A 288,358-nucleotide genomic window follows, 5' to 3' on the forward strand; every position below is an offset into this window, starting at 1 on the left:
GAAATTGAGGTCACCTTGCTGTCCTAGAAATGATGGTCTCCATTCTGACTACAGTCTGCTTGGATTTGTTTCCAATAAATGTTTGATTATTTTAAGTAACTAAATCACAAACTCTCCTGTGCTCTACAGTCTGTTACCTCTACCCTGTCTGTAACCACCATTATTGCTCCACATCACTGCATTTTCCTTGGGTTTTCAGGGTTTCCAGTCTTCTGAAGAAGGATGGGAGAGCACTGGGAAAAGGCTAATGAGTTTTTCCATCACAGTTAACAGACTGAAGAGAATCCATCTCAGCTGAGGACAGTACTCAAGCATGCATTCTTCATTTGAGTTACTGTATCGAAGACTAACACTCACAAAAGGTAACATAAACAGGAATAATCTTTTTGAAAAACAAGGCGAACATGACTTTGTAGCTACAAGTAGATTCCTGTAGCTGTCAACAACAGCAGGCACAAGGGGAAAGCTGTCACTGAGACGTGCTGGAAGGTTGGTCATTTCCCATCACAGAGTGCAGGGATTCATTTGTGGCCATCAGGTGGAGGTGAGGGAGGGACTCAGTGCTGGCTGCCCCACTTGGAAACCTCTCCAAACACTGCCATGGAGGGGGGGTAAGTGACTGTCTGCCTGGAAGGCAGAAATCAGCAGAATGGTTCTTCATTTGCTCACAATTAGCATCAATGGAATATTCATGAGGTCTGTTATCCAAAGACATCAGTACTTTATTAGAGATTCTAAATATTTTGTATTGAGATGGATACAACTTACAGGACATTCACTAGTTTAAAGTGCATGCATTTTCAAAAAATACTGAATTTTCTTTTTGCTCTTATTAAGGTTTTTACCCCATCAAAAAAATGTAATGTTTATTTGGCTTGGTTAATGGCATTTTAGTTCAGAGTAGAGTTGGTAATTACATCCCAAGATTTAGTGTGCAGCCATAGTAGACTCATTGTCACGCCAGTAGAAATTGATAGTGCTGTGTAAAACAAAGCAGGGGTCCCTCGGGGAGACTGCAGCAGTAGCATTTCTGCAGCCGTCCAAAGAGCTGGATCAGCTTGTCAGGGTCAGCTGGGTCACTGACCAGAGCTAGTCCTAGAGCAGGCCAATGAGATCAGGCGCCCTATCTCCTTACTGCTTCAGGGCACCCCAGATACTAGGAAATGCTGTCATACATACCGTTCTATTGCATGAAACATCGCCTCCTGGTCTGTCCCACGTTATATGAATCGTGTGTAAAAGAATAAGACAAGTAGCAGGCTATGGAATGTGCTAATTTTCAGCTAGCTCTCAAAGTCAGAAAGATTGTGGAATGAACTATCTGCCTATTCATTGGCAAAAAGCAATCGCACTCTGAGAAGAAACTGATCTCCATTAAGATGAAATTCTAAAGGCCTCTGTCTGTGTGTTGCAACCTAATTCTTTAGAATTCACTCACTTATTCCACTGCCCAGTAATACTTTTTAAACATGGGCACATAAGTGGATGAAACATGTGATGACGAAGGAATATCTTTTTAGTCCCTCTGTGGGGAAAAGGAAAAAAAAATCTATGATTAAAATTAGCCAGTAAGGTTCCTCTGCTTAATGATGTTGCCCTTTACCTTCCAGCCTGGAGACTTCTTTTTCTCCTGTGGCCTGAGAAACAATCAGCATCCAGATCAGAACCAAGACCTGAACTTGTCAGGTTCCCTACAAGAAACAGGCACGCTTTACAGATGTGAAGCCAGACATATCCTCCAGATTTTATCAAATATATACTACATGCACTAGTGAAAAATTATATGAATACAAACCCCACTGAAAACATGTCTGCCTTTACTTCTCCTTGCTTTAGACACTTAACACAAATGATCTCTCTAATATTATTAACTTTGTGCTGAACAGAACATAAAACCATGGGTGGGAGAAATTAAAGCATGACAAACAAAAAACAAAGCAAAACAAAAAAGCACTATGTACCTGCCTCAGAATATTTGTTGTCTCCATTGGGCTCCTGGAGCATCTAAAACCAGCTATATTGACTCATCTGAAAAAGGTATTGCCTACTTGTCACTGACTTTAAGAAAGCAGCAGTAGTATTTCACCATTCAGTTGCCAGATATAAAACCAGTATCAGTTTGTGTCAGTAGCCACAATTTAGTAATTCTGACATTTGAAAACAAGCAATACTGGGAACAAGACAGAGAAGGGAAAATGCTGCAGAGTCACGAGCAGTAGATCTTAACAACAGAGAGATGCAGTTTAAAATATGACACATGAGGAAGGTATTCCATATGTCTGTATGCTAACTGCTTGTTTTTGATGTGGGCTATGTCTGGTTGGCATCCCGAGACACTGGTGTATAATTATGCTAATAGCTGTTAGTTGGATTAGAACAGACAGTCTGCTTGGGAGCATAGTGATTTTTGCTCCTGCCAAGTGACTTTTCAAACTTTGCAATCGGCTAATAACCTGCCTCTAGAATATAGATTATAAAGGAGAAATTTCCAGGAATTTGAGAGATGCTGAGAGCACCACTCAGGAAAATTTAAATGACTATTGTCTCTTTATCACAGTTAAAATTCTGTGTCTGTCCCCAGGCTTTCCCACATCTGCCTCTGTTATGAAAAAAAACACATTCTGAAAATATATAGAACCATTACAATATAAACTCATTTTTAATTCAGTCATTCACAAATTACCATCATTAAAATAAACCTATCCCCAGCATCAGATGAACATCTCTGAAGTTTGGTATTTACGTGATTGGGAAATGGGACTGAGGATGGCAGGAAAAGCAAGAGATTTCAACTGCACTATCCCACAGCCACAGAAGGATTAATCTCTTGCTAATTCTTCTCACCCAGCCAAACCAGTCTAACAATTTCCAACAGGTAAAAAGTCTAAATGAAAACAGAAAAAAAGTCTAAATAAATGAAATCATTACATAAAGTTGGGTTTACAAATCTAAGCTGGCACAGTGGCATTGTTGAGGTAGTGCCAAGGGCTGCCTGTCAAGAATAAGGTGCACTAAAAAGTACTATATAAATATGGTTTCACTTCACAACAGCCTCTGATTTAAAGATATACCAAGTGACAAAGGAAATTAAGTAAAGAGGGTGGAAGAAAAAGAAAAAAAGAAATGGCATATTATATTTAATATGGTAAGAAGTCAACATGAACTTAAAATTTCTTATTTAAACCAAGTTCGCATGCTTGTCCCAAGAATTCCTAGAACAGATGTACAATGGCACTAAACCTTATCATTATTAATGCTTTAGGCAGCGCACCAAAGCTGTGCTACATGACTGCCTTATGTGGTAAGTAATGAAATTTCACCTCTCCAATCTGTACACTAACAAACAGCTCAGGTAAACAAACTGAAAAAATCAGTATTTCTCTGCTGAGGCAGAGAAACATGAATATCAAAACCCCTTACTCCTGGCCAAGTACTTCAGAGTAGGGTTCTTTTGTTCTCTCTCCTGCAGATCATTTTATGTAAAAGAATTTATTTTCCCAATCAAAATTGCCATCATCCACTTCAGGCTAAATGCTTATGGGCAGAGATTTGCAGCACTATCAACTTTAACATTTGCAAAGTAAGTTGCTTTTCTAGGGAGGAAATTGCTGCATTTCAAAACTATTTCCTGCCTCATACATACAGAATTAAATATCAGAGAGATCTAGTTTAGACTGGATGTCCTTTCATTTTTTCTGCTTTAAAGATCCAAGCCAACAGTAGTCACTCGTAAGGTGGTTGTTGTGCTATAAATACCTACTGGTTTCTTAATCTATTTTCTCTTCCTTTTTTTTTTTTACTTCATTTCCCCCTTCTTCTGATTCGACTTAATCACATCCTATTTTTACATTCCCTCTGGCCTTTTTCTTAATCATTGACATCCAATAATAAGACAATTCCAAATAAATCACGAGACTTAACAATTTTTTTTCTTCTTTCGAGTTTTGCTTTCAGATTCCCTAAAAGAGCAAGTTTTTGTGATGAAATGCTTTAGCACAGCAAAGCAGAACGTGTTTACAGCAGTCTAGGGAAATCTTTTTGACAGTACGCACGATGGTTCCAGCAGCTGCCTGCAGCCCAGCCCAGCCCGCGGCAGCAGAGGCAGGGCCGCCCTCTCTCGGCGGGCACCGTGAGCAGCGCGCCCGCAGCCGCAGCCGCCGCAGCAGGAGCCGGAGCCGGCGGGGCTCGGGCGCTGCCCCAGTCTCCCTCCCCGGGCACCCACATCCCTTCGGAACGCTGTGAGAGCCCGTGGGATGCATCTGCTGCCTCACACCTGCCCGGCACCGCCTCATCCTTCTGGAGACCCGGCGGTACCGCTACAGTGGTACAGTAATACAAAATCTCACCGCCACTGACAGCTTCAAGAAACTGACAACTTTTGTGATGAAGATTGCTTCATCCGCAGTATAATTTACAGCATAGATGGTAAACATTAAAAGATAATTCCTTCTTTTTTTTTTTTTTTGGTCATTTTAAATACCGAAAATGAAAACATTGAGGAGTTAATACAGTAAATAATTCCAGATTGGCTGTATCTATTTTCTGGTTTTGTGTTTCTAATATGTTGTGTAAAACGTCAATGTTTGTTAAGGTAATAGATTTTTTAAAAGACGGCATATGAATGACAATGTTTTGCTTGTCTCAAGCAGATACTACTGATTGAAGAGGGTAAGATTTACCTCACTAAATCAAGTTCTTTGACTCTCTAGCAATATTTTTAAAAGTCCCGCCCGTGACAGCGCTCCCCGCCTCTCTCACCTGCCCTCACGCCGTTCCTCACCTCTCACGCCACCCCTCACACCGCACCCTGCCCTCAGGCCGCTCCCCGCCTCTCTCACCACCCCTCACGCCGCTCCCTACCCCTCACGCCGCTCCTCACGCCGTCCCCTACCCCTCTCACCTGCCCTCACGCCGCTCCTCACACCGCTCCGCCTCTCACACCTCCCTTCGGAGCGCTTGCCGCCCCTCACTATCGGCTTCGTACCGCCCCTCACAGCGCTCCCCGCTCACAGGACCCCGCCCCGCCCCACCCCAAGCGCTCCGAACCGCCGAAGGCGCTGCCGCTCGGGTCGGTGCGCGGTTTCCTGCGCAGTTCCGTGGTCCTGCCCTGGCCTGCCCCGCTTGGTTCCCGGCGCTCCCGGTTCCGCCATGGTGCTGAGGAAGAGTGTCCCGCCGGGCCGCCGCCCTCCCGCAGGTAGGGGCCGGGGCCGCTCCGGGCGCGGTGTGGGGGGCTCTGCCGCGGCACCGTCCCACACAGATGCAGCTGCTCCGCGGAGAGGACCGGGAATTGGGGAGGCGGGTCTGTTGTGCGCGGCCCGCTCTTCCCAGCAGGTCCCGCACCGCCCCGTCACGGGTGCCCTCGGTCGGCGGGTGTGCGGCTGGCGCCGCTCGGTGATCGGGCGTTATTGAGATATAGCGAGAGAAATGGGTGTCCATGTTTAATGTTGCAGCCGTATCCCCCGCGCCTCCTGTAGTAAGGTGAAGAATTTACTTCCCCTGCACCAAGTGCCCCCCCCCCGCCTCACAGAGATAGATCTCTCTGTGAGAAAGCCTTCGAGCCTGCTGTTCCAGCCGCCGCTCTCCCTGTGTGGCGGCTCTGAGGATGTAGTACCGCGATTTTAAGGACGTAGTGGCGAGTGTAGTAGCGCATGTGTTTGTTAGGGGAGCGTGTAGATGCATACAATGTGAGCAGCTCCTGGGCCATCCCGGGAGCTGTGCGGAGCTGTCTCTCAAACACACCAGTGAGTGAGCTCTGTGTGTGTGTGGGTGCCTGGTCTGGGGCACACGCAGAGATGCTGCAGGCTCAGCCTTTGGAGCTGGGAGATAGTCGCTGCTAGGACAGTCACTGCAGGCTCAGCCTTTGATACCTGAGGAACCGTCACTACAAGTCTTTAAACTGGTTGGGACTTCCCCTCGGTTTATTAGGAGCAGTTAGTGTCTGAGGAGCGCATACTTGTCTGTCTCCCTGCACCCCATAGAACGGTTTTGTTTTCTTGGAAATATTTTTGTTTGGAGGTTTTTTTAGCATACTTCTACATGAATTTGGGATGTAAATAAATTTTTCATCTTGTCTCTAGTCCATTCCTGGACTTTTGTGTGTGTGGCAGGGACAGTTGAGCTGTACCTGAAAGGGGCTTTAAACCGCTGCAGTCAGTGACCTGGAGCAGGTACTGGTCTTTCTGAACTTGCATGATAGTATTCTGCAACTTGGAGATTTGCAAGTCTCCAAGAAAGTCCTGGTGAAGCTTATGTGTGACTGCAGTGGGGACCAGCTTGGCCGAGGGGTGGAGGTAGCAGAGTAAGTGGTTTATTCTGACCAGTATTCAGCCAAGCTTTGTTTTCACTTGGGTTTGTTTTTATGTTGTTTTGTTGCTGTTGTTGTTGGTTAGTTTTGTTTTGTTTTGGGTTGTTTGTTTTTTTTTTTTTTTGAGAGGGGAGCATAAAAAGGAGTGTACCTCCTTACTCTCTTGTTTTATTTTAAAAATGCATGGTCTTTTAAAAATGGAAATTAGTAAAGATTTTGTCACTTAACTGTTGGATTACATGGCTAACAGGTCACTTATAAAAACCACAAAATAGAACTCTGTATTAAAAGTTTGCCATACCTCTCTATTGCTTTGGAAACCAAATTACAAAGCAGCTTTGTGGAGCATCCCAGATGCATCTGTGTTTAACTCTTCCCCCACCATGGAAGTGTGTGAACAGGTGGGACAGCTGTTCCTAGTGGCTAGTTTCAAGTCAGCGCAGAGATGGAAAGGAACATGGGTTATGTTTAATCACTATAGATAACATTGTTTTGTGGGCCTAGTGGTAATAGACACAATTCCAGACTGTCTATGTTTCAGTATCTCTTCCCACGTTCGGTATTTCTCTCCTCCTTGTCTAGCTCCCCTTGTGCTTTGTGTGAAGCCTCATAGTGTTAAAATGTCTGCTTCTGTCTGGATCTCCTTGCCCTGCTAAATTAAAACTAAAAACAATGCTTGTATCTAGAAATTGCCAATCCTGCATGTGAGGGAAGGTCCCAAACCAAAAGCTGCAGGTCTAGGTTCAGTTCCCTTTTTCCTTTTTTTTTTTTTTTTTACCTAATTCCAAAATTTTAGTGGTTTTCCTGTTTGTGGTTTGACTGGTTCCTAAAAAGATGAGAGCCTATCAATGTGTGGGAGAACACTTGGGATAACCTGTGTTGTGTTCTGGATGAATTTATATGAAGAGAAATTATGTTGAGAATATCTCTGAGATCCTGAAAGATGCCAGGGCTTTTTTTGGTGTGTTTGGTCTGGTTTGTTGTTGATATTTGGTTTGTGGTTGTTTGGTTAGGTTTTTTTTTAACATGCTTTGTCATTTTAGTTTGAAGATGCCTCAAAGACAAGGAAGAGTTTCACACCTTGTGAGCTGAGGGTATTTAGAGTCTCCGTTCTCTTTGCTGGTAGATACTTGGAAACAAATGGTTGAAACTTCCATTTCAGATACTTTTAATTTTACAGTTAGGCTGCCAGAAGGACTAGGTTCAGTGTGGGTCTCCAGTGTATTTGCAGCTGTAAGATGGCTGGGCAAAGAATTTGCTGCTTCTACAGCAGTATAATTAACTGTATGTATGTCATTTTAGGAAGAGAAGAAAAGCCAAGTCTAGCTATAGCATAAGTCTGATCTTATAAAGCTCCCTTGGACATGACTGAGGGAGAATTTTTGTTTCTAAAATTAAACCTGCAACCAGGAAATACATGGTCAGGAGATTTGGTAGAAAATGGGCATTAGTTACAGATGGATACAAATGCATTTCTCCTGCTTGCTAGTTAAGTAATTCTAGAAACCTTTCCCTATTCTCTCCTTTCCTCAAATTAAAACTCTAGCCTTGATTGTTCATGATCAGAATAGGAGTCTTGCTGAGAGGTGAAGCAACCTGCTAAATAGGATGAGAAAAAAACACTAAGGTTGTTCTTTCTTACTTACAGTTTTAAAACTTAAAATGCTCTCCTGAAGAGGGAGAAAGTATTTCTTTCAAGAGAATGTTTTAGATAACTTTATGTGTTCTTTGTTCAGAATTCAATTTTCAGATATGCCTCAGAACTTAAATTGTTGTTGTTAGGTCGCCTGTAGCTTAATTAGTACTAATTGGTTTTGTGATTGGCAGATATGTTAATAAAATATAATTAAACATGTTGGAGCACAAGTACAAGATGAGTATACGTCTGGTTCTTATCTGCATTATAAAATAGGTTCTGGGATGTCCTGAACTGATCATGAAGCCCTTACTGCTGTTAGTCACATTGTTCAAAAACCTGAAAGTGTTCAGATGGTGTTCGGCTTTCTTTTTTGTTTTTAAAATACAAATCAGAGATGTACTAGTTTCTAGGGAAGAATGCATATTAACATAGTAAGGTGTTATGGTTTAATATAGTTAGTGGTGCCTGAAACCACTCTTGATTTCCTGATTTATGGTGTCTGGAAGTTGATTTGAGTCTGCTGTGACACAGAATTTTGAAGCCTTTGCTGCATCTCTTTGGCTACTCCTGTGTATGTGTGTGTACAAGTAAAGCATGGAGCTAAATACTGAAAGATGATTTCTGGTTAATGGTAATCCTGGGTAAAATTATTCTCTTCTTGTGTATGTAATGTGGTATATAGTTCTGTAGGTATTTTTACTCACATTTCACTTTCTTCTTGCAGTTAAAGCTGGAGGTATGAGAGTGTCTAAAAAGCAAGAAAATGGACCTGTTGAGAAAAATGCGAAACTTCCAGGAAAAGAAAAGTCAAGGTATTACAATGCAGGGCCTGTTTCCCCCTGCCCTGTAGTTCAAGTTCATAGGCAATGATCCTTGAAAACAAAGAGAACTCTTATTCTACAAGAGTTTAATTCTTAATTATCTTGTGCAAATTGTAGATAAAATAAGACTGATATTGAAATAAGTATTGACTTAAAAAACCCCAAAACCCAACAACTTCAAAACTCAAGGATAGTGCCTTGCAATGAAAGGCAAAGGCTGGATCTCATCTCTACTGTCATGTTTTATGGAACAGAAACTAAAACAATGTATTACATACCTGTGCCTAATAAAGGAATGGTCAAACAGTTTCCAGTGAAATAGGAATGAACTTTAGGCTGTCCACATTCTCAAGGAAATTAAACCCACATCAACTCCCCCAAGGAAGAGTCTTATCTCCTGTATAGGCTATACCCCCTATTTCAATCTAAAATCTAATTTGGCTTTTGCTGTTTGCTACTTTATAAGGTTAACCAAACTGTTTTGCCCTGAAAATGAAGGCATACTTCTATTTTGAATAAAATAACAGTCACCAGTTGATGTGGTCATTAAAACAAGTATTTTCTTGCAGCTTTTTCAAAGACTGAACATTTTTCCTAAATACCTGCACTTTTCTTAAATGTCACTTAACAAAAAGTTAAGTTAACCAATATAAGGATATGACAGTAAAATTTGAATGACTTGTGATGTTCCTGAATTTTTTTGTTGTTGTTGTTTTTTTTTTTCTGGGATTAGAAGCTTTTTATTTTCACTTGTTGCCAATTGTCTGGGTGTAATTTTTTTACCTGTCTTCTCCATAGTCATAGTTACCTAATGGTATAAACAGATCTTAAATAACATATTTGTCAGTGTAGCAAACTGTCAATTGCTAAATTGAAATGTCAGTAGGAAATGTCTTGCCTAATCCACGGAATCATTAACTTAAGCAATATCTACTTTTTTAAGAGTTACATTTATGATATTTGGGCTTTATAATGATTTTTCACTACTCCATTTTAAGCTACAGATGTGTCAGTGGATATAATGGTTTCATCAGGAGAATGTGCCATCTGAAGTTCTTCCTCTTGCTGAAGTAAATTGTTTCATATCCACAGATTTGTTTATTTGTGAAATATTGGTAACATGGTGTTATTCATTGGAATATGGAGAAGTTAATAGGGTAATCTTGTGAAAAAAAAGTTCTTGTGTGACAAATAGTTGCTGTGAAAGGAAACACTCTCCAAAAGCAGAGGGTAAATTTTTTTCATGGGTCTAAATTGGAATCAAGAAAATGTTTTGTAGATTGGGATATAACTGCTCAGCTTCTGAGAAGTTATTTCACAGTGTACAAAAAAAATTCTTTTCGAGATATTCAAGGATATTTCATATACAGTTTCTTGTATATCTGAATAAAAATATGAGCCTGTCATAGATTTTCTGCTGTTCCATTCTGAAACAGCGTGCCTTTTTTGATATGACATAGTTTTTAACGTGATGAAAAGATTTAGCTCCAAATCCTAAATTTATATTGCAAAATGTTTTGTATTAAGTCCGGAAAATGAAAGTGACAAATGCTTTGCGTTTTTGTGAGATGGAAATGCTAAATATTTTTTTCTTCTGCTTTACAGTGCTATTGTCAGTTTTGCAAAACCTCAGAACGTGGGTGTCTTGGTAGCAGAAGCACTGAACAAAGTAAGTCTGAAAGAAAAGTCAGGGTTTCTTTATAAAGCTAAACAGGAAAAAATGTTAAAAAGTGAAATTTCCTTAAACTGGTGTCTGGCAGTTGCAGGTGTTTCATCTGGCACTAAATGTTCTTGGGATAACCTATTTCTGTAGTGCTTGCGTGGCTGAGCTGCTAGATGGCTAAAAAGTACCTGGGCTTCTCTCCTTGCTGTGATTCCTCTCCTAGTTACTGCAGCGTGCCCTGGGTAGTTGTGCTCACCTGTGCAGAGAAGCACAGCCAAGCAGCGAGGTGTGTCCTGCTTGTAAAGTGGCATCGTGCACTAGCCTTAGTGAAATATGGGGAACAATTACCAGTGGCATCTAAGTGTCTGGCCAAGCTGGCATTACAGTGCAGAGCAAAACCTTGTCTTCAGTGCTTTATCCCACCACGGAAATCACTTTGACTCCTAGAAGGGTCCAGCAGAAATACGGAGCTGCTTGAGAGAGGTGGGTGGCAGGTGCTGGGGACACCAGGATGGTGACCCAGTGTCCTGCTCTGGGAATGATCCCCGAGACAACAGCCACAGCATGTCCTCTTGCTGTGCCATCTGAGGCCTGAAATCACTCACTCAGGCACCTTTTGACTTCTCCCTTAGGAATACTACGGGATCTTGTAAAATCTTGTATCCCACAGCTGTAATGGACCCTTCTGTTTATCACATGCTTACAGCTCCTGTCCTGTGTCTTATTAGGCTGTTGGTGCAGACTTACCCCTGTCCTTTGGAAGAGCTGATTTCACAAGCAGCTCTTCGGTTTGCATAGTAATCTGAAGATCTGACAGCTATCATCCCTTTGTTACACTTGCAATGTTCAGACTCTGAAGCATACAAGAGTTCTTCATCCCTAGAGCCCAGTAAAACATCAGTTGCATAATTTCAACACAAGCCTTTTATCAACAGTTGTATTCATAGATTTAGCCTGTAAATCTTGAATTTTTGTTTAGACTTTTTAATGAAGAACAGATACGACTCATCCTCCTTCTCTTCCACCTGTCCTCATGCCCTCTGTTCTGACCCACCATTTCCTTCTCCTCCTGGTTTCCACAATCTTGTATATGAAACTTCCTTGCTACTTTAGAATGTGATAGTTAGTTACTGTAATAATTATGATTTTGAACCTGGGAAAATAAGAATTTGATTCAACTTACTGTTAACTCTGACATACTGATTATTTGCTGTGTTTTCTTTATCTTGGAAGATCATTCTATGAGCTACTAAACGAGGGAAGAAAAAAATCAAAAATTCCCTAAAGGTAGTCAGACTAATATCACTTTGAAAACAGAAATTATAACTAAATATACCAAGTTACCATGAGTTCTGTGTATTGATCACTTGAACTTTTTGTGGGTTTAGGTTTTACTGCTCCTTTTAAACTACTTTAATAGGATAAAATTTAGAATGAGAATAGCTTAAAATCTGTATTCTATCACAACTTTTTTCTCCCCCCTTTAATGTTACAGATGAGCCACAAAATCCATGCAGCAACATTACAAGTGGCTCACCAAAAGCCACAACCTACCTTGGAGAAGTTCATACTGCCTAAAAGAATTTACATTATTCAACAGCCACGGAAATGTTAAGATAATCATTAAAACACTTATGTTTACTCAAAAGTGAGTTTCTATTCTATATAGCACTTAGCACACTGTGGTGAAGTGCTCAAAAGCTGTGTGCCTTGTATCTTGCTGTGTTTCTGTTACTGACAATAAAATATGAGAAGAGTTACTAAACGTACTCAGGATTTATTACTATATCATGGCTTCTCTCTAACCCGGTGTTACTGGTATGTAGTAATTACTCAGTGCCAAAAAGTCTAATTTTCACTTACTCTGTGAGTTTTGAGTGAAGGAATGGGAACTGTCAGCCCTATTGTTTTGGGGTTTTTTTTAGTTTAACAGTAGCAAAGCTGATGTGAACTTGATTCTAAGAAAGCATGACTGAGAGACATGGGGCTTCTTTCAATTGAGCCTGAGGTTTTCCATGCAGGCCTGAGGCTTACTGCATGATAAGTAATTCACAAAGTCCTGTGAAGGATTTCTGTGCAATGAAAGAAGTATTTTTTGTTTGCATTTCTTTCTGTAAGAAACCGAGCTCCTCTGCAGAGATCCAGCAAGCAGGGAGAACTGAGTGGAAACAGTCTGTTTGAACCTGTTTGGGGCTAGGGTGGATAAATGGAAGAATTACCTGACTTGGAGCTGAACCCTTGGCATAGGAGGGCAGGTAGCAGGGAGGAGCCAAGGTGCAGAGAATGCTATGGCTGGAGTTTGGACTCGGTAGCATGGTGTATGAGACTTAGCACTGCCTGGCAGTAGTACGATCATGAAGGGTCAAGCTTCGAAATGGGGAGGAACAAGTGTAAATCCCAGTCCAGGCAACGTCCTTGAGCCATGACCTGCTTGCAGTGACAGCAGGGACAATAGAGCCAGGGGATAATACTGTCCTGCTGTTGGGAGTTGGTTGTGGAGCTGCACTGACTCAGAATTTGACTTTTTTTTTTTAAGGTAGTGATTGCAGAAGAATATGATTCTGATTCTTTCAAAACTGATTATTTGACCCTTTTGGTGTGCAAGAAATTGATCCCCAGAGAGAGTGGAGGTTTTTGATCTGTTTACAGTTGTGTGCAGAAAGGGGTGCTGGGTGGTGAATTGTCAGAGCTAGCATGGAGACTGACCAAGGCAGGCACACCTATAGGTTACAGTCTCAGGCCAAGCAGATCTTACTTCACTCCGTGGTTATGTTGCTGTTAGCTTCTCTCTGTTTCAGTCTCAAGGCGTAGTGCCCAAGAAGTTGTGGTATGTGCTCAGTGAGCAGTGGGCTCTTGGTGGGCAGAGGGGGCTGAGCTAGAGATTTGGCTTTTACTATTATAATCTAATGAGGAAAGTTCATGGCAAGGGCAAGTTCTCACCTTAGAAGCAGTCAGACCTGGGGGTTTGTTGGCCAATCATATAAGGTCCTGAATAAAAAGGGTGTGATCTTTTGTTCCCTCCCCTTCAAGGACGTAGGACATCAATTTTTTGTTTTCTACATTCCTGCGGCCGTTGCTCCTATTGCTTAACTGCTTTGTTCTCTGTCTTATTATTTGGAACTTTGTTCCTGTTATTCATCAGTTCCCCACTTCCGTACTTATGATGCTTCTTATACATATCATAAGTCTCACTTTGGAACTGTCACATATTTTCCTGAAAGGAATCATGGGGCTGACAGGTAAATCAATTGCTTCATGATTTCCCAAATGCAAATACATAGTGCTGCAATTCAAAGCATAATAGGGTTAGTATTAGGAGAACAACAAGATAAAACTTCTCATTTAAACTCCCTGTAGTGATGGTTAGTGACCGTCTGAAAAGTGTCCTACCACCCCTGTGGTAGGACACTTTTCACTTGTTCCAACCCTTGTGTGCTTTCCACATCACGATGGACAGTAATCAAAAAGTATTTTATCCATTCTTCTGAACTTGTTTTAGCAGTTGTTGCAGATCATCCTGCTATAATAATTTTCTTACTCAAGTGAGATTCATCCCAACAGGGGTGGGCAGCAGATCTTGAATCAGCATATAAATATACTGCAATAGCTGATAATAATGTGACAGGAATGGAATAATTGAAATCCCACCCATTGATTTTGGTGAAATTTGGAACACAAACATTAGAGTAATTATCTGTATCTACAATAAGGTTGTCTACAAATATGAAGCCACAAATTGTTCTCATATAAGCACATAGTTTTCCAGTATATTAAAGTACATGTTCATGAGCTTCATCAGGATGGATTTCAAAATGACAAACACTATTCTGAATCCAGACAAATGTCAGGGCTTTGGTGTTAGTGCACTGGTGAGTCCCTATTCCCATGCAGTGCATGTACTGACACTGATGGTTTGCCATTCCCCATGGGCACGGGGGAATTCTCTGGGGTAGGGTTCAGTTATGATTCAGGCCTAGTGCAGTGACTGAGTGATGGACACTGAGGCTCCTATATGGATTAGTACCAGGACTGTGCTATTGATGGTATTATAACGGACTAAATGCCACCAAGGCTGGAATTCCTTTGCAAATTCAGTCATTATTCCAAATTACTCTTTGAAGTTCAGTGGGTGGAGGTGCCTTCTTCACCTTCTCTTAAAATTGCTGCTGCTGCTGTTGATTGTATCCGCAACTGAGCTCAGACGTAGCTAAGAGAAAAACAACCCTCACCTTGGTTTGCACCAAGTGCCTCTGGGATCAACTATGAGCTCGCTCATTGATTCTTTCCCACTGAGGCAATGTGTCAGATAAGAGCCATTGATTAGTTTCTAATGCTGGTAGAGAACACCACAGAGGGTGTTGCAATTTGCTTAAATCACTTATGGTTGTGCTCAGGTTATTTATAAGTACTTCAGCATCTGTACAATTTGAAACTCCCTGTGGTTCCAGTCACAATTCTTATTCCTTGTGGCGTTTTGCCCACGTAGCCAATCTGTCTTGCATGGGGAGCACTTCAGGATGGTTACCACATTGGTTTACGTGTAGAAATATTAATCTGCATTACTAGTTCTATTTGTTTAAGAAACCAAGGTGGATTAAACAACATTTGTTGCTGATCTGCATTTTTGATCACATGGTCTAATTTCAAAAATTTTGGGGAATTAAATTTTCTCATCCTCTTTGACTGGGGCCGATGTAATTGTTTTGGTTTCAGTAATATCTACCTTGAGTTTAAATGTTAGTCCCACATTATGGTGGTACCAAAGTCATATAACAAAAACAGGTTTAACCAGGGTAATATTATACCAACAATCCCACCTTTTGGTGGCACAAAATTTTGAGCCTTTTGCGCTTGATTCTGTTGTACCATTAAACATTGAAATCTGAGTGGCTTTCCCATGTGTAGATCCATCCATCATTTTGCAACATATCTGAATTTTTTCTTGGGGTGTTTCTTTCAAGAGAGGAACCCAACTATACCTATCCTAATCCTACCCATGTTCTAAATATGCTTCAGCTCCATTCATAACTATAGTAGTGAAATTGTACACTAAAATTGTATACTTAACTTCATGCTTAATGTTAAAGGTGATACTCAAAAAATGGTTATACTGTCAATGAGGATTTTTTTAAGGTGAGCTTTCCACATGACTGCAGTGGAAAGCTATTGCAAATATATGAGCTAATCCCTCTAAAATCAAGGGATCCTGGGAAGGTTATACAGAATTAGTGTTGCTATTTAACACTAATGTCTGCATCTTTTCATCCATCCATCAAATGCAGATACCCTTGTGTTGATTAAAGATTAAATTATGATCACAGGAGGTGGTGATTAGTAGCATGTGAAATAAATATTTTGGTTACACCTTGAATAAATAGAAAAAATTAAAATACTGCTTCTCCTTTGAAGACAACTGTTTTTTATCTCTGGTTCCATAACTGACTGATAGCCACTTGTGAAATACTATCAGTGTTATCCTGGACAACAGCAGCAATATACTTTATGGGTGTTGAAGTTGTAGGTATGGGATTTGGAAACCAGTCTGCTTTTCTATTGTTTACAGCACACTTCTATTCCCCAGGCTGGCTCTATGGCAGTGAATACTGATATGAATGTCAGTGACCAAACAGGACTTGAGTCCAAGCTCTCCATGTGTCAAATGACTATCCATGCTCTCAAAGCCAAAATTAGCACAGTGCACTCTAATGTATTGATGGCAAATACACCCTCCCTATACGAAGAATATTTGTAAAATCTTTAGAATTCTAATCTTTATGTTTTTTGTTTCTGAAGAAAATCAATAACTAGGGAAAAGTTGTAGGGGTCTGATTCTTCAGGCCTTTATAAACATCACTTTGTATGAAGCTTTGTATGAATGTTACTTAACTGTTTAAGGCAGTACATTCAGGGAGGAGGGATGTGCTTGGTGTAGAAGAGAACTGTAGTAAATCCCTTTGTGGCACAAATCAGGCAGTCATACAGGGATTGCTAAGGATGGAACAGTTCTGTGGAAAAGCCCTTAGGCACTGCTCTGTGCAGTGCACACTTGGCAAGTGCAGTCCCAGAGATGAACTAAGTACATTCAGTAACTCGCGTTTCTGGCAAGACCGTGTCTGTGGGCAAACAGGAGTTCTGCAGCATGGGCTCAGCCCATGCGTCTGAGCTGCATCAGCCCACCCAACCCAACAAATCCAGGTGTGCCCTGCAGCAGCGCCAGGGCTCCCCTGTATGTGGGACACTGCTGCAGGGTGCTGAGGGAGTGCCCAATGGCCTGCCAGAGAGCAGGCTGGAATGGAAAGGATCTTCCAGGTGCTGCCTGGGTAAAACTTTCACATGTTAAAACAGGTCCAGACAAGAACCTAGGAGGTCTAGTTTTGATAAACTTTGTTTTGTGGGTTTGCCCATTGTAGAGCAGGTGCAATCTCCTCTTCTGCTAGAGGATGAATCTTGCATATCAGGAAATCCTGGCAAGTGTTCTGTTCCATGTCCTGCTCAGTCAGGTGGTGTCCAGTTTGTGTTTGCACCATCATTGATGATACTGTGCTGAGGCTGTTGTGCCTTCTGTTGCAGGGAGTTTGTTTTATTTAGTTCAAGCTGTAATACTTAGCTTTCATTATTTAAATATGAATTGCCACCAAATTCAGCACATAAAGAACAAATGCAGTAGGTTTGCTAGAAAAATCAAACCTCTGCAGGAAGACTGTTTTCAGGCTTTTCATGGACTATTTCAAACAATGTAGGCATTCAGTGAGAATGACATGATTTCAGGAAAGTATTTCTGCTTCTGATCTTTGTTTCACCATATTGGAGGACACAATGTTGGTTAATATGCAGTCATTATTAGCTGTAGCCCTCAAAACACCTTACAGAGATGGGAAGCCAAGGGACAATGAAAGCTGTGAAAAGAGATTTCAGTACATGTTGGTTGGTTCAATGTCTTTGTCAGCTTGTTAATGTCACGTGTGCTGTTTGATGGCCTGAGACACACACGATCTGTTGGACTTCTCTGCAGGGAGGAGTTTCCTCTGGGGCAAGGAAGAGACTCTACCCTTAAGCACTTGGTGCTCCTGGGTTGGGTGGTGCTGGACAGAGCTGCTTGGGAATTCAGGACTGTGCAGCTTGTCACTGGTCCAGCAGGAGCTACAGGATATGCTGTTCAGTGCACAGACCAAGGCCTGAATTGAGATGAAGGGATTCCTGAATTTTGTGTGAACTGCAGCAGATGAAATGGCAAAGAAATTACACATGGCGAGACTGGGAAGTTGCAATAAAACAGAGCTACAGCACAAGACTTAATCAAGACTTAATTTTAATAAACAAATAGTAGCTGTTGTTTAGAGCCTTTGTGCGTTGCAGGATGTACTTGTTCAGCCTGTTCCTCTCTAAGTGGTATGCATAAATCTGCAAATAATTTCAAGCACAGTAACCTCTGCCTGCCATATCAGCCCCAAAACTCCTGGTAAGTGGTGCATACATAAGTCAAATAATTTCCCGAGTTCACCTTTAATTCCAGGATAGAAGACTTTATTTCTACAATGTAAAAAAAAAAAAACCAACCCAAATTCAGTGGTCTAATCAGTCTCATCTGCCATACTCATATTGTTCCTGTTGGGTGCATTTCCCACAGCGTGTTCCCAGGAAGGCACCTCTTGGTTTGGAAAATCTTGCTCCTGTTGAATACCCTTGTTTTCACATGTTGTCATTCCTCCTCTTCCCTCCTTGCACCTTCTTGCTGCCCTTTCCTCCTCAGCCTGCACAGGAGAGCCAGCTGGTCAGATGGCTGGAGGAATGTGTACTTTTATAGTATGTTTATGGTTCTTGTCATACACAGCCACAGATTCTACTTGTGGCCATTATGCCACTCTTGCTCAATTTTAAAGAAAAACTTCTAGATTCTATTATTAGCAGAAATTTCGGTCTGATACTGCATTTATAATGGGCTACCAATGTTTAATTCATTCTAGAATTGAAGAGGCGGACTACCACAGCTCTGAAGTCTGAGTATTGTGGGGGGATAGAATGTAAGAAAATAAAGATAGTGCAGAAGGTAATCTCACCCCTGAGGAGTTGCAGCTGTACTAATTACCAAAGATCAGGAACAAGCCTGCCCTTTATAGGCCACAGCTGTGTCCAATAAGGATGAGTGCTATAAAAGAGTGGGTTTACTGGTTGAGAAGAGAGCTGGAGTTTGTTGGCTGTGCTGTGAAGAAGGCATCAGTGCTGTGAGGAGATGCCCATGAGAAATCACCAAAAAGGTATGGAACTTTTGCAATAAGATGACAACAGAGTATTGTTGAGTGTCCGGCTAACAGGGACTCTCCAGTTGTTCATTAAAGCAATTTTATAGAGGTTTATAACTCATATCAAGAGACGCTTATGTTGTTTCAAAGGTTATTAATTATTACAGGTGTAGTGGATTTGCCACAAGAGGTTGCTGTATGCCTACAGCTTGTTCCAGCTCTGCCAGCTGAGCTGCCCTCAGAAATACTGCTGTTTTCTGCCAAGGAGGTGTATTTTAACCTGCTGAAAAAGTTTCAAAGAAAAGGATAGATAAATTTTAAAAACCTCATTTAGTATTTCATGGGGGACATGACTGCCTAGAAGCTGTGAAGATACAAAGGGTATCCATGGTACCATAATTCCATGGTAACAGAAAGTATCAGACTCCCCACCCTTCCTCCAGTCTCTGGGTTCCCAGCTGGAGTCAGGTACAGGTGAGGCAGCACAAGGAACAGGAAAGGGTGCAGACTGTATTGGTATTGAGTACATTCAGTATGATTTTCTCAGTTTGTAGATGCTTACATAGTATGTTTCTGAATGTAAACATTCATAACAAATTAATTGCTCCATGAAATAAGCAACATTAGAAAGCTGGCTATAGCATCCCACAGTCAACAGTTATGTATTGAGAGATGAAGTTTCTGAACTCCTCTCTAGACACAGTGTATTTCTTTTATATTTGGGCCTGACTTCTGGAGAGCAATTCAGAAGTTGTTGTTATTTAAAGGAATTATTAAGGCTTTTCTTGAGTTATGATAAAAATATTTTATATAATAGTTATCATTTTAGTTGCAAAAAATGTAATTACCATATACTGAAATAGAATAGTCACTACAATGAAGATTGGTATTAAAATTTAATTTCAATTCTACTTTCATTGATCACAACTTTATTAAATTCTTTCTAGTTTAAATTTTTCACATTCAGTATGTTTTTTCAAAGTTAAAGAGAGAGTTGGAGCAAACTGAGCTACCTTTAAGCTGCATAAGCCTGAAATATTTGTTTTTTATATGTTACAATCAAGAAATATTAAATAATGAAAAGTATGGTTATCTATTAAAAAAATAGCTGAAATTGAAAACTTTTAATTTGGTTTGTTTTGTGGATCTCAGCCTTAAAAAGTAAAACAAATCAAAACCACAAATTTAGACTGATTATGCTGAAGCTGTTCACAGATACCAGTCAAAGGTGACGGGTGTGTTGCTCATCTCTGGTGTGTGTGCATTTGAACTCTTCTCCAGTAAAGTCTGTTGAGGTTTCTGTAGACACTACTTGTAAATATGTCACAAGAAGCTCTCCAATTATGTCAAAAGTTCTAGCTGCTGGTTCTAAAATTAGTTTTGATGCCTTGAATTGTAATGAATAAAAAAGACAATAAAGGAGGTAACAGGGAGATGGCAGAATGTCCAAACACTTTGCAGAGCTGGGCTGTAAGGAATTTAGGAATTTGGCTGGCAGAAGTGGCTACACTGCATGCTTCTGCTGGTTGAAGTGCATATGCTATTCTAAAAACTTACAGCTCACAAATGGACTTTTTTCTCCCCTTGTCTCATGCTCTGCCAGTGAGGAAGTTCACAAAGGAAACTGGGAGCAGAGCTGGGACAGGTAACCAAAGCTGACCAAAGGGATATTCCATACCATAGAATTTCATTCCCAGTCTATGAACTGGGGGGGGTACCCAGAAGGGCCTATCTAAATTTGGGAAGCAGGGGGGGGGTCTGGCATTATTCAGCCAATGGTGAGCAATTCCATTGTGCATCACTTGTTTTTTTCCCTTTTTATTATTTACCATTATTACTGTATTTTACTTTATTTTCAATTATTAAACTGTTATTATCTCAATATGCAAGTTTTACTTTGATTCTCCTCCACATTCCACTGGGGTGGGGGTGAAGAAAGTGGGTTGAGGGAGCAGCTGCGTGATGTTTCATCTCCAGATGGGTTTAAAATCATGACAATCTACTACCTTAAAATCAGTAAATTAAGGATTTAATACCAAATTATTATGTTGCATGAGAATGAATCTGCTGGGATAAAAGCATCTACATTGAATGGAAACCTCTGAAATTTACAAACTACCTTCCCTGAAAACACCTTCCAAAACCAAGAATTGGGAATAGTAGGTTAAGATGAGAAGCACGAACTAACATAAACAACACTGAAGCGGAGCTGAAAAAGAGGAAAAGTCTGATTTTGAATTTCTCTAGCTCCCAGCATATATGTTAATACAATGAACACTGCTGCCATTCTATTTCAGTGTGATCTGATTCCTGTTTTCCTAAAATAAAAAAACTACTAGAAGCTTGCGTGATAAGTGCGAGACTGAGGAGAGCCATAACCTTTGTGAGAAGAAGAAAGAAGAAATTACCATGGAATTATGTGCTGAAGAATTTCAGTGGCTAAGAATGGATAAATCGTCTGAACAAATGAGTGGAAGGAGCACAAGGCAGAACAGTTAAAGTAGAACAGCTGTGAGCTAAATACTTCCCAGAAGGAAGCTACTGATGGGAGCAAAAATCTTTACATTCCTGATATCAAAAGCATTTGCTCTCCTGAGACAAGTTGGGAAGCACTAGAATCCATTGTGAGCTTTCCTGTGAAGAAGGACCTAAATCCAATTGACTGTAAGTACTATTTCAAAACTTTTGGGTTCATATCTAGAGGAAGAGAGTGCTAGTGCTGGACCTGCTGAGGAATAGATCCAACAACAGTGGAGTCATACCTCAGTTTCTTGTCTCAGATTTCAGACACAAAGACAAAATCATAAAATGCTGCCCAAACTTTTGACATTTCCTCTTAGAAGGAAAATTCCTTTATTTCCAGATATAGGCCTCATCACACTGGCAAAATGTAGGGAAGAGTATGTGATTAAGCGGATTCTCCACTGGGGAAAAGACACCGTACACTTGCTGCTGGCTGAGGTGCATGCAGCATCCTCCCCTTGTTCTGGAACCAATCTTCAGCTACCAAGTTGCTGAAGTGACAGTGAAAGAAGAGTAATGTCACTTATTGCTGTTGCTCTTGTCACCCTGAGGGCTTTGTCTCCAGTTCTTCTGCTCTTCTGACACCAAACAAGGCAGTTATGGCCAATGTTCTGCAGAGAATGTGCTGCTTGTGTATCGGCCTGTCACTTCTTTCTGAACACATACATGGATTGTCTTTGTGCCCCTTACAGACACATTGGAAGACATCTTGTGAAATGCTTGCATAGTGTAGAAAATGTTCTAGAATATTCTGGCACTGTAATTTTGCGGTTAAATTCAGACTTGCTTTGTCATGATGAATTAAATATGAAAATCAATTAGAGTTTGCACAGAAAACAGCAAATCCTTATTAATTTGTAAATGTATTTTGGATTGCCCCTACATTTTCCTTTCTGGTGTGAGGAGGATTTATTTTTGTATTTAATTATATGAAATTGTAGAGGTTGTGTGTAGCAAAGCTATGCACTTTGGCCTCTATGCAGGGAATAGCTACAACATTGGACGCTTGGGGTGGAAGAAGCAAGCAGCTTCAGGCTGGGAGAGAAAAACATGTGAGCTGAATGTTTCTGTTGGCATTTTTGATTGATGTGCTCAGAACAACGGCATGCAGATCACCACTGCGAAACCTGTGTTATACTTAACATAGTTAATACCACCAGGCACTTCAGTGCTAACGCCACTGATGTAAGACAGTTATCTCTCTACGTGTGACATTCTCAGCCAGAGATAATGCTCTTTGGTGGCTACTTTGCTACAGCTTATTGGGGTTACCGTGGGTGCCCCACAGTAAAATTACCACTACCTCAGGTTTTTTCTCATCAGCTACCATCTGAAATGTCTTTTTGAGGAGCTAAATATTTTAACACTCTTGCTGCCCGGCATCATCTTCAGCCTTCAGATCAGTTTTGTGGATTTCTTCTGCAGTCTCTCATTCTTCAGTATCTTGGAAAATATGGATGGATAGATTGGGAATGCTGTTCAGAGGTAATGCCATCTCTACACGTGCTTGGGATCGCTCATTTGTACAGGTAAAGAACACACTGGCTGCTTTTGGAACAGCAGCACTGATGTCATGTGGTTTTGCCATGGCAGCCCCATACCCTTTTGAAGGTGTTGCTTTCCAGGACGCAGTTTGTCTTTTTCTGTGTTGTGGGCAGGGTCACACTCCTTGTTCCTCCTACACCTGCCATTTCAAATCTGGCTGTCAGAAACGCCTTGTGTGGTCCCGTTCAGAAAGTAACTTGGAACAGTCAGAGATCTTAACAGAATCACGGAATGGGTCAGTTTGAAAGCGACCACAGTGGCTTATCTGGTCCAGCCTCCCTGATCAGTCAGCGTCATCCCAGAGCACATGGCACAGGATTGTGTCCAGACGGTTCTTGAATACAAGCACCTGTGGAGGGAGACTCCACAACCTCTCTGTGCAATCTGTTCCAGAGCTGCCGTTATTATTTAAATTATTTATATTCCACTCGTCTTTTGCCGTGTGCAGCCTTTATAAGCTCCGATGCGATTACCTTCGTGTTTCTGATGGAAGGCTGCTTTGGGTGGGAGTGGATGGCCTCCGGTGCGGGGCTCGGGGCAGGAGCCATAGCCCCGAGCTGTGCCAGTGGGTTCCCAGGAGCAGAGCTCAGCCGGGCGGAGCGCACGGGTGGTGGGGCGCTCCGAGCAGCGCACGGTCCGCGGGCCCGGGCACGGCTCTGCGGGGCTGCGCGGTCGGCGTTTGTGGAGCAGCGCCGCAGCCCGCGGCAGGGCGGCCCGGCCGAGCGGGCACTGCCTCGCTGCGCCTCACCCAGCGCTCCAGCCCGGCCCCGCTCCGCCCCGGCCCGTCCCGCGGGGGGCGGGCGCTGCCGCCGCCCCTCCCGTGAGCTCATCCCGCCGCCGCGCCTGCCCAGCCCGGAGGAGCCCGGAGCAGCCCGGGCTGGGCCGCGCGCGGAGCCCGAGGCGAGGGGCCGGGCCCGCCGCTGGGTGAGACCTCCCTGCCTCTTCCTCTCCTTCCCTTCTTCGCCCCGCGCCCGGCCGGGCCGGGGGCCGCGCGGGGTCGGCGGGCGCGGAGCCGCCGGTGAAACTTTCTGGCGGAGGAGCGTGTGCGGGCATGTCGGGCAGGCACGGGCCGGGGGCAGGGCGCGCAGGGGCGCGGCCCGGGGCCGGCGGGGGTGGCCCACCGCTCGTGAGTGGCCCGGGGTGGCCGGGGCCGGCACGGGCCGGGGGAGGCGCTGCCCGGGCGGGGCCCGGCCGGGATTTCCGCCTCTCCGGCCCGCACTGTCACGTTTCGGTGACTGGGGCGGTTTTCGTTCCTTTACCAGTAAAGATCTGGGCGGGGGGGAAAAAAGCTGCTTTCTTCTAAACTTGCTTTCTTGGTGGTGTTTCTGTTTGGTTTCGGTATTGGAAGGCGAGGAAGAGCCCCTGAGAAGAGGCACAACGGCCCGGGCAGAGCCGGGCTGCGGGTTCGGCCGTGCGCGGGGATGGGATGGGATGGGATGGGATGGGACACGTGCGTGTCTGTGGGCAGCGACCTTCTTTTGACGGCTGGGGCAGAAGGGCCTGCCCTAGAAGTCATCAGTGTTCCAACAATAAGTTGATTAGTTTTTAATACGTGAGTTACTGATAGTGCATAGTAACAGTGTATTTTAAAGCAGACTTTCTTAAAGCTTTCTGATTTCTCAGTATTTGTTTGCCATAGCCTCATAACGCATATTTGTTAGATAGGGGACTGGGTCCTGAATTACTGTTTTCAAAAATAGAATGTGTCTGGAGATATCTTCGTGTGGGGTTGGACCCCGGGGGATGGAAGGAGGTTCGGATGCGCCTGGGTGTGATGCGGATGTGTCCCCGGCCCGTGGTCCCTGCTCTGTAGCCCCGCGGGTGGCAGTGGCGCTCGCCTGCTCTGCCTTACATGGCGGGTTCTGACGAAGCCGCTGCTTTTGCACCATTTGGAAAGCTAACAGCTGAGGATGTGGGAGGTTTACTTTGGGCTTCTGTGACTGCTGGGTGTAAAAACAGTTGGCAAGAGGTTTGTTCGCTGGTCTGGAGTATTTTAAATGTTTTACTCATCCAGCCTACTTCAGAGTTTTGCAGGATTATTCAGTATATGCAGAAGTCCTATGTTACCTCGTATTTTTGATAGCTGTTGCTTAAAAATAGCCTGATACTTAAAAATTGAAAATACCAGGGAATTTGGGAAATAAGTGTGATGCCTTAGATCCTAGAAAATTTCCTTCCGCTGTTATTATACAGTGGCCAAAAATGAACCTTTCCCACTTGTTCTGATCTGCTGTATAAGTGCTGTTTAAGTGAAAAATGGGAATATATTATTAAATAGTGCCAGTGAGCAAGGTAAACATAAGTACTGCTTCTTTTTGCCACTGTTCGGGTAGTGCGTTCAGTGCTTCGTTTATGTGGATGCTCTGAAGTTCTGGTCGCCTTGCTTTCTCAGTGTAGCTCACCATTGGAATGTCCAAATGGTGATGAATTATATCTGCTTTAGAGCCAGAACATATTTGCTTCATGGCCAGAGTTGCTCAGCTTCCCATAAGAGTATGTAGGAAAAAAGACATTTTGTGTGTATGACCACAGTCCTGAAGTTGATGCCATGGCAACTTTGTGATCTGAATTATATGTTGGATGGCAGCTGAGCAGTCTTAGCAGAGGTGTTTGTTTTTCTTTAGCTGAACTTCTTCCTCTTATCAAGATTAAACCTTTCTTTGAAGGTGAAAGATTGTTTAGCAAGTTTTCAAACTCCTGTGCATGTAAGAATATCAGCCTGATCTGTTAGTTATTTGTAATGACATCCATAAGTATCTGTAAATTGTAATTTATAGCCATTGTTTTAAAATTAAGGTTTATATGTAGGGATGCTGTTTTGACTAAAAAGTGGTATTTCAGGCTCTTTCAGGAGTTAGATCTTCATGTTTTCTGGAAAAATAGATAAAGGTCAGCTTTAGGTTTTATGTGTGGGAAAGTCTGAGAAAACTGGGTTAGTTCAAGTCTTTTTGTTGCTTTCAGCTCCCAAGACTTGATGTGGAGGTTGGAGAGTTTTTTTATCACAAAGCTGCGGCAATGGAAAAAAAAATCTCAGATCTCAGCATATGACCTAACAAATGTGTAAGGTCTTACTTCTTAACAATATGTTTGTGTATAGGAAGCACCACTGTTAGAAAACTGACCTCTGAGTATTGAAGGCATAGCGTAACACCAAACTGAAGAAACCCCAGAAGCAACCTCTGGAACATTACGTGATCCTCACTGCATTTAGTTTTATGTTTAAGTTTAGTTTGATAAGTGCATCTTTTTTTTTTTTTTTAATAAGTTTGTTTTTGTGAAGCCTTAACCTCTCTGATCTTATCCTGAAGGGAAGTAAATAAAGGGATCAGTTGCTCATTAATGCAGAATATCTATTGTGTGGTCTAATGTTAATATGTCTGTTTGCTCTGCTGTCTCCTACTATCCTTTCCTTTTAAAATTCATTGTTTAGCATGACTGAATTAATCCTTCTGTATTCATTGTACTTGAGAAGTTCTGTAGAGGTATTTCAGCATGCTTAATTGACTAGATTATTTATCTAAGTATAAAACTGTAGAGCTCAGGGGATGATCTCTATGCTGTGTTTGGGCCCTCCACAGATATTTTGGAGTCTCCTGTGGTGTCCATCTCCTGCTCACTGGAGTGTAGGAGAGTCTGAACTGGAGCACAGTTTCTATTTCACTTGGTTTGTGCTTCAGTCAAACAGGGTGCTTTTGGTCTCCTTTCATAGCTAAAATGTCCTCTTGCTCCCCCTCCCTGTCTTCCAGCTTCATAAACCTTGAGAGGTTTATCTAGTGTAGTGATTTCAGATTTTTGTGCTGTGTAGGTGATACATCACTGTGTAGGCTTTTTTCATCCATCATCGTCACTCCTGCTTCTTGAAGTATATGCATTCTAGTTCGTGTTCATGGAATTACTTTAACTTCTGAAAGTCCTGTTTCTCTTGCTGTGTTTCTGGAATTTTGTTTTTGCTCTCCCTCTCACCAAGAGGAGACTTGCTAAGCCATAAGCCTAATCTGTAAAGGTACTTTGTTACTAGAATATTCGATTTTGCAATATCTTAGCTTCAGTGCTTGGCCTCCTTGTAAAGTATGGAGGTACTCCTGTGCCTGAGGGATGTTCATTAGAGTGTGGGAACAAAGGGCCAGGCAGCTGTGCCTGTGAGAGGTATTTCTGCACTGATTGGAAGTGTTGCTGGCACATGGGCTTTGCTTCCTGAGGTGGTGTCATCAATTTAATATTTCACATATTTTCTCCTCTCGATCTGGAATACTAATTTCTAATGAGGGTGCCAGTTTGAAAGCAGAAGCTCCTCTGGCTTTTGGAGTGACCGGCTATGCAGATCGGCCAGCTGGACAGATGTGAGGTGTCCCGGTGGTGTCTTGGGTCCTTGGGTGCTGGCGCAGAACACTTTGCTGTCAGCCTCGTGGCTGGTGTAACACCTCAGCCTGGGATTCTTGCTGGGCTGCAGAAGGTATGTGCAGTGATGGCAGCGGCGAGTTCTGCCACGGCCCTTACTGAAATTTAAGTGTCTGGTCAAGTCAAAAGCTGCCTTTACAGTCTGGATGCCGTGGAAGTTGGTGTCAATGCTCACTGAATTACGCCTGTCTGACCTTTTCCTGTAAACACTCTATGTCAACAGGTGCAGGGTTATGGTTTGCAGTGTTTGTGAGGTGACTGACTCGGTGAGGCACTCTTTGTGAAGCACTTCTCAGGCACTTTTGCAGTCTAAATGGCCGAAATAATTTTGTCAGTGCAGCTGGTCTTGAAGTCATCTAGTTCTTCCTCATGTGCATTAGAGAATTCAGCTGTATCTGGGTGTGTATGAAATTGGAAAACTATATGCAGCTTAAAGTTCTAGTGATCTTAAATATTGTAACTACATAATGAATATGTGCAATATATAAAATATATACAAAGTTACAGATATATATTTTGAATATCAGACTGGTTTATATCAGCTGCCCTTAATTCATGGTGATGCAAGTTGGAACTTGTAGATTATCATTAAATGCAGATTTCCTCTATGTTTTAGAGTTCTGTAATAGAGGGTGGTCTTAAAAGAGAAAAAACCACCACAGCCTACAGTAGCATTGTTCGCAATCTCATCTCACTCTACAGCAGAATTCCCGCCGATTAGTGATGCAAGTGTTAATGGAATTTATCACCTTTTATTTTTAAGAAAAGATGCCTGGTGGCTTAGCTCTGTCAGAATGTAGGGGGGGTGCCAGGTGACAGTGGCGCATGGCCCGCCTGACACAGAGGTGTCACAGCTGTCAGGGCCCTGGGGGGATCCTGAGGATGGCTCAGGACAAGCCATAGGCACACGGGGCACGGGGCAGTGTGGGATCCTGAGGGTGGCTCAGGACAAGCCATAGGCACACGGGGCAGTGGAGTGTGGGATCCTGAGGGTGGCTCAGGACAAGCCATAGGCACACGGGGCACGGGGCAGTGTGGGATCCTGAGGGTGGCTCAGGACAGGCCATAGGCACACGGGGCACGGGGCAGTGTGGGATCCTGAGGGTTGGTGAGGACAAGCCATAGGCACACAGAGCACGGGGCAGTGTGGGATCCTGAGGATTGGTGAGGACAAGCCATAGGCACACGGGGCACGGGGCAGTGTGGGATCCTGAGGGTGGCTCAGGACAAGCCATAGGCACACAGAGCACGGGGCAGTGTGGGATCCTGAGGGTGGCTCAGGACAAGCCATAGGCACACGGGGCACGGGGCAGTGTGGGATCCTGAGGGTTGGTCATTGCAAGCCATAGGCACACGGGGCACGGGGCAGTGTGGGATCCTGAGGGTTGGTGAGGACAAGCCATAGGCACACAGAGCACGGGGCAGTGTGGGATCCTGAGGGTGGCTCAGGACAAGCCATAGGCACACGGGGCACGGGGCAGTGTGGGATCCTGAGGGTGGCTCAGGACAAGCCATAGGCACACAGGGCACGGGGCAGTGTGGGATCCTGAGGGTGGCTCAGGACAAGCCATAGGCACACGGGGCACGGGGCAGTGTGGGATCCTGAGGGTTGGTGAGGACAAGCCATAGGCACACGGGGCAGTGTGGGATCCTGAGGGTTGGTCAGTGCAAGCCATAGGCACACAGGGCACGGGGCAGTGTGGGATCCTGAGGGTGGCTCAGGACAAGCCATAGGCACACGGGGCACGGGGCAGTGTGGGATCCTGAGGATTGGTGAGGACAAGCCATAGGCACACGGGGCACGGGGCAGTGTGGGATCCTGAGGATGGCTCAGGACAAGCCATAGGCACACGGGGCACGGGGCAGTGTGGGATCCTGAGGGTGGCTCAGGACAAGCCATAGGCACACGGGGCACGGGGCAGTGTGGGATCCTGAGGGTTGGTGAGGACAAGCCATAGGCGCACGGGGCAGTGTGGGATCCTGAGGGTGGCTCAGTGCAAGCCATAGGCACACAGGGCAGTGGCGTGTGGGATCCTGAGGGTGGCTCAGTGCAAGCCATAGGCACACAGGGCAGTGGCGTGTGGGATCCTGAGGGTGGCTCAGGACAAGCCATAGGCACACGGGGCACGGGGCAGTGTGGGATCCTGAGGGTTGGTGAGGACAAGCCATAGGCACACGGGGCACGGGGCAGTGTGGGATCCTGAGGGTGGCTCAGGACAAGCCATAGGCACACGGGGCAGTGGAGTGTGGGATCCTGAGGGTGGCTCAGTGCAAGCCATAGGCACACGGGGCAGTGGAGTGTGGGATCCTGAGGGTGGCTCAGGACAAGCCATAGGCACACGGGGCACGGGGCAGTGTGGGATCCTGAGGGTTGGTCATTGCAAGCCATAGGCACAGGGGGCAGTGGAGTGTGGCCATGGGCGAGCGTGGCTGCAGGCAGGAGCCTGAGTGCTGAAGCTCCTTGTCCCTGAGTTATTTCTTACCTTTCTGCCAGCCTGTGCCCCATCTAGCTCCAATAAGTCTGTAATTACAATACTCAAGAATTACAATGTTTGCAGCAAAGCCTGAAGACTTTGTAGGAAACCTTTTTGGCCTGATGCAGGCTGCGGTGAGTGCTCTCATTCTGATGGCCCGGCACCCTTGGCCGTGGTGGAGCCTCTGCCTGCCCTGTGGATGTCACTAGCTGTCACATACACCTGCTGAGCAGTGGCAGCTGCTGTCACCTGTGCTTTGGAGCCCTTGAAGTGCATTTTCAGATGTGTGTAGGGTGAAGGGCTGCTGCTTGTTTGCTGCGTATTTCATATATTTGATAATTAACTGCTTTAAGACCAAAGGGTTCTGTAAAATGTTTGCTGCACTACACTGCAGTTGTGTATATGGTGTAGGTTGTTGTTTTGTGTTGTTTGTGTTTGCTAGTGGGGTTTTTTTGGTTTATTGTTTGGAGGTTTTTGCTTTCTTTTTTATTTTTTTAAGACTCAATCTTAGTCATGGCTAAATTTAGCTCCAGCAGGAGAGAAGCTGGAGCTTGTTAGTGCACAGGAAACGCCCTGACAGGAGGTTTTTGATGTGTGTGTTTGTGTGTAAATGTGAACTCTGCAGCTCCACGATGGAGTCAGGCCTGTGGACCTTTGGGTAGGTCACAGTGGTTTTACATCTTTAAATGTTGTCTCAGATTCTGGTGGAACTTCGCTACCTTAAGTAGTAAATATGTCTTTTAACTTGTCAAAAACTGGTAGTTTTAAGTTAAATACAAAGCTATCCCTCTTAAAACAGCAGAGGTGTTTAATTGCTGAAAAGACAGTTCGGATTTTATCTCCTTCAGCTTTGTGTTATCTAGAAAAATGCTAGAATTTGTGTAGTCTAAAGACTGTGCTTTTCTCTTTTCAGTCATTTACAATTAAACTAATCCATTTCTGTCTCAGCAGGTGTCCCTTCCTTAGGATCTATATTTCTGACCATGCTTTAACAATTAAGTATTTGAACAATATCCAAGTAAGAGTAAATAGAAGCACAATATGACCTTTGCTTTTTGGAATTTAAATAAGGTGGAAGTTGGTAGAGGCTTAGGTTTGATTCTTTTTCTGTGCTGTGTGTGGGTTTTTATCTTTTCCTGTGTTGTGTGGGGCTTTTCGTTACTTGGGATTTTTTTGTTGTTGCTTTTGAGCAAGAATGACAAAACACAAAATATTCTCAGTGTGGGTTTTAGGGAGACTGGTTTTGTCCAGAAATGCCTTTGAGTTCAGTTGATTATTTAGTTAATATGGTTCAAGGTCTGTTTTACACTGGGCTAAATGCCACTGAGGTTGCAAAGGGATTTTTTTTTTGTGTTAGTAAGGACTGAGTTCCTGGATTTTTCTACAAAATTTTCCAGCAATTGAAAGTTTGAAGAGGAATATTTCTGCCACAAAGCATAGGCATGATAGGATAAAATTTTCAGCGCTCCCTAACTACTGATATAGAATGTTTATGTTCATGCAAGAATTCCTTTGAAAAGATAGGGGACAAGACATAAAGGGAAGACTTTGCTTTACTCTCAGATAAACTATACTTGGCAAAGGTAGAATGGAGTATAGGAACATTGTTGAAACTGTTGTGCCGTTTCAGAGTTCAGTGATGCTGGTATATTCAAAACTAGCAATACAGAGCTGGTGTGTATGTTTTTGTTTATTTATTCTCTGTCTAAGCCATTCTTTGTGCCACTGTGGTATGTCACCAGCAGCTTATAAAGTGTTTTATACTCATTTTGAGGTATTGGGCATAGTTTGAAAGTCTGAGGGGAAAAAAAGACCTAATTAATGTTGGGTCTTTTCCCTGACCAAAAGTGTTACACTTTGTCCTTTTAAGACAATAAGGAAAGAAGAACAAAAGTGACATTAATTTTTTTTTTTTCTGCTGGAGTTCAAAGCTTGGTAAAAGTCTGCACCGGAAGAAAATGCTGAATGGTTTGTCAGGGAGGACTTGTTTCTCTTTTTGCTCCTCCATGCCCGTGCAGAAGGATCCCCCAAGGCTCTTGCACTCTGTGTGTCACCAGAACTGCCTTGGGTCTCACTGGGGATCTGGGCTTCTCCAGAAGGCTCCTTTTGCATGTCCCAGGCATCTGCCTCACTAGCATTTGGGGAATCTCACACTGTCCCACAATCTGGTAGAAAAAGTTTATTGTCTACCTGTTTTCATCATCTCTGCTAATAGGAAAAACAGGTGCTTTTCTTCTCAGTGAGCCTTGCTTGAGCCTCCTTTCTTCAATTCTCAGCCTTCCCCAGGAGAAAACCTGAATTTTGTTTCTTTGCAGTATTTCTTCTGTTGGTAGGATTTTGACCTGAGTGAGTTCTTGTCGGCATTGCCTTGCATTGCTTCTCTTGGTATATCAGTGAACTCTACTCATGTGATGTACAGTGGGCTTGTAGGTGTCTCGGGAGCAGGTTAAGGTGAGGCAGTATGCACTGTCTTGGCAAACTTGTAAATATTTACACAGACTTAAGATTTTAATGAATAATTACTTTTTTTTTAAGTGTAAAAGTCTGTGTTTCACTAGTAGTCAAATTCTGGTTGTGAGGATTTAAATTTATTTGGTTTGGACACTTTCCTGTGGAAGGAATGCTTTCTGGCATCTGAGTTAGAAACTATAGTGGTGCTTGGCTGTTTAATTACTGAAAACAACAGGACAACTGCAAAATTTTAATAAATACAGGCTTGCCGAGTATTTAATATTTTTGGTAAAAGCATGTAGGATCTTGTCTACACCAGGGAGTTATTGCAGGATGGGGGAGGGTGTAAATGTGAAGCACTTTCCCCCTTGTGTAGACAAGCTTTTAATTTTCTTGAGTGAACTCTGGGATGTTCTGGGTATTCCATGTTCTTGTCCCTAATTTGAGCTCTGCAGGGGTTAGCATTCAAGGAAATACAGCTCTCATTAGTGTAATGTTTCTTAAAAAAAAATAAAATTCTCAGGCATACTAGATTATTTGAAAACCTGCAAAGTAGCTGTGATGATGAAAAAAAGTCACCTCTTTTGTATTCTGGACATAATACTGACCTTGTTTGGGATTTTGTTTGGATTAGTTAGTTTTAATTTTGTTTTGTAAGTCATAACTGAAGAAAGGGAAGACTGTAGAAAAAGCTAGATAGCTGTGGTCTTGGCATTTTCTCTGGAGGGTCTCAGCAGAATGGGAACAAAAAGTCTAAACACCTCTGCTGTGGTCAGAAAAGCTGTGAACAGGTAAGATTTTCAGGTTGTGTTGATTGCTGAATCCTTCGGGTTGGTTCAGACAGGGGCTTGTGACCTTCGGAGTGAACGGTTCTGGCTTGTGAGTGCTCTCCATCTGCTTCAGTGAAGATCAGTTTCTTCAGTGCTTCAGGGTATTCACAAGTAGTGAGGAGCAGTAATCTCTGAAAAGATGATAAAAAGTAGTTTTTGCAGCGTCTGGCACCTGCCCAAGATTTTTGGACAGCAGTCAAGTGAAGCAACCAGCTTTTCCCCTGTGTGTTGGCAGCCCTTGGCGATACCGGCCAGAATAATCAGCAATTTGGTAAAAGAGTAACATAGCAGAAAACTAGGTGATTGCAGGGCATAATAGTTACATCTCTGGCATCTGAGAAATTAAATCTGGATCTAGACTGGTGGGAAAAAAGCTACTGCAGAAGCACATTCTAACAGCTAACATGATAATGAGGTTTTTCTCACGCTTCCTCATCTTTCACCTCTTACTGTATTTTAATAGTGCTTCAGGGCGTAATTCCACTTCAGAAGTGAATGACAAACTGGAAACCTTGCTGTTGTTTTGCAGTTTCCTTTTAAACTGCTGCATAGCTTTCCCTGGGTCAGATGAGAGGGAGGAAATGTGGAGTATCTCACTGGTAAGTTTAATAATGATTAGAAGATTGAGTGAAGAGCCAATGATGCAAATGTACTATGGCTTGTCAGTTTTGTATCTGTATCTGGTTTGTACTTAGATTGATCTTTCTGCATGAGAAATGCCTACAAAGGGTAAATTGTTTAGGGTATTGTATAAAAATATTTCAATAATAACTATTTAACTTTAGTGGTCTGGCTAAATACAGTGCATTGGAAACATTATATATGCCACTTTTTACTTGGCTGTAGGGACAAAGGGTCAGGGACAGACCTCTCCAGTGTATGCTTTATCATTTTCGTTCATGCATTTGAATCATCTTAACACAAATATATCTCACTGGAAATTGTGTCTTAAAAGTAAAAACACTATTCTCTTCAAATGTCTGTTCATTCATGAATTAGTAGTCGCATATCTGGGGATATGCCCTCTGTTTATTACAAAATGTAGTAATTTTGAAGGATTTTTTTACTTACTTGATTTGTTGGATCAGTAATACCTTGCTCCTTTAAGTATTGTTTTTTTGCTGTATATTCCTCTTGTTTGAAATCTGCAGTTCAGCTAAAGGACTTTGAATTTGCCAGAAAAGGGAAGTGTTGGAACTTTTCTGTGTGACACATAGAATGACACTCTGAATGTATTTGTAGGCAGTGAAAGCAGTTCTGACTAAATGAAGTTTTCTTTTGAAGCTTAGGATTTTGGGATTCAAAAATGCAAAATACACTTTAAAAATGCCGATTATTTGAAGTATGTGTTTCATAAATCCCACACTGAAAGGTGGCAAATACTTAAGTACTTCCGTGCAGACAGTAGACTAAGATGTTCTACCCTGGATTTCCTGGCAAATAAATGCTCACTGGTTTTCAGGATCTAAATCTGGAAGCTTGAACACAGCTGTGGGTAGTAATGTAAGGAGTGTAAATGTAAGAAGTGTAAATGTCAGGAGTCCATGGGCATTAGCTCAGGTGCGTACCTGCCATGTGGGCTTGGTTTATTTGACCTCTGCAGTAGTGATGAACTCCTGTGGGTAGATCTTTGAAAATAACCCTCTCCAAAAGGTGAGGGAGGTGCAACAAGAGCTGTGAATCATCTTGTTCCTGATGTTGGTGTCTTCAGCAGGAGTTTTACATGGAAAACACTCCCTTGCAAGGAAGTTGCTGAGTTTTAAGGAGAGACTTGCAGGCTGAGTGAAAATGTGGGGAGATTTTTCCATCTCTGCTTTTCAGAGGGAATTCCTCAGGTAATGAAGTATTTAATTTACAAAGATGAGACATGAACTGTTGCGTGTGCCTGTGCTCCTGACTCTTTCCATGACCTAAGATTTCTGTTTTATAAAGCTGACGATGCTTTGGAGTTGTTCAGAAGAAGCTGATCATTATAAATTCTTGAATCAAGGGACTTTCTGCCCTTTCCCTCCATGCTCTGAGCAGGAAGCATGTATGGAATGCAATGTCCTCTGCATCTGAAGTTGAACTGGTGGGAGGACAGCATCCATTTGAAAATGCTCTTGGTGTGAGCTGGAGTCCACCTTTGTCAGCAGCTGACAGGGTCTTCGATTCAACAAGCAGAAGAGTTCTGTTGAGACATTGTTATTATTAATGCTCTGGGATAACAAGTCCACATCTAATACCCATTTTAAAATGGGAATGATGGTTTCTAAATCTTTAAAAAAACCGCAGCAAACACCAAACAAGTGGTTTCATGGCAGAATTAAAAATTGGAATTAAGAAATCATGAACTGGAGTTGTTTACCAAAGTGAAGCAATTGCAGTAGCTGAAAGGGTTCCTGATGTCTGAGTCAGGGAGTTTTTCTACTTAAGCTTAGTTGTGAGAAGGAGAGAAAGTGCACTGTGCTTAGAAGGACAACGTGCCAGCATTACTGTAAAATATCCCATTAATACAGTTATCTTTAAAACAGAACAAGATCTAGTATCTTGTGCCTGATTCAAGGGATGAGAAATTATAAATGCACACTCTTGCTGTTCACTTTAATTGGTGTTACTGAGGTGTGAACTATGGGTATGAACAAATATGTTACCTGAAGCTGAAATGCTCTTGCATGTATGTCAGTAAGCATCACAGTAGGTGCAAATAACTTCGGTATATCTTTTGGCTTTGGTTTTTTTTATTTTTTGATAACACTGTCTGAAGTCTTTCTAAGCTGTAGTAGTTGGTTCATTCCCTCAGCGTTCACCTGCACGCTCTGGAATGCGAATGATGTTGTACTGGACCCAAGGTGGTGGTTTTAGCATTGCTTCAGAAGACAGTTTATTTTTATACCCTTCAGCTTGCAAGCAAAGAGCATTGCTATTGCTTTGCTGTTGCAGCCCCTAGGGTTAGCTCTCTCTGTGTGCATAACTCACATAGCAAAAGGTGAGTTGCTGTGGAAGTACTTATCTTTATTTTTGCATTTCATTTTGTAGGGGAAAAGGAAGGAAGTGGACTTTATTTCCAGGTAGTAGGCACTTTTCATATCTGCACTGATTGTGGTCTGAATAAGCAACCGTCTTGCATGCCAGTCGTGTTCTGTGTTAGAACAGATCAGTGAAGAACTCTTCGCACAGTAGGGAAATTGGCCTCAATTCCAAAAAGAGAAAATCTAGGATGGAATTGTCCTTGATTCCTTTTATTTGGTCTCTCATTAGCCCTTATCTATATTCTAGGAATAGGAATGACATATACTGTAGAGTTGCAGTTCTATATGAAGCCTGTCTGTCCTGGTTAATAGAAAATTCACACTTGTATTTGCAAAATAAGAAAGTTAAATATAATATGTGACTTTTCAGGTCTTCCTTTTTTTCTTCTCCCCCTTACCACTCTATTCTAGCTATGTATGTAAAGTACCTTTCTTAGATTCTGAAATTCATTAGCACCTTCAGGTCCTACCATTGCATAATGCAAGCTTTCTAACATGGTGGATGGTTTTTGTATGCTTAATTTGATAAATTTATTTTGCTTTGTATCCAATAAGGAATCATAAATTACTTCCTTTCAGTGTATTTCGTTTTTCGGGTAGATGATCCAGTTTTGGGGCTGTGTTTGCGAGCTTTTTCAGTTTTCTTGATGCTGAACTGGAGAGGGCTGGGTAGTTTGCCTGCTTTGGGAAGCAGCCGGAGGCGTTGCAGAGCCCGGTGGCCCCGGCAGCACGCAGGACAGCGGTGTCGGCGCGCGGGCGCCCATGGGCGGCCCCAGGCAGTGCCACCCCAGCACAGCCCCTGCCTGCCTGGGGACCAGCCCGGGGCGTGCCTGGCTGGCGCCCGTGCGACGCTGTCGGGAGCTGCCTGTGGAGTATGAGCCAGGCCTGGAAACCTTCCAGTCCTCTGGGTACTGTTAGCTGCATGTGCTTCAGGTTATTCATGGGAGCTGAACAATTCTGTTGTACTGATTTCTCTTTCTCTGCTTTATTTCATCAAATAAAGAGAACTTTCTGAGGAATCCATAGTTTTTGGATGGAAGAGTTTTACTTTTCCTGTTGATTTCCTGTGGTATTCATAGCAGTCTGTTACATAAGACAGCATAGTCAGATTACTTTTTTCCCCCCTTCTTGTTGCATGTTCCGTACTGACAGTTTTCTTAAATGAGGTACTTTTTGAATTTTTCAGTAGAGAAAACAAATGAAATTACAATTGTCAGATGCTCCCAGAAAGCTTTTAGGGAAAGAAGTGATCTTCATAATTCCTTCCATTCTGTTTTCCTTGCTTTGTAACTGGTTGCTTCTGTGAAAGAACTGTCTTTCAGGTTTATCAGCCCAAATACATTTTTCTTTTACTTCATACTTCTCTGAAATCTGCAGTCGCCTGCAGCCAACCTGTGCTCACTTGAGGCTGACTGTTAGTGTGCCGTGTGGCAGGCAGAAAGCCTTGTGGGGATGCAGGAGTTTGTTCCTCAGTTCCCCGGGTGCTGTGTGGGCACAGGTGGAGGGTGTCCCATGTCCTGCTGGTATCCCTGCTGTACAGTTGGCATTCCCAGGTGACACCAGGCTGCTCCCGTTGCTGCCAGTCAGGCGGCTGAACTCTGGTCAGGAGTTAGAGCTTGATTTTAGTTTATTTTGCTGGAGTATCTTAGAGCAACTTACTCAGGTTTAGCCCTGTAACTGCAATGGGATGTGGAACGTGGAGAATGCCGCAGTACTTTTCTGTACCAGAAGACAGCAAACTCTTAGTTGCTTAGTTAAAGTATTGAAACATTTCTTGTGCATCACTACTTTGCTTAACCAAGTGATGCTGTAAGAAATAACTGTGACTACCAAAAGGTTTCGCGTAATTACTTCACTGTTTTATTTGTATTGATCCTGTTTTTTGTTTTGACTTGTGTGAATGGACATTGCATTTATTTTTGTTTCTCTCTGTTATTCTCTAGGAGCAACATTTAAAATGCTAAAGGCCGTTCTAAAAAAGAGCCGAGAGGGTGGCAAAGGGACCAAGAAAGACCCAGGTATGACTATTATTGTGATGTTTTATAGCCCGGGTGAGTTGAGCACTGCAAACCCAGGACTGTCCATCCTGTGGTGCAGCAGTGCCCGTCCCGGGGGCAGCTCCCTGTCCCCCTGCCCAGCTGCTGCCTGTGGAGCAGGAGCTGCAGCTCTGGACCTGCCTGCAAGGCGGCTCCAGTGCAATTATTGCTGCATCTCCAGCGGGCAGCACGGGGGACAGCAGTTGGTTGTGGTTGTTGCCCTAGAAGTACTGAGAGCAGGCTGTGTGTGCTGTGCTGCCAGCTCCTACACGGCCTGGGGCCAGGCCTGCTGACCACAGAAATGCACTCTAAAATGCTTATGCCTTACGTTACAAAAAACCTCAACACTGCTTATGTATTATGGGCAATAGAATTTTTATTATATATGTCTTTTGGAAAAAAATAATTATTGAATTAGTGAGAAGTTATTAAGCTGGTTATCAGGTTTCTATTATGTTCTAGTTTTTGCTTTAACTACAGATATTTTTTTGAAGGTAAAAGTAATCATTATCAACAAATCTTACTTAAAATAAAACCTGTTTTAATACTAACCATAAATTTAGTAGGCCACTACTTACCTGCACTACCTTCCAGGAAGAAGGGTAACTAAGAGCTCTCATTGCCATGTTCAAGGGCAGGGGAGGCCCAGGGATGCTTGTTGAGGAGGAGCAGTAGCTGTAGCTGTGCAGGTGTTGGTGACTGATACGAACATGCCTGCTCTGTGCCAGGCATGCTGAGGTCTTTGCTGCAGTGGCTGGAGAGCTCATGGACCTGAGTGAGAGTGACCTGTTTTTCAGAGTTACATTTTTAACTTCAGACTATTAATGTAGACTAACATTTCTGATTTTCTGATGAGTTTGATCCTAAATTATCCATTAGAGTAAATTTATGGTCTTTGGCAACATTAGCTTCTTACCCCCAGAGTAAAATACAAATAAATCTGAATACTTCTTATATGTATAAAGAAAAGAGCATAATAAAGGTGCCACGTCCTTGTTTATTGGAACCTTTAAAACAACACAATCCTGTTTTCTCAGAAAGCAAGTTACATACATGTCTTGCATTGCAGCTTCTAAAACTATGCAGTTACACTGAGTCCTACAAGGGGAGAGTATTTTCACTGTTCTTTTGCAAAATCTGGTTCTGAGTTCATCTGGCAGGTAATGTGTTGTTCTTCAGGAAATTTCTGTGATCTTGTGAAGTTTTCACTCTGCCCCAGTTCCTTTCTAAATGACTGAATGATGGGAGCTATGCTGATTAGAAAAAACACTGACACTAGATCAGAGATGCACAGAAATTATCACAGAGCAACACGAAAGGCATTCTGTTAATTCTGTGTGTGCTGCTGACTTGAAGTTACCAGCTGGGGTTGTTTAAACAGAGTGGGCTAAAGATTCCTGTGGTGAGGCTTTCACTGGTACATTTTTTGTTAAAGTACTAGATGGAAGTTGGTTTTGGCTCAAAAGGAAAATCGGGCTGTTCAGAATAGAGCTCTGACCAGGCTTTGATTAAAATCTGAAGCTTGGAAAAACCCTTTTCCTGTGGGTCAGAAAGCATGGCTTTTTATTTTAGTATCTCTCTGCAGACATCTGTCTGTAGTAATGTGTGCAAAAGAAGATTTTTCTCTGCTTTTGCAAATACAATGCTGCTGTATTTCTGAGCAGCAAGGGAAGAGTTAAAGTGTGGGAAGGTTTTTGGTTTAATTTTTGGTTTGGTGGGTTTGTTTATTTGTTTGGGGTTTTTTGTTGTTTTTTAAGCAGAGCTCTAGAGCTTCACATATTAATTAGATGTTATGGAAACCAAGTATTGGGAAAAATTGGTGAATAGTGCCTAACTGGTGAGAGCTAGAGCAAGGAGGAGTTCAGGAGCAGCTTTTTAAAAGGAAGTAAATGATTGATACATTGGATTTCAGAGATTTCTGGGTTTTTTGTATTTAGATGATATGAAAAGTCTGAAGAGACATGTGTGCGTTTAATTCTGTTCTGTTGTGTGCATTTAATTCTTAGACCAGGACTTTCTGTAAAGTTATGTCCAGTTTATTAGCTTTCTCTGTTGTTCCAAAGGACATTCCAATTCTTCAGCTGCAAGACATTTCTCCACTTTTAGAAAAGATGTGAAGCAAGGAAAAGAACATTGATCTTAGTAGAGCTTATTTTTGCTCACTCATCTCCCTGGTCTTTAAACTGAAAACAGGGAGAAACTGGAGGGTTTTTTTGATTGTAGATTTTTCCCACTTCATGGCCCTTTGGATATGGAATAGCAGCAACAGCTTAAAATTTCCTGCTCTCTGTAGAGAGTAGAAATGCACCCCAGCAATGGGAGCTGACTAGAGAGATAAGACTGTTAACGTGGCCATGGCCATTCTTCAGACTGCTGTTGGAGAGAGGAATGCAGTAGTAAATTTAGATGCTTCTCTCAGCTCTGTGGGCACATGGGCTTGAGTTTTTGCTTATGAAGTTTTGAGAAATTTTTCAGGTTTTTCAGAGCTTCCAAATGTGGGAGGAAGGAGACAGCGCATCTCAGTAGGGCCACCCTGAACACAGCTGGGAAGACTGCATGGTCTTTTTTCAGCGTATTCCTGGTTTCAGAGTGATACTGAGGAGCTAGAAGGCAGTAGAATCTCCATGGGTCATGGTGGGCAGCCCAGCCGGCGTAGGAGGGACACCAGAGTGATGAGCTGCAGCTGCGCCTTGACCACGTGTGACCATTTGGAGTCAAATTGAAAGGGATTTAGGCTAAACTGCAGCAGCTTATTCTTAAACTGAAGTAACCCCAGTTGTCCCATGGGTTGCATGAAAGGAACGCCTGGAAGTCTGCATGATTTAGATCTTAGTGGGATGATTCCTGTTTTACTGAATAGAACTTCCTGTTTGTGTGTTAACTCTATTTTATGGGTTTTACAGCTGGTAGGCTTGTGGAACTTGTGTGAGTAGGAATGGTGGTGCTTTTTCCTGGATTGAAGGCAGGCACAGCTGTAATATTAAAAAGTGTAAAAGGGTTAAAGGACAAAAAGAAACAACCCTAACTCTTTTAACAGTAGCTTGTATGGATTTTAATACTGGAATTTCTCATTTGCCCTGACATAAGGGCTTAAGAGCTGAAGCTGTGCGTAACATTTTGGAAATCTAGCTGCTGGGAATGTTGATTGCAGGTTTTAATAGATTCTTAAATTCAGTGTTATCTTGAAAAGCAGGGTTTCAAGAACTAGTATTGAAACTTTGAGAGAGACAGGTGCTCTGCTGAAGAGTGGTGGAATGTCTTTGTAGAAATAACTTCTGCCTTGATCAGATGGAAGGCTGTCACGTGGGAATGTCACTTTTGGAAAAATGATACCTCAAGCAGCACCAAAAGCAGTAGTTATGGATACATAGTTGGGCTCAGACCCTGAAGTTGCTTCAGTAGAAATTCTTCTACAACAGTTTTGTAATAAACACATTTTAAAATGTGTTTGTTTGGATGTGGCTGGGAGGTGTTGATAGGTAGGTAGGTGGCTGTTGTAGAATTAGATGCAATCTGAATGAAGCAAAATGAGTGTGTTTAAACTTGCACGTATGTAATTATCAATTTGTGCAAACATACACGAACACAGGTGAAAAGAGCTGTGTTGGCAGCAAGTTACTTGTAGAGCAGCTTTTGCAAGCAAAACTTAGGGATGTTATTTCTAAATGTGGATTTGAAGACAAGGTGATTGGTGTCCAACTTAGGTAAACAAATGTGCCAAATGAACAAAATTTCAAACAAACTAAATTTTTTACACAGACATAAAACTTTTTCTGCATCCAGATTTTTTCTGGTTTTCTGCAGCATGGAGAAACCTGTCTTTACAGCCCTTCAGACATAGTTATTTCCATACAACAGAAATAACTATCTGTAGGTTGATTTTTCTTTTCTATTGTCCTTCTTTGCATTAGTAATGTACATACTTGATAAAGGACAGAACCTGGGGGGCGAAAAACCCACAGTCTGCACCTGTAACCTTAAAGTAACAGAAAACGGTTTGGGCAATGTTTGAAACCAAGCAGGAAGGGAGTAAACAGAAACAAGTAAAAAGTGGTACTATCTCCTCTTTGTTAGCTTATTGTCATCAAATCCATGTTGTCTCTTTAAACTCTTCCAAAGTTTCCAGGTCCTCTAGAGATTGCTGGGGAGGTGTCTCTCCAGTGGGACATGGCAGAGCTGTCCCACCTTGTGCCCTCTGCTGAGGGTGTGTGTTCTCCTTCCTTGCTCTTTGGCTTTTGCTTTGCTTTGTTAATGGACCTTATTTTCTACATTTAAGGTAATCCCAGCTCTTTGTCTGTTTCTGCCCTGCGTTTCTTTCTACCTACCATAGAATTGTGTGTTTCTGCTCTCTCCTGTGTTCTCATAGTTAACTTGTTGACCAGTTTATTTCCTTGAGGTTTTTAACTTGACCTCTGTAACCTCAAGGAGATCTTCTGCCTCTGGCCTCAGCTGAAAGCAGCTGGCTGTTTTATTTTAATATAGCACAGAAATTCTGTGTGTTAGTGACACAGTTCAAGCAATCAGGGCCAGAAGACTGTTGTTCAAGTTCTGCTAGGTTACCTGTAAGTCCTGTCTGTGCCTAGAAGAGTAGTATAAAGAATATACATAAGCTTCAGAATATAAACAAAAAGTACTTCTTAATTATGATTGGTTTAGAAATTCTACACAGCTACTCATTCTTAAATGCTTAAAAATGCTTCAGAGGTAAATTTTTATTAGTATTTCCTGTTGGGTTCCTGTACTGCCAGCTGCTTTCCAGTATATAATTATATTTGTTTTCTTTAACTGTCCCAAAGTCAGCAACTCGCTTGCATTTGAGAATCTGCTTTTTTTTTTTTTTACTAACCAAGCAAAAGCTCATTCAGTATAAAATACATGTAATGTACGTTAATTTAAAAAGAAAATAAAATCCTGTATGTTAAGTTTCTACAGAACATACTCAGTTATTTCAGATGGTTTTGTAGTAGCGTGACCATTGTCGTTCTGTTGACCCAATATCAGGCCTGAAGGAACACGAATAATGGCAGTATTGTGCTTAGTTTGCAGTGTTCTTCTGCACTAAATCCCATCAGAAGTTGAACATCAAATGTAGTACATGGTATGCCTGGAAACTTCATTGATGTCAGTAGAAATAGAGTGTGGTAAGTAGTTGGGACTTTCAGGTTTTCCAGCTTCAGGGCTTCTTAGATATTAATAGTAGTGGTCAAATAACAAGGGACAGATTATTATGTCAACAAAAAGACGATGTTTAGAATGCAGCAACATAGAGCTTTAAAGGCAGAGAATCTGGAGAAACAAGACGGGTGGTTTTGGTTTCTGACATAAAAGTTATTGAAGTACTTATGGATTTGTATATATCAGACTTGGAGTAATTGCCTGAATATTTAGATTTTTTTTTTCTTATTTGGTCTGCCAAAAGGGTCCATATTAATAAATCTTTCCTGTGTCTTGTTTGATTCAGATCTGATAGATCAGACCTAATTTTTTTCAATACTCTTTGAGACTTAGTTTTCATTTGCATTAATTTCCTTCTTATATTCAGGTATCTTCATGTAAGTATCTTTGGCTTAAGTATGGGTATGGGTATACAGACTTCTGAATGTTTGTATAGAATGGAGGCTTTATTTCTGCATTATGTTCCATTGCAGACTGGCATATCGTTAGTTACCTTTGTTTGTCTGCCTTGCCCTTTAGGAATATTGTATACTGAACAAGTTGGATGAAATCTGAGAATTCAGAATTTCCTCTCTTTTATTCACATAATCAGATACAATTAAGAAATTGAGATTATACTTAGTCTTCTTTTTCATAAGTAAAATGGCTTTCAAAGGCATGAGCTGTGATCGCTTGTATGAGGCTCCACCACCCCTGTTTTACTTTCTCCTTTTCCTTTCAGCCAAGGCCCCTGTTACAAGCCTGATGTGCAGCACTGGGGCAGCACTTGGAATGATAAAATGAAATGTACTGAAATTCACTGTTACTGGGTTTTGGGGTTTTTTGTTTGTTGGGTTTTTTTGTTTGGTTGGTTTTTTATTTATTGTTTCTGTTGCTATTGGTAACTAAATTGCTACTCTGAAAAGTGAAGCTGCTGTGCAGAAAAGCCTATTTTTTTCTTAAGACCCAGACCTGCTATTTAATCTTTATTTTAAAACTGAGTGTTTTAAGAATTACTTGCCTGTAGCAGTAAAGGTTTGATTCTCAGCTGACTGTGGTCAGCTAAATGCAGCTTTTAACAGCCCTGTCTTGCATTACATCTAACTCAGCATTTTGGCCTAATACACTCTGAACCCAGCTGACAGCATCAAGGTACCATTCTGGAAAACTGAAAGGCCATTAAATAAAATAACTTTGCCTTTTAAAATCTAAATATGTAAATTCAATTGGCTTTTTCTGTCCAAATGCTCTGTGATATTAGGCTTTGAATTTTAAGAGCAAAGGACATTTGTGCTGCATAAAGTACACATTCACTGTCTGGAACATTGAACTTGGAATGGAATACTTTTAAGTTTCAGTTTGACTTTTTGTTGTTACTCTAGAAATACCTTGCAACAGAGGAAGCATTGTTTCATGCTTATAATATGGAGCTGGTTTTGATTATCTTGTGTTGCTTTGCCCACTTTCAGCTGCTCTTGTCAGTTATTTAAGAGCTTAAGCTTTTTTGCTGAGCACTCAGTATTTAATGTGGTGAATGTCTTTTCAGAAGCTAATTCCAGTGATGTATCCCATGTACATATAAACACCACCCCTCAAAAAAAAATTCGGCCCTTAAAACACATGCAAATTACTTCAGTGACCTGAATAACCCCTATTTTTCCCTGTTTTCTTTCTTTTTTTTCTTTAAGAGCTACAGGAGAATGTTAATATTTTGTGTACTGATAAAATAATCCAGGGTGCCGAAATAAATGCCAGAAAGTGAGCAAATAATGTAAAGTACAAGCAGAGTTGGCAAAGGTTGGCCATTTAAACCATTTATTCTAATTTTGCTGGGTTGTTTCTCACTCATTGCACTTCACTGCTTCCTTTACTCAGGCCATAATGCGTTTTCTTCCCATTCCATGCTAGTTTCTCTCTTTTTCTGGTCTTCCCAGAGTCTCGAGAGCAGAAGAATTAAATGCTGCTCTCCCCTCATGCGTGTATTTTCCATGCCAGCAGCCTGTGTCCTGTCCCAGAAGGCTGGCTGTGGATGGCTGCGCGTGGCAGGAGTGGTTCTGCAGCTCCTGGTCAGTGTGTGCACTGTGTGACTGCACAGACTGGGACACTGGACTCCCCAGGCCTCCTGGATTGCCCTCTCCTGAGGCTGGGCTGGCTGTGTGTACAAGCGCACACATGCATGTAAGCATTTCAGGTTTGAAAGACACAACCCTTCAAGGGCAGTGCTTACTGTTTTACAATAAAAATGAAGCACCTTATACTTGGTCACTGAGCCAGGTTACAGAGTTCTGTGTACACTTGCCTGTCAGTTCTATTGAAAGACCATCAAACCCACTGGGTTTCGTAATCCTTACACAGTTTCTTACTGCTTAGACATAGAGATGCCTTGTTCTGGAAGGGACTTTCCAGTTTGGATGGCTTTCCTTGTTCCTACAACTGTTTTCTTTTTCCCACGTGTAGTTTCCTTCTGAACTTGTCTGTAGGGTCGCATCTTTTCTTAAATATTTGTTAGGGTGAAGCACATCCTGTGGAGCAGAGTGGACTTTGTTAAGACTGTCAGTGCTAGTGTAGTCACATCAGTGTTGGATGTGGTGGTGTCCTTCACTTCGTGGGGTTCACAGGGAGCCTTGGTCAGCAGCAGCATCCTGCATGTTTTTTTCTTTTTAACACATCTGAAACAGAACTACAGAATTTAGGATTTCTTCCATTGTAACATGATTTTATATCAGATTTTTTTCTTAAGTGGGTTGAGAATCATGTTTCACTTTAGTAGAAAGGTTAAGGGAGAGAAAGACAAAACAGGCTTTCCCAGAAGGGCTTGTTGAGGGAATCCATGGAACAGTTTTCTCTGTGGCTGCTCTCAATATCCAGGATCAAAGAGGCTGCATGTTCATTGTTTAAGCTCTCACTGCTGTAAAGGTAGTGGTCCTATTCCTTCATGCTAAAAAGTGATCTGAATTCCTGGTAATGTAGGTGGCATTCTTCTGGTTTCTAAGCACCTTATATTGAATGAAGAATTAGATGCATTTTATTATGTTTAATACTGATATAGACAGGTGTGAAGGTTTCCATTTTAGTTATCCTCCCTATTAAATAGGATTAGTTTGATCTTAAAGTTCAAGTTCTCTTTTAGAATATTAAGCTCTACAAAATCATTACTGTAGTCAGTCATCCTTGTATCTCTTTGTATCTAAGGGGAAAAAAAAAAAGTAGTTTGTAATCAGATTATGCCAATCAGTTGCATCCTTAGGTGCAGCTAAACTGGGATTTGGTTTTCATTCTCCAAGCTTTTTGTGTGTGGTTTTTCAAACTTTTTATTTCTGTGGTTGCATTGACCACTGAGTAAGAACTCTAGTGTTGATTGATGCTTGTGCAAGGCTTTTGTCCAGAGGCTGCTTCGCAGTGGAAAATGTACAACTCAGAGGTTTTTAAAAAATGGAAGTGGGTTTTCACCAGACCTTCCTTTATGTGTTTGTTTTACACCAACAAACTTCCATTCCAGAACTGACGCAGCCTGCTTCATACTCTGGTAGATACCAGGCAATGTCATGTAATTTTCAAGTATTTTTGTGGGGTAATTTTGGGGTTTTGTGTTTGTGTGACATCTGTTAGTATCTGAGCATTTTAACAGATTGTATTTTGACAGGTATTTCTTATGCATTTTTCTAGTATTGTTTCCCTAAAGTTAAATTGCTGTGTGGGAAGCGTAATCTATTACTGGGTGAATCCCACAAGCTTGGTAATTTTGGGTTTGTCTTGTCATGTGTAGAGCCAGGTATGTTACAGCAATTTTCATGTTATTTGGATGAAATGTGGAGATTGGTCATCAGTCCAGTTTACACAAAATAGAAAGTGCACGATTAAATGGGATGGATTTAGAGACTTCGGAAAGGATGATGTAAGCACGTAAAAAGCTTGGCACCCCTCGTTATCCCACGTGTAATTGAACTGGAGGCAGCCACAGATGAGGTTCCCGGTGCGGGTCTGGATGCTGCCGTGCCGGGCCGCGCGTCTGTGCCTCCCTCAGAGGTGCCGCGGGCTCGGCTCTGCGCTCGCTAAGGCGCGGACACCGCAGTGTCCCAGGGAGCCTCGGAGCCGGCCCCGGGCACGGAGCGGCCCTGGCCCTGTCCCTGCTGAGTGAAGGGAGCCTCGGAACCGGCCCTGTCCCTGCTGAGGGAAGGGAGCCTCGGAGCGGCCCTGGCCCTGTCCCCACTGAGCGAAGGGAGCCTCGGAGCCGGCCCTGGCCCTGTCCCCACTGAGCGAAGGGAGGCTCGGAGCGGCCCTGTCCCTGCTGAGGGAAGGGAGCCCCGGAGCGGCCCTGGCCCTGTCCCTGCTGAGGGAAGGGAGGCTCGGAGCCGGCCCTGTCCCTGCTGAGTGAAGGGAGCCTCGGAGCCGGCCCTGGCCCTGTCCCTGCTGAGGGAAGGGAGCCTCGGAGCCGGCCCTGTCCCTGCTGAGTGAAGGGAGCCTCGGAGCCGGCCCTGTCCCTGCTAAGGGAAGGGAGCCTCGGAGCCGGCCCTGTCCCTGTCCCTGCTGAGGGAAGGGAGCCCCGGAGCGGCCCTGGCCCTGTCCCTGCTGAGGGAAGGGAGCCCCGGAGCGGCCCTGGCCCTGGCCCTGCTGAGGGAAGGGAGCCCCGGAGCGGCCCTGGCCCTGTTGAGGGAAGGGAGCCCCGGAGCGGCCCTGTCCCTGCTGAGGGAAGGGAGCCTCGGAGCCGGCCCTGGCCCTGCTGAGGGAAGGGAGCCTCGGAGCCGGCCCTGGCCCTGTCCCTGCTGAGGGAAGGGAGCCTCGGAGCCGGCCCTGGCCCTGCTGAGGGAAGGGAGCCTCGGAGCCGGCCCTGTCCCTGCTGAGCGAAGGGAGCCCCGGAGCGGCCCTGTCCCTGCTGAGGGAAGGGAGCCTCGGAGCGGCCCTGGCCCTGTTGAGGGAAGGGAGCCTCGGAGCCGGCCCTGTCCCTGCTGAGGGAAGGGAGCCTCGGAGCCGGCCCTGTCCCTGTTGAGGGAAGGGAACCTCGGAGCCGGCCCTGTCCCTGTTGAGGGAAGGGAGCCTCGGAGCCGGCCCTGTCCCTGCTGAGCGAAGGGAGCCCCGGAGCGGCCCTGTCCCTGCTGAGGGAAGGGAGCCTCGGAGCGGCCCTGGCCCTGTCCCTGCTGAGGGAAGGGAGCCCCGGAGCGGCCCTGTCCCTGCTGAGGGAAGGGAGCCTCGGAGCCGGCCCTGTCCCTGTCCCTGCTGAGGGAAGGGAGCCTCGGAGCCGGCCCTGTCCCTGGCCCTGTTGAGTGAAGGGAGCCTCGGAGCCGGCCCTGTCCCTGGCCCTGTTGAGTGAAGGGGGCCTCGGAGCGGCCCTGGCCCTGTCCCTGCTGAGGGAAGGGAGCCTCGGAGCCGGCTCTGTCCCTGTCCCTGCTGAACCTCGGTGCCTTGGCCTGTTCAGCAAGGGACATGTGCTGTGCCAGGCTTCCACTGGAGCTGTTCTTGGGCTGTCAGGGAGTTCTGGGGAAGAGCTGGTCTGTGCCCATGGTTGGGGCAGCATTCCAGGGGCTGTGGTGTACATGATCTGCTGGTTCCCTGCTATTCCTGGTGTGCATGGTTTCTGAGCTCGCAGGTGTGGCGTTGGTCTATTACCTTGAGTTTAACAGCTTTTTAGAAACGGCTTGGAGGAGCAGGGTGCTGTTCCTCCTTTCTTGGAATGCTACTTGTCTAATAGGTGTCTGCTATTCCATTGTACCATAACCATTTTACACTTAACACAAGGGTTTTACTGCTTCAGCAGAATGCAGCACTGTTCAAATACACTGACCATCACTGAGGATACAACACCCTTAGGCTGAAGCCTGGGGTTTTCTCAAGGTGTGGGTTTTGCTTCAAAGAGCTGCTCTGTCTGAACACCATGGCGATGTGAGTGGTAATGTGCAAAGGCTTATTGTAAAATTAGAAATGAAATTATTAAAAAGGGGAATTTCTGTGGTACACATTTTACATTTTTGTCTTTTAAGTCATACAGCTCTCAGATTCTGAGTCATGGAAGCCTGCTCTCCACAGCATCAGGAAAAAGAAAAACCAGAGTACTGCTGGAACGAAAATTCCTAAGATGCAGTAGTGTCTCTATGTATTGACTGTAAAATATCTTTCCGGTTGCTGTCATGATCAAATACTCCTAACTTACTGATTAGAGCTATTTAGCTCCATCCAGCTCTCTTCCATGTTTGTAATGTTTCATATACAATAGAGACAAGTAAATTAATTCAAAATTCGAAAGTCTACTAAGAAGGCAATGAATTACACAGATTATGTCATCATAAAAGGAAAAATAGAAATGAAGGAATTGCAGGTGGATGTGTCAACCCTTTTGCACCCCAACCCCTCAGCAGTCCACCTGGAATACTTATAGATTCCAAACTGCAGCCTGGATATGTCGCTAGTAAAAAGCTGTTAACAGGAATTCCAGTATTTTCTAGTTACATTTAGCTGTATTACTATTTTACTGTGTTTTTCAACATCTTTTGAAGCAAACTCACATATTCTATATTGAAACAAATAATATCACCAATGTTAAATCTGTGTTTAAATTGGCTGTTGTAGAAGTTTAATTTTCAAAAGAACAGAGAAAGGAAATCCTTAGCCTCTTTACTAGCACTGAAAGTGGGAAAACAAATCTTAGACTGCCCATCTCTGAGTGTACATATTAGTAATCCACCTTTTCATTACATGTAAGGGGTAACCCAACCCTCCTTTAACTAGTTCGGTAAACAGTATTTCAGATGGTCCTGGCTTTCATGCTAATTCAGTGATGCTAAAACACCTTTTCAGTTTGAAAAATACTTTTATGTTCATAGGGAACTTGATGTTGACCCTAAGGATGGAATCTGAAAAGTGCTGACTGTTGAAAGTGAGGTTTTTCTTCCCCTTTTTTCTCTTTTTTACATTAAATTGGAATGTTGCTTACTTGTGTATGTACATTTTCCCAGTGGTTGTCTGGATTTTGCAGTGAGGTGGCACAGTAGGGCGAGTCATGCTCAATTGTTGCTGGCAAGTGTTTTCTTGTGTTAAATACTTATATTTCAGTGCAACTCTAGGCTGTTTATTTTGGCACATCTCCAAACAGATGACAAAGTTTTATTTTTAGCAGGTGACTGCTGCCCAGAGAATGCCTCGCAGGTTACAGCAACATCTGGCCACAATGCAGATTTCCCCAGTGGCGAGCAGCCAGGCTCCCAGGACACTTACAGAACAAACTTGGCCAAAGGAGTCTCAATGTCACTGCCGTCCTCGCCTCTGCTGCCACGGCAGTCCTATCTGATGCAGGCTAGAGCAAACAAGAAGTCTCCAGGTAAGATGAAACAATGAGCAGCTAAAATCTTCATAACATGTTGACTCAGTTATTGATAAATTCTGCATAAAATAACTTCGTAAAATCATGTTAAACTTTTGCAACAAGAATAAAAGTAGTGTATGTTTCCAGGTTAAAAAAGTAATTGGTTATTAAATAGAACATATTATTTCATGTGGCAAAAAATTAATCTATTTGGTGTTGCAGAGACTTATATTGAAGTGTCTGAATATGATTAAACCTGGTTATTTATGCTTAGTTAATCAGGTAGAGGACTGCTGCAAAAAAACTTTGTGTATGTGTAAGTGACTGTGTAAGAGTGAGTATTGTTTGTGGCTTTTACAGTTCAATTATTTTACTTGTATCTCCATACACAAATGTATTAATAGATAAATTGCTGTGGAAGTGACAAGGAAGTTGTTCGTTTTCAGCGGTTTTGTCCTCAGTGGTGCCTACCCCACTGGTGTGGGAGCCAGACTAAATATGGGGCTCCATGGGGCTCCTTTTATCAGCATTCTGTGCATAGAAATCATTCCAGCACACCAGCATCACTTGGGTTCACTCGGGTCAGTGTGGGAGAGACAAGTGAAACTCTCCATGTTCCTGTTGCCTGTGGAGACACTCAACAGGTTTGAGTTTATAAGGTCTGGGAACAGAGTGTCAAAAGCTGGGCTTTGTCAGCACAGAAAATGCTGAACAGTCGATGAGTTGTGACTGAAAAGCCATATTCGTGATGACTGCAGAGTCATTCCACTGTGACCTACAGCCAAGGGAAAAGACTTCCTGTGATTCTACAGTGCTGAGAATGCACTGGCATTTATGCATCATTATTTTGAACAAAGACCTAACCAGGTGATAGGAGGCTGACAGAAACATTGTACTATTCCTTTGACTTTCACCAAACTCTAGCTAATGGAAGATGATTCAGTATAAATTAGCTGCCTGGTATCTGGGGCAGGGGTAGTAACAGGATTATCCTAATGTCCTGATTTCAAAGCTCTCTATTTCAGTAGCATGACAGCAAGTTACAGATCTTCGCGGATACGGTGAGTGAAAGAAGAAAGGACTGCACAGGAGGCTGAAGTAGTGTTCTGAAGTTGGGTTGTAGTGATGAAGTTGTCTAGCAATGGTAGAACAAAATTCTAATTTCAGTCCTCCCAGTTGAGCTTCTTCCACTACAGAGCTAGAATGAGCATTGTTTGGATTGGTTATCTTAACAGGTGTGCAGCTAAACCAGTTTTTGTTCTCTTAAAGGGGTAATAGTTGATTGTAGTCTGATTCAGGAGGCTCAACTAAAAGAATGAAAATACTGATTTATAAGGGATGTTCCAATAAAATGGATTGTGGAGTTTAAGATATGAATGAAAGATGATGCTGTTGCACTTGAAAAAAATGTTTGCTGCTTTCCTTACATTAATGATACAATCATGCTTTAACAGAGAAAGGTTTCCTTGGAAATCAGTGAATTTCCGTCAGTGAATGCTGGAGGTGACTCCTAGGAGAGTCTTGCATAAAGAACTTCAGTAAGTTTTGAAGTCAAGCTTCAATTAAAACTTCTAATTAATAAGCAAATTAATCCTCATACTGATTCTTGAGACTAGACTAGGTCAGAGAACTGGTTTCATCTCAGGCTGCAGTTCTGTGCCCTGCCCGTGGGAGCCCTGGGGACTGTTCCTCCTGCAGGCACCAAGCTGTCCCAGCTCCAAGGTCCTGCAGCGGGCAGTCTCTGGGGTCAGTACAGCTACAGATCCACTCTGTCCTGACAGGAGGGAGAGGATGGAGCTGCACAAGTTACAATGATCTTCTGAGACATCAGCTCTTCTGCAGTCAAAAAAGCATTAAGAATTACTCGCAAAACAATAGATGACTTAAAAAAATATTGGTATGGAATTGTATAAATCTGTAGTTTATTCCCCTTGGGAGGAGACCAGCTTTAAAAATCTGCACTAGATTTAGGACAGAGCTAGAACAGGCTTCAGGAATGACTGTTGCTGTGAGATGGCACTGAAGAGAAGTTATGGTAATAGACTGGAGTGGTGTTTGTCTGCCTAGGAGAAAGGCAGCTGTAAAAAGGAGACAGTGCAGTCACTGTGTCTGGCAGTGTTGTGTTCACCTGCTGATGTTAGAGTGTGTGAGAAAGGCTGGAGTTAGTTCCTGGAAGAAAAATCCAACTAAACTCCTAAAGAGCAAGTGGCCACTTTTGCCTCAGGACACGATAAGGCACTCAGCAGCAGTCACGAGAGCCTAGCAGGGAGTGTGTTTTCCCTTACTGAGATTCCTCTGCAAATTTGCTGCTGATAAAGCGCTGTCCCAGATGAACGTTCTGTCAGACCTGACACTTCTGTAAAAGAGCTGCTGTTCTGCAGATGCACTTCACATTTAAATGAGTCCTTTTCATCCAAGGGTTAATTCATGCGTCCTGTTCTAGATTAGTGCATGAAAATAAATTTACCATGAGTTCTCCTACTTGTTGCAGTGTTGTATATTGGATTTGCAATTACTGTTAAGTCACTTCCACAGCAGTTTGTGAGGAACAAAATTCAGTAAAGGGTTTCCTCCACAGCTTAAAGCATGAGTGTTAAAAATACATCCTGAAGATCTTTCTGTGTTGATCTAATTTTATAACTGCTACACGGTTTTTTTGGTTCTTTTAGAATGAGTGCTTTTTGTTGCCAACTTTGATATGTTTGATTATACTTCTGCTTACAAATGACAGGTGTAGGCTATTGTCTCCTTAAAGAATGGGATTTTGTTTCAAATGAATGCATTTTTAGCTGCTTTCACCGGGGCCAGTGGCCTTTATTTTTGTTAGACAAGTAGTGTTGGAAGAGCCCCCTCTGGTGTTGGTGCCGAGCTGTTCGTGTAAAAAGTGAGATTGACTCAAGAATCTCTACCGGAGACAGAAATATGTGTTCATATAGGACTGACACTTCCTCACCAGTACTTCTTAGCTAAGAAATTAGGTTGTCACCATGTTCCCATATCGCACTTCTAGGTGGAAATCTGAAAGAGCAGATGGGTCCAGATTGTTCTGGGATAATGATGTGTGCTACCCTGTGATGGGGGGGCCAGGCCTTCACAGCTCTGTGGCAGTGTGACCCTGGGAGCCTGAGGCCACAGAGGAGAGATGCAGCTTTTCTTTAAAAGCAGTCATGAGTCTTAAAGTGCTCAGGAAAAAGAGCAAGAAATTGATGTGATTTTCAGAGACTTAATGTAGCATCTGAGGCTGCTGCCAAAAGGAAAGACAGGATGCTTAATGTGACTGAAGTGCTACAGCCTAAATATAGGGTGGGATTTTAATAAACAAAGTATGAGAGAGCTTTGGTGTGCCCTTGAACTCTGAACCAAGGAGAAGGATGCTTTTTGAAGACCTGAACTGAGGAAGGGGCAGTCTCTTTACGAAGGTCAATGTGAGACAGCTGGCCTCAGACCTGCAGTCCCTCTGCAGTGCTCCCTGAAGGGGTTTTGCTCTGTTGGTGCGGGAAGTGCAGAGCAGGAGGAGGCATGGTTGAGAGCCAAGGTGTAGTCCTGAGTTACACATCAGTACTGAGAAGAGTAGGGAGACCAACTACTGGGGTTACATGCAGTATGCAGCTTACACACCACGTACAAATGGTTTGTTTTCTAGCAGCCTTCGTGTTCTGAAAGACCTGGAGCATGTGTTTCTCACAAGAGGGGAAGTGCAGCAGCTCGCTGATTTTTGTGATAACAGCTGTGTGTGTAAGAAGTAATTTCTCTGCTTTTTTTACATCGCAGAGAATAGATGCAGGACATAGGAACTTTGTGGTCCGTGTGGAAACAGTTCGGTATGCTCCGTTCGTTCCCATTGCAGGTCCGGTCAGGAAGCCCAAGTATGTGGAGAGCCCCAGGGTGCCGGGTGAGGCAGCCCTGGCCCTGCAGAGGAGGCCGGAGCCGGGAGAGCCCAGCGCCCGTGGTGAGCATCCGCCCGAGCGTCTGTCTGTCCGCTTGCTGAGTGTCTGTCTGCCCGGCTGTGCTGCCATGTGCTGTGGGGTGAGACATTCATTCTGTGCTGGGAACAGGCTTTTGCAGGAGGGGCTGCTTGCCGTTACACCTACGCCGTCTTTAGAGCTGTCTCGGCTCCTGGGGCTGGTCGTGTGCTGCAGGCAAAGTGATGTCCCAGTGTCATTGACTGCCACGTAGAGCAAAGGCCTTCTGGCGTTTTTCTGAACTTGTTTTTTGTTATAAATTGACTCAAATGTGTAGCTTTGCATTCCTTTCAGTACTTCATTTTAGACATTTTGAAAATGTTTGCTGATTAAGGCCGTAACAGTTAACTCCTGTGTTGGCAAAGCTGGGAGAAGCCACCTCCCTAAAGTTAATTGGCATTCTTGGAAAGTTTCGTGTTGGTTAAACTGATTAGTACATGACGGTGTGGCTTTTACAGCAAATGTCATGATATGTTAGTATATGTCATGTATTTTTAGATTAATTTTTAAGTTTAACTAACCTCACTAAGGTCAGTGGATATAACTGATGATGTTCCAGGTGAAATTCTCTTTTCTTCCTTTTATTTCAATTTTAAAGGAAACTACCATTTAAAAAATCAATGTTTTCTTTCTAAAATATAGGTGCTTAGTAGCAGAAATAGAACTAGAAATTCTTTTCACCATCTACTTGATACAGTATAGTTAGCCTGGTTGCTCTTGTGCCTTCATCTTCACAGCCATGTTCTAGTGCTGGCATTAAAGTTCTAGGTCCAGCTGGGAGAGCATGTAGTCTTCATCCTCTAATTTGAGGGTGACCATGTTGTGATATTCCTCCTCTCCCAGAGCTGTGCTCCCAGGTGATGGGGCTGAGGCTGCTGGAGATCAGCACCAGTTTCTGCTGTTCAAGACTCGAACCGTGGATGCTGGGTTGAACACCTTGGGCTCTTAGCTTTGGTCTCTGTTACTGACTGAATTTGGTAATTTGGTAGTATGCCTAACATTCAGTCAGACTTGTCAGATATTATAATTTTTCTAGTAATAATAGTAATAATTTTTGTAGTTTTGAGTGAAGAATGAAGATGTTGGTTTCACAAAGTGTAGTTTCCAGGATTGTGACTTAAAGATTACAAGTAAGCTTTAAAATTGCTTTTTTGTAAGAGAAAATATATTTTCCAGGCAAATATTTGAAGACCTGCCAATTTGTGAAACTTCTGAGATAAAAAAAACTTTTGCTATCTACTTTCCTCGACTTCCTTCTTTTGGGATTAAGTGAGAATCAATCTTGCAGAGTAAAACCTTAAGCTGTCTACAAAATTAGGAAATGCGTGCATTCAAGTAGGCATTGAGCTGCAGTGAAATAAAGACAGAGGGTTGACTGGTACTGCACATGTTTGCAAGCTTTGGGGTTTTATGTCACTCATAAAATTGGGCCATTGTTGAGGTAGTGCTTACGGTCGGCTGTTCAGTTGCAGTTGTTATTTTGTGTTTCTCTTCCAGACTGCAGCCTGGGGAAAAACGTGCTGTTTGCAGTTACCACTGAGTGTCAGCTGTGTCTTACATGGTTAGAGACAGATATACTCCTCACGGAGATTAAAAATTGTTCTGATGGCGCTCAGGCTCAGTGACACTGTGAAGGGAAGGCCAGGAGACAGTTCAGCTGGGTTGCTTTGTGGGTTGCCCCCTCACCCCAGCTCCTCTTGGTGGTGGGGCAGAAGGTGTTGCAGCTGAGGGCCTTTTATCTCCTCTCCTAAAATTCATCCCTAAGTCTGGGCACCTACTTCTCTGGCACTCTGTAGCAATTGGGAATTGTTTGTTGCATGACATCTCCAAAAGTTAAAGTGCTAGAGCTGTTTGGGTGTCTCTGCTGGCTCCCAGCAGGGGGATGGCACCAGCAGCCCTGGTGTGCTGGCTGGGAAGTGGCCGTGCAGCTGCTCCTCAGTGTCCCCCTTGGCAGTTCTGAGGATAGCTCCTACTGGGAGCTTCTTCTCCAAGTGGTGGGATGATGCTCCTTATTTAATTAGCTGTTTATAGCTGAGGATGAGACAGGCCTATGTATATATATATTTTTTTAGTAATAGATGAAAGAAATAAATGCCCTGTAAATGTTCCTGTCAGAGCAGGTGGTCACAGGTTGGTGGCTGATGCCAGATTGCTGGCATCAAAGAAGGAAAAGGGCTGGAAATGCTTGTTTGTGAGATGCCATCAGCAAGAGTGTGTGCCAGGGCAGAGCTGTGCTTGGCTGCTTTTGTTGCAGGTTGCCTCATTTTGAGTTTTGTCTTGTTATATCTGTTGGATGCTAGAAGACATTTCAAAGCACGGTACTGATAAAATTAAATATATTGGCACCAGAAGAGCTGGGACTTTTAGAACTGATGTCACATCTTTTGCATAGCAAGCAAAACAAAAATGTTTGGTACTAGTTCTGGTGTTAACTGTGAGATTGCAAAACATCTATGTTATTAACCTCTACTTTTCACATTTTTATATGACAGAAATAGAATTTCAGCTTGCCACAAAGCTTTGATAGCATTGAGCTTAATACTGCTCTTAGGAGAATTGTTGTGTTATGTTGCTCATCAGTCCAGTGATGAACTGATTGCACTTTAATATTTCTGGTTTGACTGGCAGGTGGGTTTTTCCTCCCCTAGATTTGTGTAGTTATGCAGAGGATCCAAGACCCACCAGCAATTAAAAGTCTGGTGGACAATTTGGTTGTACTTTTTCTACCTCTTTTAGTAGTTCCCAAATAAAAGACTCTAACCTTCAACTTTTTTCCTCCCAATCCAAAGCAAAGCCTGACAAAGACTCAAGCTGTTCTCCTGCAGCACAAGAATTGATGACAAGATTGGGGTTTTTACTGGGAGAAGGGATCCCAACTTCTACTCACATGGAAGAGAAAAGTGAAGTTATGGTAGGATAATGGAATATAATCTTTTAATGTTCATCCTGTTTCAGAGAGGACTAATCTTATTTTGTCTGTCTGCTAGTTGTAGTTACTTGATATCTACCCAAATACCAACCATTTAAATAGAAATACAGTAATAGAATTGGACTTCAATTTTAACAAGTGTTTGTTTTCAAGAATTCAAGATCAATTCACAATTTCAAAACACACAAACTGAATAGATTTCTCATCACTTCTGGAGGTTAAATCTAGTCTACTATGAATGTGAATAGCTTCTAGAATTCGCTCTGCTTTTAGTATTTAGGAGGAAATTTTTGCCTTCTCTTTTCAATGATTTCCAAGAATGGAGAAGGCCAGCATTTTGTTAAAATGGGAGCATGCTTGGGGATATGGGTGTGTTTATTTCTTCCTGAGAAGTTGACTTCAATCAGACAGTCCTTCTCTGTCATTTGGGGTAGAGGGATTGGAGTGAAGCAGGCAGCTACTATCCACATGAAACTCATCTGCTGACTAAAACTTCACAGAAACTACCAACCTCTGCTCCTCCCCCTTGCTCTCTCCACATTTAGTCCCAGCCCTCCTAAATCTTTGTGCATCAGTTTGGGCTTTCACACTGATAGTGAAAAATTAATAAGACTGTAGTTCTAGGTTTTTTTCAACTCAAAGAATAAATACAAGAGGTGGAGGGGAGGGGTATCCAGTAAAGTGTTAAATAGAGAAGAGATCTGCCTCACTACAGCTTTTTTACTGAACTGTGAAAATCCCTTTTAATTCAGTGGTCACTTTTTAAGAGTAATATGAAAGATTAAGATTCCCAGTCTAGACAAAACTTTCACTTCTTGAAGTTTTTACTTGCACAATGGGCTCTTTGCTTTGCTCTTACTCTACCTCAGCTCGAGGTCTCTCGTTTTCAGCCTAGCAGGGTCCTGCCTGCTGTGCAGTGAGTGTTTCTTGCTCTTCCCTGGCAGGGTGTGGGCGCCAGCCAAGGCGTGAGTCCCTGTTCCACCCTCACCAGCAGCACGACGTCGCCCAGCACCGACAGCCCCTGCTCCACCCTCAACAGCTGTGCTGGCCAAGCAGCAGCCAGCAAGGGCAGTCCCTGTGGCACCATCAGCACCCCCAGCTCCACCCTGGAGAGCAAGGACAGTGGGATTATCGGTGAGCATTCTCATTAGCACGTAGTAGAAATTAGTTTCCTCTTAATTGTGCAAGTCTGAGCAGCTGCTTTATGTCACCGTCTTCAGTTTTACACTGTCTATGGGATCCCATTTTGAAAGATTGAAATCCTGTTCTTGGCTACAACAGCTGCTCTTATGTGTGCATTTCTCTTCTTTTGTTTTTCTAGTGCAGTTCTAATTTCTCCACTTTTTCCTTTGAAATAATTATCTTCCTCTGGGTTTTTTCCATTTCTTGTTTTCTTATGCTTTTTTCTTTTCCATTCCAGAGGTCTTAACAGTGCTTTTCATAATGGAGAAGCACAGCAGGGCTTGAAGTTGATTTAATTTCCAGCTGAGGGAACAATAATTGATGTGATTTCTTATGAGAATAGCCTAAATTAAACTGTTTAAAAAAAGTGCAGACTTTTGAGTAATTGGCATGAAAATGAAGCTAATATGGGACATTGTGGATGAGATGAAATGGAGTGATCCTCTGTTGAAAGATGGCTGAATTGAGGGTGTATGTGCATCTTGTGTGGGGAGTCCATGACCATTGGAGGCAGCCACCCTCACAGCCCAACTGTTACCAGCCCCTTGTACCAACCAGCTGAGTAAAAATAATTTTCACTGATCGGTTACCCTAAGAGACATTGTTTGTCATGGGTCAAAAGACTCCTGTGTAAAACTTAAGTGTTTCAGTTGAAGAAAATTATTTTGTGTACTCATTCCATGTCAGATTGATACTTGATCAACTTTGTATAAGATCTAGTTTTGAGATAGTGTGAACATCTTGGTGTAAAGAAAAGGATATATCCGAATTGTTGCTTTTGGAAAAAGAGCACAAATGTAGATACTGATATGAACATACTAGCCTGACATACTAGCTTGACAGGCTTGAAATAGACCAAGAGTATGTCCATGCTCTAAATAAGGTCAGAATGGCCTCATACTTGTTTTAAATAGTGTACTGGCATGACAATATCATTACTACATAACCTTGTAAGTACCAGTGTTTTAAAGAAAACATTTCAGAACAGTGATAAAAGTTACTTATTGAACTACTGAAAAGGAAGGATGAGTGTATGAGTGCAAGAGCAGGGGGAGCTTGCTGGTGGCTCCTTCAGTCAAGTGCGTGTGGTTGGTGGCTGCAGGACCGTGTGGAAGCCATCCGCCGCTCCTCTGCAGAGCTGCTGTTCGTGTCTCAAATTCCAGAGGAATTTGAGCACCCCGTCTCTTGGCTACCCATGGCAGCACCCCTTACATCCATAAAGGCATGAAACCAAGAAGGGAAAGAAGAGGCACCTTTCTGATAAGCAACCTGTGCTTTTGGCTTTTACATACAAGTATGTCTGTGCATTCAAATTTGTTATTAGTACATGTGCATTTTAAATTATGTTTAGCAAGCATATGTTTTCTAATGTCTTTGACAGAGTTCATGCAGCCATGAAAATATCTTGCTCCTTCATGCTACTTATGTGGACCTCCTTTGTATTTCTACTCCCACGATGTTTTCCGGACCAGCAGACTGATGGGAAATCGGTCTTTTCTCCCTTTTCCTCTTTTTTGCTTACAGTTCAGATTTCCTTTAGTTTTCCAGTGTTTTACTGCTGTAGCTGAATTCTTCTTTGCTTCTGTTGAAGTTGATGTAGTAGCAGTAAAGGCAAGTTTTAAACTTCAGCAAGGAGCAAAGCAGGAGAAAAGATTGGGCTGCTGGCCAAAATAAAAGCTTTGCTGGATCCTTGCTGCTGTGTCAGGATGGAAATCTTGAGCAGACAGGTTTCCTGGAGTGCACTTCACTCCAAGAGGAATCAAGGTTTTAAAGATTTCATACTTCAGGAGGAGCCAGATTTTTTTGACACAACAATAAAAGTAAAATAAATTTGTCATATGGAAGTACCATCTAAGTGTGTGCAAAGATTAATGGGGTGCCTGGAAAGTTGGTTTTTTTCTTCTGCTGCCTCTAAATGGTATGTCATATTATTGGTATTTCTTAGAATATGAGCTGCTGAATTGAAGCATCCAGTCTTCTGTTTCTTATGAATGTGAGCCTAAGCTGGCAGAACGCAGAGCTGTACAAGTACCTCACCATCCTGCATGGCTGAAGCTTCAGTGCAGCTGGTGTGGAAGATCAGTTGGTCCTTCCTTGACTGGACCAGGCTCAGCATTGCAGGAGCCACCCCTGTGGTTGCATTTTGTTAGCAGTCCAGTATGCCAGAATGTTTTCATTAAAGAATGGGCCAATTGAGTGTAGACTAGCCACAAATATGGCTCTAACTTTTAAATTGGTGGCCTAGGAAGGACCTAGAGTTCACACAGATATTATAGTTTGAACTGGTATTGATTTTTTTATTTTTTTTTATCTTGATGCCCTTTCATCCTATTTTGTATTTTCCTCTGTTGCATTAAAGTGTTCAAAATGCATTGAGTGTTGGCTTAATCTTCAATAAATATTTGTTGTTCAGTTATTTTGTGAGAGATTAATGCAAGTAGTTGAAAGAATTTTGAATTAAACAGAGTGGTTTCAGTATAAGTCATACCAAAAAAGTATATATCTGCAGGGTGTTCCTAATTAGGCAAGGAGGTTAGCATAGTTTTATCAAACATAACTCAAGTAGGTGTTCAGGAATATAAAGTCTTCACATTATTGCAGGAGGCCTTGATTAAATGCAATCTCAAACAAGTAGACACACTGATAACCCTGAGCTAGCAAACTGGAACATTTGGATCCCACTGGACAATGCAGTTGGTGTTGTCTCTCATCCAGGGAGTCACTGCAACAGCGGAAACTGCTGCTCTGTACCACAGATCCAAAAACACCTCAGTGGTCTTAGCTGCCTTTTACCTGAGGGTCTCTCTAGGTCTGTGTTCCTTATTGCCTAGCATAAGAAATTTTCATAGCAGAAAATGCCCCTTTCCCCCAAGCCTTTATTTGAGCCTCTGATTTATACTGCAGCACTCCTTAAAAAACATAAATCAATATGTTTAATAGAATCTGAAATTTTATTAATTTACTCTACTGTTCTGATTCATCATGCATCTACTCCTGTTTGCTCTTACTGACAGTGAAATGTAGTAGGTGCTTAAGAAAGGAACAGTAAATAGCTTATTTGCTGGAAGGTTTCTGTCAAGATTGGTTTGCTAGGTATATGAATACAGGCCGATTGTCATCCTGATGTGATTGTGTATTTTAGGTAAGATGGACCTCTGAACAACATTGAATTCTTGTCATTTATGTTTCACAATGCCATTTGAGAATGAAAATTCTTATCTGTGTGCCAAATTCTTCTGACTTTACTTGGGTTTTTTTCCCTCTTTTTCAGCCACTATAACAAGTTCGTCAGAAAATGATGATCGTAGTGGATCCAGCTTAGAATGGAGTAAGGATGGGAGTCTCAGAGCTGGAAAACACCAAGGCATCAGCCGTGATCGAAGAACAGATAATTGTTCACCAGTTGCAGAAGAGGAAGCCATTGGCTCTTCTGAGAATCTGCCAAAAGAAGTACCAATGGGAGAGGGTCCCCTTCCTTACACTCAGAGTTCTGCCTCTTTAATAATGCCTCGTCCAAACTCCGTTGCAGGTAAAGTCCTGAGGTCAAAACCCAAGGCTGTTCTTGATGATAGGACGTTTCTTTTGAATCTTTCTGTTGTTAGCATGAAAATATCTCTATAGGATAAAAAGAAAAAAGCCTATGTTCTGAACGGAATAGATGAGCATTACCTCATTTGTTTAAAACTGTGGTATTGATTAGGTCAGGGCTTTTGAAACACTTCAGAAGTCCATCAGTTATTCCAGGACACTGCGTGGTGACAGGGGGTGTATTAGCAGGTAATACCTGAACATGCTCTAACACTTCTGACCTTGCTGATCTGGTTGTTCCTATAGTAAAAAAGAAAACTCACTCAATGGGAGAACCGAGGGCCATTTAAACAGGGAAAAACCCAACTAAATCTTTACTCAACTTGATTGAAACGTATTTTGTAAACGTTGTAACGCAAATGGCTTTGTTGCCATTGTCTAGAAAAACTGCTCTATAAGTAACATGTGGCTGAAGGACTGTAATAAATAATGACATTCTTTGTAACTTGTGTTGAAAGAATAATAAGCTTCAGTTCTTTAATACTCTAGCAACAAGTTCAACCAAATTGGAAGATTTGAGTTATTTGGATGGACAAAGAAATACTCCTTTACGAACTTCAATTCGCTTACCTTGGCACAACACCGCTGGCGGAAGAGTGCAGCAGGAAGGTAAAGGCAGAGATATTTACACCTGCATGTGTCTGGCACAGTCACACATTCCTTCAGCTTCAGTTTGGAGCATGGGTGGGCTGTGAGCTTTGTGAGCAGCCCTGGCCTGCAGTGTTACTGTGGAGTGCTCCTGACAAGGCACTCTGCGTGTCTGCCAGCAAGATGCTTGATTACGCTTTTTCCTGCACTATGCTATGGTTTAGAGATGGAATGTGCGTGCATCTGTTACAACCAGTAACAATTAAAGGCAGAAAAACTTAAGTGAACTCCTAGTAAAACTGATCTTGAGGATTGTATGTAGATGCTATGCTGCCCTCTTTCATTTATGGCTTTTCACAGTCATAGATTAATGCTGAAACAGAAGTTGTGTAACACTACATTTGGCTAATGAATCTTTAGAGCATATTATTGGTGAATATTATTATTCCTGTAAATTTTAATGTATTTTATGCAATCAAACCCAAATTCTTTCCTAAGTCATCAAGTGTTTCCCAAATGTATCTATCAAAGTAGTCAAAGGTCTAACTGCTGATCCTATGACTTGAAAAGTACAGAAGAGCAAGGTAGTAATTTTTTTTTATTACTTTAAGGGGTTTTTTAAACAGAAAAATTATTTTATTCTCTGTACCTTTTTCTGTTTCGCTGTAAATGTCTTTACAGATTTGAAGACCTAACTGTGATGCTCAGCACATAGTTCACTCTAAACTGAAAAATTGTGCTTCCCGATTTGTAAAATTATTAATGCATTATTAAGAAAACTTTTTGGATTCTACAACTTACTAACTCGAGTTCAGTTGTAAAAAAATAGATTGTACCTGTAGCTTCTCTCCTCTACAATTTAATTTATGCAAAAATTATGGAGATGACCTGGACCGAGACAATCAGATTTTATTTTATTGCTTTCCTGGTGAAAGCAATAGAATTCATCTGATTGTGACTGATAATAACAAAGCTTCTAAATGATGTTACCTTCTGAAACCATGCTGTTTGATTGCATGTCAAGTTTCTTCTGGTAAACTTTCCTCCCTGGCACATCTTTTCAGCTCGTTTCATCCCCTATAAGCCTCAGGACATTTTGCTGAAGCCGCTGTTGTTTGAGGTGCCAAGCATAACCACAGACTCAGTGTTTGTTGGAAGAGAATGGCTGTTTCACACCATTGAAGAAAAACTGCAGAATCCTGACCCAGCAGAGAGCAGGGGAGCAGTCATTACTGGAAATGTGGGATTTGGGAAGACTGCAGTCATTTCACGGCTGGTAGCACTCAGCTGCCATGGAAGTCGCATGAGACAAATAGCCTCCAACAGCCCAAGTTCATCTCCTAAAAGTATGTTCTTTTTTGAGTAATCGTCTGGGTTAATGTGCTGACATCAGGAGTCACATGTTTGCTTTTTTTTATTATTACTAATAATAACAATGATAAATTTCCCAAGAGTTCAGTCATATAGTAACTACTAGTTTAAATGAGGCATTGTATGTGTAATTTTCTGAAGGAAACTCTTCACATCAGCATGGTTTTTCTTTCAGTAATTCTGTAGTTTTGATCTAAAAGTCAGTTGAGTTGTTTTAAAATAGTAAAGTTGCAAATGCTTGCCTGTATTTATCAGACTAGTTGCAGGCTTCTTTTACAATGGTATAGCACAGTTTCAAGTTTTACTCTAGCAGTAAGATAATCTGTGGTGTTTTCCTAGAAAGCAATCTCCTGTCAGCAAATTTGGTTTCTCTTGTATTTGTTGCCTTTTCCAAGCAGGTGGTGACTCCTGTCAGGAGATTCCCTTAAGCCAGTTAGCCCCGTGTCCCCCTCCGTCAGGTGACACCAGTACAATGAAAACTCTGACCTGTCCTGGTACTCCTGAATACAAAACTCAAGCAGGGGATTCTGTGAGACGCCTCGCTTCAAAGGTGAGTTTTCACTTCCTAAGAGATGTTCAGTGTGCTAGAACCCTCTAACCTGGAGGTCAGTTTGCTTTGCAGAGCCCCGGGAGGCTGCGGGCACCTCTGCACGATGGCTCTGTTTGCCTGGTGAAATCAGCTGCCCGCCTCTTGTCCTTGTCAGGTGATCACCTGAATCCTGCGTGGTCTTAGAAAGAGTTACCTTAACAATTTCTCCAATTTCTCATCAATTTTGTGTGGGTGTGGGAGGTTGGGATCCTTTCCTTGCCAAAGGGGCTGTATGTTTTCAGCAGGGAGCTGCTCAGTGTACCTTTGAAAAGCAAAATTCAGGGTGGGGGGAGGCAGGGAAGATAAAATGTTTGCTTCTTATATAACCCATCTATATGCTATGATACGGATTGAGTCTGAATGCAGTTTTATTTTACATCCTCTGAAAGCCTGAAGTCATTTTTGTATTAGATTAATATGTTAGGTGTTTTATTTTTTGCCTAAGTAGTAAAATTTATGAGTGAGTTGCATAGTTTATATGAATAATTGTAGGGAAAACATGAGATCTTTAACGTTTGCAGTCTTTAAAGTGATACATATTCGTTTGAAGCAGTGTTATGAAAACTACTGAAATGGAGGCTTTTTATTCACTGTGAATACCATGTTTTCCTTGCAGTTTGTTTAGGGGTTTTTTACCCCAAAGAAATATGGGTTACAGCCTGGTTTATTTTTAAGCAATACACAGCTTTGAAATACTCAGAATAAAGCCAGTTGTCGTATTTCTCCATTTGCTTATGTAAGCATGTCTTTAATAGCTGTTTGTAATTTACTTTTGCCTGATGATCAAATTAGTCCTTAAGTCGTTACAGTGTGGGACAGGGTGTTGTTAAATTACATAGGCTAGGTTACCTAGTCAGACCCTCAGGTTACTTTTGTGCTCAGTTAATCAGCTGCTTACCCACTGTATCCAAATGCGTGAACTCAAGTTATGTTTTCCTGCCAGAATCTGATACTTTGATTTCTTTTCCTCTCTGCATGCCCTGCAAGGTCAAAAACCTATTTCATTGCTTTCCTCCCTGTGTCTGACCCAGACTGTCAGAGACTGTTACAGCATGGGATCTTAACACTGAAAAGGGTTTTGTAGTTGAGAGAGAAGTTTAAAAACACTTTATCACAACTGCGCTAACTAGTAACCAGCCAAAATTCTGACAGAGTAATGCTTCTTACTTTGTAATTCTGCAGGTCGTTGCTTATCATTACTGCCAGGCTGATAACACGTACACGTGCCTCGTCCCCGAGTTCGTGCACAGCGTGGCAGCTTTGCTTTGCCGCTCACATCAGTTAACAGCATACAGAGACCTCCTCATCAGAGAGCCCCACCTGCAGAGCATGCTGAGCCTGAGGTCTTGTGTCCAGGATCCAGCAGCAGCTTTTAAAAGGGGAGTGTTGGAACCACTTTCAAACCTCAGGAGAGGTACGTTAAGCAGGAAGTGACTTGGAAATGAAATCTAAACTGCATAAGTATTAGAGAAAATTATTAAAAATAAATAAAGCAGAACATTCGTGGACAAAGGTATTCCTTAATTGTGCTAGTTGTTTGTAACAATAATAGATGGGTTTTAAACAGGTGATTCGTGTTTAAATTAAAATTCTGTGAAACATATTAAAGGTCATAGAAACTTTATATTTACTTTTTTTTGCTAGAAAACAGGGAGGCAGCTATTAGTTTGGAGTTAAAGCTGGCAAATTCACATTAAAGGATTTTGTTTTAAGATGCATTTTAGTTTTCTGGGCCTAAAGATCTGCAAAGTGGATGTAGGTTTTGCTTGCTTTTAAAATGGATGTGGCAGTTCTCCAACAATCACAGAATATCCTAAGCTGAAAAAGACCCAGCAGGATCATCAATCCAGCTCCTGTCCCTGGACAGACACCCCAGCAATCCCACCGTGGGCATGCCTGGGAGTGGTGTCCCAATGGTCCTGGAGCTCCAGCAGCTTTGGGGATGTGACCGTTCCCTGGGGAGCCTGGGCCATGCCCAGCACCCTCTGAGGGAAGAACCTTTCCTGATACCCACCCTAACCCTCCCCTGACGCAGCTGCAGAGTTCCCTCCAGTATGGTGTGTAAAAGAAAGCATGTAGCAACAGGATTTTTGTATTTTATAAAGCCCTAGCAAACTCCCCTTGAAAACAGCTGCTTCCCAGCAGATGCCAGCTTGAGCACATACCTATCTGTGGCACAATGGCGGCTTTGCCTACATATGAACAGAGTATATCATTCCTGTTAAACTGGTTTTAGTCTTCTAATGTTGTTTTTAATCTCGTAAATAATGCTTAAATGCCGTAAGATGTATACTGGTGTGCATAAAGATACATTTTTGTTTCTTGACATATGGAATTTGAGGATAAAGGTGTGTCACTTTAAGGGAGAATGTGTTTTTATCCTTTCCTTTTTTATTCTCAAATTTCAGAGCAGAAAATTCCTGAGGAAGACTACATAATTTTGGTAGATGGTTTAAATGATGCTGAATTTCATAAACCTGATTATGGTGACACAATTTCTTCATTTATCACAAGTATAATCTATAAGTTTCCTCCCTGGCTGAAGCTCATTGTGACTGTAAGAACTAATTTCCAGGTAAAAACACCTTTTAATGCTTTTCTTACTCTCAAAGACCAAATGATCACAGCTGCATTATTATGAAAAATACTGGGTTTAGAGGAACTCAAAGTCTCTTAGATTTTTTCCTTCCTTCCTTTGTTATATTTTATTTGCAGTGAACAGATACAATATTGGAGGCCTTTTCCATTGTGAATCACTTTATTGCAGCTGTCAGTAGAGTTGCTAATATAAGAAATGAAGAAACTTGAGTCTGTTCCCTTGTACTTCAGGAGTGCAGTGTTAAGGTGCAGCTGTGCTTCAGTACAGTCTCCAAGAGTTTATTTCTTCTCTGCTTTCTTACCACTAGCACTCAGAGTGTTTAACTGGCTGAAGAGTTTATTTCTCAACTAAATTTTTGGGTTTAAAAAGGGATTTCTGTAGCAGAGACTATTCCCTCTCTGGAGACTGGAGAAGTGTGTCTTTGCTTAAAACATCTCACTAGTCTGAAAGTGCAGCTTTTTGAAATCCATTTAATTACATAAAGTGGAATTGTTCCTTTTTGTGTTGTGAAGGTCGGGAGATGTTGGCTAAACTTTTGTAGTATATGACTCTATGTAAGAAGTTTCTGGTTTCAGTTAGAAGTTGCAGAAGTGTTTCTTTTAAATAAAGGTGTTTTGGATCTTCATTTACATAAACATAAAAGTATTCTGTGTAACAGAAGGATGAAAGTGTGTTCAGGTGAACCTGCTGAAGTGTCTGTGTTGTGCTTGGTACTTGTACCTTCAGGCACAAGGGGCTGGGGACGTGTGCACGGCACCTTTCTGGTACGTTGTTACTGGAAGGTGAAATGATAAGGGGAGTCTTTTCTCTCTTGTCATTTGTGATACTTCTCAATAAAACATTCCTGCCTAATAGAGCATTCCTTTTGCCTCCCCCTTTCCCTGGCCTGTCTTAGGGTCTGGTAACTGTTTTCCATTTCCTTGACTTTGAAGTGGTCATTTCTCATCCCTTTCAATTGTTGAGTTTGGTCACTGAAATATTTGAGACCTTCCAATGAAAAATGATAAAATGTAAAAATACTGTTCTACCTCTTATGAGGAGGCAATATTTGCAAAACCATCTCAGGGTTACTGAATTCCTTTTTAAGCTGGTACTCACTACAGAAGGGAAATGCAGCAGAGATGCTACATCGTTGAGTTGTCAGTGCTGGAATACTCTAATGTCTTTGGTTTGCTTTTTTTTTTCTATTTTTCCCCCCTCTCTCCCTCACAGGAAGTGATAAGTTCACTGCCATTTATTGCAATATCCTTGGATAATTTTCCAGAAAACAAAGGAATTCATGATGATTTGAATGCTTATATTCAGTACAGAATTAATAACAGTCAGGAAATTATAAACAACATGTCTTTAAATGGAAAAGCTGATGCAGCTACAATTGGGAAAGTGAGTAACCACCTGATCATGAGAAGCCTGGGATCTTATCTCTATTTGAAACTCACTCTGGATCTTTTCCAAAAAGGTCATTTAGTAATCAAAAGTGCAAGCTACAAGGTTGTTCCTGTGTCTCTGTCAGAGCTGTACTTACTGCAGTGCAATATGAAGTTCATGACAAACTCTGCTTTTGAGCGAGCTCAGCCCATATTGAATGTGGCATTGGCATCCCTGCATCCCATGACAGATGACCAGATTTTCCAGGCTATTAATGCAGGACAAATAAACAGTGAACAACAGTGGGAAGACTTCAGCCAGAGGATGGAAGCCCTTTCATGTTTTCTGATCAAAAGACGTGACAAAACACGCATGTTCTGCCATCCTTCCTTCAGAGAATGGCTTGTCTGGAGAGCAGAAGGTGAAATTACTGACTTCTTATGTGAGCCAAGGTAAATTAAAACTGCAGTAATTCATGTTCAAATAACCAAAACTAGGTTTTTTATATTTATATTTTATATTTATATTTTATATTTGATTACAACAATTGGTGAGAGGAAAGACTGATGTTAAAATACAAGCACAACCAATGTTTTCCAAAATGAAATCTTTTGTATATTTAGAGGTAATGTTACTTAAGATTCAAAGTTTACAATACATAATTGACTCTATGGAAGTCAGAAATTTGCATCTGACTTTGCTACCTTCATGGAGAAGTTAGAGTGCTATATTGTTATTAACACAGCAAAATTGTTTAGAATCCTGTGCAGGAGCACCTTGTCTGTGTAATGTAGAATGCAGGGATAGAACGAACAGATCATTTGTGCTTTTTTAAATGTACAAATAATGAGACATTTTGTGCTGTAATTATATCCTGCTGGCATTGTTCTAGTTTGTTCTGTAACTTTGAGAGCCAGAGGTGGTTGAGTTGGAGACAGCGGCTGTTACTGTTCGTCATGTTCTCACAGTTGGCTCCCCTTTTTTTTTTCATGTTTCTTGGGGTTTACAGCTTTTTTGTTTTACAAAAGAATAAATAATGCTGACATTTAAAATTATTACCAGCCCAAGACTTGTCTGAGCTTTCAAGTGGCTGTAACAGAACCAGTTCTGTAGGTGGGACTAGGGGCTTGCAGCCTTGTGGACCCCTGGTCTCACCACACTGGGAACAACTCCTACTTCTTGCCCCGGCAGCAGTGGGAGCTGCCTGGGCCCAGGTAACGCTTCTGATGGTGGAAAGTTCTGTTCAGAAATGTCTGAAGATGGGGTGAGAAGTCACTTCCCACACCTTGCCCCTTCAGATGAAGAGTCCAGCTAACATACGGCTAATTGCCCAGTTCCAGTGTATAGTCTGATTAACAAACAGTATATGATAACCTTCTTTTCTCAGGGTTGTGCTGCTCTCGCTGTTTCCTAGAACACTGACCACCACTAACATAGGTGCAGAATTACTAAATACATGTTTTCACTCAAATTTCACAAGCATTCAGATCTTGAGCTTCTAAAAGGATTGGCTTCTTTCTGACACACCTGCAGTTCCTGGCTCTGAGAATGCAAAAGGGAGCAGTATGTAAACCACTTCACAGCTGACACAGGCCCCCTGTGAGGGGACAGCACAGAAATAAATACCAGGAATGTTTCATCTTCAAAATTTGTCATTTTTCATTTTGCTTTATTTTGTTATGGAAAGAATTTTGTTTAGATGTGATGGTATGTTTCAGTAGTCTGACAAAGTTGAACTCTTGTAACAGGCATAAAGATGTGGATTTACTGAAATACAATTATAAAAGTGGTTCTCTCTTAATCCCTTTTATTAGGAATGGACATGCTCTACTGGCTTTCATGTTTTCTCGACAGGAGGGAAAGTTAAACCGCCAACAAACCATGGAACTTGGCCATCATATACTTAAAGCTCATATTTTCAAGGTAAAGCTTGCAGCTTAGTAGGCTTTATGACCTATTCATGCGAACACATCGTAGAGGTTCTCCTCTGACTTGCTTGAATAATTTGTTGGGAGCTTATGCAAAATATTTGGTAGTGCTATCAATCCAGATTTTATTTCTTTTGATAGTGAGTTGTAGATTAAAATAGGATTTCTAATTCTACAGAGAGATTTCCTGTTATATCATTTCTGTTAGGGTCTCAGTAAAAGGACCGGAATTTCTTCCAGTCATCTCCAAGCCTTGTGGATTGGTTATAGTACTGATGGACTGTCTACAGCCCTGGCTTCTCTAAGAAACATCTACACACCCAACGTGAAGGTAAGAACAGTCAGCAGGGCTGTACAGCCAGTGCTTTGTCTGGCACTGGGCAGGGGAATGCTGAAGTCAGTGTAACCCTTCAGCAGAAAAGCACCTGGAGCTGAACTCTTTTGTGACAAGCTTTCATGTACTTTTGTAAGCTGTTGCTTAAGTTCAAATCAGTTTTCCTTGATGGAAAGAAGGGTTTTTACTTTTTTCTTCTGTGGCTGTGCTCTGTAGCACAGGTGGGTGTGTGGCTGCATTTCTGGGATCAGATGTTCCACATGGCCTTGCTGGGCAGAGCTCAGTGCTCTTTGCTTCTGTGGGAAAGTGTCAGTTGTAAAAGGGGAAAATACTGTGAGAGGATGGGATTTAAATTCCATAACTTTACACTGTTATTTGAATCCCCAGATGATGGATAGCAAAATCCAAGTCAGTCAGTTGGAATTTGAGCCAACTGCTAAGGCTTTTAACTGGAAATTTGTGTGTACATAAACACACATGTGCATACTCTCGCCATTTTTTTTGAGATTTTCTTTTTATCCAGTCTGGTTCTCTTAATGGAGGTAGTTGCAGAGTAGCAGCAAGTCACACATGCAATTGTGATGAGAGAGTTTCAGGGGAGAGACAGGTCTTCTCTTGGGAGTGCAGTGCTCAGTAATACAATAATATATTTACTAAGAGAAGATTTTAAACTGGGGTATTCCTATATGTGTGTTAAAGTTGATGTCTGCCAATAAAATCTGCATCAAAATTAGGGTGTAACAAATGAGTACCTGATCAAGATATCAGATTCAGACAAATCTGAGGAAAACATTGTTTTGTTTAATTTAAATTTTAGGTGAGTCGGCTGCTGATTTTGGCAGGAGCAAATGTGAATTACAGAACTGAAGTACTGAATAATGCTCCAGTGCTGTGTGTTCAGTCACACCTTGGACATGAAGAAGTGGTCACTCTTTTACTCGAGTTTGGAGCTGCTATTGATGGAACTTCTGAAAACGGGATGACAGCCCTTAGTTACGCAGCAGCTGCAGGTCACATGAACATCGTGTCACTGCTGTGCAGAAAAGGTGCAAAGGTAAGCTGGTGCACAAAGATTGCCAAGCCTGCAGCCAGAAGAGTCATACAAAGGCCTAAAAAAGCCGTTATTGATTACTTAAATGTATAATTATTGAGCATAGGCCCATGGGGTGAGTCCAGACTTCCGTGAAGCATTTTGCACGTGCCGCTGGTCACAACCCTGTGGCAGAGCTGTTCAGCCGGTTTTGGGTGCCCCTCACTGTGCACTTTCACGACGTGTTGTCATCAGCTTGTCAGTGACTGTTACCAAGAGAGTGTTGGGGCCCTCTGAAGTCGAGGTCAAGGGCAGCCCCAGCTCTCCTTACCCACCCTTTGGTCCCCTCAGAGCCACTGGCTGTCCAGCAGGCTAAGCACAATCTCCCCTTGGCAAGCCCATGCTGGCTGGTCCTGCTCACCTTGTCCTTCCTGTGTTTGGCAGTGCTCTCTGGGATTAGTTTTTCATCAGCTTCCCAGCTGCTCAGGTGAGGCTGTTGGGCCTGTAGTTCCCCAGATGTTCCCCCTTGTCCTGGAAGTCAGGAGTGAGAGCTGCTCTCTCATAGTGCCCTGAAGCATCTCCTCTCCACAGCCCTTCACTGCAGCTTTTAACCTCAGATGTTCCCTTTTCTCCCCTTCAGGCTGACCTTGCAGACAAGAAGGGCCAGTGTGCTTTGGTGCACAGCGCACTGAGAGGGCACTGTGGAATCCTTGAGTTCTTGCTCGGCCTGGTTTGGGTGGCTCCCTCCCAAGAACAGGATTCACTGAGGAAGCGCCAGGCACTGCAACAAGCTCTCACAGCGGCTGCCAGCATGGGGCACTGCCAGGTGGGTTGGAAATACAGCTCCTCCAGATCTGTTTGACATTTTCAGAACTGTACAACAGTGCTTGCAGCTATTTTTAAAAGAGGCTTGGAAAGAATTGTTGACACTTCTGATATTTATTGTAGTATATATTAGCAGCTGGTTTAAATGCTCTAGCTGAGTATTGATAATTCAGTTTGCTTCAGGATTTGTTTATATGTAATTTTCTGTCTACTTTGTCCTCCCTGTCCTTGGAAGTAGTCCTAAATCTCTAGTGGTGGTGATGACTTTCTGTATCACTGATCCACCCAATTATGTTTCTACTTCAGGTTGAATTTTTCTTCCAATTTTTCATTGCATGAAATCACACAGGCTTCAGTTTTTAGCTTGATGCACATGCCAACTTACAGACTTCAGCTCAGTGTCACTTAAGACAGAAATTTGGGAAGGAACACTAAAAATAAATGTATGTGTTAAAAATAAACACATAAGAAGTACTAAAAATGCTTTAGATATTTAGGTAATACAAGTATGTCTTCTGTTCATTGGGAAAATAAACTGTAAACTGTTACTTGATAGAGAGTAATGGGTAAGTAAAGATATGAATGAAGATCAACTGTGCAAGAGGACTTAGTTATGTAGTGAGTGAGTGCCAAAATGGAAACAAAATCTCTTCAATAAAGCTGTTTCAATATTTACTTCTTTTAAATCTAGTTTTAAGTTGCTATAAGATAAAGAGTGTGATCTTTGAAGTTGTTTAGATGATCCAAATATAGAAATATCTATGTGCAGTTAATTTATTATATGGTATATAAGCCTTACAATATAAACTTGAGGATTCTGATGGTTAACTTGGATGAATAGATCATTCCTTTACTCCCATGAAAGTTCTTGTTTGCTGTCCGTTGATTAAATGAAAGCAGTCAACTCCTGAATATCAACAAAAGAGATCACATTAATCATAAATACATACCTGAAAAATGTCCATCTTTCTCTATTTTTAAGACATTAAGAAGCTGTATTCTTAGCTGAAAAGAAGATCTGTGTGTTTCATGAATTTTAATAAATTATGTCCTAGCATTTTGAATCCTAGGATTTTCCATACATTGTATACAACAGTTTTCAGACAGCCTGAAAACACACAGATCCCTTCTCCTTTCCTGCCTTTGTTTTTTCCTGTAGCATCCCAAACTTTGTTAGTATGATTCTTCTCCCTCACCTGTTGACTGCAGCCTCAGTCACCATGTGCCCCATTAGAAAATCTATTTAAAACAGTCATGAGAAAAAGTTTTCATTTAATGATCTTTTAGCAGGTGGTTTCAAAACACAAATTTCCTTAATATTGTAGAAACACAGCAAAGCTTAATTTAAAGCTTATTTCAGCTTTAAAAATTACCATTTATTGACATGTGCTTAGACCATTCTGGGAAGAAATTTAGAACAGGTAAAGCTATAAGAAATGTGGAAGGAAAAACCTAGGTATCACCATTTTACAAAATGTATGCAAATATTCTCATTTTTGCTCTCTTGTTTTAGATGATCTGGAGTTTCCTCACTGAACTAGGAGGCTTTATTTTTGCCATTGTTTATTTTGATTATTCTGTTCTATATAGGCCACATGGGAACTAATTAAATCATAGTCATGCCAAACAACAAATTCACAGAAGAGCACTGGGCTTTTTTTAAATTGTTTTCAATAACATTCACTTGTCTTAAAAGTCATTCTAAAGTCCTACTGAATTTGTTTTGAGTAATACTGATTTTCTTTTCTATTGATTATATGCATTGAGAGAGAAGCACTCTCAGTTGTTTTACATCTTTTTCTCCCTTGTGTCATATGAGTGACAACTGATGCTCTTGTGGCTCAGCCCATCTCTGCTCAATGATTTTGGCAGGTGGTTCATTACATCTTGACAGTTGAAAAAGACCATGACATGGACATCAATGACACTGATGCCTTATGGGGAGAAACAGGTATTTCCCTTCTTGTGTGTTTCATAATTAACATTGCTAATTTAAGAATAAAGAGTTGTTAATCTTACTTTTTAAATTTAATTCTCCATAATAAAAATAATGGAAAATACCAGATGTAATAATAAAATGCAGTTTATAAGTATGGTTTTAATTTACTGAATCTATGCATCTCAAGTATTGAAGGACTATTTTATATTAAAATTACTGTAAATTACTGACTTTTTAACTAAATGGAAAATTGTGGAAATACAGTGCTTAGGTTTTAGTGTGGAATTTTATGGGATTCTCTGTCTGAGAACCTTTGTTTAAATATCATTAGTTTTCAGGAAATGCTGGGCCAAAGCCTCATTTGTTCTGATTAGGCAGTGGAAGCAGAGACCTGCCTTTGGGCATCTGGGAAAGGCCAAATGTCGTTTTTAAGGCAGACTGCAATGCCTGCACTGCAGTTCCCTGGTGTGCCTTGTGAGTGGCATCTCCAGCCCATGGAAACAGCCGAGGGTGAGGGAGCAGCATTGGGATGATGGTCAGTGGCCTCTCACATCCTAGAGAAGCAGATGTGCTTTGTTCCTACACGTGTACAAAACCCTTGTTGCAAATCCAGCGAATTCCAAAAGCCATATATCTGTTTCTAAATTAATTCTGTTCTTCAGTATTTTCCTGTCAGTATTTTTTATTGAAATCCTTGCATAATACATTGGGAATCTTCACCCACTGAAGAAGTGAACTCTCTAAAAGGGGGATTTTTGAAGAAGACTCAACTCTTTTGCTTGTATTACTGATATCCATAAAAGTTACTTTCCAGTTGTTCAGCTCTAAACAGTTGTTATAACTGTTACACAGTGCAGTTTCATCAACTGAGGAGTGAATGGGTAAGATAAGTGCTAAAAAAGAAAAAATTACTTCTTCCTCTAGTGTTTGTAATTTCCTTTACTTTCAGCATTCATTGGAATTTAAAAAAAAATTCTATTTGACCGTGTTTGAAAATGATAAAATCACTTCTTAGAAGAAAATGGAAGTTACTAGGCTTTAGAAGCTGGAGGAGCAAGTCCTTTGCTGATTCTTGCATAAGTCACACGTTAACTCATCTTTTAATACTTGTTGGCATGACTGGTGAGGCTTCAATACAAACAACAAAATTTAAATCTCAAGTTCTATTTAAAACACAATATGAGCAAAATAGAAGAGGTGGAAAAATTATGGTGGGGAAAGTATTTTCTTTTTTTGTTCTTTTCAGCTTTCAGTAAGTGTCCCACTGAAAAGCTGAAAGAATGGGGATTCAGTAATACTCACATATTGTGCATGTGTCCAAAGGCCAAATAAGCCAAGAGCTGATGTTGATGCAAATGCTTTCTCTAGCGCTGACAGCTGCTGCAGGAAGAGGAAAGCTGGAAGTGTGCCAGTTACTCCTCGGGCACGGAGCGGCCGTGAGCAGGGCCAGCAGGAGAGGCGTGCCCCCGCTCCTCTGCGCTGTCCGGCAGGGCCACTGGCAGGTCTGGCACTGCTCTGGGGATCCTGTGGGAGGCGGTCCCTCGTTCCTCCCATCTCTAGTTCTGGAAATAATTGCTGTCAATTTTCTAATACATCTTCGCATCTGCTTCAGAGGGATGTGCTCAGAAGCTTCACTTCCAAACCCTTTGTATCCCTGGAAATAACTTAAAAAGCACATTGGCGTCACAACAGTCTTAGTTATAATATACCTGAAAAATAAATGTGAGTTTAAAATATTTTATTTCCTAGACCAAGATCAGAGGTGATTTCAGACCTTTTGTACTGCTGCTGTGCAGAAGAGAGAACCTTGGATTCAGAAGCCTTCCTCATGCTGGCCTCTCCTGTGAGGAGAAGGCCTTGAACTGCAGTCAGGGCTTGAGCTACATAGAACTTCTCAGTGGTTGCCATTAATACACCTTAGTCCTCTTTGTTAAAAGTTCATGATATTATGGCTGAAATCTCAATCTGCCAATTTAATAAAATCATAGAGTTGGTAAGATTGGAAAAGCCCTCCAAGACCATCGAGGCCAGTTGCTCCCCAGGCCTGCCAAGGCCACCAGTAACCCATGTCCTGAAGTGTTACACCCACATGGCTTTTAAATCCCTTCCGGGATGAGGCAGGTGGGAATTCCACCCCTGCCCCTGTGCCAGGGCTGGACAGCACTTTCTAAGAAATTCTCCTAATATCCAATCTAAACCCCCTCTGGTGTAAGGAATGTATTTTTAAATTGATATTTTCTGTTTCAGATCGCTAAACTTCTAGTGGAACATGGGGCTGATGTGAATTTAAGTGATAAGCAAGGCCGGACACCACTGATGGTGGCTTCTTGTGAAGGACATCTGAGCACTGTGGAATTTCTCCTTTCTGAAGGTAGAAAATAAATAGCAGATTACAGCTGCACCAGGGATTGCATCTGGGTGAGTTCAGGAATTTTTCCATTTAAACAGAGAATCTTCATAACAAAGTTCATATTATTTTACAGGTGCAACTGTTTCATCTCTGGACAAGGAAGGACTGACAGCTCTGAGCTGGGCATGTCTGAAAGGCCACAAGGAAGTAGTTCAGTATTTAGTAGAGAAAGGTGCAGCCACTGATCAGACTGACAAAAATGGACGAACACCCCTAGACTTGGCAGCTTTTTATGGGGATGCTGATATTGTAAGTATAACAAAACATTCAAGAAAAAGTTACCAAAATTTAGGATTTATAAAAAATATCGCCTACCAAAATAGGAAATTTGGGGAAGTAGCCAAGAGGGTTACACTGCTCTCGTCTTGACTGCAGTGAAAATGTTTGCTCAGGAAAGCATTTTCTAGATAGGTAGAAGCCCAGAATTACGCTGCAAACCCACAGAGGTCCCTTCTCAGGGTCCTGGTCAGTTGATGCTTTTGTAGACGAAATACCCCAAGAAGAGGTGTAAGAAGAGGAAGGGCACACTCAGGTCTGTGTGCACTGTGAACTAGACAGAACAGCACACGCTGTTCTCACACTCACTCACAGCTGTGTTTCTGCAGCTTGCATACACAAGGTCTGTTTCAGCTGCTGCTGTGGTGTGTAACTCACTATAGCATGTTGTCCCATTCAGCTTTGTCTGAGTTAACTTGAAATTGTAAGTGATAGTGGCTTTGGTAGTTTTCAGACACTGTGTTTTTGCCCATGACACTGGGTACTGGAGGCTCTGCTGGAGAATGAGGGGTGTCCAGGCTCCTTCCTGTCCCTGGATTTGCTGTAGGTCATTGTCCTGGAGTGGTGCCAACTCCCATTTCCCTGCCTAGACCCTTCAGCAGGTCTGTGCTCAGCTACTGGCCAGGCTGGGACAGGGACAATGCCAGTAGAGAGGTCCTTGTGCAGGCCCATGGCTGTGGGTCACGGAGCTTGTCCACGGGCAGGACTCTTGGTGCCTCTTCCCTTACAAGATCGCTGCTGGTGGCACTTGAGCAAGTAATGGTTATGGGAAAGAGCTGCTGCTTCCCTCCAGCCTGCCTGTGCTGTGGTGCCTTTGGTGGGTCTTAGATGGCTGTACTGTACTCAGCAGCATATGCTCAGTGTGTTTCAAAGAAGATTACATGGTACCTTAAATATTTCCTTGGTCTGCCTTTCATACCAAGAGCCATGTTACAAAGCATGTTTCATTTCTTCTCCCAGGTGCAGTATTTGGTGGAGAAAGGAGCAATGATTGAGCACGTGGACCACAGTGGCATGAGGCCACTGGACAGAGCGATTGGCTGCCGCAATACCTCAGTTGTGGTCATGCTGCTGAGAAAGGGAGCCAAGCTGGGTTAGTGAAACTGCCCTGCACCGTGACAAACAGCTGGGTTCTGCTCTGCCAGAATTAGTTATTTCTGTGAAGTAGGTGAAATAAAACACCAGATTTTTGCAGGCTGTCTGGTTTGCAGATGCCCGCCTAAGATAAACAATCTCCTTTAAAGGCAGACACACAAGACTCACTTTAGAAATTAGGAAACGCAAGGACTTTTATTCTGCTCCTTCTTTGATGTGTGCTGATGGTGAGGGAGTTACTGTATATGATTACTCTGCCTTAATATATTGCCTTAAGACAAGAAAATGGTGATTGTGCTATTACTGATACATAATTGTGGCACTATTAATGATTTAGATTAGGAAGCTTTACTTTTAAATAACACTCTTCTAATAAACTATAGAACTGTGTATTTTTGCAAAGGGTAGGCCAAAGAAATGTAAGTTATGTATTGCCAGTAGGCAAGTACATGATGCAGTTGTGTATGTGATAATTACTGAATATTTAGTACATTCGAATCACTATTTCATATTATTTGGGTAGTAAGTGTGATCAAATACAGATTCTTACATAGGCCTGAATTTAATTGTGACTTCTATACATTCCTTCACAGCAGTGAAATGTATCAGACCATTTAATACCTGGCTGCTGTCCAGGTGGTGCCAGAGATGCATTTTAAATGCGTGCACCCTAATTATGATGATAATAGTAATATTGGTTCCATGTAGGTGGAATATATACTGAAGTAGGACCAGGCTTTCTACTGTGGTAGACAGCAGGAACACACTTTCTTCCCTTTTGTCAGAGACCCTTAAAATTTAACTTGCAGGAAATGCAGCGTGGGCAATGGCCACCTCCAAACCCGATATTCTCCTGATTCTTCTGCAGAAACTGATGGAAGAAGGAAATACACTCTATAAAGTAGGTGGATTTTTCTTTTTTTCTGGCAGCAGAACATTGGACTTCTGCCTGAAGGTAGACTGAATGCCTTTATGCCTCCTTTTCAGTTATATAATCTAACATATTACAACTCTGTTTAAAACAGAGTAGTAATATATCAGATTATATGATTTTTTTTCTGGTACTAGTAGTAGTACATATTAGTGCAAATATTACCCTTGTCAAATACCATTAAACATTTGAGTTCAGAAAGGGACACAAACTCTGATTAACATGCAGGTTCTCCCTGTGCTTTTCTGACAGTGTAGTTCATACTGTGTATATTTATTAGAAAATCTCTCTCTGTGTTTTCTGCTTGAAGGGCATCTCTTGTTAGATGTCAAATATAAATATGCTTTTTGGACAGTATTGCAATATTAGACGTTTGTGAAAAACTCCTTGTTCCCTAAAATTTGCAGAAAGGCAAGATGAGGGAAGCAGCACAGCGCTATCAGTATGCACTGAGGAAGTTCCCAAGGGAAGGGTTTGGTGAGGAAATGAAAGCCTTCACTGAGCTGAGAGTTTCATTATACCTGAACTTGTCACGATGTCGCCGCAAAACAAATGTAAGCTCTTGCTGTTAGTCTGCTGCCTCTCTAGCATTGGGAATCTGAGACATATCCTACTGCATTACTGGGTTGTGTGTGGATATCTATCTGTGCTATTTTAGAATCCTTTTCACTATATCCTGATCTTGGGATTTATCATGTCAATAAATGGGTGGCTTACAAGATGAGGGCATGTTGTCGTGGGGGATCTATTACAGCTGGTCTTACATCATGCAGTAATTGTGGAATGATGAACTACTGGATCTTTGTGGTACTTTTAAAAGACTGAATGCAAAACATTGCTACCTTTGTTATCAACCAGCACAACCAGGTGCCATGGCTGTGCCCATGTGTGCTTTCAGCAAGTACCTGCTCTTGCAGACTGGGGCAGGAGCCTCTGCCACGTGCGCTGGCTGCGCTCCTGCAGCCAGAGCATGACCCGCAGCTGGCAACTTGCTTTGCCTGGCGCTGTGTAATGGCGTGTTTGATTCCTTCATTAGGATTTTGGAATGGCTGAAGAGTTTGCTACCAAAGCCTTGGATCTGAAGCCTAAGTGCTACGAAGCCTATTATGCCAGAGCGAGAGCCAAGAGGAACAGCAGGTACTGCAGAGATTTTTTTTTTAACTTGCCATTTTTAATAACGTGTTCTTTTCTGCTAGTTGCATTTCAAATTTGCAAAGAAAAAATTATTTTTTAGTGCACTTTACATCTGTACTGGGTCTCTCTTATCAGATAAAGTCAACCACATCCAAATAACGATATTGAATACTCTGTAAGTACTTATGAGGCAGTCCAGAAAGTAACAAATTCATATGAAGAGGGATTATTTTAAATGTAACAGTGAATAGGTCTGCTGCTCCACATGACTTAGCAGAATGTGACCAGCAGTGTGCCACCCAATTCCAGCACTTGATTGTTTATTGCCAAGCTTGCAGTTTATTACTGGCTACTTTGATAGGAAATAATATGATGAATCGTTAGCAGTTGAAGACAAAAATAAGGGGAGAGAGGAGGAACCATCTCTTTAGGTTGAAAGAATAACAAACTAGAGTGGTGTAGCTGAAGTACAGGAAGAGGTGCCTTTTTGATTCACCATATCTTTTCTAAACATCAATAAATGGTCATGAAGCAGAGTTCAGCAGGTTCCTTTCTCTAGAGGTAACTGTGGAAGAGCTTGTGAGACAAATTGTCATTTCCTGGTGTTCCCAGCAGAGAGTTCTCCTGCCTGCCTGCATGGGGTATCAGGATACTTTAGGGAAGCATTCAGGGTTGGGTCTGTGCTTCCACCTTAGTTAAGAATTTCCTGAGGTGGAGAATTTCCAGTTGTAATTTGTCACCACCTGCAGCAGGAAGCAACAAATCAGGACATTTTGCTAAAAGGGTGGAGGTGGAATTAGTAGTAGGCAATGCTGGGACACAGATTTGCCCCAGTTTTCATTGTTTACTTATTTGTTCCTAAACAGAAAACTACTTGCTGCTCTCTCTGACCTACGGGAAGCCACTCAGATATGCCCCAGCAATCAGGAGATAAAACGTCTCTTGGCTCGGGTGGAAGAGGAGTGCAAACAGTTCCAGAGAACACAGCAACAGAAGCATCAGTGTCCACAGCTGCTTGAACAAACCAGCAATTCTGATAATGAGGAGGAAGGAATTGTATCAGGTGTGAACGATAATTTTAATCTTCAAGACAGGGAAGCTGACCTGCCACACCCCAGTGAATCTGTTTCTCCTCCACAAAGGCTGCAATGTTCCTCTGCTGCTTCATTATTTAGCAGGACCCTTCAAGAAGGTGTTCAGAAAGCTCAGTGTGTGTCCCCTCAAAGCAGAACAAGCAACAAATACCTGAGAGAGCCAGGTTTGATTATGCAGCCAACAAAGCAGGCACAGATTGTAAAAACGAATCAGCATCTGAGCTCCATCCAGCCTGGATCTAAACCAGGAAGCAGTCAATGTAGCACCAAGCCACAATCATCTTTGCAGCATCTTCCCCACAGTCCCTTGCTCATCTGGCACTGTGGAAGTCAACAGGTGGATAAGACAAACATATTTTCATCTGGAAGCATTTCCACAGATCCCACTGCTGAACTGCACAATGAGAAGTTTGTGTCTAGCCAGCGTTCACATCCACAGCATCATGAGACTCTCTCTTCTCGTTCTTTTGCTTGTAAATCTAAACCTGGTGACACATCAACAGCCTCTGCTCCAACAAATTTCAGTGACTCAAGGGAGCAAAGCCCTGTAGCCAGTGGTGGCTCTTCTGGCTCTCCATCCAGTAGTGTGATTCTTGCCAGCTCATCAAGCAGCTTCACTTCAGCCAGCAGTTTGTCAGGCAGTGTTAAGGGGCTGGGCCCAGATGTTCGACTCAAGGAGACCAACATCAGTCAAGCTCAGGGCACTGAGCACCGACCTCGCAATACCCCGTTTATGGGAATCATGGACAAGACTGCAAGGTTTCAGCAGCAAAACACACAATCTAGTCGCACTTGGCACTCTCAGGCAGCAGATGGATTATCCACAAACGTTGCTTCTGCAGGCATTCAGCCCTCCAACTTGGAGCAGTTCTCAGTTAAACACTACTCAACTAAGGGATCCTCTACAGGCGCTGCCCCTGGAGATGGCAGCCAGAGCAGCGTGCAAGCAAAAGAACGTGAGGAGCTCCCATGCCAAACCCCTCCCCACTGTACAGACAGCAGATCACTCAACCAAGGTTCTCATTTATACCCTGATGCTGTAGCCAAACTGCCATCCCACAGCACTCAGGACGGCCACCTCAGTCACGTCACCACGGCAAAACCAAAGCGATCGTTCATTGAATCAAATGTATAAATACTGTCCTGTACATTGACAGGGGAGACTGGGCTCACAACATCACAGGGGCTGACTGCTCTACAAAACACTGACTGCCTCGGCATGGCTGGGTCCCAGGGAGCAGTCTGTGTGGGATACAACCACTTCCAACTGTTCCTACCATCACAGGCAGTGACAGTAACTGGAATAACAAATTAGTGTAGAAAGACTTAATTAGGTTGGCCTAGGAGCTCGAGCAGAGAAATCCTTCCTATCACATGTTACCATTAAATAAGCCTTTCCTTTCACATATGGCTTCAGTCTTGGCTTTTGGTTCTCTTGCATCTCACACATAGTACTCATGTCTCTCAAATGCTTACGTGCTGATGTCTCACAGCAGCGCTAAGGGTGATAATCTGCTGCAGAATACTCAGATCTGTACATGCATGCATTTTTTTCAAATCAAATTATTTTATCACTTTTCTAGTGGGATCTAATTTGGGTTGCATGATGTACATTTAGGAAGCATGAATTTGTGTATGAGTACACTATAAGCAGCCATGCTTTGATGTGTAAATAAAACTATTTTTAGTAAATAGAGGAAATTAAATAAAATGAGTGACATTTGCATGTCTATTGGGAGGCTTTGACCATATTGGTTATTGCACTGAAGAACACACTATTATGGCCTATTAACAATAATCGCACTTTATATAGGGTATCTAATCACCTTTGGGTGCTATCTTAAAGCAAAATGATTTATTGTTTATTTGTGAAAAGGTACAACAACTGAATGCTTAGTAAATGTTTTTATGGGAAACCAAGAAAGGGATGAACGTGAAAGTTTGAGGAACAGTGTATGTGCAGTTGCATGACAGAATGAAGTTGAGATGTTGGTTTTTTAAGGAAATGAGGATTTTTATTGGCAAGAACATACTGAAACTGAACTGCTGCAGTGACATTCCTATGAGTGCAATTCAGGTGGAGTGCTCAGCTTTCTATTCTTCCCATCATGCTTGATTACAGTGTTCGGTGTACATTGTAAACAGCTGTACCCAGCTCTACACATCCTTTTGCAGTTTGTATCATTACACTTCAGCTTATTTATTGTTTACTGTTTCTTTGATATTTTGTACAAGTCCCATATTAGTCTTGTCCTGTAGTTCTATTTTTGCACAGCTACTGTACTCTTTCCGTACAAAATAAAGATTATTAATATACCTGTGGGATGAGATGCAGTCCCTGATGGTTACAGGAGAAACTCTCTCCCAGCTTTTCCAACTACGTGTCCAGTAATGGGGAACAGAGGAAGACACATTTTGGTTTGTTAGAGTAGAAAAAGAAATACAGATCCTGTACTTTGTTATTTCTTACCTTCTGAAAGACTGACTTGGCAAGATGAAGACTCAAAACTCATAAACATAGTGAAAATTATAAGAAAATTTTATTTGAAAAACTGAGTTTGAGTACTTGATTCTTAAACAGAAATGCCACAAAGCAGAACTACCAGGAACTTAAAAGTTGTTCTGGGAGCTTCCACCAGTGAAGGTTGAACCAGCCGCAGATAGAAGAGAAACACAAGTTTTGCTTTCCATTTGTTTCTGACACAATTAATTCCTCCAGCTGCATAAAATTTCAATTAATTTTAACAAACAACTTCAAAATTAAGTGGTTTAACTATTTCTGCTGAGTCTCTAGCCAGCGACTAATGGCCATTTTTAGTGTTCTGTTTGGTGTGAGCATAACAGACTGGAGAGGAAGATTTGTCATGGGACTAGATCGTCTATTGCTGATCCAGTTTTCCATTGCTTCCCTTTCATAGGAATAGCCATCTGCAAAGAAACCATCAACAAAAGCTCATATTACAGAGGCTTGGGCACTGTGGCACTGTGCAGATGTTAGCTGTTTAAATGTAAAAGGGAAGTAAGGAAATAAATACATGCAAACAGGAAAATTGAGATCTAGAATAAGTGCACTCTATGTGCAATCTTTACAGTGGATATAAACAGTTCTGGCTAGTTTCATATATCTATCTCTGCCTGCAAAGCACCAAAATATATTATGCACAAGTTAAATAAGACTTTCTTTTCAGCTTGAATGATCCATAATGTGAAGTAAAAGCTGATTACCTAACTCAATTGCCTAACACAGCTAAAGCCTTCTGCTTTGCTGAACAGGGGCCTTGTCCACCTGGCTGACCCAGCCCTGAGCTGTGCCTGTGCACAGCCCTCCCCACCTGCCCAGGTTCAGGACTTTGGCTCTTAAGAGTTTGTAGCTGAACCATCTGATCCTTAAAGAGCAAAAATTAGGCCCCAGCCAAGTGTCAGTCACCCAGGAATATCTGTGGTAGAATACAAGCCTGGGCCCTATGCCCCTCCTCTTGTCTCCTTACTCCTTATTGAATAAAGCAGTTATCACTCCAGCAGTTAGCAAATGTCTTCGTATTTTGGCCATTTTAGTTCTCAGAAGTCTGCCTAATACCTCAGAACCGGATGAAGTTAGTTACTGTTTACAGAGCAACAAAAAGAAAAATACTGATCTGATGTTTCTATGCTTACCCTTCCCTCTCCCCCCAGGAACAGAACTACAAAACAATAGTCCTTCATAAAATGTTTTAACTATGTAACATCTTATGCTGCTGACATATCACAGTTCCAATGGCTGCTGCATTTATAGGAGTCTCATTCTGTACAAACTTTTAAGTGTCCTACAGATGGTGTGCTAAGCATAGAAATGAGCCTGGGGTTTTTTGGTGGGGTTTTTTGGTTGTTTTTTTTTGGGGGGGGGCTGGTTTGATTTGTTTGTTTCCTTTTTGCCCTACTGAATGCACAATTCCATTTTGCATTAACTGAGCCAACACTGTAATTAGGCTTGTAATTATATTTACAAAGGCACATAGAGGGAGGCACATTAAGAAAAGGAAGAAGTTGCTTGATAGAGTATTTTTCTCCATATCAGAGCTGTAATTCAGCAAATTAAATGTTAATCACAATTCTGGTTTGTTGCTACAGCTATTTAGAATAGTTTATCTTTCTAGGTCTGCTGTTAAATAGGTGTGGGAATACAAAAATGGGCCTATCTTTACCCTCAAGTAATTAGTTTTAGTCTATGTCATGTAGAGACATACCTGTGGCAATGACAGGATCTTTCATAAGCTCTCTTGTTATAGGACATAGGAACTCATCAGGAACAGACACCGAGGTCATTGTCATCCTCAGTTCTTTGATTTTCTGGAGAACTTTACTGCGCAGGCCTAGAGACTCTGAAAAATTATTTGCACGTGAAGTGGACAGCACAACAGGTAAGGCAAAGAGGTCAGGTTTTGGAATAGTCAGCATCCATGTTACAGGAGACATAGCTCCATCTCACCACCCCCCAACCCAAAAGCCCTGGCTCCCACTCCAGTCAGCGCTGCCACAGGTTCTCTCTCTCCTGCTGTGCAACAGGAGCTTTGGGTAGTGCTGAAAACAATCAGTAAAAGCAGCGCGAGCGTAGCAGAGCCATGGCCGAGCAGTGGCCTGGTGGCCGTGCAGGGTGCAGAGCGCGAGGGCAGCGCTGCCCTGCAGCCACAGCCACTGCGGGCTGGCCCTGGCGCTGCCGCTGGGAAGGGACAGCTGTGCGCCGCCAAAGGGAAGGGGAGAGACTGATCTCCCTGCGCCTTCACACTGGCATTCCACACGCCTGCCCAAACATCCCCACCTCTGATACACTACACCTGCTGGACAGCGCTGTCTGGGGCTTACAAAGGCACGCACGAAAGGTGCCTGAGCCTGTGCTTTTTAAAGAACACTGATGTTCTCCAAACTGCACAGACTGTGAAAAACTTGTAGAGGTCTTTAGCAAGATCTTACATCACAGTCTCAGAGGAAAGAAAACAGGTTATCAAGGAGAGAAAGAACATGCTCATTCAAGCATTTGTATGGTGGTAGACACCTAAAATTTAGTTAAAAAGAATATGAATAACACAAAAAACATTGTTCCTCTTAGGCAAATAGTATTTTCCTACTTTGTAAATGCTTGAGCTATGGCAGATAAAGAGCAATTCTTAAAGTCAAACATATGAGGCCATAATTTCTATACCTTCTCCCCACAGAGAATCTCTTTGTAGCAAGTCACACTACATTCAATTCTCACAGAACTTTCTAGTCAGCGTTATCTGATTAGCCTCAGCTGGCAATTGCTGCAACAAAGTTTTATGCTACTTCAATGCTAAGGAAAATGTTTGCCTAAACTGAGGAAGCCAAGTGTCTTTCATGGATGACAATTCCTGACAGATTCCCAGCATTTCTGTTATTTCTAGATTTCAACAAAGCCAGCTGTTACACAGAGATAATATGATCCAATATGGACCAATTCCACACACACAAAAAGGAAGGGAGCAGTCTTCCTACAACGAAAAAGATCCAGCTGTACTTTTTAATAGGTTTCTTACCTCATTCAGGCTTTTGTCATACTTGACCTCACTTTCACGAATGTATTAGCACCTAATTAACATCTAAATCAAAAGTAATAGAGAACTTGCATTTTGAAAGTTCCAGTGCAGTTCACTATTTTAAACCTTCTTATTTCATAATGACCACTGTGGAATCATGACTTATATGGTGCTTCCTTTTGATTCCTTCTAAAATGTAATCACAGTTTTGCAGTAAAGCAATAGGACAATGTATGAACCTGATGTATTAGAAACTGTCTGAGCCAGGCAAGCTTTGCTTGGTCTTTACCAAAAGTCATCATCAAATGCACACTTAGGAATTTCACTGTTCAATTCAAGGTTGGTGACCACCCGCAATTCTAAACATTGCACTTCTGCAGACTGATAGGAAAAACTATAGACTACCCTATTTACCAAAGTGAGAAACATGAATTATAGAGAATAGCTGAAATTCCTTTTCCACAGCTTAATAATACAAGATCAAACAAGGAAAACAGAAACAAAATCAGGTAAGACCATTTAACAGTATCGTTAGTGGAAGTGCATTGTATGTCACCAGGTATGAGCAAACACACACAAAAAAAAGGAATACTGTGAACAATGTAAAATAAGGGGGTTTTTAACAGCCCTGTAAATGAAATAAGAAAGGCATTTCAGGGGGGAAAAAATCCATTTATAGAACTCCTAACTTTTTTTCATTCCAACATTTCAAAGTACTCTAGAGATTAAAACCTATTTGGATTTCAATACTCTTACCAATTTTTAATTCATTAGCAAGACTTTCCTTAGTAAGATTCAGTAGTTCCTTGCCATCAATATTATTCATTTTGAACAGTCCAACAAAGTCTGCTAAATCCTGTGCACAGAGCCAGGCTGAAACATCGTCCTCCGACCAGTCCTCAATAGCCACCTTTGACTCATTTTCTACCGTGCCTCCTTTGAAAATGAAAAAGAGTTAAAAAACAAAACAAAACAAACCCAAATTAAAAACAAACAACACTATCCTCCCCTCCCCCCCCCAAAAAAAAACCAACTCATCACAACCCCCCAAAAGCAAACAACAATGACATTCTCAGTTCAAAGAAACAATGTCATTAATAGATCCTGGTTTTAAGTGTTCTCAGTACTATACATTCTTCAACTAAGAAAATAAATGCTTCTTAGAGATTCTTTTGTGAGGGAGGGCAGTAATTTGGGTTTACCTTTTACCTGTCAGTTTTCAAAGTTTAGAGGAATTTAATCTCTTAGATGCCTACACTTCTGTCAAATCTGAATTTAACAAACAACCAGAAAAGTGCTAGCAGACACTGGATTCACCTTGCACATCCTTAGAAGGCACACCAAAATCCAAACTTACTGTTGTGGTTTGAAAAAAACAAAATGTACCTTTGTTCCACACACTTGAGGTGCCGGTGTAATTTGTACCATTAGTTATCCTGTATTAATGGCACTAACGTCATTTGTACAATTAGTTTTTCACCTATAACAACTGGTAAGGTGCATTTCTAATTGACAATTACACTTGCAATTAGCATATTTTCAACTTGTCACAAATTACGCGTGTCCAAGAAGTGCTTCAACACTGGCAATAACATTCACCTCTTAAATGCCAAAAAATAAGCAATTGCAAATATCAGAAAAACAGACAGACCAAATTAATAAAACTAAAATACGTCTAGTATTTTTTTCTTTACAAAACAACAAAAAGAGAATACCTCTTCTGGGCATTAGTCAGGTTACTTAGAAGATAAAAAGCATGCACACAATCCTGATGTTACACATTAAGTGCAAGTAAGAAAGGGAGTTTTGCATCTTCAGAAGGTGTTTTGAATTTAAAAGAACAGATTTCAAATACTTCACACACTGACCTGCACAGGGTTGCTTAAGGTCAAGCTGCCATATGTGCACAGTTTTATCCATTGAGCCTGTGGCAAGTAAAGGACTACGTGGTGCAAAAGCACAAGTTGTAACATATCTACAAATGAAAAAAAGTCTGAAAATTCATTAGAAAAGGATTTCTTTTCTTTATGAAACAGAATAATCATGCTGGTTTCTTACCTTGTATGCTGAGACAAAGTATGAAGGGTATTGCCAGTACTCTGTAAAAAAGTTTTTGTGATTTTAAATCTTAAAGAATAAAAAAGTGTTTCTTCACTTGTTTGCTTCCTTTCAAAACAGGGAATATTGCTTCTTGAAAGGTGACAGAAGGCACCTTCAGAGAAGTTACACAACTTTGACAAAGCTGATCAGCAGCAGAATCAGAAATACAACTTGACTTTCCTGCTTTAAGCCCCTATTTGATGCCCTGGAGCATTATTCCCCTGCAAAATCAGCCAGCGTGGAACATGCAGGGAGAAGAGTGCTGGAACACTGACTGAATTAAACCCATATTGGCTGGTTAGTTGTGTAGATAAAGACATTTCTTCTGTAAATCTTGTATTAGAAATGACCAAAAGGGTCATTGTGGGGGTCAACTCACAAGCCTTCAATTGGACCACACTAATTAACCACACCTATTTGGCCTATTTGCTATTTGGCCATGAAATACTAACTAAAAAATGAAATTCCTGAATTTTGGCAGTTTTAACTTATTATGGAAAGATTTTCCCTCCTATGAAAAATAGCATTTCTTTGACAGGTACAGACAGGTTGGAAAGATGATGAGCAAAATTATTCTGAATCACTAATTGATCAGTCAGCACTCCAATGTTTTGAGCTGTCCAACATGATTAAAGTTCCCTAGTATAGGTTGAAATCTCTCTCCCTCCCACCACAAAGGTTTATTTAAAAAGTCCCTCCTTTTCCCCACAGAATCACAGGATGGTCGGGGACCTCTGGAGATCATTTAGTCCAACCCCTCTGCTAAAGCAGCATCACCTAGAGCAGGTGTCCAGGCAGGTTTTGAGTCTATCCAAAGGAGAATTTCAGAACTAGAAAAGTTACTGTCCCATTTAATAAAAACCTAAGGCCACAAAAGCTGATGAACAGTATTAAGAAATATTTAGGCTGCGGTTTCCTTCATCTTCCAATTTTCTGAGGCTCCTGAACTCTAGAGGACATCTTACATACCTATCTAAACTACTAAAATAACTGGGCCAAAAACTTTGCTGATATTGTATTAGTGATTTTGGTGAAAAACTTTAATGCTAATTTAAAAATGGTATCAATACAACAAGTATGTGCAGAGCAAGCTGAAGAAGTTTAAAATTTGTTCATCCATCATTTTCAGCAAAATTATTATTTTTAATACTATAAAGTATTAAAGGCATATTTATCACTTACAGGTGAATCATAAAGGAGATAACACCATTACTAAAGAAAATGCTTAAACAATAGGTTTTAAAGACATTGTGCTTAATATAAAAATTTTCTTGAATTCTTTATTATGCTTCTATTTGCACTTTACATATAACTAACTACAGAATTTCTATGTTCACCATTCCTGATTTTATGTCAAAAGTTACAGTCTTATGTGCTTTGGAAGCTAAGCTAAAGTTAGGATAAGAAAAAATCCTTCCACTTCAATATGAATCTTGTAAAAGTATGGAATTAATTGAGTAACACCCTGCTGCAGAGAAATCAACTGACAAATCCTCACAATGTAAATAGAAAGTGAGAAAGATTGATCAACTCTCAGGAGATATTTTTCCTTAGACTCCTTCCCCTCCTGCCCCCAAATGCACAGTAAGCATTTGGCTTAGTATAATTTGTATTCTTTAGTATTTTTTCATTGCTACAACACTGCAGAAGCAGTGCTTATATTTAAAGACAACCCCAACAAATGATCCTGTATTATGCTATACTTACAGTTTCATAGATTATGACGCACTTGTCCACAGACCTTAAAAAAATACATTGACATGAAAGTGATGCAGAGAAGGAAAAGGAAAGTGTTTCATTAACTTTTTCCACAACCCAAGATTTCAAACTCAATCACCCACAAGACACAGACTGATTGTAAAGACACTTCAACAGCTCTAGAGGTCACAGAACTATTCCTTAATTATTGATAAGAAATATTAGAAATTTTTAACTCTTTTGAACTTTCTGTTTTACAATATTGAAGCATGAACCTGGACAGCCTGACATTTTAACAAGGTGCTGCTTACCCCGAGACTATCATCTGTCCATCACATGAAAATGCACAAGCCAGAACTGGGGCAGAGTGCCCATTCAGTGTGCATTTATATTTTAACTGAACACCTAAAAATACAAAAAAGTAAATTATTACATATGGCTATATTTGACCAGGTATAACACAAGCTGCTCTAAGAAGCCCAAAGCTCCACCAAAGATGTGACTCTGTGACATATTGTTTACAAAAAAGGGGATAAAAAGATCATAGAGACAACTTCCCCTTTTAATATCTCGAACTTTATCACTTTGTAGTCTTAGCATGTCTCACAAGGTTTTAGATAATTAAATGTGTATCTGGACACACAGTATTAATGCTTACACACTTTTTTATAAAGGAGATTACAAAAAAGCACCCACTGAAGATATTTTTGGCAATTTACTTAGTCTCTACATTGTAGTTTTTGCAGGAGCCAACATTCTTTTCTCCAACTCTTATTCAAGTCCCAGGATATACTGAAATGTGAAAACAAACCTCTCCCTGGCCAGGCAGATTAAGAGGTTTTAACCTATCAACCTGCTAAAGGCCACAGTAGAATTTTTTAAAAATCTTTACTTACAGTACTTGTTAAATAGGTTGCTAAATAAAATCTACATGGCACAGCATCACAAAGTGCTGAATGCCTTAGTTGTTCTCCAGCTAATAATTAAAAGAAAACTTTCAACTTGTGGTTAGTTTGGCTGTGAATCCAGTAGTACAAATTTGATTTTCGATTTAAATTGTCACTAAAGACCTAAGACATTGGTAGATCCAAAAAACATTTCTATACAAACCTAAGAAATCTGCAAACAAAATAAGCCAGAGTTTGATATGATTATCTTGTCCACAGGAAGCCATCTGGAAGTATTTGAATCCATTTTCACTATCTGATAAAATTAAAATATATAAATGGGAGTCAGAAACATTGAAAATAACAGCAGATCAGTAAAGTACATCAGCATAAAATCATTGCAGAAGTTCTAAAACAGTTTGGACGTAAGAAACAGGTATCATTATACTCTTTTCTGAATAAGTAGATTAAGAATAGAGCCGTGCTCATGTTTTAAATTTTCTTGGTGGGAAATGTTTGAATCCTCTAATTATACCGCTAGGGTCTTTAAATCTAAATTATATGGTTATATCCATTTTTTCTACAGTTCCGCAATTCTCAAAATTAACCACATACACATACAAAATTTGAGAGTATCTGACAGGGAATTTTCATACTTGTACACATTTAACTTTTCACTTTTATGAACTGACATTTCATGACTGCAGTCCAGCCAAACACTCAGTAAATACTGCATTAAGTGTGAAATACAACAATAGTTTTATAGCTTTCCCTTCTGGATTCAGTGGCTATGAACATTTCTGAATCACGTTCCACGACTGGACTGTTAGATGCATAAGAAAGTGGTTGGATGGTTGCAACCTCAGGGTAGTGGTGAATGGCTCAGAGTCCCAATGGACCAGTGGTGTCCAGTGGTGTCTCCGGGTGGGTTCTGTATTGGGAACAGTGCCATTTAATATCTGCATTAAGATATTTAATAGGCAGCAAGACGGAAGCAAGCACACCCTCAGAAAATTTGGAGATGACGTGAAGCTGAGTGGTGCAGGTGACACAAGAAGGACAAGGATCTGGAGGACCCCAGAGGAACCTGGACAAGCTCGAGCGCTGGCCCATGGGGATCTCAGGTGCTGGTGCAGCAGGCGGACAGGGGCAAGCCCCAGTGACAATCCAGGCTGGGGGCGAACAGAGGGAGAGCAGCCCTGCCAAGAAGGATTTGGGGCTGCTGGTGGGCGAGGGGCTGGGAACATTGCATCACTTGCCAGGTTCAGTTCCAGCTTCGCCTCGGCCTTCCTCATCCCCTCCCTACACAATCGTCATTCATCTCTTTACTTTTCCCAGGTTACACATCTTTGCTCCCACTGCCTGGGCACTTACTTCTTGCCTTTTAGTTTGACCAGCAGTTCTTGACTCAGCCATGCAAATCTCTTGCCCTCCTTGCCCAGTTTCTGACTCCTGGGGACCACTGACTCTTGCACTCAGTAGAAGACCTTCCTAAAGATCTGCCAACTCTGTTCCATTCCTTTGTCCCTGAGGGCAGTCTCCCAGGGGATCCCACTGGCAACCTCCCTGGAGAGCTGGAAGTCTGCCTTCCTGAAGTGCAGGAGCCTGCCTCTGTTCCTTACCTGACCTATACTCCTTAAGATGGTAACCCCACCAAACTCCACCACAACAGCTCTAGATGCCATGAGCTCCTAGGCAACTGTGACTGAATCCACTTCAAAGGCAGAAGAATCACCTATTACAGCCTAAAGCACAAAGAACCTTTCAGACACTCTGGATCAAAACTTGCTCTGAATTAAGCAGGTAAAGAGAGATAAAACTATCTTAATAGTTAAATATAGTTTAAACTATCTTAAATATAGTCTAAAACTATAGATAAAACTGTCTATAATTGTTCTGGATAAGCACTACTTGTATGCATTTCATAAAGTATTAAATCTGCCAAAAATCCCAGAAGGTTCAACCATTGATGACTAAACAGCAACACACAAAAGGAAATATGTTGACTTTCAGTAATATATAGATTAAAAAATCAAAAATTATCAGAAATCAGCCAGAACAAATCCACAGTGCAGGAAATACCTGCTTTGTTGCCTGTTTATCTTGGCAGAAGGCTGTAATTTTTAAACCAAGAGAATAATCTTAATATGAAATGGAGGGGTGGAAATAACACTCTGATCCGTTTCAGCTGCAACATATGTTTTGCTCTCAGATGCAACTCTTAGTTCATGATGGAGTTTTTTGTGTAGTATTTTCATCAAGTAAGATCCTACACCTTTCAGAGGGCATATATACGTTTGATTTGGTATTGTCAATCACTAATTCTCTGTTCTGAAGTGTATGTTCACATCCTTCCTCCTCAGGTTCCTCCTGCTTTCTTTCCCACTGCTTCTCTCCTGTTTTCTTCTGCTCTGCATCACCTCCTTAGACAGGGTGGTACACACACAGTAGTACTTATTGCCAGGTCCAGCACTTGAAGATGCAAGTGGCTGCTCAGTTACAATTTTTGGGGCCTTTGAAAGGGCAGCTTGTGTATTCTGAATATAAAAGTCTAAATATGTCTATGAAGATCTGGAAAGCACAAAAGTATACATACAAGGTTGTTAAGTGAAGTTGCTTCATTGCTTCCTGACAAAGAGATTTCTTCCCAATTTCCTAACCTCCATTAGAAGCAAATGACTATGTGATCAAATGCTAAAACAGCTCCAAGATTTTTGAACATCTTAGGGGAATGCAGGAGATTCTGGGCTCATTACTCCCCCAAATTCCCCTAAATGACAAAGTCAGGTGCAGGAAAATAGCCTATCTGTTCATATTCCAAAGTTCAAGCATTTAGCTTATTAGATTTACAGCTCTCTGCATTGTTTTAATCCAGTCCTGCTCCTTGGGAACCAAAGTATGAAAGAGACAAGTGGGAATGGTAATCAAACACTGCATCTCCTAACACCCTTGTCTGCCATGGGGGCAATTAGCTACTCAAAGTTATCACCTTGTCTGTTGACCTAGTACATTTCTTGCCACCCACCTGACCACAACCTTTACTTAAGAATATTCAGAATATTGCAAAACATCAGCTCTTCACAAGGTCATTTGTATCTTGAGCACCAATGGCAAAAATAATACAAAAACAAGAGCTAGGGAGAAATAAACATCTCTTTTTTAAAATGTTCCCCCTCTGATGAGTTGAGTAACTAACCAGATACTGGATGTGAAGAAATATCACAGCAGGTAACTCCAAGATCATGTGCTTTTTCATTATACAGGCATCTCATTTTATCATCCCAAATGGTTAAATCACCACTAGATGATCCAGTGACAAAGAAGTCTCCATTGGGAGAAAATGCACAAGCCATCAAAGAACCACCTTTAACTTTCCCAGATCTGAAAAGCAAGAGTACACAGGATTTGAATTTAGAGTAGTTAAAGTTCTACAAAGTGACCTCTCAAATGCAGTCTGATGCAATAAGCCAAACTCTTCTATGGTTTGCACTTTGGAACTAGCTAACAGAGGAAAGAGAAACCCAAACCAGCTATGAAAGGAGAGCAAAAGAAGCTCTGCAGCAGGGACCAGACCAGCTCTGACAGCAGGAGGAAAAACATGAGATGGAGGCCCAAGGCAATAATTTTAACTGAGTGATAAAATAATTTTCAAACTAAAGGCAATTTGCATGGATTTAACACTTAAAAGGCACAATGCGCTGTTAAAATTCTATGGCAGGATACATTTAAAAAGTCAAAGATAAATATACAACTATAATTAATACAGATTTACATGTACACAAACAAGGGGGGGAAAGACTGACAATTCTTCTGTTTTAGAGACAAAAGAGAACACCTAATAGCCCAGATGATAAGGTGTACCTGAGTGGTATACTTGGTGATTTATGATGTAGGATTAATTTTGCACCACTTGAACACAACGGAAAGCAAGATGGAAAAGAAATTATGTATTTTAATTAAGTCAGCCAAAGCACTTTGCAAAACTGATCTTCAAAGAAAATTTTTAGCACATATGGAAGAGTGGTCAACCCTCAGGAAGGAAGTGGCGTCAACCTGACATCCTTTATGTTGTCTGATAACCTAAAGTTAATTGAAAGAGTCTCACTCCTTTTAATGGACACCAGACCCAGCCAAGGGTGCATAGCTGAGTCTTTAAGTGCGGGGAGAAAATCACAGCCATGAGAAACAGTCACATGAAAAGTATGTCAGAACTATTTACTCTGCCATCATACTTCGTAGAGCAGCTGCTAATGCTCTTTTACTGACAGAAATTTTATTTACTGCCAGAGGTGTCAAACTTAATGTCACAGAAGACAAGTCAAATTTTACTCAGTGTCACACTAATCAGACCCATGACCTTCTAAAAAGCATTGTATCCCTTAATTCTTTTATTAAGAATATTATCAAATCCACTACAGTGCTTCCCATTTTTATATGTACAATCTTTTTTCTTTAGTGTAGCTTTTATAAATTCCATTCTTTCACACAAAAAGTTGCTGATTCTGCTCTGAAAGCAACAGTAAAATAAATAGCATTGTGCATGAATTTAAAATTTGCAGGCCAAATACCAGTTTTGTAACTTACTACTGAACAGGAAATAGAGACCAGTAAGAAATACACACAAGTCAACTTGCTTTCCTGTTGTTTACATCCACCACAGAACTTATTTAAATAGCCACCTTACTTCACAATCTGAACTGTCAACTACAACAGCTGAGTAGATAAGGAGCAAATTTTATGTAATTTTATTATAATTACCATCCATCTATTTAGTCAACTGACAAAAGAGTGTAGTAAAATGTTTTCTCATTTTCAGCATCAACACAATCAACTGTTTCAAAGAAACAGAGGACCACAGATTGACATTAGATGGTTAACTAACTTCCTCTGACATAATTTTTAAGTACTTTGATGATTTCTATGTTATACTGATTTCAACTATTAAAAACAGGACATGTGCATTTTTCTACCTGCAATTACAAATCACAATAAAAATATTCATCACCTGAAAATACATACACACGTGCACATCCCAAAATAGATATAAAGTTGACTACTGCTGGCCTGTTAAGACTCTGAAATGAACTTTTAGTAGTTAAGGGGATAGGATCATAATGTTCAAATTTTTTCTTATTTCTCTACAATGAAAACACCAAAGCAGAATTATTTCTGCTTGTAATAACAATATAATTTCTTTGTAGTCATTATACATCCACCATTGAACTAGAAAAAAATTAGGATGTAGGTCTAAAATATGCACCACTGCATGTATTAAGAGCATACAATTGTAAGAAATGTTGTTTTCATATTTCTGGGTTTTTCCCTTCAGCAACAAGCATTCTGAATAAAAAAAAGAGATCTCTTCGTTAGTAATGTCTCAAAACAAACCCAGATTTCAGAATACTAATGACTGAATTTCCTAATTTTTCTGAAAGATAAAACTAGGAAAAAATAGGTTATCTGTACCTCTTTACTACCAGAAACCATTTCAATGTTTCTTTATGCATTACAAAAAACATGGTGGCAAAAATCTTGGACAATTTATGGACAAATTTCCAGATTTACAGAATTTCAAGTAACTATAATCAATCATTTTGAAAAACTGTACAGTTTCCCACATAAATCCCTGCTGTGGAAGGCAAAGAGGCCACAAAATGAGGGACATGCTTGACAGGGAACTACCAACATCAAACACTTCTGTCTTTCAGAAACAGCTGCTCCCTCAATCCTGAGTGAAACATCAGTTTGCTCAAATTCTTAACTACTTTTCTAACTTTAGAGAGTAATTTAGTTGGATAATAAACCCTAAAACCTAAATAATGTCTTGTCCAAGTACAGATTACAACAACTGGCCTAAAGAATTCACTGAAAGACAGAGATGTAAAGGAGGACTCTGAAGATAGCTCTAAGGTTCATGCCTTTAACTACGCAACATCAATTAATATACTCATCTGCTTTGCTTCAAATGTTTCTTGGAAACCTATGTGAAATTCTGTCTGTCATGCTTAACTTATTTAGCACCAATACTTCTTTCAGTCACTTTATGTCTTAAAATGTACCGTTTCAGGACAGGTCCATAGTTTCCAAACTCTGGTTGTTGGATTACCAGCAAGCTTCTAAGACCTTCCTGGACACCAAACTCCTAATAATTAAACATTTAATTTATACTACTATATGCATAATGCAATATAAAGCAGACACTACAGTCAGGCTCCACTAACTGTGTATTATGTACCACAGTTTGCTGACCCACCCTTTAGAAACCAGATGCATACAGTGTGCAATGCATCCTGATCTCATGTTAAATCAATGAAATTAACTTTAAAAAAATCAGGATTAAGATGTACAATAACCTTGTAAAAATTAAAGCTTCTTGAGTTTGCATTGTTTAACTTAAAAAACCAAAAAGCCACTTAGCACTTCTCCCTCTCCTATCGATAATCTTTTGGTCATCTAAATCCTATCCCGGTTTCGTTGTGATATCCATGGGTGGTGTAAGTCTGCATATCTTGCATTCCGTAGAGCGTACTGCTTGAACTACATTCACCTCGAAACAAAGCATTCGTCAGAGAGCGTTGGGCACTCACCGGTACAGCTTCCTGGCCTGCACGTTCCACAGAACCACGCTGCCATCCGCGGCCCCCGCCAGCAGGTGGGCGGCCCGCGGCGAGAAGCGGCAGACCCTGACGGGGCTGGCGCCGGGCTGCTGCAGCACGGCCAGCCTGCGGCCGTCGCGGGTGTCCCACAGCGCCGAGGTGCCGTCCGTGGAGCACGAGGCCAGCACCAGCCCCGACGGCGAGAAGCAGCAGCAGTGCACGGCGTACGCGTGACCTTCCAAAGGCGAGTACGGCAGCTCGGCGAAGTTGCTCAAAGAATAAACACGAATTGTTTTGTCCAAGGAACAAGTAGCCAAGCACGATGATGAGAAGGCACAGTAATTGACATCATCACTATGATCTGATAAAGTGTGAATTAATGTCGCCATTTGAAAAAAAAAAAATCTGAAAAAGATTTAAACAGACTTAATTTTCCTGTTTCGTAAATGAAACATACTACCTTAGCAAGACAACTTCTGAAGGAAAAAAAAAGGAAAGAAAAACCTATTTGCAAAGTAAGATTTTTCACCTAGCGTTGTTTAAGCAGAGAATCATAAAATCCCAGACTAGTTTGGGTTGAAAGGGACCTTAAAGCCCATGCAGTTTCACTCCCTGCCATAGGCAGGGACACCTTCCACTATCCCAGGTTGCTCCAAGCCCCATCCAGCCTGGGCTTGAATGCTTCCACGGATGGGGCAGTCACAGCTTCTCTGGGCACCCTGTGCCAGGGCTTCACTATCCTCACAGCCCAGCCTCAGCCTTCCCAACCTAATCCCTGACTGCCCGAAAGATCTCTCTGTAGTCCTCCCAATGTACCTGTCCTTACTTGCATCCTTTTCCTTTTTGTTTGAATTTGTCCAAGAGCTCCCTTCTGCTTACTTTCACAGATAGCAACAGTAGTGATGGCAAAACATCAGCGCAATACCACATACTTGTGTTGCCAATCCAAAGTTTGACCAGCCTGACTAAAACACTTAAGTCAAAATGTGAATATTAATTGGGTGATCAGCATTGGAAGCTCTCCAGAAATTGCATTTGCTGCTACACAGAATAACAAAAGGCAATGTGAACTTCACACGCATTTTTCCAGGATGTAAAACTGCTAGAAGCAGTTTAAATTGTATCAGACAAGTGATTTACACTGCTCCGGTCCAGGAAATCCCCAAAGAGGTATATTCCCCATGCTGCAGATCACAGACAAGTTTCTTAAGAATAAATGCACAGAGCCAAAATGAAGTGCCTATAGCTCTTATAAGCTGTTTATAATGAAAACCCAGAAATACTATTTATATTGAATTAACTTATATAATAGTCTGCTGTTTTAGATAAGTGTTTCATTCTGAATAATAATTTCAGTGCTGAGGCATCTGTGAACAAAACTATATATACTCACACTTTTTTTTTTGCATAGAAACATACACACACACACACACATTTGTATGTATGTGGACATGTAAGTATGTATAAATGTATGCACACATATGCAGAGGTACGTACATATACCTACAGACACAAAGGTACATATGTAAGGGCAAAATACTCATTCTCTTCAGACAGTGTATGGCACACCGATTTAGTTAAAGACAAGATCATTGACTACTACCTACTTTAGCTTCAGGATGCTCAGTTTTACTACCAGTCTAAAACCATTAAACAAATAAAAAAGTATCAATAAGATAGCTGCAGAAAGAAAATAAACATATTTTCTTCAACTACGAGAAACCGAAGAGTCAGAGAAAACTTAACATCTGGAAAGATGAGCTGAAAAAGGCACCTTGATCTCACTGTCAGAAGAATTTCAGGAGCTCACTGCAGAAAAGCAAACCTAAGAACAAGAGGTTTCAGTATCAATAAATCGACTGAGGGAGCTAGGAGCAGCGGGAGCATTCGTCACCAGAGAGATGTTCAGCACCACAGCATCATCTCTGGCAATTACGTATTTTTTTTCATAATCCACAAACCAGCAGCACCGGCCCACGGGAACAGCTGCAGCAATTCTCGACACGGCTGGCAGCCCGGTCCCTACGGCTCTTTCCCGCAGCCTAGCCCCACCCAACCCATCGCGCCGGCAGCGCGGCCGGGACGCTCTCGGAAGGTCGGCGGAGTCACCCCGAGCTCCAGTGGCACGTGTCGGGTAAGCAAGACCCTGCCACGGCTGCGGGAGGACCCCGCGGCCGCCAGTCACGGCCCCGGGCCGGCCATGAGGGGATCCCGCCCGCACCAACCGCGCTCCGACCGCGGCGCCTCCTGCCTCGGCCACCCCGCACGGCCCAGGGAGCTGCGCAAGCGCGGTGCCCCCCCGGCCTCGCGTCATGGTGCGCTCCGGGCCGACCCGCCCCGCTCCGGGCCGCGCCACTGCGCGCCGGCCGCGGGGGGACCCGGAGCTTCCCGCTCTAGCGCCGCCATTGGTCCCGGCCCCGAGGCAGCGCGGGCGCGGATCGTGCGACCTTCAGCCCTCCGCACCCTCAGCTCCAGCGCGGAGCCGCACAACAGCCGCCGGCGCTATGGCTGCCTTGGCACGAACCCTACGTGGGCGCAGGCGGTGCCAGCGCCTGTGGCATGCTGGCGGGGCCGGATAGCATGCTGCTATCCCGGCCACTGCCGCGCCCTCACGTCAGAGCACTGTCCGAGCGGGCAGCGGGGCCACGCTCTGCAGCTGAGATGGGGACACGGTGACCGCCTCAGCCCGGCCTCCGCCCGCCACAGGCGCGGCCCTCGAGCAGAGCGAAGGGGAGCTCCAGCAAAGAGTGCTCCCCCAGGCCCAGCAGCCGTCAGGTAACTTACACCATCGCCCTCTCCCCCCCCGCCTTCACATACACGCTCAGCAACTTATACATAATAAATGGTTTAGCCGGCACCTACACGTTTTGAGGAAGACAAAGTCACTTCCTCGGAGTCACTGTGCCCAGGAAGCATTCCGTAAATGACTGGCCTTCCGTGTTTAGTCTGTACCATCTCATGCTCTGTTTTATAGCATTTTATTTGATTGCACACTCTGTGATCGACGGCTGAAGCCTGGTCTTTCACTGTTCTGAATCCTAGGTGACAGCCACTGTTAAAAAGAAGGCTTTAGACCTCTTTTTAAAAATATGTATTTTGATTTTCAGCTGCTTTTTTATCATCCCATTTTTTCCAAAGAGATGACAAGAGACAAAAGAGAACTCACACTCCACCATAACATTCTTAATTGAGTACCATTACAATATCTATAAAATATTAAGTTTGAAAGTTTCAGAATAAATTCTGTAAACTAAGACTGGTCATGTTTGTTCAGAAAGGATGAGAGCACACTGGAAAATTTTTCTCTAAAGAAAACATACAAACATCAACAGGAGAGAAAATTAGCAAAGAGGAAACGTTACCAACATTTTTCTAGTGGTTAAATCCCTGCTCTTTTCTATGGATCTATGAGGGCATATGCATGACTCAAGCTGGCTATTCAAATATTGTATTTCCTGTAAATTTAATTTTACTGCAAGAGAAATGAAGACACTGGCTGTTAGCAAGGAAAGTGATAACGCTGGCCATGTCAAGTTAGAGGTGATGCTTGTCTCACTGTCATCACTCTAGTAGTAGATGTTGCCACCTTCCCGGCCGTTCAGCTGACTTGGGATACAAGCTGAAAAAAAAGCAACTTGTACTATAGATATTATATGTAGTGTAGCTAGTGACCTGTCTGACATTTCAGAAAACTAACAGGTCTAGTTTTGCAAAGAAAGCATAAACCAGCACAAAATCTGAAAAAAAATCATTGAAGAACTAGATTTCTCAATTACCTAAGCATATTTATAACATCTTCTTACAAGCTTACCATCATAAATTCAAAACATTGATTAATCTTCACATCTCTGGTACATGTCAGCAAACCTCTTTACTGAAATCTTCAGAAAGGTCATGAAAAGGAAAGGCACAGAGCAGTCAGTGTGGAAATTCACGTTAGCATGCAAGACTGTCTGACACCCAAATGTGTTTTTTTATTTAAAGTAATAAAGATTATTCTAACAGAACTTTGTAATAAAGGAAAATATTACTGAACAAGATATTCTGAGGAGAGCAATGGAAGCATTAATTCAAAAATAGGCACTAAGACTCAAACACGGCAGACCTAGTTTAAAAGCAAAAACCAACACCCCAACATTATTTTGAGAGAATTACAGATATTGCAGTTCCACAATATCTGTTTGTAATTTCTGTATTTTCGTCAGTCAGAGCAGGAATTATGATTAATGCCCTTCTACAGGCCAAAGAAGGGACAGAACCTTACAAGGACAGCGGTTGTCAGGAACATGACCAAACACGTGCCGTCCATGTCTGTGAGGACAGCGATCTCAACCTTGCACACCTCCGTTATTTACAGGCAGGGAACTTCTCTGACTGCTTGGCAATTGCTTCCTTATGAACTACTGTTAAAAGCCCAAGAGAATTAGATGCATCATAAAAAGAACTCAATGTTAAATGCAAGACTCCCAAGATATTATCTAAAAAATACCCCAAACCAAAAAACCTGTGTACATAGGACCTGAAGTATTAAAATTGTCAAGAAAATCTGGTTTGCAAAACAGTCTTTTATTGTATCCGTGCCACACATACTAGTGAAAAATAACACTCCTAAAAAGGGAAAAGAAAAAGAATGCTACCTTTCCACAACATTTCTTTTAAATAAAACTTCAAGTACTCTTACATTAGTACAAAAAAAATTCCGATCTATCTGCCCCAACAGGCCACCACAACACACAGTAGATAAAACACAGTGGTTACAAATGTCTTCGTTTGTTATTCTGTGACAAGGCAAATGGAGGAAATGTTTCTATGAAAAAATACTGTGTGCGTAGGAAATTGTCACAATTTTCTTCCACATGGATACAAATAATGATTATACTCGGATTTGAGGCCGTGGGGGCTTGAAATTATATAACAAAATAGAAAAAATGGAAAACTAATATCCCCTACACCCTGTTTTAAAGGCAGGCACTACCAAGATTAAGGAGACTCCACAGTGTTGGTAGAGGATAATTACTGTACAAGCCATAGAGCTATAATTACCTTAAGACTAAAATAAAATGCTACCATCCTCCTAAGGCATAAACAATAATGTCTGCAAACAATATGTACACATCATACATATTTAAAACAAGACTTAATATAAACAATAATGAACAGTATATACATGTCTCAATTTTTCTTCACTGTCTTGAAATACAATTTAACTACACAAGTGATGCAGCAACATATATATAAATGTACTTGTAACTCTACAGTAAAGTTTAATTTTTAGTGCCTTCACAGCACATCAGTGTAAACAGTTTTACTTGGCTTTGTTTTATATTTTAAAACATTCCTTGTTGTATTTTCAATATTTAAAGCAATTTTCTAGTTCTTCCTTTTCACAGAAAACGAAGATTCTGAATGCTGTATAATCATAAATAATTCATAAAATTAAATACATTCACTAAAAAATAAACTACAAAGTAAAAAAAATGAAAAATAGATATTTATTGAAAGGGAAAAGAGAACCATTTCCCCAAGTAGAGCTCTGGTGGTTGAATATTCAGTGCGTTTTGATAAATTGCTATTGCACTATAACACCCCTTTCTTTGAAATTCTTTGGGTGTGCTTCCCTGTTCTACCTAAATTAGTTTGTTAAAACACACAAACCAATAACCAAGGGGCCATGGTTGCTGTAGGAGTGAAGCCTTTAAAACTAGTATCACAACTCCGTGATATTTTGAAGGAAAAAATTAGTTACGTATGTGCCTTGCACTTCCATGTAAATATAGTTCACATTGCTGGTCTTATCAGTCCTCATTTGAAAGAAGGAAAAAAAAAAGAAAAGAAAAAAAGAGTCCTAGTAGCTTCAGCTCACTTTGAAAATCTCTGTCCATTTTTTTTCAAAATATTTTCTCATGTTATGGCCAGCCCTGCCTATGTCAGAATCATCTTCATTGAAAGTTTCACAGTTGTCAAAAACAAGCCTGACATCCAGCGAAAATGCTTCAAGATTAGGGTACCTAAAAAGAAGAAAAAAGTGAATGATTTTTGGAACACAGGGAATCACAGAGGAAAAATATTTCAACTAAATGAGAAAATATTTAAGTTAGAATTTAAATTAGAATTTCTAACAAGGAAATGAACATCAGTGAAAGGAAATACTCTCTTGTCACTGTTTTGTTATTTTCCTCACAAGTTTTGTAAGGTAGAATTTCATGCCTGTACTCGAAAACAAACTTTTAGAAAATTAATTCCTCCCTCTCCTTAAACAGCTTTCTAGCTAAAATGCTATGGCTGTTTTTCATCTATGCATCTATTCTTGCATTCAGGGTCCTTTCAAAATGTTGAACAGAGCTTAATTTATCTAAATGAGGAACAAATGTGTGCAAAAAAAGGCTGCCCAAATAATCTTGTGATCACTGTCTTTGCTAATTCTTTTTATTATCCTGAATATACCCCTGAATGGCCCAAAGAGTGTTCTAATATTCATAGGAATTATTAAAAATAATAGAAGTGACAAGTCTAGTGATATGAGCACATGGGGAGCATTTAAACCTCATATTCATGGGAGAAAAAGTCTGAAGAGGTTAAAACGCTCCTTGTGCTATCCTAGGGAAGTTGCTGTGTGGAGCAAACAGACACTGCAGAGGGTCCATCTTCACAGATCCATTAGAGCACAGGGATACTAACAAGGAGGGAAGGTAGGTACACAGAGGCATGTAAGTGTGGTCCTCTCTTTTAAGAATCCATGCAGTTTAATTTTAGGACTATGAAATGATTAACCACCATTACAGGAGTGTTACCTACAACAGAGCTGGCATTTCGCTCTACAGCCACATCATTTACAGGGACTCCAGAAGCTTAAAGCCTACACAGCTGGTTCTCTCTGACACGCACTAACACTAAGGTGTCTCCATGAAAAAAGGTTCCTTTGATTGTTTTGGTGCATGTGACCTGGTAGTTTTATTGTTTTTCAGCCAGTTCCACACATTCTCCTATCCAAAATGCTAATTCACTTGGATATGGCAAAGATAAAAGCATACAATGAAGAATTTTTATTTTGACTGTAAACGTAATCACAGATGTGTCAGAGCAGAACAATATAGTTTGGCTAATTTTAAACATGTATTGTATTTCAGTGTTTAAATATTTTTAAAATGTAAAGTACAATTTACAATAGGTTTACTTACTGTCCACTACTTAGCTTGTCTCTAATGGTAGAAAAGTCCATAGGTTTTTTAATAACTTTCTTATAACCAGGAACAAGTTTCAAGTTTACAGGAAGTAAGAAAGGCCAGGCATCTTCATGAGTTTCCAATTCTGAGAGAATCATACTAAATAAGATAAGGTTTCGAATCAGTATTTTTATATTTTATTCATACATTCACAGTGTTTTCACTATTACATGAATTCCTATGAACTGCCAAACTATTCATTTTACAAAAGGAAAACTTTATTCTGCACCCTGTTGAAGGCTGAGAACAATGTACATAGAGACAGACAACTAAGTAACTAATACAGCATTAAGTTCTCTCCAGGCGACCTATGTGAGATGAAATTCTAATGACCAACATTCCAAAAGAAAACACGGTCCTGCAACTACGATCCTCAGTGTAAACCATTTGCAAACCGGCTGCTGAAACTGACTTTCCAGGAGTGTGACAAGGCTGAACAATGTCCCTTTTGACTGAGCAGCAACGCTACCACAGCAGATGGTTCAGGTGTGCCCGTTTGGACAAAGCAGACATTGTCTCTGATACCCTTGAGAAAGGTGTCAGTGCCACTGCTGCTGGGGCTGGGCTCTGCTCTTCTCCCAGAAGACACACGTGTGTAGGTGTAAATACACACACACACACACACAACGTGTATAGTACATTTGTCAAAGAACAATATTCCTGTTTCCCAGAACAGAGAGAAAAAGGATCAAGTACTGCTTGTTTCAGTAAGACTTACCCCTAAATTTAGCATCTGACACTTTACCTGCATATAGCCAGGTCCTTGGAGTCTCCATCTCTCTTAGGTTTCTTAACAGCAGTGCAAGTTTCTTGCTTTAACTGGCTTACACAAACATTTTCATCCATTTTTCTTTTTTTAGGGTCTGTTTTTCCTCTTTTTAAGGCAACACTTGTAGTTGCAGAGTCTTCATCCTCTGTTTCCCCTGCTAATTTCCTGCTTCTCTTTTGTTCATTATTTTTTTTACCTTTAATTTGAAGTTTTTTTATCTTTAGGGTTTGACCACTTGCCTAAAATAGAGACAACTGAAATAAGTAATAACCTAGAAATTACAGAAACCTCTGTTATCACTGATAGACAATAATGAAGATCAGAAACAGAAGCACCAAAACAAATTAAATATTTAATATTAGAGATAATTCACTTTTTGCTCTTCTCTGAAGACAAATAAGGCTGCAGAAATTCCTGGTACTCATGACCTAGACTCTCAACTTGTGACAATACAAAAGCACTTGGCATTCAAATTAGTACAACAATACCTCCTAACAACCAAGTTGGCATACTTTTAGACAAACATTAGTCCATTGCTACATGACTGATACAAACATACAAAAAAAAAAATCACGAAGTTTTTTTCTGATTTTTCTTTTGAGATAGAACCTGACACATTGGTCTGTCAACACTTAATGATGAAATTTCAAAGACAAATACTGAATAAATTTTAAAAAAGAAATTAAAAAATATGGCATTGAATAAGCATGAAAATTCTGACCTACTTACATTTAAAAGCCCATAGTTTAGAACAAATAAAACTGTAGCCTTTACTGCTACTAAAATACAAGTTAAATAAAACTACTAATTTCATAATTTAATGAGAGCTCCCCATAAAATATCCAGACCATTATTTTCACTGAAAAAAGCACTGGTCGACCTGTAACTCTACCACATATAATAAACCAGTCACTTGCTCCAGCCCCTCCATCCTGACAGGAGTGTTACCTTTGCTATGCAGGCAGGACAGAACCAGTCCCCATCTGGGATAGTGCTGATCTTGGGTCTGTGGCAGTAGGTGTGACAGCCTTTATCACAGCCATCACAAAGGAGAAGCAGTTCCTCATTATCTCCCTTTCGACAAATTTGGCAGTACTGTAATTGATGAAAAATGGGTTTAATTCAATTTTTAAAATTTGAAACGCATAAATGATACCTAAATTACCCTTCTCTTTCAAACATGTAAATTCACTCTCAAAAATGCTTTCATTTTACTTCAGTCAGATTCTGCTAATGCTCATATCCATAGAAGAATATGTGGAGTATGTAAGGAACTAAATTAAAGGCTACATTTGGGGAACATCTTTAAAAAGCAATTTATTTATTATAAGACCAGTGTCTCTAGAGCACAAAAAAAGATGAGCACTTTTTATAATTCATTAATGTCAGTGAGAAGTAAAGGTACACCTATCAAAACCTCTTGGCCCAAACATACTATCTCAGAAATCTTCTCTTCATTTATGCCCATACTGTGTATGAACATTGTTATTTAATAAAGACAATTTATACTTTACAAGGGCATTCCCACATAATAATTGGTAGGATCTTATCTAAGGGCAACCATGAACAAATGCAGTAAAGCAAAACAAATGATCCCAGCACTTCCTAAAATTCACACTAACTTACAAGTATCTAAAGGACCGCCAATTTTCTTAAATACATTGTGTGATTTTGCTATTTACCTTCTTTTTAGACATATTTTTCACGAACTTAAAAAATCTTCAAATATTTTCACCAAATACATGATTAAACATATTAAACATACACCAGTATGTTTAAACATACAGCAGAACGCTTATTGGTATCACAGAATACTCTGAGTTGAAAGGAATGCATGAGGATCATCAAGTCCACCTCTTCAGTGAATGGCCATACAGGGACTGAATCAGTGACCTTGGTGTTATGAGCACCCTGCTCTAACCAACTGTGTATGCAAAGAATATTTAAATGAAATTGAGAGGGATAAATTTTTTTCTGAATAATATATTACTTCATGTTGAAACGTTCCAATGCCTTTTCAGGTGCTCTTACCAAATTCATAAGCGTTTTGCACTAAAGCTATTGCTTAAAGCTAACAGCTATATAAACTCAAAAGTACAGCCTGACATTACAGCCTTTATTTAAATCATCCTTTAATTGTCCAGATGTAATTAGAATTTATATAGGAGTGACAGAAATTAAAAAATTAGGAAAAGGACCACAAATGGAAGAATCACTTTTGCCACCCTCTACACAACACTGATCATACTTGATCACATCATAGTCACTACTGCTGTAGTAATAAGTTTTGTGCTCAGGAATTTGAGGTTCAGAGGTCCTTGAAATTTTGACATATCCCCTTCGTGTGCTTTTTTTATATATGTAGTTGACACAGATTGACCTGCTGAGTGTACATGGAAACAGATATTTCAGCTTGTCTCTTCACACACTAATTTGTATGTTCAGTTGTGAGAACTCTGCATGCAAAGAACCTGCATATTTGGAGCATCTCAACTTTCTGAAAAATGAAATCCTTAATGAAGGATATATGATGTTGAACCTCCATAAAACTTGTGTCACGGGTGAGGTTAGAAGCACTCCATTAGAACGAGTATATTTCATCAGATGGAGCAAGATGACTTTTACCTCTATGTCCTCATCAAAGAATAATTACCATCTTAAATAATGTAACCATTTACAAGAGCTTTCTATCTTAGCAAGTTCAGGATGCTGAATTTGGCAATCAAGGGACAATCTTTTCCATTAGGCTTATTCATCTGTGCACAATGTACAGTTTAACTTTGTGAGGTTTTATGTGAAGTAATAAGAAATACATTAACTTAAAATGTCTGAAGTTGGAACACAGGATATAGCAAAAACAGTTTAGATACTTACAACTTTCATAATGGATTTTTCCCATGCTATGGATTTCTGTAACTGCTGAATGCACAGAGCTACCTGGGCAGCACTGCGTGCTTCTGACAATGCCCTTCTCCACACCCTTAGCCCTGGAGCAATATCCTCTTCAGCTCTGCATTAAAATACAAGCAAATTAAGTAGGTCACGCCTGTGTTTGTTCATGTTTAAATATGAGACAATCATTATCACACCGAAAGCCAAGCAATGACAAAACATACACAGCCAATAAGTATAAGGTTTAAGCAACTAAATTTGATGTAGTGCACAGACTGTGGCTACGTGCCTCAAAGCTTAGTCACAACCAGTTAAATGTAAGATAACTTTGCAAGAATATTAACAAACATAACAAAAAATTCTTTACAAAGCACCATGCAGAATAAGATGATCCGTATGGATCACAGACATACAAGAAAGTACATAGATAACAGGCAATAAGAAAATAGGCTCCAATTAGCAAAGAAGCACAATAATTTTTCAAGTTAATCTCAATAACCTACCCGTCACCATCACCACTAATAGATGGTGCAGGAGCAGGGACAGTAACTGTGCCCACATTATCCAGTTTGATCTGAATGGTGGTACTTAAGGGGCTCTTCAGATACCTTCGCTCTATGTTCCGCTCCAAGTCAGCGAGCCTGGTTACAGCTATATCTAGAGGGTTGTCACTCCTCCGCTCTAGAGAGCTGGCACTGCCTTCTCCGCCTCCAGCACAATCTCCATCGTGCTTCTTGTGCAATCTAGTAACTGACTTATGTTCACGATATACCAAGTCGTCTCGCTCTGATGCAGGTTCAGGACACAGCCAACCCTATGTCAATAGAAAGGTTTGGGCATTTATTGGTTGCTGTTAACTCAGTGTGTAATCAGAGGAACTGTTTTATGGAATCAAACTAAGTAATTGAAGCGCTGTTTCCAGTAGATCTTGGTTACTTGTAATCCATCTGTAGAGACATTTTCCAAAATATCCAGAAAACTAAAATAATTAATCAAGAAACACAAGCATTACTGGACTTTCTGAAGGGACCTTTCTGCAACAGTCTGCATTTTTATCCCAGTGTGAAGTATCCTGTTCTCTTGGCTGAAACATCAGAACAGGTCTACCTGTTCATCAGGCTCGGGAGGCAGTATCAGGACACAGGAAATTAACATCCATCTCATGCCAAAAACTAGATCCCAAACACTGCACCTGTACTATAGCCAAACATATGCAATTTGATAACCTTACACCCACCTTGGAAAAATTCCAAAATCCAGAGAATTCTTAACTCTATCACACTCATAACCATTACATGTTCTCCATGCTCTACATGCTCTACAATACTCAAGCAAATTATTCTGATGTACTTGTAGACATTTCTGAAAGCATTAACAGCAAAAATCACACAAACCAGGCAGAACTGTGGCAACCCCCCAAGAGTTAAGCAGTCTCTGTGAAATACGGTCTTTGCATTCAGAGAAGGTTAACAAAATGTACATGGAACTGCACTGTAGGAGAACATTCTCCCGGAACTGCCATTCTGAACATCTTCAGCTGAAGACTGAACTGCAATAAAATGTTTCAAACACAAATCTCCATGATACTGCACAGTGTATTTATTTCATTTGTAGGCAATTAGGATGGAATAAGAAGGCACTTACCAATACACAAAGACTGCTATCTGCTTTAAATTCATACCACTTATTTTAAAGAGACATTTTACTGAAAGTTGGTTTTACCTTAACTTGTAAACTAGCTGATGCAACTCTCCTCTCTAGATCTTCCACCTGCTGAAGAACAGCAAGATCCATCTCCATAGCTTGCTCTTCTACTGACCAGTTTTCCACAACATCCCGAGTTACCTGGTTATCTTCATTTTCATTGATATCAATAATTGCAACTGTATTATGAGAATCACATTTTTATTATTTTAATTAACATTACAACTGCACTGGTAAATTCAAGCTGATTTACCCGTCACTCCAGTCAAATGCTGAAAAACTGTTGTGAAAGTATACTATTCTTAAAATACCCAATATGAACAACAAATTCTGTATGCTTTCAAACTTTCAATTTAAGGGCAAGAAGGGGAAGGAGAGGCCAAGTGTTACAGAGATGGAAAGAGCTTCAGAAGGTTACCAAAGCTTAAGAAGGTTACTTATATCACGAGAACTATTTACATTACATGGCATTTCTCTAATACAGTAAGTTTCCAGAACAGGGCTGGTGAAAATGCAGCTACAGATGGGGAGACCTTTAACTTTTTTCTCCAACCATTACTTTAACTCTCCTGCTAAACATACCCCAGGAGAGTTCTATGTCTGTTGTCTGGTGCCCCAACACCATGTGTAACATAAATATCAACTACATACCATCCTTGTTTTTGATGCAGGCCAGAGTGATATAATCCATGTGTTTCTGTATCTGCTTTTGTAAGGCCTTTTCTCTTATTCCCCTGAGATGCAGCACTTTAAGCAAAGATTTTAGGTCCTCTGGATCAGTAATCCTCCACCATCCATACTGCATTTCTAAATCAAGACAAGCATATGAACACTTTGCAGGTGCTTTTTTTATGTGATCACACATGATCAGATTAGAAAATCAATAGGCAAATTATTAAAACATTTGTAACATGATAGAGACACTGCAGAAATTATCACCTTACTGTTGCATTACACTTACCTTCTGGTATAGGCTTTGGGTTAGGATAATCTACAGGCTTGGCTACTTCAGCTGCTGTAGAAGGGGCAGAAGCTATTTTTTCAGCTTGTAGTGCTGGTGATTCACTTTTACTTGCAGGAACACTAGATGCCAAGAATGAGTTACCATTCACTTCTGATAATCCCAGCCCTGATCCAAGAGCAGGTAAAGGAGATGGAAATGGAACATTTGAAGTAAGAACTCCTGTAGGCCATCCACAAAACTGAAGTCCCATTATAGGTAGTCCTGTCTTCATCTGCTACAAAGCACAACTACCATTACTATAACCAAGAAACCTGAATTATGATTAGGATGCTATTTGTCAAACAATACTCAAAACACAAAGAAAGCCTTTACTCAATACTTCAGTTAGTTTCAGAAAAACTAATGTAACACTGACATGTAATACTTATTAGGGCCCTGTTAATGCTAAAAAACAATAGCCTCTAAAGGTAGGGTTTGGTGTGTTACACTTCCAAGAACTAGTTTGTATTGACTTGCTTTTCATTTAATACCAGTAGCCGACACTCTAAAAGCCAAATTAATTACTGAAATGCATGTACAAAATCATACATTGGCTTACTCGATACATCATAATCTAGTATTATAAAATTTCTGTATTTAGTTACTAACATTTAGAAATAGAAAAAAATAAAGAAATGCAGATATAATGATTGCAGGTCTGTGAAATGATTTGTATAAACAGACATCCTGCGCAAATAAAGTCTGCAAATTCAAGCTATTAAAAAATTAATTTATTTACCTGCAGCGGTGACAATGCAAAAGGACTTAATCCCATGGGACTCTGTGCAGAGGTTGAGCCCAGAAGAGGAGATGGAACAGGTGACGGTGAGTTTGATGGTGGATGTGACTGAGGAGTGAGTGGAGCTGTAGTAGCTGGTGTGTCCACATGGGTGACTGAAGTGTCATCACAGGGCACCCGTGGTAACAGGCTGAACCACTGCCTGCTTTTCTCAGTAAGAGTCTTTAACAACTGATCATTTGGAATTAGTGGAGAACTGTAAAACTTTCCTGTCCCACTGGCATTAGGACTGAAAAGATTATTAGACTCAGGCTTCTCGATGGAGCTTTGTGATGCAGGGGGTTGAAGACTGCAGAGAGAGTTTTTTGAGTTATTTGGGTAAGATAATGTGCAGCCATTTGCTGCACTGCCGTTAGGTTTTGGGGACATAGTATCAGACTCGGGTGGCATTTTTGCTACCTCTAACAGTTTGCTTAATTTTGAAAATGACCCCGGCTTTTGTAAAAACAGGTTAGTGCTGTCCTTTTCTTTCAGATTTTCCTTTTGCTCACAGTGAGTTGTAGCTAAGCAATGCAATTTTTCTTCTGATTCAAATTCTTCTTCTTTGATATGCATACTTTCTTCCTTTTTTAACTTCTCTTTTTCTTTTGCAATTTCTTCTAGACCTAAAAAGGTGCAAGAAACACAGATTACCTGTAACAGATCAATTATTTTCATGAACTTTTTATAATCCTAGTTTGAATTAAAAATAGCTTTGTTTTTGGCTCAACACATGTTAGATTCCCATGTCTTTGCTGTTGTTGCTATTAATGAAATCCCTTCTCAGTTTACAGCACACTTTGCAGAAGGAACAAGTTTCTAGGCATACAGATTTAAACACTACTAAACACCTCTAGGAAAAATCACCTCAACATGGCTAACACACTACTGGATTCAACCAGTACTACATCAGAAGCAGTCTGCCAGTGCAAAGTCTGTGAACAGGACAAATTTTTGCCAACCTGCATGCCTCATCGAGAAGCTTCTCTGGTGATATCAAGAGAGTGCAATGTTTTCACCCCTAAGTTTATTTTTGCAACTGATTGTTTCAATAAACACACAGCCAACTATAAAACGGAGAACCAAAATTCCTGTTACAAAAATATTCGCCAAATACCGAAATAACATTAAACATTTTACTTCTTTCAATACAAATCATTAGCAACTTTAATGGTGCAACAATATCAACAGTCTATGAAGTTTAATTCTCTTTCAAGAGCCACCCAGCATGACTGGAACTCCACACAACTAAGCAGACAGCTAATATCTAATCAATTTAAAGTACAGCAAGCAGAAGCTGGTTAAAAAAAAAAAGTTTCTTCAAACATAGGAGGTGCAAAAGATCTGAAAATCTAGCTTTTATGAAAGGAAAAGACTTTTTTTTTCTCTGCACTACTAGTCTTTCTTAACCGTTTCTCTTCTACCCTTATACTGACTGCTAATTCAGACAAAAGGTCTTTAAAAGTATAAAATGCTTTTAAATAGAGAACTGTTAGCATAAGGGGAAGGAGGTAGAAAATCCAACTCCTTATTTTATGTTCATCAGATAACATAATCACAAATATGCACACAGCTTACAGTTCATGGCAAGCGCATCTACAAATATTTACTTGCTTCTGAAAAACGGTAATTTCTACGAAAAAGTTACATCCCCTCCTATTAGAACTCCAATATGTGTTCATAGTTATGGTCTGTATCAAGATATAAACAATTTAGGTATCAGCAGAAACATGAAAATGACTACACAAAAGGGATAGAGAAGTTTTGTTTAAATGGACAGACCATTCAAGACTTTATGTCTCCTATTTCCAAGGTTTAGGGTTACGGAATTAGAAATAGATAAAGTGTAGAATTTACATAAAGAGGCCAAACTAAGAGCTGAGGGGAAAAGCAGGTAGGTGAGAATATAAGAATACCTCTGTTTTCCTTTCCAGGGAGATTAAACTTTCATTAAGACAACATTAAAAAACAGGTTTGCCCTACAGCTCTTGGCTAAAACTTTGTGTGGGTTGGTTTGTGTGTGTTTTTTTACTATTTTAAGACAGGTAAGTATATGTAAACTATCTTCTTTGTGTATCATTTCCAAAGTGTTTGGGAATTCATCAGGCTAAAATATAATGAAATATGGCAAACCAAAGAAATGCAAGCAGCACATTCTGTATGCAGCTACTTGTGCAAAACTGTTCCTAACACAGAGCATAACTTAATGTGGAGCAAGAGACAGAGGGGAGAGCACTTTTTATGCTACCCATTTTAGAAAGAGAACTTGATCATGATTACATTTAGGAGAAGTTCTAGGGCTTATTTTTGGACCACAAACCAGGCTCCAATTTCCTACTATGCTGTACTGTTACAGTTAATTAAACAGCTCTCTAGAATGATGTAATTCTCATGAGATCATTCAATTCTGATGTGCATCAGATCTTTTTCTTGTTATTTTTTAAAGGAAAAAATGTGAGAGAAATGAGGTTTTGGTTCACCTATATGAAAATTAGAAAGGATTTCTCTGTGGCCAAAATGAAGGTTTATGTTTAAAAATTCTAATACCAACAAAAAAGTCCGGTTAATACAAAATTTCTGCATATATCCAATTAAAAGTGTGTGAAAAATTCAACCACAGTTAACATACAACTGTCACAAGCCCAAAATTACATTTTAGTTTTAGCAAAGTGATTTCAGCGATTGCTGGCTAAAGAAACATCAATTGGTAAAATACAGACACTAAATCATGTGGCTTATTAGAAAACAAGGTACTTCACTTCATGAAAGTAATTGTCATATTTTTGCAGACATCTATCCTATTTTCATGCACAGAAGAGTCTGTGCATTTGCAGAAAATCTGAGGATGAAAATTTTTTCTGCATTCTATGGTCCTCCTGATTTTCATACACAGAGATCATTGCCATAGGGAAAGGTGAAATAGTTCAGAATCAAGAAACTTTGCAGGTAGCTAAAAGCATAACACGTAGAAGTATAACAACTGAAAACTCCAAAATACCAATCCTTATTTTGTACTACCTGATCTTTCATAACCAGAGAGATACCAGAGAACCACATAAGGGGTGAGTTCTATTGACAGCAGCCTGAGGGCATCTGGCTGAGGGTGAAGACCTTGCTGCACAAAGCCAGCGCCTCCAGAGATGGGCAGCATGTCTTGGCCTTGTATGCCTGTGTGTGCCACCATTCCTTTATTGCTCTTACCTTCACCACTTTCCATGCCTTCTACAAAAATACCACCACACTGGGGCAGGATCCAGTACCGGCGCCTGTAACGGTCCTGACCAAACATCATTGAACGCAAACAGTGGGAAGCTTCAAATAACTTCTTTCTGTACTGGCTTTGTTGCTATTTAAAAAAGGGAGAGCATTATAAATCGGTGGGCAGGGGAAAAAAAAATCTCATTATTACAGAAAACATCTGGCTGCCAGACTGAACTTCTGTTAGGGTCAGACAAGGAGGCCGTCTCAGAGACTCAGGATAGTGGTGTGCCTGTGTGTATCTGTGTGATATTCTACTTGCAATCGCTGCCTTGATGATTTTACTTACAAAACTTCCTTTTAAAAAAATCCATTAAAGCACTCCCTGGCTCAGCCCAGGTTTATCCTCTAAAAACACACTGCAATGGTGCACCTTGTCTTTTTATCCCTGACTCTCAAAAAGCAGTGGATTAAAAAAAATATCACTGCACAAGAACAGCTGAAATCCTAATAATTACACAGCATCAGCAAGTGGTAAACAGAGCCCTGAAGACAGATGATAATGCAACTGTTTATGGGAGACTAGTGAGATATTTTAACTGTTCATAAAAGAATGACAACAACAATACACAAAAATAAACTCTGTCTTTGCACATAACACAGCTCTTTAGGGGGGGCCAACAAGAACTTCAGTTAGTTGATTCAGTTCTTGCTCTGCTAAATTGACACTGATGGGAGTCAGGTGGATCCTGGCCTGCTAATTTACTGCAATTTGGAACATGAGAGAAACAACACATGAAGTCTTAAATGACAAATAGGAACAATAAAAATATGGGTCATGAGTACCCCTAAATACAGTATTATAACTTTCTCATTTACACTGCTAACTCTTCCAATTATATTGCTGCTTCTTTCAAAATGTGAAGCCCAGACAGTTCTGTACTGGCTTGGAGCACAACGGCAGAAATCAGCATGAAAAGGAGGGCATGAGAACAACAATCCATTGTATAAGTGAAGCCATTGCTTCTCACATACAAAATTTGTCATCACTTTCTAAGATCAACAAACAGGAATATGTGAAGTAGATCTGGATAAAAATTAATTATTCTCTGAAGTGCAAATATATTATCAACTATTACTATTAACTGCCTTTTGAGTGACGTCTACTTAGTGCCACCGGACAAAACTCACAGTTCAGGTGTCACAAATTGGAGCGTTATTCATAGTTTCACAAAACAAGAGTAGATACTTATTTCAATTTATATTAACTTGGAGCATTGAAATTTATGTTTAATATACTAACTCATAACACCCAGTGATCACATTTGTAGTAGAAAAAAGAGTAATGGTCTCTCACCTTTGTCAGTTTTTCAATCTGCTTCTCTAATTCTTCAACACTTGCTGTCTGATCCCCATCATCCTATAATCACCAAATATACTGTCAGACCATATTTATTACAGGATAAAATCATACCACTGTGTCTTATCATTATTACAGAAAAAAGATGTCACAGAAAATGAGAGGAAAATACTAAAGAGAAAAAATAAGTTCAAATTGTGTGCTTGTGCAATATATTTCACTAGCAACAACACAATTGAAAAGAGGATACACCTTGAATATTTTGAAACCACCCAGACATGGACAAAGGAGAAAGCTCATGTTTGCTGAAAACTGGAAGTAACTCAGTTTGTGCATGAACACAATACTACAGAATTTAATCTTAGTTTCTATGAAGCTTTTTAGATAGTCAAAATAATTTTAAGTGTTTCTCATACACGAAATAATGGCGTCCCCTAAAATCCTATCAGTAAGTCTTTGGTCAGTCCACATTTGCATTTTATTTCAATGTCTACATGAAATTGTAGACATTGAAATTATAACTCTGCTATAAAAGTTACAGCATCAATCTTGCTGATTTTTTAAGGGGAATGAGTTCATGATTTAAGTCTGTGGTTGCCTTCTTCTTGCCTGTTTAGAGTCTTTTCCATGACAAGAGTTTTAATTTAGTTGAAGAAAACCTTTGGAAATAGTAGTAAATTTCCAAAAGAATATGGTCAAAATTATCTCCACCATAAGATACCAGTCTTGTATTTCTTGGCTTCATAAAAGTGTACCAGAGTAAGGCCGTCTGAAATACTACATAGAATACAAATGCGATGAATTTCTGGTAGATCAGAAAATTAATTTCTGTACTGTTACTGGAATTTTGGCTATGAAATGCCCAGTGCACCAACATAAGAGATTGTACAAGATAGAAAAGGATTGAGGGATCGACTTGAGATTAGAAATCTAAATATTAATCTTTTAAAAATTCTGAATTATTTTTAAATACTTTGGGCTGTTCTTCTAAGGTAGTCTCTTAAATTCATACAAGTTCTAGTACCTGAAATAAATCCACAATAGCAGCACTAAGGGCTATTCCTACACTAGAAATTAGCTGGGTTTCTAATTAAGGGTGTATGCAAACCTCTGAGTTCACATATGTTGGATACGTGCATTGTTCAAGCAGTCTTAAAAATCTTCGAACCTTGTATGAATGGATCATTTTCTGGCAAACAGAAAATACCCAGTGCTGCATCAAGTGCTTTAAAACGTAATATTTTCTATTGCTTGTGCCTTGTATCAGGTTCCATCCAGTGGAAGCCTGCGCATTTCCATTAAAAACCAGCTCAACAAGGTAAAAATCTTTCATTGATACTTCCTGTATTATATCTGACACTGACAAATAAAATTTATCATCTTGTGATCAAATCAAGTCAGGCAGTAATCACGTGGGGGAAGTTGTGAAAAAAATGCACAAGAAGATCACTCAAGCTTCAAAACAGAGAATGTTAAAGGCAACTGCATTGCTCATTTTTTACATTTTTACATTGTTAACAAAATAATAAAAACTAATAAAAATTTCAAAACACTGGAAGTAAGTTATTCTTCCCTCCTTTTTATGGCAACATTTTTGGGAAACAGTGCCATATTACAGAAAAAGAGAAGGAAAACAAGTTTTAGCTTATTTGCAAATAAAGTTTCACTATACTGACAATTCCCCACCTCATCCTCACAAACTTCTGCCTTTTTTCCTTTTTTATCATCTTTGTCCTCTTCATCCTCATCATCTTCATCTGCCTGATCATCACTGTCATCATCATCATCATCGTCGTAGTCACTGTCCCCTCCCTTCCGCCGGCGCTTGCGGCCGGGTGTGGGCGTCTCCAAGGAATGGGGTTCCTCGCCTCCGTCCCCACTCCCCGCAGCATCTCTTTTACCAGTTTTCTTGGCATGAATGATTCTAAGCCTTGGAACACATGAGAAAGGGTGAAATGGTGGATTATGGCTGTAGCATAAACATACCTCTCTTCCTATGAGATTGAAAGAAAATCATATATTTCAGATTTGAATTAGAGCTTCTGATCTATCACGACACTGTATTTTCTCAATATTTATTGTCACTAGTCAACAAGAAAAACTGATGTTATAAAACCCTTACTACTCGTGGTTCTGTTCTGAATAGACTTTGTTTCTCCCAGGTCAATTTTACTGTGTAACTGTTCAGAAGAAATGAAACACAAGAAGGATTTTGAGAAGTCAGGAAAGACGACATAGAAGAAAGAACCATTTCAACTTCTTTATCTTTTATTTAATGCACTTAAGAACACGATGACAAAATACTTGTGTCTGAGCCAGGGAGAAAAAGGCAAAAATCCTCACTTGGAAGTATGAAATTATATACATTGCATGGCAACAGCAGGTTCTACTAAAGATTACTCAAACTGTCATTTTTCCTTTTATGAAAGAAAAGGGAAACTTACATACCAGTTATTATGGTTGTAGTAGACCTCCTTCTTCTATAAAACCCCTATAAGACAAGATTCCACACAGCAAAAATTACAGTTCCACCTATCAGGGAGCTTGCAGGCAAACATGCTGAACCACAGGAGGTGTATATAGCCAGGCTGAACCAGTCACTTATCACGCAGACCAAAAACGCAACTGACTTAGAAGAGATTCATAAACGTGTAGAAAAGACAAAGATTTTTAAAGAGATGACTGAAGAAGGTAGGATGGGAAAAGCAGAACGGTAACGACAAACACAATTACCAGGACGTAATTTTTCCTTGTCGTACTCCTCTCTTCCCATCCTACAGAACAATATTCCATACAGCAAGTGGCTACAAGTACAATGAGTGCTGTCCAAGTACTCGTTCCAGGGAATACTGACAAATGGACCAGCCTTCTTAAACACTGATAACCAGAGCCAGTTGTCAACAGCACAAACTGAAATGAAGGTGTCACTGTTCAACTGGGAGCAGCGCATTTTTTAGAAAAAGACTGTTAGCCAAGAAATCATCAAAGGGACTTGAAAACTGCTGGGCTTTGGTTTCTTGGTATGGTTTTGTTATTGCTGTTGTTTTGGGTTGGGTTTTTATGCACTAGTTAATACAACTGGAGAATTTATAAAGTCTTATCCATTTATTTTTTCCATATCAAGGGGATGTTTACCTGTTTTAGTGATTTAAAATATGTTTAAAAAAATCTCAAGCCTTTCAGTGAATTTGGAAGCAAATAACATTTTCAGGTATTGTGCAAAAACCCTCAGTCTCACTGCGCATCAATACCACTCAGGCTTTTGACTAAGTTTTTTAGAAAACTAATTTCCTTTTCAAGAGGATAACTTCAAGCTTCTTCACGTAGACTGGAAATTCCTGCCAATAAACAGGACTTAACTACCAAAATCACTAGTTAATGACTGGATTGTCTGCTGCAGTGCTGGATGATTTTAGAGACAATTTATATACACTAAGATGATCTTGAAGACAACTCAGTAATAAAGCTGGCAAGCGAATGTTCCATGACCTGCCAACACCTCTTTCATATACCTAAAGGAAATCAGAAGAAACAAAAAAGGCTACTTTTGCTGAAAGCAAAAATAAAGATGTAATGTTGTCAAGCACTAAAGGAAGCTTGCACAATACTGCAAATTATCAAGCATGCAAATGAATCAAAGATGCTCTTCTTTGATAGCACCACAAGCAGAAGAAGGCAGCAGTCCCTACTCAAAGCAGTGCAGAGGCAGAAATGAATGCCAGCATAACTTTAAAAATGTACAGTTATTTCAAGAAGCAGCATCATTTTTCTGTTGTTGCCTAGACATATGGCTCACTGAGAGAAGAAAACCCTCACTTAGGAAACTGTTCTGTCTTTCTCACTTTCAGGTATGGACCAAACGTGCATCTGCAACTGCTGAGAGAATCATAAAGTCTACTGACCTATAAAAAGAGTGGGCAGCCCATCAGAGAACCAGATGATTGACTTAAGCCTGCTCTAATCTCATCTATAATGCTTACTAGATCACAGAAGGAAAATTCACCTTCTGATTTAGTGTTCATGCCTTCCCCATAATTTTTGCATGTATGTAGTAGGTAGTACCAAGGCAAAGAAATTCTGAACATTGTACTTTTCACATAATTCACCTTGCATCTCAAAAAATTAAAGTTCGGTAAAAAAGCATTAGCATCTCCTACCTAAACTCAGGGTGTAATTTCTCCCCTTAGGGATACTGCTTTTCACATACCATCAATCATTTAGAGTTGAAATGGTTTCATTCAACAGAAATTAACTTACACAGAGCATACAAAAACACTGGCATGTGAAAAGAATACTGTTGCAGTGAAAAACTTAAGTCCTTTATAAAAACGAATTATTATAATAAGTGAATTATTAAACCAAATTATTATTACCTAATTCTTTAAGAGGCAGTATTTCATTTTTATTCTGTTTTATGTTGATCCCGCTACAAAAGAATGCCAAAGAGAAGACATGTAATAGAAAAGGAGATGCTGAGACTTTGATTATCTAGTTAAAAAAAAAATCACAGAATCATCTCAGGTGAGAGTCTGACCACAGCTGTCACACAGAAAGCACAAAGAAAGATGACTTGATCATATGAGATAGGTGCCTTTACAAAAAAGGGATTAGTACCAAGACTCACAGCAAAATGCAATAGAGAAGGAATTAGATGCAACCTCTCATTGACGATCAGCTAAGCAGAAACAGTCCAGGCAGTTCAGAACTCAAATTTCCAGCCATCTATATTACACTTATTAAGATCCTTGAGGGAAGGAGGAGAAAAGGAGGGAAGAGCGGGGAAAGGGGTGCGAGGCAAAGCATCCGTTAAAACAAAATACAATGATTCTGTTTTCCAGCCTGGGATTTTACTGTTGCTTATTTGCATCTGTCAAGAACGGGCTTTTGCATTTATTTTTGCCCTCCTCCCCAGCTGAGAAGGTTATGTCCTTAAAAAATGAGAACATAAGTGCAAAAAGAAAACCTCCTTCATGGAACACATGCGATGCAGATAGAATCTTTTCTCAACCCCCTTGAATATACTTGTAGCCGACCTGGACACAGTGGTTTGAAGATTAATGACAGCAAACACTGGCCAAACAGGCTGCGATTAAATCAATCCATTCCTCAGCCTCCGTTACTCATCCCCTGCACACTGCCAGCAGGAGGGGCATGTGCTGAGGGGCACGTAAAGGTCTGCAGGCATGTGAAAAGAGGTCACAGCTCTTGATCACACAGCGAGTACTCAACTAACCAGTTATTGCCATGCAAAACTCTTTGGGACTGGGATGCTTAAACATTAGATCAAGATGTGAATGGATGGGGAAGATAAAATGTAAGAATGAAGTCTGGAAGCAGAAAAAAATAGCAAAAAGAAGACTGATGTGTACAGATTTCATTTCAGAGAAGCCCCAGAACAGTTGTAAGGGTTTATGGAAAACATAATTGACATAATAAAGAAGAAAATATTGTTTCAAGTTGATTGAAGAAGAGTCTTCTAGAACCTTCTTGGAATTCATCAGAAAAAGTGGAAAACTTGAAAATTTTGAATCAAAGATCGAGAGAGGTGAATCAAGCTCATTGAATTCAAAGAAGCAGAAGAGCAACATTCCTGAGCTCTGCTGCAATCCTTGCACTCAAAAATAGGAGAGCACTACTGGACCCCAAAATCCACACATGAGGCAGAAAAACTCAAGAAATGGAAAAATTATTGTAGCAAGGAGGATGAGCTTGGGACTTCAGAGTATGATGCTCACTACTTGACAGGGAAGAAATGAGAGATTATAAGGAAAAGGGAAGATCCTACATCTACAAGTACTTACAGTTTGATGGAGGGAGAGAAAGACTAAGCAGGCCCTAAGAAGACAAGAACAGGGAAGGGTCCCATTTTGCTAATGGTAAATTGGCTACATCAGAACTTCATAAACACTTCTTAAACCATATCCCATAGAGGGGACATGGATGAAGACAGGGAAAAAGTAAGTAGGTTAACCTAAAGGTTAAAATACATTAACTCTGTGCAGACTGGGATTTGTAGTATTAGTAGAGAATGTCTTTTTATTGGTCTAATTTTTTCCTCTACCTCCCTCTTGTCCTTCTTCTTTACTTCTTTCCTTCTTCCTTCTGAGATATATTAAAGGGAAAAAATGGAGACATAAGATTAGAAATGAAAGTACCTAAAGCAAGGACTAAGAAAGGATTTACCATTCCTAGCAAGAGGTAAAGGTGACAAAGAAAAAAAAAAGCAGAGTCTGGCTATGTGTTTTTACCCCCTGTGATTCATTAACTTTATGCCGTCCAGCTTCCGATAGTTGGAGCCAGTATGGTTGCTGTATGGAATTTTGTCTTGTAGGATGGGAGAACAGTGAATATGAAACTGACAACCTTTAAGAAGTTCAAATTTTACCTTAAACAGAAATATAAGAAATATAAAAAATAATCTCAAAGCTTGCATTCTACATATGATCCCTAGCTATAGGGAACGACGTGACATTGACAGATGAGAAACACTAAGATAACATAAATTAGCAAAATTCAATTGGCAATTGTTGTATGAAAATCACATTGTCTTAAAATGCCTTTCAGAATGAACACTGGAAATTATGGTAGGTCCAAATAAACTTTGATTATGTCAATAGCAATTTTATGGCTCCTTTAATATTCCAATTAAAAAGTTTTTTGTTTCCTCCAAAGAATACAAAATTAGACTTGACTTCGCTCCAAATCTGAGTGACACTACCCCTCTGAATCTCATGCATCTTTAATAGACTGTAAAAGACTGGTGCTGCAACATCCTAAACTCACATCCGTCTTAATTAAGCAGTTTGAGTATTAATGTCTTGGTAAACCTGTAACTTAATCGGCTGATTTTATGCTTAGAACCAATTCCCTATAGAGCAGTGTATGTGAACAAAGGCAAAAAAGCAAAATATGGTAATATTTAAGGAAATGAAACTTACTTCCGAAGTTTGCCTTCAACCATCCATTTATCTCTCCTTAAGTTTGACATATAATCAATGTTTTTATCAATTTCACTGTCAAAGATGAAAATAATCCATTAACTGTGAACTTAGGTATCTTTTTTCTGATAGACATTACGTATAGACATTTTTCCCTCAAATAACTATCTTTTGAGAAATCCTTAAAATTCAAAATAAAAAATTTTAAATATAGGAAATCACAGTACTAGGAACACCAATGTAGCACACTGCTGTACTTATGTCAGTCTTTATCCCCAACATCACCTCAGCTTTCTTTCCACAAGGAGCATGGCACTCAACATTTCTTTTCATAGCTCTAGTTCAGAGTCAAGCCTCCAAATGTCTTTGCCACAAAGCATGTAGCCCTGTGATGAAAAAATAGTTACCACTGGTACATCTGAAGTATTCTACCTAGGATCTCTGGGACCTACAATCCAACATTCACTTTTCGCTGCAGAAACTGAAGAACCAAAAAGAGGCCTTTGGTACAGTCACCATCTGCGTGCCCATGTCCGAGACATCCCAGCCTCAGCAATTCAGCAGATTACCGTTGTTTCTATGATCAAAATATAGAAACTCAAGTTCTAAGTGATCATTTCTACAAATAGGACCTAAGAGTCATCTGCAACAAGAGGAAGTTTCTTTCTATGATGAATTTGACTGATACACGTGAACTTTCTTGAACAGTTATGCACAGCACTTGCACTGCCCACTTCTGCTATCTTCCAACTTCGCAAAACCTGAAGCATCTCTTCCATTCCTGCTTTACGCAACCCTGATTAACTTTTGCAGCACAGGGTACCAAACCCAGCAGAATACACCAAGAAACAAAGCAGCACTCAATTAGGTCATGAAACACTTTAGCATAGACAGTCTGTGGAAGAACAGGCCTCCCAGAAAATGGCATTTCCCAACTTTTTGTTCCATATTGGTGGGTTTTGACAAGTTGTTGAACATAGGGGGTCCTTAAAATTATGAAATACTATACACTACTGACCACAAATGCAACATATACACCTTCTTGAATTACTACGATGATACATCAAGCTTGCCACCTCAGCTTATGACCCTACTTAAAGAAACATCTTCAAAACATCTTCAAAAACAAAAGGAAAAAAGGGAAAATAGTGTACTGCAGAAGCCTTAAACAACTCTTCCTAAATTATTCCCTAGAATACCTACTAAATTTCTTGGCAATCAACCTCATCTTTTATTCCTAAAATTGCTAGAGAAATTTTGGTTCAAGCTTTGAAAACAAAATTACAGACTAAACACGGAAAAGTTATATTCTTCCATCATATCAACAGTACATAAAGGTAAGAAGCAGTAACTCAACCAATTTCAGCTTTCATTGTGAGAAGAACATAAGCAGTCTCCCTGTAATGGAATACAGTGAATACACAGTATTTCTGAACTACGACATTTTTATGATCTTATTTTCACACACCTGTTTGGGAAAAATCTTACCTTACTACACTTTTGCTGCAGGCTAACTCATTGACCAAAAAAGCAAGTATGGATGCTTTCTGAGCTGGAGAATGTGCCTGAAAAGCTTTTGTCTTCAAGCTCTCTGTCAGCTCTGTTTGCCCACAATGAGCCTCCATGAAAATCTGCAGAATCTCAGACACATTATCTCGATTGATACCAACATTCAGTAAGTGTTCTCCAAGAATAGTTTTAGCCTAAAAAGAACAAAGACATTTCAGACAGTCATGTTTTAAAAACACCATTTTCCTTTGTAGGCTATTTTATTGTTCATAGAGGACGGTAGGGGTTTCTTTGCATTTTTACATAAGTATATCAAACATGATTGGTACTTGAGACTATTCAAATGTAAATCTTAAATCCAGTAACAAATTAGAATGTCTTCACCTCTAAGTTTTTAAAAACAGAGATAATATTAGCAATAATTAAATGGATTACATGTAAAAAGGCATGGTCCAACTGAAAATTGATGAATACTGCTGTGCACAATGATACTATGAAGAGCTCTAGAGTGGAAGAAAGCTGAAAAAGAAGGCCAGTAAGAGAGAGAGTCATGACTGAATTGGGGTTTTGATGCAGTGACCTAGACAGCAGACGTTAGGGAAAGAAATAGCAAGATTCACTGAGAATACAACATGAGGATAAGAACGCAAAGGAATGGATGGAAAGGAGTTAAAAGACATGGCCACAGATGTGACAGTGCCCTACAAAAGATCCAAATAAAAATGGGATGTGTGTTTGTGTGAAGAGAAAATGCACTGAAATTTATCATGTCTGGAAAATGGGAAGGCTGATGGGACACGAAGTTTTGGAGTAATATTAGAACCATGACACTGAAGAAAAGAATTAGGAAAGTCAAAATAAATCCATAGGAGAGAGGTGTCAGAGACGCATTATGAAGAATGCATTTGTATATACAGGGTGTTTACTATGGATTTTTTCTTTTTACCTTGTATCCTGTACCAAGTCCAGGATCGCACACAGCTGCAGAGACAAGTTTCACAAGCAAGTCCTGTACTTCTCCCATGCTGTCCCCTATGTTGAGCAAACCCTCTTGAAGAGCACTCAGGGAGGGAACATCTATGGCCACATCAAAGCCAAGAACTTTACCAAAGTTACGCAGGAACTGCACTACCATAAGACAATCAGAAAACGTGCTTCCATCAAGAACAAGGCCTGGGATGCGAGGCAGCTCTGGGAAAGGCTGGAAAGCAAAGAAAAAAAGTGAAAGATTCAGTAGCATATTTCAAAAGAAATTCTTTTTATAACAGCTGGGAAAATTGATTGACACTTCCTTCTGACCTAGAGCATGACAACACTGGAAGGTACAGGCAACCTTCCTTCCAAGGGGTATCCTGCACCCCTTGCCCATTCAATGCTGAAACACATTTAAATGTTCACAAATTATAGAAGGCAAGAGATCAGGAAATACTACTTTTTTGGCCAGGAGACACTGTAAAGATCTGTTCTGAGTCAAATTACTGTAAAAGGTAGTGTAAAATTATTTAAGGGAAAAAGGGAAGGAATTTCTCTGGAACAGACTTTGAACCCAACCTTCGTCAAGTCCTTACAGACAAAAACTAAGAAGTTGGAAGACTGGGAGAGTAATTCTTTTTGAGCAACAGCTTGTAAGAGTTCTCTAGATAACTATACAGTGCCTGTGTACTGAGACATGATGCACGTTCCTGGAGTGAAAACAACTTGAGTAAAGAATTTTTAAAGGCAATCATGTTTTTAGGAAGCAGGCCTCTTTTAAACAAAAAACTTTTACATAAACATATGCTACTGTGTCGCGTTCTAGTATCTTGTATTTGTATATATTTCAAATAGCTCTCTAATTACCTCAATTAAAACTTGAATGCTCTCAGTGTGACTGCAAGAAGAAAGTTATTGACAGAATTATAAAATACACAAACAAGAAGCAAGAAAGTAAGTCTATGTTGTTGTGATTACCTTCTGGTCTGCTAAGCACATATCTTCATTAGGCTTCTTTAGCTCCTTTGCCATTTCTAATTCCAATCTTCGCTGTTCCAGTTTACGTTCCTTATTTAATCTTTTTTCATCACGTTTCTCTTGCTTCAGCCGCTCTTTTTCCTTAAGAGAATTAAAAGGGAAAAAAATAAACCCCACATATTAAACTTACAAAGGAACAATCTAAGAATTTGAGGAGTACTAGTTCTGTAACCTTAAGAATCGCCACATCAATTAAGGAACCTGCATTAAAGTAAAGGGGAGGGAAAAACGAGAACAAAATCACTGAATTTGTAAAACAATCTAAGATTCAGCTTTTTCTCTCCTGTCCACAGAGACACAGGTTTCAAGTATGTTTGCAAAGAAAAACTCTTTGACGTACCATTTAAAAAAGATGACTGAGTGAAAATATGGCAAAGAATTGCCATGCAAGGCACCTGATTTTAAAGGCCCTGCTTACACCCCAGTATTGTTAATCTGCACCTGCTACAGCAGAGACCACTCAAGAAATCTCTCTGAACAATACATGGCTGAAAAAGTCCCATAATACATAAACTAGATATGAATGCCTTATAAAACACAACCAATCTTTTCAAACACAAGTAGCTTCTGGCCTTGAATTACCATACACTTTGCATGCAACCTAAAACTGAACATTTTGTCCTTTATGTCTTATATGCACAACAAGAACACACGCATCATCAAGTGAGAAGTCAAGCACCTACTGTCTCTTCAACACCCTCCACAGTGGAGTCACACCAATACTACACCAACTCTGTAACATGCCAAGACTATGAACCTAGAGCTCCCGTGGCCTTTCCCATCCCCGGTGCCAGGGTTTCTGCTGCCAATCCACTGTCCTGATGACACAACTGCCCACACACCTCCGTGCAACCAATATCAAGTGTAAATTGTATGGAATCTGCCACACATCAGCACCACCTGTTCAGAGCACAGAACTGTGTGTATAAACAAACACACGTATGTGTGTGTGCCTCCGCTCAAGAACCTGATACAGTACAAAATTGAAGATGCTGCATGTGCTTTTCACCTGTGGACACAGAAGGGCTGAAGAACCAAGCTAAGATGCCTCCCATTACTCAGAACCACTCCCTACTATTCTGTTAGTTTAAGAGGTCACTCTAGTCTCTTCCATTTACTACCACCATATTCTGCAACAATGAGTATGGGCAATACTAAGTCAGGGCTCAGCTGCATTTGTAGGTCAGTATTAACCACTGACTTCTCTGTAGAGTTCTGGCAGGCCCCATGACTTTTTATTCTTCCTTTTGATTCTACATGGAGTATTATCAGACCACTAGTGACACCTGTGGATAACCACTGTGAGTGCACAGGGATCATAACTTCTACTACTACAGTCTTTAGTGGATAGCAAGATCGAATTTCATATTGCACACCAAGAACATATTTGGACCAGTAAATGTACACTGGCAGAAAAAAAATGCACTGACATTCAGAACTACCCATCTGCCCACCTGCTTGCTACTCTACAGCTGTGTAAGTACCCTCTGTACTGCCAACGCAGGCCCTCTTTATCTACCCTGAGTTCATAAGAGACATCTTGTATTGAAAAATCACAATACACTAAAGCAGCACACAAAATCCCTAACTTGATGCCCTCTGATTTGCTTTTGGAAACTGATTTATTGCCTTTTATCTTAGCCTATGTCAATGTCCCAAGGTCAGCTGGCATTGCTTACAACTTGTTTTTGCCAATTTGAAATGCTCTACAACAGAAGAAAACCAGAGATGTATATATGGATATTTATGTGTCCACACAGTAATTTATAGTTATGATTAAAACTGAAAACTTCAGGCTGCACTACGTTTCATAAATCTATTTAAACATTACTTCTACTGGTTGAAATAAACACTGTTCTATATCTGTTAAGAGTAAGAATATAATTAGACCACTGGATCAGACTAAATGACCATTTAGCCTGGTATCCTGATTTCCAACAGTGGAATGGCTGCTTGGGGTATCATCTTCCTCTACGTCCTTGTAATGAAGTATTATTCAGTTTTTCTTGGGTTTGGTCAGTCGCTTTTATTGAAATTTGCAAATACATCCTAGAGAGAAGTTTTAACAATTTCCTTAACAACTACTTGCTATAATGATGGCTATCTTATTTCAATATCCTCATTATCTGCACTTTATTTACAAAAGTTTCAGGATATGGACTTAAAAAAAAAAGGATACAGAAATACATAAATGTAAAGCAAAAAGCAAATGAGTAATTGTGGTGTTTTTGTATTTTATTTCTGTTTACTTCTCAAAAACATCCAGAACTCTCAAAACTGGGCAATCTGTGCCAATGTTCAACCATCTCTCTCCAAGTAAAAAAGTTTTTTTAAGTTTGAACAGAATTTCCTGTAGTTCAATTTGTGCCTAATGTTTCTTGTCCTACTGCTGCAATGTACACAAATCAAATTATACATAATGTAAAAGGACACTGCTCTTCTACAGATGACTGCAGAACAAAACTACGAAAACTTCAAACTTTCAGAGTTAATACTCACTTCTGCTTTTTTACGTGCTTCCATGGCTTTCATAAGCATCATATGTTGTCTTCTCCGTTCTCGTTCCTATTGAAGTGGGTAATATTAGAACAAAACTAAACCGCATTTTCAAATCAGTAAAAAAGTGGAGTAACAAATTTAGCATTAATAGACAAGTCACAGTAAATACTAAATATAGGACAAGAATGGCCAAGTCTGTGCATGTTTTAGTTCAGGTTTAGAAAGCAAATACAAGAACAATCAAAAGCAAAAAGGTAAAGCAATGAACATGGAGACAGTGTAAATAAGAAGCATACAGATTTACTTATGGTCAGTTGTGATGCTCCTTCATAAGCTGGCAGAACAAAAAGCATAATGGTTGGCTGGAACAGGTCAGTTACCTTACATCTGCTATGACGGAACTTGCAATTTACTTCTTCAATAGCCAATTCAGCAGAAATTTTAAACTGGTCTTTTTCAAACATTGCAAGTATTAACATTTTTCTAACCAAGCAACAAATTAACATGATTAATTTTATCAGCTCTAGATCAGTTTTAATCAAGCCAGTAGTGGTGCATACACATATGCAACAACACTTGCATTTACTGATGCCTGTCCCTCAGTAAATTATGTCAGTAGCTTCAAATGCATTAAGGAGCAGTATTCTAAGGCACTAAGTACAGGGGATTTTCCTTCAGCTTAACAGCTGAAGAGCAAATCTTGGCCCCAGTAAAGGCTATAGGAATTTTATCATCTAATTTGGTGAGGCTAGGATAACATTCTAATATTTCATTGTATATTTATAACGTTATGTATTTACCACCAACTGAAAGCTATTTCCTCAGTATCTTACAAGGGGAAGACATCACCCTGATTTCTAAAACAGGTTAATTCAAATTGTATTTAAAATGTCTGGATTCATTCCCAGTGAATGGGACAAGGCTTGCAAAAATCATCCAAGTGACCATCCTAGTGATTTTGCATCAATCCCTGATTTTATATACTAGTCAAATTTTTACTGGGACATCAGTAATATAGATCCCTGGTTAAAAACCACATTTAGTTATTGCCACATTCAATTTATACACATGTTCAAGACATGGTTTTTTTTCCTTAACAGACAAGACAAGCAGATGTATGCAATGCACTGTGCTGTAAAGCCATGCAGCAGTATGTAATATGACAGCAGCCAGTGCTACATTTTATGCATTGCTATGACAACCATATCACAACCAAATCACAATGCGGTGTTAGATGTACAAAAATAAACATACCCATACCATATCTAGTCTATGCCTCTCCAACTCCTGGTAGAAAGAGTTGGCACAACATTATGAAACAGAAATCACAAAGTCATAAAACCACTTTATAATCCCCCAAAAGACCCCAATACCAAAGCAAAGCAAAAAATTGTAAGGCAAAAGAAAATCTGTGCAGGAATCAAACCCAGAAGTTTAAAAAGGGCATATTTTGACGATTCTACCCCCCCCATACAACTGAAAGCAGTAGCTGACAACTGGCATTCTGTCTGTTTGGTCAACCAAACTTATACCAACCTGGTGCTTCAGAAGAACGGCCTGCTGCCTTCTCATCTCTTTCTCCTTCAACAGAAGAACAGAAGTGTATTTTTTTAAAACATCAATCAAAATTTACTTACCAAATTGCACAGTTCTGCCACACTAAAACAGCACATCTGACTTAAATTCTAACTTACAGAGAAGTATACACAGTATACGTGACAGTAAGTCTGGTGAGTTGGGAGTTCCATGTTAGATAGAACACACCTAGAATGCCAAAGCAGCAATAGTGCTTATATACACACACACAGACACTGCATTTTCCAGTGTTTGTAAAAGAGTTCTGTAGTTTTGCATGCATTACAGCCTAGAAAAGACTATGCTCACCAAGAAACAACAACATTTTTCCATACAGTGTGCTTGAAAGAATATTGTGAATAATGTTACTGCAGAACATTTTGTTACGCAAACCATGGTAATGGCATATAAAGTAATATAAAGTACTGTCTCTGTATATCTGTGTGTGTATGCCACACATACACAAACTCCTCTGCATATGCTTCATGGCTTTTTATAACAATACATACATGTCATTATTTGCTGTCTCTATGTACAGCTTCATTATCAATGAACAGCCTCCCAAATCTATTGCTTTTATACATCCACATACATTATGTATAATAACACAGTTCTTGTTTTTGGAGCTCCTCTAAACTAACCTTTATTCGTTTTTCCGCTTCCAGTAATTTGGCATTTGCTGCTTCTTCCTTCTTTTTCTTTTTTGCCTGTGCATGCAAAACAGGTCACACAACAGCACAATCACAACTTGAAAATAATCTCACTAGAAGCAAAGTTATGTATCTTTAGAAGTTAAGAACATCATCACTTATTGTGTACATTGCAAGAAATCTCTGATGCAGCTTTCACAATCAATCAATTCACATTTCAGTTACTTTAAAAAAAATTCAACCAGAATTTCAAACAAAAAATTTCAACCAAAATTTCCCACTCAAAACTGTTTCATCTGGCTATTTTAAGAAAGCAGGTACACACAGAAATGGCAAAGAGATTACTATTATTTTTTATGTCAATGGAGACTTGAAAATTAGCAATCTATCTTTGCTAGTACAGTAGCAAACCTGTAGAGTATACTCTAATACAGCCATAGTATTTTTAAACCCACTGCATTTCATACAGAGCATACCCACAGCATTGTATTGTTTTAATATCCTACTACTGCAAACTTTTTCTCTAACTAAGGAATTGTTTTGCTGTTAACTTATGTACACACAAGACTATTCTGATAGAAAACCGTGAGCCCAAGTGTGAATTAAGACTATGGATCACAGTTTATGTTGATCTTTTAAGAAAAATAATTTAGGACACATCTTTGAACTGGCCTTCGGAAATAACGTCATTAGAGCTGCTATATTTAGTTACGCTTCTAACTACATGTGTAACTACTAAAATACATTTTAAAATGGCAATGGAAAAATTACATTTGAGTCATTATTTTTACCTCCAAAATTTGCTGAGCTCGAAGTTCCTTCTCCATTCTAATTTGCTGAATTCGCTTAATTTTTTCCTACAAGGGTAAGAAAGTTACTTCTTTAAAAATATATACATAAAGGAAATTTAATACTTTTATATACTATACTGTACATACTGTACTTTTTTTATACATTTACTTTTACATTTTTAAAATTACAAAGTTTATACATACTTTTTTGTTATTGACTTTCAGCCATTTTAGTCAACTGTTCCCATATGTTTAGAAATTTTACTAGTATTAGATATCTTCCTTTCCCTGAAGGAAACCACGTCTAGTTATGCATGGGTGCTCATGTTTAAGTTGTCAAAGTTTTTATTATTTTTTTAACACCTTCAAGAGGACCAGATTAATGACCAAGTAAGGAAACTAGAGTATTCCAACTCCAGCTGACAATGGTGAAGCTACTTAAGAATGAACAAAAGGGTGAGCTATGCCATGAAATACATGATGTTTTGAAGTGATCTCTCTGACCAAGAAATAGCAAGGGCTGTCCAAGCGCTGAGGCGTTTGTGCCTCAGTTCTTACAGCCTCTTTCAGGCCATTATGGTCCCACGGGCAGCACAGTGAGCTGAGCTCAGCAAAACCCAAAGCCCATGCTCTGTCAGCCAGGAACACTCACCCACATGAAACCTGGGTAACATGCTCAGCTAAGTACACTTCAGTTGCTCCACATATTTAAAGCACTCAGGTAATTGATGCTAATTTTGGAAGCTTTAGTATGCAGTTTAGTGATGGAATTGTACACATGCTGTAACAAAAGAAGTAATTGGAACAGGAACCATGGGTACTACAACATATTTAAGCATGTTTCATCATGGTGAAAACGATCAAGTTATGCACTCCACAGATGGATGCTGGGCAACCATATTCTAATATATCCTTCTTTATAAATTAGTTCCTGAAATCTGAACCAAGTCTTATTACAGTGATTGAAAAATGCAATCATTGCAAACACTGGAATCATTTCACACTACCTGTGTTGCATAGGTTTGTCTGTTAAATTAGCTATTAAAAATTCATTAGCACATTATTTGAGATTATCTCAAAAGAGCTGACTGAGCCACAGTGACTAGGAAGGACCATTTTGAAGGAAAGTGCATCCATCCAGCTGGACTTCCTGTAAAGTTTTAATAGCAAAATCCAGATCATGGAATAGCCCTGCAAGCTAGGGGAAGCCTAGACCAGAAGCTTGAAAAGGAGCTCAATGAGCTTCTCTGGAACAGCAGACGCTTTCCCAACAGTGAGGGTAAAGCCCATCTGTACATAATACATTGTTTTCTTGTGAGCTGGCCTGAGACTCTGAGAACAGGGATCACTCTAAAATTTTACTCTCTGGAGGACATAGTGATACATACAATAAAGTATATATGTAGTGATGTATATACATAGTGATGTATATACCAAGGTCCTAAGAAAAGATAGTCTATAATATTTAACAGTAAAAGAGCAATGACAGATGAGAAAGATGTACTAAGTTTTCTGACAAATAGAGCTGCTACATGAAGTCTAAACACCAGTTTATGAGCTCTGTAAACTATTGAGAAGTCCAACATAACACAACCTTATCAATAAAATTAACTCAAGAGGCCTTGTGCAGACCATGCAGAACTTTTTCCACGTGAAGCTTCCATGTGAAGCTCACAGCATGGACCTTAAATCTCTATTATCCTCCATTACACTTTAAATCAAAACAGTGCAGAAGTTGAAAGCATGTGCTACACCCTCTCACAGAATGACCAGGTTGGAAAAGACCTTCAAGATCATGGAGTCCAACCCAGCCCCAACACCTCAACTAAACCCTGGCACCCAGTGCCACACCCAGTCTTTTTTTAAACACATCCAGGGATGGTGACTCCACCCCTCCCCAGGCAGACCATTCCAGAACATTATCACCTTTCTGTAAAAAACTTTTTCGTAATATCCAACCTGTATTTCCCTTGGTGCAGCTTGAGGCTGGGACCTCTTGTCAGGCCTGGAGAAAGCAACCAATCCCCCTGAGCAGAGCCACCTTTCAGGAGCTGCAGAGAGTGATGAGGGCACCCCGCGTCTCCTTTTCTCCAGGCTGAGCACCCCCAGCTCCCTCAGTGGTTCCTCACAGGGTTTGTGTTCCAGACCCCTCACCAGCCTCCTCTGGGCACGCTCGAGCATCCCGAGGTCCTTCCCAACCGGAGGGGCCAGACCTGGACACAGCACTCGAGGTGAGGTCTCACCAGTGCTGAGTACAGGGGCAGAATGACCTCCCTGCTCCTGCTGGCCACGCCATTCCTGATCCAGGCCAGGATGCCACTGGCCTTCTTAGCCAGCAGGGCACACTGCCGGCCCATGTTCAGCAGGCTGTCAGCCGGTACCCCCAAGGTCCCTTCCTGCCTGGGCACTGTCCAGCCTCACCTTCCCCAGACTATAATGCTGCAGGGGGTTATTGTGGCCAAAGTGTAGGACTCTCAACTCCATAAAGGTTAGAGTTTATAAATACAGAACAAACTTTTCAGCAGAGATCAGAATAAAGAACTGTCTAAAGAACTATCAGAGAAGAAAGTACTCTGTACATTGAAATAATGAATTTTATCAGGTTACACATCAAGAAGAAATATGATGATGACAATTTTGATGACATCAAGGATTTGATGCATTTGACAATTTAAAAATTCTTGCTCCCTAGACCCCTCGGAATGTAAGGACCACTTGAAAATCACAGTGTGCTACTTTTCTTTAACAAGTATGGGTTGCCTTGAGAAGTGGACAGCTTGAAACTGTCAGGATCTACAAAAGAGCAGACTGGCTGAGGCTGGGAGGGACATCTGGAAGTCACCTTGTCCACATCCCCCTGCCCCAGAAAGGTCGCCTAGAACCAGTTACCCAGGACCACATCCAGGCTGCTGTTGAAAATCCATGTGCGAGGCTCCACAGCCTCCCTGGGCCACCTGTTCCAGTTCTCAGTTGCCATCTTGGTGACAAACTGTTTCCCAATGTTCAGAAGGAACCTCCTGTCACTGGGTACTTCAACTACTAAGTCACCTCTTTGCAACCTCCCCTCAGGTACTTAGCAATATTAGCAAGATCCTCCTGGGCCTCCTCTTCTCCAGGATGAACAGTCCCAGCTCTCTCAGCCTTTTCTAATATAACTCATACATGGTAGAGTGACAGCTTCAAGCTCTGTATCTACTACAATGAGCACTACCATAAAAAAAAAGAAAAAAGGGAAATATTTAAACAGTTACCAACAAGAATTAATTGTTATCTATTAAGGGAATATTTAAGGTAGCCTGAAGTAACACCAGTTCTGGTTTACTACTCAAAAAAAAAAAAAAGAAGCATGTCAGGATTTAATACCTGGATTTCAAAGATGTGAAAGGGCTTACTATTTTCATTTTTTTAACACCTCAACATGTCACAAAATCACAGAGCATGCTGAGCTGGGAGGGACTCATCATGATCATCGATCCAACTCCTGGCCCTGCACAGACACCCCTACAATCTCACCCTCTGCCTGGGATCATTGTCCAAATGCTCCTGGAGCTCTGGCAGCCTTTGAGCTGTGACCATTCCCTGGGGAGCCTGCCCAGTGCCTGACCACCCTCTGGATTGGTCAACCTTTACTCTGATACCTAGCCTAAACCTCCTGACTCAGCTCCAGCAGTTCCCTCAAGTCCTGTCACTGGTCACAGAGAGCAGAGATCAGAGCTGCCCCTCCAGAGTTTGTTGAACACCACAATGAGTTTACCTTCAGTCTCTTCCAGACTGAACAAACCAAGTCCCTCAGTCACTCCTCTTAAGCCTTCCCTTCCAGTCCCATCCCCAATCCTCGTGGCCTTTTTTGGATAGCCTCTAATGGTTTACTGTCCTTTTTATATTGGGGTACCCAAAGCTCTCCCCAGGACTCAAGGCGAGGCCACCCCAGTGCAGAGCAGAGTGGGACACACCCCTTCCTTTCTGGCCAGCAAAGCTGGGCATGATGCCCTCCAGGGCAAAGATTCCCTCCTGGGTGCCAGGGCACTGCTGACTGACACCACACTTGCCATCAGCCAGGACTCCCAGATCCCTTCCTGCAGCTGCTCTTCAGCCCCTCATTTCCCAATTTATAAACACAAGCAGGATTGTCATTAATGTATTTGAAAAAATTTTTTCTGTTGTCCTCGATAATTCTGGCAGCTTAAACTTCAACTGAACTTTGGCCACATGAATTTTCTCTCTACACTGCAAGCAGCATCTCTGTCTTCTTCCCATGTCACTTACAGGAAAACCAATACTAGTACTTTTTCCAAGTGTTGGGATGCTGAGATCATATACAGACATTGAGGGGATGCAGTATGCCCAGAGCAGAAGGGCAAGAGAGCTGTGGAAGGGGCTGGAGCACCAAGAACAGCTGAGGGAGCTGGGAAAGGGACTCAGCTTGGAAAAAAGGAGGCTCAGGGGGGACCTTCTTGCTTTCCCAAACTCCCTGACAGGTGGGTGCAGCCAAGGGAGGGTCAGGCTCTGTTTCCTGGAACAAGGGACAGGACAAGAGGAAATGGCCTCACATTGTACCAAGGGAGGTTTAACTTGGATATTAGGTAACATTTCTTCATGGAAAGGGTTGTCGAGCTCTGTCACAGGCTGCCCAGGGCAGCGATGGAGTCACTGTCCCTAGAGGAACAGTGTTGAAAGATGTGTTGATGTGGCACCTGGGGACATGGGTTAATAGTGGATTTAATGAAGTTTAGAATTTTAATATATTTACAATTTTAATACAGTAATTTTAATACACTGTGTGCACTTTAAAACTAGATTTAAAACATACTGCTTTGTAATCAGGATACTCAGTAATTTACGAAATATCTGAAATACACCTTACTGAGTGATAATGAAAACATCATTTAAAGAGCTTATTTAGCAATTGCATAATTTACCTGTTGCTTCATTATCTTTATCTGCTCCTTTTGCTTTCGCTTTTCTTCAGCTGCCATAATAGCTAACAAACAAAAGCAAACAATATCAGCAGAACACAGCAAGAGACAGGTAATTTTTCATAAACACTTTTCAAAATAATCCCCTAACATGCACAACTTTGCACAAGTAATACTTACCTTGCTGTTTTTTTGCTTCTTTGGCAGCTCGTGCTTGTTCCTGCTTCTGAAGCTTTCTCAGTAGCTTTATTTGTGCTGCTTGCCTAGCTATTTCTGTTACAAAAAGAAAATATTAAGTTCATAAAAATAGTGCTGTCCAACAATAAAGATACAGTTCATGTTCCAGAGATTTGTATGTTGTAAAGACAGAGCAAACAGAGGATTTGTTTTGCACACACTGGCATCTACAAAATTTTTCTATGAACTACCATTAATGGCACATCATGTATCAGTAACCATGTGAACAGTGCAAATGAACATGGATACTTTCTATATAAAACAAATACTGGTTGAGGAGGGAAAATTATTTAAGTGACAGAATTATACCAATAATGCTGGTTCATTTTAAAACCATTTTCCTCTTCTTCTAAAGCAGAAAACATTTGCTTCAAAACTACTAAATCAACATTTTATTCAGAAAGCATGGAATTAGTTTTCCTTACAAGTCACCTCAAGTAATTATGCAATAATTTCTTAACAATGAAGTAAGAACACACTCACCTGGGTCACATGCCTCTTTCCTGTGTCTACCTAAAGTCAGCCATTCTTATGCTAGTAAGTAACCTCCTGAAGCATTCCACTAACCTGTGACAGCATTTCTGAAATTTGAATTAACTGTTTATGGACGCACTCACAGAAGACAACTGCAGGAAGGATTTTCTGGAGATTGAATTTAGCTTCCTTTTCAAAGGACTGAGGTCCAGGACCTGCATGCTTGAACTCCCCAAAACACTTTCAGCTTCTTGTGCAGTAACTACAGAGTAAGCTTTTAGACACGTCTTTAAATATGCACTTCCTTCTTTAAAACCTATACTGATAAACCATTTACTGGTTTATCAAAAAGTCTTCAATAACAGCATATAACAAATGCCCAAAATAAAATGCTGTATACTAATATCCTAGTGAGACAAATCACTCTCCTATAGGAAAAATATTAACTCTTTACATACTGATACCCTCTCTTTGTGAAAATATGAACACAGTTCTTACCTTGAGCTTGGAGCTTTCTCAAAAGCTTTGTGTCAGCGTTGTCCAGAAATTCACCGCTTCCAACATTGGGAGGTCGGCCCTTGCGGCGCCGGGCCCTCGACTCCTCTCTGGAGTGCTGCCTGTCGGGGTTGGGGGGTCGTCCTCTACGCCCCTCCATAGCTCTGATACGGGGAAGGACTTCCTCTTCTTTCAGAAGACACCACTGCACACCCTTTTAATTGACACATTTCACAAAGAAGTATTACAAACACAGATTAAAATAACCCGGAGTCTAAGGTGAGTTACAGATGTTAAATATGCAAGTGCTGTGATGTATTATTTGGGCAGGACAATTTCTTGTTGATGCACAGAAGCTATCTATGGAGAGACTATCACTAAGAACTTCTATAAATTCCACCACTAAGAAAGATTTTGAAGATTATTCAAACATATACAAAGTTTTCACCTAGTAGATATGCCATTACTGTTATTTTTAATTATTTCTCATTAAATCAAATTGTTCAACCCTTTCTAAAGGGCAAAACAGATTTTTCCTAATTATGTAAACTCAACAACTTCTGCTTTCATATAATATTATGAATAATATTCTGTTTTCATATAATCCACTGTTCAACATGAATGAAAAAATGTGTCAAGCTATGAGGTGCTGTTTTCCAACAGAGCGTGTTTACAGAAATTCTGGCATACATAACAAGCAAAGGCAGTAATGTATTCTCAAATATTGCTTTTGAGTGTTGTAGACCTCAACAACTGAGCTGAAAAACCACAGATGCATTTTAATCATCCAGTTTCAGTTAGTACAACTGAATTCTCCCCTCATTCACTGCAAAAGTTTCTGCATCAGCTTGAATCAATGAAAAGTACCTTCTAAGCATCCACATATCTAAAGCTACATGAACTATATTCTCTAACCAAACAAAGCATGCACTGCAGTATTTTGAGCCATCATGAAAGCAGATTCTAAATAGTTTCTTAATAAAAATAACCAAGTTAATCCTCACAAAGGAATGGCTTTATTTAGCTGGCCACTGAAACTAGAGTTTATTGTGTCTACTGAGCAGAAAATATGTACCGTCTAGGTAAGCCTGTTTAATTGAGCACCAGTATTTCAAAATTTTAACCTCTTTTACCATTTCCCCAAGTTTTTGACAGATGCGGCGAAAATCTGCAAGCTAAGCATCCTTTAGGACTTCTTTATAACTTGCCTTAAAAAGGCAAGGTTTGTAAAAAGCTTTGAAAATGTCTGCCTAAAGCAAGAAGAAAAGTTGGTATTTAATGAGTTTTTTAAGTTACCAGTTCAGAAGAAATAGATTTAGAGTGCTTTAGTTTTCACACTTATATGCACATAAACCCTAAAATCCAATTTACTGTACCACAACATAAATGATTACTGCTTTTTCTTTTAATTTGTCTTTTAATTATTTCTGCTCGTTCTTCACAATTACAAAGGTTTTGCATAACTCAGCGGAAGAAACAGCAGTTTGTTAATGAGACATTCAGATTTCAAAGGAGTTATCAGCATCTGCAAAGACACTTATCTAAAGTCTGAATCATTCCCAGTTAAGACCATCCCCAAAGTACAAGTCACATTTGGTTTGCACACATTCCAAAGGGCTTTGTTATTAATTATGTTCTGAAAATGCACTGTTCAGAACCAAAACCGCATCATTAATGTGTTCCACATCACCATGCACCACCCCTAAGGACTTTAACCCAAAATATTCACCTCCACCACTTGACTAGAAGTTAATTCTCTTACTATCTTGAAGAGTACTACTTAAGTGTAACTTTTATTTCTCTGCCTAGTACTTGAATTGCAGTTTATCACAGGTTCAGTTTATTGAGGTAGATTTAATACTTGTACTTATGAGCTACACCAACTTCCAACCTAGAAAACCTAATCTCATAAAATGTACATGCCAAGGGAGGCAAAACAGGAATCAAAGAAGAGAAGGAGAAGCAGTGATAGTTCAAAAAATACCTTAGAATGGCAATGGAGATTGCTCTTGCCCTGTATTTGTATTTTCTGCAGTTAATGATACTAACAATAATTAATATGCATCACAAAAAGTAAGAGGTCTATCAGATCATTAGCACCAGAGACCATGTTAGTTATTACATTTTCCTAATGCCACCTGAAAGAGAAACTAGAGGCCATCAAATGAAGTGAGCAATGGTTCAGTAAGCAAAAGGAGCAGGTGCTTCAAGGGATGGGAGAAGACAGTTTAATGCCCTGTCAAAGGCCATTGCAGATGCACAAGTTTTCACAAGTTTAAGAGAGGACAAGACAAAAATAGTCCAGAACAAAGCCATAAAGGGTTAAGCAAGAGTTGATTGACCATCTATATTTTGTGCTCAAACAATTTTTAAAATCTAACCCGGAATACATTTCTATTAAAAGAATGTACAGTCAGAATGTTCTATTAAAAAAATGTACAAAAACTCTGGGTTTTTGACATTTCAAATATAAAATACAGGGGTTGTGCCTTAACATAGGACAATCACAGGCTTCCATAAAACTGAAGCTTTGCTACTCAAATATTAGAGAAAAATGGGAATAACACTGTGAAATGTTGTGGTGCATTGTTCAAACTAATCAAAATAATAACTTTATTCAATTTCTCACCTTCAAGCATCTACCCATGTACCACAATACTGTGCTGCCACCAGGACATTTGCCAAAAAGACACCAGACAACTATGCACGAAAGCAGAATCAAGTTCAAATCCTGTTAATCAAGCTAATGAACAAAAACACAGGCACTTTGCAAGAAGCAAAAATCCACTTAAATTTCAGATTAGATTTCTGGGGAAAAGTTAACAACATTGCTTTCCAAACTGAATTGCAGAACTCAGAACAGGACAAAGACTCCTATACGTATTACTTAAATTCATGAGGACCCATGTTTATTCCATCAGCCCATATCACATTCATATCAATCTTTCTAAATCACAGCAGTTTAAAGCTTCCGAGTCCAGTCACTGAATTTTCACATTTGCCAAACTTCAATCATTCTCCTAATCCTACTCCTTTGTGGCCCACTTCTGACAGATATGCTTCTGTTACAGTATTCAAACACTGCTTTGAATAACCCATAATATTTGGTGGTTTGCATACCACAAGAGAGAAACACAGGCACTAATAGAAGCAGGAAATCCTCGTGCTTTTGCCTTGCTATAGGTAAATCTTTAATAATACTGATTTAGCCTTAAGGTAATTTTTTTCACATCTTGTTTCATCTTAGAGCTGTGTGAAAATTAGCCCAGCACATGTTGCATGTCTCAAAAGATGACAGAAAAGTATAACAAAGGAAGGGAAGAATAATCGCTAAAGGCTATACAGAATAATTGAAATTACCACAAAAGCAGAAATAAAAACTTCTGGAATTACCTCCAGACATCCATGAGGATATGATTATCATACATTATTTTGAATCTGGATGATTCAAAACACTTTGGTAAAGAGGGTGCAAGCTCTTTTTATAAAGTATCAGTACCACATACTGTTTCACTAGGCAATATTATCAGCCTGAGTGTAACTCCATTGTTTTGTAACTCATCATTCACACATAAAATGTAAACACATCTTAGCACATTTGACAAAGCTGCCCTCGGTCTCTTTTTCTAATAAGAAAACTTCTCCTTTGTCTACCCAAGTCTCAGTGGAACCTATCAAAAACCACATCAGTACAAAGTTCATGACGATATGTACAGCAAACTAATGTTCACATTGCTAGTCTTGCCTGTAGAAATCTTCCCCTCACACTGCCTTCACTCTCAAGTTTTATAAATCACAAGGCAAACTGCAAATCAACTAAAGGGAGAAGACAGATATAACTAAAGAAGGGGACAAGACTAATGAAGTTATACAGGTAACAGACAAAGAAAATAGAACAGGGCAAAAAGAGAGCAGATATCCTGCCATTACAGTACATCACAGTAAAATGAATTATTTCAGTCAAGATGTGCAGGTACATAATGAAGTTCATAACTACAGTTGTAACTGTTGAAGACCAAACATGAAGCAAGTTTAGCAATGTTTTAGCCTGTAAACCAGGAAGCACCACCTAGAAGTAGCTGCTTATCATGAATTCAGTCTTTAATGCTTTCATTAAAGACATTCAATTTCATTTCACACTAACATTACATACTTCTACAAGGTATTACAAGAACATCAGGCTTAACTCAAACCTGAACTCAAGACTGTTGAGAGCTAGTAACATGTTCAGAACACTTACACCTTAAAGAAGCAAATACCTTCACTGAGAAAAATAAAAAATTTTCATGCACATCCTGAAGAAATGGCAACATGGCCAAAATACAGTAACACAGCATGGCACAAACACAGTAACAATTTCCTTAAAATTTTAGTTTTACTTATCCTGGTATGGTTTATCTACACACCATCTAACAGTTATACCACTGTACGGCATAACTGGTATAGTTCTGCATCCCCCTCTGTAAAAGTGTCATGCTTTAGGATGCACAGAGTATTCTTGATACAGGAGACACCTGTATATAAATATGCAATTTACATAAATATATATATATAAACACACACATACACACATACATATATTATGAACACACTAACAGAGTGGGATTTAACATCTACACATAAATTACTATTGATACGAGGCTGTATACAATAAAAGAAGAAACAAAGTCTTAATTCAGAAATACCTGAATGCTAAGATAAAATACGCAGCTCTGAGTTTTCAAACTAGACCAAGCCAGGCTCAGAGCTGATCATTAAAGCACCCTCTGGGCAAAGCCACTGAATGTGGTTCTCAACACAGCCCAGGATCAAGCTCTCCATGTCTCAATCTAACTGCTGTTAAGAATACGTGCAGCTTTTAGAAATATTTAGCTAAAAACAGGTAATGCTTCAGATCGTAGCAAAAATTACTTTACCTAAACTTAAGTTAATGCTCCTTGGATCAAAAACTTTACTTTTTAAAAAGTGGATACCTGCGGTCCATCTCTGGCTTCATAGAAGTCACCCACTCCTATTTTTGCACTGAAGCTGAAATTGTCCCTTGAGATATCCATTATTCCATTTCTGCTGAGATACTGAAAAAATCACATATTTTTCCACTTCAGCTTGTAAATAATTACAACCCAGCTTTGATGCACAGCTAACTTTGTGACTGTAATGTTTTGCATGTTCTGTCAAAGGGATACGCATTTATAAGACATCAAATCAGTAACAGACTGAGTTACATTACACCTCACATCACAGAAAATAAGTACCTCTATTGGAGAGAAAAAAATTACATATTTTAATTGCAAGCATGCTTACTAACATTAGAACACAGAAGTTAAAAAGTTAATGTACCTTTACTACTTCAGGATACTGTCTCAGCTTCTTTCCACAAGGTGCAAAATATGCTACTTCTCCTTGAAGACGACCACCAAAGTTTCTTATTCGGGTTTCTCTTTGCCAGCTAGAGTAATATGAAATAGTTGCATGCAACAATACACTTTTTAAAAAACAAGTAATTTGTGTCAATTTAAGAATTCTACAAAAAAAGGAAGAGGAAAATGTGACTAGAGTATCATAAATCAAACACATCAAACCAGAAAATTTTATCATTTTAGTAGATTATCCAAACTAACTAAATATATGAATTTATTTATATCAAGTGACTTACATATTACCAGATTTTAAGCAGCTTAGAACTATACTTTAGGGAGTTATTTGGAGTCTATGTCAGATCAGATCATTAGGATTAATTTCCAAAGCAAAACTGCTAAGAGACGGGTCATGTTTGCAAAAGAGCAAATTTAATGCACAAAAACTAACACATGAAATATGCTGACACTTTTTAAAGAGATTCACAGTCACTGGGAGTCAGAAATCTAAATTGCTGAAGCCCTCTCCTTAGTATTCAGCCTCAAAATTTTTTAAACTCATTTCCTTACCAATGGATTTTTGAAGGCATTATGTCCCTCTAAGGAAAGTCAGATACATACATAACGTACCCATAATCAAGAGGAACACGCAGCTCCCGTTCATCTGCTACTCTTCGTCTTTTTGAAATACCTAAAACAGAATCATTGATTAATACCTAACAGAGCTTACAAAAGAAAACATGTCCCAAAAATGTACTTTTTATGTTTCTATCCCCAAAACAAAAGAGAACTGTTTTCCCATTCTTGCCATTACCAAGAAAACTAATGGAAGTGTTCTTCTGAAATACATTTTCCTCTAAGTTCCTGTAACCTCATCCTCTGAAATTGTAAATAGAAAACTCAACCATCCCATACCTATCTGCTTGTCCTGTTTAGTGTTCTCAAATATTGTTAGTTTAATTCCTTGCAAGCCTGTTTTTCTAGACAAGATAATGTAGAATTTTTTTCAGTGAAGAAGATGCAAATAAAAACACACTTTACTTTTAAGATCCATATTCTAATAGGTTTAGTCTTCCTAGAGCACTGCCTATAGACTGCAGTTAAATGCCAAAGGCAGAAAATTTTCAGAACTAGTTTGGCTTTCCCCAGTTCAAACAGATGTTGTGTTTGGTGCTTGTCAAGCAACTGAATCAATAGTATCCCAGAGACAACTGCCAAATGTGAGTTTTTCAGTGTGAAAGGCTTTCCTTAGGCCTCTCAGACAGCCACAGGACATGAACTATGCACACAGACCAACTTGTGGAAGATGCACTTCCCAAAAAGGCAGTGTGGACCTTCTGTCAAGAATGTGACACATCTCTTCCCTGGGAAGAGCCGCGGGCCCGGGCGGTCCCAGGCTGGCCCCGGCCCTGGCTCAGCCTCTCCCAGCCGGGAGCGCCGCGCAGCAGCACAGCGCCGGCTGCCAGGGGGCTGCCAGCAGCTCCTCACAGACGGTGTGACGGGACCCCTCGAGAAAGCACCAAGGACATGTCTGTGCTCAGATCCCAAAATTCAGACACAGGTCTGCCCTCTTAGCCTAACATGAATGACTACTGCATTATTTGGAATGGTCACAGTGCAGGGAAGGACGCTGCTTTTCCAAATATAAGTGAAGTAGAAAGTCCAGTGCAAAACAGATACAGAGAAGAGACCACAAGACTCCTTCAGAGACCCTACCAACTCTAGGCAAAAGTTTCACAAAAATATTTTTGTGGTATTGTGTTGATTCTTATTAGGTGATTCTTAGGTGTAGTATTATTATACATAAAGCAAGGACATAAAATTTATTCTACCTTCTACTCCTGTAAATGATAAAATCTGCTATCAGACTTTTCAAAACATCCTAAGTCAACACAGATTCTTGAGAAAAACATCATCTTTTTAATTTACCATTTGGATTACTCCTAATCCATATGAAATCTTTTATAAACTGTACAGTAAACAAGCCTGCTTCTGGGATAAATATTAGGTAGATTACATTATACTTCTTCAAAGCTAATGGCCTTGTATAACATGGAATGAAGCTCCTATTCCACCGAATCCAAATATAAAAAACTATTCATAAACAGATGTCCCCATTTAAAAAAATCTGCTTACACCCATGTTAATAAACAGCAAGTCTCTAATTCAAAGTAAGAAATATGTGATTTAATTTCATTGTTACCATGCAAATAAGAAATGTGACTTTCAAAAATGCATTCTTTACTGTAGCCATAGCAATTTCTAAATCTTACAAATTGTCACCAAATTATGGATTATAAGAACTATATAATATCAGGCAAATGCTCAATGTACTTTCTATGAACTTCTAAAACAAAAAATCTTTGCGCAAAATCCATAAATTCTAATGAGAATTTTGAAAGACTTATTAGAAAATTATGTTCTAATAAAATATGGTTAAAAATTTTGTTGAGGAAGGGACAAAAACTGAAGATTCAGAACATAAACCAGAACATTCAGAAATCAGAAGAATAACTAGTTTAAAATAAAATGGAGAATGCCAAAGACTTTAGAGTTTTAATGTAATCAATATCAAATCTGGATATTTAATTCTATCTCCTCTAAATAATTACACGAGTTAAAATGTCCTTGTCTAAGTGTAATGTTCTAGTCTGGAGAACTTGCAATTTGGCTGACAGATCTTAATGACTGCTGCAAACACCCATGAAAAGATCACAGAGTCACCCATCAGCCAAAGTCAGAAGGGACATCAAAAGACACCTGATCCAACCTTCCTTGGGAAAGGAAGCTTTGCCAAGATTAACTTGCACCCTGACCAACTGGCATCTGAAAACCTCAAGTGAGGGTGACTCTGCCACATCCTTAGAGTGGCTGTTCAGTGAATCACTGTTCTGAGGGTAAAAACCAGCACCTGGACTATTTTTGCAACTACTTTCACAACACATGGACCTTAGCTATCACATGGTAGTAGTATAAGAGAAGACAGTGAGATACCACAGTGTGTACTTGGCGTGAGGGTGGAGGCTCCTGTCCCGAGGAACACTGCAGGCTGGGACTCAGGACACAAGGCAGCTGGTGCCGAGCTCGATGTCTTGGCTACTTGGAGGTTAAGCGGGGCAGAATGAGCTGTAAGACCGATGGAAGAGCTCTTCACAGAGGATGAAGTTTTATTCAGTTTCAGCGGGGCCTTTTCTCCCTCAGTGTCAGTATCCGATTCATCTTGGTCCTTATCCTCATCATCTTCCTCCTCAGACCCTTCTGTATCTGACTCAGAATTACTGTCAGACTCTGTTTAAAGAAAGTGCGGCAAAAGGCACATTATGACTCGGAAACTATTAGCAAGTACGTTAAAGTCCTAACACTTGTGAAGTCTTTTCTCTTATTATGCATGCTTTTTTAATAACATCCCTTGAGTATAAATAGGAGGTTCTAATTAACTACCTAAGCTTTAAAGCTACTACAAATATGACAGTACTAAGTAATTCTGCACAATAATACACTGTTCTTTTGAATGGAAACAGATGAGTGACAGAAGCTGCAGTATCTCAAGACTGTTTACCCCAGAGTGAGCTACAGCTAAATCCTCCCGTTAGACCGGCAGCAGCTGGACACTACCCCAGGAAGGGCATTTCACAGGCGTGAAATCCATCATGAAGAGGAAGAAAACAACAGAACTGGATATGGGCTGAAAGGTGTCAGAATCAAAAGTATGGCAATTTGGGCAAAGGAAGAGTAAGAATTGAGGACAGCCAGGGTAAGGAACTAAAGGTGAGATACGATCCTGAGATAAAAAGATTAGTACAGGGTGTGTGGATGAGAGGGGGAAGAGAATGATGAAGGGTGGAGGCTGGACACAAGGGATATCACCACAAAAGACAAAGCAGTGACTGTAAATACAGTCAACTCTTTAAAACAGGCCTTGTCAGTCCAAATTGCATAGCCTGGTCTGCAGCCCTTAAAACTGTCCAATAACTTGCTCAAGGACTACTGTGCTCCTGAATGAGGCACAGAAACACGCTCTTCTTGCCACTCTTGACAAAGGACCTTGTTTAGGCCCTCTCTGGCTAGGAAACCTGTTTTGCAGCTGGTCTCTGTCTGTCAGGATCATCAACCATCAATCAGCCTTAATGTCAATCCCTTCCTGAGCACTTTGTCACATCAAGCTGCAGGCTGGGTGACTAATGTGGAAGGCATGTCTCTGACAGCCTTTCCAAAAGACTAAGGAGCCACCTCCCCAGGACAGCTGACCAAGTATCTGAACACCCCAAACATGACTTTTGGACATGACACAATGGAGAATGGGGACATGTGCTAATTTCAACAATATGTGTAGGGCACTGTGGGGGCCATGCTGGCTCAGTATTTCCTGCCCCTATTTTAAAATATGGTGGGAAATGCATGTTTTCAAAATACAAAAAAATTAAGTTTCTGCTTTTCCTATTAAAAAGGTTAAACCACCTGATTGGCTATCATCAGAATCATCTTCTTCATCGTCCTCATCTTCATCTTCATCATCGTCGTCATCATCATTTGAGTCGTCAGAGTCTTTACTGCTGGGGGCATCTGAGTCTACCCCTCTGAACTGCTCCACCACCAGCTTTGCAGAATGAAGGCGGTGTTGTGGTTTTACTGCATTTACTGCATTATTGCTGACTGCTTTATCCTTTCCTGAACCAGGTAACACAGGAGAGGTAGAGGGCATAACAGCTGTACGGTTACCAGTTGGCTTTTTCCCACATGCACTCAAGTTTATTGGCAAAGAAAAGGGGGCACTACTAGAAATGGCTACACTTTCATTGATCTTGGTCTGGGGTTTCGGTTTCGTAGTGAGTGCAAGAGGAGCCTCCTGGATGACGCTCTGAATAACTCCGTTGGGTTGGTGATTACCTAAAAGTGCATTTGTCAGGAATGGGTTAGAATGGTTGTTTTCCAAGGACGTGAGTTTTTGATGAGCTGGTGAACTAGATGTTGGTTTGGGGCTTGACAAAGCTGCGATAACCTTCTTCAGGCTCTTCGACGATTCCTGTTTCTTTAGCTGTGCTGGGAATGTCTGCTTATATTGTTCCTAAAGAAATAAGAAGACAGAGGAATAAAATATGGAAGTGTTTGCTTGTCTTTATTTGGTGTTCAGGCAGGTAAGCTCTAGGAAATTTTAAACATCTGCTAAGCCATTTTTAGAAAGCCAAAAGCAGATACTAGGTACATCAGAAGAGATGAGTAACTACTGGTTACACAAGTCTTGCATGATTTTTTCACTGTAAATCAAGTAGAAAAAGACGAATTGAACTCAAGATGAAGTTGATTCAAATTATGCAGGGAAGTTTTCTCACCTGCTACAATGCTCTAGACAGAGACTTTCATAAAGGTATTAATCATTCTGAAAAAGATCATTTTTAGAAAGATACTTACTACTCTTGTGTATCAGCACAGGAAAACCTCTTCTTATAACTTAATTTAGTGTATAAAAATCCCATTAGTGAATGTACAGCTACCTTTAACAATTTGTTCACTTTAAAGCACAAGGTAAATAAAACACACTAATGGCCACAATACTAGAAAACCAACCGAGGACTCTTGGTATGGAAAAAATTTCTTTAAAAGAATGAGGGAAAACGTATTACTCAGAAATGCTGTGATATGTTAACTGTTTAACTGAAAGAGTACCACTTGAAATTATTCATGTAAAACTTTGTAATAGCCCAGAAATGCATGTAAAGCTTATAGTGTCTTTAGTCTAAAGACTCTTCTAAAGAAAAAAACCCTCACATCATCTTCAAAAGAAAATAAAATAAAATGAATAAAGATGGTACAGTTTAAAAATAATTTAAAAAAATTAAGTCAAAGACAATACATGCTTGGAAGTTACTAATATTTAAAACTGAATAAGAAATTATGAAGATCTCTAAAACAAATATTCACACAGTGTATACCTCCAGTAAAAGTTTAAGAGAAATCAAACTACTAAATGTGTGATCTATCACCAGCTAAAGACTCATAAATGTGAAAGCAGAAGCCTCTTTCAATAGCAAAGACGTTTGTTATCATAATTATAATTTATTTAGCTACTCCTGGTAAGTGATAAGCTTATTTGAATTTTATGTAGTAACAAGAAATTGGAAAGGAAAAACAGTTTTTATCTTCTAGTCTAGCAATAAAAATTAAGGATTTTTCAGTTCCCACTGAGGGCCTGTGAGTTAGCTGCAAATCAGAATTGAGTTTACTACTCCTGAATACTACTACTTTAAAACAAAATTTGAAAAAATAAAATAATAATAATAATGAGAATTGCCTCTGTAAATGTATTTTTAATATATTCATTTTTGTATGTATCCTGAGCCTCGATGTTTGTAAAATGACAGATTTTTATTCTCTTCTAATCCCCATTCAAATCTCACTGAACAGAAAATTCATCAGCAGTCACCTTAATTACTATTAAAAAATAAATAAACTGAGGATCTAAAAATTCTAGAAGCCACAAACTGTTAAGACAGACATATAAACTTATTGTACAGTCCTGACCAGTAGAAAGGAAGATAAATTGAAGGGAGGGCTGGGCAGGCCCTGGCACAGGTGCCCAGAGCAGCTGGGGCTGCCCCTGGATCCCTGGCAGTGCCCCAAGCCAGGCTGGACCCTGGGGATGGGAGCACCTGGGGCAGGGGAAGGTGTCCCTGCCATGGCAGGGGTGGGACAGGGTAGAGCTTTAAGGTTCCTTCCAATCCAGGCCTTTCTCTGATTCTAAAAAAACTATTGAAATGGCCATACTGAGTTTCTACAGCTATCAGTGCTTAAATACCTGTCTTTAAAGAGCAAACAAAACTCAACACTACAATGAGCATGTTTGGGTTTTTTTTTTTTTAATGGGTTTCAGCTTCTTTGTTTAAAATAGGTGATTTCTATTACTTTGACTTGAAACTATCTAACTTGAAAGAAAGTGAAGTCATGCTTACATACTAGATAAGTGAAGTATTAAATAAGCATTTTCACTGAACCTAGAAGCATAGGAAAAATATCCAGGCCACACAATTTACTTATTTTGATATTTACAATTTTCTTTTTTTGATATTGATTTCAGATGCACATTGTTCTTAAGAGATGCATGACCTACACAACCTAGTTCATTTACACCATTCAGAAATCCAGATCAACTCTAAAAACACTAACTCCCATGATTATGAAAATATATATACTTATAATTTTAATACACTATATTTAAAAGAGTTTGATGGCACAATGTTATGCCTTTTTAAGCAGATGACACAGGTTACAAATAATCAAAAACTTCACTCACCCGTTTAGATCTAACATCGCTGGTCAAAGTGATAGATTCTTCAGAGGTATTTTTATTCCCTGCTTTGAGTAGATCAGGGGAAGGAACTATGAGTTTTAAATAGGTCTCCTTTTTGGCTTCATGTACCAAAGACAAAGGTTTCACGTGAGGAACCAATCCCGTAGACTGTATTACACTTGTGTGTTTGTTCACAGATTCCTCCTTTGCCTGAGAGCTTTGAAAAATAAACGGAAGCTGCTGTGACAAAACCTGAGGCTGCTTCTGCTGGGACTGGAATGATGAGTGAGTCTGGGAATCAGACACAAGAGGTATCTGCTGGTGTGTTCTTTTTTCTTGAGACTTGTCCTGTGACTTCTGTCCATCGGTTTTTGCATCTGTTAAACCACTATGCATTAGCACCTGCAAAATATTTATTTTTGAGTGTTCATTACATAAGTTAAAGATCCTTTTAAAAAGGCTAAACATATGATCAGTCTTCCTGAAACAATTACACTAGTCTTGGCAGAAGATGAATAATAACTTTTAAATCAGTCTTGTAATATATTTATTGTTCATTTTCAGTTTTTTCCCTCAGATAGTTTCAGCATGTTACAACAATGTTTACTAGAGAAGGAGGAGTATTAAACCATGGTTGTTCTTAAATGTATTTCTGACTGTAAACCTAATAGGATACCAAAGATTCCAATCTTGCTGTTCTTCTACTAGGGAAAGGTAGGCATTCTACTAGGAAGAAAGTAACTGCCAAAGCAATACCCACAATGATATATTTTCAATTCACTACCTGCACACAGTACTTCTTTGTACTTCCTACTTCATAAAAAAAAATAAGTCTACCAACTGTAAACTCCCTGTAAAGAACAGCATACAAAGACATGCATGCACACAAAAGAACCAAAAAACCACACAAACAGAAGATGCTGAAGCAAACCTAAAATGAGTATTCTTAGCATTTATTAATATGCAGTTAAATAATTGTTGACTATTTGTTCACTGATGTGAGCAGGTCAACTTGTCACAAACAGCTTGTAGAAACAAGACTGTGGACAGGAGAGTGAGGTGTTGTACCTTGTTCTTGCTTTTGTGATGTGCTTCATTTTCGGAATCAGATTCATCATCTTCACTCTCTTCAGCACTCTGGTCCTCCTCCTCCTCCTCCTCTTCATCCTCCTCTAGGTCCTCAGAGTCACTACTACTGACACCTTCACTTGAGGTGTCTGAAGAGGAGCCCGAATCACTGTCGCTGTTACTCGAGCTTTCCACTGCTTTTTTTCTGGGCTTCTACCGGGAAGATGAATTCTCTGTTAATGCTTCCATTTTAATCTGGTATGTAATCTTATTATGACACATAATCTTTGAAACAAAGAAGAGTGAGACTTTGGAGAAAAGCGATCTGCAATGCCTAAAGAAGAAGTGCTTCACAAGGTGATGAAAATTAAAAACTGGTCACAAAGTTCCACTGAAGTCTTTTTCTGACCACTGCTGACATCACTACATCACAAATTTATAGTATTTGGCATAAAATGCCAAATTTAGGCCCAAAACTTGTGGTACAGGTTAGCACAGAAAGAACAACAAACATTAGGTTTATCAAAAGTTTCAGTGATGCATTCATTTAGCTACTTTCACAGTATGGGCTGTACAGCAAAATAGAGTTTTGAGGACTGAAAAGAATATGTTCATCAAATTGCTTCTGGGATTTGCTTCTGAAAAATGGACCAGAATCTGCTGAAATACTCTGACAACTACATTATATCGAAAGTAACTCTAGATTTTCATCAACTGTAAAAACACTTTGATATCAGCTTTGCCTTTTTCTTTTTTTTCTAAAACTAAATAAATATTTTAGCAGGTTTTGTTAGATACCATCCCCAAAAAGAAATTACAACTAAGGTGATGACTGATGAAATCAGAAGATGAATACTAAAAAACTAAAACCCTAAATAAAAGAACTTTTAGAAAAGTATATTAAAAGGTTTTAAAGTAAGACATGCTTTTAAGAAGAGACAAGTTTTACACGTAGAAATTTAAAAGCATAACATCACTTGTACAAAGCTCAGCTTTAATAATCATAATCATCGTCATATTAGAGTTCTCATTTGGAGTAATTTCTATGTTTTGATAAAAAAGGTTGTTCAAATCATTACACTGACAAATGCCATTTACCTCATAAAAAGTTTCAGAAGAAAAGAAGCTATGAACATCAGCATATCAAGTAAGATTAGGAACAAAAGCTCCATTTCAGTATTTCAAAATTTACTCCAGGAACTTACGAAAAAGACAACCTGACATTTATCTGCATGAGACAAAGGACTTAAAAGTCAAGATATGGAACACAACATTCTTAAGAAAGGTACTTGCACATCAAATCCATCCTTTTACAGCACCTCAGTATTTAGTCAATAAAACTGGAGTTTGAAATCAGTGCTTGCATCAAGAAATCTACCAACAGCACCAAATTTATACTTAAAGATGACAGGTAACACAAAGGAGAAGATAACAATGCTGACAGACATCCTGACAGAAAATGGGGAGGGAGGAGAAACCAAAACAACAAACCAACCAACGAACCAAAAACACAAACAAACAAACAATGGCCAAAAAGAAGTAAAATTTTCTGAATAAAGCAAAGAGCCAAAAAGTACCTTTTGGGATGGTGTTTAGAGTAGTAAAATAGAAATGTATTTGGTACCCTGCCCAACTGTAGTAATAGTCAGAAATACAGAAACACTATCTGAAAAAGCTTTACCTCTGCACCACAGAAAGAAAGATAAATTTTGCATGTAGATACCCAGGATAAAAAAGCAGAATTTTAGAAAGAGCCATTTTTAACATTTAAGCCTGAAAAAAGTCAAAGATTACCCAAATACCTTTAACTAGCTTAATACTTTCAAAAGGTGTCAACTGTTGAACACGAAGAGTGTTTTAAGAGAAAATATCCTTAGTAATTTTCCTATTGTCCATATACTAAACATTGTATATCACTACACAATTATAAGCAGCCATTTCGGTGCTAACCCCTATTTTTACAAAGATATATCAAACCCCAGCTGTCCTTTGAAAATGCCAACCTCTCCCCTTCAAACATTTGGACTTGGTAGCTGAATGTAGTTCAGTAACAGAAAGAAAGCAAGAAGGCCAATTCACTCACAAAACAAAAATAAATAAAGAAAGAAAAGTATTTTGGCCTAGATGGCTATCAGTAGAGAATTACTCCCTTAGCTTTTATTCTGACAGTAATCACCTTCCCAGTACACCATTTTCTGTGTTTTGCTTCAATAGTTTTGATTCCAAGAGCAGCAAAATTCTTAGAGTGCTTAGGTGAGTATATAAGGTTTACTAACTCACTGAGAGCACTCATGTCTTTCATATTAGATAGCTAAGATTATTGCTGAAACACAGCAGTGAATAATAGTTCTTTCTTCTGATAAATAGAAAATGGCTTACAGAAAAGCACTTTTAACATCTAAAATTTTCTGGTTTTATAAGACACATGAAAACCTAATTAAATTCATAGAAATAATCGATAATATTATAATTGTAATACCAATATATATGCATATATATACTGTAATAAATAATATCAAATACTGGTGTTAAAAATACAATTTTTTAAAAATTAGATAAATTAAATGAAACAAGATGTTGGACACCGCTATTAACTTATTAACTAGTGAAATTAGCACTAATAGTAACTTTTGTTCATAAGTATGTCAAAAAACCCCAAAACAATTTTTAAAAATTTCAAACACCAATACACACAAAAAATCCCTACAGAGACAAGGAGACAGATCGTGCTCTAATAGATCAGAAGAACCCAAAACATTCTGTACTCAGAAAGAATGCTTAAAAATGCTCCTGTGTGCAGAACACTTATCATGTCAAATTTTTTGTCTGACTCTTCAGTTTCTTTCAGTGTATCTACCTTGTCTTTGATTTTGTCAGCTCTGGTATCCAAAAGCTGAACTTTGCTTTGCTCCTGGTTGTATTTGCGTCCTCCAGCTCCTGAGGTCACACTTTTCACTGGTCCTGCCGATGTTGCAATGCTAGCGGAGAGCACGGATGTGCTGAGAGCTGAGACTGCACTGGTACTGTTGCCATTCAGTGATCCATTCATACCTAAAGATGACAGATTTACAATGTGACATTTAAAATAAATCTGGAGTAACAAGTAATTTCTTTGAAATGTTCCAGTCACCTAATGTTCCACAGGCATGCAACAAGATCCTAGATACTTACAAGTTACTCGCCACATATATTAAAATCTGTCATCAATGTGTCACTGTGATTTGGAGTTATTTTCGTTAATCATCCATGATTTAAAGGCCAAACACATACTTGGTATGTATCATTCTTACCTAACAGAACCAATTTTTATTGAACTGTTTAGGAATGGGAAGAATGAGGAAAGTAAACGTCAAATTCCACATCTTTCTGGATGTGCAGAAGTTCAATATGATAATTTCCAGCCATTACCTTTGTCAGTATTACTCCGACTACTTTTTCCTGTAGCTCTTGAGTGGAATGAAGCAGAATCATGATTCTGTGCAGGAGGAGCAAACAACGTGGGAATTCCCAAGAGTGGTGGGAAAAAAGCTGCCCCAGGACGAGAGTGTGTGTCTGCTGTTCGCCACCATTCTGAACCGCAAAGGAAATAAAAACAAACTTCAGTTGTTCTAATAGTATATTTAAGTATTTCAGTAAGCATATTGCTGTGCATAATTCAGAGCAGATTTACTAAATCTAGAAGTAAAAACAAAACATTAAGGAACTTCTCAATGACATACATTTCCTGAAGCAACTCTGGTCTTAAGTCATTAAAGCCATGCTGATAAAGATTGCAATGCAGTTTTATTTAAATGCATTCTGAAAATTAATACTTACTAGAAAGCTATATGACACTGATCACCCCAAAGTGAAACTGCTAGTCTTATAAACTGAATCAGTATTCACATATCACCCTTTAACATTTATTATTATCTCAGCACTCTTCCTACACTGGAACTACGAAGTAACACAACAGCTTTCAGTCACCTCTGCAATCTGAGTCTTGCAATACTCCGAGGCCTCCACCACAAAACCACATCTGAAGCTGTTCCCCGTGAGAAGACCTATTAAACAGAGGAACTGCTAGCTACCCAATAGTAACTCTACAGCCACTGCAAGAGGTTTCTATACTTGAGTTTGACACTGCATTGCAAAAATACTGCCTCTGTTTTTTTCCTGTAACAACCCTATTCAAATACCCCAGTATCAACTGGTGATCCTGCTTCTAACTTCACTACGCGTCATGCCATCTCTCAGACTGGAAGGTGGGAAGACAAGATGAAGATCAGACGTGATGAAGAGGTGTCCTGGTTCCAAGCCAGGACAGGGTTAGTTTTGCAGTCATTGGGACGGAGCATGGCCAGGACCCAAAGTTTATTCAAATAAATCTCACATCACTGGCAGGGGAAAGGGACTCTCTTCCAGGGAGAAGGGCTCTCTTCCCAGTAGGCGCACCAGTGGCAGAAGTCAGTAATTGTCTATTGTTGGCTTGGGCGGGGTTCCATTTGAATAGTTTGTTTCTTATATCCTCTGACAGTACTGCTGATGTTAATATTTGTTTTCTTATCTCATCTGTTTCCATAAATTGTACTTATCTCGACCTGTGACCTTGGCTTTTTATGCCTCCAATTTTGCTCTCCAGCCCTCTTCAAGGGCAAGGGTGGTGGTGAGAGGCAGGGGAGAAGTGAGTGGCAATGTGGTCCTAGTGGGAGCACTAAAGCTAGATGAACCAGACTAAAAATTACATGCAAAATGTAAGCATGGTTAGACCTGTGCTTACCTTAAACAGTAAGGATATTGAAGTCAATACAGCAAGGAAAATACGTGAAAAGGAAAATGAACGGAGGAGGTGACCAGAAAAAAGTAAATAGAGAAGTTATTTGAGCTGCTACACACTGGAAGGTTCGGGAAGGGCAGCACAGAAGAGAGCAGGCAAGTCAGCATGTATTCACAGGGTAGGACAAAATAAGAATATATAATAGCTAAGATGACAGACAAAAATCAAAGGCCTAGAAATTCTGTAATCCTGATAGAGGAAATCTCATAGGAATTTCAGAACTAAACTTCAGCTTTAGAGATAGCCTGAACACAAGTATAGAAAACAAATAATGGAATTCTCAGACTGTAAAAGCATACATAACCAGAAGAACAACGTAGTCCCTAATGGAGATAAAAAGCAGGAAAAGACTGACATCAAAGAACATTAAATTCATGCGTGCCATCCTGTAATATAAAGACCATTCACATCAAAAAGGACAGCATAAGAAAGACCAGCATTCCTTGTCTTCCAGAAGACTCCCGTTAGCAACAAAGGCCTCTGCACACTGACCATGCTTCTGGTGGAGTTCTACACACAAACCATTAACTTACTAATCCTGCTCCTCCCTCTACATGTTTTAAACATTATTACTGTGTTTGTGTATATAAGGAATAATTCTGGAATGAATTCCTGACTGCAGTAACTCATCCTATTAGGTGTTAGGAACACAAGGGCATTCACTAGGATTTTTCATTTATTAGCAACTTCAAGGTAGCAACTACAAGGCAACGTAACAGGAATACTACATAGACAGTGCAGGGAAATTCCTCTTACTGATTTCACATTTCTGGTTCAGGTGCCGTTTTTTCCTTCTTCCAAGACAAGAAGGGATTTTCACTTCATTGATGCTAACTATTGCAGGTGATGTGTAGAGTATTTCTTTAAGCTTCTGACATGAGTTTAAAAGCATCATGTTTCAGGTCTACATTTGCTGAATTTAGTTCAAATGGCTTTAACATCACTTTGTAAATTATCACAAAAAAGACCCAAAAAACAACCATAACCAATCCAAACCTCAGTTGTGTATCTTCTTCCACAATGCTTCTCTCTCACAGACCACAGTGGTGATTCTCAATCATGCTTGATGAGCAACACTGCATTGCAAAGTTTCATAATACTTTGAAGAGTTTCCGAGTCAAAAGAATCTTTGAGATTGTTCATCAACATTCTTCATCATAGAGAAAGTGCAGCTAACTGTACACTATACTACACACTATAACAGCCTTGAAAGAAGACATACTAAATGTGCTATCTGAGCCATTACCTAATGTATCTAGGAAAGAGAAGCCATCCATTTTAAAATACACATTTAAGCATGTGGAAGAAATAAAACACCAACAAAAATGGTGGAAGTCTTGTAACACTACACTGAACTGTAATGACATTTCCCCCCTTTCTTATCTCATGAAAATACTAACAGTCTGCTTACCAATTAATTATAGTATTTCCTTAATTTTCCTATTTTAATGTTCACTCTTCAAGTTACTAACTTACTTTACACATGCTCCACATAGGTAAATTTCATATTAAATCTCACTCCTTAACATTCTTGGCTTAGTTTTAAATAGGTTAAATATTTTTGAGCACAGTTTTTGAAATTCTACTAACCACTGCACAGATAAATGATTGAAAGCATTATTCCAAAGGGCAAAATACATTTCAACAATGCTGGTCTCTTACTAACAAAGAATGACTTTGTGCATTTATGTACACCATTTTAAAATTGTTATGGATCTCATTAAGGAGAAATGGGGAACTCCAAATAAGACTGAACAATTTTGCTCTAACAAAAACAGCTTCTGGTCTGGGAAAAAAAAAAGTTTTGTTATTTAATAAAAAGTTAATGAGCTTCCCTTTCTTGAAAAATAAAAATTAAAGACTTTCCAGCTCTGATAACATCAAAACAATACAGCTTAAATGTTCAGCTTAGAATGGTTTCACACACTAGTATTATTGCTTTTCATAAAGACAAAACACTGAATTATGGTTTTATTTTGAGAAAAAGCTATTGATTTATATTCTTCCAAAGTTGATAACATTCTCATGAGGGTGAATGTAAACCTCTTTCCAGAGGCAATTTACTTTTCCAATGCACCTTATTTTCAGCAATGGGTGAATAAGAAGAAATCAAATAAAATCTCTGTTTACTTGATTAGAATGTTTTAATTATTCAGGAACTAGTGCAAATTAACCAATTAAACTAACAGTATGTGATATATTCCACAATGGTTTCACAGAGGTGCTTTGTCTTTCTGACCTGGGAATATGCCAAAATAATTTACTTGTATTTTAATCTCCCTGGCAAAGCATAAAGACTTCCAGTTCTAACTCATCATGTATCATGGGCACCTGACACGGTATGCAATCAACTTTATTGCAGAGACTACTTAATAGACTACTGATTGCTGCAAAGAAAATAAAGAGATCTTTTTGGGCTAAAAAGAACCTCTCTAATCTCATGCATTAAGATGCATTACCTTCTCTTAGTAAGAGTAATTGCTTATTCTTAAAAAAAATATTTTATTAGATACTAGAAAAATGCATTTTTAAATTTGAAGATAATTCAATTATCTGTTTGACAGACATTGATGGGGTTTTTAAAATATTACAGAGTGAAGAACACTGCAGTTTAGACCTGGCTAGTATATAGTCTACCTTGGCTACAGAGTATCCTGTAAATTCAAGACACGCAGCTGGCTGGCAGCATAAACACTTGGTGGAACCTTTCCACAGTGGACACAACAGTAACCACAGCGCACTGCGTCAGCAGAGAAACAGACGTACTCATAAATAAAACTGATGGTATTGATAGTAAACTACATTCCAGCTTGGTTTTAGGAAGACAAAGTGTCCTTGAAAAATTATGTATGTTCTTAAACATCAGATGCAGCCAAGCAAACAATCTGACCATCAAAAAAAAAAAAAGACTGCTGGTAATTACTATCAGTCTTTTTAACTATTAGCTACCAGACAGAAATTACACTTTTTTAAAAATAAAAGATGAAAATAGAATTTTTAAAAGGCCCTTAGTAAAGAACCAGCTGTGTTTCCTAATAAAGAACAAAATTGACAGTTTAGTACCTTTATTACATTATTCATCTGCTTCAGTCTTACTGTATTTTGGCAGACCAAATACATATCCCTATAAATGCACAGAACCTTAACAGTAGATACAGAATTACATGATGTAATATGCACACAGCAAAAGCAGCAAGGAGAGGTAAATGAGTCACAGAAATGCTCAGGTTAGGACTATACATTCATAGCCATATGGAAATTTACTCCTGCTACATTTTAGGAACCACCAAAGAAACCCATTTCTAGTGGCATGGGCTAATGAATATAGACCAAAAATTCTTTTGGAGATGAGTCTTTAGTGGGGTACCGAAAAATGAAACACTTCGTTATTTATTCCAGAAGAGTTTTAGTTAAGAATTTTCTGGCTGATTTTAGAAAAATTAAAATAAATAGTTGAGACATAACTCTAGGTCTGGAGACATTCTGGTTTCAGTTTCTTGGGGCAGATACAAAATAAACAAATGCAGGATGAAACTGGGGACTTGGAATCTACTCATTACTTATCAAGTTGTATCAGTTTGGAGAATATACTTTTGCTCATTTTGCTGCAAGAACAGAGTTTTTTCTGAAAACAGGGGATTACCATTAATTTAAGCTGAAAAAACTTCCTATTTACCATATATCATTCAAGAATCAGGCTAACAGAAACAATGTTCTCCAAAAAAAGATCTGTTTATGAACAGTTAAGTAAGAAACAGCAGGGAAGAGTTTACCGTTTCTTGTTCTGTGGATGACGTTTGCATCGTTCCGCTGAAATGGGAGTTTCAATCACAAAAATTAGATTCTTGCATGGAGAAATCTTCCATATATATTTCTGATTCAAGGTAAGATATTTCACTCTAGTCAAGATTACCCAAGACTGTGACATTGTGAAATTTATCTTTTCCATTTCAAGCTCCATTAGAAGAAACTACTCATCCAAATGTAAAACTACAGTATGGGCTGGGCTTAAAAGGTGAGAACAAGATGTACGTTCAAGAAGCTGATTATTACAACTTAATCTGAAAGTGGCACAGAGTTTGCTAGATGAACCCTTTATTTGATCCTCACTCTCAAGGCAGCCTTGCAAACTGATTTTTTTTTCCACATATTAAATAGTAATTTTTAATCAATTTCATTCCTTCAATAAGTAAGTACTATGTAAAATCTATTCACAGCAAATGAATGCCACTTGGCAAAACCAAAAACCTCAGACATTTTTCTTGGATGCATCTGTGCAACCTTATTACGTTTGACTTGTAATAATAATTACAAGCGCTGACAAACACTAAAATTACATTGCAATATAGACTTGAGTCATTTTTACCACACGTGTTGATTGTGGAGCTCAGTGTCGCGGCTCCAGAGGAAAGGCCGCCTTTCGATGCTTCTGAAGTTACCGACGGTGTAGAAGATGCTGGAGTGGAAGCCGCTGTAGTAGAGGAGACTGATGATGACGTTAACCGCTCTCCAGACTCCATATCTGGAAGAGAGAAGATAAATATCTGTCTTCTATGGCAGCAAGGGAAATCACAAGGGACTATGGGACTGTCTGTGCTGACTGTGTCTCAGGATCTGCACTAAATTCTCAAGAGGTTCCCATGAGACCTTCACATGAGAGGTACATCCCATTAACAGCACCCATCGGTCAGGGAACTCAGCAGAGCTGCAGAACTGTGGGAATTTGGTACTGCTGTTCAGAGTTACATCACATTTCACCTTGAATGCCTCTACCACACCCTGTGCTCAGGAGCTCCACTTCAGCTCAGGCTGGACGGAGCCAGCCCACCACTCTTGCAGCCTGCCTGTGCCCCTGCGTCTTGGCTACATCACATGTTCTACCTGCTCTCTAGGATGGCATCAGCTCCCATTTTCTGCTACTTCTCATCAGGCAACCAGATGGATGCTGGGCATGACAGATTCCACTATTCTGTCTAACCGTGTGACCAGCACTGTGCTGGAGAAGGCAAAAGCCCTGCCTGTGTAAGACTCAACTGCCAGCTTACCCCTCCTTGCACAACAGCCCTGCTCTTTGCTGCTCTCTGACAGCCAACTTTAAAGAACCGGTATTGCATGCCAAAATGTCCATATCTAGACTCCTAATTTAAGAAAAAACCCAGCAATTATGGGGAGATAATATAAGTACAAGAACTCCTGTAAGTTGCTAGGAGTTTTTGGTGGTGGTGGTGTTGTTTCCTGGTAAGCTTTTCATACAAAATAAGACATTTATCTGTGCCATGAATTGCCTAAATCCAAAGCCACCAGACTTATCTCATGGAGCAAGCATGTGTATTTTAAGAGAAACAGACAGTAACATTATTATTAAAAACACTAGAAAAAGTGTTTGGACAATACTCAGGGACATCGTGTGGCTCCTGGGGACAGACTTGTGCAGGGACAGGAGTTAGACTCAATGATCTTTGTGGGTCCCTTCCAACTCAGCATATTCTGTAAAGTAGTTTCTCAAATACTTAAGAAGTGCAGCCAAGCCATTGATGTCTTTTCACAGTGGTAGCAGCATCAACAGACTGTCTGACTCAATCTGCCAGAGCAGCAGATGATCGTGAGTCAAGATCACAGTATAAATAAGGTGGAGAAAAAATTCCAAAGTCCCTGTCCTATTAAAAATGCCACGAGACTAAGCACATTGAACTCCTAACTGGGAAACTTCCAAGAAACTTGTTCCTCTCATGGAGTCTCCCTCATGGACACAGGCAATACCCTTTCTCAGATTGACACCTGAAACCTGAGGGGTAAGCACTGAACCTAAAGCAAACAACTTATAAAATCTCATTCCCAGCAAGAATGAGATTTTGTAAAGCAGAATGCCAAGTACATAAGAAAGACACACTCTTCTAAATTCTATTTTAAACAGCTTAGAAAACTGCTATGTTAAACAGCACTTCTGATCCAAAGCTGTATTAAACAGTGACTTCACAAATGCACACTTGAAAGATAGCATAAAACCTGTTACCTGCCTCTCCAAAAAGTAGATCCTTGGTTGTCTCAGACAGTAAAAATGAAATTTAAAAAGCCACAGCAAATACAAAAGCAAAATCAATGGAGAAACACAAAATACTGTGAAGATACACTGTACCCATTTCAACTAAATTGTTCATTCCTTGTCACTAACAGTTTTTATACATTGCAATTTCTATGCATGAGGAAAGTCTCCAGGCTTTGCAGGCTAGCAGAACAAAGCATACTACTTTGGGAAAGTGAAAACTGCTAACATGGGAGGTACAGTCTGTCATACAGAATTGCCTACCCTCTGTACCAACTGCAAACAGCCACTCCACCCTCAACAGCACCTAAAGATTTCACTGCTTTTACTCTTTACAGGCCAATTTATCATGAATCAATGTCCTAGGGTGATGTTATGATGCTTGTATCCCCAGCCATGTGTTCTGTTTATGCTGGATATTATATTTTGTGTCCCCAAGACTGGCTGAGAGAGAAAGCGGGGAGAAGAAGTGCAGATTTTTGTTATCAGAGACTGGACTCCTCTTCCACAGTCTGCGGGAACACTGTTGATGTCTGGGCACGGATGGGGCAGGACCCCATGCTCCTTTTGCTTTTTAGTTAGTTAAGCTAGCTGAGACAGTCGGAGCTTTCCCTGGACTGTTTTTCTTTCCCTTTTCTTGGAACCATTTGGACCTGCTCCAGACCCAAGGAACCCAAGGAAACACCAAGAGCTCACACTTTGCAGCCTGCTGGGGCCTTCTCTGCAGCCTTTCCCAGTGCCGGAGGGACTGAAAACAGAGCAACTACCCACCGGAGAGACTTTCTGAATTTGTCGTCTCTTCAGAGCAGCAAATGAGTTTTGTCATCTGGTATTGTTCATTTTTTGTGCTGGGGAGTATTTTGCCTGCTAAATAAACAGGTTTTTTCCTCTTGTCTCTGAGGAAATTCTTTCCCGAACCAGTTGGGGGGAGGCCAGATCTTAACCCAGCAAAGAGTACAGCTGTCCAAGCCATGAGCTGCCTGTTTCTCCAGGAGAATGTTGTGAGAGACAGGATCAAAGGCTTTGCTGAAGTCCAGGCAGACACATCCACAGCCTTCCCCTAATTCACTAGTCAGGTCACCTGGTTATAAAAGGAGATCAGGTTGGTCAGACAGAACCTGTCTTTCCTAAAGCCCTGCTGGCTGGGCCTGCTCCCCTGGTTTCCTGCATGTGCCGCCGTGTGACCGCACCCAAGATGATCTATTCCATAACCTTCCTGGGCACTGAGGTCAGGCTGACAGGCCTGGAGTTTCTCAGATGTGAACATCTAAAGTATTTTATAAATAAGCATAGTTAAGAACCACCTACAAGCAATCCATGCTTGAGTCATAAATAAGAAGACATCCTTGGCAAATCAATACTTTTTAAACACAGAAAAGTAAATATAGCTAGACTCGCAAGCTTTTAACTAACATAGGCCATCTGTTTGATCAAATAAGAACTGGGAGAACAGTAATAAGCTGCCCTTTTAAGGCTCTCCTCTCTCTCTCACCCCCACCCTGCTCCTTTTATTTCAGTTTGCAGGGGTCCGAGAACTCTTTTTGAGAGGGTGCTTTTTCAAACTTTATTTTAGCTGCTTGTTTAATGTCTTTAATAGAGAAATGGGATATTGGTATTTCAGAATTATTCTGAATGGAAGAAATTTACATTCTTCTCCTAGAGACATACATAGTTTTGATTTCAAACTAAGTTAACCCTTAATTATGTTTAATTACTCTAACCACAGCAGATGGCTAACTCCAAAAGGGATAATCCCCAAAACAGTCATTAGACAGGATCAGCAATAATTACACTATAGACCTAATGCATTTTGTGACTAAAAAGTCCATACCAGTTACAGCAGATCCATATCCTTTTTAACCTCAAGTATAAGTGAGACATTTGGTTCATTTGAGCTATTTTGTCAGTCAATAGTTATGAACTGCCATGACTGATTATTAATCTCTCATATTTGTAAAAGAGAAAAATCATTAAGTAAAACTAAGAAGAAAATTACTTTTTAAAATTTTCCTGGTGTAGTGATTTATGTCAGTTCCTCTCAATGCTTTTTCTGAAACTCCAGCTATTTTCCCAGAATTTCCCATGGTGAATAATCATCATTAATGCAACTTAACCCAATGAAAACAGAAAGTAATCTCTTAGTAAAAAGGAACAAAGAAGGGAAGTACGTGAAGCTTTACACAGGAAAAATGTTGTATTTTGGGGGGAAAAAATTACTAATGTTTAGTAAAAATAGAAACAATAAAAAAAAAAGATTTATTGAAGGAAACAACAGTCAAATAATTTTCAAATATATCAGGTTGAAATTTCTTTACAGTCAATTACCTACCTATTCTATGTTCAAAACCTTCATGGAAATGTACCCTAATGAAGAAAAACCCTTTTCCTACTCTTATCCTATCAATATTAGCAGGGATGTGTGAATACTATGAGGTATATTTTGAAGACATCTAAACACTAAACTCATCTCCAAATTCCAATTTAACTTCTACATTCGCATGTACTGCTTCCTTGTTTCCATTATTACCTCTAACACAGTGAAAAAAAAGTTGGGTAAAAATACGCTTCAGTTTTTCTCAACGACCAAGTGAAATTTGTAGCAACTTTATGACCCCAAACTATAGAAGAGTACCACAATACTGTGTTCTCTTGCCTTACAGCAAGGTATTTCACTGCGTCATAATAACATTGTCAGTCTGCCACTAGTTCTTGTATCAATGAGATACTGCCAGAAATATTGCAGGTGATGAAGGGAAGCACATCAGAGTCCCAGAACACAGAGTCCAGCACATCACAAATGCAAAATGCAGTGCCCAAAAAGGTCATGCTCAGAAGGTAAACGCAGAGCATGGGCGCTAGCTCAGAGGTGACTCAGCAGGCCAAGCAGTACCTGTGCATTCCACACCTTCCACAAGGGCCACAGAACCAGGGAGGAATGGGTTCAAAACAAGTGGTGTGACAAAAAACACCCACAAAACAAGCAAGCACACTGACCAAACCTCAGGTGAGAAGGAAGCGAGGTACCCACAGGAATGGGTGAAGCTCCTTACAGACAGACTATGGACACCAGAGGCTCCCACTGACGCTCCGTGCTCTGCCGACAAGGCCTCGTCACAAACCTTCCAACACACAGTCTACTACTGCTATGATGTTTTACACATTGAGATTTTTAAACTCAAATAAAAGTGCCTGTATACTTAGTGAGATCCACTGTCTCAAATATTGTACAAACCAGAAAAGCCAAGTTAACTGCTACATATTGCAAATTTTGCAGAATGTCACTGCAATTATGTCACTTTCAATAACTTGCACTAAGTACTTTATGTAAAATTCTCTGGGAAAAAAAGCCACCATAACAAAACTTCTTTTATTGAATCAACAACCACAATAAAATCTTTTTTTTTGTCAATCAAAAGCATGATTGGCTTGTGTTTCAAAGATATCACACAAAGACACTTTTATGCACCAATGCATAATTAATACCTTACTGCCAGTTATACTGTGTGAGGCAGACTGTACATTCCTGTGATATGTTCTAAATGGGCTTTATAGCCTTCCCCTGACTCACATCACCCATATTCAAACGGTGATGTGACAACTCATTGTTTATCATATTAGAATCCACAACAGTGAAAACATTCCTAAAATCACACAGAGATTACAATTCCATATATATTTGTTTTAACTGTCTTTACCCACATCAGGTGACTTACTAAAAGCCACTTCAAAGCAGACCCAACTCTTAAGCTCAATAAACAAGTAACTGTGTTGCTTTCCACTAGAAATAAACATAACTTTGAGTATTTCTGCACTCGCACATTCTGTAATTTTCATGATCATGGTAAAGAAAGAATAGTTACAAATGACAGAGGGCATTATAATTCACTTAGTTTACATTCCATGGAGGGAGGAGGGGCACACAGGTCAGGTTAAACTACAATCCTTCATAAGCCTCACTTCGGGACAAACCTCAGAATATATTTCTGAAAGCTGCATAATGCTGGGCAAAAAATCTAGCCTATCCAATCTGCACCACAAAAAGTGTACGGCCATCATAAGTATCCATGGGGCAACACAGCACCACGAAGAGGTACTTAAGGTTGAAGTGACCCAAGCCTCCTTAAATGTTTCAAATCCAGAGTAACAAACTAAGAGTCTGGTTTAAACCAATATATAAACAGAATCATAGGATGGTTTGGGTTGGAAGGGACTTTAAAAGCTCATTTCATTACACATACACACACCACCACAGGCAGGGACACCTTCCACTGGATGAGGCTGCCCACAGATCCATCCAACCTGGCTTTTAACAGTGCCAGGGGTGGGGAGATCACAATCGCTCTGGCCAATCTGTGCCAGTGCCTTACCACCCTCAATTTCTTCCTAACATCTAATCTAAGCCTACCCTCCTAAAATAAAATCTATCTGCATTATCTGTTATTCTGTACGAGGTTATCAACTTTATACATCCATGTTTAGCAGTTACCACTTTTATTAAGAACACACATCCCTTCACTTATTTTCACCTCTATGCTGGGTTTGGAAAGGAGAAGCTAACACCGTCACCCTCAAAACACAGAAGGAGATGGGTGGGATTAGCTTCTTACACAGATGAACACACTTTCAGTCAGGAATGCTCACCCTACAAAAGCAGCTGCCCAAGCCACTTCTTACAGTACAGCAAATTTCAGATGACAAGAAAGGAACCATCCTGTAAGTTACTTTTACCAACAGAAAAACTGCGCAATTCATCCAGTTCAAGAAGAGGAGCAGTCAGGATGCAGATATCAGGGTGGCAATTGTACAGTGCAACTCTGTGCAGACATTAAGGCTTATGGACATTCCGCTCATGAAGTGGAGATGATGGCACCACACACCTGTATTCCAACGCTTCTAAGCAGACTCCAAACAGCAAATAAATAGTGGTACCACATAAAATTGATGCAAAGTCTAGACTCTTGTCATAACTGCAGAGGCTAAAATAACAGCATCTGAAGAACATTCAACGGCAAAGATTCTCTGGCATCAGTTTGGTAAATGCCCCAAAGAGGGAAACTCACCAGATTTTGTCATTAAACCAAAACAAAGGATTTATCATTTCAGTTCCTAAAAAAAAACCCAAACCAACAAACAAATGGATCACTGCAATATTTTATACTGTCTTGGGATGAATATCAGTTTTTATTTTCATGCCTAACCGTTCTTCCAGTTTCAATGTAAAAGCCCACTCTTCCATTCCCCACATATCTTTTTTTTTAATGTTCTCATTATGAGACTTCAATAACTTGGGGTTCATTTGCACCAGATTCTAGTACTAGTACATCTTCTAAAGAAGCAAGACTTAGCATTTTATACTATTACTTCAGTTTGTGAGGGCACTGAGCAAACTATCTACAACTACCTCTATGCCTTTAAAATTATAAAGTATTATTCAATCTTTGCATACTGATAATCAATACAACATTTTTTAAATACATAGCAGAAATTCTTGCTTAGGGTGGTTCTGACCCACCCTAAGAACAGAAACCCTAAGGATATAAATCCTATGCAAGAGTAGTTCAAAAATCAGTAAAACAACCGGGACAGCTGATGTCAATGCCTTTCTTTTCTGTGCTTTTTCAAAATCTGAATTTTAATCCGTCAGAGGCAAATTTTCTGCTTTTCAGGTGGTATTCTGCCACTCAGAAACTTAGCTCCTGTTTAGCCATTATATAGTACACCTCTTCCCATAGTTCAAAAGCCAGACTTGATCTCAAGTTCAAGATTGAGGCTTAGCTCCAATTAAAGGCACTATCAGAGCTGGAGAAAACATCTACCGAGGGGGAGTGCCCTGCTGAACCTCTGACAGCGAAAGCTGCCACAGGCTTGTCTAAGCATCATTAAAATTCAACAGTGCATGTGCCAAACATGCTTTTTATAGTACTTCTATATTTGAATCTTGCCTAACTTCGCCAAATAATAACAGAAGGCATTAAACCAACACCTAACTTTGTGGAGCCTAAAGTATTGTCTCTAATATATATAGGTATAAGAACTTTCAAAAGGAGTCACAACAAACAATGTGGTTTTCCTACTTGGTATTATTTTGCTTTATGCTAGGAAAAATAACAAAGAAATTACTGCATAGAGAAAAATTCAGTTCATCTTTAAAAATATGATCTAAAGGAAAATTAATCTAGGGAAAGAATAACTACAAATCTAATATCTGTTTGGGTGTATGAAAGCCATGTGTGTCAAAATAACGAGTTCAGAACAAGTCCATGGGTACTGCCCAGTAAAAAACAAGATGCTGAAAAAAGGGTTCTTTTACCCTGAAGTCCTGAACTTACAGACCACATATACTCTAACAAGTACGCCAGGGCAAGGATGGTAGGCAAATGGACCGTTCCTAACAAATGGTCTAGAGATTTTTTGGGGTTTTTTTGTTTGTTGGGAGTTTTTCATCCTAACAATTTAAGTTATTATTCTAGTCCTTCAAATACTGCTAAAAACTATGACCACCAGCATACTCTGATGAGAAATGAATTATGGATACCAAGTCAGTGTTTCAGAAAAGCATTCAGGAGAAACAAATATTTTCAATGTATTCTTGTACCAGCCTTAGGCTCTGCAATGGGTTCTGATTTTGTTTTAGAATAGCATCAAACTTCAGTCTGATTATTCTAACACTAATATCATTTTATGTTTAAGCAAAAGACAAAACCCCAAACATCTAAATTGTACATTAGGTTCTCCAATGCCAGCGAAAACTAGTTTTAGCCCATGGGAGAGAGAAGAAGTCTATCAGCCTCTCACATCAATGACTGAGTTCTGGCACCTTGACTAAAAAACTTATCACTGAGGAATGCTAATTCCTCAGTTTTGAACTTCTAAAAGCATCTTGTGGTGTCATCTTGAAGGAATGTAATAGTTGCCACTAATTGGCTGAGACACACATACACGGTTTCCACATTTTCATGCAGTCACACTCATGGTTCTCTGGAATCCCAGAACCAGCTCTTGAAGGAAGTGTTACATGCCATAACAGCCACTGTTTTGAGTCAGCTTCATCATTGGCATCCATTCCATTTTCCAAAATATCTTTCTTAGGTTATTTGTACATTGTTTCTTCCAGTTGGAAAGAGATGATGATTTTTTTTAAACCTGAGACATTTGAGCAAAACAAAACCCCCAGAAAACAACAACAGAGTCCACTAAAGTTTAGGCAAACAGAGTAACTAGAAGGAAAAATAATGGGGACTTAAGACACAAAGAAATAAAATTAAGCCTTAACAGAACCCACAGCAGGTATTACTGTGTCAGAAGACTATTCTGGCTGAGTCCATTCACAACACTATTTTAACAAACCAAGCAGATGCAAATCTGACATCTTGATGTTATTTACAAACCTGAAATAAGTGCCTAGACACAAAAAACCTGACAGATCACAATTTTATTTCTATAAACTGGAAAGAAAGAAGATAATAAGCCATCCATACTTCCATCTTCGAAACAAAAGTACTGTATCTAGATATTAAGCTCTAACAAAGCCACATGCTAAACATTACATTTTCCTACATGATTAAAGAACACTGGTTAAAGCACATGAGTCCACTTTTGCTGTACACCATGTGTTGTTTTCTTGCAAAGCTTGAAAACCCTTTAAAGATTAACAGTGATACACATTGTAAATGAGCCATTCTTTAAAAATTTGAAGGCACTCTGCAAAGGCAAGCATTCAATAATGGTCATATCTGACAGATAAAGCTGGGGCTGTCTTATGGGGTGTGGGAGCAAGAAGCCTAAGCAGTCCCAACTCCTGCTACCCAGCTCTCAATTGAAGAGCTCCATGGGGACCTGTGGCTGGACCCAGGGCTAGCATCTGCCCTTCCCTGCACAGCAAAACCACCTGTATCCTTTGGCCACTGCTGCCTCCCACACTTCCCTTCCCCCAGGCAGCCCAGGCAATGCAGCTCCTCCAGCTCCCATCAGGGCTGTTCTACCTGCTCTGCAGGAGTAAGTTCTGTAAATTAAGCTGAAGCTTGAGCCAACAAGGTCAGCTGTGAGGCACCAAGCTTTAAGAGTGTCTTCAGAGGTAGAATATGCAAAAAGATTACAAATAGCAAGGGAAGCCTTTTCAAAACACCCAGATTGTAGGACATTGGAAAGAACAGAGCAGGGGTACAAGAAGATGGCTGGACAGCAAGGAAGTCTGCTGGAAGACAATATATACGTTTTGCTGGTCCCCAGACTAGGACATTTCATAGACATAGTCAATATTAAACACTACTGAAATTATCTGGAATATCATACTATATAAATTTTATCTATTAACAGCAGCAATTCAGTATTTTGTTAAAAAAAAATCAACAGAATCTTGTTTTGTAAGAGACATTAGGATAGGATAGTACTTCAGGTCACTGGGCTTCCAAATTAAATACCAGGATTAAGGGCTTGTAAGGGAGGCAGCATTTGTACAAAACCTATGGCTATCCTGTGAATCCTTTATCTTTCAGTCAGTGTTCTCAAGATGAAAAGGTCATAGTTTCAGAGAGAATGGCACTCATTCCTCAGCAATCCTCAGAATATAGCACAAGTATTTGGGGGAAAAACAGTTCAAATCAATGGCTTCCAAATACCAGGTCTTCACCACCCCACAAGATGAGAACACTTTAAAAAAGTAATATACGTTGAATCCCTCTTCCTTTCTTCCCCACGGCATTTTTCCTGCCTTGTTCTCCTTAAAATAGACCTGTATCTACATGCTCTAGCCACTCCGTTGTCCACACCCTTTTCTCTATAGCTAACAACTCCTGTGAACTAATAGGTCAAGTATGTCCAAAAACCTCTTTCTACCTCAAGCTGAAGGAACACTGCTCCTCACCTACTTATTTTTCTCACAGAGTGAACAAAACAGATTTCGCATATATGCTGTGTACTTTACAAGTTTTTTTAATAACAGCTGTTTAATTCAATGTCTTTTTTACCCATCTATTATAAAAAAAATCTCTTTCTTTTAACTGAATAGTATTTTTTCTCCATGTTTCATTTTTGGTTCCAGTTTCTGTTAACATAGTGGATATATTGTGTTACTAAATGAAATTATACATCCTTTCAATTTCATGTAAAATACAATAATAGAAAAATGGATTTTTGAAGAGCAACAATTATTTTGCTTAGAAATTCATTAAAAGGTTTTTCATAATCTAATTTATAAAAGGAGAAAAAAGTCTTTGGTACCAAGAACACAATATTATTGTATTATTAATTTAAATCAGAACTGCAAAATTTAATTTAGCACTTTTCTAAACTTCCACAAAATGACCAAGAACACAAATTGGTATTATGTACTATAGAATTCCAGTAACATTCATCATGGTACATACAGCACTACTGCAAGTGCTATGCCATTTATACTAGCACAACACAAGACCAACCTTAAGAAGAATAAAATAATTGTAGACCCATGTAGAAAGCCAGGTAAGATCACAAACACTCTGTAACCATTGTATGACAACAAGAAATCTGTTAGACTGATAGTCTTGAGAAAAATAAGACCACACCCGGGTACTGAGTGATAACTCACACTCACCTGGTCCTCAGCAGCAAGAGCCAAGAAATTACTTAAAGTAAAATTAACACATCAACTCTAATAAAGATAGAAACAGCACTCACATGATCATATAAGAAAGGTTGACAAAATGGCTGTTTTGCTTTATTTGAAGACTAAGTTTCTTAGACAGGAAAACAGTTCTGAAGTGATAAAAATATTATGAAAACAGCAATACTTTAGAATTTGCGTGAAACACACATTCTATGTCACTGCATTTGTCCAGTGAGTATTCATCAGAATTTTTCATAAAGTTAATACTAGTTTGCTGAAACCTAAATAGACTTCAATGGTTTGGGGTTTTTTAAGCTCATGAAAATCAGAATTTTTGCTCATCACTACTGCCAGATAAGCATTACAAGAAGCAGCAGTTGTCTCAGAATTAAAAAAATTTGCTATTCTATACATTCTTTTTGCATTCTTCAATCTATAAACATTTCAAGCTATTAACCCAGGGAAGGCCAGGAGGGGCGGGGGGGGGGGGGGGGGAAGGAGGGGAAGGAAGCACAGAAGAAAAGCACTGAACACTTGGCATTACAGGAGAATAGATAAAGAACACAAACAGCTTACTGTGGAGAGGGGTTTAATCAGGAAGTAGCCATTATCCTGTCGCTACAGAGCAGTGACAGCACTCCAAAACAAGCCGAGGGTTTGGTCTTGGAGGTTTTTGTTGTTTGCTTTCTTTTTCAATCAAGAAGGAAGAAAGCACACATGCTATCATGTCCGAGTTTGCTGAGCCCAAAGGTCGCCAGATGCCTACTGTCAAAAGCTATCCTGAAAATGAAATCCAAGCAAGCATTGACAAAGCTGTATTTAAGGAAGCATCTAAAATCTACCACAAGCTCCCTCTGTGTTACACACAAAACATGGCTGTCTTATTCAGAGATTAGCAATTATTGTAATGAGATACTGTCGGAGAGGGTCAAACAGCGCTTCCTGCAGTTTACACATCTTGATTTCCTGGTAAACAAACTGAAAGGCAGGTGGAGCACTTGGATCACCAGTAACACAGCTGCTCACAGACCAAAACCAGCTCAGGAAAAGTATGCAGCTTTATCTGTACTTTAATTACATGAAGGGAAAAGGTAGAAGAAAAACATAAAACCGACTGAACCATAAAGGAAAGTTTTCCCACAGTGTCACGTAAGCATCAGTGCCAGGCTGCATTGTTTTCTCGTTTACACCAAGCCCAAGGAAAATATCGCTATTTTTATGTAAATTATGCATATGTACACACACACACACACACACACACACACACACACACACACACTCTCTCTCTCCAGAACAAACTGCTCCCCAAGTTGTTTTTGGTATGTAAAAGTGCTATGAAACTATACCCTGAAACAACCCCGGAAAAATCTGAAACTAAGAAAAACAAACTCTAATCACTGCATGCGAATTTAAGCACAATTAAATCTACTAACAATATGCAGAAATCATAAAAATTAATTAACAGAATTTTAGAAAAAAAAAAATCAAATTACTTTTCTTGAAACTGCCAAAAACTTTTCCTCTACAAATCAAATAATCGCATATGGACTAAATATATGGCAGTGACTCAGTGAGAAGAGATTACAGGTTGTCCCCTACCTATAATCATTCCAAAAACTAATTTCCACAAGTTTCAGTGTAAAAACTGTATTTTCATGGTGGAACTGAAGAGGGTCCTAGGTTACTATGAAAATTAAAAGGGGAAAAAAAAAAAAAAGCAACCCCCAACAAATAAATAAGAACACTCCCCGCCCAAAAAAACCTTTGACTAATAGAATTAAAAGCTCACTTCTCCTAAGCAACTGGAATAAAGTATTTGGTCCAAAAACAGAATACAGAATTTCTGCAAGAGATCAATATAGTTAACTTATTAGACAATCTGTTTATACAAGTGAAACTGTTACAGTGACCAAAAATAACAGCACAAGCGCCTGAACCACAACATGTAATCCAAGAAAAATCATTTGTATGGCAGTAGAGAGATGCAAAGATACTAGGGGCTGGGGGGCAGTGGATCAACCAAGGAATTCTTCCTCTCTCAGAAATCCAGCAGCATCAAAGACAACCTGGGGAACACACCAAAGTAACATGTCTGAAAAAACAAATCAAGAAACACAAAAGTTTCTAATAACAATGTTAGAAATACATGGCAGCCATTTTTCACAATCACGAAAGAAAAAGAGGAAACCCATTAAAAAATACAGAAAACATTACTGGAAAGATCAAGAAATACGAAGGGGTTCATCTATATCAGCAAACACTGACAGTGAAAATGCAGCCTTTGCCAATGAAGGAGTGATTCTGTCCTCACAATCTCCCAAAGATACATTAAGAGGGATCTCTACAATTAAAACAAGACACCAAGAAGAATTTTGCAGGCTGTGATTGTTACAGACCTAACTAGTGCAGCCACAATTTCCTCATCAGACACTTCCATATTAACTCATTGCCTTAAGTTAAACTACACCAAAACTTCAGCATTTCATTCACACGATTTTTTGTTTCCTGTCTTACAGAAAAGTAGTTCTGTCAAACCATGTGCAGGTTTTCTGAAAAGAACAGTAGAATTCCAAACCATCAAATGAGAAAAGTCTTTGCAAAAACAAAGACTATCAGCAGCACTCTTCACAGTAGTCTTAAAATAGTTTTAAAAAGCAATATATATTGTGTTTAATTGGGGTAGTTTGGTACTAGTATCACTGCAAACAAGCTTTCACTGCAAGATTTAGGAGACCATGATCTGAATCCTCAATCTGCTAATATCAGAAATTTGCATGCTAAAATACAGCTACGATTAATTTGGTTGTTGTATGACTCCAGGACAATCACATAGAATAGTTCTACGTGTTAAAGTAATAGCTCATAAACGATGATTTTTCTAAAATTGTTTCAATCCATATTGCTCATAATGTGAAAAATACTTCGTGTGGAACAGCTGTTTACTGACAGAGCAATGAAGGAGAGAGAAACAAAAACATGCCACTGGAAGCAGCAAAACAGAAGGTCCATACTCATTTTCCAAACCCAAGGCTCAATCAGACCTTAGTCCAGTAACAGTCAGTGAAGCACTGAAAGCACAGATTTTGTTTCTATCACTGTAGCCATCAGAGAAGCTAAATATACTGAACTACAACCCACTGCCTCCATGTTAGTCAGCAAGAGAGTAACAAAGATTCAGCAATTGTTCTCAGAAGTTTTACAGACGACCAAAACACTGGTGGTCAAACACCTCAGCTTCACAAAAAAAATTACACGTTTATAAAACTGACCTAATATGATATAATAAATGAACTACTCCAGCTGTATCTCAAATACTTATCAGCCCCTGCCCTCATGAAATGGCATGGCCTCAAGATGTGGAGTTACTGTCTTCATGAAAGATTTCCTTTTCTTAAGAGTATCACTTTCTATACAGCAAATTCTAAGTCTAAATATGGGTACTGAATACAACTCTAGCTATGGGTATGCTTAGGTAAACTATATCAAATGAAAAAATTAAAATCTTTACAAAACAATACATATGATAACATTAAGTAAAATATTGAAGGGCTCCTCCACTGAGATTTCAACCACTGCTCATGGAAATTAAATCTATGGTCATAAAGAAATTACAAAATCGTGAAAACTTCACCTACTAGATTTCAGTCTATCTAGAACTACCTATATTCATTGAGGTAGCTCAAGTCCACAGATTTTGATTTAGAACGTCTCAGTTTACCCTGTGATAAAGAAATATAAAAGCAGTTAAGTCATAAATGTTGCTTACACACAGTTGAGAAGACCATGTGATCCCTATGGAACCTGCAGTGAATACTAACAAAGCCAGAGATCATTACATTTTGCATCATAACTTGATCCAATTTCAAAATTGTTGCAAAAACCACATGTTCATACCAGAAATACTTGCTCAAAATTGCAAACATTTATGAATACAGGCCCAATACCTGAATCCAGCGTCATCTGTGAACCCAACCTGCATCAATGGTGTTGGAGAGCATAAACTTCCTGCAGTTTATTAATTCAATATGCTTATTTATAAAAGTTTCAGATGCAGTATTAAGTCTACCTTTTGCTTCTAGCTATTTTATCTGGAATACTCTGATACTAACTGCATGGACCAATAAGGAGGACACAAAAGGGATAATTCATTACTTAAGGAGTAACAGTGATTCTAAAGAATCTTTTTATTCAAGAAAAATCTAACAAGCTAATAGAAGTGACCTCCAAGTAAACTACAAAAGATTGGCAGGAGGACAGAAGTGTCCACAAAGGATAGGCCCAACAACCGACTTTCTCCCCCTCATTCAGCCTGAAACAGAAGCCTCAATCACCATTTACTCCTCAGAGACCTTCATGCAATGGCACACCAAAGCAAGTCCTCCTTGCATCCCTGTAAATTCAGACTCTGACAACATTTACAAGACTCAGTAGCATTTTTTCCCTACATATGCTACTGTACGGAGCCCACTCTTGAGTTCTGCTCTTACACTGAGTACCACTAGTACTCATTGGATTGGTCTAAAGTTTGGTCCCCAAACTGGAAACAAAGATGCATCACAAGGGACAGATTACCTTACTTCAAATAGTTTCTCACCACCAAAAACAACTACATCAACCAGTCGTTAAAACACATCAGCTGACAGTAAGGAATCTGCGTCCTTACAGTGGTTATATCCCTTACCAAAGCCAAGGGAAAGAGGTGTCGTTTCCCAAGGAGAAGAGAGGCAACAATCCTCCCTTTGCTCTACCTCCTACATAGCCCAGTCACATTTTTAAGTCATATTGCTCACGATTTGGCTTTATTTTAAAGGCCCTTTGGTCCTCATTGAATTGTTTATAAAATGCATGAACACTGCACCTGTCAATTTGATCCTGAAACAGGATCTTGCATTTGAAATGAACACAGTAGCTACCAGTGAACATTACTCAGAAAGAGCCATATTCTACTCTTACTATATACACCTCTACCAAAACCGAATTGTTTCAGTGCACATAAGAAGCCACACAAAACCCCAGAAAACTAGCGTATTCTTTGCATTACCTCAGTGCCCAAAATCATTCTTCATGCCAGCTCGTTACCTAAAACTCATCACAGAACTACAAAAAATCCCAAACTATCACTCACTTAGTGGCATTGCAAACATCTGCCACTAGATTTCAACCCCACAAAATATATATACATGGAATAAATACTCAAAGAGCACAGAAAAAACCCTGAATTTCAATACATTTTCATTTTCCTGTATCAAAGCTTTCTCATGTACTCCTTTTCAGTCTTAGCATTACTAAATGGTTTTAACTAGCAACTTGGAAAAAACAAACTAAAAAAACCCCAAACTAAACCATATCAGGATGTCAAGGAACACACTGTCCTATGTACCAAATAATGTAATTTCATAATAAAGTTGATATATCTTACCATAAAGTTTTGCTAGCATTTTTCAATATAATCTATTAAAATTTAGTCATTTGAGTTTTATGAGATTTGACACCAAGATGAGGTTTATTTCCATGTCCTGCATACATTACTATCATCCATTTTGAAAAGCATTACAGAAACCAATATTCTTGATTTTCTTTACATATATGTATTTGGGGGGATAAATTCAGTATTAACTGCTATTTAATAAGATTTTGGAGAAAAGATCACATAGGTAGAGAAATGCACATAGAAGTAGAGTTAAACTGCTATTTTCCATTAAAATAACCATTAATTTACCACATTATTGGAAATTTGAAAATAAATTATTTTGAAACTATATTTCAGAAGTTTTTAAAGCTCGGAACTACAATAAATATATTCTTTATCTATCATCAAAGTACATATACACACACAGACACTCTGAGAATACAATATTCATTTTGCTGCAGAAGAACAGACATTGCATAACAATGAGATTTGCTAATGAAATCAGCCATCAACCTGGAATACATTTGTATTAAACCAAGACCTCAGTGTCATTTTCTTTTTGCATCATTTGTTCTCTCATTTTTCGACCTTTCAAGTACTCTATCCTCTTGGTTTCAGTGCTTTGAGTACAGCAATACTGCAAAATATTTGAACACTGTATGTACAACACTTATTATTTTACAAAATTTCTTTCTCTGCTTACTACTAAATGCAGATTCTAATTGCATAGCTTCTATCAGCATTGCGAATGTACCCTTGAATGAAAAATCAACGGGTACTATAGAAACAAAGGAGTTTTATTTCCTCTGTAAAACTGCAGGAACATCTAATAAAAACTGGCTGTCACTTGGAACAAACTATACTTTCATAGCTCAAGTTGCACACCCCTTAATACAAGAATTTAACAGAACACCGCGTTTTAGAAAAATAGCCTCTCTATTTATCTAATGATTAAACAGGACAGAATTTAGCATCATTACATGAACACAGGTGTATTTTCTTTGCCTGAACATGCAAGAACATTATGAAAAAAAGTAAAACAAACCAGCAAGCTCAGTGACAGTATGTTAAAGTATGCTGTATATATAACAGGTACATAAAACATTTTACTGAAAAAGAGATTAATACAGAATGGAATTATTTATTCTACTCCTCTGATGTGACCATAAAAAATTAAAAATTACAAAGGTATTTTAAAAGACATTTTTCTCTCATTATACCAATATCATATTTTGGTTTTGCAGGTTATAGGCTGTCTTATACTTCATAGATAAAAAGCAATCTATTTGCACCCCTAGCTCCAAAAGTATTAAACCTATGTTTTGAAATCACCCCAAGACTATTGAAACTAGAATACAGCGCACTAATTTTTTGTACTGTTCTCATTTTACAGATTTTTTTTTTTATTGAATTAATACAAATAACACATTGTGACCATATGGTACTATCAAGTTAGTATTATTGTTGATAAGCTCCAAAGTCATACCAAAACCTAATACAAAACAATAGGGAACAAATGTTTGTGGACCTGTTTGGTAGGGTTGGCTTTTTTTTGCAGAAGCGGGTGAGAGAGGGGGGGGTCACACATTACATGGTGCTTGCTTGGGTGGGCATGAGTGGTTTTTTTTTTTTTAATTAACACTACAAAACCCTAACTCCATGAAAAGGAAAGGGCAAATAATTACTTACTCTAGTGTACAAAAATTGCTCACAACTCTCATGGAATAAATGGAAGCAATTTGTAATTTATTTCATCTGGGGGATGTAAGGAAGCCATTCAGTCATTCTATAGTTACAACAGCCATCCCAACATCAAAAAAGTCCAAAAGAAAGTTTAACTTCTTTTATGCCACTTTTTAAAGTGGCATAAAAGACCACTGAAAACATAGAGAAAAGTAATTACATGTCAGAATATGGACTTAAGCATCCCTGGAGCAAGTTGTATCAAACGGTCTCTATACAGCTCAGGAATACTATCAAGATACTGGACATAATGAACTAGGTAAGTAACTGAAAGCAAAAAAATTTCCATAAACTGTCTTTATATGCGCTCCACTGCTAAGTTAACAAGCACCTATGTCATATACACAGGTGTAAGAGCCTTTGAAAGCTGAAGGCATAAAACACATGGCCTTATTTTTTCTTCCATTTTCCTCAGTTTTAAAGATACGTGGCTACAGGATACAAACATCCAGTCATAAGTCATATGAAGAGGTCTTACTCTCATTCACGCATTACCACGTCCTAATAAAAAGATGTATGAAGACTATCACACACTATCAAAAATGCTTCTTTCAATTATGAAGCATTTGTCCTCCTGCAATAAAGCCATCCACATTAGATCTCAAAACGACTGAAGCTGAAGAGATACAGGAGGCATGATTAATTTAAACACAAGGACTATATGACCTCTAGGCTCTGAAATAAAGAAGCTCTAATGCAACAACCCTGACCCTTGAAAGTGATAGGTCGTTTTCGTCTGTGATTGCTTTCTGAAACTCTTAACAGTTGTCAAGTAGGCTAAAGAGTACGGCTGGCAGATGATAGCTGAGAAAAGCCTGCACTTTTAACAATGACTTACTGCCATGTCATATAGATCAACAGTCCAATTGAGCATCTTCTACAAGATCTTACAGGCTCTTGAAGCCACATATTACAGCAACTGACATCACTGGCTTTATTAGTGATCAATCTAGTGGATATGAAAGCTAAGAATATAGAAAACTGTTAAATCATACAGGCTTAATTCAAATGAGAATGACAAGATGTGCAAATTTACTGTACATATGAAATATGTGATTCTGGTACATCACTGTTGACACTAGGCAATCACGCATATACCTTAAGCACAGAACATAAAACTTCACAACTCACACAACTTGGCATAAATTTCATAGGCATGAGAACACAGAAACCAGTTATTCTACTAATGAAAGTGAACCCTTATTTTAAAAGTATTGACAAGAATATAGATGAAACTGTATCAACACCACATAGAATAAGATAATGCCAGGTGCCTGCTAAAACATACTTGAATTTTTATCAATAAGAAAAAGCATTCATCCAGAAATTTATTTATTTGTATTTATTCTCTCTGAACTCCAAAGAGGAAGCTACTTCAGTATATAGTCTAAAATTCTATATATTGCTGCAATAAATCACAGATACAGATACTCAGAGTATGAGTATATTCCAAAATTTAACACTGTCCATTTTATAGTGTTTCAAATATTCCGGAGAATATTCATAAACATATACATGCTGACACACAGAATACACACATATACATAGCCAGTTTGCATATACTGGTTTTGTGTTGTGCTTTACTCGTAGTCATATGCATGCACACTAACACCCACACTTTCAGCATTACACAGTGCTTACTTAAATGCTATTACTGGCACGTCAATGCAGAAATTGTAAGCATGCTTCAAAGCTTACTTTTAAATACCTAGCAATAAAGCAGGCTTATACTTTTTTCACAATGAAATACTACAAATTGTACTGAATTACAATGACTACCATTTATCTACTTTTAGGGAGTAAAACTAGAGGACAATTTATTAAAGCACAGGAGGAACTCCTGAACACTGGAAGGTCACAGGCTATGTGCTGAGCTGCTAAGCAAAAGTGTCTCTGATGTTGCAGAGCTGCCATTTTTCTTCCTTGACAAAGCCTCCATCTGCCACAGAGCCATTTACAGCCTCAGAGTCAGAATATCAATGATTTCCAACCATTCCGCAAGTATGCTTTCACCTTGACATCACCTCTGTAAAATATCTAAAGCAGATAATACATATAACCCTCAACTATCTCTAAGCCCATGCTTTATTCAATTGATATGCATTTAAGGTGTACTCTAATACATAATTTCTTTACTTCCTCTGAATTGTGCAAGAATATGAAAACTAAATTGTATACATAGTTTTCCCTGTTGTGTTTGCCCTAAAGAAATTACCTTTGAAAAATCTAAAAAGAAAACCTTTGACTATTGACAAAACATGTAAAAATTAGTTAGAAAATATCTGTATTTACATAATGTACATGCACACCATCACAATTTACTTTATTCTTTCCCTTATAAACAAAACATGCCTGGTAAGATACTTACTACACAGAATAAACTATCATAGCCCCGCTGAAACTAGCAAAACTACTTTCAGCTCTTGATGTATAGACAATCTGATTTTTTTTAAAAAATCCAGATTAGAGATAAGTCAGAAGAGGAAAGAGAATCTTGACTTACTAAAAGAATACCTAATGAATTAGGTCCTCAGACAAAACAGATTATACCTGGATCAATAAAACTAATCAGGTACACATATATATATTGTTAAGCATTAACATATATATACACACACGTACATGCACACGTATGCTGTCTGTCAAGTGCAAGAATACACACTCCATCAGGCTCATTACAACATGACTTTAATGAAGGCATTCATAGATAGCAACTTCTGGAGTCTCGAAATGCAGATGAATGTCAGTACTCTAGACTAATTTTAAAATGAGTGAAGTTGCAGCTTGATTTCATAGAGAAACTGGACCGCAGAAGAAACAACTTTGTATTACAAATATGTATGTAATCACATATGATAGCCAGAACTTCAAATACTGCCATACAAACCCTCAAGATGCTAAGTATACAGGAGCAAAATATTTGAACACTAGATGAAGCTTGCGAGCATCTTTATGAAAAAATTACTTCATAACACCTGTAAAGTACCTATTTTACAATCTCAACTTTTGAAGAATCAAATGTAAAATTATCAATGGTAGTCTGGGTAAATAGCAAAAAAAACCCCACATGCAATACACTTCCCTCCTTGAACTCATAGCCTTTACAAAGACCAGACTTTTTGGAGCTTTCCTTGAGTGAATTAGTCAGGTCCTATTAAAACAAGCTTTCTAGCTGAAACAGGAACACAATACTCAAAATGAGTTACCAGCAAGAAAATTCCTGAAGACTTAGATTGAAAGAATAAGGTGGCAAAAATTTACATATGGAAAAATATCTTTTCAACAGTCAACTAGAAATGTCTTCTTAACCTGAAAATCTAAATTTCAGAGCTACTGTATAATAAGACACTGAAATTTAGTGAGAAAAAATATTTCTCATTTCCTATAAGTGGACAAAGCTTTATTTTTAAATGCTAAGAACAGTTCCTTCTGTAAGAAAGCCAAAGCAAACAAATTGAAAACTCTAATCTAATCATATGTACTTGGAAAGATTTCTGAACTTTTAAATTTTTGAAGGAACTGTGAACAACAAAAATACTTTCTTGTGCAAACAGAATGTTGCTATTGCAAAGATAAATCAGCTGGTCTAAACAACACGGTGATACTACCAAAAACTGAATTTACATCTGAGCTACTGCAGTTGTCATCTGTACATTAAAGTTTAACAAACCATTTACTCCTAACAGTGGATTTACAATACTAATTTAGAATCTGCCCCTCAGCAGATAACCATTATTAAATCTGGTTTGCAGCAGAAGCATTAACAAAGTTGGGAGTAAGTCTTACAGAAACTGTCAGTAAAGGGGCTTTGTGCTTTGTTTTGGTTTTTTAACTGCCTTCCTATTACAACTTACAACACATCAAATGTAGACTATTAGTTTAAAAGAAAACTATAATAAAAAATAGGTGTTCCACAGATAAATATGCAGTTCGTTAACTCTTTCCTTGAAACTTTCAGTCCTTTTGTAGTTTTACTTTGGTAATTTTAGTTGTTTGATCTAGCATGGCTGTTTTACCCAACAGAGGCATCTAAATACATAGAAGGATATACAAGTACATACACACTAACCAAAGTTGCAGACAACATACAGCAATAAACTACTTCCAATTTTTTTATAAGATGATTTTCTAAAAATAATTACATAGAAACAAGTAGAAAAAAGGTACAATTGTCCTGTATTTTATTTATGCTCAATATAATTACTGCAAGCATATGAAACTGTTGCAATCATATTATCTTTAGTTTCTTTGTCAATGTTAATTGTTAGTATACTAAAGTGAAGATGTAATTAGATCTCCAGCTGTTACACATGTACGAAGAAAGCAAATTCTCATGTTCTGTGGGGGATGGCATGTTTTGGAAGCTTTTAAATTTTTTTGGAGCTTGCTAAGTGTATATCCACCTAAAAAGTTAAAAAAACCCCAAACTGCTACTTTTCAAACATTATTACCACAAACCATGAACAGCCTCCTTTTCTAGTCTCAGAATGACTCTGTTTAGAAAGGTCCATGAAGCCCATTGCATCCCACCCCTGCCATGGCAGGGACACCTCCCACTGTCCCAGGCTGCTCCCAGCCCCAGGGTCCAGCCTGGCCTGGGGCACTGCCAGGGATCCAGGGGCAGCCCCAGCTGCTCTGGGCACCTGTGCCAGGGCCTGCCCACCCTCACAGCCAGGAATTCCCAATACCCCATCCATCCCTGCCCTCTGGCAGTGGAAGCCATTCCCTGTGTCCTGTCCCTCCACCCTTTGTCCCCAGTCCCTTCTCCAGCTCTCCTGGAGCCCCTTGAGGCACTGGAAGGAGCTCTGAGCTCTCCCTGGATCCTTCTTGTCGCAGACATCCTTTTGTGAAAATTTTTTCTTTAAGATTTTCCTGCTGAAGCTGAGAAGTTTCAGCAACAAATGTAAACAATTATTATCTGCTGCTGTAGAATGCAACAAGTCCACCTGTGATTGGCCCCTCTTAGATGTTTATAATTAATAGCCAGTCAAGACGGAGCTATCTCGGAAAGAGTCCGAGAGAGCTGCCTTTGTTATCATTCTTTTCTATTCTATTCTTAGCTTAGCAAGCTTCTGAAGGAACCTTTTCCCTCCTCTTCTTTTTAGTATAGTTATAATGTAATATATATATCATAAAATAATAAATCAAGCCTTCTGATCATAGAGTCAACATTCTCGTCTCTATCTTCATCTGCAAACCCCTGTGACCACCATCACACCTTCTCTTCTCCAGGTGAACACACCCAGCTCTCCCAGCCTGGCTCCAGAGCAGAAGGGCTCCAGCCCTTAGATCACTGTTGTGGCCTCCTCTAGACCTACTAGACCTCCTCTAGACCTAGCAGCTCCGCATCTTCCTTGTACTCTAGGCACCAGAATTGTTTTGAGGGTAATATAAAAACAGAGATACTTTTTCCATAACCAAATGGACATTTCCAGTAATTCTCTGCATCTTTTTGAGTAATTACATGATGTAAAAAGGCAAATACAGCTATGTATGTAGATGCTTAAGTTAACTTTTGATGAGAAGGGGAACAGTTGTGGAGAGGGAGCTACCAATACCAATTCAAACTGCCGTAAAGCCATAGAACTACTTCTATTAACCCAAAATCACCAAATTTTTCTTCTTTTTTTCCTCCTTACTTCTCTGTAACATGTGTTCCAACTTGTTGTCAACAGTTTCTCATTAGCTGCCCAGACTTACCAAATTTCACTTCCAGTTCAATAATCCTGGTTTTTGTTAATTTTCTTTTATTCTGAGACATAGAAGCTGCAAGTGATAAAACAGATGGTTTTATAAAAATAAAATAAAAACTGTTTGCCTAACTTGCTGGTTTCTGCAAGTCTTCTTTTATTTAGCTGCAAACAGGCTATTATTTATCTACATTTAAATTTCAAGTAAGGGCTTTTCTTGACAAATTGCTTTCATATTTTAAACTGAAATACATGAAATCTTTCATGGGTCTGACTCATTTTTTGTTGATGTTTGCTTTCACACTCATAGTCACCAATTCCAAGTAGGCCACTGAATACTTTGTTACTGTGAAAACGGGGAGTTTTCAAAACCTGTTAAATCCCTACTTAAACTTTCTGTAGGACACTTGATTTCTGAATTTTCTAACATGTTGCTTTTCTTTGCTCTTATTTTTTCCCCCTCTGCCCTCCCGTCCAAAAAAATGGGGGAAAAATCCTTAAGTGTAGATCTCACCTATGAAGATGCTCATCACCATACTCACCCCAACACCAGTATTCCTGCAATGGCAGCATCTCTCAAAAACATGACATTTACCTTGTCATGACAATTTTTGTCAAAGAGACCTCTCTTCTTAATTCCATAACTTTACTCCAGAAAATTTTGCTCAGCCTTCTGCTGAGCTGATCTTTTACTCTGAACTCTTTTTTTTTTTAATTATAGCCATTAATAACTTGCTTAGTTACAACCATATAAAAATTTTTTGAAATATTATCTGCATAACTTTCAAGTCCTGTGTCAACATTCTAAATTAGCTGTTTCCCCAAATAAATTGGGACTGTTAGAATTCACCACTGCTGCCTTTTGTACAAATAAAAGGAGCCACAATTAGGAATTTAAAAAATTTTGTATTTGGGGAGTAGAAATTAGCATCCACAAGAACTTCCTATCTAAAATGGCATCACTGTAACATGAAAAAAAAAAGAAAAAGAAACCTCACCAAATTAAGAGACCAACCACCAACACCACAAATGACATCACAGAAGGAATTATTACTTGTCATTTTTCCCTGTCTTTTCAAGCTCTCCCTAATTGACCTATTTGTTACAACCCAAGGCACACCGAAGTGCCATTTCTTTGTTTGGATGCAAGGGTTATTATTGCTTCATAGCGAAGACAGTATGATCTGTAAGCTAAAGAATTGACTGTACTCGCAAAAATGTTAGAGATTATTAAGGATACATTTTTTTTATTATTATTCAGAGATTTGATATTTTTCATCTCTCAGAAAATAATTAAGCATGGTTGGACAAACACACAAAGAAAATAAGCTGGCACACTGAGTTAGTACTAACAGCCAGCATCAAAATGAAGTTTGTTGAAATAAAGATATCTACACCTGGCTATTGTTTCTCTTTTATTTTTTAATGCCTACAAGAAAACTCATCAAAAAGCATAAATCTTTCTATAAATTCCTCCTGTCCTTCTCCAACTGCATACTTAAAGGGAGGAAATTCATGCATGTCAACCATTTATGAAGCGTTTTTCTCATTTTCCTGAGTGAGGCACTCTTCTTCAGCATTCATCCTGATGACTCCACAGAGTAAGAGTGGTCAGCTGCTGCCAGCAGCAGTTCTCACTCCACACTTAAGGTCCAGGAAAAACTGCCCCACAGAGTAGGACTTGTTGCCCCTATGAGTAGGACTCACAGATAATAACTCCCAGAACATTAAGGAGGAAGGAGCCTTTGTAACACTTGAGTGTTCAGAAGTCAGGACAAACTTTTAACTCAAGCAATGCACCTGTGTTCTTAGTAGAATTCTACCATCTCCTTCCCGAGGTAAAGGACTTTTAAAAAATCAAAATTTTTCAAGTCAGAAAGCTAGAAGGTTTAGCTTTTCAAAGCCAAACATACAGGTAATGTTTAATACCAATTATGTATTCCATCCCCTTATCTTCTGCAAAACTGGAAGCTTCTTCCATAAAGTTTCTACATCCTTCCAGTCATTGGAGGCTGGGAAAGTAGCACTCTCAGTACTACTATCCCAGCAAAAAACATTACCCCATTAACAAAAAAACAACAGGGTTAAGCTTTTATTAAATGAAGGCTTTTTCACTAAAACCAGCTCAGGTTACAGAAGCTGGCAGTACATTACCACATTACAGGAAGTTTCACAATAGCTGATTCTGCACCAAACATTAAATACAGATAAAGCCTTCCTATTTCTGTTATTGCAAATTATTTCATTACTTTCCTAGTTCTGCTTTTTGATTTTTTTTAATGGCTCAGGATGCTGCTCATGATTTTGAAATAGCAGGCTATCATACCTCCCACTCTTACTTGCTCGCCTATCACTGCCTGCTAAGCAATGTGTTCACTAGAAAACTGTTCTTCTGAACTTTATTTCACTTGATCCCTCCAGTTTAGTAGATCTGCTCTCTTCATATTAACCTATTCGTTCTCTGAATTTAGCAGCTGCAGGCGGTGCCCTTGCCATTCCCACAAACATTCTATTAAGACACATGTAGTGGCTGCCACAGCTTCTTCCACACTGAACAGAAAGCACTTCTGAAACTTGAGCCTTTTAAATTTAATCTGACAAATTATTTTAACCAGCATGCAAAAATTATTGGTTTAGGCTTTTCTTCCCTACTGTCAGCGCACATTTCACCTCTACTAACTGCAAAGTTACATCTGGGATGAGGGCCAGAAGGTCGCTATTGAGACATAAAACTCCACTGTTATCGCCCAGTCTAGTAAAACAAGAAAACTCATGTTTATCATCTAGCAAAATATCACGTATTCTCTGACTGTGCAAAAGTTGCTAAAACTGATTTTGGAATTAACCTCACAGCACAAACTCTCTATTAGTTTTAAATACTCTGTAAACTGTACAACAGACATCAAACCTATTAAAGGCATATACTAAAATTATCTCATGCTATCTAATTTATATTTCAAGCTTACATACAAAGTAATCCAGAAAGAATGATAACAGTATTATGTTAATTGTTAAAGACCTTCTCAACAGCTAAACCTGAAGTCACAAAAATAATTGCACCCACATACTAAGTTTTACTTAGACTAATCCCTAAGTTTTAGCTGAGGCTGTACTTAATGTCTGGCTGAAATCACAACCTGCATGAAGAATTTAGCACTAGGCCATTCAGTAAATAATATTTTCTTTTCCCTGTATGAGTTATGCTTCTCAGAGAACTATCAGAATGCTTACTGCTACAGCTTACTTACTATGACCAACGTGGTCAGTTGTGTGACATTGCTGTTCAGCCACCTGAAAACAGAAAACAACTGATGATCAACTGAGTCATCAAGCAACTTTTGCAAGGACAAAGACACAAGCAGAACAGTAAAATTTATTTTAAAAAAGTACGTGAGGCATTTCCAGCACACTGAAAGCACTGTGTGCCAGATATGAGCCATTACAAGAGGAACAGTTGAAGATAAATGTTATATAGTAACACTTTATTTTTTTGCAACCATCTGCTTAAATACACATACCCATTTTACTATAACTAAATTGTGAATGATACAGTACAACAGGCACCCCTTTGATAAACACAGTAAGCCAAAGGAATCTGTCAAAATGCAAAGTAATTTCCAAAAAATAATGGAAAATTTTATTTTTTTAAATAATGGAACCAGAGTTTCATTCCATTAGTGATGCTCTCTAGCATGCAGATTTCAAATTCTCCTCATGCTATGAGAATTCAGAAGCATCTGTGTGTCAGTACACAATCCACACATATTGCACTGAAAATTTAAAACTCAAAATAATTTTCAGCACTTGTTTGGATTGTTTACTTCCCAGACTTTTTTTCTCCCTGGGCAGATCAAGTTTTTCTGAACACCTAGCTCACACACAGTGTATAAGACACCAAAAACCGCAAAACAGATGCAACATTTCCATTTCAGAACAATGTTATTGGTACAGTAGTAGAAATCCAATACTGTTGGGGTTTTCTGATTTTTTTTTTCACTGAAGACATGTAGAGATTGAGTGAAATTTTACAGCTTCGTACTTTAAAAATATCTTCTGTAAAATTAAATGTGGACTTGCTTTACAAAGCCTAGAGGTGCTCTCTTCAGCTACACTGACAGACAATTTTAACTAAGCAAAGAGGCATCATTTGCCTACGTATCAAAATGCTAGAGCAAAATGGCATTTCAGGATTTTTCTCTGGGTTTGCCTTGATTAGGGCTTTTAGACGGAATGCTATTTAGAAAACAAATGCATAGAAAAACAAGTATTTTTACTCTAGATCCTTTTCTACAGCATCACATTTGCTGGGAGCATAAAGCTCATCTATCTCACAGTGGCACAGACAAGAAAGCACACTAATAAGCTAACACAAACAAAACTTCAGTCATCTACATGAGTAAGAACTTCTTTAAAAGTTAGGCAAGCTAGCTAATTTAAATCTAGGTAGGCAGTTGCATCAACAGCAGCCGTATTTTTTTTAAATGTAATCTTAAATTACAACCTGGAAATGTGTGGGCATTAACTCCAACTGCTTTTTTTTGTTTGTTCTGGCCACCAATGTCAAGCTAAACTCCCATGCCTGCCAGAAAAGCAATAGGTATTTTTCTCCCTTGACAAAGGACAACCGAGAACAAAACACTCCTCACAACAGTCAGTGCGACATCAAGAACCTATAAAGGAAAGGTATCATGTTTATTCTCCCAAGGGGAAATCTGAACATTGATATTCACCTTCTCTACTGTCATACTTTGACACCACCAAAAAACCCCAACCTACTGGAACCAAAACAAGGGAGAAGATAGAAGATACCACACAGTAATTAGACAATTTTAACAATTGGAGCACAACTTGACACTTGAGAAAGGGGAAGCTTCAAAAAGTACACATTTTGCTACACTCTTAATCATCCTGCTGGCTGACTAGAGCCCTGAATTGTCTTCCCAAATGCAGAATACACAAGTGTATTTCCTTTCTCAAGTTGGAAACATGGCACTTCCTGCATTAACTGAAGCTCAAAGCTCAAGTACTTGCTCTCAGCTAATATTCTGCAAGTATGTTCTACTTCTGACTACATACATTTCTGTGGCACTGCTGAATTTGGGGTTTGGGATCAGTCCTGAAGGCACTGAATAGTCCCCCAAGACCTGAACTTTGGGACAAAGGTTAGAGGTTCAGCAGAAGACAGCGAAAAAAAGTTCTTAAGGTTCCTGCTTGCCACTTGCCAAGAATGATAACCAGCTACTTAAGCACCCGGCAGGCGGGGATGCTGCACAGTCACGGCTTCTTCAGCCTTGAATCAAGTCATAAAATAGTTTTAAAAACAGGGTCTACTATGGCTCCCCGATTAAAAGCACACAGACTGGTTTTGGCCCCAGTGTCCAATGTATAGAATAAACAGATGCCCTAAATGGAAAACCAAGGTAAAACTCAATAGCAAAGATATGATTTGGCATGAACTGAAAGAAATTATACAACATTAACTTCTCCATACAGCAAAAAATACTCGAATGGACCAAAGAATATTGTTTCAGATTAAATATTCTCTTTCTTAACATAACTGCACACACACAAACATGACAAGCTCAGGATTAACCATTTAACTGTCCAATACTGGAAGTCCTTGAAACTAGTTTCTTCTTCCTTTCAGTACTTCCAGTTATTCTATTAAGGCCCTAGAGAGAAGCATTTGTTTGTGGTTTATTTTTTTGATTTGTTTTTAGAAGCAATTATTAGAAAGTGTAAAAATATCCTCAGACACAAACAAAATCCTAATGTAAATTAAGAATAAAAGGCCCGAAACAGCCAACATTCCATACTCAATAACAATGGAGAGAGGTGGAAGTTGAGTATTTAAAACAAAAAACAAAAACAAACAAACAAACCTAAAACCACAACAACAACAGAAACCTGAGAGTGGTCAACGGAGAATGCGACACTTACAATGGACGAGAGTGATTTTATTGTTTTCAAATTTCAATATTGACTATGCAACATTAATGTAACCTAATCAGGCTTCCCTGCTTTATTTCCTTACTGTGTAAAAGGTAAAGACAAAGGAAGCTTCCTGTGCTTAATATTAGCATATAAATGAAGCTAATTAAGGTGTGACTTCAGTGGGAAGTCAGGATGAGGTGAATTCCCACCTTTGTTACTCATCACTTTGCAAGGTGGGTTTTTAAGCAAGATTAGAATAACTGGTTTACATTATGGGAATGGCATCTTCTCATTTAAATCCAAACTTGTATCTGAAAGCACTGCAGAATGCAGCAAAATAAAACGTTTTCATAAAGCTGTGAGGGAAGACATTTTCTATCTTGATGGCAATTCGCTTATTTCTCCAATGCAAACATACTACTAAAGATATGCCTGTCTTCTAAAAACTTAGCGCCCTTCTTAATTACATTGCAAACAAAGACTGAAAGACCACTGTTTTGAGGTTACACTCCTCCTGGTTTTCATTCATTAATTCAGGACTTGTCTGCTCTAAAAGCTTACTGTGACGGGAAAGCAAATGAAGTTGTAGCATTTATAAAAGACTGAGAAAGTGAGATTAGGGAGCATTATCAATCTGTTTCATACTTCTATTAATATTTGTAACCAGTAGTTGCCAAAAACCCTATAGAAAGAACATTTGATAAAATGGGGGGCCCTTATTCCTTTGAACTTACCTGAACATTTGAAAAAAACTGAAGCAAGTTTCTCTATGTAAGACAAGACATGCCATTTTTGGTATTTTTGGTCATTTTAAAAGCAGAAAAGTCATCAATATCTACCAATGACTAGTACCTGACAATATATTTCTTGAAAAGCCCTTCCACTGAATAGTCAAAAGAGAGAAGTCATGGGCCCAAATACAGTCTTAGAAAAGTACCCTGATTTAAAAAACCACACACACATACTTCTACAGGGTATTTTAAGACTCATCTCCTCTGGTGAACTAATGTTGGAGAACCAATCATTCAAAAAAATAAATTTAGAGCAAAAGATCAACCAAAAAAAAGCTCAGAAAATGCTGAAATTGCCAAAGCCAAATTATCCCTTATGGTTTCAAAAACTGATAGTACAACAGGAGTTCAGTATTGCATCATCATATTTATGCATCAGTTGGTATGAAGAACATTTAAGTAACAGAAATCAATTGCCTTCTCCAAGACTTTGGGTTCTGGGTTAATTTCATTTAAAAGATTTATGTAGTTGGGTTTTGACTGCTTGCAATTCTCCCCCTGCCCTCTTCAACAAACCAGTGAACCAGTATGGAAAGGACACAGAACTGAAAATAACTTCTGGGTCAAATTTACTTCCTTCCTATCCCACATCACACAATTCTTCTCATAATAGATAAAATATCACCTTTGAATTTGGTTTCCTTCTCTAATCTTTACATCCTTCAGGTTTTCATCTTAAAATTGCTCTTCATCAGCTTGACTCTATTTGCTTGAATCCTGCAATTTCTGTTTTTTGGGAGCTTGTGCACCATGGGGCACAAGTATGCAAGGTTTAAATTTTGCTAAAACTAAAGCAGTTTAAATTCTTTCAAATCCTGGTATAAATCTCCACGTTTTCTCATATTATTATTTTATCAGTCCTCAAAAACCTACCCATTCTTCACCTACATTAGACAAAATTCTAGAAGTGGGAGAAAAACTAAGGCCTCTACCCACATTTTAACTTTGTACAAACAGAATGAAGATAAGAAATGTTTAATCAATTTCACTGTACTAAGAAATCATCTTTTCAGCAGCAAATGGGAGTTGTCCATTTTTATGACTAATGTCCTAAGTGCAAGAAGCCATACTTTTACAGTGAGTATGGCAGCACTGCTTTTTGAAAGCAGAAGCCACACAAGCCCTTAGGTTAGTACCTGATTCTGCAGTGGGCAGACTATACTACTCTGTCGTAGAGGAAATACGCAGGTTAGTTAGCTGCTAGAATGGTGCACACAGGAACTATGAATTGGCCCCAAACTGCCTGACTGAGGCTCACACGTAGTTTCACTCTATGTTTTTTAAACAAGTAATTTGATAATTTCATATTCAATCTCTCATATTCAATCACTGTGTACAGGGATCCACTTACACAGAATTGCTTAGGTTGGAAAAGCCCTCCAAGACCATCGAGTCCAACTGTTCCCCCATCACTGCCAAAGCCACTGCTAATCCGTGTCTCCAAGTGCCACACCCACATGGCTTGTAAAGGCCGCCGGGGACAGGGACTCCATTACTGCCCTGAGTGGTCTGTGCCAGGGTCTGAAAACCCCTTTCCAGGGAAGAAATTGTTCCTAACATCCAATCTAATCCTTCCCTGACACAAAACTGTACAATCGTACCAAAGTAAATACCTTCTAGACAGAATCCTTATTATCCTCTGAACTGTCATATTTCTTTAAGTCTCTATTAATTTTAACTTGTTTGTTTGACCATCTTCAAATACTTGAAAAATATTAATAATTCTCATACAAAAGCAATTGTTCATTATTTGATCTCCAAATGCTGTAAAATCTCCATGTCAATCTTCACTTTGTGAAGCTCAAAGACACTCCTCCTTTGAGCTTATTTCTGTTTCAGTGTAAAAGACTGCAAAAGCATAACCACCAACTGGAGGCTTTATTTAGTTCAGTAATAATAAAAAACAAATTCAACTTTTTAAAGTCCTTTTTTGCATTTTTCAGGTAAAGTATGCCCGCAAAACATGCCACTTCTTTGCATAATTATTCTCTAGATCAAGCTAAAAAGCAAGAAAGTTCAGGAAGCTGAGCTATGGGGGTTTATTTACATTGTTGACCATTTTGTGCAGCTCGACAAGGTGAGATTCCAACACTTGGCTGCTCAGAAAAAGAAGGCACTGTGGAAGAAACAAAAGCTGCATGGACTGTCAAAGCTCTGTCAGCACATCGGACACACTTATGCCATGAACCTTTCCATAACAGGACTTCTCACTGTTATGATGGCTGAAAGCAAAGATGTCAGCTATGACATGGCCTACATCATAATTAGGTATTTTGATCAAGATTCAACACTTGTGAAAAAATGATCTTTTAGCAAAGCTTGCCCAAAAGTGCTGAAAGGCTTTTGCATCGCTTTAATTAGTTTTCATCAACTCCCACATTCTACAGACATGACAGATTTTTTCTCTGACTCAGCACTTCCAGGTATCAGCAGGCACACTTAGGACTAAAAAGCATGGCCATTCTATATAACCTCCCTAAGTGTCACTTCCATACATTTGAGAAACAAAAATTGTGTCAAGGCTATTCTCTAACAAGTGAAAACATGTTGGTTAACAACTCTATACTGCCAGTAGAAAGTGAAGGAAAAAACATTGTCGGTAAAAATTCAAAACTGCTCCTCTTCCTGTCGTCACCTTCAGTAGAAGACTAAAAAATGTGAAAATAATTTTTTCTTCTAGCAAAGTGCCATTTCAGCCTTTAACATCCATTTCAAGCTAAAGAAAAAGAGAAAGTCTAAGAATTACTGCACTAGTAGGACTTGATCCTCTCTTTGAAGACTGACTGCTACTTTGAGACTGCATATTTGGGCAATCTTGCAAACAAGAGGGGAGCAGCAAGACATGGCTTCAGTATTCACATAGCTAGCTGCTCCAGTCTGCCAAAAAGACACAGTAACTGTTTTGCACAGTGCCCCAGTCACAAAGCTTCACTGCACCATACATGATCCAGAGACTCCTAGACAGTATTATAAAGGCAATAATTACACAGACACAAACACTGCTGAGAAAAGACAGAGAAAGCAAGAACAAAAAAATCAGACAAAGGAAGAAAATAAGAAAAAAACAAAGCTATCAGAAAGTTTCAAAAGCCTTTTTTTTTTAATTAATAGATTGAGTTACTTAAGAACAAAAATGCAATGCAACCATAAAGTCTCACATGAATTAAGTGAGACTATTAGGATGAAGATGATGATGATGAAGGTACAGATACCTTTATTAGGAATTTGTTTATCACAGCACATAGTTAAGTCATATCTAAAATGTCAGTAAGTAACTTTTCTTAAGTTTCACAGCACTGAAGTCCAGCAACAAATGGTTAGAAAAGGTATGGAATATAGATTTGATTCACAATTAGATTATGTCAAGTACACAAGCTAATATAAGAGTCTTATTCTGAAAACTGCAACACGAAGATAACTTTTTCCACGCAAAGATATTATTTCCAGGTCCTTAAAAAACAGTTTGATCTCCAAAACTGAGATGCTGTGATGTGACAAAAAACATTTTGCCTCTTCTCCAATAAAAGGAATTACCAGCTGCATGCTAAAGCATTTCAACCAAATGAAATTGGAAATTAATTGGTTATCAAGCACAGCTACATTTAAACATCCTTTGTATCAGATCTTCTGTCTTTATACTTCTACATCAGTCACAGAAACATTGCCCTGCCTGTCTACAAAACCATTAATCCAACTTGTAAAAACAAATTTTCGAAGATGTATGTGTATATGTGTGTGTGTGTATATATATATATATATATATATCTATGTGGGCACCTTCCACTATCTCAGGTTGCTCCAAGTCCTGGATACTTCCAGGGATGAGGCAGCCACAGCTTCTCTGGGCACCCTGTGCTAAGGCCTCAGCACACTCATGAGGAAGAATTCCTTCCCAATATCTCAGCTAAACCTGTCCTACCAATCACCTGGCGTTTAGAGCCCAAGATACCATGACAGAAAAAGATTCCCCATATTGTGTGACACTGAAGAGTTAATTTAAACCTAATGCAGAAGCAGCATTTTTGAGGCAGAAACATAGATCCTGTTTACAGTTTCTTGTAATTAGTCTCTTGATGGACTATCCATACATAAAATAATTTTTCCACGTAAGTATACAAGAAACCACATAACCCGAAGCAGGTAGGACATAATGGATTTTCATAAAGAAGAATTCACAAATTAAAATCTGGGGAAAAATAATCCTAAGTAATGTATTGGAAAGCTTATTTGGCAAAGAAGCACTGGAGGACAAGAACAAATCCATTTCCAGAAAAATATCTTAGATAATGCCAGGATCAAACCATTTACTACATATCATTACTTATATTTTATAGGTGCATCAGATGAAACAGGAACAGATTTAACAAATAAGAGCATTTTAGCAATAGAGATGGCTTTTACCTATAAATACACGTTAAGGAAGAACAATAATCTATTGCAATTCTAAGTCACTCTTGCCCAAGATAGTAGTACCTTCCTTAAGCACATATGTAACACTTTTTGACACTGGAATATTCTCACAGGGACCTACATTTTCCATCTATCCACAAACGAAGTCAACATAATACAATATAAAAAAAACCCACACCATTCCCTTTCAGTAGGGCAAACCCCTACCATTTTAGGCTCTCACTCTTCTTCCAAGACAACAATCAGGCTCCTGCACTGGCAGCTGTCATACAAAACAACCAGAATAACACTTACTTCACATATCGCATAGTCCTTAGCAATACCACATTCCTTCTTCTCCATTTCCTAATGCATACTCCTCCATTCTGCTCTTGAGAACGAGAGTCTGACTTCATGCTTTGACAGAAGAGGCACATGTTCACATCTGACTTGGATAGCCTTGTATTGAAAGATGCCAACAACAAATGTCTAGTAATATAACTAGCACAATAAGGAAAATAGATCAGGATTCAAAGAAGCTGGGATAATAAAATACCTCATGTCTCATTCAAATTTTCTTTTTCTAATTCAATTTTATCTTCATTTTACAATGTTCAGTAAAATACTTTATTTACATTAAAAATCTTGTAGTCCTCTTTATCAGTTTACATAACACTACATTTAGATCAAAACACTTCTTATCAATCACAAAAATTACAAGCTAATGAATCATAGAGTATGTTTCCTAGTTACACATCTAGTACTAGGCAGCATTACTTTTCAAAACAACCACTAAAAATGAAAAAATAGGGGGTTTCATTACAAACAGGGGTTTGTTGGGGGTTTTCTGTTTGTTTTTTGACACGTATTATATTTAAGCTTACTGCCTTACAAAACAAGACAGTGCAGCTGATAAGCTAACTTGAGCATTGCAAAGACCAAAGGGAAACACAGGTTTTCTTAATTTCAAAAATCACAGTATGTTTATATACATACATCCACACATGCATGCACTTTATGTATTCAAAGGTGGAATTACAACCATTGAAAAAAACCTAGTGAACACATTTTATCAAATTAATACAGTAATTCTAATATATTGCTCCTCTGGAACAACAAAAGGCTTTAAATTGGTCCATGTATATCAAAGGCAATAAAAAAAGCCTGTATCACAAAAAAACCCAACAGTACTAATGGACATCTTCTGTAGCTTATCCCTAAGTCATCAGGGCATGACATGAGCCACCTACCAGGCATATATAGTTGATTTAACAGATCACATGGTAAGTACCAACATGCTACCTGAAAAAAAATAATAATCCACACCAGTGGTAAAGGCTATTCCACAGATTTTTCTAAATACAGAGTCCTGCTACAGAAGGTTCATTTCCCTGAAACTAAAAGGCAAAGCAAATCCTGCAACAGAGACAACCACTAAAAATTCTGGAACACAGAAATTATGTTGCTCCTTGCTAGCATGCAAAATATAGTTGACAGAATGGAGCTACACACACAAATATTGAGTATTTTGTTTAGGCATGGATAAATTTGAATGGAAATAACTGTTGGTTTTCAGGGAAAAAACAAAGGAGAAAATTTTATTTAAGGAAAAATCAACCCTTCTCCCTTTCCCCTCAGATTTTGGGTAAGGCAGAATTTGACAGTGTAAATATATGAGGTAATCCATCAAAGACAGAACTGAAGAACTTCCTACTAAGTTTTATTATAAAACAATCTCTAAAAAACAACCCTTTTTATTATTCTGAGGAAAAGCAGCAAAGAGAATGGAAGTTTAACCTATAATACTCTGGGTTCCCTGTGCTCACACAGTTCAGCATGAAGTTACTAAAAACATCTGTGTCAACATTCTCTCCTAACATCATATAGAAGAAGCAGGAAAAAACCCATTTTGTACTTGACATAGTTGTTGATTTTCTTCAGGCACACTTTTATGGAGTCCTCCTATCTCAGGACATTGTGCATTAAATGTCAAAACAGTATAATCTAAGAAATTGCAGAACGACAAACAGCTATCTTTTTAAAGATCACATGGATAGCCTGTAATTTAATCCTAATACATTCTATTTCAATCAATCCTAAAGACTCCAGAATTTGAGAGTCTTAATTCAAGACTGTAGCAATATTCTATACTTCTGGTCAAAACTCATGACTCTGCATGCTCTCCTAGTACCATTCTGACACAAAGTAAGTTTAAATAGTTCACCAAAACATCCCAAAATATAGAACAAGTGACACACAGGATCACAGAGTGGTTGAGATTGAAAGGGAGACCATCTTGTCAAAGCCTTTGCTGAAGTAGTCACTTGGAATCAGTTGCCCAGGACTGTGTCCAAATGACTTTGGAGTACTCCCAAGGGTGAAGACTTTGCAACCTCTCAGGACAACCTATGTCAGTGCGCAGCCATCCTCACAAATAAAAAGTGCTTCCTGATGTTTGAGGGCAACTTCCCAGAATGGGTCAGTTTGAAAGGGACAGCAGAGGGTCATGTGGTCCTGCCTCCCTGCTCAAGCAGGGTAATCCCAGAGCACATGGCATGGAACCTCCTGTGTTTCAGTCAGTGCCCATCTTTGTCCTGATCCACTGAAAAGAGCCTGGTTCTGTCCTCTTTGCACCTTGCAGACAGGTATTTCTAAACAGCGATGAGATTCCCCTGAACCTTTTCTCTGGGCTGAGGAGTTCAAACTCTATTTCCTTACAGGTAAAATGCTCCACACCCTTCAACTCCTTAAGGGCCATTTATCAGATGCACTTCAGTAGTCCCATGCTGAGGAACTCAGAGCTACACACACAACTCCACAAACCTCACCTCTGTCCTTCAGCACGTATTTAATTGCATTTTGAACAGTGAAATGCCATAAAGAATTTTGGTAACAACTTACGAATTGTAGTAATTTATTGGAACAATGGCAGAGCCACAACCAACACCAAAAAAGGCTTCAAGCATCTGCCCTTTATTGTTCTTCAGTCCAACCTTTTATATTCTTTATCTTACATGCATGCCACCTGTGTGTCCCCTGTACCCTTTTGTCATTGGTCAGTACACCTCGGCACTCCATGTCTCACTGCCTTCAACACTGGTCACCTGTCCAGCACAACTATAGCCCATCAGGGATGAGGCTCAGCCACAACTCCACTCCCAATTACCACAAACTGTATGCTTACAACAGTAATTCTTCTGGCAAAAAGATTTATGGTAACAACTAGTTCAAAGAAACAAAAATTGCATACCAGTTCCACTGTATTAATGAACAAAAAATACTGAGATAGTGTTGTGCCAGCAAAACAATGGACTACAAGATATCACTGGAAGTTGAAAGTGTAATGCAAGGTAGCAATCTTACCTAGTTTAAAATAAAACTGATAATTAGGTGTGAGCGATGGGCTCTGCTGTCAGGATTCTCCACTGCCCCTATTCCTTCAGTCTTGGTGAAGCAATTGTATGAATCTTGGCCACATACACAAGGGAGAAAGAAAACCCAAATAACCCTGTGAATTGTACTCAGAAAATACAGTCTAAAAATAAGGAACTACTGGTAGTCATAATTTTTTACTTCAAACCATTCACATGTATTACATTCATTATATTAGCATCATTCTAGAACAAATGTAATGTACCAGACATTCTACTAGGTTTCTGCAAGTTGGAAAGCTAACAGCAGCCTGAAGATACTATAATGGGTATCTATTTGAAAATCTAGAACTTGTGTTTCAAACTATTTTTCTTCTGCTTCTCTACTCTTTCTGGGCAAAAATAAGCTTGCAAGTATTTTCTTCTGCTCTGTGAGCTTTCAAGTTCAGGATAAGACCACAGTTTTGACAAGATAACTTAGGAATCTGTAAAAGGAAGTTGATTGTCTACTGATTAAAAGACAAAATACTGTAAAGAAAAGGCCTTAAAACTGTGTGGAAAGGACCACTACAGGTTATGACATGATAAGAAGCCACAAGCTAGCAAGTCTGAATTAATTGTTTCTTAGAAGAATATCCCTGATTTTTCAGCTCCTAAAGGCTGGAGCTTGAGCTCAAAACTGAAACTTCACCCCTGCTTAGCACTAATTTAACTCTGCTACTAATGGAATTCAAAGTACATCTAAGAAGAACATAAAGAGAAATGCTACATATTTTTAAAATATTGCCCTAAGTATCAACCAGTATCTGAGCATCTCAGACAAGAAACATTGAATCAGATTAGTAGGAATCCATCATGGAATAGTTTTTTGTTTTTAACAAACTACATTTATTTAGAAGGAAAGACAGTCAAGCTATAAGTTTGTTCTAAAACTCACTTTTGGTTTGATATCTACAGATCACTGATCATTTGACCTCTGCCTTTTTCTTTATGGCTCATAAAAAAAAAAAAAAAACAGAACAGAAAAGACGCAACAGGCAAGTTGAAAATTAATCATCCTGAGGCCATATGCTTTTAAAAATGCAACTTCTGATTATTCCATTGATTTTTATATATAAAATAATCTATTTACAAGAAAAAAACATTAAAAAAGGAACTTAAATGTCTTGTTTAAGAAACTAAGCCTCTCTTCAAATCTCTTAGAAATTGTAGTCTTACACTTCTGTTCAAAATTAAATTTATACGGATCTAACAGCACCTGACTTCTGTTCAACAAGTGAAAACATACTGAAACCTGTTTTTCAGCAATTCTATAACTTATTTTCTAGCATCCACAGAAGTTAATCACTGCCACATGCATGAACCAGTATGATTTATACTACAACAAGAGTAGCTATCTATGCAGGCTTTTTAATATCTGATAAACAAGTCTGACTCTTGTTAGTCTAGTTTACAATTTATAGGATGACAGTGAATCTTCTTCATCACTGAAATCCAGTCCACAATATGTGGCAGGGTGGGGGGCAGGCAGGTGGTGGAGGAGGGCAGACACCTCACCTGCCTTAAAATATAACTATGACTATGTATTTTAAAGGTTTGTATTTTTCACTTGCATTTGACTACATAAGTAGTAGTCGTTAAAAAAGGAAGCAATAAAAGCAGGTCCTGCTTTTATTAATGAAACAGCAATCAGCTGTCTGTAAGCCATCCACGGGACACATGCACATAATCCATTTCACAGGGCACTAGTACATTCACAGACTTCAGTTCTGAAAAATCCTCAACTACAATGAAAGCTAATGCAAATGCTTGTTCTCTCATGTAATACTGCACTGGAAAGATAACAAGTCAGTACAACTTGTGCTAGACTATCTGTGTGCCCTCAATAAGAAATAATGCACACATGGGAATGATTCTAAGGTACTTTCACCAACAGAAATTACTGGAGTACTTATTGCTCATAGTTACAGATGTCAACATAATTCTAGTCATGTTACTTAAAAGTGACCAACATTTTCTAACTGAAAATATTGAATTTATCCTGAGAACAAAATTTTGATCCAAAGAAAGTAAAATTTAGTATCCACTATCTGCATTCTACTGTGCACAAAACCCATGTACAAGGTATCATGCAAAAGCTTTTTACTACAGGTCTCCTCATGTGCTTTTGAGGTGGCTGAAAAAATTCTCCTGTGAGCAGTGTGTTCCTATGATGATCCTCTGCACTTCCCTACTGCCATAAACCAGACCGCATGAGGAAATGCAAGTCCAGTTCAACAACCCACTTGGCAAGGACAGTGCTGACAGCACATATACTTGTTGGACAGTGGGCACACACTGAGGAATCAGAGAACTGCTTGGGGCATCGGTGAAGGAACATTAATACTGGCCCTACCACTTCCTCAGCTGGCAGGTCTAATCTGTCCATCTTCTTCAAGACAGTGATTGATTTTCAAAAAACTGTAGAACTTCACTGTTAATTATCTAGCCTACTTTCAATTATGTCTGAAAAGAAATGACGAACAAAAGTTACGGCATGGAATGGACAGGCACATGGACAAACAGGTAAGCCCAGTCATAAAACTTTACGTGTTGACAACAGGTACTTGAAGGGAAAGACACATGGAGCAAAAAAAGTAACTCAGCTTTACAAAAAGATCCCATTTACATGCATTTCAAATGTCTCCCAGAACATGTAACACAGATCATTCCTTAAGACAATTGCTTATGTATTTATTTTAAACACATTGCAAGGTATAAAAAATACCACAATTATAAAAATTAAGCATTTAGAGGCCAAGAAATCCTTTTAAAGTGATTCCCCATGCTTGTTTTAACATAAAGTCCTTACACTATTCACGGATCTCTCAGAACACATAATTCATTTCCATTACCGCTAAAAAGACTGCAGGCTACATGTGAACACTGCTTGGTATAAACTACTTACATCAACACAATAAACTTTCCAATATGCTGTATATCTATAACATCTTAACTACTAACACTGAAAATTTACTGGCATCTGCAAGAGTCAAAAGATTTACCTCAATCATAACCAGAAACAGGTTGACATAGAAAAGCATCTCCCAAAAAACAGGCAAGTATTTCAAGCTGCTCTGTATCTTTCTCACGTATAAATAAAAGGAAAATGACATAGCATAATCTGCTCCTTTCAGTTCCTAATACCAGACAAAAAAGAGCATTTTATAACTGACTGCACTTAACATTAGTTTTAAGCTAAAGTGAGAGTGAGCTCCTTCCTTCCCCACATGCCCTTTGACTGTTTCTTTGTATAATGAACACACTATATTTTGCAAATCATAAAAAAATAGTTCAAAACTAGCCCTCTGTATAAGGCTCTACCATGGAACCAGTGCTTCCCATTCTTGCTCAAAAATATATTTGGTTCCATGAAGACAACTTGCTATATACCCTCTAAGCCTTAAAGGGGGAAAATCAGGCCTGAAAAACACTTCTAGAAAAGAAGAAAAGAGAACTGCAGAAAATATAGTGTTAATACCACAGTTAAAGGCTGAACAATAAAGGACCCTTACTAAGTCTGTTGTCATTTTAGTAATAGATTCTTTCCATATGCATTTTTTCTCTTTTCTGAAATTTACTGCTCCAAACACTCTTACATGCATTAAGTGGCAAGCATGTAACTCTAAAAACCCTTTAGATATTTTTTATTTGGCAAATTGTTGGCAAGTTAAAACAAACAAAAAAAGACATGAAAAACATCAAACAGAAGCACTTCAGTATGTCATCAAAATGGGGCATACCCATTTTTTGTTCAAATATACACCTATTCTAAAACCCTATCCTCTAAATCCTCCATTACATTTAAGGTATGACTAAATCCAAGTGCACTCTCAACTAAGCTGCCAGAAAGATAGTAACTGTTGGAATGTATTGCTGTGATTTTTTTTCAATAATCCAGTATTTCACTCCCTTTAGTCAAGACTTGGGATCTCAACTTTCTTCCCATTTCTCACACTTTCTTTGGGACAGTAGCTTTTTAACATGGTCTCTGTTGACAACGCAGTGAAAAAAAACTCAATTGGTTAAGTGTCAGTGATTACTAAGAGGAGGGTAGGTGTGTAATCACCTAATATCAGAATATCCTGCATTGGGCATCCACAAAGATCATTGAATTCAACCCCGACCCTGCCCTGGATACCCCAACAATCCCACCCTGTCCCTGAGAGCACTGTCCAAACACTCCTGGAGCTCTGGAAGCCTTGGGGCTGTGACCATTCCCTGGGGAGCCTATCCAGTGCCCAACAACCCTCTGAGGACAGAACCTTTTCCTGGTATCCAACCTAAACCCACCTCTGACACAGCTACAGCTGTTCCTTCAGGTCCTGTCCCCGACCATAGAGAGCAGAAATCAGAGCTGCCCCTTCACTTCCCCTCATGAGGAAGCTGTAGACCCCAATGAGGTCTGACCTCAGTCTCCTTTTCTCCAGACAGAACAAACCAAGAGACCTCAGCCATTCTTCACATGGCTTTCCCTCCAAACCCTTAACAAATTACTTCTTTAGAGTCCTGTGTAAGGTAATTTCACTGAAAGAGCCAAAATGGAAGCGTCTACTGTTTCTAATATTAGACTCAGTAACAAAAGCCACTCAAAAACCCAAACAGTAATTCTCCTTGCTGCTTTGAAAGCTCCTACAATCGTGCTATGAAGAAACTGTTTCTGGCATTACAACTGTTGTAGAGGTTGGGTACCCCCAGGGACCTATTGAGCACCCTTCCACCCCACTTCTCTCCTAAACCACACAGTTGTAGTCTCAGTTACCTCTGATCTAGCTCTTTCTTCAACATTGAAAAGAAGCAGTGAGGTGCTACGGGTAACTCCAAGAAAGAAAAACGATCAGAGATACAAAGGAAAAATGCTGGTTTGCATTTCTCACAGTTTATCCTTTTTTCAATTGCTGTAACTACTCAGACAAGACCAGAGCTGTAAGGAGTGATAACATCTTTTAGTAAATCAACTGATACAGCTTGAAAAACTAGACTCTTTCAGGCACGTATGTTTGATATTTTTGTCTTGCTGACTAACACAGTAAGAAACCTCCCTTAATGACTTCCCATTTTCCTGGATCCATACATATGAAACAAGAATTTATTTACAACTTTCCTCAGCAATACTTTCTTTACATGCCAGCTTATAAATTAGTAACAAATTAACAACTTACAATGTACTGGATCAAAAGATGTATGGAGAGCAGGAATTCTGGGCTCCCTTTTATTCCCAGGAACTAAGGATGTTAAGAAAACTGACTTTTATTGTCAAAATTATATTACTCCTTATAAAAGTTCCAGTCACTAGGCCAAACAAAAATACAGAAAAGTTATCAAACTATTCTGCATAAGCTTGATTTCTCACTGAAAAGCAAAACTGAATGTGGGGAAATCAACTTTACATCACGGCTTACATATATTAATAACTAATATTTCTAAGTATGTACTTTTCACATCGTAATAATAGATAAACATACCTTTATAAGAGTACAGTCATTCTTAATACATCCATTATTTTCTCCATGGGATACTCAAAAGGACTGCTTACTTCTATTTTACTATGCCTTAATTTTGTGTAATACAATCACATGTTATACTTTTTGGTTTTCCCCCAAAACCATTGGGTATACAATGCATGAAAAAAAAATATATCAGCAACTACAGTGTTAGCAAGGTAATACTGGGTAACTCTAACAAGGATTTCTTATTCAGAACAACACACGTTACAAAACAACTACAAAGCTTGGCTGATGTCACATTTTTAGTCTTTACATAACAAGATTTCATGTTTAAGATGTATGTCACTGCTCACCCTTACACCTTGTTTCTTCAAAGCACAGAGTTTAACATTTTATTCAGCATTTAGTTAAAAATAAATATTTAATACAGAGGTTGTTCTACGATGCAAGCACAGCTAAAATGAAGGGCCTCTGTGGCTTCAGCGACCAGATTTCAAATGCAGGTAAATCAATAAAATAGAAAGCTCAAGCACAGTCGCCATGTGTGAGTAGAATGGTTTATAATAGCTTGCAAATGACTATGCACTTGCTGTAACCAGCTGTTCTTAAATTATGAATATGCAACCAATTCATGTTAAAGCCAAATCCCAGCACCATTTTTACAGGGAAATCCTAGTAGTTTTTTGCTTGTTCCACATGTTAGTTCTGTTAAGGCTACATACAAACAGCAGTAACTTTGGAACAAATAGGACCAAACTACTTGCATTTCATTACTAAGTCCATTAGCACAGCAAGGGTTGTCAATCTTTAGAACTCCCCTAAAACAGCACAGGCAGTACAACAATGATCTCCAAGCCAAAAAAAAAACCTCCACAGCAGACACATGAGCCCCTTTGCCAAGTTTTTGCTTCAGCCCATCAGCCTGCCTACCCTGACCTGTTTGAAGGCTTGCATCAAGCTTCAAACACTTAAAAACATCCATCATAAAAACAAAGACAGGACACTGAATTATACAGTATTAACCTCCAGGCTTTGCATACAAAGATGTAAGATTTATTTATGTTGTAGCACGTTAAGAGCTTCAGCACGCTGTTCTTTACACCAAACCAGCTGCCAATTTGATGAACCTCTCTGCCCTCAACAGTACGGTGTCTTTGATTAATGAATGCATGCTTGTGGAAAAGTGCGAGAACAAAAAATGGGGCAAAATCCACACAATTATGTCCCTGTGCACCAGTGGACCACTGAAATCATTTTTGTCCAACTGGCTTCCTGTTGTAGAAAGACTGAGGGCTGAGGAGGTGGTTGTGGAATTATTTTGCTGATTATACTTGGATACTACACACCACTCTTCTAAAATAGATAACTGGTAAAATGGACTGCATTGTTTATGAAAGAAACTTTCAGCATTAGAAAAACATTAACTCATTAACACAAATCGATTTATAAATAGGGTCACAATCCAAAAACATCATCTATGTACTCAGTGAAGAAAAAAATACTCTCAGGAAGATCTCAAGGTTTTATCTTCTAATCCAAAAGACTCAGGACTGAGGTTCAAGTTCAAGAATAGCTAGGCAGATTATTTTGTGCCTTTAAATTACTGTATTAAGTATTCTAAAGAAAATCTACCTTATACTTCCTGTAATTTACAGGAATAAAATATACTGGTAGGGTTAATCATTACTCAAAAAATGAAAATTTTTCATTATCCTTTCCAACAATTCCAGAGCAGAACTAAGTTCTGTGTGAGGCTCCAAAAAGACAAAAGCATTATCAGAACAGTCACTGTATTATTTTTAAGCCTACCGTCTTTCCCAAGGCTTTACACTATAAACATTACCAGTGACAAATACTTAAATTTAGCAGCCCCACTAATTGCTAATGTAAAGAGTCCATCAGGTAGAACAATTTTTCAGGTAGTTTTTTCTTTACATTTTTAGTAGTTTGAATTTTAAGGTTTTGGGTGATTCCTCCCTCAGCAGCTAGAAAAATCTCTGCAATCTCTTTTTGCAAACTACCAAGGCTTAACCCATTCAGCTCTTTACAATGCCTGACCTACATCAAGTGAAAGGAGTCTTATTTCCTTTACACACAGAAAACAAGACATTCAGGAGGCCCTGAAGGGCTTGGGTAGCAAGGTAAAAGGAGAGAATTCACATTAAAGGCAACAGGCATCATACAGACACAGACAAGCCCAGCACATTTTTTCCTAAGTTTCAGAGACGATGTTTGAAAGATCATCTGTCACTAAGCAAAGTTTTAAAATGCATACTTGTTTTGATATTAGTCTTTTTTCCAATGATCTGAAAGATATTCTAAAAAAAGAGAAGGAACTGGTATTAGGAATTGTGTCAAATACATAAATTAATTCTGTTAAACTAAACTGGGAAAACCCTTGTATCCTTTCTTCCTTATTGCTACATTAAAAAAGCGAAACAACCATTACGACCTCCTCACACTCCAAGAGTTTCTTTCTGATGTCTCAAGAGCTGGTCTCATGAAATGCTAACACCACAAAATAAACCACAATTTCTCCTTCCCAAAAAGAAACAAAAATCTATTTTATACCATAAAATTACTACTTTTATTATTTATTTCCATTTAAATCTGAGCGGAACTTTTATATTGGACTTTAACAAAGTATACTTGTTGGGTTTTTTTTGTTTTTTAAGGAATGGCTGGAGTCCTGGCCACTATATAACAGCAAATTTAGGACAGTAAATAGCTTAAACACTAAAGAACTTGGATAAGAACTTAACACAGTGAATAGGTGCAACTCTGTGCTAACTGGACTATATGTTCTACATACCTCTTTACCACTTAAAATTGTATGATTAAGAAACAAAATAATGGCAAAATACTACATCTTGCCTGGCCCTTCTGCAGAGGCTGAATGAATACACGGTCCCAGTTTTGTTTAATGACTACGCGCTGCATTCTGCTTACCTACCCATAGCAATTACTCTGTGGGCTAACAAACCACACATTTCCGTTTTCAAGGAAACAACTACCCAGCACACTACAGATTAAAGTCAGTGAAGGCAGCTCTTTCTTCATCCTCTACCACCAACTACTTGTGATGTTGGTAAAAGACTAAACCCTTCAAGAGTCCTTATCTCTGTAACAGTGAAACTAATACTGTCTTGCTTTCATAAAGCCCTAAGAAAGACAAACTAAAAAACTAATGAGAACCTACTGTTTTCCTCACACGAATCTTCTGGTGATTTCTTTCTGGTTTGTTTGTTGCTATTTACAATAAAAATGGTTTTAAAGTAAAAATGTAGTAGCATAACAAAAAAAAAAATCTTTAAAAGCATAGATGTCCATTTAAAAAAAGGATATTTCATTTCCTTCTTTGATGCAGCAGGGAAGATCATATGTACCTAGATTCCGAATAGTGCATAATGTTCTTCAATGTTCTTCAATACAAACTTCCTATTTCTATAAAATATGTTGACCAACATATACTTGCTTGCTACATTTTGTCTACATTCAGAATGGTGTAAACTACTAAACTATCACAAAACTCACTGCTAACCTTGACAACTGCTTCAGTGTTCCTTGTGGTGACAATTAACAATCACAAACTAGTTTATAATGTAGTATGACATAATTCACTGAATGTACTGTAGTAAAACTACAGTATTAACTCAGAAGTTGATCCATATTTGGGAGAAAACTGGTAGACTATAGGAATCTTCTTGGGGCCAAATTATCTACGTGATGAAAACACTAAGCATCACTCTTAGTACTCTAACGGAATAGTCTGTTTATTAAATTAAAAAAAAAATCAAACAAAAAAAAACGCATTCCACCATTATTTACACTTTTAAGTTTCATTTAAAGATAACTATACATTAGCATCTCGGAGACGATCACAGTAAAGAGATTTGAACACAGAATGTTCACACAGTGAAACCCTCCATGTGCCAGAGGGAGGAGGGAGGAAGGGTGTAAGAAACTGCATTGCTGGTTATACCTCCCAACAGTCAAGATCTCCTCTTCCCAAATATACCATTATAAGAAAATTATAGAACTAACAACAGTGAGGTATTCCTTCCCCTCATTCTGGGATATGAGAACGGGTGCACAAGCTTCATTTTCTTTGCAACTCTGATATTCTACGTCTTGCATAGGAACAAAAAGTAGCAACAAAGACCTTAACAATTGCAGTTCAAGCTGGGAGGGACTGTTCTACTTGAATTCAATGACACCACTAATGGCTTCTTAGCAGTTTCATGAAATCAACCAGCTGTCAAATCGATGCATCAGAAGGAACAGTTATGCACTCCCAGAAGAAAAAAGCAACACATCAGGATGTTTTGCAAAACATCTGCTCCCTTATAATGCAGTTCTACAATAAACGTGCAAACAAAGAAAACATGAAAAAGGGCAACAGGACCTATAGGAAAGGCTTCTATTACCTTCTTATTTGCATTTTAAGTGTCTCCCAAAAAAGACCAAAAAAGTCTAGTAGAACTTTCTTCTTAACATAAGGTCAACATAAAGATTAAACAAATATACTACAGCGGTCAAACCAATGCTCTTTCCCTCCATGATATAAAGATATGGTTAGTTTACCTTTTGAAAATGCAGAACATTTTATTACATGTTCAAGAAAATCAAGAATTTTTCACCAAAAGGTATGAAGTATGCATTTAGTTTTTTTCCCTCTCACACTACTCAAAAAATTTTACAATGGCATTGACAATCTACAAGAATCTTAAAAACAATTACCTTTTTGTGGGAACACAGACCTGTAGGGAACCCAGCACAGTGGAATTTAGTTTGAGAAAATAATTTGGACGAGAAATACCAGTATGCCACGGTTTAGGACTGGTAATCTCCAATTCGCTGCTCCCACTGAAACCATGTGCTGCTCATTCACTCCCTCCCCTTCTTCAGTATGGAGAGGAGAATTGGAGGCACAAAAGGTAAAGGTCTCGGATTGAGATAAGAATAATTTACCGGAAACAGCAATGAGACAAGAAAACAAAGAGTAATAGCAACTATACCAATGACAGAGACTACAAAAAAGCGTCCAAAGATTCACACGGAAACAACAATACCCTAGTTTCACTTGGAAGAAAGCCCTTCTCTCCCCAAGAGGAACAGAGTGCCTTGCCTGTCCTTCCCACCCCCAACGAACAGAGGTAAGGTGGTCAGAACTACTGGGTGCTGGCTATGCCCCTCCTGGCTGCTGCAAAAATGAACCCTGTCCTGGCTGCAACTAGAACACGGTATCACAATTCCAATTTCTTTTCAATACAGAATAGTCACAAAACCTTATACTGTACCATTCAGAACAGACTTTGGATCAGGAATGAAAAGGAAACAATACCTGATCCTCTAAAGAACTTTTTTTACTTTCCAGAGAGTTCTGTTTATGAACAACTTCATCACAACCTGATATGGATACTCCTCTCGCTTGCAGGAATTGGTAGACCCAATGATTAAGCCAGCATCACCTGCCTGAAGTGAACATAGAATTTCTTGAATACTGAAGATTCCTTAACGATTCCTATATTCCCTTCTCTACATATACTTTACAAAAATTACCTTGGCTACCATTTTCTTAACATTATGTAGTTTACTTTGCAGCATTTTGCAGCATTTTGACAAAAATTGTATGTGGCTATTATGAGATGTCAAAGCTATACTGCCATTTTCAGAAACTACTTATCCTCTGTTGCTCACCATTTATAACCAATCCAATCTTCTAGACCTTCACTGCACTTAAAATTTAGAATCACCTGCTGCACATGCTTTCCAGTGTTTAAACCTTTTCATTTACTCAGCATTCACACATACAGGAAACAGCAAATCCAACCACACTTTCTGATGCATTTAGGAAAGAAAAATAAAGTAAGCATCTGACGCTTGTTCTAACATAACCTTAAAGCTACTTTAAGTACAGCATTTAATACTGACTTGGATAGAAAGTCTTGATGTACAAACAACTACTCCTATTACTTTGTATGTTAACTGTTGTCAATATTTTCCCCAATCCTGAAGACTAAGAAAATGTGAATTAAATACAAGTAGTTTCATGTTCTCCATAGTGTGACTTTAAATATGGAGCTAGTCAAACAAGCATAGAAAAAAGGATGGAAAAACAAAAATTTATCTACAACAATTACTCCTTACCAATTACATGTTTCACCAAGTCATGTGACCAGAAAAACTTTCATAAGATCAAAAAAGGGCAATTGAGAACCAAATTAACACGTTGAACAATACCTTTTATTGTTCTCCCTTTCACAACAGTTGATGCAAAACTTGTAGTCAGAGGAAAAGAGATTTGTTGCTGGGTTTTGGGTAAGGGGTTGTTGTAGGGTTGGTTCTTTCAATGAGTTAAGTATAGTTACTAGGTTTAGCCACACACATGATACAGCACCTGGAACATAACCCAAACTACATGTAATATTTATAGGTACATTCCAGATGGAACCTTTTAATAATATACCTTAATAAGTTCGTTGCTTCCAAACATACCTCCAAGTCTGTAATTTAAAAATGGAGGTCTGTTTAGCCATGTTCCTCATGCCAAGAAGACTCTGTTTATTTCTCAGGGAAGATTCTGTACCAAGTGTTTCATGTAAACTTCACATCAGATTCATACTTTCCATAAACTAAACCAATGCAGATCTCCAGATAATTTGTTATTTAACATAGTAACTTCAGAACGTTTTTTTAAATAACCCAACAATTAAGCATTGCACATTAAATGCTAAGGCCAGGGCAGAAAAAAAAAAATAAAGGGGGGGGGGGGGGCGGGGGGCGGCACGATTCTTTTCCCGATATGAAACTAGGCACCAGATAAAGAAGCATATTCTCAGTGTTCCCTGTACGTGCGCGCACGACTAGGAACCTTTCTCTTTAAAGTGCGGTTTACAACACGTTAGATCAGGGATTCCAGGGGAAAGCACAGAGTCTTGGACAAAAATCCCCTTAAACTTTACATGACGTCACTATCTGTTCTTGTAACATTCCCTAAACTTTAATGTTTATCCAGAAGTGCTTTCAGGTTTTCTACTCATTCCCTCCTAAAAGAGACGGTCAGAGTTTGAAATAAAAATTTGCCCAAGATGGCGAAAGGCTTGTTGTTTAGAGGGCAGAAAAATGGAGGATATTGTAATATACACAAAGGGATAAATTTCAACAACTCGGCCCAGCGCTGCAGCTGCTTGTTTCTCTTCACAAGGACGGGACACGCACAAAGCCGCGGACAGAGGGGCCCGCAGCGAGCCGGGTGTGCGGAGCGGCGCCCGCTCCCGGCCCGCGCCGCGCCCCGCGGAAGGGAGGGAGGGAGGGAGCGGCTACTCACCGCGCGCGGGAGCGGGAGCTGCGCGGGGCCGAGGGTCGCCCGCGGAGGGGCATCGCCCGCTCCGGCCGCTGCCCCACGGCTGCTCCGCGCGGCCCCGCCTCGCGCCCGCCCTGACAGCCCCGACCGAGGGGAGCGAGGCAGCGCCCGCCGCCAAGAAGGGAACGGGGCGGGAGGGCCGCCGGGAGCGCCGCCGGGAGCGGAGCGTACCACACAGCGCCACACAAAAGAGCCGCCCGGTGGCCGCTAGAAGCCGCCGCGCCGCCCCGGAGGCTGCGGGCGTCCGTCGGCAGAGACGTGACCGGCACCGCCCGGCCAAGGCACGGGCGTGCGGCCATGAGCAAAGTTTAAAATTGCTCGGAACACGGCCGTCCCGTCTGCAGACACCCCGGCCCCGGCCCTTCCCCGGGACTCACCTCCACGCAGCCACTCCGCCTCCCGCCCGCAGCCCTGCCCGGGCAGGGCCCCGCAGCGGGACTCGCGCTCGGCCCACACAACAAAGGGGCGATACGCACCGGCAGGGACGCGGCCGGCGAGGCGGGCGCTACTCGGGTTGGGGAGCCCTGGCGCGGTAGAACACCATCCTACTGCAGCCGCTCACCTGGGAGAAGCTCCGCCGCTCGGTGCGCGGGGCGCGCGGCTCTCACTCTCCCGCTCTCTCCCCTGCGCTGTGCGGGCGGCGCGCGCCGGGCTGGCCCTTCCCGGCGCTCCCCGGAGCCGGGCGGGGGCGCGCGCGGGCGGCGGCGCGCACAGCGCCCGCCCCCAGCCGGCGGGACCCTGGAGGGGGTCGCGGACCCCGCGCCCCCGGTGACGTCACCGCCGGCGCTCCCGCAGGGCTGGCGGCGTGGCCGGGCCGGGAGCGAGCGGGTGGCGGGATCGCGGATCTCGCTGCGGGACCTGCGCCCGCCCCCGGGCTGGGAAAAGTTCTGAACCACGTTCTTCACACAGCGACCGAAGGTTCCAGTCCACCTTGGGTCATTTTTTAACGATGACTTTATCGGTCGGGGGAGAAACCAAGTTGCCCACCTTAAGAACCTACAGATTAAGTTCAGGTTAAAAAAAATAATAAATCAACAATAGAATCTGTGGTGTAAACGACTGACGTCTACGAAGCAAAAAAATAAGGTGATCCACTTGTAAAAGGAGACATTTTAAAGAAGCAACGTTCAACTTTTGAGTTCTTGAAGTACTCGATAGAAAAAGAAAGCAACAAGGGTGGCAGAATGAAATTAAAATCAAGGGGAAGTATTAACACTCACCAGCTATTGACACAAGAATTAAAATTAAAAATACATCTTTTAAATACAAATCATCTCGCCTTGCCTGAAACAATCCATAGAGGTTGTTTGTAGGAAATTAAAAGCTGCGCTTCCCTACACCAACCCTTCACACTACACACATGGTATCCTCCTTTTTTTCTTTTTTTTTTTTTCTTTCTTTCTTCCTTCTTTGGCATAGTCTCAAACTCAAGCAGGGTTAAAGTACACTGCTAGAGCCCAAGGACTGCTCCCTACAAACCATAACTATAACACCATCAAGTTAAACCACAGTGCAATGAAGAAAATCTAACTGTTTTCAGTATGAGTTGGTAACAACATACTTGCAGAATTCAAGAATATGTACAGCTTGTTAACCTTATTAAATACTACATATAACCATTTTAAAAATCAACAATATTTCTAAATAAAGTCGATCTATGCATAAAGAAATATGCACATGTAGAAAGATGCCATTGTCTTCTGTTTTCTCTTCAGCCACTGGCTGCGATTTTAATTGTGCTGGAGGATCTTCATTAGTATTAACACATGGGGAGATTTCACAAAGCTCCTTCATTAGGGGAAAAAAAAAAGCCTGGCAGACTAGCTCTTTTTGCATGCAACGAGAATGTCAGCCTTACCTCGGTCATTTGTAACATAATAAGTGCAAGCACAATGATTGCAGTGCAGGAGCACTGGGGGAAGGGCAAAAACACTGCCGAACACGGATATGAGGAAAAAAAAGCTTCTCATTACAGAGTAAAATTTATGCTAAAAATTAGTGAAGATGATGTCTTGTGAGACTCATGCTAAATACATTAATGTGCTGATATGTTTTTAATTATTATTTTTGTACCAGGCTATTTCATTCCAAGGATTCACATCCAACAGCAAAGGTTTCCTAGCATTTATTGATTTTTTTTTTTTTTTTTTTTTTTTGTCCACCACATTCCCGGAATACAGATTTTAATCATTTCACTACACCGCACTTAGTAATTTCATTAAAAAATGGAAGCTTCCATCCCAAGAAAGGCATTTAATTTCAATGACACACAATTTCTTTTAGCAGCAAACTGTCTCAACAGTAAAAGCTGGCCTAAGGTTCAAATGCATAATTTAGTCCAAAATTCTCCATGCTCTGCATTCCTTTGAAGCTATAATTTGACTAACTACCTAATAACTGTAATAAGGACAATGATTTCCTTATAATATACTATTAACCCACATTTAATTAACTCAGAGGCTGAGCTCTGTACATGTTTGATTGGGTCAGTACCTCTCTAACCTCAAAACTTACTAATAATGGTCTAAAAAACAGTGTGGGGTAAGAACTAGTACAGATACAATAAACAGCTGCTTTGCTCAGAATGTTATCCATCAAAAGCTCACACATTGTGCAATACAACAACACTGTCAGTCATGAGATGACAGAGTTTTGTAACGGGGAACAAACAATGGATTTAGATAATTCACTATCAAATTTACTGGATGTTTGGTGCATATTTAATACTGCTGCTTGTAACATTTAAAAGAAATTCTAGTAATAATAGAAATTGTATTATTACAACCTCTCTAAATAACCATTGTAAATATATTTTTTTGTTGTCACTAAGAGGAATTATAGTATCTTGTGAGAAAAATATGTGCATGTTTGGACAATGTTATGTAATCTTTATTTTCTGTAATGCTCAGCAGGACAGAATTTAATCTGTGAGCACAGAACGACAGGTCCCAACACATATTTCTCTTCACAAAGTTCAGTTAACTATCCAAATTTACACCACTGGGTTGTATTTGTCATCAAAATATGAAAAATATCTTTCTCATTGTGCTGAATATTAATTTGGTTTTTGGTCAACTATTTAATGTAGTCTTAGGTAGCTATATAATATTTTATAGTCTACACCAAAATATGTTTATGTTTAAAAAGTTACAGTTTTTCCACTAGTCACAAACAAATCAGTTTTACTACTGCAAAACATACTAAGGTTTCAAAAAAAAACCATGTCAGAATTCCTTTGTTTTAATATGCTTATTCAACAGAAGCTGTTGCTAGTGGACATTACTGATGCCTTTAAAGTGATTAACTATTACATCAGAAAGGTCCCTAGCTTTCAAATTTGGCTGTTCTCCCTCAGGCAGTATGAAAGATGGAATTCTCAATTTTAAAAAATGCAAATTCAACCTGCAGCACAGATACTACAAAAAGAGGGTTCTTTTTTTCTTTTGCTTCCTTTTCAGGATGAATTAATTACAAATGCAGTTAGCCTTTGCATTTTCAGGCTTCCAGTGTAAATACCATGAAAAAAAAAATACACCATGCCAGAGTTTTGTAGTTCCCTTAGTATTTTCTGCTATGTTTTTTGACCCTATCATGATATTTTTTTTTTAACTAGCTGCACACATCAATGCATTCCTAATCTTAACTGCTGAATCGGGAGAAAAAATAATAAAATAAGCACCATATTTACAGACATGTAATCTCATATTTGAATTATTACACTGATGTCACAAGGGCCATTTACATACCATGCATAAATGTCTGGAAGGTCAAATCCAAAATTCCTGTGGGACCACAGAGGTAGAGTTCACTGCAATGATCTCTCCAGAGGCACAGACAGTTCAAAAGGTTTCTCTCTTCTGCACCACTATGCACAGGCTAGCAGCACAGGTTTACAGCCCTTCATTTGTAGCAATCCAGATGTTTGTGAGGCTACACTAAAGGTAAAACTCACACAACATTTCCAAACTCTGATCTTGTAACAGGATCTGTTCTAGACAGACCTTCTTATACACCTAAACAAACAGTATGTCTTTGAAGTATTTTAAAGGGAGATGCAGTATTCACTAAGGACTAGAAACTATATTATAAAATTCTGTTAACAGGTGTCCTGTGCACTGTTTGCAAAGCATGCATTTTATTATCATAAAATATATTAAAACTGATTGGCCACACTGTAAGGACCAGCAGGAAGTTACTATCAATCAAAAATAACAACATTTTTTCAAGGCTAGTAGGGCTAGTCCATCCCCAATGAAGGGTTGAAGTAGTTAGCATTTAATGAATACTATTAATAAAAAAATTAAACGGTTGATTTTAAAAAAAACCCTGAGTACATCATTCAATTGTGATGTGCAATTTGTTTTTAAAACATTACATTCAAAAATATTGCAAAGCCTTTTTGCTGCATTTGCTCTGTGTTTAGGAGGTTTATTGTCATCACAGATACCTGTAAGCATTTGCAGAGGTTATGCTATCACTCTCTGACAGCTATTTAAACAATTTAGCATGTCTAAGTATCCCTGGCTTTATGCTCTTATACACGGGGTTTTATTACGCTGTCCTGGAGTGGTCAAATGAGTATCTACTTCACTACAATGAATGAGGGTCGAAGTACAAAAGGCCAAGGAATCTTTAAAAACATAAAGAAGTTTATAAAAAGTATAAAACTAATTTAATAGTTCTGCAACTGGACCAATATGTTCACCACTAAGTTGCTTTCATTAAGAAATGCTGTGTAATTGTTGAAAATCAGTATGAAGGGAAATTTTGTTTTGAAGTTGTGCAGAGGTGCTGAACTAAATTAATCTACAGAGCAGTCATAACTGGTGTGCAGAAAACACAGATTTGAAGTACCAAAATAAGAACTTCTGAAAGATGGAAAAGAATCTAGACTGCAAGAATCTAGACTTCACACATTCTATAAAAGCCTAGAAATCTTCCTTAAGGAGTTTCTGCATCAGCCTGTGTTACAGACAACTTACCAAATACACTGCATAGAAAGTGCACTCTTCTTACAACACATCTCACTGGGAGAGAGGTGAAAGCAGCTATGTGTTATTTCCTGTCACTCATAAATTGGTAAAAGATACTTTTGCTCATCTTAAAAGATAGAGAAATCTGTGATCTGTTCTGCCAATCCCATTTCAGCAGTCTCATACTCCAACCTTGCCTTCCATAGCTCCTCCAGCATTTCTTTCATGTCCATGATCAAAAATAGTATTTTTATTAACCAATTAAATCTCTGAAAGTGGGAAATGCCAGTTCAATAGAAACAGTTAAAATATTAACCCTTTGGAAGTAGAGAGATAAAAAAACGTACTTCACTAGGTGCCTTCTGTACGATATTCCTGTCAAATTTTACAGTCAAAATACTGGGTCTGACTTGTACTTAGATCCAATGTTGGATTTTAAGTACAAGGGTGCTTTCAACTGCAAGTTGTTTGGGACATATATCCAGGATGTTATATTTACCCTTGGAATTAATGAAAAACAAGGTCATTTTAAATGTTACGGTCAGGCAATAAATTACCTCCACATTAGAAAAGACTTAGGTTTTTCTGTTTGACTGGAAGAGCACCAACCTCACCGACAGCAATGTTAGCAAATAAGGTATTGAAAATCTTTGATTACTATGACAGCTCACGTTGTTCTATCAAAATCTTTGCAAATTAAAGTGTCTAAAAGACATACATAAAAACAAAAGAAACAGGGATTACTTTTGTAAAATTTTCTCACTAGGTGCTTTAGAAGAACTAAGGCAAGGAAATACTAACTTGCAAATTCAGTTAATTTTTTTATCTTCTTCCAAAAAATTGATGCTTTTTGCTATTTAGGTATATTTGGCATTTTCCCTTCCCTATGTAAGTCTACAAAATACCTTACATAACAACTTGGTTAATTTTCTTATACCTACAAAGGTCTCTTCTTCTGGACCAAAACTACAGCTAGTTTGATCAAAGGATGTAGTGTAGAACTTGCACCCACAAGTGAAAAGAAGCTCTTTCAGGGTGGAACGCAACAGCTGTTACATAGCAGACAAGACTACACAATAGTTTAGGACAGGAAGTGATGGCATCTCTTATCAAACTATATTTAAGCAGGAAGTAATTTTATGTGATTAGCCAACTTGGAACCTGGCCAGGTCACAAGGATTAAGAACTCTTGCAAAAATTTCAGCACAGCCTTAGTTAATTGCCCTTGAACTTAATTTACAATACAGCACATTACTACTGCATATATAGTGCTGTATGCACCAAAAAGACCTGTGGCAAATTATTTTGTCAGTATATACATTTTCAAGTTGCACTTAGGCTATTAATGATGTTGCCTTTAGTGTACTTTTAATAATTTTATCTATAAAACACCATCCAGCCTTGACTACCTTTAAGGCTACATCAAATGTATGCATATTGTCTAGATGATTTTTGTACATTAAAACAGAATAATGCAGAACACCAATACTGTGACAAAACAAAGATTTTTTAGTTGGTTGGGTGGTTGGGTTTCTGGCTTGTTCTTTTTTTTTAAGAGACACATGCTGTTCAAGTTTTATTTAATTAAGGTCTCATATGCCTGCAAAACCTATTGTTTCAAAGCAGAACCTGGCTTTACTTACACAGTTCAGATTCTTCAGTTTCTAGCTCTTCTCTTAGTTTATCCTTATCCTGTTTGCCATGTTCCTAAAGACATTATAAACACATTTCTATATTTTAAGACCTTGGTGATGCATCCATAACCAGAAAATATGTAAAACGGAACAAGGATTACTGCAAGAAAAACTAAGCTGGAGAATAAATGCACTGACACTTCTCTTCAGCCATTGAGTTAATGACTTTTACAACAATGCCACTAATTGAAGGAAATACAGAGGTCTAATGTCCAAGAATGTCCTTAGCATAACAGAATCAACCCATTAGTATATTTAATTTCCCTCCACCAACATCATAAATTATATTCTATATGAGAGCTATATTGAAATGTAAAATATACAATGGCTCTTAAAAGTTATATTCATACATTGCCTCATGAACACTAACTCTTAAATTTAAAAAATACTAATGATTATGTCCTTTTTATAGACAAGGATTGAGGTAGACAGAACTAAGAGCTGAAATCATAAGCTTGTGATTTTAAATCCTGTGAAATTCCACCTTCCAAATATTAAAAAGAGCTTCTTAAAAATAGTTTTGTACCATAATTAGTTGCATATGTTGATAAAGAAATACACATTCCCTAAACTAGTTTTCTAGGAATTTATAATAATACAATTTGCCAGAGAGTTCAGAAATCATATTCCTGAGTGGAATACTATTGCCGTTAAAAAAATAAAAAGTGATTTTCTTATAGCCATGTCTTCAGAATCTCTTGCTAATCTGTTATTTCTTAATCTGAGCACATTTTCTGCATCTTCCATTTGATGTCACATCTATTTGTACTATCTTAGAACTCTCAGAACATTATCACCATTCATGTCACAACATAACCCAAATAAAGATCAGGGTTCTTTCAGACTACAGAAAGCTGAACTACAGATCCAGAGATTATTATTGCACCTATCTGATTATTAACCTGAATATTTTTAGTGTTTCTGAAAAGACTGCACCATGTAGTATAGAAATTTTAAACTGTTTTTTTACATAAGTAACTAACATTTCTTTGCAGGGAAGCACGCATGAAAAGGACCTTTTCTATACTACTGAAAATTCTAAACACCCTACATTTATTGTTACATATTTGAGGATATCTTAGGCCAAAAAAAAAAAAAAGTAACAAAAAGCTACTTAATGTAACTGGAATAGTAGAAATCGGGCATTCATGTGTTGATAATACAAAACTTCCAGTCTTGGCCTTTCCTGTACCTTTTCACTTCTCTCCCTCCAGATTATATTAACTTCCTTTGTTGAAAGCTAAAAATGCATAAATTTATTACTATCCACTACAGAGATCTCTATGACAAAGCCTTACCTAAATCACTTCCTGGTGTGGTAAAATGACTGATTTGTGCTTCTGTGAAAGCTCATAAGAATTATCATAAGTGGAAAAGGTATATCGTGTTTGAAATTTTTATGACTATAACAGGTAGTATTTTCAAATTAAGTATGTCATTCCAAATTTTAGCTTCTAAAAATTCAGGTTTCTGATCACATTTTGACCATAGAAATCAATAAATATACTTTGATGCTTCTTGTGTCTTTATGTTTTAACATTAACAGAGAAATAAAAAAAAAGCCAAAAACATTCCAAGCGTCTAGTCTTGAATGTCTACATTAACTCATACTCAGCAGATATAAATACAGCTGCATTTTATGCATCTCATAAAAGATTGTGTATGTTCATGAAGTGCAAGAGTTAAAAATAACCTCGATGCTTTTCCCAGTATTTTTAGCAGTTGATATATACTTAATTCAATCTCATTTTCTGTCATACTTTAGCAGTTTAGGAAAAACTTTAAACAGTTATTTAAAAAATACTTTTTTTTTTTTTTTTTTTTTTTTTTTTTTAAGGGCAAATAGTGGAATACCTCTAGAGGTATTCCTGCATGACGAGACCCTCCATCTTTTCTCCGGCTTCACCATATTAATGGCCCTTGGCCCACACTCAGCCGCGGCTGTAATTTCCGTCTGTTGAAGACAGTGCACACATGGGAGCCGACCCGTCTGTTGGCAGCGTTACACCTCAGAGAAGCAGCACGCCAGAGAGCGCCTCCGGGCCTCCACGCCCGCCGAGCCCAGCGCTGCCCGGCCGCGCACTGTGCGCCGGCCCTCACGGCTCTGAGGCCCGGCCTCTGCCGGCCGGGGCAGCGCGGCGGGAATGTCACCGCCCGGCGCCGTGAGGGGACCCAGAGACGGCCCGGCGCCTCGGCTCCCCGGCGCCGTTCCGCACGCCCTCGGGCCGCCATAGCCCGCACCGGGCCCGTGAGAGAAGCGACGATGGCTTGTAGTGATGGCCTGCACTGGGGCCCGGCCTGCAGGTGAGCAGAAATGGCCTGCGCTGGGGCACAGCTACGAGGGCAGCCGTGGCCTCACAGCCCGCTTGCACAGCAAGGCAGCTTGGACAGAGCAGACCCTGCCTTTTAGAGTTTGTGCTCCCTCTGCCAGACTAGCTGCAGACTGACTGAAGCACTTGAGTCCAAGTCCCATCTTGGCTATTAAATTATATCTCTGCTTTCAGTTGGTTTTTGCCCATACAAATTTGACTGAAGGTGACCTCATGCACAACTGCAGTGGTTTATTGCACAATTAAATTTTCTCACCTACTTCACTGGCAAGGATTCTTCTTCTTCAAAGAAGGCAAATAGGTACTTGCTTCTTAAAAGGCTGTGTTTTGTGAAAGCACTATGAAGAAGCTGGAGTAATTATTAAAAGCAAAGAATTATTAAAAAGGCTTGATCTCTACTTGATGTACTATCTACTCTCAAAAATCCATGTTGGTAGAGGCAGTTCAACAAGATTTTCCAGCATTGAACATTGTTTAAGAGTGAGAACAAACTGCCAACAACAGGCAATTTTCCACTCCCAACTAACCTGAAATGATCTCATTCTGTATACTTCAGTGCACATAGAAGACAGAGACGAAATCTGTAGATGCTGATGACCGCAAGAGGGAAGATGAAGGTAAGTCTCAGACAACTTGAAGAGGTAACTAAATAGTATCATTATAGTTCTTCAGTCAAGAGGTCTAGATGATGTCAAGGAAACTGCTAGCAAAGAATTCCCATAGTTATATTTGAAACCTATCATTAAGCAAGTCCTCGATAGTCTGTCTTTTCCTTCATGGGTATTTATTAAGAAAAGGTGTTTACTGAGGGTTCACTGAACTTGTGAGCCCATTCGTACCAAGCAGTAATTTTCTGTCATAGACAGTACAAAAGTATATGCTTCTGCTGTTAGACCTTGAGCTATGCATTATTTTTTACTAATATTTTTCCAGTCTCTCTTAATTAAGTTACTTCTTATGGTAGTCTGAGACTTACCTTGATCTCCTCAATTGTGGTCACCAGCATCTGTAGATTTCTTGGCTGTCTTCTATCTGCACTGAAGGTAATGGAACCAAAATAAGTTGGGGGGTTGGGGATTGCAGGTTCCTTGGCCTAGCCAGCCTAAGCTTCCTACACAATTTGAGGAAGTTGAGAAATAAGGCTTTTTGTTCTCAAGTCCAAATATTAGTTGTATTTCAACTAGGACTAAGTTGAAATCCCAGCACAACTAGTGCACTAAACAGCTTAGGTCTTGAAAGTTTGGCTTGATGCAGTCAGCCCTGGAAATTAAATCTTCCACACCTGCCCATATGTTCTTAATTTGAGTGGACATGAATTGGTGTTTATGAGATCCCCTTCAATCTGATCTGTTTGAACTGTCATCACATTCTGTCGTTCCAGTTGTGTGGAATCACAGGATGGTTTGAGTGAAAGATCATCTCATTCCTGTGAATGTTAAGATGTATGCAGAATAGTAAGTGCAGCTACTCAAAATTCCAGATATTTTGTCAGTGCTCGAAAATGCACACCAGAGGACAGTACTGGGGTTGCTTATATGCACAAGAGCTTCATCACAAAAGACAACTACATACTGATGTATATGTGTAAGAACACTCCAGGGCAGTAGAGATTTGGATGGCCAAGAAAGAGGCATTTGGCTTCCTAAATTCTGGGTGGCAGTTATTAAAAAATAAAAAAGAAAGAAAGAACAGACTTTTGGAGGGGAGCAGGGAAAATCGACAACTGATTCGCATTCTATCAGTTTAAATTTTTTGAAAAACTGAATAGACAAAAATCTAAGATTCATCTTTCTGAAGGGGACTACAAAGTTGACAGCTAATTAAATGTCAGTCATCCATGAAGCTGAGCAAGCCTAAGGACTGAAAATTAACATTATAGAAATAATCCTGTACTACTTGATGGGCCTTACATTTTACTATTATAACAAAAAAAAAATATTTTCAAGACCTCACAGACAAGCTCTCTGAGCTAAGAATAAACAGGACTAAAACTCATGCATGACATCAGTTTGGCCTCTTTGTTCTCATGAGCTTATTATTCTAGTGTAGTTTGTTGGGGTATTAGGGCAGTAGACAAAGGCAACAGTTGTCTATTCAATTCCTGAGCCAGTTGCTGCAGAAGTTGGACCACAGAATGAATGAAATATTGAGTTGTTGCTCTTTAAGTTAAGGAAAATGAAAACCACTCAGGAAAGCAGGCCTTCTGTCTCAACCTCTGACATGAAATGTTTTTTTATTAAACTGAAGGTTCAATAGTTAATCTTTATTACCTAAATAGGTAGTTTGACCACCTGTTTTCTGAAAGTATCGGGTATTTACCAACTTCCATTCACAGAAATTTAGAGCTGTTTTCTGAGCAAAGATCTTCACCAAACACAGATGCTTGACCTGAGCATCCAAACTAATTAAGCAAAGTTGGCAAATACATATTGTAATATGCCACATATGAAAACTGATAAAATCATTCCTAATACATATAAACTAGCATGCCAAATCAGGACTACTTATTCCAGGATCAATTGTTACATAAACATGGTCTCCTATGTGGCCTAATGACCATATTATGAAGAATAGGTTTAAATTCATGTCTGCTCTTGTTCCAGATTAATTTTCACCTGTAAAAAAAATCATTGCTTAGAGCCTACTTCTTGTCTCTGAATTGATAAATTCCTCATGTACCTTAATGGGGTGTATGTTATTACCGTACAAGAAGTAGAAGCTTGAAGTCCTTCATTTTGCGCACACAAGGAGCTTTGATAATCTGGCTTTGTATTTTGACTTCGGTTGCTTTCCAACAGATCACTTGATTAACAGTCAATGCAATAAAAAACACATTAAGATTTATTTAAAATACCTCCTTGTAATCCGATCTGTATTGCCATTGCTACAATTACAGAGCAGCAATTTGAGACCCATAACTAGAGAGGTGTTTCATTAAAGATTCCTGTTCTCAGAGTGCTGGCATTTTTGACAGAATAATTTTACTTTTGCATCTCAATCTAAAGGTAATTTTCATTACTGTTGCTTTGTAAGCGTGGCAAATTAAATCAAAAATATTTTCTCTAAGTCCTCATTCTGTGAAAAGGTAGTAGAATCTATTTTATTTTGTCACTAATTTCAGGAATATTTTTGTCTCTAAAAGTTAAATATTTAGTCTTTCATAAGCTTAATTCTTATTTAAAAATCCAACTTGTTCAAGGAAAGTGAATTTAAAAATAGATACTTTAGTCTAAAAACTATGTAACAAGCCCTGCATTGATTCTATGTTCTATCTCCTATTAACCTTCTGTTTACAGCAGAATCTGTAATGTGGCCTTCTGGAGAGGGAAAAGAAACTAGGCTTTGGTAGTTCCACTCGCCATAGAGCTATTTTAATTTGTGTTTACTGATGTCATTAAAAGAAATCTGAATATTTTTGCTTGCACAAAATGCAGGTTTTCAGTTAAAAGAACAGTCAAGAAAGGGGTTTTGTCCTTTGACTCCTCTTTTATCACAGTAGTTCTGTTTATCCCATGATCCCTTCAGTATCCTTTCCAGGACTGGAGACAACATGTGTTATGCTAATGTAAATCCGTGAGAGTTGGCTGGCCAGGAGGCTTGTCCCAACCAGAATATACAGCTAATGCATCCTGCATTCTTTTCTTCACTCAAAGTATTAATTCTTATTACTCTCCTTCATGCCTCGAAAGATACAACCACCAAATGAGACCTCCAACAAGTTTTCTTGCTATCTGCTTTTACTGCTCACTCAGGATCTCCAGTTAGCATCTCTGTCACAACAAGCAACTTCTCTCTTTGTTCAGGCTCAGATCTAGTAATCTCCACTCCTACACACCCTGAGTTTATCACTCAAATAGCTACTATTATTTTGGCATTCGCTTTTGCACAGACACTGATTTTCAGGAAACTTGCAGGAACACAGATTTTTATCTGTCTTTCAAAATGGGTTGAAATTGGTCAAGACAGTAAACAATGGGACTGGCAGGGCATTTGTATGAGCCTCATTTCCTTGGGAATGCACAGTTGAATTATGTCTCAACCATGCTGGTGCAAGCACTGTCACCTCTGCAGGGGTCAGTGGCTCCAGATACAGGGTAAGCAGAGATAAGCAGTTGCCCCCTTTCAGAACACACCTCCATCAAAGCCTGTTGGTCCGTCAGACCTGGGCACATCCATTGCTAGGATTTCACAAGAAGTCTGTAACAAAACACTGAAATTTATGTATGCTAACTCTTAACATCAGATATGTAAGTAGGAAAGAAAAAGTAATTGGTGAATGGCTTACATAATTATTCCTATCTTTTTCAAGTCTAAAAAGGGTGACAACCAAGAATGGCAGAGGTTGAAAGTAAACCTTACTGGAAAGGCAGCAGGAGGCAGATGTGTGCAAGGACAAAGGAAGAAGGCAGGCAAAACCACACAGGTATTTTTGAGAGCTGTGAGTTTCTTATATCTGCAAAAGATCATTCACAATATAAACAGAGGCATGTTGTGGGAGGAAAAATTACTTAGGACTATGGAAAGAAATATCTTAACAGAATTTGTTTCAAATAATTTTTAAAATATTTACTCTAATCTTCACTTGAAGTTAATTTCCTCAGCAGGAGCAGAATTCTCAAGGTGTACTTTAACACAAAGCACTCAAACTAACAGACTGGCTTACTACTTAAAACTAAGCAGGTAAATTGACTTTATACAATACTCAGGTGTAAAACTCTTTTAGCAATCATCTAGACAAAGGAAACAATTGCCACGTGCCATAAATAGTTTTGGAAAGGTTTCATTTTAAGTGGATAATTGGTAAGAAGGCTGCTGGCTCCTGGCATTTCCAAGTTTCCCAGCAGCATGGTACTAGCTGCTTTGCTGTCCTTAATGGATGCATACAGACAACTGCACACTACTCCAAGAACATGTACATATTGCTATTTTTTAATTGCAGATCATTGGATAAGATAGTGAGATAGATACAATTTTTAATGCAATACTTTTAATACAAAATTAAGATAATTCCTTCAAAGTAATGAGACTGTTTTTTTCAATTTTTTTCATTAGTTCTAAGCTTTCTTCCATTAGCTTTGTTTCCATATGATAAAGACACAAGTTTCTCATGTTTATTCTTTTTCACTTTGACAATTATGATGGTTTCTCCTGAGTCTTGATTTGTTGGCTCTAGCAGGATATTCCTTTTTGTCATTCTAAAGTACCGGTGGAAAGAAGCATTTATTTGGCAAAAGCAGGCAAAAAGTAAAATAAATAGTTGGTCTAGTATAGTGTTAAACAAGCTACCCTACTTCGTATTTGGAGGACTCCCAAATCAATCCATATGTATATACAACACAGAGGAAGCAAAGAACACAGAAAACAATTTTACCAACTGTAGAAAGAGAAGTGCAACAGAAGTTGGATGGAATAAGCAGACTGTGATTAAGTAAATTGTGCTATTAGTGGTTATTTTTTCCCCTTGTCATAGTGTTATTTTTTCTATGGGCAATGGTCTTAGCTTACAGTGCATGACTTTTTTCCAAATGCTGTATCAAAAATACTGCCAGGTCTTAGCACGTGAGTGAAGGTGAGCACAGAAAGCCCCACCAATGTCACCAGTATCTCAGGTCAGGATAATAACTACCCATCTGATGAAAAGTCACTGCAAGAAGCACCAAACTTATTAGTAAAAAAATTCTTGGAGAGGCATAATTTAACCTTTATTTTAGTCTGAGGCCAAAACCAGCAGTCTGGATCCTTATAAAGCACTTAATATTATGCCAGGTAAATAGGCACCAGTGACCCCAAGGCTTTGAACATCAATTTTATCCAGACTTCAAAAATCCTGTGTGAATCTTCAGATGGCACTGGGCTTTTATAAGTCCAGAACTGTTGTCAAAATGACCTGTGACAGAAATTCTGAGAAGGTGTAACATGCAGGCTCATTTCTAATCTGGTTGTCTGTGGCCTTTCTTTATTTCCTTCCTTCCTTCCTTCCTTCCTTCCTTCCTTCCTTCCTTCCTTCCTTCCTTCCTTCCTTCCTTCCTTCCTTCCTTCCTTCCTTCCTTCCTTCCTTCCTTCCTTCCTTCCTTCCTTCCTTCCTTCCTTCCTTCCTTCCTTCCTTCCTTCCTTCCTTCCTTCCTTCCTTCCTTCCTTCCTTCCTTCCTTCCTTCCTTCCTTCCTTCCTTCCTTCCTTCCTTCCTTCCTTCCTTCCTTCCTTCCTTCCTTCCTTCCTTCCTTCCTTCCTTCCTTCCTTCCTTCCTTCCTTCCTTCCTTCCTTCCTTCCTTCCTTCCTTCCTTCCTCCCTCCCTCCCTCCCTCCCTCCCTCCCTCCCTCCCTCCCTCCCTCCCTCCCTCCCTCCCTCCCTCCCTCCCTCCCTCCCTCCTCCTATTTGGACTCAGGGCCATAATCAATGTTAATTGCATATATTGGTTTTGGATAATTGTTGAATGGCTCTTTATCATAAAATAAACATTACCTGTAACTGGTTATGTTAGAACTGGCAATGAGGAATGCAGACTGATGATTTTAAAGGAGTACACTGTATTTGTTTTCACCTCTCATTTTCAACTGATAGAACTTGGTTATGGAACTAAAGTTATGTGTTTGCTTTTCTCTGCATTATTTCCTCATATGATACTGGCAGTCATGCTTATTTACTAAAGTAAACAAAAGAACCTATAGTTTTGATAGCTATGATACTAAGTTATTTAACTAATGCCATGAATGTGCCTTAAATGATGAGAAATTACGAGTATTTTTACTGTATTTGTTTTTTATTTTAAGAAGGGACAATAATGCAGAGGCTGTATGTGTAACACCTTCCAAAAATAAACCACATTCTAAATTTAATTGTGCTAAGCGTAATCATGTGAATCTAAGTGTATTAGCGTAAGAAATTTTAATTCTGCACAATAAATAGAAGCAGGCTGAGTTATGTTTTAAAAAATGTCAGATATAAGCTTTCTTTTGTGAGATCTTTATTTTGCTCTCCAGAGTTAGTCAAACCTGGGATTTTGACTTCACAGGTAAGCAATAATCCATAATTTAATCCACTTTTCCTCAAATGTAAATATTTTTCTTACTGAATCTTAAATTTCAGGCAATTACTTAAATTCCAGGCAATATTACTTGTTCAGCAAAATGCTAATTCTTGCTGTACTCTGAGATTAGAAGACACATGATCTTGAAGAAGAAGCAGGAGACGGTTTAAAAATCCATGACCAATTTCAAACCTGACAATTCTTAATGGATTGAGACTCGGCATAAAGTGGCATCAGCCTTTATGACTTACTGAAATAGAAGTCTCTAATATTTTACGAAAAGAATTTTTAATATTGATAATGACATAGAAACAAGGTGAATCTGGTGTTTTCCAGTCTGGTGAAATTGCATGCATTTACATGGATGCAAGCCTTATTAGCAAGGGATACAAAGAAAAGTAGTACATTTATTAGAAGATGCAGATGCCGTGGGTATTTTCAAAGATTAAGGAGGCTAACTTATCATATACACTCAGCTATTTCAGTGATGCAATAGGTGACCTTGTCCTTCTCATATAACTGCCAAAAAGTATGCACAAATTACATAATAAAAGCAGCATAATGGGTTGCAACAAAACAATTTCTCAAAGGGTATTTAAAAATTTGAGAGTACTAGGATTGGGGTGATGCAGTTTGTCTTGCAGTGTGTTCTTTTCCCTCTTTGTACATCACTGGGAATCAGTTAATCAATAATAATTCAGTTATAAAATTGCTTCAATGTGTTGCTTTCCAGAGCAAGATCTACTCACGTGAACAGCAGTCTTCACAAGAGAATGGAGAAATAGTGTCCTGGGATACATCAAAATCAGTTGTTACTGCAGCCCAAGGTGTCTGATTATGATTTCACCAGTCAGTGCTACTGTGTCAAGTGGTGCTAATAAACGGTTACAACAAGGGGAAAAGAAACCGTGCTGCATTAGCGAGGGAAATGGGTACAGAAATAGAAAGAGAGAAAAAACCTCATATAATATTATGTGATTACACAATAGAGCAACTGAGCCTGGGGTATGCTTTAGAAACTTACTTCTAGGTACATATGGGTATTTTAAAGTAAATAAAATATTGTGAAAGCTTTTTTTCTGTTTTGTTGGTATGCTATTGCTTTCTTTAGTTTTTGTACCTGACATCTTGGCAGTGTATCGTTTCAGTGGTTAACTGATAAATGCCACCCCCACAGGATTGTTTCCAGCCCCATCTGCTGGTCTGAAACTCACCATTTCCAGCGAATTCTGGAGTTGGCTCTGTATTTGATTCTGGCTAAATTCTTCTTATTTTTGGGCTTGGAAATTCAGGTAAAGGCTAAATGCATTTTATTTAACCAGGATTTTTTATTTTCCAGGATTTCTAATAAAGCAGTAGATATTTTACAGATATTTAGCAATTTTCCTCCTGCAGGGTCGATCTATTTTATAACTACGACATGCGGGCCCGGGCCCTGCGGGGGGACAGGCGCCACGGGGTGGATTGCCGAGGTACAGCCGCAATTTGCCTCCGAGCGTGACCTGAGACTTGCGCTGCACCACAGAGTCACAGAATATTCTCCGTTGGAAGCGACCCGCAAGGATCATAGACCCCTTACGCGCTTACACCTCAACAATCTTTACGTTGGTCTCCTGTACCTAAGGATTAGATTCGGCCTTTAAAAACATGATGGCCTTTTGCTGAGACCACTGTCCATCCAATGGAGAAATATGCTTTCATAGTCTCCTGTGCTGTTTACTCACAACTTTGAATGATATTGGGGTTTAAGACTATCTTTGATTCTTCCTCTATATTGGAGCAGCAGTTATCTCAAAAATATCCAATGGGTCACTACAGTTTATGTATGCTTCATGCTACAGATAATATGAAAGAAAGTATTATGAAGGCATTGGCTAAAACATGATGGATCACGTAGGAAGCATCAATAAGGCAAGAGAAATATGTTCAACAAAAAACTGTATATCTTAGGGAAGAAAATATAATAGATCAGCAAAAGAAAAGTGTGATTTCAAACAATTTTTCTATCTGGATTTTGGATGAGGCCTTCATTTATGCCCATTAACATTCCAAATAGGTCCTTAATTTTTGAATAATGTCTTGGATGTGAAAATCTATACGTAAAAGTTATCTTTTTATCTAGAAGAACAGTTTGTTTCTGTGAAAAAAACCTAACTTTTCCTGTGTGAATATGTCTGATTATTAATAGTAAAGGCAATGGTGTTTTAAAAGAAATAATCCTATTTCCTGGTTTCATGAATATTGAATGATTTTCAATCTTTTTCTACATAACAGCTTAAAATGACAGAACCCACCCTCCTTATTTTCTTGTCTACACAACCCAGCCAATAGTGTAAGGACATTTCATAAAAGATAGGGAGAGTTTTCCTAGAAGGAGACTGAACTTGATTTTTACCTCTCCTAGGCAAGGATCAGTTGATCACGAAGCGATGCAGTTCTTGTATTACGCAGCAAATTCCTCTTACCAATCCAATTATGTAAGAATAATCTGGCAGTCCTGTGTTTATCCTAATGATGTGTTTCCTGAGTTTCCAACTGAGTATTTGCATTTGTGTTCCTCATTTACTTCTCATATAGGAGCATCAATGGCTGTTACACTTTCAATTCCCAGCCCGTGGGTGCTGGGTGGCAGCAGCTCAGCTGGAGCCAGATGATGACAAAAGGAAATGGTCCCTCTGAGCTCACCATCGGTGCGGCCTCACCACGCGGTCCATGTGCAGCACTGGGCCCCAGCGTTGGAGAATGACATGAAGGTCCTCAGATGCCGCTGGAGGAGGCAGCCGAGCTGGTGAAGGGCTGGAAGGCACCTCCTGGGAGGAGCAGCTGAGGGCTCTGGGCCTGTCTGGTTAGGAGAGAAGGCAGCTGAGGGGCAACCACTGGGCTTTTTACCAATTCCTGAGCAATGGACATGGAGAGGCAGGCGCTGTGCTCTTCTCCCTGGGATCCAGGGACAGGATGTGTGGGAATGACTCAAAGCTGTGCCAGGAAAGGTTCAGACTAGACATGAGGGAACATTTCTTTACCAGGAGGGTGGTCATATGCTGAAATAGGTCTCCTGGAGAGGGAGTGTATGTCCCAAGTATTGAAGAGACATTTGGGCAGTGACCTTAAAAACAAACTTCAACTTTTGGTCAGCCTTTGAGAAGTCAGGCAGATGTACTAGATGATTGTTGTAGGTTTCTTCCGACTGAAATAGTCCATTCTATTTGAAACCTTTTGGCTGAGTACAATGTCCTTGTTTTAAAATGTCCATCCACTCTTTTTGGTTTTCATAAGTAAATTAGATGGGTATTAATTAGAACTAAGATTTAGTGCATTTATACAAAAGCATTAGGACTATGTACATTTAAATAAAGCAAATTAAATTGCTTTCTAGTTTTGCACAGGTCTCACTGGGTGTCGCAGACATCTTTTTGTGAAAATCCTTTTTTAGGATTTTTTCCTTCTGAGAAGATAAGAGACCTCAGAAACAAAATGTAACCAATGGTTATCTGCTGCTGTGGAATGCAACAGGTGCAGCTGGGATTGGGCTCATCTGCTTGTTTGTAATTAATGGCCAGTCACAGTGGAACTGGCTTGGACAGAGAGTCTGAGCCAGCTGCCCTTGTTTTCATTCTTGTCCTTTTCTATTCTTAGCTTAGCTAGCCTTCTGAGATGAAACTTTTCCTTCTATTCTTTTTAATATAGTTTTAATGTAATATATATCATAAAATAATAAATCAAGCCTTCTGAACATGGAGTCAACATTCTTGTCTCTTCCCTCATCTGAAAACCCCTGTGAACACTGTCACAACTGGGAAATACAGCATACATTATACAAGCAACCTGACTGTAGGCTTCTCACTATTTCCGAAATAAAAAAATTACTGTAGTTAGTCCAGAAGAGTGCCACATCTCAAGGTAATCAATGAATAAAAACAAAGTTACATTTCCAAACCAGTGAAAACAGATATTCCAAATTTGTTTCCAGAGAAAACTGTATGTTTTCAATAAATTATAAAATATACATTTTAGTATGTGTCGGTGGTATCCAAGCCCAAGTTCCTATTGCAAACTTGGGAACACAGTGCTGGTACAGACAGTATCTTCATATCAATTTTATTTTTTGTTTCTTTTAACACCTTGTATTACAAATATTTATGAGTATGCTAACCATTATGGTTTTTGAGAAGATCCATAAGCCCCACAGCATATCAGAGCTGTTGCTTGATAATCAGTCTAGAGAGCTAAGAAAGAGTGTCTCAGGCTGTCTTATAGAGGATATAATATTTGTAAGTATAAGTTTAGTATTAGTCAGTTACATATCACTTATTTACTTGAGTGAAGTCTGCAGAACCACTTCAGTAATCACACCACTAGCAGATACTAGACACAATATTAGTTTTACTAGAATCTGAAGAGAAGTCAGTGTCTGCACAGGTATCCTGGTTTAACCTGGACAGACTTCGTTTTCTTCTCAGTTGCTGGTCCAGTGAGTGCTGTGTTTTGGATTCAGTATGAGAATAATATTGATGTTTTGATGCTTTTGGTTGTTGCTCAGCAGTGCTCATCCTAAGTCGAGGACTCTTCCTGTGCTCTGTCAGCAAGGAGGTGCACAAGATGCTGGGGAGAAGCATGTTGAGGACAGCGGCTCTGAACTGGCCAAAGGGATTCTCCATACCACAGAGTGCCACAGGACATGACAAGCCATGTTAATATTTATGAACTACAGGTTCTGTAAATGCTTATAACTAAAAATTCAAATTACAGATTCTAAGTGTGAACACATATGAAAGGACTCCAGTGACACAGGGGCAATTTCCTAGGAAAAAAAATTACATTATATCCTTTCCCTACCGATGAGCAGATGCAAGACAAATGCTTATCATCAGTTCTTTATACCAACAGTTGTCTGTGTCTGAATTTTGAACCCATTTGTATGCTGGTCTTTGTTAGGAGCAGTACATTCTTCTCTGTTGTCAAGAAAACCTTATTTCCAGTGATTTGTCTACTTTTTTGCATTGCATATGCCTCCTGTACATAAAAGAAGTTGGAAATACTCCAAATAATTGTCTCTGGAGATCATGATCTCTGACCTTTATCTGCATTTAACAACAGCTTAAATTCCACATTTTGTTCAGCATAGGATTCACACAAAAGTCTTCTAAATAGGCTCTACCAGCTTCTATTCAGAGCTGCTCCCATTGTAAAAGCCTTTTCCCCCACAGTTCATTGTTTTAGAAGTAAAATGTTACTGGTTGTATTTTTAGAATTTTTTTATCCTTTACATCTTTAATTAGAAGTGAATATGCTAATAGTCTGCCATGCATTTTCTTTCTATGACTTTCTGCAGAACACGACTAAACCATCAGTCAAAACAGTAAAGGTTTTTATGTTAATATTAATTTGAATAGTCGTTTGAAAGATGCAGTTGTTTCACTAACATTTTAGTTGCCATCTACTCAACAAACATCTACAAAGAAAGCAGATACTTCTAGCTGTGATAATTTCTTGTTTTGACGGCGTGTAGCCAAATCTCCTTTGGCTACTTTTAGAAGCAATAGATTTGTTATTAGTTTCAAGCTCTAAGAATGAAAAGGTTAAGTGCTACTTAACTATATTAAGAATCTGATTTAAAATGTAAAATCCAAGTTTTCTTATTCTAAATGTGATGTTATATATTTGTTATTTAGGCTGTACAGTTTGGATAAAACCAATTCATTATTTATAGAAGTCAAACATTGTACAAAGCGTCTAAATGAAAGTCTTTCATATTGTATTTGATATTTAAAATTAAGAGAGGGAGGAAAAAAAACCCAAACAAACAGAAATAAACTACTTGAAGCTGTGGAAGACAAAGCCATTCTTGTTTCCCTAAAACCCAGACCCACCAAAAGTTCTAAAGTTAAGATTCATGTGAAACAGGATTTAATTATTTCTGAATCTTACATCCTGATTTCCACGATGAAGAGCAGAGCCCTCTGAGTCACTGGGGTATGACCTCTAAATGGAACACAAAAAAGCAATAGGCCTTGTATTCTATAAGGACTATGTATTTCTCCTAAGGCTCTGACCAAAAACCCTCAAGCAAATGGTAGCTGCAGGGTGGGAACATGCTACCTCACTTGCAACACTCACAACTTGCAGTCCCATCCGGGGTAACCCTCCTATCCTTTTCCCCTCTGCACAACTTCTCAGGCAGTGGGTCAAGGCTTTTAGAACTTTTCTGGATCACACATCCATCCTGGCATGCAGGAGAGGACAAAAAGTGACCCTTGAGACTGCAGATAAAAAGAAAGAAGTGAAGGTTATTAACAGCTGTCACTTCCTTTATGCATTTTGAGAAGATAGCTTCACTAGCTGGAACACAATGTAACACATCTTTTCCAGATCAAGGTCATATGATCAAAAACTAATCCCTTTTTATGTAAGGCGCTGCATTTGAGACACCCAATGGGCTTGGGCACACTATTAGAAAGGAAATAATCTAATTACTTTGTTTCAGACTTGCCAAATTTCACACGAACTTGCCTCAAATGAAAAAGCCGTATGTCACTAACCAGAGATTCAGATTTCAGGTTCAGTCCTTCCCGGCAGGGAGATACAGATTTATTTAGGGGTATGTGCATAGCAGTAATAGAGCCATCTTCCCAGTAGAGCTATCAAACTCACACTTGTGAGAAAGAAAAAGTCAGTAGTTGACACAGATTTAGTTTGACACATTTCCTACTTATGGAACATTCAAGAATAAACAAACAAGTCTGCCTATATGAGATCAGAAAATGAGCATCCAAGACAGTATCTTTTTCCAACAGTGTCTGTGTGGTGGGTTAACCTTGGCTGCCTGCCAGATGCCCACTAAACCACTCTCTCACTCCACCTCTTCAAGAGCTCAGGGGGAGAAAATATGATGAAAAATTATGTGGCTTGAGATAAAGACAGACAGATCACTTACTAATTACCATCAGGGGCAAAACAGAACTGACTGGGGGAAGATTAATTAAATTTATTGCCAATTTAAAATTGAACAGGATGGTGAGAAACAAAGCCAAAATGAAAATCAATCTCCCTTCCCTTCCCCTATTTCCCAGGCTCAACTTTACTGCTTTGTTCTGACTCTTCTACCTCCTCTCCCATGAGCAGCACAGTGGGGATGAGGAATGGGGATTGCACTATTGCAATAAAGCATTCCTGTTATCAAAACTGTTTTCATCACAAATCCAAACCATATGAGCTACTATGACCGTAGGAGCTACTATGAAGAAAATTATCTCAGTGCACACCAGCATGCGCCTCTCTACCACACCTTCCTCTTCCTGCGCTTTCCTTCTTCAGCATGGGATCCCTCCCACAGGGTACAGTCCTTCACAAACTGCTCCAGCATAGGTCCTTCCCATGGGCTGCAGTTGTTTAAGAACTGCTCCCTCCAGTGTGGGCTCTTTTCATGGGGTACAGTTCTTCAGGAAGAGATTGTTACAGTGTGGGTCCCCCACCCTACCCCATTTCTCTCCCACCTAGGCCACAGATCCTGCTAGAAAACCAGCTCCTGTCACCTCTCCCTAGACCACAGTTTCTGCAGGTGGACTGTCCTGGTGTGGAGTCCTCCATAGGGCACAGGGCCTCAACACACGTCACCATGGTCTTCCTCATGGGCTGCAGGTGAATTTCGGCTCTGGTGTGTGGAGCACCTCCTCTTCCTCCTTCACTGACCTTGGTTGTCTGCAGGATTATTACACATTTTTTTCACTCCACTTTCACCCAGCTGCTCCACAGTGTTTTTACACTTTCTTACATTTTATCACAGAGGCACTACCAACATTGCTGATGGGCTTAGCTTTAGGCAGCAGTGGGTCTGTTTTCGAGACAGCTGGAATTGACTCTGTTGGACAAGGAGGAAACTCCCGTGTTTTTTCACAGAAGCCACTCATGCAGCCCTCCCACTACTAAATCCTTGTCACATAAACCCAATACAAGCTAATAGCAGATGTCCAGTGAGAGTATGGGAATAACACAAGATACAATGAAGGCAGCTTCTCTTTACAATCCAGCATATGGAGTTCTGTTCAATCCTCCTTCTGGGAAGAAGGCATGAATTTCATTCCAGACTAAATCCTTAGGTGTCTGCATTTCTTCATGGTCTGTAGTGATAAAACCCCAAGTACAAGTGCTTAGAAAGGGAATACAGTACAAATGTGAAGTCGCCACTAAACCACTATTAGTCGGTGGTGTGCCTACACCCTGAATAATGAGTTCAGTTACAGCTACTTCTGACAGAAATTATCTACTAGAACCAGAAAACTAAAATAAAGGATGTTCAAAGTTATAGAAGAAGTCACAAACTAAAAAATGGACTAGAATCCTGTAACTCAGGAGAGGCAAAACTCAAAGTCAAAATGATAGGTATCTATAAAGTCAGAACTTGAAAATGAAACAGTTATTTGTTCTTTCTCTTATTTCAGAAATTGGGAAGTATCAAATTAAATTATCAGATAGTGAGCTCTAAGAAAACAACATGAGAATCCTTTTTTTACACATCACAAAGCTAAATTCTGGAACTACCACTACAGGATGTGTCTGTGAGGATAAAATAACCAGTCATCATAAAGATGTGTGCTACTACTTGTCTTTGATCTATAGCTCTGAAATGCAAGTCTGGTATTTGGTGTTCCTTTCCACAAACTCTGTGGGTGTCCAGTCTCACAGTCTGTGTAACACGGGCAGCACCTATCACAGCACCAGTAAAAAAATTAAGGTGACAAAAATACCTCTGTTGTTAAATATCCCATGAAGTCAATTTTCACTTCTCAGACTGTTTCTGGCATTGGCTATGTTGTGTTCTTGTTATTTCCAGTCCCCTCTGTGTGAGGCAAAGGTGAAGATATGCTGTCTCAGCCCCATGTGAGCCTCCCTGATAAAAATCTCCAAGAATAATACCTTATCCAAATGCAGGACTGTCACCTCATTTACCTTCTCCTCCCTTCCCATCTCTGCCGACTGGTGGCTCCCTATCCTTGGTCAAAACAAAATCCTTTCATTTTCTCCTTCAATTTCTTTATCTTAAGCTGGTTTAAAATGGGCACAGTGGAGCATATAGGGCCTTTTACATGTAAATCACTTTTCATGTAAATTCTAGCTAGGCCTTTGTTATATTTATGTACACACCCTTTAGTTTTAAATGAATTATTTTTTCTTTTTTAAATGCACCACTGTATCTACCACATGTGCACTGTAAAGCAAAACTAAAAAAAAAAAAAAACAAACAAAAAACCAAAACCAAAACAAAAGAAAAAATCAGCCAGATGGGGAGTTGAGCCGCTTTCCACAGGTGAAATACACTTGTAGTACATACAACAGTAGAAACAAGGCCTATATGCCTAATCCTACACATGATTCATTAAGTCAAATCTACTTGATATTTATTTTCTCATTTGTTTAAGGCACAAGAAGAAGAGATTTACTCTGGTCCTATTAAGTGCCCAGCAAAACACAGATGTTCATTTTTATTTTTTCCTACTGGAACCTTAAGAAAGGGATATTAATCTCTTCAATCATAAAGCAAGAGCAAGAGAGAGGTATAGTTTCATCAACAGTTGCAAATGCTTTCTGGTTTTAATTATGTTTTAATCACAGTCATTTTTTTCTACCCATAAAAGTGTTTGACATAATAAAAATTAAGGTAAATCAATAAATTAATTTGAGACAACTTTTGAGACAATTCCACTGCCAATTACAGGAAAAGCAGAATGAACTCCTTGTTGAATGTACTATAATAATAATTCCTGATGTTTTGCTCCTCCCACTTCCTTCTCTGCTTTAACACTGAATTAGTCACCATGTGACAATAACAACAATTATGTTGAATCTGGATTCCAGTCCAGATCATCAACACAGAAGTAAAACATTTTGTGTTCCTGCATTCCTCACCCTACTTACATACTATCCTCAGTAGCAGAGCTCAGATTTTGGTAAAATCTTACACTGCTATTATTCTTGCTCAAAAACTTTCAATCCCATATAAATATTTACACATATATATATGTATATGTGTGTCGGTTTTGTGCAACTATTACATTCTTATAATAGGTATATAGAAAGACAGTTTAAGGCTATCCAAGCTTTTAGTAGCTAAAATTTCTTGCTAAAGGACAAAAAACAAAGACATTTTCATCTCCAGTGGAGTAATTTCCACTGCTCTAGCCTGGGTTGAAGACATCTTCCTGGATAGGAAGATGAAAGAAAACACTGATGTCTAAACACTCTCTTTTCTCTAAAACGTGTTGTGACTTTTCACTATTAGCTTTTTCTATTGCAAAAATGAGAAACAATTGACACATGTGATTTAAGGTGAAGAATTCTTCCTATTTATTAGGAAGGTATACACAAGGCATACAAATATTTAGATTTTCTTTTTAAACATAAAAGCTATTGGAAAGGGAAAATGTAGTTGTTTCAGATGTCTGCTGAAGTTCTGAGTAGTTTTTTTGTTTTAACTTTATATGTCTCTATTTAGAAGACTGGTTATTCCACAGAAATGAATGAAAGGGCATGTAGGTATTCTGAGAAAACAAACCAACCGAAGCATTCTGATCAGTGTTCTTTAAAATGAGCAGTAAGAGCTCCCTGGTGAATAAAACAGAACTAGAAGTACAATTTTGTGCTTCACAGAGCTTTAGTCTTCTTCCTGACTTGGAACATGGGAAGAAGAAAAGAAGTAAAGAAAGATTTTAAAACATTGACACTTTCTATAGTATTAGAATTCCAGAAATGGTAATTACAGAGGAAAAAAAAGAACTCATCACCTTTTTAAAATAGAGCTGAATAATTTTTAACTATTCTAATGATTTCTGTAATTTTAAGTACACGTTCTTTTAGCTTCCAAAATATAAGTTTAGCCAAAACCTAAAATTTCAAAAGAAGATACAGGTACACTTGATCCATCTACCCAAGATATAGCAACATGCATAAAGTTAATCTGTAAATGTGGTTTAATTGCCTTTTACTTTACACTGATGTGATTCAGAAGGCACAAAGAAGCTTCTTGATTAAAATAAATTGGTAACATGGTAAAGTAAATCTATTTATGCTTGAAAAAAATTCTCAGGAACACTGGACAATGATTTTAGATGGATATTAAAAAAGTATAAATTTATAAAATAAAACAACAAGAGGGAAAGGAAACCTTTTAATATGGGTGTGCACCACAGTGTTTTATCTCATAAAACTGGGATCCATATAGGCCAAAATTATTTCAGCTTGATTTTGATAAAGTTAAAAAGTATTTTAGTTTCAAAAAGCTTCCCATATCAAAATTAGGTTTTAAGTTAATTTCCTGTATCAAAACATTTAAAAGCAGTTATTTTAACCTTGCCTCAAAAAAATTACTAAGTTCAAAGTGCCTGCATTGTAAAGTCTATATACATATTTTGATAAATTATTTATTTCTATAAGAATTATGCCATGTTTCTCACTGTCAGTATTACAGTAGTTTCTTTATGGCTTAGTCTGTTCTAAATTCCCTGCAATGTTTATTTTTTCTTTTTTGTTTTTCTTCTTTTTTTTTTTATATCACCGTTTATCTTACAGTTTCGATAGAGATCACGAGACTTTTACAGACACCATATTTACCATATTTGTTTAAGCTATGAACTGTGATTTGGATTTATTTGCTGAGGACAACTTTCTGGTTTACCATCCACTTTCAGAAATCTTTCTTGTGTAATGTTTATCTTAGACAGTTAAACATGAACTCTGCTTTTCTTCACATCCTAGTTTTCCTTGCTCTGTAAAACCTACATGGTGCAGACTTACTGTTTTAGCAAGTCAACCAGGAGCAACCCCACAACCCCGCACAGCAGGCTAGAAACCAGGGAACCTCTAATACCTTTAGCGTCATGCTCAGTAGCACTAGTGCACACAGAATCAGAGAACCTCCTGAGTTGGGAGAGACCCATCAGAATCATCGAGTCCAACTCCTGGCCCTACCCAGACACCTCTACAATCCCACCCGCTGCCTGGGAGCATTGTCCAAACACTCCTGGAGCTCTGGCAGCCTTGGAGCTGTGGCCACTGCTCTGAGGAGCCTGTCCAGTGCCCAACACAAGAGTCTGCAGAAAGAAGAAAAGGCAAGGGTTCAATTCATTAAAGACAGCCCCAGGAATGGGTATAGCATCAACCATAGGGACTATCTTCTTAGTCCTTGTTCTAGCTGACACAGTAAAAAGAACAAGTCCATGTGTAAACTAAAGTAACACTTTAGCGCAGAAAAAAAACACATTAAAAGGATGATTTGAGATTGTTTTGGTTTTTTGTCTTGTCTGCAAGTTCTTCAACCTATTCCTTTTCTGCTGTCTAAGCCACACAGCCATGGCAGGCGATGTATTTTAAAAACTGTATTTCATAGTGAATGTTGAATAAATGGACTTCTGTCTCAAGGATGCATTTTCCTTTTTCTTGGACACAATGGCTGCTATCCATGGAGGTCTTCTTCCTGCCTCTCACCTTCAGAAATGGCTACTGTAATATTCAGAATCATCTGTGTTATAACTTGCCATATAAAAATCCATTCTCTGGATTTGAGGCCTTTTTGCTTCCTTTTCTCTCTGAAAGAAGAAGGGTAAGATTCTTAGGATATTGCCTGAAATCCTTCATAACAAATGAATATTCAAGATACAGTCTAAATCACATTAAAAAAAATGTGCTCTCTAATAAGATTCTTGCAGTTTGGTCAGAAATTTAACAAAAAGTCTATGGAAATGGTCTATCTCCAAAAGGTTATTAAAAGTGAATTTTTCTGAAGAATGACTTACTAATAGGGATAAGTATAAACTATTCAGCTAGACAACACTGATTTCTGAAAATCCTAACATTCCAGACTATGACCTATTGAAGTTAAGGACAGATACTAGAAGAAGTTTAGCCATTTGTGGAAAAACAGCTTTTGTAATTGCCTTTTTGTGAAGAGATGTAAGACTAGACAGTTAAGGATAGTAACTGTTAATAAGGATGTGATTTAAATCTGGCTGTTTCCATATCATTGATATGGTTAAAGAACATGATAAAGCAGAGGTACTTTAAACGTACTGCTTTGTCATTTACGAGCACACTGTTACACAGGATTTGTGACTTCAGCCACTAACGCCCAATATTAGATATTTTCCTGGAGACGAAACCCAAATTACATGCATGTTTGTAAGATGGTCCTATTTTAGCAATGATTCAGAATGTAGAGAAGTCTTTGTACTATGTGGTAGTATTGAACACTGTGTCTTAACATTTCCTGATTTTGTATATTTGTAATTAAACTAGTTGTTACAGGCTAGATCTTTGATCCATTATGCTGATTAAAACAAACAAAAAAAAAGCAAGTTCATGAACTCAGGTGATAGTCCAATTTCTTTTTTCTGTGAGCTAGCAAATGGCTCATAGAGCTCATAGATTGTTCATAAAAGGTCATTGCATCAACCCTCCAGCAATACAATTTGTGCATTGCATTGGACAGGGCTAATGCAATGAATGCTATAACATCTTAGCATTCCCAGTAAATCAGGTTCTGATGTTAGCGAGACAGAGTCGAAGACCTCTGAAGTTTTGTATTGGATGGGACTTTCCCCACTTACCTTCTAACTAGCTTCTAAAAAGACAAGCATAATGCCCTTGGTTAGTGGTGGCTGTGATCTATCCTGGCTGCAGGGAAGGCCATACGCTTCATCCTCCACATTTACACAGACACTTCACTAGATCTGTGAATAACACTTGATTTGTGCATTACTAAAACACAGAATGACATCTTTAAGGATTGAATTTATTATAAATCTAAGTGCTTGTTCTATAAGTGCTCTGGTTTGCTAGCCAGGAAAAAGAATAACTGCTACTGCTGGAATTATTCATGAACCCATTCTAGCTGTCCTCTTCTCCTGGAGAGAGTTATGCCAAATAAATGGTATTGTCTGGGGCAGTAGGCCTGCTTCTGGGTGCTATAAACAAGATTTTCCCAAGTCCAATAAGCATTGCTCTTGGCATGATGGTGAAAGGCAACATGCCCATCAGCAAAAAAACCCAACAGCCTTTCTCTCCATACCAATTTTTGTTCCATTATTCCTCTCTTCCCAGCTCAATTGTACAGCTCTTCCGAGCTCTTCATCTTTGTCTCCAATTAAATAGTACTTTGTCCATTATTTCTCTGTGTGAGGAAGTGAATAAAATGCAATACAATCCAAACATATTTAAAAGCATGAATGGAAACAGAATCAAGGATGTTGCTAAACATAGCAATTGGATGGTCTACAATTTAGGTGCCACCTGTCTAGCCTGGCTGGTCTTACACAGGTCTCAGATCTGTCAGACCTATTAGACATGGACACACTGAATTTGTATGTCTTGTAGCCCCATGTAAGGGTACCTTGTGTTTTTCTTCCCTTTTTTAATTTTCTTTTTTCTTTTCTTTTTCTTCCTTTTATCCTCCCTTAAAGAATAGCCAGACTGCTACTGTTGCACACTCCTTTATTTTAATAGCAAAGCATGATCTATGGCACTTATTGTGATACTGGGATTCAGGAAAGCCCTGCTGCAGACTGATGACAGATGGAGATTGGATCAGTAAAATATTGAGGCTCATGACAGCTGTGATACAAGTCTAGACCTGTTAGTAATAACATAACCTGTCTTCTTCAGGGCCTGGCTCAGAAACACACTGTGAAGTCTCTCCCACGTTCTGTAGTGGCCAGGGACACTGGAAATCATAATTTGTTTAGGATTGCTAATCTAAATGCTGTGATTATGTGAAGACTCGGCATTTTAAGAATTTGGGAAGATTATCTCCTGATTTCCAACATCATGCAACATCTTCCCCTCAAGTAAAAATGGCTGCCAATGTCTGTTACTTTCAAGAGGACATAACTGAGGCCTCAATGCAATTAAAATGAACGAGAATTCTGTTGCTTTGCCGTTGAGGGGGCTCTGTCCAACATCCCCATCCCGCCGCGTCCTTCACGGACAGCCGGGTGTACGCGGTGACGAGAGACGGGGGAATTAATTTACAGGGTACAGGCAAGGAAGAGAATGTGACAGAGACAGAAAACTCAAAGAGCGTGATGCAGTTTTCAGGCTGAACGTGGAAAACGATTCGGATGTCTCCGGCGATGCTGCTGGGCCTACTAAAGGGAATCCTACCGCTCCCAGGAGGGTTTTCCAGCTCCGGCCCGCCCACAGCCCTCAGGCTCCGCTCAGGGCTCCGCCCCCGCCGCGCCCCTTCCGCGGGACCGGCCCGCGCGGCAGCAGTTCTCGCGGGAGCTGGGAGTGGCCGCGCCGGGCAGTCGGGCGGTCTCGCGCTGCCGCCATTGTGTTGCGGGAGCGCCGGGAGCGGGAGGCTCGGCCCGGCCCGGCCTGGCCTGGCCTACGCGGCGGCCCGGCCGTGACGGTGAGTACAGACCCCCGCGGTGGGCCCGCCTGCGGCTCGGGCCGCGCCTGCTGCGGGGCCCCGCATGCCTTGGCGGCCTCACGCCAGGGCCGGGGAAACCATTTTGTGCCGTGCTGGGACCGGCCCATCCGCCCTTCTCTCCGCCATCGCCGTCAACGGCCGCTCGGCTCCGCGCCCGCTCGTAGCGAGGCTTTGTGACACCTGGTGCCCCCTGTTCCTCTCCGCCCTCCTCGCGGCCTCTCCCCAGCCGTTGGGGCCGGATGCTGCCTGAGTAGCGGGACCGGGTGCGGCCGCGGGCCCCGGCCGGGCCCGAGCCGTGCGAGCCGCTTCCCGGGGCCTGGCGGGGGAGGTGAGATGCCCTCGGCGGCTCTGCAGAGCACCTGCTGGCTGCGAGAACAGCCCAGCCTTAGGGCACCAGCCGCGGCAGCGTGGGCAACCGTCGACATTTGTAAATATTCTTGCTCCTGAGAGGTCCCCGAGAGGCTCCCGAGTTATTTGTCAATTTCACTACATTGAAGGTTGAGAAAATAGCCGTAACGAAGAATTGCAGAGTCTGAGAGAAAGACTCGTGAGCTCTGTCTTGTTTGTCATAAAAACGTGATTGTGAGTAAGCTCCGAGGAAGACACGTGAGCATGTTTTCTCCCGAGGTTGCTCGGGAGAAAAATCTTATGAATAGTTGTATTTTAAACTACACAAAAACATGTAGATATGAGAGCTCGAGTCTTAGGTAGAAGTGTCAGTGCATAGTTCCAAGCTAGAAGAATGAATTTAGGAGCAGGCAGTGAAGCTTATGCTTCTCTCTGATGGAGGGTACAAGATTGCTTAAAACTGGTAGTAATCATGGAAGCTGGCAAACACTTTACTCACTCTTAGGCGTGGTTACCTGAAATTGCTCCTCTTTTATTGATAGAGAGGGTCAAGGCAGAAGAGAAATCTTTGCTGTGTTTTGTGAATCCCTTTTTGTGAAGGGGTATAAAAATGGACAGTTAAGGATAGTAACTGGTTTTGTCTTTTGAGATTGCATTGCTTTCCCTCAAAGACCGCTTGGATCTTTTATCACTTCGTTATGTCTATCCGTGGCTGTGTTAGGTCTAGTTCGTCTTTTACAATGCTGTTGGAGGGATGACAGATCAAGGAAGGCAGGACATTTGATCTGTGTGCTCAAAATAGGCTGTGCAGCTCCACCTCCTTTATCAACTTGACCATCTGTTTCTCAGGTATGACTAAAAAGTTTTATTTCAGAACTTGATTTCTGACCAAGTTTTGAGAGGTATTGCATATGTCCCTTATTTCAGGAGGTTCTGGAATTGTTTCAATTGTTTTCATGAGGTTTTGATTGCTAAGTAGTGTAACATGGCATAAGCTGGTGAAATATGTTGCTTTGATAAGAAGAGTGCTGCTCATCCTGCTGTACATGTTCTCATTTTTCTGGTGTTGGGCACGAGTGTGTGTAGTGTTAAAATAATGGAGACGCCAGAAGTGCATTTTGACTGGTTGATGCGTTGAGGGTTCTCAATGAAGGCACATCAGGTGTGATATTTGAGTAAGGTGTTTCTTTGCTTTTTGGCAACAACAGGCTTTTTAATCAGTTCAGACTACAACCCAATTTCTGGTTCCATGATAATTGTTATTATTTCCTCAGAGAAGAAATTTAAGTATTTTTTGGTCTCACTACCTTCTGCATAAATTGAGGTATCTACTTTGTCATTACAGAACTTGCTACAGCATGTTAATTACCACTTGGGGTTTGTTGAATTCCTATGTGTGTAAACAAAATGTTTAAGATTTTGAGTGTTTTTCTTCAGGAAAACCCTTAAGATAATGATATTGTAAAAGGGAACCATTCTCATTCTGAAATATTGTATACAAGCTCAATATTCCCCTTGCAGACAAGTATTGTTGTGGCTTTAATAGTGTGGTTGTTTTTTTTTTTTGCATGAGAGCATTGTATTGCTCTGTCCTGTGCTCTGTGATAGCTTAGCATGTTAGCATGCTCACCTTATTTATAACCACCTCATTGTGTTGCCATGATCAGCATAAGCCTTGTATGTGTTTTGTTTGTATTCAAGCCACCTGTAAAGACAGTTGCATCTCAGGCCTTTAAGGTACAGTGCCTAAAATGGTATTCAGAGAACTCTGGGGAAAAATTTCCGAAACCCAAAAGACATCTTAATAGTGTTGATCACTAGAGGTGAAATGCCTAGATCTAGTTTTGTCTATCTAGTAAATGGATGTCATGGCTCCGTTGACTTCAGCTGCATCTCTGTCCATCTGGATAAGACTATGAGGTAAGGCTGAAATAATTTGGGTTGTTTCGCCAGGAGAAGAGAAGCCTCTGGGGAAACCTCATTGCAGCCTTTCAGCACTTAAAAAGGGTCTGTAAGAAAGATGGGGACAGACATTTAGTAAGGCCTGTTGTAATAGGACAAGGAGTGAATTTAAGGAAGGCATTTTTTATGATGAGCATAGTGAACCATGGGCAGAGATTGCCCAGAGAGGTGGTGGATGGTCTGTTCCTGGAAACATGGAAGGTCAGGTGGGATGGGACTCTGAGCCATGTGATCTCCTTGAAGATGTCCCTGCTTATTGCAGGGTGGTTGGACTAGACGGCCTTGAAATATCCTTTCCAGTTCAAACTATTCTATGATTTCTCCTAGTTGGATTGCAAATAAATTTTATAACGGATGCCCAGAAATTGAAGAGCTCTCGGGCAGCAGATTTTTAAAAATGATTCATCTTAACAACATGCTTTATGTCACCAAATCTTTATTGAAAGGGAAAGGTAAAGTCTGATTTCCTTGACCTGAAGTTCTTTGCCTAGATCATAAGGCCTTTTATTCAGCATCTTTTCACTTCTGCATCAGACATGGCAGATGTCAAATGCCTATTCTTATGTTACTCTGATTGATCTTTATAGCAAATCCTTCTCATTTGCTGGCTGAAGCAAAGACTGCAGAAAAAAATTAAGGTTGTATGCAGGAAATGAATCAGAGTTTGTATACATAAACTGGCGCATTAAATTTTGCCTTTCCTATTGTGCTACCTTAAGTTGGTTTAAACACTGTTTTTTGGGTATAGTTTCTGCAAGATTTCTTTACTTGTAGAAAGAAAATACTCTATAGGTAGTATTATCCTGACATATTTGGATTGAAATCACAACCTGTGCTAATTTACAAGATGAGGCTGATGAGTAACATTGTCTGTCCTCTTGGGGCTACCATTGAAGGAGAAAATTAGTCTTGTGCCTACTTCTGTATGTCTGTAGAAGGAATTTGCTAATTTTGGACTCGATTTCATCTTTTGCAGGTAGTTGGCTCTGGTGTCCAGTCTTCCACACCATCCTGTTCTGTATGAATGCTCTTACTCTGTTCTGTGGATGGTGCATAAGCAATTTTATTAGTATTAGACGATGTATAATTTAGTCTTTGAAGTTGTCTTATGCTTCTGTCTACTCCGCTGACTCATCTGGACATTAATTCCTACTAATAGAAACTTCCATTCCTTCTAGAACCTTTGCATTTTCCTTGTGTGTCCGTGTCTGTCTTTTATCTATGCTATTTAATTCATCTGGTTCCACACCTATCTGAAACGAAGTGATTCAGAAACAGAATGATCAATAATAGAGGAGATAATGCCAGCACTCTTTGTTGAGTACTTAATAGTACATACTTGGATCATTATTTTGTGTGTTTGTTCCTTGTATTTTATATCAGGGTAAAACACAGACAAACAGTGCTTTGACTATCAGATCTCATCAAGACATACGGCTGTCCTGTCCAGCCTACACTAGCCTATATTATTGTGATATTATTTTAGTTTTATAGTTTGCAGCTTTGATAGTTACTTTTTTTACACTCATTGCAGCTTCATACAAGTACTAAACTCGTAGAGCACATCATGGCAGATTACTCTGAAGGATAAATTATCATTACAGTTTGAGAATGAATATGATTGTTACGTTTTACTGAACTAATGATCCACTTGAGTGCTGTAGTTTAGATAATTAGGCTTGTAATCAATTTCTTTTAAACTACCACAATCAACTGGTTTTTTTTTGAACTCTGGACTGCTGCTTAGAACATTCTTATATTGATACAAATGTGCTTACAACTTGAGAATTGCATAAATTGCTGAATATTTACCAAAGGTTTTAAATATAATCTGGGAAATTAAATTAATTAATTATTCCAGTATATTGATGCGAAGTTGGGCAAGTGAGCATTTTAGATTCTTAACCAGATCTTGTTTACCTGGTGATGACTTTGGCAAACATGAACGGGTTATTGGTGTTGGAAGTGTGATCTAGAAGCAGATGTCCTCTGTAATACGGGCCAGTAGCTCTTTTGTACACAAAGGTAAACAGTCACTTAAACCTGGTATACTTTAGAGTCCTACTTGCAATATTAAGCATTTTGGCTGCTCTTGTAAAGCTAGGTAACAACTAAACATGCATGAGAACAGTGGTTAAGGAAACTAACCTCAGCTGTCCATACTGTTAGGTTGGTGGAGTTCTGTACAAACTCATTGGCTTTTACCAGGTAGAATATTTAATTCAGCGTGACTTGAGCAAAGATTAAAAGTCCTGAGTATGTGGACTCACCTTGAAACTGCAGCCAGACATGAAGTGTGTCAGGATTGATGTAACAGCTTTTTGCAGAATGTGATACTGATGGGCATGACTGAATTGTGGAAAAAAGGAGTGCTTTGTTGATGGATAGGGGTTTTTTTTAATCAATATAGTTTACTCCTGTTCTCAAAAGGGTAGGCCAGAATTAGAAGTGGTTAAATAGACTGTACCACTTTGGCAAATCACCCTGTACCACTGGGATTCTCTGCCATCTGTTTGTTATGTGTCATGCTATTGTTTATGTACCACACCACTGAGGATACTGCAGTTTCCTTAAATTTTTTTAGGAGCTAACGTTTGTGGTCTGCTTCTGTCTCTACTATCCTGAGGAGGAAGAAACTAGCTGTCTTGGGTTTTAGGTAAACATTAAGTCAGATCCCATTTCAAGGGCAGGGATGAGTATAGGAGCACATCTCATGTGGAAAAGGCAACGGTATTTCTTTTGAAATGCCTAGAAAGAGCAAAAGGCAGATAAAGAGTCAGCAAGTGAGAAGTCAATTTATGAATACACTTGTGAGATAACCTGTGCTCCTTTGCCTATGTCAGCTTCCATGGGAGCTGTCTTTGGAGAAGTTGAAGGCAGATAGACTGCAGGTGTGTTTTTTCACAGGAGGGTGAAGTTTCACAATTTCAACCCTGAGGAATAAATCTGAATATAATTTCTGCAAGTGTTGAAATGCAGTTCATTAGCAAAAATGTAATATATTAATTTGAGAAATCTGAGTAATCTGTTCCTGACTCATTTTGCATTAATATGAGTACTGTGTGGTTCTTAAGGGAGTACCTCTTACACTTATAATTGCAAGAATATATCGTAACAAAATAATAAAAAGGGACTGTAGTTTTCTGATGAGGGATGGGAGGAGATGTAAAGAAGGGGTTACAAAAACTAGGATAAGAACTTGTTTCCCCATTTTGCTGATGCAGTCAGACCAAAGCACTGTGTAAATATTTGTATGTGTGAGTCATATTTATGTTATACCCAGAATGACCTGTGTCTATTTTGCATGAGTTCCCTGCTTCCATGAGAAAAAAATGATCAGTATGTCCTTGTACAGGATACAAAGGATGGAGTCAAAACCCTCAAGAATTCCTCGCAGGATATCTGTTCAGGCTTCCAGCTCTCCTGTAGGATCTAGAACTGGAAACAGTTTATCTGGTGCATATAGTACAAGAGAATCTTCATGGAGATTAGAATCTGGATACCAGGTAATGTATTTTTTTTTCCTTTTTATAAAGTATAAATAATTTTAAAAGTGTCTTTTTTAACCAAGAAAAGCCCTAAAACTTAGCCAAAAAAATTTCTAAAATGCAAGAATTTACTAACCAGGCCAATGACAGTAATCATTGAACTGGTAGTTCTAGATTTTCTGGTTTTACCTGCTCTTGTTTGTAGCTGCACCTTTAGAAATCAGCTGTTTAATGAATGAGAGGGCATTCTGATAATATGGATCTATTTTCTTATGAACCACTGCCATCCTAAATCTGGATAAATGGAGTTTTTTGTTGAGGGAGAGATGAGGGTTTTGTTTGAACTTTGATGTGTGTAGGGCATTACACCTAATGTGTTGGTGATGCAAAAAGTACAGTATGTTGTCAGTAACAAGGCTATACCGTTCTGCAGCACCTCCTGTGTTTATATTTTGAAAAGGTACGAAGAGGAGCTTTAGACTCTGTTGTGGTTTGACACCGGCCAAATGCCAGGCACCCACAGCAGTTGCTCACTCATCCTCCCCTGCTGCAGCTGGGCAGAGGAGGGAAAAACTTAATGAAGGGTTCATGAGTTGAGATAAGGACTGTGAGAAAACACTCCAAGGGCAAAACAGCCTTAACTTTAAGGTATAAAGTTAATTTATTACTAACAAAATCAGAGGAGGATAATAAGAAGTAAAATAATCCCTGAAAAACACCTTTGCTTCTCCCAGCCCCTCCCTCCTTCCCACTGACAGTGCATGAAGACAGGGCATGGGGATTTTGGTCAGTTCCTCACCCGAGGTTTTCTTCCGCTTGGCTCAGGGTCCGTAGTCCTTCCCCTGTGAGGCCGAGGGGTCCCTCCCATGGGAGACAGTTCTCTCTGAACTTCTCCATCATGGGTCCATTCTCATGAGCAGCAGTCCACCCAAAACTGCTGTGGTGTGGGTCACTCTTCCACAGGATGAAGTCCTCCAAGGACAGGCCACTGGAGCCTGGGAGCAGGGCCCCTCTCTCTCCATCGTGTCTGCCACTGAATCACAGCCTTCTCCAGGAATTCACCTGCTCCAGTGTGAGCACCTCCCCCCTGCGCTGCGGGTGGATCTCTGCATTCCTGGTGGGCCCATGGGCTGCAGGAGGACAACCTGCTTCACCATGGTCTTCACCACAGCCTGCGGAGGAATCTTGGTTCTGGTGCATCTCCTCCCACTCCTTCTCCACTGACCTTGGTGTCACTGTGTTGTTTTCCCTCACATGTTCTCACCTTCTGATCTGTTGTGGCTGAAATTAAAACTGCATCCCTCCTTTTGTTTTGATTTCTGAAATCTGTCATCACAAGAGGTGTACCACCATCTCTAATTGGCCTAGCCTTAACCAGCAGCCTGTCCATCTTCAGAGCCATCAGGGATTTGCTCTGCCAAACATAGTGGAAGCTTCCAGCTGCTAATTACAGAAGCCACCTCTTTGGCCCCCAAGGTTTTTGGCAGCTACCAAAAATCACACTGTGCAAAACCAACAGAGACCCACATTAGCCTGTCATGTTAGTATGTTAGTACAGCTGGGCTTACTGTGCACTACATGGGACTGAAAAAAGGCCTTTTGCCATTTCACCAGCAGCATTTTACACTAACCAAACTACTTTTGTGGGGAAGGGAAGTGTTCTCAAGAGGAAGTATTCACACTCTGCTGGTACTTGCAGTTTGGGAGGGTATTATGGGAAGCAGAGATAAAACTACCGTAGAAATAGCAGTTTTGCTCAATTATCTTAGTACTTTTTTTTCTGCTTCTGTCAGCAGTTCTCACCTCAGTTTTGGGCTCAGAAATGTAAGCCCATTTTGGTCTTTGAAATTGCAGAAACTTAACTCTGTGATTAAATGTTCATATTTTAAAAAAAAATGGTTAGGAGTTTGTTCCCTGCTGTCAAGCTGTCTGGGACATTGTATTATATAAAGCCTTTTTGAGAAACAGTTTTACAACTAGTAGAACATTATTTTTAGCACAATTAATTGCGTGTGTTACATTTTTGTTATCTTCAGCATGCATGTGCTTGCTATTATATAGGCTACAATATATAGGCTGAATGTACAAGGGGAAGCAGTTGTCAGTAATTTTTGCATTTTGGAGTCCTGCATGTTTTTTGCTGTCTGGCTGCTCAGCAAAAGCAAATTGAACACTCTTACTCTTTTGTAGAGATATGTGGACACAGTCCACACAGTGTATGTATACTGAAAGCCATTGATCAGAAGTCTTCAGCTGAACTGGTGCTGTTAAAAGATTTTGACACAACATATCTGTCATTATTTTATTTATTACATGAATTGCAATGTGTTCACTGCACTGTGTATTCTTTTGACTATTTCCTGTTGAGCAAAGTGATTCTCCGCTGAGGAATGATCTCATAACACTTGCCAGTTAAAACAGCAGGGAAAATATTTGTATAGAAGATTATGTTGTATCCCTTTTTTCCACTCCCAGTTTGTAGTAGGTAGTCTGAGAACTCATTACACAACACTGGTGCTTAGTGATAAAACTGTAGGAAGCTCCCTCTCTTGACTAACCTTTGGTATTTACAGAGCTGGAAGGAACAAATTGCCTTATTGCTGGGCAGGTTAAGATTACAGAGCAAGAAAGTTTAAGTCCAGTCAGATAGGAATACAAAGGACAGGCATTTTCACTTTGTTAATCCATTAAGAAACCTACCATAAAGTATTTAAGATCTAGTTCAGTTACAAATAATTAAAAATTTGTCATTTGGAAGAAAAACTTGGACTATCAGTAATTCTTTAGGTATAAGGAGGACTTGGATTTTTAATACAGAATTTCTATAGAGAGAACACTTGATTATAAGTTAACTCAAAAACTTCTGGGACAGATCAGTCAAATTTATATTTGGTTTTGATTAGGGCTAACAAATACGAAAGGTTTCCATTGGATGGGTTTGTTGTTTTGTTGGGTTTTTTTTCCATGCACATATCGAATTCTTGTACGTCATGCACTTTAGAGATCAATCTGGGTACTAGCCCCTGCTTATCTGAGGAGGCATAATGAAGAGGTTAATTGTAAACTAATCAGATGTATGGGATATAGGGTTAAAATTAAAAAATCGAACTAGTGTCATAGTATGAGAAAAAAAATCCTATCCTTTACGATACAACATAGTAAACATTTTATGACAAATGAATTATAAGTTTGTTTTTTTTCAGTGGAAGCATAGGGTCAAGAGCAGTTTATAAAATTGTTTTGAATGTTCTCCTGATAACATTTTTCAGCTGCTGAAACAAACGCCATAACCAGAATACCTTATGTAGGGCTTTAATTGTTAAATTCTGACAAGGGATTTTAAATAATCTGAAGCTGAAATGAAGGAAGAAAACAGGCTGAGATTTTTGTATTATTTTGGTTTGGCTTTGAATGCTTTGTTGTTGCTTTTAAGAGATGGTGACAGCAACTACTGTGTTTGTAGTACTCATAGTTCATAGAAAGAGAATGGACAAATAATCACTCAAAAATGCTGCTTAGTATTAATAAAATGGTTGCATTTCTGTTATTTCTATGAATTTTGCTAATCTCCATTATTATTCTATGGAGCAAATTAAATTGCAGTGTCTTTCCTCAGTTATGACCTATTCATTGAAATTCAGCTTGTTTTAGTGGCAAAAGAGGTGCTTTTGTTGTCATAGAGACCCTTTCTACACCTGTGGGGGTTTTTGCATAACACTCGAAATCAGGCCCTTAATTCTGCCCTGTTGCTGCAGTACCTAAGTCAGGCCAATGCCTCAAAAACCTTACATTTTGACTTTTTATTGTCCTAGTTCAAGACAGAGGACAGATGAAGGAGCTGCTATAAAGTACTTAAATAAAATAAAGCGAATAACAAAACTTTCCTTTTGCCAGTGGTTCTCTCTAAGCCTGTTTCATTTCTTGGCTATCCCTCAAGGTTTCTTAATAAATGTTCCCAGATTTGTTACTGCACCCACTTCCCTGTATTTTCAATACTCATACCAGATACTGAATTATTTTTAAGTTACAAGATGCATATGATAATCACGTTGTTCTTCAGGAATCCAGTGTATTGAATAGTTCCAGTAGAGACTGGAGAATTGGAGAAAGGGACACCCGTGAAACTCCTTGGAAGCTTACAGCGTCATCTCCAACGCGCTACTCAGGGACACTTGATCACCCTCATTCTGGAAGATTTTTGGGAAGCAGAAGCAGATTGGTGAGAACTGTTAATGTGTGATAATTGGGAAAAAATATTGAAACCCCAGGGTTTTACTTTAGTCTTCCCAATCTGAAAAGCTGCCAGCAGGGGCTCTCTGTAACATTTTCAGATAAGTAGATCTTACTAATTCAAGATGGAGCAAAAACTAGAAGATAGCAGTGCTTAAAAACATTCAGAGGATGAAAATAGTGGTGTATATTAGTTTTACTAAGAGTTAAGAAATACATTTAAAGTCAGTAGCTTTGTAAAAGTCCATTTAAAAAGAAAAAAGGAGAGGGTCATTAGAATCTCAGACATGTTATAGTCCTGTGGATGGCAAAGTTCATATTAATTATACTCCGTCCCTCAGATATTTCCCGGGGGGGGGGGGGGGGGTGGGTGGGTGTTTCTTGGGTGCTAGCTTTGTGAGTTAACACAATGTTCATGGGTTTGGAGACCTACTTTAGGAAATTTACTTGTGAGGTGTAGTTCATAGTCTGATTGTTCTTACTTACAAGCAAAAGAATGGTTACTTGAGATTCAAGACTCAGGCCATGAGAGTTTGTCTTAAATGGGTTCTAGAATGTGCCTTGGTAACTCCAAGAATAAAGTAGTTTGCTTGTGGCATGCTTATGCATTGTAGAGTGACAGAGAAACACTTTAAAGCGTGGTAGAAATATTAAGAAAAGCAGAAAACTCTGAACAAGTTTGGCGGGACGATAGTGAAATAAAAATTCTACTCACTTTCAAAGGGAAAGATGTTTGGGCTCGCATCATTAAAGAGGTGTTGGTTTTCTTAGGTGAGTCAAAGGTGAAGACACTGAGATATTGGAGGGTGAGGAGGGAGGAACTAGTGTGCATGTGTTGGCCTTCAGGGGAGGTCATGGTAGATGTCTACCTATAGTTTAAATGCAAATGCAATCTGTGCTTCTAAGTGGTCAACATATCTAGTTAAATTAGTGCTATGGTTTTCAAGGTAAAAACCCTTTTTTTCCCCCATTAAGGTTAATTATTCTCTTGAAGTAAATTCTAATGCAAGTGAACCTTGCAGAAGACACTCTGAAAATTCCACATATCAAGTAGTAAATGATTAAAAAATAAGTGATATGTTAAATAGAAGACTAATAAGGGAAAGTGTTCTGGCTTTGTACTTGGTTTCTGAATGTTGGTTTGTTTCCCTGTTTTTTTATGATGAGATGAGGGAAATACTTAAAAGACTTCTTAGTGTGAAAGAGTAAGAAGTTGTGGTTTAAACTTAGTAAAAACCATAACTAAGTAGAAATAAACCACAGATATAATGTCCTCTAATTTGGTTGATCTTTAAATGATCTTGGTTGTGGATAGTTTCTGGGAAGACAAACAGCTCAATTCAGCTTTTTGATTGAGCTTAACTTTTTCTTTTTTATATGAAAAAAATAAACCTGAAGTATTTAAAATAGAAGATGAATGCCTTAACTGTAAGTAACCAGATAAACAGCTTTGTAGGCTATTCCAAACTTTTTTTTCTAGGTCCTATAGTGCTAGTTTTTGAGAACTGTTTTATTTCGGTGCTGTACACTGCAAAAGTTGCTTTGTACCTGTTCTTTTCTCTGAAATCCTTCAGTTGCGCTTAAGCTTGTTGTAATCAAAGTATACTTGCTTCAAACAATTTTCCTGAGGCCCACTCCTTAGCTAATTATATTTTAGGTTGATAAAAAATAAGTTTTGGCCATTTCTGGACAGCAAGATATGTTCCCTTGGGGATCTGTAAAGCTATATTTGATTGTGTTTATAGCATCTTACAGGCCAGGAATATAATTTTTCCCCCTTTTTGCAACAATTTTTTGTTGTAAGCCACATCTATCTGGAAAGGAAATAAAATGTTGAATGTTACAGAAACTCACTTTTGTTGGTAGGACTTTTGAGTAAACCTAGAAATACTAATCAAGAGCACAAGCATAATTCCTACTTTATTTTTGAAGAAAAGGTTTTGTATCTAAAGTTATTCTTCACAATGTTTGTGAGTTTTACGTTATGCACACTTTTGTGGAGTATAAGTGCATCTGATGTACTATGTAATTTATTTTTTAATGTTATTTCAGTCTACATCTTCTTCTCATTTCACGTCTGGGTGTTATGGTGAATCTGAGAGAACTCAGGGAGCATATCCAAGATTGCATAGCCAGCAGCAAGATAGTGATTCAAAGAGACCTAAACTATCTTGTACATCTACCTCTTCTGTGAGAAGTAATGGCTTGGCTGCCTTTTCAGGTGAGTGGTTGATTGCTTGAGCTGAGTTACATCAAAATTGTCTGAGTAGTAAGATGAGGTTTTACCAAGTTTTAAAAGACTTGCTTCAAATATTATGCCTTTATCTTTCTTAATTAATGAAAATTTATGCCTGTCTGAAGAGTATGTTCACAATGATAACAGCTTCCAAAGTTCCGAGTATGCTGTTTACATGGTCTTTTGAAAGTCCAGTTGTACTCATACCATTTCAGAATTATTACCTGTACCTATTCCATTTGTGGTCAAACTGAACTTCATGGCTCAAACATACCTTCATTGATTAGGATGTCAAGAAAAGAATAAGCACAGCTGCTCTTATTTCATGAGTCAGATGGTGTTGATACATCAATGTGTGCCTGGGACAGCAGAAAGGAAATCTTTACCATACTTAGCAATATGTTCAAGCACAGCGTCATGGCTGGTTAGAGCACTGTTGTTAGGGGTCGGGGAAGAAAGTGTTCCTTTTTTAGCAGGGCCTGAACTCATTCTCTAGGTCCTGGCTAAAGAAACATTCTACACTAAGAGCTCTTTCAGGAAAACCTGAGACTTTCATTGAAGCTGTGGGTAAGTTCGTGAAACTTGGATAGACAGAATTTATGCAATATGCCAGCAGAAATCTAAAGCTCAGGAAGTAACAGTCAAAACCTTATGCTGAAAATATTTCTAAACCATTTTGATACAGATCATTAAATTAATTCAGATTACCCTTGTGAGTATGGATTAATGGGTTATTAAAAAACCCTTATGGAATTGCATAGATATCCAAATAAAAATTCATAAATTCGTGCTCAAACCTCAGTATTATTGATACTTTCTTACTCTGTTAATGAAACGACAACCATTAACATTTCTCGTGGTGTAGGACTGTTTATCTTTCCGTTTCTATGTTGGTTGGTTGTCACACTGCCGACCAATGAGTGCTTAAATTTCTTTTTCTAAGTTAGCAATGAAGTGATATCAAGGTGAATTTTTCAGAGCCATTGAAGACTCTTTTGGAACTAGAGTTTTGTCCCCAGCTGATGTATATAACAGCTTGCTATGCAGTTGTTGGAGCTGTTAACAAAAACCAAGATCCATTTTTACGCTGAAGTGTTTTACTCTGTAATATGAACAAGGACAGTGCTAGTCATTGTTCTTGAAGTTGTGTCTAAACTGCATTTAAGCTTCATCAGCTGTTTTTATGAGAAACAAAATTTCATTTAAGTAATGTCAAGTAGAATGGCAGTATTTGCTAAGTCTCAAGCTGCTGTTTTGCTATAATGTGAAATCTTTAAAAACTAACAAAACTAACTTCCATTAGGAAGCAAGATGCTACTTCTCTTCCTCTTGTATCCTGTAAGAGTGTTAATGGGTCTGACTCTTCACAAAAGTATTTCTACTTTTTGTTTGATGTAGCTTTCAGAGCCAACTTTCTGCAAGATGAAGTAAGTGCCTGCATCAGCAGAGTGCACTTAGCTTTATGTTGGCAGCTGGGTCCTTGGTCAGCCTAGTGGTAATGTTAAACTTGCCCTTGATATGAATAGCGAAAATGTCTGTGTAAGTGTCAGTTTTAATGGAGTTTTAGGTGATTACAAAAAGAGGGGATTTATTTACTTTTTCTTCCTAGATTCCTCCTGGAGATGCAGTAGGATTCCTAGATCTTCATCAGTAATGCTTGGCTCCCTTGGAACTGATCTGGTGAGAGAGCGAACACAGTTAGAAAGAAGAACAGATCTGTCTGTTAATAACCTGCTGGATCCCAGCTACGGAAACAGTGACTTTCCACCTTCAACGTGTATGTTTCGTGTAACTGAAAGCTCATAAACCTACAGTTTGTATGGCTTTTAGTTTCTTAACATGTTCATAGGATCACAGAATGATTTGGTTTGGAAGGCACCTTTTGTTCCACCTCCTGCCATGGGCAGGGACACTTTCCACTATCCCAGATTGTTTAAAGCCTCATCCAATGTGGTCTTGAACACTTCCACGGATGGAGCATCCAAAACTTCGCTGGGCATGTTTTTTTAATATTTTATTCAAAACATGAACACAAAATAGATTTTAAAGTATCCTTTTAAATGAAATTGGTTGGCCACTTTCCATGTGTTGACCAAACCATTGAAGGATATATGAATGGTCTAGCTTGTAGATGCATTGTGGTGTTGATGATCGCCACGGTAACTCTGCAATTACTCAGTAAAGCTCATTTCTTATTTGTCTTAAAAACTCTTTGTATTTAGGTATGGGAAGAGAAATAATGTTGATTTGACCCGGGGAAGTTTTTTCTTAAAGGTGCATATTATCTCTTTTTATTTGGGTTCTCAAATGGTTATTAGGGAAAACTGTTAGAACACTGAGAATAAAAATGAATAAACACACACTTGACATGAGCTGAGAGGTTTGTCTCGTGGCAACTGCTAGGACTAGTAAGGACTTCAGCACTGTAATTTTCACTTTCTGTTCAGAGTGCTGTGATGTTCTAGAGCTGTCTCAGGGGAAGCTCACCATTAGTCTTGATCTGCAACTTTTTGCAGGTGCATTGGTTGTATTTTGTAATGCAGAAGTTAAAGAAAATGCCACATTTTTAAGTATAGAAGATAAGCAGAAAAGCTAAAAACTACTTTCAGAATTTGTCCTGGAGTCTTGCCTTGACAGAAGAGTATATTTTAATGTCATCATACTCATAGCACTTTTTAGTAAGTGGACAGTTCAGCTACTCTACCTGGTAGAGCCTTATGGGAGAAGTGGACTGGGGAGCAGCCTTTGTACTGTCTATGCTGCATTTCTAGCAGTAGTGCTGCTATTAAGTGCTATTAAAAAACTCCCAGCTGTGTTCCCTGATGTGTAATCAAAAGCATATGGTAGATGATTGGCATCTGTGCAGATGTTTAGTTAGCTGGAATCTGCCAGATAAATAAAGCTCATCTTGAGCAGTAAATTGTGATTGCAATGCAGCACCCATTAAAAGAAAGTCACCAAAACTGCAAAGATGAAAGTTTTAAAATTGAGACTACATAGAGAGCTTCTGTTTCCTACCTTCATCTATTCATGCTTGTTTCTTCTTCCCCCTTTTCCCACCCACAACCACCCAGTGCAGCTGTTTGAGGAAGGACACTAGCCACCTCAGCTGCTTCATGTGAACTATGGTTCATCTGCAGTGGAGTTCTTCTCAGTGTGTTGAGATACTCAGACAGCATTTACAGAAGATGTGCTTGTTAGAATGATAGAATGGTATGGGTTGGAAGGGACCTTTAAAATCCCCATGTCCAATCCCCCTGCAGTGAGCAGGGACATCTTCATTTAGGACAGGTTGCCTAGAGCCCTGTTGAACCTAACCTTGAATGTTTCCTGATGTGTATGTGCACATCATCACAGTATTTTCCTTTGCTTTTCTGCAACAGATCTTCAAGACAGGCCTGCCTCTTCATATGCAGAGGGAGCAAGACCAAAAGACAACTCATTAAGCACTTTGAGGCTGAATGCACCCATGAACCGCCAGTTGCCTTCCGATCATCAGCCATCTTTTTTCAACAGAGACTCTAACGTGAGCTCTTCACGATCCAGCCATTCTTCAAGACAAAGGAGAAATGAATTGGAATCTCCCCACAGGAGTGTGCAGCCAGCATTTTCTCTTACTGCCATTAGAGATGAAACCCCTTCCTCAAGTGGTTCCGAAAGGATTTTATCTTCTCAGAGGTCACTGAATGAGTCTGCAGCTGACAGCGAAGGGAGGCGCACAACCAGACAGCTGCTGTCTCGTTTAGCATCTAGTATGTCATCCACATTTTTCTCTCGAAGGTCTAGCCAAGACCCATTGCATACAAGATCGTTAGGCCCTGAAGAGTCAACAGCGGTCCCAAGAGTTCAAGCTACTGCTCTGTCAAGTAGTAATGGAGCTGCAACTCCGGAGGTTCCAGGACTTCAGTCATCCGAAGCTTCTCAGGGGTTCAGTTTTCTTGGACGAAGATGGGGTTTATCAGGAGTTTCACAGAATCGCAGCTCTGATTCTGATGGGGAAAGTTACAGACCAGACACTGAAAGTAGGAGCACAGGATCCTGGTTGTCGTCCTCTTTGAGGAACAGATGTACACCTCTCTTTTCCAGAAGAAGAAGAGAAGGAAGAGATGAATCTGCAAGGATCTCTACCCCTGATACTACTGCTAGATCACAACATGTCTTTAGAAGGAGAGGGTCAGGTGAGGAGACCTCTCTTGAAGCATCAGATAGCCCTCCTCGGGCTTCTGTTAGCAGACCAACGCCTGCAGTATCTGTTATTTCTACAGCTACTGCCTCCCCACCGGATTCAGCCTCCAGTGGAAGAGGTTCAGGAATTCTGCCTGCTTCTCTCTTTCGCTTTGCAGTGCCTCCAACGTTAGGAAGCAGTCTGTCTGACAATCTTATGATAACCGTAGATATTATTCCCTCTGGCTGGAATCAGTCTGATGGACAAGAAAGTGGCAAGTCTAAAATACCACCTTCAAGAGATCCGGAAAGACTCCAGAAAATAAAGGAAAGGTAAGTTAGTATGTTCTTTTGGAACAGTAAAATATACCTGTTCTAACCTGAGAGGGCTTTCTGCAATCATGATTTAAAATAAACAACTTTCTTTTAGAGGAGGTGGCAACTCAGTTGTATTCTCACTTTTGTCTTTAAAGAAACTTTTAATTCTCATGGGTTTGAGAACAGTTTGATAAGTGGAATTCTCATTATAAAAAGCCCCGTGTGAAATGTCACAGCGTTTGTTGGTATTCCATCCTATTCAGCCTACTTTTAGAAGATTCTGAAGATGAAGAGGGTGACATATGCAGAATCTGTCAGATGTCCTCTGCAAGTTCTGACAACCTTTTAATAGAGCCATGCAAATGTACTGGAAGTCTGCAGTATGTTCACCAGGAGTGCATGAAAAAATGGCTGCAGTCGAAGATAAATTCAGGTAAAGCAAACTCTAGACCAAGGTAGACTTCCAGTTATACAGGGAGGCTTATTGGAAGGATTGCACCTACTGGGGTATTTAGTTGAAAAGCAAGCAGTGGGGACAAACAGCAGTATGGCACTTCCAGGCTTTTTGTGTTCTGTGCAGCTTCTCATGTGAGTAGTTCCAAGACCTGTATTTTTTGTTTAGAGAACTGCATTTTTTGGGGTTGTCTACTAAGATCTTGGATGAAAAATAATGTTGCAGAAGTGTAGCTTTAGAATTACTCTGCCATTTCAGTTGTACCACTTTGGGTGGCATTTGTTCCCCACCCTTCCTTATGGAAATGGTTGTGGTTTTTTCCAAGACTTCTATAGCTGAGCTAACTGTTAGCAGTGATAGGAATTTGAAAATCCAGAATTTATTTTGAATTGTAACTAAAGTATGTTAATTTTTTCTTAAAGATATTAACGCCTATTCAAGGCACTTTAAAAATGCTTGTTCAAAAATTACTTAAAAGTGCGTATATAATTCTTTAAGAAACATTTCAGATATTGCATGCCGTAGAAATATTTTTGTAACAGATTGATTGACTGGTTTGTAACTGTTACAAAGTTATTATTAGCAGTATTCTTAAAAGTAGGTGGCTTGATAGAATACATGAAATACTTTATACCAAAGGAAGGTGCTAGTATCTGAAGTTTTTGCTCAGCACCAGAGGATACACATCAGCGAAGGGATGTTTTAGAAGCCTCAGCCTGTAGAAGAAAAAGAATTAGAATTATTTAGCTATATATGAAGACAGAAGTCCACTATCAACTTGCTTTGTTCATCTTGTTGCTTATGGAGGAGTCTGTTTTAAAACTGGTACTTAAGACAAAATGTTACTTAATAATAACTTTGTTGTGGTGTATTTATTCTTACTTTAGTGTGTATTTGAATTACACGGTAAAATTCAGAAAGCCCAAGAAGCGATTTTATGCCATACTTGCAGGAAGAAGCATATTAATGCCCAGAGTGAATGTGAGGCAAAATAGATGCAGCTGGATAGAGAATAAACATTCTACAGGGTTTAAATTCTGACAGTAGCAGATGTCACTACATTCCTATTAGAGGCTTGCTTTTCTTCTAACCTTGCTCTGCAAAATAAAGTCAAAAATTACGTAGAGTTTTTAATGTGTATATGAGTGTGTTGTTTGTTACAGACTGTTGAAACTTGACACTGAGTTTTCCCCTTGCCCGCCACCCCACCAGGTTCTTCTTTGGAAGCAGTGACAACTTGTGAATTGTGCAAAGAGAAGTTGCATCTCAATCTGGAAGACTTTGACATTCATGAACTTTATAGGGCACATGCAAATGAACAAGTTAGTATATTTTACCTTATTTGGTAAGTGTTGCTTTAGTGCTGGGAGGGCAGTCTTTAGAGAAGCCAAATGCATCTCCATTTCAGAAGGGCTGTTATGCATATAAAGTAATGTTAATGTGGAACAGATTTTTCTCCTCAATATTCCAACTACCACTACCTTCCTGCTATGCTTCCTACAGCTGAGCTTTCAGTAAGTTTAACATATCTCTTTCCTTAGTTGCATATCTGTCATCTAGCTTTGTAATCCAGTGTCTGTGCCACATAGGTGCAGTGTGAATTCTAGCATGATTATATTGAATTTCATAGTCAGGCGTTGTTGTCACTTTTAGCTGTTTTTGAACACAGTTTAGCAGTTGTTTTAAACATACAATTACAAATTTCTTTTATTTCATTAGAGTGGTAGAAACTAACCTCTGTTCTAGCAGTTTTTAACTGCTCCTTTTAATAATTTCCTAACTTAAAAATAAAGGCCCATTGGTATAACTTTTGTTATTTAAAATAGAATATCTTAGACCTACTGGACTGTGTAGTATTTAAAAAAGAGTAAATAACTCAGAGCTGGTGTTTTTAATGAACTTTATTCAGAGGGGTTTTCCCTATTCTCTGGGTTGTAATCTGACGATATATGACGACTAATGCTATTATCCTATCTCGAATATTTAAAGAAAATACCAAGTTGTAAGAATCCATGCCAAGTGACATCAATTTTGGGGCAAAACATCAGGCTCTAATTTTTTTATTATTTAAAGTAAGTTCTTACCCTAGTACTTGAATTCCTATCAGTCGGGGAAGTCTCTGAAAAGTCTTTCTCAAGACATCTTGTTTTAGTGCTAGTGCTTATTGGTTACTGCCACTGCACTTTATTAGAAATAAGAATTTTGATTTTTTTTTTCCCTAAAGAATTGACTAAATTATCTGTTCAGCAGTAGCATTTTTAAAATTTTTCTCTTATCTTAGCAGGTAAAGGAATTTCTCAAATATTTATAACATCATAACATTCTTAAAATATATTCCTTTATTTTGGCTTTCTGTAAATCCTTGAGACCACAGAGAAGAAACCAGCAATACTGGTTTGATTTACCCAAGTGATATAATACTCCGATTCGCACATTCTTTCCTCTGAACTAATCAGGCTGACAGATTTAATTTGTAGAACTCTATTTATCTTCAAGGATAACAGGTTAGATTTGGGGTGGATGGGAAGGACCAGAGGTATAAATAGCTTTTCAGCAACCTAAATTTTTTAGTATTACATTTTCCTAATTCTTTCGAACAGCTACAGATAACTTTGTAATGATTTCATTAAAAATCTAATTGTTGTTCTACTTGAATCATATATGCAGATGTATTGCTGACATTCTGAATGTTTCTTTTGATCTCCTTTAAGGCAGACTATGAATTTATCAGCTCTGGTCTCTACCTTGTAGTGTTGTTACACTTATGCGAGCAGCGCTTTTCTGATATGTTAGGAACTGCAAATGAGGCCAGCACACGTGTCAGAGTAAGTATGCAGTGATTTTCTGGCAGGAATTACTCATACAGAGAACTTGGAAGCAGATTGTTACGTTGGGTGACCTAGGAGCTAGATACCCAAGAAACACACTTTTAAAACAAATTTAGGTTTAAAATGGGCTGTGCTTGTCAGTGTGCTGTGTTTGATTCGAAGCTGAAGGTACTACATAATTGCAGGTACTCTGCTACAGAATACTTTCTGTCAAAGTTGTTGGTAATTCATTAGTTAGCACACATTAGCACACAGCATACAGTTAGCATACATGTTGTCGTCATTATTGTGAATTTATGCAAAACTGGAAGGTTAACCTCTCTCTGTGCCAAACATGCAGTTAAGAATGCTGGACTACCTGATTTGTTTAATTTTTCTCATTATGCAATTCTATATTGCAAAGGACTAGAACTTGTGCTTGTCTAGTGCACTAGACGAGTGCTTGTCTGCCAGAGTACACCTAAATGTGTACTTGAATATTAACATTCTGCAACAGCCTATATAGCTGTAGTGTGAGTTCTCTGGCATTAGTCCAAACTCTTTATTGCGTTTGACTGCATTCTTGTTGCTCTAAAGGTCCAGCTTAGGGACATGTTAAGTACACCTTTAACCAGTAAGAGATCAGCATAGAGAGTTCTTTCTGCACAGTGATTCACTCATAAATCCAGTTTGCTACATGTTTATTTGATACTAGATAATTAATCAGTGCTCTTAGTCAACTGAGCTAAAATAACCTGAAAAGCCGGTTATTTTTAGGTTTTTTTTTCTTACATACAAATGAGTGACAGTATTATACCTTTTCCAGTGCATATGGGAATGATTGACAGCTAGCAGGTAGTAGATCTTTGGAAGAGGCAGGACTGTGCTCTACCTAATCTTTTAATGTATTAGAGCAGTGCTCCTCTTTTCTGTACAGATCCAACGTAGAGCTTGTATTCCATGCTCCAGTTTCTGTGCTACAAGTGTAGAGATATAAAAGACACATGATAAAATTGCAGTCAGCATCCAGCACAGATTGTTAGCTTGAGTGTATTGCAGAATATGTTTTTACTGGTTTCCCATCAGAGGAGGCATTACATACTTCTGTGTGTGACACTGCATTTTAAACTAGTGAGAGCATCAATGCTAGTATTTTATATCAAGCATATGAGCAAGCTGTGGAAACTCTTGTTATCTGCTGTGTCTCAGTATCTGGGCTTTTAACTGAAGCAGTGATGCAGATTGGCAGTGACGAAAACCACTTGGCTGAGACTTTTTAATCATAGGAATTTTGGCTTTGGGTTTTGATACCATATGTTTCTTACTTCAAACCACCACCGCTGCCCAATAGTAATCATGCTCTTAAGATTTTAATTATAAACAATAACTTAAGTGTATTTATGAATTTTTCCTGAACCACATTCATTTAGAGGGTTCTGTTTTTTCCTATTAGTCGTGAATTAAATTAAATGGATTTAACTAATGCAAGTCCTTACTGTGATTGTTTTTCTGCATCAGAGTTTCTAGGAAAGGTTTTCATTGAACCTGACACTTGTTTATGTTTGCTGCTTTCAAAATCGATGTGTTCTACAGACTGTAGAACATGAAGATGATGTCACAAGTCGCTACCACAAACATTTTGCAGCTGAAATAACTGTGTAATAGCAATTTGAAGTCTAGTGTGTGGGGATTTATGTTAAATTTTGCATTGTTTTTTGGAAGTTGGGCAAATGGTTTAGGTAACCAAGATCTGTCATGAAGCTTTGGGATGTAAAAAGTGAAGAAAAATTTGCTAACTCTTTGCAAATTTCTGCAGATAACTTTGCAACTTTTAAACTACTTTCTCTCTGCCTTGTTTCTAGTTTATTAACCTTGCAAGAACTCTTCAGGCACATATGGAAGATATTGAAAGTAGGTGCTTCCCCTCTTTTCCTCCCCTCCCATTAGATCAACTCAAAGCTAATGAGTACAATCCTCCTTGCCAAGATTCATGATACTGAATATAATTACTGAAAACCTTACTCAGCAGTGCTTTTTCCATCATCAGTAGAATTATTCTGAGGGGGAACCAATTTTAATTCTCCATTATTAACTTCCCAACAGCACAGAGTTGTTTAGACCACAGTAGTGTTATCTGCAATCAGTAACAGAATTCCTTAGTAGTTACACTTTGGTTATTGTAGTTCTGGTAATTCATAATTACAGGATAAATGGTGGCCTTCAGGTTGCTGCCTTTTACAAGAGAAAGTAGGAAAGAAAGTAGTATGAAAGAAGCATTTAGAATTGAATTTTACTGTATTTAGATTAGACACTTGTATTGCCAATTTTCTTCCCTTTCTTTTTCTTGCCCTCTTCTCCCCCTTGTTTTTTCCATTCGTACACACTTTTTGGTTGTGTGGGTTCCTTGATCAGATCTATCAGACCTCTTGAATGAAGTCTGAAGGTTGCCAATTTTGGCAAACCAAAGGATTAGCCTGCCTTTCATCTAATGGCTTTTTTTTTAATGTGTTTAAATTCAAAACTATATGCTGATACATCTAAATTTCTGGTAAATATACCCTGGATCTATTTCTGAGCATGTTGAATAGGCAGTAGAAGGGTAGTTGGTCTACCCTTTTTTTCCTAGTGTGCATGTGTCTGTCAACTTCATATGGGTTTTTAGTACTCAGGATGCATTTGGAATACTATAAAGAAAGGGAGTGTGTGTGTGTGTGTGTGTGTGTGTGTGTGTGTGTGTGTGTGTGTGTGTGAAAGAGGGAGTTCTGGTTCAAGGTGATTATTTCTGCATTCAGAGTGGTCAAAAGTGGACTTGAGTTATGAATTCATTCCTAAGTTATGTGCGTCCTTACATGAGGAAAAATTAATGAGTGTCATTTAACTCCTTAGTTCAATCTATATTTGATTTAGCCTTTAACTTGCAGGTGAGGAATACGGAGTTCTAGATTTATTATTGATGCGCTTCAGTTACATTTCTAAGAACTGAAGAAGCAAGGAGTCAGACTTTCTTCTTTCTGTGTTCAGGGATGGAACATGTTACTCCAGTATAAATAGTTTCTTGTCTGCAGACCTGGCTTAAGAGGACACATTAAATTCCTGTTATAGAGAGGAACATTTTACAAACCTAATGTAGATGTGTGTACGGACTTTTCTACCATAGTTGACAAGTGTGTATTTGTCTTTTGACTCACCTTGCAACGACAAAATCCTGTGCATATGCGGGCATTGGGTTCATCTTGCATATGCTGAAAGGACAGGAGTGGAGAGAGGAGCTTCTTCCAAGTAGGCCCAGGTTGCATTAAGCAAAATATATATATATATATATAATGTAAGAGTCTGTTTAGACTGCTGGATCATTCTAGGTATTTTAGTATCCAAATTGTTAACTTGGTGTTAACTTATGTTGGGTGCTGCTGTCATGGATTGAGTATATCCTCCTCTGACTACTGCTGGAATTAGCCACATTAAGCACTACATAAAAGTTGAATCTCTGGCTTAATTAAGTTTTCTCCCTCTTATTTTGAGGAAGGAGAGTAGGAGGACACAGCATATTGTATGTTCTGTTGAGTTTTGATTTGAAAATGCTGCATTTTTAGGACATGAGATGCATTTAAGAATTAAGTTATGTGATTACTCAAGGTTTGGGTGGGTATTGCAGTCTGCTATTTAATATTATGAAATCACTTTTATTTCCTCTGTTCATCCTAAAGTGCTTTAATTTTCACACATTTTTGTCAAGGCTTCTGATTACACTGTGTTGTTCCAACAGCTTCTGAAGATGACTCTGAAGACTGATGCTGGTAGAACTTTCATACTGCAAGAAACAAACAGAATTGCTGCAGAAATGCTGAACTGGCAAGAACAACATCAACATGCATTTGTTTTATACCTCTCCTTAGTAAAATGCGCATTGAATATTACTGTAGTTTTTGAAGCATTGTTGAATTCAAAATCAACCGCTGCACAGTGGAGCTCAGTAGACTTGAGAACTACTCAGCATGTGTGCGGATTAGATACATAGAAAACAACTTCCCTTTTTAAATTATGAGGATGTTGTACTTTGTTTTGGAAGACATCGGATTCTGAATATTTAAGGAAGCTCTATCTCCCTTTGTGTTTTCTTCTTACTGTAGTCAGACTTCTGGCTTTGTCTTACCGGGTTTTGCTCCTGTACTGGCACTAAGTGGTTATAGGGGGTTTCAGGGGGAGGGTGGGGATGCCTGTGTACTTAAATAGGTTTTGTTAAGGTGTTCTTAAATGCCTCTTTTGCTGCATCATATAACTGATTGCTTCCATTGTTAATGAATGAACAGGAGGATAAGCAAGATACCGTAGAGATTGTTTGGATTTAGGCTTATTTGAAGACTATTATTTAACTGAAAAAGCAATAAGAACTTGCAGTGGTCTTTTAATACTTGGCGATGGCTTTTTTATGTACCACTTTGGAAATTTGAGATTATATTTGATATCATGTGGCTGTTCCATTATGGAATATTGCAGGTGTGAACTCTTGCATTTCAGCATTCCTGGCAGATATGCAACTTGATAAAGACCTAAGGTTGTTTAGTTTAATCAGACTTTTTTAGATCCCACCTTCACTGTTCAAAGCACCAGTTATCAATGTGTTTTCTAGTGTTGTCACTTCTTTATAAATAAAGACGAAAGAGGTATGCATCTCTACTGGTATTGTCCATTTCATTTAAATGTGGATACCTACCAGAACTTACACTTGAAAACATAGAAAGCTGGAATCTGTGGGATATCTTCACTGTTTCTGAATTCTTACCCAGATATTTAAGATTGTTCTGACCATTTTGGATTGAAATGCTTTCTATAAATGGTGGTACAATAAATTCTTATACATGTATTGGAATTGTATGTCCTACAGATACGTGTTAGTTTTGTAATTACCTCAGTAAACAATGTGTTGGCAAAGAGTCCAGTATGTTGAAATGCCATGAGTTTAGTTTATTGTTGCAGTATGTAAAACTAACTTGTGCAGAGGAAAGGATGTGCCTTACCAGCTGAAATGAACTCGTGATTTGCAGAGTTAACTTTGCTAGCATTACACGAGTTGGCCTGTCATCTGTAAGACTTGAAAGAAAATGGAATGCTAAGGAAATGGCATATTTCTATGCCCATTCTGGTAACTTTAGGCATTCAGTGCCAACACTTAAAAGTATTATTCAGTAATTAGTTGAAATACAGCTCCGGGACATTAATCTGAAAAGTGAAGGTCCAGGCATATGTGAAGATGTTTCTAACTCATTTATGAAGAAGGTGAATTGAAGCTTATAATAAATGTTCAATCCTTGCTGAGGTAGATGGTACCGCTTAATAAAATGTCAGACAGTGAAGCAGTCAGTATTTTATATGCACTCAATACATTTAGGGTTACAAGCATGGGTTCTGATACCCTAATAAATTGATGACTTGAAGGATATTTAAAAAAATTTCCCCTCACTCTTTGTAACAAAACGCCATTGCACGAAGGTGAGCAATGTAAGGAGCTCCACGCACAAATGCAGTTGAAGTGATACGTGTGTTCGATGTTCTACAGCCTTGCCGAGCTTCATTGCAAATGAAAGAGTGACATGTGTGAATGCCCAGTGGAGTTGCTGAAGAGTAGAGGGTCTGAATGCATCATCAGCTGGGAAGAGTGGTGCCACCAGACCCAGATGCCTTCTGCGAGGAGATCTGGCTTGCAGCCCTGATGCCGCACAGTTTTAGATGGGTAGAGCCTGGCAGGAGCCAGGTTAGTTGTCATCTATGTACCTGTGCTGTGAGATCTCTGTCCATGAGCGCACCTATCTGTGCAAGCTCTTGCGGGTCCATGCAAGCGGATTTTTGTTAGCACACCGCACGAGTGTCCATGCAGGTGTCTGTGCAAACATGCATTTTGTCTTGTCCGCACATACATGCTCCCTGCTAGTTCCCAGGGTTTTAAGACATAAGGAATAACTGTGGCTTGTTGCTGGTTCCAGCAATTCATAGGCATACCTGATCCTCAGTGATGGGCCTAGATATCCCTAATGATGCCAGTGATGACAGTTCCATGTGTGAATGGGAACAAGCTGCAGAATTGAGTGCCTCATCCCATCCTGGGGCCAGTTTAGAGCTGTGAGGTTGACAGGATGCAAAGATGTTCAGTGCCACCGTGAGTATTTAGGGCTTTGGCTCCTGCAGAGCTCCTTGGTGTTATGCTGGATGTGCTCCAAGTGTCTATCCTGGCCTCCTGAGTTGGGGGTGAGAAGGAGTATACTTTTCCACGTTACTGGAATTTTGACTTTGGCTACTGTGTGTGCAGTAGTCTTTTGTTCTGTGCCACCCTCACCTGCCAGGTTGTTTGCACTGCAATCACCCTCCTTGTTTGAAACATCCATCTTGAGCATTGCTGCGCTCCTCCCAAATCTAAGCACGGGCTGGGCTCTTCTGCTCGTTAACGCTGCAAATAAGAAGGCTGTAGGTGTGCAGCACAGAGGATCCCACCCGTGAACACGAACTCTGCAGCGCCGTGCATGCACAATTAAAAAGCAGTAATAAAGCTACTCAAACATAAAAACACCCAGCAAAAATGCGTGCACATAGCGGCAGGACTCAAAAAAGCAAAGGGACGAGGGACGACTCGGAGAGCGGCGCATGCGCAGCACAGTGAGTTACGGCGCATGCGCAGCGGCGGGTCCGGGGAGGCGGGGAGGGAAGCTGCGTCTGGGACAGCTCGCTGTCTCCACCTGCTGGCTGACAGGAGGTGATGCTGACTCGGGAGAGCCGCGGTGTGCAGGGAGCGGCCGCAGCTGCGCACGCGCAGTGCCCCGGGACTGCCGCCCACACGGCGCGGCTTCTTACGCTCGGTGCCGCCGCCTCATGCTGTAACAAACGTGCCGTACTGCAGCCGGGACCTCACGCCTTCCCTGGGTGCCGCCGCCTCATGCTGTAACAAACGTGCCGTACCGCAGCCGGGACCTCACGCCTTCCCTGGGTGCCGCCGCCTCATGCTGTAACAAACGTGCCGTACCGCAGCCGGGACCTCACGCCTTCCCTGGGTGCCGCCGCCTCGTGCTGTAACAAACGTGCCGTACCGCAGCCGGGACCTCACGCCTTCCCTGGGTGCCGCCGCCTCGTGCTGTAACAAACGTGCCGTACCGCAGCCGGGACCTCGCGCCTTCCCTGGGCGCCTCCGCCTCGTGCTTGTCCTGCCCTTGTGGGGCCACAGTGCCCAGAGTGCAAATCGCACAGCTGTGGCGGTGCTGCCGCCAGGCATTCGTAGTCTCCTGTTGCTTCTGTGGCCTGAATTGCTTCCAGTCAGCAAGAATTGTTCCCAAACGTCATCCCCTCTGGAGCTCGGTAAGGTTGTGTTCCCCGAAGTCCAGGTGCTGCTTCTTGGTGCTGTGTGCACTTCTTGCCTTTGACTGCTGTGAGCAGCTTTGTGTTGCAGTTCAGTGAAGTCCAGTTCAGTGGTTTCTATACCAGAAACCCCTGTAGTGAGCAATCAAAAGGGAGGTCTCCTGTTCCTGCTATATCTTGGCTTTCTGGAATTGCTATATCCTCTTGCATGCCGGTATGCCTGAGAGAATTCATGCCATGATTCCTCCAATTTGGCACTAGTCTGTACCTTGCTTGGGGCACAGAGCATCCTTGAGTGCATTGTTAGGAATCTTAGCATGGAAGATACTTGAGATGTGAAGCTGGAGATCATGCACGTGTTTGAAAAGCAGAAAGGTTTACTGCACTATTGTCATGTTGTTTTGAATGCAGCAAAGGAAGGCCGTCTACTGGCTGGGCCTGTCATTTGCGCTAGCTCAGCTCTACTGTACAGAAAAAAAAATGTTTAGTGCTTTGGGGTTGTGCATTTCAACTGTAATGTATTGTCAAATTTGTCTAATGGGTCTTGCATGAATTTTATGTGTTAATGTCGTTGCAAAGCTAAAGGCTGAGAGGGAATGCTGTCAGTAATACAGAAAATACTACTGTGGGCATAGAATGCATCTGAATACCTCTGAAGAGACTGTGCTACCTCTTAGCTAGACGCTCCCACCCAAATAGTTGACTTTAAAAAGAAAAGCAGACAGCGTGTCTTTTGTTTCTTCTGGTTGCTGAGGACTGTTACCACCTGTTGAGACTCTTGAGACCCTGCAGCTTCTTTTGTACGTTCGCAACTCTGTTGTGGCTTTAATTTGTTCTCTACCCCTATAATAAAGGTGGACTATGCACGACTGTATACACCATCTCCTGAACTAGTTGGATGTTATGGGGAATGCTAAGAAGGTGACAGATCAGTTGTTGTTTTAAAAACAAAGGCAATTCTTTGGGATGATTCCAGAGTACAAATCTCACACTCGGTTGTTGCTTTATTGCCATTGAGGGTGCTTGCTTTTAAGTTGATGAACACTGGTAGACTGTCTTACTTTGTTTGAACAGCCATGGTTATTTCATCCCCCTCCAAAGCTTGGGAAGAAACCAAAACAGTGTTTGGAAATTGTTTAGAATAAAGCTGGTGTTCCAAGAGTGGAGGAGTAAGCACTCAGGAGTCATTGAAGGAATCAGCTTTCCTCAGCATGAGAGGAACCAGCCATGGGCACTGCTGTGTAATATGGAGCACATGCAACCACTGCATCTCTCCGAGTGGCTGAGAACATACCTTCCAGTGTTTTGCAAGCAAGAGAGCTGTTTTACTTTTGTGTATAAATATTTTGGCAATAAAATACAGGGACTCTCATATCTATGTGTGTGGCTGGGTGCCTCTCTGTGGATATTTAGGTATCTCAAAGAAAACTGCCTGTACTTGTGACTGGGACCATTCTGAGAAGTTCTTTCCTTGCTGTCCTTCACAGGAGGATATTACTTGAGAAGCGCTTATGGAGCACTTTTGCTGCTCAAGAAATTCCAGGAAAAACAAGCTGCCCAGCTATCAGTGCGCCAGAAAAGCTGAGACCTTGTGCCTGACCAGTCTGTCAGCATCCTCTTACAGGGACCCTTCGTTGAGCAGTCCTGCTGGATTGGAGGGAAGTCTGACTGACATTCACGGAAATAGGCCAAGAACGTAATGGAGACCTCTCAGCAGGTCTTTCCACTTTATGACCCCTCAGTAGGACTTCTTATTTGAATATTTACCTGCTGCTGGCAATTGCTAGCATCCATGAAGGAGTCACGCTTTGGAATTTTATGGAACAGTTTATGGAACTATGCTCTTTATGAAATTGTGACAGGTTAAGGTTCAGGAATTGTTGGTGATGGTATCTGTCAGTGATAGTATTTAACTGCAAAAACTTACTCAAAGCAATATACAGACAAGTTGTAGTCCGCAATAAAAATATTCAGCAGGCAGAGTGCATTTCTAACCCAACAGGGGTTCCTATGGGGCAGAAGACAGGTTCAGCCCATTGACTGATCCCAGCAGTTATGATGGAGCCTTCACTAACTTTTTCTCCATTCTTGGCTTACTTTTATAGTATTTCTTTATATTTAGGTGAAGCTTGAGTGACTCTACTCATGCATATATTTGCTACTGATTGGTGTGAAATCCTCTCACTTCACTTTCAAAGATACAATCAAAAAAATGTATAGGGCTCATTTCCATTGAGAGGTTGTCATAATTTGGAGGCAGTTAACTTTGGGATGGAGGTGTGCATTTATATTACAATTAGGCTATAATGAACCACGTTCATCTGAGGAAAGCAATTTTGCTAGCTTGGCAGCAAGACATCTCTCTCACAGCTGCTATGCAGTTAATCAGCTTCAAAGTACCATCAAGTTGCTGCCAAGGATTTTGGCAGAGCCTGGTCGAGGTATCTCCATTCCACTGCACCCTTCCCTTAGCAGGTGCTTATGGTTGTATGGGGAATCATTGTGCAGCATGCCAACCCAGTTCCATCCTGGGAACACCATCTGTATTTTACCCTAAAATTTCTGTCCCGTTATAACTCCTGTTAGGATACAAATGTAACTTAGTTTTCTCTGATTTTACCCTCAGTCATCTTTCCATACAAACATTGCTCCACTCTCCAGAGGATTATTGTGAGCAGATGTGAGCTCTGCTGTCCCTTTGGACTGAGAAAGACAGAGGTTTTTTCCCAAGTTCCTTTTGAACCTGTTGTGCACCTGTTACAAGTCTTCAGTCTCCTGCAGTTTTGTGGGTCAGTCATGTGTAGAACAGCACAACTGGCTGGCATGCTTTGCTCATGAGGGGAGACAAGAGAAGAATCCCTCTGTTCACACCAGACTTGCAGCTGCCAAACCTCACCAAAGCACCCGAGGAGCCCCCAGGGATTGATGGCACAGAGGGAGCTGATGGAGGACAGCACAGCAGGCAGCCTGTCCTCCCATCAGGTCTGGCTTATGGTGCCACCCTGAGGGTTTCCCCTGTCTTCGGGCAGTACTAGCTACTGCAGCTCACTTGACAGAGACTCACTGTCTATACTGTGCTTGGCTACACTGGAGAGGATGAAGCTGAGGACAGCAATGGTTGCCTTCACATCCCCTGACTGCAGACGGGAGGGAGGGCGAGCTCTGTCACCTTGGGAAGGCATCTGCAGATTCATTGCTGCCCATCTCTGGAACATGGCTCTATCGGGGGATCGTGGTAAGGACAGCAGTGCTCACCTAACTTTGCACCTGAGGACAGCTTCAGGATCTTGTCATACTGTGGGAGAGCAGAGCTTCACAGTAAACACCAGCTAACACACTTACTACCAGTGTTAACACTAACAATTCTTACCCAAATATTAATACTAATAACACTTACTATGCATATTATTAATGCTAGTAGAGGCTGGTAGCGTTCCTAACGCTGAGGCTTGCATGAAGAACACAAAATTAATTAATGTTGCTGATTATGCTATTGTGGTGTTGAAATACTTGGCCTCCACTGTGGTAGCCCCACACTTACCTCGATGGCCTCCCCCAGCAGGTCCCGAAGCACTGGGATGCAGATCAGCTTAAGCATCACTGATGTGATAAACAGAGTTCACTCTTTAAAAGTTTTAAAAGTTTAATAAAGGATAAAAGGACAAAATAATCTAGCACTGGGGTGCTTTTGGCACACGGCCACAGAGCACAGAGGTAGCTTAAAATCATGTTCAATATATATGGTTACATTGCTGGGGTTACACGCCATATTCATTAGCTTATACATTATTCAAACATTCCTTTGAGTTTTTGGTGTTCCAGGAACTCTCTTGTTTGGTTTTAATCTCTGAGTTGTCTGCAGAACATTCTGTAAATTAGGTCTAAATATTTTATTTCTTTCTGTAGTTTTATCCTGTTGCTTCACACTCCCTGATAGCGCCGACAGAGCTGATAAATCTTCCTGGATGCTTATGCTTTGTTTTTGTCACTGTTATCTTATCACTTGGCCGGGCCACTCCGCAGATACAAGAAACACAGTAATTGCTTTACACCATTCTCTGAGTTAGTTACATAGAAGTATTTTAGTTTCTATTTTAACTTTCTGTTAAAGCCTACGATGTATTTATCACACTACTATTCATATGAAATACACAGTGCATACATAAACTGGCATATTACACAATACAAAGCAGTTAAAAGTAAGTACAAGTTGTACCATATCAAAATACTTGTGATGCAAAAAGCTAATCTATGAATGGGAAAGCCAATATTGTTTTATCATCTATAACATCCGACCACTGTGGGGGAGAAGGAGGGTGAGCAGCGGGCCCGCAGCGGGCGGGGGGACGCGGGCACGTAACTTTGGCCAGGGCGCTGATCTCGGCTAGTCGGGGCAGGCCAAGTCCCCGCAGAAGCGGAAGCACTGCAGGGGAAGAGGCGCCCAGAGCCCGGAGCGGGCTCTGCACGCCCTCCCCACTCCCCGCTGCCAAACCCTTTCCTCACCATGTCGCCGCCGCTACCAAAACCCCTCTTCACCAAGTCGCCGCCGCTCCCTAGTCCGCGCTGCTGTCGCAGAGTCCGCCTTTGCGACCCGGAACCACTCCCGGGCTGCACCACCCCCACCGCCCCCCTCCCCGCCCCTGCCCCGAGTGCCGATGGGGCGCTCCGGTAGGGGCTCTGCGGGGGTCTTTTCGCCGGGACCTGGGCACGAGAGAGGGCCGGATGAGGGGACGGGGGAGGGTCTCGCGAGCGGGACCCACGGCGCCCGCGGACCCTTCGGGCAGCCCAGGCTCCGCCCCACGCTCCCACGGGCCGCAGCCTCACGGCTCCCAAGCCTGCCAATCCCGGCCCGCCTTTCTCCGCCCGCCCTGTCCAATCACAGCCGTCCTTTCAATCCGGGCGCTGTCCCGCCAATCAGACCGCTCAGTCGCGGCCCGGCCCCTCAGCCTGGCCCCACTCCCCCGTACGCCTGAGGCGCCGCTCCCGCCACGCCGCTTTGGGAGCCGGCGGAACTGTGTCCCCGCTGCCGCTGCCTCGGCAGGCGCTGTTGGGGCCGGGAAGGGCGGGCCGGGAGCGAGCTTCAGTTCAGTTCAGGTCCTGACCGGGATCAGGTTCTGGTCCAGGGAAACGGGCAGACGGCGGGGAGCGGGCGGACGCGGCCCCTGCAATGGCGGCGGGAGCAGCGCTTGAGGGGACTGCGGGAGGTCGCGGAGCCGAGCGCGGCGGGAATGGGCGGGCTGGGATTGGTGGGGCCGGCAGGCGCTGCCTCGGATTGTGATTGGCTGGCTGGTCCGGCCCTGGGGCATAAATAGCGTGCGTTGGGGCGGCGCAGGCGTCAGTTCGGCGGCGGAGCTGGAGCGACGGGAGGTGTGGCTGCGCGATCGGAGGAGCGGCGCCGTGGGAGCGACGGGAGCTGCGGATGCGCGATCTGAGGAGCGGCGCTGCGCCAGGACGGGACCCCAGTGGCAGCTGATCCGGGGAGCGCTGGTGAGCATGGACGCGACACCTGCGGCAGCATCTGGGAGCCGGTTGTGTCCAGTTCTTTCTGCCGCGCCCTGCGCGGCTCGGGTAGCTGGCGGCTGGTGCGGGGCCTGGAGTGGCGCGGGGGGGGAACCGGCTGTTGTCACTGGGGGCCGGGAAGAAGCCGTTTCGCGGTTTCTGGATTTAAAGTATTGTTCAGAATACGAGGAATAAAGCTTGCTTTTTTTGAATTTTTATTACTTTATTTTGTTTCTACTTACAATTATTTTCTCTTTATTGTGTTATTATTGCTCGTTTTATTACACCTTTTTGGTTTGATTTGTTTTCTTTACTAGATATCTGATGTTAATTCAGTAAGGGTTGTGGGACTGGGGCTGAAACACTATCTGTGAGATCAGTGGGGATATAAAACCCCAGGGTGTGGAATAATGATTTTGACACGAGTCAGGCCCAAAACAATGTGGAGCGGTGGAAATGCTGGGGCTAGATAAATGCCATGGGAGAAGGGCACGGAGCTGCAGCACAGGGCCTGCAGGATATGCCTGGGGGTTCCCAGCCCCTGCCCCGTGGTACCAAGCAGAGAGGCTGAGGGTGTGGGGGCTCAGAGGGGTTCCAGGGCCCAAGAACTAGCCCAAGGGTGCCTTTTGGGATGGGGGAGCAGGAGCCCGGTGGCTATTCCCAGCCCCTGGAGCTGCCTGGGAGGAAGTGAGGGGGCCTTTGTGCAGGTGCTGGGCTGAGAGCCAGAGTGAGGGAGAAAGTAGATGTTGAGCTTCAGGCCTCAAGTGTCCCCAAAGTTGGGATCCCACAGGGGTGGGTGGGACAACTTCTAGAGATATTGAAATGATGGCAGTAACTGATTTGTGACCTTATCAACAGCCCCAAGCTGCAGTGAGAAGCAGGAGCAGCTTTTAGCTACAGCCAGTAGGAAGCTGAGGAGCTGGAGCTGAGGCAGCAGAGCTGGAGGAGACAGAAATATGGTAGGGTTTGGGGTAAAACCCCTGTGGGGCTGGGAATAAGGAATGTGGAGCTGGGAGGTGAGCTGCATGGTTGGAGTTGAAATTGCTGTAAGGGCTGTGATCTAAGCTCAAACCACACAGAGCTAGAGCTAAAGCAAAGATCCTGCCCTGAGAAGCAGAAGTAGCGTTATGTGGCACTGCTGTGAAGATGTTGAGCAGGAAGTGGAACAGAAGAGCTGGCAGTGTAATAAAGCTTGTGGGACTGGAGCTGAAATCACTGGGGCCAGGGTGGGGACTGCAGTGCTGCAGCATCAATCACTGCTCAAAGGGATGCTCACTGTAGATCTGAGGAATAACCATAGAATGGGACACAAAATGAAAAAGCTGGAAATAGAATAACAACTGCCAAAATGGGGTGGCAATGGTGATACTGAACGTGGAGGTGAAACCCCAAAACTGCAGCCAAAGCCAAAACCCTGTTTCAACCTGAGAGCAGCTTTGCCTGGCAGAGCTGGAAAAGAGCACAGCTGGAGATGGAAGAAGAGAGCTGGCAGTGAAATAAAGGTTGTGTGTCAACAGCTGAAATCACTGGGGCTGGGAAAGGGAAACTGTGGGGCTGGGATTGAGACTGCACATGGGATGGAAACTGGAAGGCTGATATAGAGACTGTATGATTTACGTACTAAACACACTGCAGGCCTGTGATATGGATGATGGGGCTGGGAATTATGACTGAAAGTAGAACAGGATATGTGAAATGGAAAAGGGGACTGCAACCTTGTGCCTGAAAGCCGCGTTGATGCCATGATATTGCGGAGATTTGTAATGGCATCTCTAGGGATCGAGCTGAAATCACTGTGGGGCTGGGATTGTGGTTGAAAAATGGATAAGAAACTAAGGCTGAGAATGGGACTGTGAGCATCGAGGGGAATTTATGCAGGGGCTGGCACAGTGACAAAAGTGTTCTTGTGCTGAAATCACTGTAGGCCTGTGACATGGATGCAGGGGCAGGGGATTGTGACCGAAAGTAGAAGAGGACGTGTGGAGTGGGAAAGGGGGCTACAACCTTGCGCCTGAAAACGTGGTTGGTGGTAGAATATTGTTTGTGCCTGGGATGGAACCTCTAGAGGTGGAGCTGAAAGGAATGTGGGGCGGGGATTCGAATGAAAGTGGAAAAGGTGCAAGACCTGTGAACAGGGCTGTGGGAATCGAGGTGAACTTATGCAGGGGCTGACAAAGTGACTGGAGATTATTGGGCGGGAGCTAAAATAGCTGAAGGCCTGGAATACTGCTGGTGGAGTGGACTTCGAGAGGATCGTTCAGGGGCTGAATTGTTGCCGAGCTGGAGCCAAGATCAAGATGCTGTCCTTTGAAGCTGGAAAAACACAGAGCTGGAGCTGCGAGAAGAGAGCTGGCAGTAAAATAAAGCATGTGGGTCAAGAGCTGAAAGAGCTGAAATCATTGCGCGTGGTGCTGTCTTCATTGCAGGTGGGGAATCAGGGCTGAACACAGCATTAGAACTATAGGGCTGGCACGGAGACCTTAGTGTTCTTGCGTCAAAATCCCTGTAGGCCTGTGACGTGGCTGCAGGGGCTGGGGATTGTGACTGAAACTAGAACAGAACGTGTGGAGCGGGAAAGGGGGCTGCAGCCTTGCGCCTGAAAACCCCGTCGATGGTAGAATATTGTTTGCGCCTGGGATGGAACCTCTAGAGGTGGAACTGAAATCAATGTGGGGCTGGGAAGTGGACTGTAAGGCTGTGATTTGAATGAAAACAGAAAAGGTCCTAGACCTGTGAATGGGGCTGTGGGCAATGAGATGAACTTATGCAGGAGCTGGCACAGTGACAAGGGATTGTTGGGCGGGAGGTAAAATCACTGCAGGGCTGGAATATTGCTGGCGGGGGGGTTGTGAGAGGCTTGTGTGGGGGCTGAATTGTTGCCGAGCTGGAGCCAAGATCAAGATGCTGCCCTTAGAAGCTGGAGAAACACGGAGCTGGAGCTGCAAGAAGAGAGCTGGCAGTAAAATAAAGCTTGTGGGTCAAGAGCTGAAAGAGCTGAAATCACTGGGCCTGGTGCTGTCATCATTGCAGGTGTGGGATGGGGGCTGAACATGGCATAAGAACCATAGGGCTGGCATAGAGACAGTAAAATAAAGCTTGTGGGTCAAGAGCTGAAAGAGCTGAAGTCACTGGGCTGGTTCTGTCATCATTGCAGGTCTGGGATGGAGGGTGAACATGGCATAAGAACCATAGGGCTGGCATAGAGACGGTAAAATAAAGCTTGTGGGTCAAGAGCTGAAAGAGCTGAAATCACTGGGTCTGGTGCTGTCTTCATTGCACGTGGGGAATCAGGGCTGAACACAGCATTAGAACCATAGGGCTGGCACGGAGACCTTAGTGTTCTTGCGTCAAAATCCCTGTAGGCCTGTGACGTGGCTGCAGGGGCTGGGGATTGTGACTGAAACTAGAACAGAACGTGTGGAGCGGGAAAGGGGGCTGCAGCCTTGCGCCTGAATACCCCGTCGATGGTAGAATATTGTTTGCGCCTGGGATGGAACCTCTAGAGGTGGAACTGAAATCAATGTGGGGCTGGGAAGTGGACTGTAAGGCTGTGATTTGAATGAAAACAGAAAAGGTCCTAGACCTGTGAATGGGGCTGTGGGCAATGAGATGAACTTATGCAGGAGCTGGCACAGTGACAAGGGATTGTTGGGCGGGAGGTAAAATCACTGCAGGGCTGGAATATTGCTGGCGGGGGGGTTGTGAGAGGCTTGTGTGGGGGCTGAATTGTTGCCGAGCTGGAGCCAAGATCAAGATGCTGCCCTTAGAAGCTGGAGAAACACAGAGCTGGAGCTGCAAGAAGAGAGCTGGCAGTAAAATAAAGCTTGTGGGTCAAGAGCTGAAAGAGCTGAAATCACTGGGCCTGGTGCTGTCATCATTGCAGGAGTGGGATGGGGGCTGAACATGGCATAAGAACCATAGGGCTGGCATAGAGACGATAAAATAAAGCTTGTGGGTCAAGAGCTGAAAGAGCTGAAATCACTGGTCTGGTGCTGTCTCATTGCAGGGGAATCAGGGCTGAACACAGCATAAGAACTATAGGGCTGGCACGGAGACCTTAGTGTTCTTGCGTCAAAATCCCTGTAGGCCTGTGACGTGGCTGCAGGGGCTGGGGATTGTGACTGAAACTAGAACAGAACGTGTGGAGCGGGAAAGGGGGCTGCAGCCTTGCGCCTGAAAACCCCGTCGATGGTAGAATATTGTTTGTGCCTGGGATGGAACCTCTAGAGGTGGAACTGAAATCAATGTGGGGCTGGGAAGTGGACTGTAAGGCTGTGATTTGAATGAAAACAGAAAAGGTCCTAGACCTGTGAATGGGGCTGTGGGCAATGAGATGAACTTATGCAGGAGCTGGCACAGTGACAAGGGATTGTTGGGCGGGAGGTAAAATCACTGCAGGGCTGGAATATTGCTGGCGGGGGGGTTGAGAGGCTTGTGTGGGGGCTGAATTGTTGCCGAGCTGGAGCCAAGATCAAGATGCTGCCCTTAGAAGCTGGAGAAACACGGAGCTGGAGCTGCAAGAAGAGAGCTGGCAGTAAAATAAAGCTTGTGGGTCAAGAGCTGAAAGAGCTGAAATCACTGGGCCTGGTGCTGTCATCATTGCAGGTGTGGGATGGGGGCTGAACATGGCATAAGAACCATAGGGCTGGCACGAGATGGTAAAGCTTGTGGGTCAAGAGCTGAAAGAGCTGAAATCACTGGGTCTGGTGCTGTCTTCATTGCAGGTGGGGAATCAGGGCTGAACACAGCATTAGAACCATAGGGCTGGCACGGAGACCTTAGTGTTCTTGCGTCGAAATCCCTGTAGGCCTGTGACGTGGCTGCAGGGCTGGGGATTGTGACTGAAACTAGAACAGAACGTGTGGAGCGGGAAAGGGGGCTGCAGCCTTGCGCCTGAAAACCCAGTCGATGGTAGAATATTGTTTGTGCCTGGGATGGAACCTCTAGAGGTGGAACTGAAATCAATGTGGGGCTGGGAAGTGGACTGTAAGGCTGTGATTTGAATGAAAACAGAAAAGGTCCTAGACCTGTGAATGGGGCTGTGGGCAATGAGATGAACTTATGCAGGAGCTGGCACAGTGACAAGGGATTGTTGGGCGGGAGGTAAAATCACTGCAGGGCTGGAATATTGCTGGCGGGGGGGTTGTGAGAGGCTTGTGTGGGGCTGAATTGTTGCCGAGCTGGAGCCAAGATCAAGATGCTGCCCTTAGAAGCTGGAGAAACACAGAGCTGGAGCTGCAAGAAGAGAGCTGGCAGTAAAATAAGCTTGTGGTCAAGAGCTGAAAGAGCTAAAATCACTGTAGGCCTGGTGCTGTCATCATTGCAGGTGTGGATGGGGCTGAACATGCATAGAAACCATAGGCTGGCATAGAGACAGTAAAATAAAGCTTGTGGTCAAGAGCTGAAAGAGCTGAAATCACTGGGCCTGGTGCTGTCATCATTGCAGGTGTGGGATGGGGGCTGAACATGGCATAAGAACCATAGGGCTGGCATAGAGACGGTAAAAAAAAGCTTGTGGGTCAAGAGCTGAAAGAGCTGAAATCACTGGGTCTGGTGCTGTCTTCATTGCACGTGGGGAATCAGGGCTGAACACAGCATTAGAACCATAGGCTGGCACGGAGACCTTAGTGTTCTTGCGTCGAAATCCCTGTAGGCCTGTGACGTGGCTGCAGGGGCTGGGGATTGTGACTGAAACTAGAACAGAACGTGTGGAGCGGGAAAGGGGGCTGCAGCCTTGCGCCTGAAAACCCCGTCGATGGTAGAATATTGTTTGCGCCTGGGATGGAACCTCTAGAGGTGGAACTGAAATCAATGTGGGGCTGGGAAGTGGACTGTAAGGCTGTGATTTGAATGAAAACAGAAAAGGTCCTAGACCTGTGAATGGGGCTGTGGGCAATGAGATGAACTTATGCAGGAGCTGGCACAGTGACAAGGGATTGTTGGCGGGAGGTAAAATCACTGCAGGGCTGGAATATTGCTGGCGGGGGGTTGTGAGAGGCTTGTGTGGGGGCTGAATTGTTGCCGAGCTGGAGCCAAGATCAAGATGCTGCCCTTAGAAGCTGGAGAAACACGGAGCTGGAGCTGCAAGAAGAGAGCTGGCAGTAAAATAAAGCTTGTGGGTCAAGAGCTGAAAGAGCTGAAATCACTGGGCCTGGTGCTGTCATCATTGCAGGTGTGGGATGGGGGCTGAACATGGCATAAGAACCATAGGGCTGGCACGGAGATGGTAAAATAAAGCTTGTGGGTCAAGAGCTGAAAGAGCTGAAATCACTGGGTCTGGTGCTGTCTTCATTGCAGGTGGGAATCAGGGCTGAACACAGCATTAGAACCATAGGGCTGGCACGGAGACCTTAGTGTTCTTGCGTCGAAATCCCTGTAGGCCTGTGACGTGGCTGCAGGGCTGGGGATTGTGACTGAAACTAGAACAGAACGTGTGGAGCGGGAAAGGGGGCTGCAGCCTTGCGCCTGAAAACCCCGTCGATGGTAGAATATTGTTTGCGCCTGGGATGGAACCTCTAGAGGTGGAACTGAAATCAATGTGGGGCTGGGAAGTGGACTGTAAGGCTGTGATTTGAATGAAAACAGAAAAGGTCCTAGACCTGTGAATGGGCTGTGGGCAAGGAGATGAACTTATGCAGGAGCTGGCACAGTGACAAGGGATTGTTGGGCGGGAGGTAAAATCACTGCAGGGCTGGAATATTGCTGGCGGGGGGTTGTGAGAGGCTTGTGTGGGGGCTGAATTGTTGCCGAGCTGGAGCCAAGATCAAGATGCTGCCCTTAGAAGCTGGAGAAACACAGAGCTGGAGCTGCAAGAAGAGAGCTGGCAGTAAAATAAAGCTTGTGGGTCAAGAGCTGAAAGAGCTAAAATCACTGTAGGCCTGGTGCTGTCATCATTGCAGGTGTGGGATGGGGGCTGAACATGGCATAGAAACCATAGGCTGGCATAGAGACAGTAAAATAAAGCTTGTGGGTCAAGAGCTGAAAGAGCTGAAATCACTGGGCTGGTGCTGTCATCATTGCAGGTGTGGGATGGGGGCTGAACATGGCATAAGAACCATAGGGCTGGCATAGAGACGGTAAAATAAAGCTTGTGGGTCAAGAGCTGAAAGAGCTGAAATCACTGGTCTGGTGCTGTCTTCATTGTAGGTGGGGAATCAGGGCTGAACACAGCATTAGAACCATAGGGCTGGCACGGAGACCTTAGTGTTCTTGCGTCAAAATCCCTGTAGGCCTGTGACGTGGCTGCAGGGCTGGGGATTGTGACTGAAACTAGAACAGAACGTGTGGAGCGGGAAAGGGGGCTGCAGCCTTGCGCCTGAAAACCCCGTCGATGGTAGAATATTGTTTGCGCCTGGGATGGAACCTCTAGAGGTGGAACTGAAATCAATGTGGGGCTGGGAAGTGGACTGTAAGGCTGTGATTTGAATGAAAACAGAAAAGGTCCTAGACCTGTGAATGGGGCTGTGGGCAATGAGATGAACTTATGCAGGAGCTGGCACAGTGACAAGGGATTGTTGGGCGGGAGGTAAAATCACTGCAGGGCTGGAATATTGCTGGCGGGGGTTGTGAGAGGCTTGTGTGGGGCTGAATTGTTGCCGAGCTGGAGCCAAGATCAAGATGCTGCCCTTAGAAGCTGGAGAAACACGGAGCTGGAGCTGCAAGAAGAGAGCTGGCAGTAAAATAAAGCTTGTGGGTCAAGAGCTGAAAGAGCTGAAATCACTGGGCCTGGTGCTGTCATCATTGCAGGTGTGGGATGGGGGCTGAACATGGCATAAGAACCATAGGGCTGGCACGGAGATGGTAAAATAAAGCTTGTGGGTCAAGAGCTGAAAGAGCTGAAATCACTGGGTCTGGTGCTGTCTTCATTGCAGGTGGGAATCAGGCTGAACACAGCATTAGAACCATAGGGCTGGCACGGAGACCTTAGTGTTCTTGCGTCGAAATCCCTGTAGGCCTGTGACGTGGCTGCAGGGGCTGGGGATTGTGACTGAAACTAGAACAGAACGTGTGGAGCGGGAAAGGGGCTGCAGCCTTGCGCCTGAAAACCCAGTCGATGGTAGAATATTGTTTGTGCCTGGGATGGAACCTCTAGAGGTGGAACTGAAATCAATGTGGGGCTGGGAAGTGGACTGTAAGGCTGTGATTTGAATGAAAACAGAAAAGGTCCTAGACCTGTGAATGGGCTGTGGGCAATGAGATGAACTTATGCAGGAGCTGGCACAGTGACAAGGGATTGTTGGGCGGGAGGTAAAATCACTGCAGGGCTGGAATATTGCTGGCGGGGGGTTGTGAGAGGCTTGTGGGGGCTGAATTGTTGCCGAGCTGGAGCCAAGATCAAGATGCTGCCCTTAGAAGCTGGAGAAACACAGAGCTGGAGCTGCAAGAAGAGAGCTGGCAGTAAAATAAAGCTTGTGGGTCAAGAGCTGAAAGAGCTAAAATCACTGTAGGCCTGGTGCTGTCATCATTGCAGGTGTGGGATGGGGGCTGAACATGGCATAGAAACCATAGGGCTGGCATAGAGACAGTAAAATAAAGCTTGTGGGTCAAGAGCTGAAAGAGCTGAAATCACTGGCCTGGCTGTCATCATTGCAGGTGTGGGATGGGGCTGAACATGGCATAAGAACCATAGGGCTGGCATAGAGACGGTAAAATAAAGCTTGTGGGTCAAGAGCTGAAAGAGCTGAAATCACTGGGTCTGGTGCTGTCTTCATTGCACGTGGGGAATCAGGGCTGAACACAGCATTAGAACCATAGGGCTGGCACGGAGACCTTAGTGTTCTTGCGTCAAAATCCCTGTAGGCCTGTGACGTGGCTGCAGGGCTGGGGATTGTGACTGAAACTAGAACAGAACGTGTGGAGCGGGAAAGGGGGCTGCAGCCTTGCGCCTGAAAACCCCGTCGATGGTAGAATATTGTTTGCGCCTGGGATGGAACCTCTAGAGGTGGAACTGAAATCAATGTGGGGCTGGGAAGTGGACTGTAAGGCTGTGATTTGAATGAAAACAGAAAAGGTCCTAGACCTGTGAATGGGGCTGTGGGCAATGAGATGAACTTATGCAGGAGCTGGCACAGTGACAAGGGATTGTTGGGCGGGAGGTAAAATCACTGCAGGGCTGGAATATTGCTGGCGGGGGGGTGTGAGAGGCTTGTGTGGGGGCTGAATTGTTGCCGAGCTGGAGCTAAGATCAAGATGCTGCCCTTAGAAGCTGGAGAAACACGGAGCTGGAGCTGCAAGAAGAGAGCTGGCAGTAAAATAAAGCTTGTGGGTCAAGAGCTGAAAGAGCTGAAATCACTGGGCCTGGTGCTGTCATCATTGCAGGTGTGGATGGGGGCTGAACATGGCATAAGAACCATAGGTCTGGCATAGAGACGATAAAATAAAGCTTGTGGGTCAAGAGCTGAAAGAGCTGAAATCACTGGGTCTGGTGCTGTCTTCATTGCACATGGGAATCAGGGCTGAACACAGCATTAGAACTATAGGTCTGGCACGGAGACCTTAGTGTTCTTGCGTCAAAATCCCTGTAGGCCTGTGACGTGGCTGCAGGGGCTGGGATTGTGACTGAAACTAGAACAGAACGTGTGGAGCGGGAAAGGGGCTGCAGCCTTGCGCCTGAAAACCCCGTCGATGGTAGAATATTGTTTGCGCCTGGATGGAACCTCTAGAGGTGGAACTGAAATCAATGTGGGCTGGGAAGTGGACTGTAAGGCTGTGATTTGAACGAAAACAGAAAAGGTCCTAGACCTGTGAATGGGGCTGTGGGCAAGAGATGAACTTATGCAGGAGCTGGCACAGTGACAAGGGATTGTTGGGCGGGAGGTAAAATCACTGCAGGGCTGGAATATTGCTGGCGGGGGGTTGTGAGAGGCTTGTGTGGGGGCTGAATTGTTGCCGAGCTGGAGCCAAGATCAAGATGCTGCCCTTAGAAGCTGGAGAAACACAGAGCTGGAGCTGCAAGAAGAGAGCTGGCAGTAAAATAAAGCTTGTGGGTCAAGAGCTGAAAGAGCTAAAATCACTGTAGGCCTGGTGCTGTCATCATTGCAGGTGTGGGATGGGGCTGAACATGGCATAGAAACCATAGGGCTGGCATAGAGACAGTAAAATAAAGCTTGTGGGTCAAGAGCTGAAAGAGCTGAAGTCACTGGGCTGGTTCTGTCATCATTGCAGGTCTGGGATGGAGGTGAACATGGCATATGAACCATAGGGCTGGCACGGAGACCTTAGTGTTCTTGCGTCGAAATCCCTGTAGGCCTGTGACGTGGCTGCAGGGGCTGGGGATTGTGACTGAAACTAGAACAGAACGTGTGGAGCGGGAAAGGGGGCTGCAGCCTTGCGCCTGAAAACCCCGTCGATGGTAGAA

General features: G+C 40.1%; 5 protein-coding genes and 1 long non-coding RNA gene across 27 annotated transcripts; 4 read left to right on the forward strand and 2 right to left on the reverse strand.

The window, feature by feature from the left end:
• Positions 1 to 5,057: 5,057 nt before the first annotated feature.
• On the forward strand, positions 5,058 to 12,186 carry DAPL1 (death associated protein like 1). The gene is made up of 4 exons (XM_036386886.2): positions 5,058 to 5,194; positions 8,668 to 8,755; positions 10,370 to 10,433; positions 11,923 to 12,186. The coding sequence occupies exons 1-4, from the start codon at positions 5,149 to 5,151 to the stop codon at positions 12,040 to 12,042; spliced, it is 318 nt and encodes a 105-aa protein (XP_036242779.1). The 5' UTR covers positions 5,058 to 5,148; the 3' UTR covers positions 12,043 to 12,186.
• Positions 12,187 to 23,568: 11,382 nt separating this feature from the next.
• Positions 23,569 to 83,871, forward strand: TANC1 (tetratricopeptide repeat, ankyrin repeat and coiled-coil containing 1). Of its 4 annotated transcripts, none has more exons than XM_036386737.2 (26): positions 23,569 to 23,659; positions 37,843 to 37,917; positions 50,195 to 50,398; positions 54,231 to 54,332; positions 57,135 to 57,256; positions 58,219 to 58,408; positions 61,728 to 61,985; positions 62,534 to 62,653; positions 63,697 to 63,978; positions 64,399 to 64,553; positions 65,775 to 66,006; positions 67,001 to 67,167; positions 68,404 to 69,011; positions 70,374 to 70,482; positions 70,696 to 70,818; positions 71,639 to 71,875; positions 72,492 to 72,677; positions 74,549 to 74,627; positions 75,984 to 76,117; positions 76,863 to 76,986; positions 77,099 to 77,274; positions 78,262 to 78,394; positions 79,206 to 79,297; positions 79,735 to 79,881; positions 80,364 to 80,464; positions 81,328 to 83,871. In XM_036386737.2, exons 2-26 carry the CDS (start codon positions 37,857 to 37,859, stop codon positions 82,688 to 82,690), a joined length of 5,505 nt encoding a protein of 1,834 aa, XP_036242630.1. In that variant the 5' UTR covers positions 23,569 to 23,659; positions 37,843 to 37,856; the 3' UTR covers positions 82,691 to 83,871. The 4 variants fall into 4 exon arrangements, with proteins under 4 accessions (XP_036242630.1, XP_036242631.1, XP_036242632.1 ...); XM_036386738.2 differs by having other exon boundaries at positions 64,402 to 64,553; XM_036386739.2 differs by having other exon boundaries at positions 50,198 to 50,398.
• Positions 83,872 to 84,073: 202 nt separating this feature from the next.
• Positions 84,074 to 100,241, reverse strand: WDSUB1 (WD repeat, sterile alpha motif and U-box domain containing 1). Of its 2 annotated transcripts, XM_036386741.2 has the most exons (11): positions 100,139 to 100,241; positions 98,356 to 98,769; positions 94,965 to 95,149; positions 91,992 to 92,084; positions 91,193 to 91,286; positions 90,891 to 90,924; positions 89,142 to 89,182; positions 88,952 to 89,058; positions 87,840 to 88,019; positions 85,779 to 85,913; positions 84,074 to 84,483 (listed from the first exon to the last, which is right to left on the reverse strand). In XM_036386741.2, exons 2-11 carry the CDS (start codon positions 98,751 to 98,753, stop codon positions 84,329 to 84,331), a joined length of 1,422 nt encoding a protein of 473 aa, XP_036242634.1. In that variant the 5' UTR covers positions 98,754 to 98,769; positions 100,139 to 100,241; the 3' UTR covers positions 84,074 to 84,328. The 2 variants fall into 2 exon arrangements, with proteins under 2 accessions (XP_036242634.1, XP_036242635.1); XM_036386742.2 differs by lacking the exon at positions 100,139 to 100,241 and having other exon boundaries at positions 88,952 to 89,025; positions 98,356 to 98,754.
• Positions 100,242 to 102,909: 2,668 nt separating this feature from the next.
• On the reverse strand, positions 102,910 to 214,347 carry BAZ2B (bromodomain adjacent to zinc finger domain 2B). Of its 12 annotated transcripts, none has more exons than XM_054515373.1 (36): positions 214,280 to 214,347; positions 162,278 to 162,433; positions 156,504 to 156,665; positions 155,953 to 156,146; positions 153,096 to 153,308; positions 152,031 to 152,429; positions 149,201 to 149,807; positions 147,737 to 148,030; positions 145,373 to 145,433; positions 144,726 to 144,834; positions 144,359 to 144,460; positions 139,389 to 139,599; positions 138,360 to 138,452; positions 138,183 to 138,244; positions 133,264 to 133,329; positions 132,464 to 132,529; positions 131,784 to 131,828; positions 131,502 to 131,534; positions 130,248 to 130,313; positions 127,689 to 127,829; positions 126,685 to 126,939; positions 125,718 to 125,932; positions 124,230 to 124,304; positions 118,978 to 119,221; positions 117,289 to 117,351; positions 115,935 to 116,079; positions 112,695 to 113,359; positions 111,914 to 112,190; positions 111,604 to 111,759; positions 110,971 to 111,131; positions 109,752 to 110,062; positions 109,231 to 109,366; positions 107,305 to 107,451; positions 106,333 to 106,595; positions 105,543 to 105,686; positions 102,910 to 104,372 (listed from the first exon to the last, which is right to left on the reverse strand). In XM_054515373.1, exons 2-36 carry the CDS (start codon positions 162,429 to 162,431, stop codon positions 104,219 to 104,221), a joined length of 6,489 nt encoding a protein of 2,162 aa, XP_054371348.1. In that variant the 5' UTR covers positions 162,432 to 162,433; positions 214,280 to 214,347; the 3' UTR covers positions 102,910 to 104,218. The 12 variants fall into 12 exon arrangements, with proteins under 12 accessions (XP_054371348.1, XP_054371349.1, XP_054371350.1 ...); XM_054515374.1 differs by lacking the exon at positions 214,280 to 214,347 and adding an exon at positions 189,629 to 189,649; XM_054515375.1 differs by lacking the exon at positions 214,280 to 214,347 and adding an exon at positions 186,391 to 186,409.
• A 30,680-nt stretch (positions 214,348 to 245,027) lies between these two features.
• Positions 245,028 to 269,832, forward strand: MARCHF7 (membrane associated ring-CH-type finger 7). Of its 7 annotated transcripts, none has more exons than XM_036386569.2 (11): positions 245,028 to 245,133; positions 250,820 to 250,970; positions 255,013 to 255,171; positions 257,235 to 257,403; positions 259,028 to 259,195; positions 260,802 to 261,596; positions 261,762 to 261,915; positions 262,164 to 262,333; positions 263,567 to 263,676; positions 265,066 to 265,179; positions 268,928 to 269,832. In XM_036386569.2, exons 2-11 carry the CDS (start codon positions 250,830 to 250,832, stop codon positions 269,177 to 269,179), a joined length of 2,232 nt encoding a protein of 743 aa, XP_036242462.1. In that variant the 5' UTR covers positions 245,028 to 245,133; positions 250,820 to 250,829; the 3' UTR covers positions 269,180 to 269,832. The 7 variants fall into 7 exon arrangements, 5 of the variants coding, with proteins under 5 accessions (XP_036242462.1, XP_036242463.1, XP_036242459.1 ...); XM_036386570.2 differs by adding an exon at positions 267,024 to 267,072 and having other exon boundaries at positions 260,802 to 261,915; positions 268,928 to 269,078; XM_036386567.2 differs by adding an exon at positions 246,224 to 246,351 and having other exon boundaries at positions 245,034 to 245,133; positions 260,802 to 261,915.
• Positions 269,833 to 271,976: 2,144 nt separating this feature from the next.
• On the forward strand, positions 271,977 to 273,876 carry LOC129046734 (uncharacterized). The gene is made up of 2 exons (XR_008508492.1): positions 271,977 to 272,502; positions 273,577 to 273,876. It is a non-coding gene; the product is annotated as an uncharacterized LOC129046734 (long non-coding RNA).
• Positions 273,877 to 288,358: the final 14,482 nt, after the last annotated feature.

This window comes from Molothrus ater, chromosome 7, assembly GCF_012460135.2.
Source record: "Molothrus ater isolate BHLD 08-10-18 breed brown headed cowbird chromosome 7, BPBGC_Mater_1.1, whole genome shotgun sequence".
Lineage (NCBI taxonomy): Eukaryota > Metazoa > Chordata > Aves > Passeriformes > Icteridae > Molothrus > Molothrus ater.

Excerpts from the sequence above, each read along its gene's own strand:
- TANC1 (XM_036386736.2), top strand. The coding sequence starts at position 37,800 with ATGGACATTGCATTTATTTTTGTTTCTCTCTGTTATTCTCTAGGAGCA. Across the intron at positions 61,986-62,533 it reads TCGTCCAAACTCCGTTGCAG|CAACAAGTTCAACCAAATTG; the intron begins GTAAAGTCCTGA and ends TTAATACTCTAG. Across the intron at positions 66,007-67,000 it reads ACTTTCAAACCTCAGGAGAG|AGCAGAAAATTCCTGAGGAA; the intron begins GTACGTTAAGCA and ends CTCAAATTTCAG.
- DAPL1 (XM_036386886.2), top strand. The coding sequence starts at position 5,149 with ATGGTGCTGAGGAAGAGTGTCCCGCCGGGCCGCCGCCCTCCCGCAG. Across the intron at positions 5,195-8,667 it reads GGGCCGCCGCCCTCCCGCAG|TTAAAGCTGGAGGTATGAGA; the intron begins GTAGGGGCCGGG and ends TTCTTCTTGCAG. Across the intron at positions 10,434-11,922 it reads TAGCAGAAGCACTGAACAAA|ATGAGCCACAAAATCCATGC; the intron begins GTAAGTCTGAAA and ends TTAATGTTACAG.
- MARCHF7 (XM_036386566.2), top strand. The coding sequence starts at position 250,830 with ATGGAGTCAAAACCCTCAAGAATTCCTCGCAGGATATCTGTTCAGGCT. Across the intron at positions 257,404-259,027 it reads TGGCTTGGCTGCCTTTTCAG|ATTCCTCCTGGAGATGCAGT; the intron begins GTGAGTGGTTGA and ends TTTTCTTCCTAG. Across the intron at positions 259,196-260,801 it reads TGACTTTCCACCTTCAACGT|ATCTTCAAGACAGGCCTGCC; the intron begins GTATGTTTCGTG and ends TTTCTGCAACAG.
- WDSUB1 (XM_036386741.2), bottom strand. The coding sequence starts at position 98,753 with ATGGCGACATTAATTCACACTTTATCAGATCATAGTGATGATGTCAAT. Across the intron at positions 90,925-91,192 it reads GGACAGATGATAGTCTCGGG|GTCTGTGGACAAGTGCGTCA; the intron begins GTAAGCAGCACC and ends TATTTTTTTAAG. Across the intron at positions 84,484-85,778 it reads AGATCCTGTCATTGCCACAG|ATGGCTATTCCTATGAAAGG; the intron begins GTATGTCTCTAC and ends GTTTCTTTGCAG.
- BAZ2B (XM_054515373.1), bottom strand. The coding sequence starts at position 162,431 with ATGGAGTCTGGAGAGCGGTTAACGTCATCATCAGTCTCCTCTACTACA. Across the intron at positions 116,080-117,288 it reads AGATTGAAAAACTGACAAAG|CAACAAAGCCAGTACAGAAA; the intron begins GTGAGAGACCAT and ends TTTTTTAAATAG. Across the intron at positions 109,367-109,751 it reads ATTAGTGGTGATGGTGACGG|AGCTGAAGAGGATATTGCTC; the intron begins GTAGGTTATTGA and ends ATTTTAATGCAG.